This window comes from Giraffa tippelskirchi, chromosome 13, assembly GCF_054371585.1.
Source record: "Giraffa tippelskirchi isolate mGirTip1 chromosome 13, T2T-mGirTip1v1.2.pri, whole genome shotgun sequence".
NCBI classification, from domain to species: Eukaryota; Metazoa; Chordata; class Mammalia; order Artiodactyla; family Giraffidae; genus Giraffa; species Giraffa tippelskirchi.
The window spans coordinates 7,924,994-8,167,796 of NC_137287.1; the positions used below are offsets into that span (position 1 = coordinate 7,924,994).

The 242,803-nt window shown below is 49.2% G+C and overlaps 7 protein-coding genes, 1 long non-coding RNA gene, 1 other non-coding gene and 1 pseudogene across 28 annotated transcripts; 6 read left to right on the plus strand and 4 right to left on the minus strand.

Moving 5' to 3' along the window:
- Positions 1–14,359: 14,359 nt before the first annotated feature.
- Positions 14,360–27,581, minus strand: MDH2 (malate dehydrogenase 2). Of its 3 annotated transcripts, none has more exons than XM_081557817.1 (9): positions 27,415–27,581; positions 23,951–24,119; positions 22,412–22,495; positions 21,848–21,957; positions 20,313–20,438; positions 18,269–18,346; positions 17,238–17,337; positions 16,746–16,897; positions 14,360–15,529 (listed from the first exon to the last, which is right to left on the minus strand). In XM_081557817.1, the coding sequence occupies exons 1-9, from the start codon at positions 27,478–27,480 to the stop codon at positions 15,398–15,400; spliced, it is 1,017 nt and encodes a 338-aa protein (XP_081413943.1). In that variant the 5' UTR covers positions 27,481–27,581; the 3' UTR covers positions 14,360–15,397. The 3 variants fall into 3 exon arrangements, with proteins under 3 accessions (XP_081413943.1, XP_081413944.1, XP_081413945.1); XM_081557818.1 differs by having other exon boundaries at positions 16,746–16,931; positions 17,211–17,337; XM_081557819.1 differs by lacking the exon at positions 20,313–20,438.
- Positions 26,805–54,718, plus strand: STYXL1 (serine/threonine/tyrosine interacting like 1). 3 transcript variants are annotated; one of them, XM_081557814.1, is made up of 9 exons: positions 26,805–27,167; positions 35,739–35,842; positions 36,755–36,816; positions 37,504–37,648; positions 39,875–40,020; positions 45,840–45,985; positions 49,128–49,225; positions 49,784–49,896; positions 54,482–54,718. In XM_081557814.1, exons 1-9 carry the CDS (start codon positions 27,016–27,018, stop codon positions 54,611–54,613), a joined length of 1,098 nt encoding a protein of 365 aa, XP_081413940.1. In that variant the 5' UTR covers positions 26,805–27,015; the 3' UTR covers positions 54,614–54,718. The 3 variants fall into 3 exon arrangements, with proteins under 3 accessions (XP_081413940.1, XP_081413942.1, XP_081413941.1); XM_081557816.1 differs by lacking the exon at positions 26,805–27,167 and adding an exon at positions 27,656–27,841 and having other exon boundaries at positions 39,772–40,020; XM_081557815.1 differs by lacking the exon at positions 26,805–27,167 and adding an exon at positions 27,656–27,841.
- LOC145532532 (uncharacterized) lies at positions 27,656–31,746 on the plus strand. Its single transcript, XR_014073324.1, has 2 exons — positions 27,656–27,883; positions 31,078–31,746. It is a non-coding gene; the product is annotated as an uncharacterized LOC145532532 (long non-coding RNA).
- Positions 54,719–56,735: 2,017 nt separating the features above from the next.
- TMEM120A (transmembrane protein 120A) lies at positions 56,736–62,403 on the plus strand. 5 transcript variants are annotated; one of them, XM_081557806.1, is made up of 12 exons: positions 56,736–56,912; positions 58,565–58,707; positions 58,900–59,016; positions 60,408–60,467; positions 60,659–60,754; positions 60,831–60,920; positions 61,128–61,193; positions 61,296–61,357; positions 61,477–61,569; positions 61,674–61,738; positions 61,820–61,888; positions 62,060–62,403. In XM_081557806.1, the coding sequence occupies exons 1-12, from the start codon at positions 56,832–56,834 to the stop codon at positions 62,171–62,173; spliced, it is 1,056 nt and encodes a 351-aa protein (XP_081413932.1). In that variant the 5' UTR covers positions 56,736–56,831; the 3' UTR covers positions 62,174–62,403. The 5 variants fall into 5 exon arrangements, with proteins under 5 accessions (XP_081413932.1, XP_081413931.1, XP_081413933.1 ...); XM_081557805.1 differs by having other exon boundaries at positions 58,565–58,683; XM_081557807.1 differs by having other exon boundaries at positions 58,565–58,683; positions 62,135–62,403.
- Positions 62,404–62,552: 149 nt separating this feature from the next.
- On the minus strand, positions 62,553–120,103 carry POR (cytochrome p450 oxidoreductase). Of its 4 annotated transcripts, XM_081557788.1 has the most exons (18): positions 120,049–120,103; positions 118,111–118,213; positions 110,076–110,693; positions 88,150–88,341; positions 75,643–75,691; positions 71,765–71,893; positions 70,138–70,287; positions 69,579–69,703; positions 69,108–69,197; positions 68,661–68,759; positions 67,563–67,679; positions 67,341–67,459; positions 65,331–65,512; positions 65,065–65,214; positions 64,501–64,771; positions 64,273–64,418; positions 64,109–64,194; positions 62,553–63,041 (listed from the first exon to the last, which is right to left on the minus strand). In XM_081557788.1, exons 4-18 carry the CDS (start codon positions 88,332–88,334, stop codon positions 62,897–62,899), a joined length of 2,043 nt encoding a protein of 680 aa, XP_081413914.1. In that variant the 5' UTR covers positions 88,335–88,341; positions 110,076–110,693; positions 118,111–118,213; positions 120,049–120,103; the 3' UTR covers positions 62,553–62,896. The 4 variants fall into 4 exon arrangements, with proteins under 4 accessions (XP_081413914.1, XP_081413910.1, XP_081413911.1 ...); XM_081557784.1 differs by lacking the exon at positions 110,076–110,693; XM_081557785.1 differs by lacking the exons at positions 110,076–110,693; positions 118,111–118,213.
- Positions 106,277–110,952, plus strand: LOC145532154 (large ribosomal subunit protein uL6 pseudogene; annotated as a pseudogene).
- Positions 120,104–148,375: 28,272 nt separating the features above from the next.
- Positions 148,376–156,217, minus strand: RHBDD2 (rhomboid domain containing 2). 9 transcript variants are annotated; one of them, XM_081557835.1, is made up of 6 exons: positions 156,006–156,217; positions 154,231–154,355; positions 153,968–154,126; positions 153,484–153,891; positions 152,259–152,409; positions 148,376–149,341 (listed from the first exon to the last, which is right to left on the minus strand). In XM_081557835.1, exons 4-6 carry the CDS (start codon positions 153,644–153,646, stop codon positions 148,984–148,986), a joined length of 672 nt encoding a protein of 223 aa, XP_081413961.1. In that variant the 5' UTR covers positions 153,647–153,891; positions 153,968–154,126; positions 154,231–154,355; positions 156,006–156,217; the 3' UTR covers positions 148,376–148,983. The 9 variants fall into 9 exon arrangements, with proteins under 9 accessions (XP_081413961.1, XP_081413966.1, XP_081413963.1 ...); XM_081557840.1 differs by having other exon boundaries at positions 153,964–154,126; XM_081557837.1 differs by having other exon boundaries at positions 153,968–154,130.
- Positions 156,218–173,728: 17,511 nt separating this feature from the next.
- TRNAG-CCC (transfer RNA glycine (anticodon CCC)) lies at positions 173,729–173,801 on the minus strand. The gene has a single exon. It is a non-coding gene; the product is annotated as a tRNA-Gly (tRNA).
- A 32,635-nt stretch (positions 173,802–206,436) lies between these two features.
- CCL24 (C-C motif chemokine ligand 24) lies at positions 206,437–209,851 on the plus strand. Its single transcript, XM_081552964.1, has 3 exons — positions 206,437–206,684; positions 207,158–207,275; positions 208,775–209,851. Exons 1-3 carry the CDS (start codon positions 206,621–206,623, stop codon positions 208,941–208,943), a joined length of 351 nt encoding a protein of 116 aa, XP_081409090.1. The 5' UTR covers positions 206,437–206,620; the 3' UTR covers positions 208,944–209,851.
- A 17,636-nt stretch (positions 209,852–227,487) lies between these two features.
- On the plus strand, positions 227,488–231,873 carry CCL26 (C-C motif chemokine ligand 26). The gene is made up of 3 exons (XM_081557843.1): positions 227,488–227,685; positions 227,784–227,898; positions 231,588–231,873. Exons 1-3 carry the CDS (start codon positions 227,613–227,615, stop codon positions 231,682–231,684), a joined length of 285 nt encoding a protein of 94 aa, XP_081413969.1. The 5' UTR covers positions 227,488–227,612; the 3' UTR covers positions 231,685–231,873.
- Positions 231,874–242,803: the final 10,930 nt, after the last annotated feature.

Consider the following 242,803-nt stretch of genomic DNA (forward strand, 5'->3'; position numbering starts at 1 on the left):
CACTTTCCCCTGGAATATACATCTTTGCTTGGCTAGCACTCAATCAATGAACCCTTCCAATGAACCTCATAAGATAGCATCTCCCAGTCTCACACTATCGTTCTTTCTTATTCTCCTTTTAAAAAGTTTATTGTGGTAAAATATTCATGTCATCAATTGGCCATTCTAAGTGTTCACCATTCAGCGGTGTTAAGTATATTCACACTGTTGTATAACCATCGTCCAAATCCAAGCTCTACCCATGAAACTCCCTTGGTACCCACCATTCTACTCTCTGTCCCTGTGAATCTGACAACTCTAGGGACCTTATGTCAGTGGAATCATACATTATTTGTCTTTTTGTGACTGCCTTATTTCACTCAGCAGAATGTCCTCAAGTTTATTCCATGTCGTAGCATGTGTCAGACAGTCCTTTTTAAAGACTGAATAATATTCCACTGTGTGGAAGGACTACGTTTTGTCTATCCGTTCATCTATCAATGGACTTTTGGGTTGTTGCCACTTTTTGGCTATTGTAACTAATGCTGCAATGAACATGGGTGCACAAATGTCTGAGTCCTTGCTTTCAATTCTTTGGGTTAATACCTAGATGGAATTATTGGATTATATGGTAATTCTCTGTTTAATTTTTTCAGGAACCACCATACTGTTTTCCATAGCAGGAAAGATCTTGAGATGAGAGGCCAGGCTGGACCAGGCTGTGGTGTTTCACTCACCAAAGTTCCGAGGCCCAGAGAATGACTTACAGTGGCTTTGACCTCAGAATTGGCCCTGCCCTTTCTCTCTTATGGTTCCCGGGTGGCTCAGAAGGTAAAGAATCCACCTGCAGTGCAGGAGATGCAGGTTCGATGTATGGGTTGGGAAGATCCTCTAGAGAAGGGAATGGCTACCCACTCCAGTAACCTTACCTGAAGAATCCCACGCCCAGAGAAACCTAGCAGGCTATAATCCATGGGGTCTCAAAGAGTCGGATGTGATTGAGCTGCTAACACTTTCTCTCTTACTCTGCCCTATCTCTGACACCCTCTCTCTGTGCCAAACTACAACTAGAATGTGAATTCCATGATGGTGGGGCTAGGTTGTGCCCACCTCCCATCACCCACTCTAGCTTGGAGGAGGCAAGAAGCATTGTTTATTGAGTTGAGTTGCCTGGTTTTCTGTCTATGTCCAAGCTGCTCTCTGTTCCCCACGCCCATCTCCCACTTTAGTTTGTTTTGTCTCTCTATTCCTCCAACAATGGAGGCCTCCCTTTCTCTCTGGGTCTGCCTTGTCTCTTTCCATTTATCTTTCTGTACGATGTGATGTAGATGAGCCTCCTGGGGGAACTTGACTTAGGAGTCAGCCCCCTCTCTTCCGGCACTTCTCAAAGTGTTTCTGCCACTCTCTGCATCAAAACCACCTTGAGTGCTTGTTGAGTGTGTTGCTATCAGAGTCTCTCCAGATCTACTCTGATGGTTATCTACTGCTGTGTAACAAACACTCCAAAACTTAATGACTCAAAACAACAACCGATATTTCACAAGTTTGTGGGTCAGAAATTTGGGCAGTTCTTGACTATAGGATTCCTCTGCTCCACGAGGCATTAAAGGCGGACATTGGGTGGTTTTCAGCTGCTGGATGGGTTGTGGACTGGAAGGTCCAGGATGCCCTCATTCACGTGTCTGGGGCCCTGGTGGGGATGGCTGGCAGGGCTGAGCTCAGCTCGACTCCTCTCCTTCTGTGAGTCATCTCAGGATTCTCCATATGGTGTCTCCAGCAAAGTCGTCAGACTTCTCACACAGCAGGAGAGGGCTCTGAGAGCAAGTGTTCCAAAAGACAGGAAGTAGAAATTAGAGAGGAAGTAGAAATTAACTGAACTTCTAAGGCAGGTCAAGGCTCGGCAGACACAACATCACTTTCCCCATTTTCTACTAGTCCAAGCAGCTACAGAGTCCACTCCATTTAAAGCAGTGCTTCCACAGACTTCCCTGGTGGTCCAGTGGTTAAGAATCTGCCTGCCTGTGTAGGGGTCATGGGTTCAATCACTGGTCCAGGAACTAGGATCCCACAGGTACATGCACGCTCAGTCGTGTCTGACTCTTTGCCTCTGTATGGATTGTAGCCCGCCAGGCTCCTCTGTCCATGGGGTTTTCTAGGCAAGAATACTGGAGTGGGTGGCCATTTCCTACTCCAGGGGATCTTTCCTACCCAGGGATCAAACCCACATCTCCTGCGTCTTTTGCATTGGCAGGCGGATTCTTTACCACCAAGCCACCCGGAAAACCCCGAGAACCCATATGCCACAGGGCAACTAAGCCTATGCACCGTAACTACTGAGCCCATCCTCTAGAGTCTGTGCTCTGCAACAAGAGAAGCCATTGCAGTGCGAAGCCCACACACCGCAACTACAAAGTAGCTCCTGCTTGCCGCAACTAGAGAAAGCCTGCTCTTTCCAGCAGCAAAAACGAACCAGCGTGGCCAAAAAGAAATAAATAAAAATAAAGTGGTGGTGCTTCCTCACTCACATCCACAGGTAGGGGACAGAGATCACCCCTCGTGATGGGCAAGGAGTTGGTGGCCATCTTTAATCTGCCAAACCTACGAGTCACACCCTTTTGGGTAGACCCACAATTGTGCTCCTGAACTTGAAGAACCAAGGCTATGGCCCTCATCTGCCTGAGACCTTGCCCTCCTCATCCCCTGGGTTGTTCCTTTCCCTCACGGCTACTGGAGCACCCTGGGACGGAGAGTCTTGAGCTGAGTCCAAAGGGTGGGGAAGGTGTGACTGACCCAGTGGGAAGAGTGGGGTCTGGAGTCAGACCCAGGCCCGAAGCCCCGGTGTGCTGCTGACTAGCTCTGTGGATCTGGGAAAGTGATTTAAGCCTCACTGAGCCTCAGTCTCCTCATCTGTAAAATGGGGCCAGCAATTCCTGTCTCTGAGCATTATGCTCCTTTACTAATTAGATATCATCTCATGGTCACAGGCTGCAGTGAACTGGTGATGCAGGTGACAGGCCAGTGATGTTCTGCTGTCTTTTATCTGGAAAATGACAAATCCTGGGTGTCACAGTCCCAATACCATAGCTGTTCACTCTTCTGATCCAACCCCAAATGCATTTCCCTCCTGTGTTGTCCTTTCTCTCTCCTTGCTCCCTTCCTTGTCGCATGGCCACCCCCTTGGAGCCCAGCACTCTGCTGGGTCCTTTCTGCGTTCAGGGACCACCGTGCCTCTTTCTCTCGGTGCCTCTCTGCCTGGCCCACCCCAGGCCTCTTCCTCTCTGTCTCCCTCCCCTCCTCCCAGCGCATCACTCTCTCATTCTCTCCGCAGAGTCTGGGAAATTGAGGAGTCCCTTGTGGCAGACGGGCAGGGCTGACCTTGAAGCAGATCTTCAATAAAAAATGAGCAGAGGCGGCAGCCTCCCCTCCACTCCCCCGCCTGCTTTCCCTGCACACCCCTCCTCCCTCCAGCCTGGGCTCTCCTGTCCTTCTCCTGTAAATCTACCATAAGGGGCCACTGCTCTGAGTTAAGCATTGCCCTCATTATGGTCCTTTTTGTTGTTATTCAGTCGCTCAGTCATGTCTGACTCTTTGCGACCCCATGGACTGCAGCACGCCAGGCCTCCCTGTCCTTCACCAACTCCCGGAGCTTGTTCAAACTCATGTCCATTGAGTCGGTGATGCCATCCAACCACCTCCTCCTCTGTCACCCCTTCTCCTCCTGCCTTCAATCTTTCCCAGCATCAGGGTCTTTTCCAATGAGTCAGTTCCTCGCATCAGGTGACCAAAGCATTGGAGCTTCAGACTTAGCATAAGTCCCTCTAGTGAATATTCAGGACTGATCTCCTTTTGGAGGGTGCAAGTCCCTGGGCTGTGGGAGTGTGAAGGGAAGAAGGTTTTGTTAGAATGGGTGGGGGGTCGGGGTGGGGCAGGGGTAATAGTGTAGAAGGGAAGAGGGTTATGCTCTGAGTCTGTGGGCCCTGCCTGTCTCTGCCTTAGAGTCTTTCATGAGAATTCCCCTCCCTGGCGAGGCCTCACAACCAGCTCAATGGTTCAGCCCCATCCTGGGCTGGAGTTGGGGGCCTGTCATCAGCAGCCTAGGCCTCACCCGCAGACCCAGGTCCCACTGCCATATCCCAGCGCTTCGGCCTCATTACCTCTGAACCTCCCAATGAGCCCCTGAGCCAGGGATCACCATCCCATCTCACAGATGACAACACTGAGGCTCAGAGAGGTCCAATGCTGCTCACGGTCACCCAGCCCATAGGTGACCTGGGCGATGACTTGAGCCACCGGCTCCTCCACTCAGCTGCTGCAGAGATGCCTCCTCCTGGGTCATCCCCTTCTCCTCCTGCCTTCAATCTTGCCCAGCATCAGTGAGTCAGCTCTTCCCATCAGGTGGCCAAAGTATTGGAGCTTCAGCTTCAGCATCGGTCCTTCCAGTGAATATTCAGGGTTGGTTTCCTCTGGAATGGGCTGTGCCATGCAGTGTGTGGAATCTAATCAGCAACCCTTGCAGTGGAAGTGCAGAGTCTTAACCACTGGACCACCAGGGAAGTTCCTATGTATATTTTATTTTAATAAAAAATTTGTTTTAAATGCTTAGGAGAAGGGAAGGTCAGGGTGAGGAGATAAAGAGAGTAAAAGAAAACAGAAACGGCAGCAGAGGAACAAAGAGGACAGCCCTGCCCCTTCACCTGTCACTGTGGCCCGGATGTACATTTCCTGTTTCCTCGACAGGACACCTTAGTAGGCCCTAACTCATCACCTGTCATCTCACCATCTCACACTGGGCGCCGACTGCGTCCGGGTCCAGAAAGAAAAGATTATCCCCGGGGGGCAGGTGCCCTGTCCTGGGGCCCCTCATCCCCAGGGAGTGTGCAGTGAGCTCTTCTTAAAGTCCTTGAGTGCCACACCTGTGTCCACGTGTTTACACCAGGACAGGGTGGGCGGGCGGCGGGGTGGGGAGGGCAGGGAGGGATGCGGCCGCAGAGACGGCAGCTGAGGCTGTGACCCAGTTTCATCACCAGCATTCCTCTGCCAGCAGAAGTGATCCCCAGTCACCTGAACCCGCCGTACACATCCACGAGGCACACACACACCGGAAACACACCTCACACGTACCCCATGTACATGCCGCATGCATGCAGTCCCATACATAGCCCCTTACACGTGCCCCATACACACACACACACACACACACACACACTCATGAACACTGTTACATCTCTACACCTGGATGACCCAAACCTCAGACACACACATCACACAACTCCTAGTATACGCAGCACACACATGCTCCTACATCAACATGGGACCGGCACACATGTGTCCATGCTTAAACACACACACCAATACATCAGACCCTGGGACAGATGGCTAGAGCTGGCCTGTAGGATAGGAGGGGCGCACCCACGCTGAACCTGACACCCCTCCCTACCCCCCAGCACCCAGAGGTAGGAGGGGATCCACTGAGGGTCTCTTTTTTTTTTCCCCATTTTATTTATTTATTAAAATTTATTTTTCAATGTATTTTTTGATTAAAGGATAATTGCTTTACCGAACTTTGTGGTTTGCTGTCAGACATCAACAAGAATCAGCCATAGGTACACCCACGTCCCCTCCCTCACGAACCTCCCTCCCATCTCCCTCCCCATCCCACCCTCACTGAGGGTCTCTTTGGGGAGGGGGGGATCTTAACCCAGGCCCCACTTATTTCCTGGGGCCTTTCCTGGCTGTTCAGTGGCCCAAGAGAAGGCCACAGGCCCCACTCCAGCTGGAGCCGAACTCAGAGTGAGCTGGGGGCAGGGCGGGAGGCAGAGCCAGGGGCCTGGACTCTGGGGAGAGGGCAGCTGGTCTGGGAGCGGCTGTCTTGGTCGGACAGCAAGAGAGGGAGGTATTTGGGAACAATCTGCTTGTGTGTGTGTGTGTGTGTGTGTGTATGTGTGTGTGTGTACACACAGTGGTATAAATATGATGCATTTAATTGCACACTACCAAAAAGCCTCCTTTTTCTCCCCCTGGCCCTGCTTTAACGATCCCTCCAGGGACCCCAGCAGCCTGAACCTGCTTCCTGAATCCCGGCAGCTCAAAGCCAGGCTGCCCCAGCCCTGCGGGGTGGCGGGGTGGCGGTGGGGGGCCCTGCTCCTGTGCTCTGCCTGGGGCTGTCCCAGGCCACCAGCTTCCCCTCCTCCCAGCAGCCCCCACCCTCAGACCCGGAGACTCACCCCTGGGCCCCAGGAGAGCCCTGACCTCCAAGTGAGTAACATGGCAAGGGCGATCACCATTTATTGAGCGCCCACTGTGGGTTGTGGATTTATTTATTTATTTTATTTTTTTAAATAAAAAAAAAATGTTAGTTTTTGGTCATATTGTGCAGCACATGGAATCTTAGTGCCCTGACCAGGGAAAGAAACCGACTCCCTGCAGTGGAAGGGCAGAGCCCCAACCACTGGACTCCCTGGGAATTCCCGATGAGGACTTTAGACACTTAATCCTCTCAGCAAGCAGGGCAATGGCCACAATCCAGGCGCCACAGCTTTGGGGGTGGATCATGGGGAGGAGGTTTGGGGTCTGGAGTGAGGCGACCCCTTCTTGGCCTCCAGCAGCCTCATCTCCCAGGCTGTCCTTTGAGACTACCGCAGTCCTGTTGGACTCTCCTTCTGGAAGGCTCTGTTGCACTGGGAAGCTTGGTGTTAAATTTATAGCGTACCAAGATGCCAGGGAAACTTCCGCAATTCTGGTCCCAGCTCCACATTTCCGCTCCTCTGAGCGCCTTCTGTGCTGCTATTTGACTCTTTCTTGAAATCACTTCCTGTTTGTGCCAAGCATTGTCTGAGCCACGCTGTCCAGGGTGCGGCAGGCTTGACGCACTGGTTTCCCACCTTGAGATGCTCGTCGTGATAAATGTCCGAAGTCCTGTCAGGGCCTCTTGGAGAGGCCTGGCCTGGGTGGTGGCCTCCTCCTGCGGTCTCTTCTGCAGCTGCTGGGACAGCCCCCCTCCAGCAGCCACGGATGACCCTGCTCCTCGCCTTGGAAAGCGCCCTGGGCTGGGGTCTACTCAGGTGTCATTGGGGACTCAACCCCACCCGCCAGTCCTCAGCTGCAAGGTCACATGACTGGAGCCTCAGTTTACTAATCGTCCCACATCCTATCTGTTGCCCAGGAGGTGCCTGGCACAGAGGAGCTGGCCTGTGCGTGCGGGTTCAGTTGCTTCAGTCGTGTCCGACTCTTTGTGACCCTATGGACTGCAGCCCGCCAGGCTCCTCTGTCCATCGGATTCTCCAGGCAAGAATACTTACTGGAGTGGGTTGATCCAGGGGATCTTCCCGACCCAGGAATCGAACCTGCACCTCCTACATCTCCAGCATCGGCAGGCAGGTTCCTTATGAGCGCCACTGGGGCAAAAGAGGGCTAAAGCTGCCCTGGGCTTTCATCAGAGCGGGGGCTCCTGGGCAGCCCCTCCCTGCTTCCCTGATTGTAACGGGGGCCTCCTCACAGCTGTGAGATGGCAGACGCGGAAGGTTCCAGGTGAGGACAAGATGCTCGGTGATGCAAACAGGAGCTGCCTGGTCAACATCAATGGACAGTGGGAGGGACTTGAGGGTCCCATCGCTTCCCCCCTCCCCCACCCCTCCTTTCCTGAGCCCGACATTTCCTCCCCTCACCCCTTCCCCCAGTCTGGGCCAGGTGCACCCAGCTTCGGTCTCTGCTTTCACATCTTATATAATGCCTGCCACTCAAAACATACGCCCCACATACACACACATCATACACCTACACAGGCACACACACATCACAAAATCACCCAGGCCCATGAAAGAAGCACTCCCAGTCACCCCTACCCCAGCCCCAAGCATCCGATCGATTGCCGATGGCCGCCGTCCCTGGCAGGAGCGGGAGTTAACCTAATTACCTTTCCCCCATCTGCCTGGCATGGGGCTCTCTGCCTGGCTGGGAGAGCATTAGCACCAGCAGGAGCCCGGGAGGGAGCGGCTGGGGAGGAATTATTTTTAGGCAACGGAGGTGGGGTTTGTAGTCGATCTGGGCTGGAGGCTTCAGGAGGAGGGGGCGTACAGAGTGATGGTGGGGGGTGGTGCTTAGATTAGGGGGTGGCCTTTCCTAAGAGGGACCACCCTGGTCCAGGGCTCTCTCGGGAAGAAGAGGGGGGTATCCAGAGGAGAAAGAGACTTGCCAAGATCTACCAGAGCCGTCCCGCTGGGCTGGGTTGCCAGCTGGGAGAATGTGAAATGGCTCTAAAATGGGGAGAAGGCTCTGTGGGAGCTGACGGCTCCTCCCCCCACCCACAGACAGACAGAGAGACACACAGGGTGGGAGCAGGGCAGTGCTTCCCCGTCAGGCCTTGAGACAAGAAGCTGGGCAGTGGCAGAGTGGGTGACTTCCTGAGGGCACTCCAGCCCCTCTGTGAACGGCCAGTCCCCTCCATCAGCTCCTGATCCCGGGTCAGTGTTCCCCCCATCCTCTATGGAGTGCCCCCAAGATCCTGCCTCCTGGGGTGGGGGGTCGGGGAACCCCCCAACTCCCCATAGGGGACATCAGAGCATGGGGAGTCAGCAACCCAAGAAATGCAAGGGTCTGGTGTCAAGACACAGAACCAGACTTCGTGTTCTAGACAGTGAACCAAGCTAACGGACATTTACACTCAAACACAAATACAATTGGGGGAGCGGTTGTTGGTGGTAGGTTTTTTTTAATGGTATATGAAATCATATAATACCCATTTGTTTTTATGTAATGTGTTGTAGACCCACTCCAGTATTCTTGCCTAGAGAATCCCGTGGACGCCTGGTGGGCTGCTGTCCGTGGGGTCACACAGAGTCGGACACGACTGAAGCGACTTAGCAGCAGCAGCAGCAGCAATAGGTTGTGGAGAGGCTTTTTTTTTTTTGTCAGATCAGTGCTTCCTTCGAGAGGAAGTGTGTGCAGGCTAAGTTGCATCACTTGTGTCCAACCCTATGGACTGTAGCCCGCCAGTCTCCTCTGTCCATGGGATTCTCCAGGCAAGAATACTGGAATGGGTTGCCATGCCCTCCTCCAGGGGATCTTCCCTACCCAGGGATCAAACCTGCATCTTTTACATCTTCTCCTGCATTGACAGCAGGTTCTTTACCACTTACATCACCTGGGAGGCCCTGGAGAGGAAGAAGGGGCAGGTAAAACTGCTGGGAATCACCCCAAAGCCCCGCCTCTGGACCCTGCCCCTGGCTGAAGCCAGGCTGGGGTGGGGGCTGTGGGGCCTGTGGGGGGCGGGTGTCAGGCCTACGGGCTCTGCTGGGGGTGGGAAGCCTGCCCTCTGGGACTGCCTCCCTCAGCCCCGTCGAAGGTACCTCATACCACAGTGGTACTGAAGTATGTAAGCATTGGCTAATGGGTTTGGGAGACGCCAAGCTGCCAGGTGGTACCCCTTTACCATGGGCGGACCAGAGGGGCCCGGAGTGGGCCTGCAGGAGCGGGAAGCAGCTGTGGATTACCTGGTCTAAGTGATTCCCAACCACGTCAGCTGTACTGGGGCAACCGGTCAAAGATCAGCCCGCTTGGCTCTGCCTTTCAGCGCCCAGTTCTGGGTGACCCTGTTTGGCTTTGTGAGGGAATTGAATTAAGCATCTACACCTGGGCTGCTTTAGGGAGGTTGCCCCAAGCCGTGAGCCCACAGGCCTGGGGACAGAGGGTGGGAGGACGTGGGTGGCCTCTTAAAGTGGGTTAATTGAAGAGATCCATCTCAAGCCCTAGGGGATTAGAAAGTGGAGCCGTTGAGAAAGGACTCTGCAGGAACTCAGAGGCAGGCAGGGCCTGGCCCAGCTCCCTCGCAGGGCCCAACGAAGGAGACGCGCTACAGGTGTCCACAGGCTAGGCCTTCCTTTCCGGCCACCCAGCGGCTTGGTCCACCCTGGGTTTGGGTTACTTAATCCCCACCCCCTCAGGGTGTTGGACGGAGTGGACTGTCCCTACTGTCCACTCAGGGCACTGGAGACAGGAGGAGCCCATGGTTACTCGGTTAACCGGTTAGCGTAAGTGGGAAGTTATCCTTGGCCTACTCCTCTGGTGGGGCCTGTGGCCTTGAGTTATGGGGTTATGGTTATGGGGAGGTGGAAAGTAGTGAAAGTCGCTCAGTTGTGTCTGACTCTGTGCAACCCCAGGGACTGTATGTAGCCCACCAGGTTCCTCTGTCCATGGGATTCTCCAAGCAAGAATGCTGGAGTGAATAGCCATTCCCTTCTCTAGGGGATCTTCCTGACCCAGGGATAGAACCTGGGTCTCCTTCATCGCAGGCAGATTCTTTACCTTCTGAGCCACCAAGGGTGGGGGTGGGGGTAGAGGTGGGTTTTCTTTAGAAACTCCCCCACCTCAACCCTTCTGTGTCTCCAGGCCAGTTTCCAGACCTCCCTGGGCTCTCTCCCACCTCCACTACCCCTGCCTGAAGGTGGCTGCCCCCTCCCGTCAGGGTGAGCTGAGCCCAGACCCACGGGGGAAGCTGACCTGCCAGCCACCGCCTGACCCACAGTCACCAGGACCTGCTCTGCAGCACCAGCCTCCAGCTCCCTCTGCTGGCAATCTTGGAGAACTGCCTGGGAGGTTTGGCCTCCCTCCCGAGAGGCCAGGCTCATTCTGAGCTAAGCTGTCACCACCCGCTCTGCCTTAGCAGTGGGGAGGCAAGACTCCACTTTCTTTCTAATTACCCCACGTGGCTGGGTCTACCCGAGACTTAAAGGGCAGCTTCTTTGCAGGACCGAGCCTGTCACCATCTAATGACCCCCGAGTGGGTGCCCCAGAGCCTCCTCTCGGCTCTCTACAGGTTGGTTGTTGGCTTCCCCCAGCAAAGACTCAGCCAGCTCATCTCGGTCATTAACACCATCCACTCAGTCCCCAGGTTTTGTTCCTTGCTGAGCCGGACGGGAGTCGTGTGTCAGGAGGCGACCAGAAGGCAGGGGCTGGCAGCCAGTTCACAGACTGTGAGGTGGATAATTGCAGCTTGAAAGCGGGGAGTGTGGTTAGTTGAACCTATGCCGCCAACGGGCTGATGGACTGCTGGGAGGTACTAGAGTTTTCTCCATGCGCCTGTCACCCTCCGCCTCCCACTCACTGACACACCGCTCGGGCCCTCGCCCCTTCTGCTGCCAAGTGTCACATCTTTTGTGACAGGAGTGGTCCTTGTGGCATGTCTTTTCTTCTTAAGTGTGGCCGGCTGCCAAGACATCACCTGGATCCCTCTCCAGGCTCCTGGGCCACAATCTGTATGTTGACAAGCCTCCTCCTGGGACCCTGTCACCAGCCTGCTCAGCGCCTTTGACATCCTCCCAGTTCCCACACCCACAGGACGTGGTCCGAGCTCTGCAGCCTGGCATTCAAGACTCCCCAACTCCACCCCGAATGGTCTCACTCCCCTCGTCGTGTGAGCACTGGCCATACCTCAAACCCATCTTAAGCCCATTCTCTTCAGCCCAGGTGGCTCCTGCTGCTGCCTGCTGTGTCCACGCTGCCCTTTTGGCCAGCTGGACTCCTACCCCGCCTGCAGAGCCAGCTCTGATGGCATCTCCTCCTCCCTCCGGGCTATCTTGATGGGCAGTCTCCTCCGGCCCTGGCCTCTACCAAGACGTCCAGAAGTAACCTTGTTCTCTTTGGAGTCATCTGGGACTTGATCTGCATTTTTCGCACTGATTCTCTCGTCCCTGACTTATCTGTAAGCTCTGACAGGCAGGAGCCTTATTGTGAAAAGCCTTAGTGAAGAGAGCTCTGGGGCAGCTGGTGTCCGAAATGTGGTCACTGACCACCCCATCCCCTCAGAATAATCTGGAAGAATCTGGAATATTATAGGTTCTTGGTCCTTGCTCTCAGAACTTCTGAGGGGCGGGCACAGGAACCTGCTGTATTTTTTTTTTAAACTTGACAGACTTCCTTAAGAATCTGTCTGCCAATGCACGGGACAGGGGTTCAATCCATGGTCTGGGAAGATTCCATGTGCTGAGGAGCAACTAAGCCCGTGCACCCCAACTTCTGAGCCTGCGTGCTCCAGAGCCTCTGCTCCGCAACGAGAGAGCAGCCCCCGCTCGCCCAGCTAGAGAAAGCCTGCCTGCAGCAATGAAGACCCAGTGCAGCCAAAAATAGATCAATAAAAACTTGGCCACAATGTGCCTGGGATCTTAGTTCCCTGACCAGGGAGTGAAAGCACCGAGTCCTCACCACTGGACTGCCAGGAAATTCCCTTAAATTTTTTTTTTTAAATTGAAATATAGTTGATTTACAATATTGTGTTGATCACTGCTGTACAGCACAGTGATTCAGTTATAAATATGCATACATCCTTTTAATATTCTTTTCCATTATGGTTTATCACAGGATATTGAATATAGTTCTCTGTGCTATACGGTAGGACCTTCTTGTTTATCCATCTTATATATAATAGTTTACATTTTCTAACGTAAACTATAAAATAGTTTTCATCCCAATCTCCTACTCCATCCCTCCCCCTTGGCAACAACCACGGGTCTATTTTCTATGTCCCTGAGTCTCTTTCTGTTGTAGGTAAGTTCACTTCTATCATATTTCAGATTCTGCATATAAGTGATGTCATATGGTATTTGTTTTTTTTAGTAGGATAATCTCTAGTTGCATCTATGTTGCTTCAAATGGCATTATTTCATTCTTTTTTATGGCTAAGTACTATTCTTCTGCTCTTGAGAGTCCCTTGGACTGCAAGGAGATCCAATCCATCCATCCTAAAGGAGATCAATCCTGGGTGTTCATTGGAAGGACTGATGTTGAAGCTGAAACTCCAATACTTTGGCCACCTCACGTGAAGAGTTGACTCATTGGAAAAGACTCTAATGCTGGGAAGGATTGGGGGCAGGAGAAGGGGACGACAGAGGATGAGACAGTTGGATGGCATCACTGACTCGATGGACATGGGTTTGGGTAAACTCCGGGAGTTGGTGATGGACAGCAAGGCCTGGCGTGCTGCAATTCATGGGGTCGCAAAGAGTCGGACACGACTGAGCGACTGAACTATTCTTCTGCATATACATACCACATCTTCTTTATCCATTCCTCTGTTGATGGACATTCAGGTTGCTTCCCTGTCTTGGCTATTGTGAATAATGTGGCTATGAACACAAGTGTGCATGGATCTTTTCGAATTATAGTTTTGTCTGGATACATGCCCAGGACTGGGATTGCTGGAACGTGAAAGTCGCTCAGTCGTGTCCAACTTTTTGCAACCCCATGGACTATACAGTCCTTGGAATTCTCCAGGCTGGAATACTGGAGTGGGTACCCGTCCCTTCTCCAAAGGGTCTTCCCAACCCAGGGATCAAACCCAGGTCTCCCACATTGCAGGCGAATTCTTTACCAGCTGAGCCACCTGGATCATGTGCTAATTATATTTTTAGTTTTCTGAGAAACCTCCATACTGTTTTCCACAGTGGCTGCGTCAGTTTACATTCCCACCAACAGTGGAGGAGGGAAGAACCTGCATTTTAAGCAAACTCCTTGGCGGAACTTATGTGGTAACCACTGGTGTATGGAGATGGGCACTGACCTGACCATCCTAAACCAAGACAACTTGCTGAGTCATCTGCACTAGGTCCTGCCTGTCAGCGTCACAAGTATCCCAGGAAATAGCAAATGCGCCCCAAAGAGAGCTGGCACAGTGCTTCACATACAGAATCACCAGGAGGAATTCATCCAACAGCACGATGATGTTCACAGCCATGCTCTTCCTAGGAGTGAAAACCCAACCCACCTAATTACCCAACAAGAGTGGAGTACATCTTATAGTACATTCACCTTAAGGATTACCCAGCAATTAAGCAAGCGATATGGAAAAACTCATACATACTTACAGTAAAAGAATCACATGTAGCAGTTGATCTCCCAAATTGGATCCCACAGGACCAGGCCTTGGGGACTCAGGCCCTTGAGGCTCCTCCCACCACGGACCAGGGCTTGCCTTGTGACTTGCTTAAGCCACAAGGATGTAGCAGAAGTGATGCTATGCTGGTTCCAAGCCTAAGCCTTAATGCCGGGCAGCTTCTGTTCTTGCACTTTGGGAACCTTGAGCCATGAAGAAAGAAGAAATCTGCGCACCCTGCTGTGGGGGCCTCATGGGGCCCAGCTGTCCCTTCATCACCCCCAGTAGCAGCCATGAGCCCGAGACATCATCTTGAACGTGCCGGGCTGGGAAGACCCCTACACCTGGCGGAGCAGAATTTTCTGGTGGAACCTTGTCACCTGCAGAATCGTGAGAAATTCTGCACAACTACACTGGGCTTGTTACACAGTAATAACCAGTAGGAGAGGTTACACAATGGCATAAGCAGAATCATCTCTGCTTTTGAAATATGCAAAATTAACAGCATAGATACTATTATCAGTGATAATTTCTTGCTTTATTATTTGGCTTACATTTTAGGTTTTCAATAATGAACATCATCACTTGTGTAAGAAAACAGCGATGTCATACTTGACATTTAATTGGGAGGACAAGAAAGCTGCAGATAAAGAGTGTCTGTCCACTGGGCGAAGCTCCATCCCCCACCTGCCTTTCACTGAAGGTCATCACCTGTCGTCAGGAAATTCTCTCAGGTACGGAGCTCTGAGTTTCCATTTCAGAGGCCATGGCTACTGGGGAGCAGCCTGTGCCTGAAGGGAATTGGGCCTCCCTTTAATCCCCCACATTTATCCTAAGCCCAGCTTATGCGACAAAGCCCCTTCCGGCTGCTGATGAGGACAGGAATCACTTCCCGTGTCCTCGGCCCTGTAGCGGCAGCTGGTGTTCTGGCTTGGCTGTTCCTGCCCCTGCCCAGCCTTCCTCATGATTCTGTCGTCATTGCCACCGCCTATCACGGCGCAACGAGAAGAGGATGAAATCCAGCCAGCGGTGCTGGTTGCTGGGCCAGAAAAACCATAGGACAGGAGACAGCGGCCCGGCGTCAGCCACTGACTGGCGCTGAGCGGGTGAGAGGACACGGAGGAATCGGGCCTGAGCAGGCCCTTCCCCCAGCTCGCACGCCCTGGGGACATGACAGCTCACAACGCAGGGCTGGGAGAAGCAGTTACTGATCGAGATTTTAGACCTGAAGCTGCTGAGGAGACCACGATGCTTCAGTCTAAATTTTAAATAACACGTAGTTCTGACTCGTGATGGGAGAGACGCCAGACAGACACTCTGCAGTAGGCTCTGATGGGGAAGAAATCACAGTATTTAATTGGAGGAGACCTTGAAAAAGAAAATCAAAGCCTGTTTTTATTGATGCACCGACAGACTGACTGAGATTGGGAAGGGGTGGTTTCTTAATACAATCCTCCTCAACCAAGCAAACTGAAACGACAAAAGTATCTGAAACGGCTTTACAGTGACATGATGCCTTAATAAGTTAAGGAGACCGACTGCTTGCTAAGCGCCTTCTCATTTCATGTTCTTGACAAACTCCTCTCCTTTCTTGATGGAGGCTTTCAGCTCAGGGATGGCCTCGGCAATCATCTTCTCTTCGAAAGGGGAGACCTTGCCGATGCCTAGATTCTTCTCAATGCCCTTTTTCTGAAGGAGAGAGGGGAGGTGGTAACATTTTACAAGAAAGCTTCCCTGAATGAGTTTGTTACAGAAGAGCCCGCTTGTAACTTCGTCAGCCCTGCCTAGCCAGTCGACACCAGTGGCCGGTGGCTTTGGGCAGCCTGCTGAGGGAGTCACACACATCGGGGATGGGATGGGATGGGATGGGACGGGACAGGTGTGAGCCGTGCCAGGAACTCAGGCTTCTATCAGTCAGCCCCGGGCTGGGAGCCAGGCCCCGGAACTTGCTGTGCATGCAGCCTGGTTGCTCACACGCCAAGTCTGTCTCCTCATCTACCTCAGAGAAGGCTGTGAGGACAAACCTGGGCCAGTTGGTACACGAAGAATTCAATAATTAGTAACACGAATTATTCTCCCCAACACAAAGCTTACTTCCGGGATCTAGTTTCTTTCCCAAGTTGGTTAAGGACTTAAGAAACACTTAAATGTCCACCTGAACCCAATGTAAATAAGTAGGTAAATGCTGGTTATTAGGAAGACAATAGCCTGGCATCCAGGCCTCCTCAGACGCTCCCTGGTTGGAACCATCAGCCCCTCACCATGCCACACACACACCTGCTCAATGGGCTCTGGGACTAATCTCTTCAGAGTGAGTCTCGGGGATTGTGGACACCAGGGGGCTATGGGAAGGGCTTCTTCTGGGCATGAGAGGAAGGTGAGCCCACACTAGCCTGATCCCAGCAGGTGCCCACGGCTGAGACATGGAAACCTGCTCCCTGAACACCCGGTAGGAGTCAAGGAGACCGGACAGCTGCCCCAGACCAGCCTGGCTGAAGCCGGCAACTTGACTAGAAGGGCCCTGTCCCAGCGGCCCAGGAATGCCGGAACTGAATGTCTAACAGCGGTACAGGTCTTGGCAGGCCCTGGGCTCAGAACAAGCGCAGGCTGGTGTGGGGAAGCCTCTACTGGGAGCTGTCCGCAAGCCGGACACGCGGGTCCCATTAGGATGGCCGCCCCGGTGGTCACTGCCAGCCAGCTGTTGGAGCCATGAGATCCCGCCAGCCCCACAGACTGAGGTGTCTCCCTGCTCCTGATTCGGTGGCGCTTCCACCCTCCAAAGGCGGTGGGACGGTTCCTGCTCACGGAAATCCGAGTCATGCAGCGAAGGCACCCAGTGGAGGAGCTGACTCCACTACAGAACACGCTCCTCCCTCCAGCCGGGCCCCGGCCCCCAGGCACGTACCCCCAGCAGCAACGGTGTGGAGAAATATGGACAGTCTGTTTCTTGGGACTTAACGAAGGAACATTCGACAACTCCTTCCTTTCCGTTCATCGCATCCACGAGGGAGAAGACAAAGCGGGCTCCAGCATATGCCATGGACAGGGTGGCAGAGCCTAGGAGAACACAGGTGGGTCAGCCACGCCAGCGCTGCGACCTGGAGATCCAGGTGCGCCCTCCCGCCAGCTGAAAATCCACCTGCGTAACCTCCAGCCTTCTAGTTATCGGGAACGTACGTCAGCATGCCCTGACCTCACAAATGAGTGAATAGCATGGAATTAGCTCTGCTGACCTCAGACACTACTCCACACCACCCAGCAGGCTGAGCTGCCCTCTGACTGGAGGGTGGCATGTCAAGCGGATGGATGTGAAACTGAGAAAAGGCCCTGCTCTTTGCAGGGTGCTCGTGTCTTCAGCTCAGACTCTAACCAGGGCCTGGGGCTGCCTGAGACATACCTGCTCCGGCCTTTGCCTTGACCACCTCTGTGCCGGCTTCCTGGATCCTACCGATGAGGGTGGTCAGCTGGTCCTGGGGAAATTCCACCTTGGGGGTGCACTGCAAGCAGAAGCCACAGGGACCACGTGAGCAGGGCCAGGCTCCAAGGTCCCGCACCCTCCTGGCCCCCTGTCCCGTGGGGGCCTGGCATCGCGGCCATATGGGGAATCAAGACCCTTTCTTTAAAGAAAAAGCTGACTTTGTTGGGAGGTGTGGTGAGATCCCTACTCGTTTTTTAAAAACTTGTTCTTTTCCCGACTAATTTTAGACTTACAAAAATGCTGTAAAAATAGCAGGAAGATTTTCCTCACCCGGCTTACCCTGACGTTAACATCTTACATAACCAGGATGCAGTTATGAAGAGCAGGGAATTAGTATCACGTGTGATGAACTAGACCACAGACCTTATTCACCTGCCACCAACTGTCTCCCTACTTCCCTCTGCTGTTCAGGGTCCTGCAGGGCCCACGGCATTCAGGGATGTCGCCTCTGATGGCTCCCTCCGCCCTCCCCTGTCTTTCATGACAGGAGTAAAGGGCACTGAATGCTCGTTTTTGTGGATGTCCATCAATTCAGATTTATTAAGTGTTTCTTCAGTATTTCCTTCTGAGGTCATGAGGTGATTTATCTCCTTCTCGAGGGTGTTTACCTTGTCTCTCCTCGTTTTTACACAAAGCGGCCTTGCCTGCTCTGACCTAATCGGGAAGGCAGGGGGTGCCTCCACCGGCAGTTTTCAGTGGGTCTGGGAGCTGGCCGTTCTAATACCTTCTGGCCACACTCACTCCCACAGCCCCCAGGCCATCAGGAGACCCCCAGACAAGTGGGGTGGGGCTGCATCCACAGTAGGAATCCTTTCAAAGTCACCACAGAGGGTGAGGTCTGCCTGCCCCAGGGTCCCACCGTCAACCTCTGGAGGGCGCTCGTCAACCTCTGGAGGGCGCTCGTGGTCTGGGGGCCTCCGGGCGAGGAGATGCACACACATGACACGCACCTGCGAGATCAAGGGGATGATGGTTTTCCCAGCGTGGCCACCGATGACGGGGACGTTGACTCGGGCTGGGTCCAAATCCTGGTCAGGAAAACCATGAAGTCTGATTAATTTTTACACAAGCACTCTGAGTGTCAAATACATCATACGCAACTGAAGCACCAACACTGGGAAAATCCACAAAACTCAAGAACAAAACAAAGAAGCCGGGAAAGAAGCCGGCGGGCGCCTCCCGCCGCGCTCACCTCTCCCACTAGCCCCCGCGGCCGCAGGCTCTGACGCCAGCTTGAATACGTGTAGTGCAGCGAGGAGTACCTCGGCGTCTGCTGAGGACACTGTGAGGTTTTCCCTTCACAACGGGCTGGCAACTGCCTCCCTGGAGGGTCCCAGCTGGTCCCCCTCAGTCTGACAGCTTCCCGGGATCAGAGGACAATAGTCCTCCTTCCCACACCTGCTGTCACGGCCACGTCAGCCCAGAGTCACACTGTGAGACTCACGTGCCCACACTGCGTTCACCGTGAACAAAGCAGATTCTCTTTCCCTCGCATGAGAGCGAGATTCTAGAAAAGCCAGGGGTGAGAAGTCTGTCAACTCAGTGACTGGGACTGAAAGGAGGGAACCAAGTGGAAAGGGGTCACGACGCCACCGTCGGTTAAGTGGGGCTGGGACAGCTGATTCACTTGTTAAACCTGAGGCATGATGCCCCCCTCCCCAAGAATCTGCGAATCAGGTATTTCTTATCACAGAAAAAGACGCTGGTGGGAGTTATGGGAGCGGCGTGAACAGCCCCCAAATGCTGCAGCTGCTAAAGAGAGATGCCCTGAGTTAGGAACCCGCTTCACCCAGCAAGGGGAGCCCAGTCACAAGGGTGGGCGGGCCCAGCAGCAGAGGGCTAACGGAGCAGAGAGCTTGTGTAAGGTGCCAGGCTGGGCACCAGGGACATGGCACCAACAATCCCACTCCAAACACACATGTGCTGAACTGGTTATTCAATCCAACTGTCTCCGGAGTTGTTGTCGTTCACTCAGTCATGTCCAACTCTTTGTGACCCCATGGACTGCAGACTGCCAGGCTCCCTCGTCCTTCACTATCTCCCAGAGTTTGCTCAAACTCACTGTCTCTGGAATTAAAGTGTCTCTTTCCACTTCACTCCACAGAGCTCCTAGGCCCTGGGGCCGCATCTCAGGATCTGCCCCCACATGGAGAACAGAGGCTGAGGAACATGCCACAGCAAGAATGACAGTGCAGGCACCGCGTCATCCACACCTTGGAGAGAGGTGCAGGGGCGGAAGACGGAGGTCAAAGCCCTTCTCACCAAGCCACGTGCAATTATTCCTAACTGGCGGGAGGTAGGATGGGAACCCTCCACTGCAGAGTCACAAAAAATGGCCTGAAGCTCAGGAGGGACGTTTACTGGGGAGGGAGGAAGTGGTTCTGCAGGGGCCACAACCAGGGAGATTAGATAGCACAGTGAGGACTCCTGACCGGCGCCAGTGCCACACCCACCCCAGGACGAGTCTGGCAGCTCAGGAAGAAGCCGGCAGCTGGCGAGAGCAGAGGGGAGCCTAAGTCACTACCGGTTCCGAGGAGGAGCGAATCAGAACACAGACCCGGGGTAACAACGCTGACACCATCTCAGGAGCTTGCCCAAGCCCTTCCTGTTTGCTGATCTTATCATTAGCTGAATGATGCGCAGGTCAATCCTGAGAAAGCCAGTTATCAGAAGCAGAGAGTACGAGAGGCACAACCCGCTCCAGCCAGCAAGAAACCCCGGGAAAGCCTGCAACCTGGACGCCGCGGGGAGGAGACCAAGCTGGTCAATGCAGGGGCTGGCCAGTCTCAGCCCGCAGGCGCCCACCATCTGCATTCCCCATGAAAACGTGAGAGCTGCTTCCCATGAAGAAGGTGAGCTATGAAGACATTTAACACCACCCTCAGGTTACACGTGATCTCTCAGGGCCCTGGTGTCTTCCACGCCCATCAGAGAGCCAAGGATGGACACGGAAGATCGAAAGGCCACGTGAAAGATGCCCGATGCAGCTCTTACCTTCAGCTCTGCTATGAAAGCGTTGGCTCGGACGATGTCCAGGGTTGTCACCCCGAAGATTTTATTGGGGTTGTACACTCCGTGTTTCTTGAAAACTTCCGCTGTGATTGGGATGGTGGAGTTAACCTAGCAAATCCAAGAGAAAGGCACAATTCACCTGCATTCTGAGAGCAGAGCCACGCGACAGAAGGAAACATCTCATTAGACTGTTAGCAAGCCTGAAGGTGTCACATTACGTTGCTCTGTCTGGTAACTGGGCCTCACCACGGAAGGGCCCCTACTCTAAACGACTGCTTCATCCCCTTGCCCCACGCCCTGCCACGTGAAAGAAGCCCTTCACTGCTGCAGGCACTCTTCCCCTTGGTGACCTCTGACCCCAAAGTTCACAAATGCATGTGACCCTTCAACAGTCAACTTAAAAGGTGAGGAAGGCTCCGCAGGCCAAGTTCTGCTCCCGCTGGGCCTTAGGCCCTAAAGACCAGTCTTTAAAAAAAAAAACAGCCTAGCACAGGGCTAAAGCTCAGATGGCCCAGGGCCAAGTTCCAGCTTTGGCACTCTGCATCGTAACCCTGGGCAAGTTACATCAGCTCCCTGGGACTCAGTTTCTTTATCTGTAAAACTGGAAGACAACTACCTCATGCGGTTACTATGAAGGTTAAGTGTCTTAATACATGGCAAACGCTTAACATATTACCTGGTACGTGGAAAAAAATAAGACAAAACCAGCAAGATTTATATCGGTATCAGCTAATCAGCTTCCCAACAACTTCTGGCCAGTGGCCCCTGAGGAAAGGGGAGCTGCTTGGAAAGGGCAGGACCCTTTTCTCAGAGCCCCCGGCCACAAACTCTGGGTGTTCACCCGCGGCCACGTCCCTGTCAACAGCAGTGTCACCACACTTTCACCCGGGTCCTCCTCGTACTCGGAGACTAGAGTCCGGATTCAACCAGGAGGGAGGGACAGAGGAGGCTGCTGTCAAATGCAACCAGGGGCCCTGCTGGGGTGGGTATGCGAGCCCTAGCTGACTTCTCGGGGGGACACAGCACCCGACCCGGAGTTTCTGAACTGAGGAACAAGCTTCCTGGTTTTTGCAGGAAAGAGCAGGGCCTGGGTAGGGACGGGTGGGGGTGGCTGTGTATGTGATCAGGTGTGAGTGTGAGGAGGGAGAGGAGGCCGGCGCAGCGGGAACTGCAAAGCCTGAGTGGAACACAGTAAAAGGAGTTAGTTAACAGGCTGCCACAATCTCGGCTACAGGCAGCCTGAGGAATGGACCTGTTTTCCAGGTGGAAGCACTAAGATACCGAGAGGGGAAGTGACCTGCCCAAAGGCACACGGCTGATGGGAAATCCAGGTTACCACTCACATGGTGTAGGCCAGAAAGAATCCTTAGGAAATAAATTTAAGGGCCTCTTAGTATTCATCCCCTTTATCCACTTCAGCACATCAACCCGCTTATTCTCCACTCTAAGCATAGCCGCACACTTTGAGCTTTCACACGGCACTTGCGGCCGCCCACCTGCCAGCGGCTGGCACTCACCGGATTTGAGATGATGCAGATCATGGCTTCCGGGCAGTGCTGGGCACAGGCAGCGGTCAGGGTGGCCACAATCGTGGCATTGGTATTGAACAAGTCATCTCGGGTCATACCTGAGAATGATCCAATTCAATATTGTTCATAAAGCACAGGATGAATTTCCAAACACATGCCAAGTGCTGTGTGTTTATTGTTATGGAAATTCAAACATGAGTGACAGGACCCCTGTCAAGTAAATCCATCTTGTAGGGAAAATGGCCCAGTGTGACAAGTGCCAAGACAGAGGTAGGTGCAGGTGGAGTGTGGGAAGGGGGGGGGTTATACCCGAGGAGGATCAGAAAGCCTTCTAAGGCAGAGGTGCGTGGAGAAAAGGGTATTCCGTGCAGAAAACCCAAGAGACTGGGTGAGGGGACCCAGTGACCCATGCAGGGCTCTGTCTGCGCCCCACAGGCATCTGGGAGCCTGGAATCTTTTCTGCAGCAGAGAAAGGACCACTCCACTTTTCAAGGAAAACCACGTCCTTGGCTGACTTTCAGGGAGACGCTAGGCAAGGCTTTCAACACATACCTGGTTTTCTTGGGACTCCCGCCGGAATGACCACCACATCGCAGCCCTTCAGGCAGTCTGGTAGCTGCTCAGGTCCCAGGTAGCCTGGAAAAAAAAAACACTCGAGTGAGCAATTTCACAGTTTCCGACCCGCAGAGGCCAGCACATCTACGCAGACAGAGCCCAGGAGGACAGCTCCACTCAGGTCCAAATCTGAGCACAGGCCTCAAGAAAGGATGGAAGGTCTATCTATGAAGGGGCTCCTCTCCTTGAGAACTACCGCCATGGTGTGGACGACTCCGGCTGGCAGGGTAGTCCCTTTCACTCCACTTTCCCCCTGGCTCTATGGCCCAGCCTTCCTAAAGAACGGAATAACCATCCAAGTCGGCCACTTGGCCTTATCTGACTCGACTTGCCAGCACCTCTAAGCCCTGCTCAGCTCCCGCTAAGAGCTGCTTATTCCACGTCATGGTCATCCTGACAAAAGCTCCACCTCGGGGTCTGATCAGAAGGTGCACTGGAGGCCAGGAGAACCCCTTCCCCGATAAACAGGGACCCTACATACTAGCATCGACTTTGTTTACTGCTATCACCTGAGAAGAAGATTCACTTTCAAACATCTCAGGGGAACTGGCTCCAATGACCAAAGTCTGCTTTGATTGGACTTTCCCCTATTCTGTGAGCTTCTGGGAACTCTAAGATACACAGCGCAAGAGAAAGTAAGCAAACTAATGCACAGGGACCTTGGAAGGCACACAAACATGTGACCTGACAAGTCAACCTCCTGTGTTGTCTACACCCACTGAGGCCATGTGGAAACACCATCGGCAGCCTCACACCATCAGTAGAGACAGGAAGCAGTACAAGCTTCCTGCACAGCAATCTGACATTTTACAGTAAAAACTGTAAAACAGCCGTACCTACTCATTCTACTTTTAGGATCCTAAGGAACAAAATGTAAAGATAAAAAGATGCTTATCACAGCTTACATCATGGGTATAACAATACATAAGCTATAAATTATAATACCTCTTTAAAAATGATTTTACCAAGAATTTGGTGACATGGATAAATGCTGCTATAGTGAGCAGGCCACATATAACTGTATGTGATAATGAACGACTTCTTGGATAATAGACCTGTATTCATTTCAGATTTCCCTAAGGTGGCCCGTACTTTGAAGAAGCTGGCGGAGGAAACCCTGGGGTGGAAGGATGGCCAGCATCGGAAGGCACGGGCAGCAAACCAGGGACAGCCCCGTCCACTGCCCCCTCGTCCCTGCAGGAGGCTCCCCCTACCCCTACACTCCTATTATTTTAAATTATAAAAAATTTTAAATGGGAAGATCAGGCCACTGTTGTTTTTCTGAAAGACACTACTTACATTTTTAGAGACAAGTCCAAAAAGCTGCAGTAACTTATAAAATTTAATTCTAAAATGGACACGGAAACCCCCAAGTCTCTGAACACCTAGTTCCACCCAAGAATCTCACTCTAAACCTGGATCCTGGTCTACCGGGGAGAAGAGATGAAAGGTCCCTGGGGTCAGCGGGCCCAGTACCTTTCACGGTCGCTCTGGTCTCGATGTGGCTCAGATCGGCGGCCACTCCGGGCGTGTGAGCGATATCGTAGAGGGTCAGGCGGCTCACCAACGGGCTGTTCTTCAGAAGAAGCGAAAGCGGCTGCCCAATTCCTCCAGAAGCCCCCAGCACTGCTACTTTAGCATTGTTCTAGAAAGAGGCACAGAGAGAGGACTTTGGAGATGGAATCAGCAGTAAACGGATTCACACAGTAAAAACTGCAGACCACTGCCCCTGGCCTCTTTTACTGCACTGGTCCCAAACGAAGAGGCGAAGGTACTCCTACCACCCTAAGGCCCTGTTTCTTTCCAGACGTTCCGAGGCATGCCTCAGGAAAATGGGGGAGAACTTGTGCCTCCAGATGCTGTGAGGGTCAGGGCACACTTCTCCCGTACCCTCGAGAGACGAGCAAACTACTCACTCGGCCACTGGACTGCTAACAGGAGCCTCTCTTGCAACGTGCAGTTTTTAAAACTATTAACAAACATTTATGAAATCCTACCAATGGGCCAGCGCTTGGACCTGGGGGGGCTGTAGGAGTGACACAGACCCCGGCCAGCTCCTGAGCGGCCAGGCAGTGAGATGTCCAGGAGCTGAGGGCAAAGAGCTGTCCTGAAGAGAAGTCCTGCCCTAAAGCTCACTCCCCTTACACAAGAGGCACTCTTCCCTCTAGGTCTCACGCAGGGCCTGACCCAAACCCCAGCCAACCTCAGGGAGGCTGCTTCTAGTCTAAACTCACAAACGAGAAGAGGAGCCTATCCTGGCAAGCAGGCCAGGAAGAAGACAAACTGAGAAAAGAGCAGCCATAGGAGCTCAAAGGCCAGTGCACAGTTCTGGAGGGCAGCGTCCACACTACAGCTGCACGTTGTGCTCCATAGCAACGAAAGCCAGCAATAATCGGCTTCTGTCAACAAAACCAAACCCAACAAGCCAACACACACAAAAAAACACCTCACACACAGTGTGATCTGCTTGAAGAAATTAAAACTTGCAAGGGCATATACTACAAGTAAGACTTGAATTCAGGTTTTTTTAAGTTGGACCCTGACTTCACAGAAAACTAGCTGGACCAACCACCCAGAACCTGAAGTCTGGAATCTCATCTACCTCTGGACCTTCAATGATCACCCCAACACCTTGTCCCGAATCCCCGGGACTCCCAGATTCCAAATCCACATCTCCAGTTCTGTTAGGCATTCCACTGGTTCCACTAACCCAACTGTGTAAATCAATTCCTCGCTACCTCTCCCATCCCTGTCCCCAAATGGCACCTGTGTTCACCAACATTCAAACCTTTATTCCTATCTTCTGCCTCTTTCCTTATTGGAGACACCCAGTTAGGATACGAAGGAGCTGCCATCTCAAATTTATCTTCCTAACCTGTTCCTGATTTCCATTCTGATTCCACTGTCTAACTTAGGTCCTCACCTCCACCTCTCAACCATCCTCCTCCAAATTCAAGGTTTTCATCATTGCCTTGCTCAAAAATCTTCTCAAGTTCCTCAGGCCCAGATTTCTCAGCCTGGCTCCCACGACTGACCAGGGTTTCAACCTGGGGAGCACAACACAGTTCCCTTGGTGTGCGAGATGTAAATGTTGAAGACTGTGTCTTAATTTCTATCTAACAGGTGAAGAATTAATATCTACCAAGAAACAGACAGACCTGGTGTCCTCAACTAGGGTCCTTAGATCAATCAGTCCCCTGTGACAAACAAGATGAATACAACACACTTTCAGTGGAATGAGGCCATGTTACTCTTTGTGTAAGGTTTCATCAGCTCGGCTAATATTTATAAAAACATAACTTGTAAGTGGTGGAATCTTTACAGTGAGATGAGAATCTCTGGTATTGCAGGACAGCTCATGATCTCTTTCTAAACAAGCTGTTGCCAGATTTTACATCCTTTCCCACTGTTTGGCACACTGTTTAGCAATAGGCTTTGAAAATGGATATATAGTAACACTTCTTTCACAAGTTTGCTTTTTAAAGTCTTTTTAAAGTTTGCTTTTTAAGAGCTTGTTTTTAAATTTCTTTCTTGTGTTATATATATATTAGAACGTTAGTACATACAGAGACATAAATACACTGAGGTTGAATGCTCATTCCATTTTTCCTGTTAAGGACACGGGATCTAAAGTCTCTAGGCCAATGCACCATCTGGCTCAAGCTCATCTTTCTGACTTATACACCTGCCTTCTCAATGACTCTGTCTGTATGTCCAGTAGGAATGTTAAACTCAATATATCCAAACTTGAGCTCCCGATATTAATACCACCCCCAACTCCCATCACTCTTTCCGAGCAGTTTTTCCTACCTTAGCAACTCAACTCCAAAGTCCAAAGCCTTGGTTTTCTCCATGTTCCTTCTTCTCTCAATACCCCTCATGAAATCATAGCAGCAAATCCCCCTGTCTTATCGGCCCCCCACTCCTCAGTGTCACTCTTCAACACCTCCCCCGCTCCTATGGGTCCTGAGTTTACTCACTTTTGGCGTAAGTGCTGCTTCTCACTCATCCTGGTATCACCTGCAGCACTCAACACAGTTCTGGGCAAGCAGATACTCAAAGGTACTTATGTGTATATTTATTTTCCAAATGAACTGAACACACAGGAGACTGGTCTGAAGGGCGGAGGCTAAGAAATGCAGAACCTCATTTAACAATCACCTCCCTTTTAGGGGCAACATACTTAAGAGGCGATGTGGGCATTCCAGGGTTCTCATACTTGGGTTGTATTAGAATCACCTGGGGCACCTGGTAAAAACAGAGACCCAGCAGGTCCTGTCTCCTTCACTGACCCTCTGTCTCTGATCTTTATCAGTATTCTGGTGATTCTGACACACACCAGAGTTTGAGAATCGCTGCCCAAGACGGCTAAAAATAGCTTAGGCTTAAGTAGTCCCAGGCCAAGCCAGGCCCAGGCCGCCCACAGCAGGAAGCAGTCTTCAAAAGGTCCGTCAGAGGAAGCAGAGTCTTCGGGTTCTTAAGAGGGAAGGCTTGGTGATCCAGAAAAAAAATAATAAAAAAAAAATTACAGTGGTCAGGAGATGGGAATTTTAATCTTCTGGCCAACAGACTGTGTAACCTTAGACCAGTGTTCTACCCTGGGTAGCTCTGTCTGCACTATGAAGTTAAAAATTACACAATGCTTGTATGGAAGCTGCAAGAACAAGGTTAGCCTCTCAAAATACTACGGAAGGTAAGTTACTTTAGGCGTCCGGGTACTGGAGCTGAACTACTTCCCATCTCCCTGACTCCGGAACTTTCTCCCCCGCACCTCTCGCCCAGTATCAGGGCCGACCCAGCCGACACAACTGCGGGTCTGCAACGGGAGGCCCTGCGGTCCAAGCTGACTGACCCGGGGGTCAAGGCTGCTCGCGAGCCAGGAACACACGTGGCCTAGGCCGGGGAGCCTCCACCTGCAGGCTACCCCTCGCAGGGCCTACCTGGGCCGAGATGCTGAAGCTGCGGCGAAGAGCGGCGCCGGCAGGCCGGGCGAGGGCGGAAAGCATGGTTGGAGCGGGAGGGGCGCGGACGAGCTGACGAAGGAGCTGTCAACAGACAAGTGACTCCAACGACCTCCACACTGCACAAAACCTCCCGGCTCTGCTCCGCCTTGTCTCGCGAGAGCGGCGCTGCTTCCGGCGCCCCCACTTCCCAGCTCTCGCGGTATCTCGGCCACATCCGGGCTTTCGGGGAGGCCTGCAGAAGGGTGCTTCCCGGAGCGCAGACCTGGGCTGGGTCATAGCGCGGGTCGTGTTGCGTGCGACCTGTGAGGGAGACGCGGTCAGAGTGGGAGGGAGAGTCCGCACTCGAGAGGTGGAAGAAGACGGGCTTTTAGGCTTGGAGAGCCTTAGAGGAGCCATTTTGCAGGTGGGGCCCCAGACAGAGGCTCTGACAGGGCGACCGGCCGAGGTCAGGTCGGAAGCCCGACGGAATGGGTGCGATCCGGGCCGCCCTTCCCCTCCGCCAGCTCAGCCAAACCCATCCATCTTGTCCCTGGGGGCGGGAGGGGCCCGAGCTCTGGAAAGCTCTGGAAAGGAAATGGGGGAGGGGAGGTTGAGAGCCCAGGGTTGAGGTGGAGGATGGGGGCTCCTCTAATCAGTCAGCCCTGTGCACCACCCCTGATCACACACAGACCGTCCACTTGTTCCTCCTGATGCCCAGGACCTTCTATTAAGTATACAAAGCTTTAGGGACACCACTCCCGAGAATGACAGACCCTGAGCACTAACTCATCTCTAGAGTTTATAGATGCGTTTATAGGTACCTGTTTATAGGTAACAGGTATCCAGGTAATAAAACTTGGAAAGTCACGCCGTCCCTTCACCTCTGGTCGGCCCAGCAATGCTGTCAACCTGGCCACATTGTTTCTGCTTTAGGAGCAAAGAAACCGTGTTGAGCTCAAAGAAACCGTGTTGAGCTCAGTTAAAGTGGATTCGTTCAGAGTCCACCGCAGAGAAAGTAAAGACATGGTTTTTGCTCACTAGAAGCTTTCCATTCAAATGTATCAGTATACTTAGAAGGTTCATTCGCCCTGCTGCTATTTTCTGGGGGTACAGAGACCTCCTTGCCCTCGAAAAGTTCAGGGTCAAGTGGGGCAGGTCGGTGTGTTGCAGGTTGTTACCTTGGAGAAGTGAGGGGAACCAATGACAGCCTGCTTGGGAACAGGGAAGCAGGAGGTGAAAAGAACTGTTAGCCCAAGTGCTGAGGAACGTATCAGTAGGAGGGCATGCGTGGTGACAGGCTTACTCTTTCCTGCCTCCTTTCCATTTGTTCATTGAGCTATTAAGATGGGCCAGCCCAGTCTTGGAACTGGGTGCTCAACTGTGAACAAGATGCTTGTTCACAGGTGAGCAAGGATCCACACATTTCTGCCTTCAAGGAGCTCACAGTCTAATGAGGGAGACAGGTACATTGCAAGCAGCATGGTATGGGCAATTATGAGAATTATGAGGGGCTGTGGGAACACAAAGTGTAGGGTAAGGGAGTCAGAGAAAGCAAGGTTCGGAGAAAGGAGACTGATACTCTACAGGAACAGATCACCTTTAATGAGGCGAGAAGGGGCAGCAGTCAGATGGGTGAGCTGCTGCGCTAAGTCGAGAAAAGAGGAGGTGTATATAGGCAACATACATGTGGAGATACATTGTCTTGAGGGGGCCTGTTTTTCTTCAAGATTGTTTGGATTAGTTAACTTTTAACAATTGGGGCAAGGAATTCCTGAGACAGGCCGGAGACTGGGACCAGCTGGGAGCTGGAAGTAATCTTAATGTCCATTCCTTCCTTGGGGAGGGGGAGCAAGGGGGTGGGGAGTTCTTTGTTCTGTATAGAATGGTGGGGAATTCCCCACCATTGGAGGGGAGTTTTAACTCCAGGCTATTTTGAGCCGTGTAGCTTTCCTTCTCAAAGGAGATCTATCTAACTCAGATTTGGGATGGAGGTGAGGGCCATATGAGAGAGGACTTTGGAGGATGAAACATCTAAGCTGAGATGTAAAGGAAGAACAAGAGTTGGGCCATTCAGCTCCACAGGAGGAAGAGATCCTTGCATGTGGGCTTTGAAGGGGCACTGGGAGTTGGGCATTTAACAATAGAAAGTGTTCAGATGAGAAAGAAAGGGAGAAGAGCCCAAAGAGAAACCTGGAGGAGGGGACAGTGAACAGATAATTTGTGTTGGGAGTTGGGACATGAGAACAGTGTCCTTTATTGTATCACTGACTGTGTTCTCTTGTTAATTATTTACCCCTGTATCTTACCCCTAGAACTGAAGGCATCGTGCAGCCAGATACTTTCATCTCTTATTGTCCAGCACCTGCCCAGGTTGAGAGTGGGTTTCTGAGTTTGGGGAGAATCAAGACTGGAAAACCCAGGTTGTGCAGGGCTTACGAATGTTAGCTGAGAAGTTTGTGTTCTATTCCTTGGGAAGCAAGTGTTTATCAGAGGCTTTTGTGATGCCACCAGAACTGTGTTTGAGGAAGATTAGACTGACCTTGGTATGTCAAAGATTCCAAGGGAAAAATGTGCAGGGCAGGGAGGTTGTTCAGGAGGCTTATCTTCCATAGTATTTTAAGAGACTAACCTTGTTCTTCTTGCAGCTTCTGTGCTGCAAGAGTCTTAGGAGATGATAAATAATCTGAGTTATGATGGTAGTTTTAGAATTGGGGAAGTGGGGCCAATGAGGGAGAGGGAAGGATTGATAAGAATTGTTTGTGCCCATCTGGATTTAAATAAAAGTGCTGTGGGAACTCAGCCTGAGAGAAGTTGTGTGGAAGGAGAGCTGTGTGGAGAAAAAGTAAAGAGCTCTATTTTAGATGGGCTGAATTGGAAGTGGTGATGAATTGTCCACATAAAAATATCAGCGGACACTTGGGGAATTACTCCAAGAGGAAGTATGAAATTAAAACCCCTGAGAGAGGCCAGGGCTAAAGTCATCCCTGTAGAGGGGAGAGTTGAGGCCACAGGAGAGAAACTTGAGTCAGATTCTCATGTTCACTGCTACATCTGGGGCTGGGACTTCTCCCCATCCCTGCCAAGTCAGTCAGCCCCTGTCAGCATCTCTAGGGCAGGGAACCCCTACCTCCCAAATTCTCTATTGGGCCATCCCCACCCAAAGTAGAGAAGTGTCCTCATATTTCAGGGGATAAAAAAAATTGCCATATAGTTTACATACGATGCAGTATACAGATCTTAAGTGTGTAGTTTGATAGTTTTGACAGTTTGTAGTCTTGTAACCACCACCCAAAACAAGCTATAGGAACGTTTTCTTTATTCCAGAAAGTCTTCTTAATGTCCCAGTCTCCCAGAAAATATAAATACCTGACTTCCTGATTCTACCACTATCGATTAATTTTGCTAGTTCTTCACTGTATATCTTTATGCATAGTATAGGAAATACACTGATACTCTCCTTGCTGCACCCCCACACAAGCTACACACATGCACATATACTGACCATTATGTTCCTTACAATAGGCTTCGGACAACAGTCATGAGCTATCAAATTTTTGCTCTTAGGTGCACGTATTCTGTGCTAATTTATCTTCTCTTCAACCCTAAAATTGTACCAAAAGTGAAGTATTTTACTCAAGTGAAGTATTTTAAATCTTTCAGATCCTTGGAGCTAAAATGAAGAATTAGAAAGATGTTAATTGTCCAACCTGTATGAGAGTTTTATTTTCCTCTAGGGACCCTAGAATATTGGAAAATGGGGACATAAATTTTAAAATAGAAGTATGTTTATATAGCTTAATTTTCAGTTGTGGCCCATCGCTGCTGGACATCAAAGGACTTGGCTTTCCAAGTTACATGCCTTCAGAGCAGCTAGGAGGTGGTGGACCGGTGACAGCAGAGGCAGCCTGAAGCTGCTGGCCAGGAGCTCCCGAGAGCTGAGTTGCTGATGGTGGCAGTTCTGAGTTGGGAGCAAAGCCTTCAGTCCTCCAGGTCAGCCAGAGGACAGGAAGTGAAAACAAAGCTGGGTCCAGAGCTTGGTCATGTCCAGGAACCCATGTCAGGAGCAGAAGGTGGGGCACAAGCCCAGCTGATCTCCTCATCAGTATTTGTTTTATGGTTCTATGTAAAAGTTTGATATAAAGATACTCTTAGGACCTAAACGGAGGAGCCAAGAACCTCTCATACCCTTCAGAGTTTGGAGCAGGAATTCCCTGGTGGTCCAGTAATTAGGACTCCATGTTTCCACTGCTGGAGGCACAGGTTCTATCCCGAGTCGGGGACCTGTGATGCCTCATGACGTTCAGTGTAGCCAAAAGAAAGAAACAAAAACAAGTTTGGAGTTGTGCCGGAAGGGCTGTTAGATGTGTCCAGTCCTCTGCCCGCCCAGTCCAGTGGCACTCCTTACTGTGGCTCACAGGGCTGCGTCTTCTCTCAGAAGTGTGCTGTTAGGTTCAGGACAGTGCATACCCTCCTGAAGTTTGCCAGCAGGTGAGGCAGATCTTGCCTGACAAGGGAGAGTGCACCCTTTGGGAAGGAGAGATGTCAGAAGGAGTTGATTCCTGGGGTTGGACTAGGTTTTTACCTGAAAGCCCAGAGACAGTCTCTTAGCTAGTGAATGAAGAGATGGAGGTTGTCGTGGGGAGAAGCAGATGGGAGGGTGAGGATGGACTCTGAGTGAGCATCCAGGTATGTTAGGAGCCAGCTTTTAGGTTGGCTCATGAAGTTTGGGGACTGGACACAGAGTCCATCCCGTTTCCCTGATGCTCACCACCTCCAAAATGGCCTGAGATCAGGACTTTCAGAGGCAGAGGACCTGGGGGTATGAGTTGGGAGGTCCTTTAGGAGGGATCTGTGTGTGGCATCTAGATGTATGGCATTAGGTCGGGATGGGGCCATTGGTGAAGGCAGGAATGGTGACTAGTAATAATGTATTCGTTAAACACATACTTATTGAGCATTGGTCTGCATCAGAAATCCTGGGCACTGTGTGGGGATACTGCAGTGAACAAGAAGGGCAAGGTCCCCACTCTTATGAGCCATACATTCCACTATGAGGAGACTGATAAAAATAAGCAAACAAGTGAGTACAGTAATGCAGGTGAAGACAATGAATTCATACTTCACAAAAATCACCCTGACTGCCATGTGAAGTTTAGACTATAGGGAGAAAGCAGAAGCAAGAAGCCCAATTGGGAAGTATTGCGTCCTTGGGAGAGAGATGCTAGTACTTTGATCTAGAATGTTAGCCCTGGAGATGGGCTTGGAATATATATATATATATATATTTAGGTGTTGTTGCTTAGTCACTAAATAGTGTCCAACTCTTTTGGGACCTCATGGACTGTAACCCACCAGGCTCCTCTGTCCATGGGTTTTCCAGGCAAGAATACTGGAGTGGTTTGCCATTTCCTTCGCCAGGGGATCTTTCTGACCCAGGGCTCAAACCTGCGTCACCTACATTGGCAGGCAGATTCTTTACCAGCAAGCCACCTGGGAAGCCCAATATATTTAGGCAGTAGAGCTAATAGATGGGAGCTAATGGGAGGGAAATGAGGGGCTTGACATGTGACCTCGAGTAACTCGGTGGATAATGGTGCTGTTTATTGAGACAGGGAAGACTAAAAGACGAAGGTATTGGAGATGTGGGCATGTGTACTTTAAACCTTCTTTTCTGGCCACATTATACTTGAGATACCGGTCAGGCATCCATATGGAGCCTGGAGCTCAGTGGAGAGGTCAAGCAGAGGCTGTGGTTTGGGAGTCATTGGTATACAGAGGGTATTCAAGGGACTGGCTGAATCCCCTAGACTCTAGGGGAGTGGTGGTTGTCAACTAACGGTGACTTTGCCCTTCTTGCAGGGACATTTGGTGACGTCTGGAAACATTTGTAATTGGAGGGTGGGAGTTGGTACTGGCATCAAGTGGTAGAGGCTGGGGATCCTCCTAAACGTCCTGTGGTGCACAGGTCAGCCCCACAACCAAGAATTACCTGGCCCCACATATCAGTGGTGCCAAGGCCAAGAAGCTCCGTCCCAGAGTGAGAGTGTAGGTAGAGAAGAGGGGAGATGACTGTGTCCGAGGGTGGAGGGTGTGCTCATGGGGAGAGGTGGAGTAGGAGCAGTCTGAGAGGGAGGAGGGAAACCTAGAGAGTGGGGGGTCCTGGGAGCGGGGAGTGTTTGGGGAAGGAGGCATTTAAGTGGGTTACAGAGGCTCCATGTTTGAGCACAAAGAGAAATGACTGAATGGATTAGGCAGGAGGAGTTTTTGTGATGACCTTGATAAGAGCAGGTTCTGTGGTTTGGGGTTAGAAGTTCCAGGGGAGAAGTTTGTACCAATAGCTAACAATTACCGAGCACTTCCTCCCTGTTCAGAATGTCTTCCGTGTGTAATTTCATTGATCCACACACAACAAGTAGTAGTATCCTTGTTCTACGGAAATGGCAATACTATTTTTACCTCCGTTTTTACGGAGGCAGAAACTGAGGCACAGAAAGGCTGATGGTTCCCTGAGGTCAGGCAGCCAAGAATAAGTGGCACAGCAGGGGTTCAGACTAGAGTTCAGAGGTGAGGAAGTGGAGACCATGTAGGCACACCCCTTTTGAGAGGTCTCAGCTGTCCAAGGGAGCAGAGACAGGCACAGAGGATGCTGGCGTGCCACTGGGAATGACCTACATGGAGACCAAAACTGAAGATGTTGGAGGGGAGGCTGAGAACTGAGGTGCTGGAGGAGGCAAGAAGGTTCCAGGGCCCAAGTCGAGGGTTTAGCCTTTCTGGGGAGCATTGTACTGGTAGTTCTGAAGTGGACCCTAACTGTCCACTTGAGCAAGATTGTCTCTGGACTTGACTGGCCTGCAGAGGTCTGTTGGCTGCCCCTGGCCGCTCCCACCTCGGCTAAAAGGTAACCTCCTTGCAGGAAGCTGCTGCACAGGCCCAGCCTTTGCCCCTCAGTGTTCAGGGAGCAGCAGAGACAGTCACGCCCAGGAACCAAGAGCAGCCCTGTAAGCACGATGCACAGCCCAGGCTGGCTGGGCAGTTCTGTCAGTACAAGTGAGTGATGGTCCACCTTCCACGAAGCACTACGATCTTTACAATAAGCCCACAAGGCTCCTCACAAGGGACCTGCCTCAGCCTCCCCAGGGTCTTCATCATCACTCTTCCCACTGTCATCACCCCGGCTCCTTTTGAACCTCAGGTGCCGAGTTCCCTCCTGCTCTCAGGAGCATCCCCACCTCCTTCATCCTCTCTCTGTCCGCCACCTGCCTAAGTCTTGCCTAACCTCCTGTCTCAGCAATCACATCTCAGACAGCCCTTCTCTGACCACCCATCCCCCTGACAGGGCGAGGCCCTCCTGTTGGCACCTCCTGTGACACTGGATGCTGACCCTTTTATAATGCTTTTCCTACTTAATGAAGTATTTTTCTCTCCAATGTCTGCATTCCATGCTAGACTGTAATCTTCACGAGGGTAGGTCTAGTTGACCACAGATATTTCTAGCGCCTGGCATGTAATAGGTGTTCAGTGATGATTTACTGAAAGAAATGAATTGGTGACTGTTTTACAACCTGTTTTATTCAGATACGTTGTGTGCAATGTTTATCTCCCCTACACACATTTCACTATAAGTTTTTGAAGTTTCCTTGATCACTTTGATGATTATTTTCACCTTTGTTTGAACACGGACTTCCCTGGTGGCTCAGAGGTTAAAGCGTCTGCCTCCAATGCAGGAGACCTGGGTTTGATCCCTGGGTCGGGAAGATCCCCTGGAGAAGGAAATGGCAAACCACTCCAGTATTCTTGCCTGGAGAATCCCATGGATGGAGGAGCCTGGTAGGCTACAGTCCACGGGGTCGCAAAGAGTCGGACACGACTGAGCAACTTCCCTTCCCTTTGTTTGAACACATGTTAAGAAAGTTTAATTATCTTACTTGGTAGTCATTCATCTAAAATAGAAAAATGTACTAAGTTTTTGGGCTTTCCTGATAGCTCAGTTGGTAAAGAATTTGCCTGCAATGCAGGAGACCGTGGTTTGATTCCTGGGTTGGGAAGATCCACTGGAGAAAGGATAAGCTACCCACGACAATATTCTTGGGCTACCCGTGTGGCTCAGCTGGTAGAGAATCTGCCTGCAATGTGGGAGACCTGGGTTCAATCCCTGGGTTGGGAAGATCCCGTGGAGAAGAGAAAGGCTACCCCACTCCAGTATCCTGGCCTGGAGAATTCCATGGACTGTATAGTCCATGCAATCACAAAGAGTCGGACACGACTGAGCGACTTTCACTTCGCTAAGCTTTTATTAATACATTATTGATTCTTTCCTGTAGGATGACCGGTTTGGTTTTGTGTGAACCAATAGAGCTTTACAACATCTTGAATCAGGTCACAAAACTATCCAGATTAACTGAACCCAACTACCTCTGTTTATTGGGTAAGTACTTTATTTATAGCTGTGTCAGGTCTTAGCTGTGGCAGGTGGGCTCTTTCATTGCGGTGCGCAGACTCTCTAGCTGTAGTGTGTGGGCTTAGTTGTTCCACAGCATGTGGAATCTTAGGGATCGAACCTGCACCCCCTACTTTGGAAGAGGGCTTCTTAACCACTGGACCACCAGGGAAGTCCCAGTTTCACTTGTTTTTAAGCCATATAGACCACGTCTCTGACCTTTGCTCAAGGCTATGCGATTAAGATCACTTATGTTGTTGCATGGAGCTAGAGTGTAGTTGGTTCATTTTTGTTATTAGATCATGTTAAAGATAAACAAAGGGGAAGACAGAATTTAGTACATGGTAGTGTACTATAGCAATAGGGAAGAGCCCAGAGTGAACAGGACTCCAGTTTGCACAGAGGCCTTTTAGATGGAGAGTGAGGGAGTATAGAGGGGAAATGTTGGGGCTCAGAGTCAGGGAAGTGAAAAACTACACACTGGGTGGGAGTTGGACCATGTGAAACCCAAGGTGGCTTGCTAACCGGTGCTTATTGAAGTTGGGCTCTTACTCTCCTCAGAGGTGGGGGACAGGGGCCCTGTCTTCAGGTGCCAGCTGGAACAAGCAGTAAGTTCTTTGGTGGCCGTGAGTGTCCTCAGGCAGACACTTCACAAAGGCTGGAGTCAGCCTTGGATGTACTCTTGAGCTGTTTCTGAAGGTAAAGATGTCTTCAGATGTCTTGTTTTTTTCTCCCATTGGTTTGTAAGTTCTGGATATAAGGTTTTGTTAGTTATTTGTATTAGAGCTATTTTCTCTGTTTCTGGCTCGTCATTTTACTTTAATGTTGTATTTTAATGTTCTCGTTGGTCACGTCTTCCTCTGCAAAAGCAGTTACTCATTCGATACTTTTTCTTTTCAGATGTGCGGTCCAAACGGGAATATGATGAAAACCATGTGATTACAGCCCTCCTCGTGAAGAAGGTATACCGACAAGAGTCCGAATGTGGGGCAGACGGGCTACCTTACTGGAGGGCCGGAGGAATGGGAGATTTTATCCGAGGTCCAGGAGGTGGCACCTCCTACTGGACACTGGGCGGCAGAGGCAGGGCCCCATGTGTCCACCACAAGGATCTCTGACACTGTCACACACTCCCCGAGGTCTCTCCCTGTCCCCCATGGTCAACAGCTTCATTAAGCAAATGTTGATTTAATTCTTTGATGTGCCAGGCAATGTTACTGACCCTGGGATTATGACTTTTGTCCATTCGAACCTGTCTGCTTACTGCCCTCTTCATGGCAGATTTTGGATTTGGTTTCCATCGCCCACACCCTCTTCCAGAGGATGTCAGTAGTTCCAGGGGCCACGCTTGCTCTCTCAGCACTTGTGCCAGGGCACCTAATTGGCTGTGGGCTGGTCACTAGACCTCTGTTCTTTGGCCAGGCTATCATCTCTGGTCCAATCAGCCGTGGACAGCTTCTCCCAGGAGGGACCATGGGTGTGGAAGACTCTTGGAACGTGGTAGCCTCTCTGGTCCACTCTCAGGGCTTCCAGGCCTGTGTGTAGTCAAGGAAGGGGGCGCTGTCCCACCTCGGCTCCTCCCTGGTGTGCAGGGCATTTGGGCTCAGCCTAACCCACCCGCCAACAGGCTTCTCCGGTGGTTTCTTTAGAGGGCAGGCGAATATCTAATCCCGGAGTCTGTGGACCTGGAGTGTGTGGAATACTGTGTGGTATACGATAACAACACCATCTCCCTGGATCTAATCCTGAAGGACGACAGCAGTGATGATGACAGCGCTGACGATGGCAAGCACGGTGGGTCTTTACAAGAGCAGCGAGAATGAGAGCTAAGTTATTGAGAGCTTCTGCCACACGCTGGGAGCTCTGCCTGGGCCACCGCTACAGAGCAGCCCTATGGGAATGGCAATGTCAGAACCTGGGAAGGGTCTGGGATGTTTCCTTCTTTGCAAGGTGACAAGCAAGCCTGCCGTGGTTTCATGGATGCTGGCGCAAGACCTGAGGCTCCTGGGTCAGAGATAAAAGACTTTATTTCTCAGAGCAATAGAAGTAGCCAGAAAGCAGTGGGTGGTATTGTTAGAGAACTCTGAGCTTGGGGGGCCTAAATCTTTTTTAACAAACATGCAGAAAGCCTGCCTGCCCTTGACTCTGGAGGGAGGAACTGTCTCTATCATCCAAGGCTGTTTATTGTACAGATATCCTTGAAAAGCCAGTGCCTTTGTTCAAAGGACGTGTAGAAATATGAAAGACCGTGGAGAGTTGTCTCCTAGTAAGTAACGTCTCCATTTTATAGAGGAAGAAATTGGAGTCCACGAAGGTGAAATAACATGTTCCCCACGTTTGGGACCGTGGGTTTCTACTGCTGTGTAACAAATTACCCCCAGACTCAGTAGTTTAATACCATCATCATTAGTTGTCTGTCTGTTTCTGTGGAATTCGGGAGCACTTAGCTGGGAGGTTCTCGCCGGTCCTGAGGCTGTAGACATGACGTCAGCCAGACTGCTGTCCCGTGAAGGTGAGATGGGGCCAGGATGCTGTGCCTCCGAGATGGTCACTGCCGTGGGAATAGCCAGGAGTTACCACGCATTGCTGCTGCTTGCCAGCTCAGTGACTAATATGGGTGGACTGAGTTCCATGGGCTGGGCATTCATACCAGTGGCCACTGGGTGGCGTTAGGCTTCCACCTGTAATAAAACCAGTTTTCCCAGGAGGTCCTTAGCCAGGAAATTGTCCCCTCTTCGCTACACTCATCCCTGGTCTGCAATCCTAGGATTGTCGGCTGAACCCTCAAGTCCTAATAAATGGTGGTCAGTAAAAACAACCCCCTCTACACTCTATACCTGACCTCACTTTAGCACTATGGAGCCGCCATCTTCACTCAGAAAGAAATCACAGTCACAGAACAACAAAACCCAAAAACTACACACTTATAATTTGCTTACTCAGGGAAGATTGCACAGTCAGGGACAACTGCAGTGGCCAGTGGCCTGATGGCCACAGTGTTCTTTGTTTACTGATATGGCAAGTGACATTCTTTGTCCATAGTAAATGCCAGAGAGAAATTAAACATCTGCACACAAAACCTTGTACATGGGTGTTCCTGGCAGTCTCATTCTTAATAGCCACAAAAGGGAAACACCTTAAATATTCATCAACAGATCAGTGGATAAACCCAAAGATGGAGAGCCACACAGAGGAATATTATTCAGCTCTGAAAAAGGATGGGTGCTGACACTTGTTGCAACATAGATGAACTTTGAAAACATCATGCCCAGTGAAAGAAACCAGACACAAAATGCCACATTTATATAATTCCATTTCTATAAAATGTCCAGAATAGGTCAATCCATAAGAAATTAGGTTAGTGGTTGCCTAGAGCTGAATGTTTGCAGGGAATTGAGGAATGAAACCCTCTAACTGGTAACTGGTTTCTTTTGGAGGTGATTAAAATGTTCTGAAATTGACTGCAGTGATGGTTATACAACTGTGAATGCATTAAAAAACATTAATTTCTATACTTTAAATAGATGAATTGTGTGATATATCATTTATGATATTGTATATACACATACGTGGCTCTCAGCTGGTAAAGAGTCCACCTGCAATGTTGGAGACCTGGGTTCAATCCCTGGGTTGGGAAGATCCCCTGGAGAAGGGAACGGCCACCCACTCCAGTATTGTGGCCTGGAGAATTCCATGAACTGTATAGTCCCTGGGGTGGCAAAGAGTTGGACACGACCAATCAACTTTCGTTTTCATAGACACATACACATTTCACTTATGTTGGATCATCCTTCCTTGCAACAATATGGAAACGAAAATGAAATCTTGGAGTTTACAGACAAAGATCAGCTTACTTGGTGGTGAGCTGCTTTTTAAATCTTAATTGTAGCCTCCATCTCTATTTATATTCGCTTCAGCTTCCTCGATAACTGCTTTTCGGAGGGGAGTGCCTGTCCACTGGGCCTCTAGGCAAACGGTGAGCACACAAAGGACAGTCATCTCTTTGGCCTCTGCTCTTAGGAATGGTGCTCGGAGCGGCTGTTGAGTGTGGCAGAACCCTGACCCACCTCACCCGCCACCCCGTCCTTATCCTGAGAGGAGGCTACGAGCGCTTCTCGGCCATGTATCACTTCTTCCGGACACAGAAGATCATCTGGATGCCTCAGGTAAGCTGGGCACTGAGCACAGGCAGGCTCAGGTGGGAGCGTGGCCTTTCCCTGGGGACTGAGGGGGTAGGGAGCAGGGCTGGAGAAAGAGCAGGAGACAGACGATGTGGAAAAGATGAGATGTTGAAGACGACTTGGGAATGAACTTGGGCAGCGAGGAGGTCCAGTCCAGTGTGATGAATTTATAAGTGTGGCGGGGGGTGCTGGGTGATGGGTCGTGGTCCAAGTCGCACAGGCAGGGCCATCCTTAGCCGTCTGGCCTCACAAACCCTGGCTGGGTCCAGAGGATACAACGAAAGGGTGAGGTAGCAGCCCCTGCCTACAAGGATTCCTTTGTCTAGTGGGGGAGACAAGGGCTGCAACAAGATGTGGCCAAGGTGTGACACAAAGCGTTACACAAGGTGTCTGGGGCCGAACCAGATGGTGAATAAGGTGAGCGCTGGGTGGCAGTGCCGACAGACAGCGGCAGTCCCGGGGGGACTCTAGAGCATCTGGTTTCCTGAAGAGTCAGGAGTGGAGTGGAATGTGAACCTGCGGGGGTTTCATTCTGTCTAGCAGTTCCTTCAGCTGTGCTCTCACTCTTGCCGTGGGCAACATCATGGGCCGATTCCATACTTGCAGACCACTCTCAGTGATGAAAAATTTCAGTTTCGTCGTATTATAAGACAACTGGAGAAATGTGCCTGGGAACTGGAATTTGGTGATAGTAAGGAATTCCACCTGATGCAAAGAGCTGACTCATTGGAAAAGACCCTGATGCTGGGAAAGATTGAGGGCAGGAGGAGAAGGGGACGACAGAGGAGGAGATGGTTGGATAGCATCACCAACTCGATGGACATAAGTCTGAGCAAGCTCCAGGAGTTGGTGACGGACAGGGAAGCCTGGCGTGCTGCAGTCCACGGGGTCACAAAGGCCCAGACACGACTGAGTGATTGAATGACAACAACAAGGAATTATTGTTACATATTTTTTTAGGTTGTGATGACATTATCATGGCCATGTTTCTGAAAACGCGAGCCTCTATCTTTTAGAGATACATAATGAGATATTTATAATTAAAATAACACGATGTCTAGAATTTCCTTCAAAATAATCTGGGGAGGGTCGGGAAGTTGGAGGTATATATGGAACGAAATGGGCCATTAGTTGATAATGAATGTTTGCTGAAGGGTGAGATCCAGGAGTTTGTTACATTATTCTCTCCACTTTTGTGTATTTTTGAAATAATTTTTTAAAAGGGAATAAAACAGTCCAGTAAAAGCTAGACTAGATTAACATTCTAGTCTCAACTCAGGTCTTCTTTCTTCTCCCTTCCCGGGGTTGGGCAGCCTTCCATTGTCTGGGGGCTGGGGACTGGGAAAGGGGAGGAGTGTAGGGTAGCTTCAGGGATACCTCCTTACTTCCCCTCTTCCGGTCCCGGTCCCTCTGGCGCTGGGGGTCCATGTGGGCCCTGTCTTGTATGACTGGCTGCTTATCAGTGGTGGGGATGTGCCCTCTTCTCATTCTGGCCCTCCTGGTTCCGCGTGCCACTGACGATGGCCTTGGAGGCTGGTTTCCTTTCCATCTGTTACCAAGGATCCTTCAGGGAGAGCCAGCTGAGAATTCCTGACAGGAATACCCCCCAGGTCCCTTCCCTTCCCTTGGCAGCTCATGACCTCCCACCACATCCACATTCCTTCACCTGAATCCCAGAACGAGCCCCTGGAGGGTGTGAGGGTGGGAATGAGGCTGCTCCTGGCCTTGCTGGCGCGGCTGCCCCAGCCAGCCCGTGCGAAAAGGCAGGGACCCACGCCTGGGGTCATACCTGTTCCCAAACGCAGGGTATACGTGTGACGCTCTCCAGGGGACTTCCTCACCTTCTTCCACTGAGCAGTGATTCTTAGCTCAGCAGCTGTACAGCCAGTCTTCCTGGGTCCCTCCAGGCACCCCTCTTTGCTCCCAGAGGAGTGCCCTTACTGGCTTTGCAGTGACGAGAGGGGGTCTTTCCTGTCTGCAAACATCACATGCTCACAACTCACCTTCTTTCTTTTTCTTTTTTAAACGTGTTCATTTTTGGCTGCACTGGGTCTTTGTTGCTGTGCACGGGCTTCTCACTGCAGTGGCTTCTCTTTTTGCGGAGCACGGGCACAGTTACCCTGTGGCATGTGGGATCTTCCCAGACCAGGTCAACCGCGTGTCCCCTGCAGTGGCAGGCAGATTCTTAACCACTGGATCACCAGGGAAGCCCCTTTATTTTTCTTTTAAAGCTTTAGGAAGGTGGAATTGGCATAGGTTAAACAGCACATATTTAGAAGGTACAGTTTGGTCAGGTTTGACGTGCACACACCTGAGACTGGTCCTTGCTCCAGTCTTCTAAGTAGCTTAGGAAGAGGGATGGGGCGGTGTCTGGTGGTGTCTAGCAGGGCCTGGACAGGTGAGTTCTTTGCTGCTTGTTCGAGGTCCTCGTAGGATGTACGTTCCTAGATCAGCTTCTCCCTACTTCGGGGCCTTTGTTACTAATTCAGGGGCAAGAGTGAAAGCCCCACTCCCTTCCTGTTGTGTGTTCTGACACGTTGTGAAGCAGAAGTGTCTCAACTGCTCCCCAGGGAACTCCTGCCAGGGGGATGGAGGCACAGAGTTTAGGCTGTGAGATGGCCCCTCTACTTTAGACAGAGTGACTTCTAATTTCCTGTTTTGTATGTTGTTGTTGTTTAGTCGCTAAGTCACATCTGACTATTTGTGGCCCCATGGACTGTAGCCATGTCGGGGGAAGGCAGTGGGCTCAATGTGGACATGTTAGTTTGTGATACCGGTTTCTTTTACATTTGTCGACGTGGTTGTCAAAACTGTGTCCTCTAGAATTAACTGGCAGTAGCTGTTTAGAGCAGAGCCTGTTTTTATCCATGTCACACCCACGGCCCTTACAACCACCAGAAAAGGAAGCTGGTTCAAAAGCATCAGGAAGAGCCTTGACCGATTTTGGTGAGATTGAGTGAGATTTTCCACGTGATGCCAGGAGGAGTTCACTTGGCTCCAGCAAGCTGAGCGTCCTGAGGCGGTGGTCACCCTGAACCCTGGGAGGTGCTTTGGGTCACATTTGCAGGTAGTGGGCCTGCCTGCCTGCATGTGGAAGGGCCGAATGTCTCACAAACTTGGGGGTTGACTCGGAGTGGTGTCTGCTCATTGATAAAAAAGCTTTTGAGGTCGACAGTTTGGGAGGAATGTGGGCTGGTGGTGGGTTCATTGAGAGGGGAGGTGTGCTGAAGCCAGAAGGCTCTGAAAGGCTCAGGTGGACTGCACACTAGCTTGAGGTCTTAAGATGTTGTTTCTGACTCGAACTTGGAGCCAGAGCTGATTTAGAACTGGTTTGACCTTTAAAATTATATTGGTTAGCATTTCCTATGGAAAACTGATGAAAAAAAGGGGTTTCTAAACAGTTTGAACATTCTTTGGCATTGCCCTGCTTTGGGATTGGAATGAAAACTGACCTTTTTTCAGTTCTGTGGCCACTGCTGAGTTTTCCAAATTTGATGCTGAAGCAGAAGCTCCAATACTTTGGCCAATGATGCAAAGAGCCAACTCATTGGAAAAGACCCTGATGCTGAGAAAGATTGAAGGCAAAAGGAGAAGAGGGCAGCTGAGCATGAGATGGCATCACTGGCTCAATGGACATGGGTCTGAGCAAACTCTGGGAGATAGTGAAGGACAGGGAAGCCTGGCGTGCTACAGTCCATGGGGTCATAAAGAGTCAGACACAACTCAGCGACTGAACCACCACCACCACCAGATCATATTATAGAAACATCAGTTTATTCAATGTTAGTGGATTTCTTTTTCTTTTTCTTTTGAGGTTATGCCTAGGTTTTATTTTACTAAATATAACAAGTAACTTTTCAGTCTATGCCAACAATAAACAAGTATCTACTGTTTTATTACAGACATCTGAACTACAAGAGGTCACCCAAGGAACCATTAGGGGAATTTTCATTAGTTCTGGAGGCATGCTTTGAGAACAATCTTAGACTGGTGTGCCTCTCTGGCTGTTTTCCAACTTGTTTATAAGTCTCATTAATAATTGTTTAATAATTATTTTATTAATAATTGTTTCTAACCACCTGACGGATGCTCTAATAATCTTTCCTTGGAAACACTCAAATTTTGTAATCCATCCCCCCAGCTTTATTGATGTATAATTGACATATAAGACTGTGTAAGTTTAAGGCGTGCAGCATGATTTGATACACATATATGTTGCAGCTTCCCCGATGGCTCAGATGGCAAAGAATCTGCCTGACATACAGGAGACCCGGGTTTGATCTCTGGGTCAGGGAGATCTCCTGGAGAAGAGAATGGCTACCCACTCCAGTATTCTTGCCTGGAGAATCCCATGGACAAAGGAGCCTGGAGGGCTACAGAGTCAGACAGGACAGTGCAACTAACACTTTCACTTTCACTTCATATGTTGCAAAATGATTACCATAATAAAATGAACACATCCATCACCTCACACAATTACCATTTATGTGTGTGAGCGATGAGAACATTTAAGATGTACTTTCTTGAAATTTTTCTTAAAATTTCAAGTATATAATACTGTGTTGTTAACTGTAGTCACCACATTAGATCCCCAGAACTGATTTGCCTTATGTCTGGAGGTTTATAACCTTGACTAACATCTCCCCATTTTTCCCACCCCCACAGTCGCTGGAAATACCATGAGTTTTGCTTTTTCAGAGTTCCACATGTGAGTGAGAACATGCAATGTTTGTGGGGTTTTTTTTGACTTATTCACTCAGCACGGTGCCCTAAATTCCATTCATGTGGTCACAAGTGACAAGATTTCCTTCTTTTTAATAGCTGAACAGTATTTCATTGTATATACATGCCCTATTTTCTTTATCCATTCATCCATTGATGGACTTCTAGGTCACTTCTGTATCTTTTGTGAATAATACTCAAATGATTATGTGGGGTGTTGATACGTCTTCAAGAAGGTCATTTCATTTCCTTCAGATATATACCAAAAGTGGGATTGCTGGATCGAATGGTAGTTTTGTTTTTAACTCTTTTGACATAATTTTTTAAAGTTGAATTTTATTTTGTATTGGGATATAGTTGCTTTACAGTGTGGTGTTAGTTAAAGGGGTACAGCAGAGTGGTTCAGTCATTTGTATACCTATGTCTATTCCTTTTCAGACTCTTTTCCCGTATAGGTTATTATAGAATACTGAGTAGAGTCCCCTGTGCTGTTCAGTAGGTCCTTGTCGATTATCTATTTTATATGTCGTAGAGTGTGTACGTTAATCCTATAAACTCCTAATTTATCCTTCACCCAAGATCTTTCCCTTTTGATAGCCATCAGTTTGTTTTCCAAGTCTGTGAGTCTATTTTTGTCTTATAAGTTAGTTCATTTGTATCATATTTGTGTGTGTGTGTGTTTTCTTTTGTTTTTTTTGTATCATATTTTTAAGATTCCACATATAAGTGATACCATATAGTGTTTGTCTTTCTCTGTCTGACTTATTTTGTTTTATAATGTAATCTCTAGGTCCATCCATTGTTGCTGCAAATAGCATTACTTCATTCTTTTTTATGGCTGAGTAATATTCCATTTTATATATGTACCGCATCTCCTTTATCCATTCCTCTGATGTTGGACATTTAGGTTGCTTCCACATCCTGGCTACTGTAAATAGTGCCGCAATGAACATTTGGTTAGTCTCATTCACTATCCCAGTTTGCCTTTCTAAGCTTGTTTGCTGAGCCACATTTCAAGAGACAAAAACAACTTCTTCTCTGGGGATTCTTATCACAGCAGGCTTTTTCTGTCTCCTCCTCAGGAACTGGATGCCTTCCAGCCATACCCTATTGAGATAATGCCAGGCAGGATCTACCTGGGAAATTTCAAGCAAGCCTGCGACCCTAAAATTCAGAAGGATTTGAAAATCAAAGCACATGTCAACATCTCCATGGAGACAGGGCCATTGTAAGTAGAAATACCATTGTGGTTTTTTTTTTATATCAGTATTATTTATTTATATAAGACTTCTAGTGGCATGCACTGATAGAATTGAAAGGGCTTTTAGAAGTCAGTACACGCTGGAATGGGATCTGCGTTGTTTTCATCTATTCCTCGCCTGCTCCTGACTTCCTGGCATGACCATGCCATCCTCTGCCACAGACTGAGACCCTGCACTTGCCCCGCACCCCGTACTTAAATCTCACCAAAAGTAATGCTTTTTTGGTGCTTTAACATTCTGATGCAAAATAATCCTGGTTTACCCTGCTCTTCGTGTCTCAGGCCCTCTAAGAAGTGACCCCCTCTTAGTTCATTTGGGCTGCTGTAACAGAATGCTGCAGAGCAGTAGCTCATGAAGAACGGGATTTCTCATGGTGTGGAGGCTGGGAAGGCCAAGGTGGAGGCACTGGTAGATTCCGTGTCTGATGAGGGCCTGCTGTTGTTTCACAGATGGACTCTTCTTGCTGTGTCTTCACCTGGCAGAAGGGGCAAAGCTCTCTAGGGGTCCCTTTTATAAGGGCACTCAGCCCACTCATAAGGGTTTCTATTCCTGCCCTCACGAGCTAATTACCTCCCCAAAGCCCCACCTCCAAATACCATCACTTTGGGAATTAGGGTTCAACATATGAATTTTGGGAAGACACAAACATTGGATACAGCAACCGTTATGTCTCAGATTTTCTCTGGTGCTAGGGACACACACCGGAGAAGGCAATGGCACCCCACTCCAGTACTCTTGGCTGGGAAACCCCATGGACGGAGGAGCCTGGTAGGCTGCAGCCCATGGGGTCGCGAAGAGTCGGACACGACTAAGCGACTTCACTTTCACTTTTCACTTTCATGCACTGGAGGAGGAAATGGCAACCCACTCCAGTATTCTTGCCTGGAGAATCCCAGGGACGGAGGAGCCTGGTGGGCTGCCGTCTATGCGGTCGCACAGAGTCGGACACAACTGACGCGACTTAGCAGTAGCAGCAGCAGGTTCACACACACACACACACACACACACACACACACACACTCACCATTGTTCATGGAGCAGGAAAGTTCTTCACAGCCTTGCTTGTCAGCCTGTGTCTTCCCAGCTGTGTCCAGTCATGATCACCAAGGCCTCTGCTTCCTCTAGTTCCTAATCAAAGCTAATAAAATTCAGCTCAGAGAGAATTTATGTAACACAAGAATTCAGTAAGGCATCTGGTCATAAAAATTACTATATGAAGATCAATAAATCTAAAGAAAACCACATCAAGGCACTTAGTGAGACTGCTGAGAACAAGAGAAAGAGAGAAGTGAAAAGAAGCAGATAAGTAAGATGTGACTTTCAAAGGAACAATAATTAGACTGACAACTGACTCAACAGAAATCAACTCAAGGGAAATACGGACTATGTCTTTGCAGTCTTTCTGGTGATTCCCCACCACCTACCATTCACAGCATTTGGGCTAGATTTACTGAGGTGCCCTAATGGATGGAATAAAGCAAAACGGATGGGCTGTCACTTCTGATATTGGGTCGCACAAAGACTGTGGCGTCTGTCTCACTGTGTCTTGCTCACTCATCCTGAAGGAAGTCAGCTACCAAGCTGTCAGCTGTCCTCTGGAGACAGGTCTGCATGGCAAGGGCCTGATGGTTTTCAGCCAACAGCTAGTGATGAGCTGAGGCCCTCAGTCCAAGAGCCTGTGAGAAACTGGATCCTGCCAGCGGTCACGTGAATTCTCTGGTGGCCCAGTGGTTAGGACGCGGCACTTTCACTCCTAGGGCCTGGGTTCCATCCCGGGTGAGGGAACTGTCTCGCAAGCTACACAATGCAGCCAAAGAAATAATCAAATAAAATTTAGATTTCTGATTGTTGCTAGTATATGGAAATCCAGTTGATTTTTATATGTTAACCTTGTATCCTTCAGCCTTCTCCATCCAGATGTCTCCTCCACTGTTAGGCTTTCCCCAGCTCCTCTTCAGTAGCCCATGTAGGTCTTTATCCTAAAGCCCAGCCAACTGGATTAGCCATTTGTTTATGTGTATACCTCTCCCATCAGGGCGAGAGCTCCTTGAAGCTGGGAGAGGCCTTATTTGATTCATCTTGTGTCCACTAGGGTCCAGCTCAAGGTCTGGCACACTATAGGCATTGAGTGAGTGTCTGAGGAAAGGATGAATGACTGGGGATAGATGGATGAATGGACGGTGGGTGGGTGGTCGGGTGGGGAGGGAGCGAGAGATGAGGGGGAAGGGAAGGTTGGATGGACAGAATGAATGAATGCATGCATGGTGAATTGTGCTTGTATTTGTCACAGCAAATGCTCATGCAGAAACTAAACCAGAATATTTTCACTCCTGAATCTACTGCACCTTTCTGCACGCCCCAGTGAATGACCAGCAGGCCATATTCTTCATGAGTAACATTTCCCGAGCGCTTGCTGTACACCAGGCATTGGTGCCAAGCTCCTTGCAGGCATCTTCTCATTAAACGTGCCGCATGCCTCATCTCCCTCTTCCCTCTCCCTTCTTCATAAAGCTCTAGCCACTCTGATCTCCCTCATGTTTCTCAAGCATACTGAATATCCTAGCCCTTGGAGCCTTTGCACTTGGGTTCTCCTCTACCTGGAACTGTTTCCTCAGATAACCGCCTGGCTTGTCCTGTCACCTCCTCTAAACCTCTTCCCAATATCACCTCCTCAGGAAAGCCTTCCCTGACCACCCTATCTAAAACAGGAGCCCCACCACTCTCCATCAGTCTTGTCAATTGACTCTGTCAGTCTTGCTTCCTCCATTTAACATAGCAGACTCATCACATAGTCCTTTCCATCCTCACTGTCTGCGCTGTATTCCAGGAAAGCACCAGGTTTGGTTAGTAATAATAATATCCCATTTATTGAGTACTGTCATGTGCCAAGCAGGTTGCTAAATGCCTTACATAGATGAGTTGATTTAATCTACACAACACCCCTCTGAGGTAGGTGCTCTTTTTTCTGAGAGGGGATCATTTATTTACCCACATCTCCCTGCTGCCAGCTCAGCATCCTCCCCTTATGGTCCTGTTGCTGTGGATGAAGGACCCCACAGCCAGGGCTCCGGGTGAGTCTGCCTGATCACGTGCTTTTCTTCTGTTCAGTTTTGTAGGTGATGCCGACAATCTTCTACACATCAAGATAGAAGATTCCCTGGAAGCAAACATTACACCCTTTTTACGCCACCTCTGTCACTTCATTGGTAAGAGGCATTCTTCAACCCGGCCCCAACTGGCCTGTGCCCAGGGAGCAGAGGGGGCCATGGCCCCTTGTACCTATTGCTGACGGTGACCCCCAGCTCTCAGGAGAAAAAGGGCAGGTCTGAGCACAGTGCAAAACCTCACGAGGCACACAGTATACCGTTACCATGTTTTCCGGATGAGGAAACGGTGGCTTCGAGTGCCCAAGCCCCGCAGCCAGTGCTCACTGGTTGTCATTCACATCCAGGCTACACAGCCTCTCTCAGCACCCAAGTGCCCGTGGGTGCCCAAGAGTCCTTCCATCCCCACCTGGGGGAGTCAGCCAGTGGCCGACCTCCCTGGGAAGGAAGCGGGGATAGCTCAGAGAAGGCCTTTGTATGATGATGCTAAATGCATCATTTGCCAGGCAACAAAACAGTAGCCTAGAGATGTCACGTGACCCGCCTAGCCCGTGGTGTGCTGGTTGTGAACGTACTCTTGGATCCACTGAGGCCAGTCGCCTTCAGGATCCTCAGGGAAGGAAGCCACGCACAGCCGTCCACCTTTCCTTCCCTCTCCAGATATTCACCTGGCGCTCAACTCCATCATCCTGGTCTATTCCACCTTGGGCATCAGCCGCAGCTGTGCGGCCATCTTGGCCTTTCTTATGCATTGGAACGGGCAGACCCTGAAGGTACGTATTCCCTGGTCCAGGAGGTAAAGTCAGAACTGCACCTCAAAGGAATGAGTCCCAAACACTGCCTCGAGACCTTAATTGATGGTGAGGGGTTGAGAGGGAAGGGTCAAGGGCTTTACCTAACATATCACACCCAAGGACAGGGTGCCAAGATCTGGGCTAAAGGCCTGAGGCTGGGCACCTGGTGCAGGCCTAGGACCCAGGCTGGGCAAGGCTGTGGCCAGCAGCAGCATCTGCATGTCCCCCAGTGCTGCCCATCTCTCTGCTAGTGTTTGTTCAGGGTTCTCTAAGGGAGGTGCGTTTTGGCTGCTACAGTGTACCTGTTGGCCATCTATATGTCTTCTTTGGAAAAATGCCTATTCAGAATCTTAGCCCTCTTAAAAATCAGATTATTTGGACTTTTTTCTTAGGTTTTGTTTTTGTTTTTTTTGCTGTTGAGTTGTATGAGTTCTTTATATATTTTGAGTATTAACCCATTATCAGTTATATGATTTGCAAATATTTTCACTTCTTAGGTTGCCTTTTCCTTGTCTGTTCAGTTCAGTTCAGTCCCTCAGTCGTGTCCAACTCTTTGTGACCCCATGCACTGCAGCATGCCAGGCTTCCCTGACAATCACCAACTCCCGGAGCTTACTCAAACTCATGTCCATTGAGTCAGTGATGCCATCCAACCATTTCATCCTCTGTCGTCCCCTTCTCCTCCTGCCTTCAGTCTTTCCCAGCATCAGGGTCTTTTCAAATGGGTCAGTTCTCATCAAGTGGCCAAAGTACTGGAACTTCAGCTGTAGCGTCAGTCCTTCCAGTGAATATTCAGGACTGATTTCCTTTAGGATGGACTGGTTGGATCTCCTTGCAGTCCAAGGGACTCTCAAGAGTCTTCTCCAACACCACAGTTCAAAAGCATCAATTCTTTGGCGCTCAACTTTCCTTATGGTCCAATTCTCACATCCATATGTGACTACTGGAAAAATCATAACTTTGACTAGACAGACCTTTGTCAGTAAAGTAATGTCTCTGCTTTTTAATATGCTGTCTAGGTTGGTCATAACTTTTCTTCCAAGGAGCAAGCGTCCTTTAATTTCATGGCTGCAGCCACCATCTGCAGTGATTTTGGAGCCCCCCAAAATAAATCTCTCACTGTTTACATTGTTTCCCCGTCTATTTGCCATGAGGTGATGGGACTGGATGCCATGATCTTAGTTGTTTGAATGTTGAGTTTTAAGCCAGCTTTTTCACTCTCCTCTTTCACTTTCATCAAAAAGCTCTTTAGTTCCTCTTTGCTTTCTGCCATAAGGGTGGTGTAATCTGCAAATCTGAGGTTATTGATATTTCTCCCTGCAATCTTGATTCCAGCTTGTGCTTCATCCAGTCTAGCATTTCACATGATGTACTCTGCATATAAGTTAAATAAGCAAAGTGACAATATATAGCCTTCTTTGTAATCTTTTTTTCCCTGACTGCACTGCACAGCATGCAGGATCTAAGTTCCCCCGCCAGGGATTGAATCTGTGCCCACGTGCAATGAAAGTGTGGAGCCTTAACCACTGGACCACTGGGGAAGTCCAGATTGCCTTTTTAATTTGTTGATGGTTTTCTTTGCTGTGCGGAAGCTTTTTAGTTTGATGTAGTCCCACTTGTTTATTTTTGCTTTTGTTTCCTTTGCTTTGGGTGTCAATTCCTAAAAGTCACCACCAAATTGATGTCAAGGAGTTTACTGCCTATGTTTTCTTCTAAGAGTTTGATGGTTTCAGGTCTTCTATTCGAGCCTTTAATCCATTTTGAATTGACTTTTGTGTATGGTGTAAGATAGTGGTCCCATTTCATTCTTTGTGTTTTTCTTTGGCTGCATGGCTTGCAGGATCTTAGTTCCCTGACCAGGGATTGAACTTGGGCCCCCAGCAATGGAAGCAAAGAATCCTAACCACTGGACTGCAAGGGAATTCCCAACAGTTTCATTCTTTTGCATGTGGCTGTCCAGTTTCCCAGCACTACTTATTAAAGAGACCATTCTTTCACCATTGTAGATAATTAGCTTCTTTATCCTAAATCGACCATATATGTATGGGCTTATTTCTGGAGTTTCTGTTCTGATCCACTGATATATGTGTCTATATTTTACACCAATACCATACTGTTTTTATTACTATAGCTTTGCATTATAGTTTGAAACCAGGAAGTATGATGCCTCCAGCTTTGTTCTTCTTCCTCAAGATAGCTTTGGCTATTTGGAGTCTTGTTGTTCCATACAAATTTTAGGATTGTTTTTTCTATTTCTCTGAAAGATACCATTGGGATTTTGATAGGGTTTGTGTTCAGTTTGTAGATTGCTTTGAGTGGTATGGACATTCTAACAGTATTCCTCCAATCCATGAGCATGGACTATCTTTCTGCTTACTAGTGTCTTTAATTTCTTTCATCATTGTCATAGTTTTCAGTATACAAGTTGTTCATCTCCTTGGTTAAATTTATTTCTAGATATTTTACCCTTTTGACACAATTGGAATTATTTTCTTAATTTCTCTTTCTGATAGTTTTTTATCAGCTTATAGGAACACAGCTGATTTTTGTATATTGATTTTGTATCCTATAACTTTACTGCTTTGTTTATTCATTCTAACAGTGTCTTTGTGAAGTCTTTGGGGTTTTTATATATAATATGTTGTATGCCAAGAGAGACAGTTTTACTTCTTCTTTTCTGGCTTGGATGTCTTTTTCTTACTCTGTCTAGGACTTGCAAAACTATGTTGAATAAACGTGGTAAGAGTAGGCATCCTTGTCTTGTTTCTGGTCTTAGAGAAAAGCTTTCAGCTTTTCACTGTTGAGTATGATGTTAGCTGTCAGCTTGTCATGTATGGTCTTTATTATGTTGAGGTACATCCCCTTGATACATACATTTTTGAGAGTTTTTTTTTAAAGAGGCAAATGCAAACTGTGTGAACATGCTTTTTATTACCGTGTTCTCCAGATATGTTAACACATGGTTACTATTTGTGCAACTTTGCCCTGGGCCATCTGGCTTCTGAAAGGTTAATTTTTGGCCCGTGTGGCAGAAGATTAGGGATTCCACTTCCTCACGTCTCCACTTCATACCAGAACAGCACTCATCTCTCTACTTGTGATGAGAACACCTTATTCTGTTTTCTCCCACCTTCCTCATATTTTCTCAGCATTTTCCCTTAGTAACTTCTGCCACAAAGCCTTCCACTCTGCTTTGAAGCCCACTCACTCACTGGCTGCCCACTGTCCAACCTTCTGGAAGCTTCTTCCTTTCTTCCACCCCTTTCTCATCTTGGTTCCTGTTCCTACCTATTTTATTCTTTTGATACTAGCATAAATGAAATTTTCCTAGCTTATTTTTCAGATTGTTCATTGTTAGTTAGATACACAACTGATTTTGTATCCTGCAACTTTGTTACATTCTAACAGATTTTTTTTTGTATTTGCTCTTTAAGGTTTTCTACACATGAGATCCTTAAGTTCATATGGGCTGCAAACAGAGCTGCAAAACTTCATATTTTCCAATTTGGATGCCTTTCTTTTCTTTTTTCCTAATTGCTCCAGCTAGGACTTCCAGTACAATGTTGAACAGAAGTGGTGGAAGTGGGCACCCTTGCCTTGTTCCCCTTAGTCTCAGAGGGAAAGCTTTCAGTCTTTGACCACTGAGTACGATGTGACCTGTTTGATATGTGACCTTTGTTATGTTGAGATAGTTTCCTTCTGTTCCACAGTCTGCTGAGGCACCGCTTTTGCCTTTTTCCTTTTTCCTCCATCAGATGGAGACCAGCTGATGACCTTCCTTCATGAGATAAACTTTCCTGTATTTTGCGATGGGCATGTGAACGAAGGCAGCTTCAGTTTTCCTTTTTCGGAGAATTTGCCCAAGTTCTCTTCCTCTTTCCATTCATTTACCCACTTCCGATGCAAACCTTTGTTTTTATTTATTTATATTCTTTTGGGCTGTGCTGGATCTTTGTTGCTACCTGAGGGCTTTCTCTACGCGTGGCGAGTGGGGCTTACTCTTTGTTGTGGTGCATGGGTGGGCTTCTCACTGTGGGGGCTTCTTGTGTTGCTGCAGATGGGCTCTAGGGCACGCAGGCTTCAGTAGCTGTGGTGCACCAGCTTTGTTGCTTTGAGGCATGTGGAATCTTCTGGCACCAGAGGTCAAACCCGTGTCCCCTGCCTTGGCAGGAAGATTCTTAATCACTGGACCACCAGGGAAATCCAGTGCAAATTTTTTTGAGGCAGCACTGAGTGGCAGGCATGGGCATGGTGCTTCCTCGTCCACAGTAGGTTTCACTAGTTTTCTCAGCCTTCACAGGAGCCATCTGACAGAAGAGTGACTTCTGTCTCTGTATTCAGTAGCAGAGGTGCAGAGGGGGTTGCCCAAGGCAGAGCCAGCTCCTTGACTCCTTCGCCCTAGTCTGTTAACCCCAGGCTGCTGCTGCTGTTTCTTTGTCCTGCCCTTAAGCTATGCTGCTGGCCCCTGGGCAAGTGTCTCTTGTCCCTCCTGAGCTGGCTCTCTTCAAGCTGGAAGGGGCCCAGGTCCAACCCTGAAGTCTGCTTTTCTCTCCTTGGTTCACAGAGGTCCTGGGCCTACCTCAAGAAATGTAAAAACAACATGCGTCCAAATCGGGCTTTGGTGGCTCAGCTGTCAGAGTGGGAGAAGGTTGTCCTCGGAGATGTTGTCACAGACATCCAGAATCCACCCTACTGATTCTGTGGTCCAGCTGTGGGGCCAGAAGAACCTGACTTGGGTGCTTTTTGTGGGTAGGGGCCCAGGGTGTGTAACCAAGGAATAAGAAGGGCTTTGCTGCCTGGAGCCTCGTGTCAGCCTCCTACAGTGGTTCTTCCCAGCTTCCTCATTGGTGCCACATAGCAGGTGTTCAGACTCAGCAAGAACCTATCCCTTGGGCATCTGGATCACCCCTACTGCACTCCTGAGGCTGCTTGGGAGGAGCATCTGGCTGCCAGAGCAGCTGCCCCTCCTGTCTCCCATAACGTGGTCCCTTGGGAGGCTGCCCCGGGGGAGGTCCAGGGCTTCCCCCAGCCTTGTGTTGCTCCACAGAGGGTGTCACAATGCCCACCCACTGGAGGAGATCCCCAGCCCCAGAGATGCCAAGCCCAGCCCTGGCTCAGGTGCCAGGCTTCACAGATTTGAGAGACTCATGGCACAAGGGCATCTCCTTGCCTCATCTCCAGCACTCTTCAGTGCTCCCACTGGTCCATCGCTTGTGGGCTGGATCTTTCCTTTTGTTGCTCCCCTCTCATTTTTGCCTGGCTGTGTTTACCACCAAGAGTTTCCCACCCTCCCATCCCCCACGCCAGTTCAGTTCAGTTCAGTCGCTCAGTCATGTCCAACTCTTTGCTACCCCATGGACTGCAACACGCCAGGTTTCTCTGTCCATCACCAACTTCCAGAGCTTGCTCAAACTCATGTCCATCAAGTTGGTGATGCCATCCAACCATCTCATCCTCTGTCCTCCCCTTCTCCTCCTGCCCTCAATCTTTCCCAGCATCAGGGTCTTTTCAAATGAGTCAGTTCTTCACATCAGGTGGCCAAAGTATTGGAGTTTCAACTTTGGCATCAGTCCTTCCAATGAATATTCAGGACTGATTTCCTTTAGGATTGACTGGTTGGATCTCCCTGTAGTCCAAGGGACTCTCAAGAGGCTTCTCCAACACCACAGTTCAAAAGCATCAATTTTTCAGTGCTCAGCTTTCTTTATAGTCCAACTCTCACATCCATACATGGCTACTGGAAAAACCATAGCTTTGACTAGACAGACCTTTGTCAGTAAAGTAATGTCTCTACTTTTTAATATGCTGTCTAGGTTGGTCATAGCTTTTCTTCCAAGGAGCAAGCATCTTTTAATTTCATAGCTGCAGTCACCATCTGCAGTGATTTTGAAGCCTCCAAAAATAAAGTCTCTCACTGTTTCCATTCCAACCCCTTGCCAGGGTTTCTAGAAATTCCTCAGGTCTTAAAGGGAGTTTTCCTCAGAAATGCGCTTCCTAGTGCGGGCAGCACCCACCGAAAAAGCCTGGAGTCAAGGGACAAGGGGACTGATGGAGAATTTAACATGTCTGTCCACGTTCATTCAGCAAACGTTCCCACCATCTGGACAGGGCCGAGGCATACAGGTGAACGCCATGTTGCCTCCTAGGACTCTACAGAGGGTTGGAGGAGCCCGCCCCCCACCCCGCACCCTCCTCCCCCACCCCAACAGAAGCCTACGCCCTCCAGCAGTGGCTTTTTGCTCAGGGGTAAGGGCTTTTCAGGCAATACAGGCTTGAGTGAGCGGCGCCTGGGATGGCTGGAGATCTATGGCTTAGGCACCTCTCGGTAAGCAGGGCAGAGCCACCGGCAAGTTTTCAGCAGGGATACGGTATGGATTGGCTTAGTGTTTGAGTCAGGGTAGCCTGGTGTCTGTGTGAAGGGGCAGCAGCGGTGAACTTGCAGACAGGGAGACATAAAGAGGCCCTCGTAAAAATCCAAGCAAGAGGCTCGGAATTGCCTCCCTGCCAAAGAGCAGCTTCCCCAGGGGGAAAGTGTTTGAGGCAGAATGCCACCTCCCTGGGCCTTGGTTTACTCCCAGCGTGACCGGCAAGAACACTGCTGGCAGCACCACGCAATTGGCTTCCCCGGTAGAGCCCCGGCCGGGGCTGCCGCCGCCCTCCACGCTGGAGCGGCCCGGCCAGCGGCTCGCGGAGCATGTGGCCCCGCCCCAGCTCCGGCCCGGCCCCGGATTGGCTCTGGCGGGGGGCGGGGCCAGCGGGCTCGCGGCCTTGGGCTTTTCCCCATTGGTGGTAGCGGCGGCGCGAGCCCGGAAGCGGACGGCGGCGGAGGCGGCGGAGGCGGAGGTGCCTCCGGCCGGCCGGGTTTGCGGTACTGTACTCGACTCTCGGCTCCTCCGGCCAGCGGCCCGGCCGCAATGCATCCCCCGCCTCCGGGCCCGCTGGGCGACTGCCTGCGGGACTGGGAGGAGCTGCAGCAGGACTTCCACGGCATCCAGGTGAGCGCCAAGGCGGGCTCCTATTGGTTCCGAGCCAGGTCTGTCTGGCTCGGGGTCAAGGGTCGGGTAGCCCCGGGTCAGGCTGCGGAAAGCTCGGGGTCAGGGGTGGGGGACCCTGGTGTTGCCCCGACGGTGACGAGGATCTGGGTCCCGGTGTCCCCAGTTGGACCCTCCTTTCGGCCTCAAATTAGTGTCCGGCGGTGGTATCTTTCGCCCGCGCGGCCGCCGGGATCCCGGAGTGACCCTACTGACCCGGGCAGACCTCCGGTCTCTCGTGAAGACCTCGGAAAGAGGCCCCGACTCCGAGCTGGTCCCTTCCCAGGAGAGTCCAAGCTAACCAGGGCCAGTCTTGGGTCAATCACTGAGCAGAAGCGCCGTGGGCGCTGGCCGGGCCGGCCTTCCCCTCCCTCGGGCCGCACGGTCTGGGCTGAGTGTGGCTGGGGAGCAGGACGGGAGGCCGCCTGGCCTCGGTCCGGGGAAGTGGGGTTTAGGTGAAGTCCCTGGATGGGGGCGAGTCCGGTCCAGGGTGCAGGACAGCTTCCAACCACACAGGACCACGTGGCTGCTGCAGAGTGTGAGGGGAAAGTGGGTGGGCGGGGCCCTACCAAGAGACCTCATGGGCCTGACAGGGGTGGGAGTCTCTCTGAGACCAGTGGAAGACAGGGGTAGGAGGGGTGCGTATTGTCTGGATCTGGCTGCTATGGGCCGCTGTGCTGTTTCGTGGACAGGCGGACAGGGGAGTGTGGTGGCTGGGGGTAGGCCGAGGTGGCCCCTCCTTGAGCATGAGAAACAAACCCCAGCCAGGGTAGAGCCCAGGCCAGCTGGGCACTTGATCAGGCCTTTGCCTCTCTTGGACTGGTTCCAGCCCTTTCCTGTCCACATTAACCCTGATTGCCCCCTGGCCTGTCCTGGCCAAGCCGCTATCATTCGTGCTTCTGCCCAGGGCCCTGAGCAGGGCAGACCCAGGCTCCCAGCCTGGGCATCACCATCCTGGCCTCAGCCCTTGTCTGACCTTCCTCACACTGCCCCTTGTCCCCCAGCTCCAGGCTGCTCCTTCTCACTCACCCCAGGGGGCAAAGTGCTCTGGGAAGCCCTGGGGCAAAGGTGCTGGGGGAAGGGTAGAGGAATGGTCTTACAGCAAGAGGTCCAAGGGCTGAAGCCTGGTGACCTTTAACCCGGGAGGAAGATGCTGGGAGTGCCAGAGCAGTAGTCATCTTGGACAACCTCAGTTCCCCTCGCCCTTGCAGGCTGACCTGACGGGAGGCTCTGAGAAGGCCAGGGATGGCTTTAGGCTGCCCGCTTGGTCCAGACTGTGGACCAGTGTGGGCTTAGAATGCAGACTCAGGATGGGCAGAGAGGGGTGGGAACAACTAGTAGATGGGCTGAGACCAAGAAAACGTCCCTAGAATGTGTCTGTTTCTGGGGGCAAGGTGCTGGGGGGCTCCTGGGCTTGCCGGAAGAGCCCTGTCTCCTTGCCTGCCTTGGAGAGAGAGGACCCTCGGGGCGTTCCTGAGGCTGGCTCAGCTGGCTGCCTCCTTTCCTGCTGAGACCCTCCTGGGGAAGCCCTGGGCTAGTCCGTGCCCCACCCCCTTCCCAGCAGGCTCTGGCTCAGGGGTCCCCTAGCCTGAGCCTTCCCCCACCCTGGTCCCCAGGAGACCCACCGGCTGTACCGCCTGAAGCTGGAGGAGCTGACCAAGCTGCAGAACAACTGTACTAGCTCCATCACTCGGCAGAAGAAGCGGCTCCAGGAGCTGGCCCTTGTCCTGAAGAAGTTAGGACCCGTCCCCCGCCACAGGCACCCCCCCACCCTCTCTCTTCATACCCCTGACCGTGGACCAGCGGTGGGTGCGGACCTGGTGGGGTAGGGAGCTGGCGCTGACTCCCAGGTGGCCCTGGCCATGGCTTCTCCCCTCTCTGGGCTGCGTTTGCTCTCCTGCCCCCCAGGTGTCGGGTGTTCTGACTCTGGCTTCTGCGGCCCCACCTGCAGATGCAAACCCTCCCTCCCGTCAGAGGCCGAGGAAGCCGCACAGGAGCTGGAAAACCAGATCAAGGAGCGACAAGGCCTCTTCTTCGATATGGAGGCCTACTTGCCCAAGAAGAATGGGTGAGACTCCCCTCCCCGAAGCTTGGTTCACAGCCCCATCTTCCTCTGCTTGGTTTCTTGGACCCACTCTGGGCTGAGCCGTCAGACCTGGGCCTCCCTCAGGGACAGCCTCAGTGACAGTGACAGCTCCCTGTGATGACAGGTGCTTTGTGCGGGACATACAGAGAATCAGGGAGAGCACAGACAGGGTTACCTCACCACTTGGGAGGCCGGATAAAGCCTCTTGGAGTAGCTGACGCCTGGGCTGCATCATGAAGGATAAAGAGGAGGGAGCTGGCCGGACCTGGAGAGGTGGAAACAGCAAGTGTCATGTCCAGAGCACAGGGTAGGAGGTGAAAGGTTGCAGAGAGACCAGAGCTCCGGAGCCAGCCTGCGGCGCTCCCCTCTGGCCCAGTGGGCAGGAGAGAGTGACAGCTCAATTATCCACTTAGATCAGCCGCAGTCACAGCAGAGGACTCGGCAGAACCCTGGGCTCGGGGAAAACAATCCAGCAGAGACAGCTGGCAGCCAGAAAGCTGGGAGAAAGCATGTCCCAGAAGGCAGGGGAGGAAGGAGTGGCCTGTAGCCTGAGATCAGATGGCCCCCGGGGCAGTGTGGGGGGCAGTCAGAGGTAACACAGAAGGGGAATGTTTCCTGGAAGTCTGGGTGACCTTGGAGAGAACCACTTCCAGGAGGGTGGGGCTGGAAAGGTGATATTGGGGATGACAGAAGAGCCGAGGAGACAGCCAGGTTCAGGCCATGCTTCTGAAGCTTGGAGGTGAGTGGAAGGAGAAACTAGTGCCTGGAAACTAGCAACTAGAACTTGTTGTGAGGGTTGAGGAGTCACTTCTGTTTGGGTGTGTGAGTTTGTACATAGGAAGGACTTGAGCATCTCTGCCTGCTGAGAGGTGGGGCCCGCAGAGGGTGAGACCCAGGAGAGGTGCAGTGGAGGGAAGTCCCTGGGGCGGTGGGAAGGGGTGGTCTGGGAGGAGGGGCGTGCAGAGAGGAGGGCGGGGAGGCAGCAGGGAAGATGTCACCTGCCTGTAGGTGACAGGGTGGAGGGTTTGGGGGAGGGTTGGCCGGGGTGCTGGTGGGAATGGGAGAGGGAAGAGCTCGCGGCGAGGCGGAGAGGCAGCCTGGCCTCTGGTCCCAGACCCCGCTGGGCCCTGTAACCTCTCCGCGGCCTCAGGCCGGTCCCTGAACCACTGTGAGCCTGTGCCTACGGCTTGCGTGTGAACAGGAGCCCGTACGGGTGCTGCTGCTTTGGTACACGGCTGTGACTCTTAGACAAGAGGAACTTGGATGGGGTGGGTGATGGCACCCTTCGGGGTTGGCAGGAGGTTGCAGTGCGGTCTCCCAGTGTGGGTGGCTGCAGTGGGCTTGGGGCTGAAGGGCTACCTCTCCTCCCCCAGGTTGTATCTGAGCCTGGTTCTGGGCAACGTCAACGTGACACTCCTGAGCAAGCAGGCTAAGTAATTTGTGGTCGCCACGCTCCTCCCTGCCCCCCACCTCCTGCCCGTGGGTCCCTTCCAGCCTGCCCCAGCCTCCCTGGCTGAGCCTGGGGCTCGGGGGCCACTGCCCGATGGCACCACAGGCAGCCCATCCGGAGGCCTGGGTGGGCCCCACCAGCACCCCAGCCTGTCCCATGAGTGTGTCCCCCCAGGTTTGCCTACAAAGACGAGTACGAGAAGTTCAAGCTCTACCTCACCATCATCCTCATTCTCATCTCCTTCACCTGCCGCTTCCTCCTCAACTCCAGGTGGGTGTCCTGCAGGGGCTGGCCCCCAGGGCCCTCTCCAGGTGCCAGCACCCACCCTCTGCACCCCTGCCTGCAGGGTGACAGACGCTGCCTTCAACTTCCTGCTGGTCTGGTATTACTGCACTCTGACCATCCGGGAGAGCATCCTCATCAACAACGGCTCCCGGTGGGCGAGGGCGGGGCCCAGCCCCGGGGGTGGAGGGAGGGGAGCACCCGTGGAGCTGCCCTAGAAAGTGGGGGGCAGGGGGGTGCCATGGCCCTCTGAGAAGCAGGGGGGGTACTGGCTCCTTTCCACTGCAGCCCCGCCTCCTGCCCCCCCGAGCCCTGATCCTGGGGCTGAGGGAACAGGGGTGACGGCGGCTCCCTAATGCAGGATCAAAGGCTGGTGGGTTTTCCATCACTATGTGTCCACGTTCCTGTCGGGAGTCATGCTGACATGGTGAGCAGATTGGCTTGGTCCCGGGGCCTCTGGGGGAGCAAGGGGCGGGGAGAAGCGGGGCGTCCCTGAGCCCCCACCCCGCCCTCTGCTCTCTGCTCTCAGGCCCGACGGCCTCATGTACCAGAAGTTCCGAAACCAGTTCCTGTCCTTCTCCATATACCAGAGTGAGTGTCTCCGAGGTCCCTGCTCTGCTTAGGACTCGCCGCCCCCCGCCCCCCGAAGGGTGGGCAGGGACTGGGCTGCAGCCCAGTCCTGATGCCGCCCCCGCCCCCGCCCCCGCCAGGTTTTGTGCAGTTCCTCCAGTATTACTACCAGAGCGGCTGTCTGTACCGCCTGCGGGCCCTGGGTGAGCGGCACACCATGGACCTCACTGTGGGTGAGTTGGGCGAGGCCGCCCCGCCCTGCAGTCCTGACGCCTGTCCTTGCCTCCGGCCTGGGGTCTGAGTGACAGGTCCTCTCTGCTCTGCTGTGCCCCTGCAGAGGGCTTCCAGTCCTGGATGTGGCGGGGCCTCACCTTCCTGCTGCCCTTCCTCTTCTTTGGACACGTAAGTTGTACCCAAGCCCCCCGCCCCGTCCACCTGGCTGTCTCGAGCAGGGACCGTGTGTAAGAGCCCCCTCCCTCCCAGTTCTGGCAGCTTTTTAACGCGCTGACGTTGTTCAACCTGGCCCGGGACCCCGAGTGCAAGGAGTGGCAGGTGAGCCGGGCCCCTGCCTGGAGAGGACGCGGGGAGCCGGGCCCCCGCCTGGAGAGGATGCGGGGAGCCGGGCCCCCGCCTGGAGGGGACGCGAGGAGGGCTGGCCCCTGCCTGGAGAGGATGCGGGGAGGGCCGGCCCGGCCTCCGTCCTGACCCCCGCTGCTCCCCCAGGTGCTCATGTGCGGCTTCCCCTTCCTCCTCCTCTTCCTTGGTAATTTCTTCACCACCCTGCGGGTCGTGCACCAGAAATTCCACAGCCAGCTGCATGGGAGCAAGAAAGAATGAGGCTGGACCCTCCCTGCCCGATGGCACCCTCGGCCCGGAAGGGGCGTCTGAACCTCTGTGTGGAGGGGGTGGGCGCTCCCTGTGTCCGGGAGGGTATCGTCTGCCCTCCCCTGGGTTTTGTGGGCTCTGTGGGCCCTGAAGGCATTGCTGGAGAGGAGGCCCTGGGCCTGTGTCCCTGCCCCATGGGAGCTGAGCGCCAGTGGCCTGAATAAAGGAAGACGGCTCTGAGAGCCTCGGTGTGTGTGCTCCTGCGGGTGAGATGGGCTTGGGGGGCCTGTGCCGCCACCGCATGAGGCCTGGGGGCTCCCGAGGTGTCTGGGGTCTGAGTTAAGGAGACCTAAGTGGAGGCCTCAGATCTGTGCAAGCACTACCCGGCAAATACAGAAAACAGAACTTTATTCCAAGGGCCAGAGGTTATTTAAAATTATTTACACTCATTGAAAATCACGGGGAGGGGCCAGGCCTCACTCAGCTGAGAGGCGGACCCCTGTGTTCAGCCACTGAGGGCCCCGAGGCGTTCACAAACCGTCACAAGCAGTCACCCTCAGCTGAATCCCCTGGGCTGATGGCCGGAGGGCACGGTTTGGGCAGGCTCTGTCCTAGTTCTGCCCCCGGGGCCGCACCCGGCAGAGCCACCCAGAAGATGGGCAGAAGGGAGGGAGGTGAGTGATTACATGGGGAGGCAAGTCTGTAGGGTGTGAGGGGCGGAGCAGGGCTGGCGGCCTAGCTCCACACGTCCAGGGAGTAGCGGCCCTTGGTCATCAGCTTCTTGACATAGTCCACGGCCTGGGCGTGCTCTATGGCCCCCTGCTCGGCCACGATGTCATAGAAGGTGTTCTGCACGTCCCTCGCCATGTTCCGAGCGTCCCTGCGTGTAGAAGGAGGTGGCACTGCGAGAGGGCTCCTCTACAGGCAGGCCAGCCCCCCCGGCCTCTGCCCCACGCACACCTCCCTCCTCTGCCCCACTCACACCCCTCCTCTGCCCCCTCACCCCCCTCATTTCCTCCTCTGCCCCACTCACCCCTCCTCCTCCGCCCCCCTCACCCCTCCTCCTCTGCCCCACTCACCCCTCCTCCTCTGTCCCCACTCATCCCCCTTATCCCTCCTCTGCCCCACTCACCCCTCCTCCTCTGTCCCCACTCATCCCCCTTATCCCTCCTCTGCCCCATGCACACCCCCTCCTCCGCCCCACTCACCCCCCTCAGCCCTCCTCTGCCCCCTCACCCCTCCTCCTCTGTCCCCACTCACCCCCCTCATTTCCTCCTCTGCCCCACTCACCCCCTCCTCTGCCCCCACTCATCCCCCTCCTCTGCCCCCACTCATCCCCCTCCTCTGCCCCCACTCACCCCCCTCATTTCCTCCTCTGCCCCCACTCATCCCCCTCCTCTGCCCCCACTCATCCCCCTCCTCTGCCCCCACTCACCCCCCTCATTTCCTCCTCTGCCCCACTCACCCCCTCCTCTGCCCCCACTCATCCCCCTCCTCTGCCCCCACTCACCCCCCTCCTCTGCCCCCACTCACCCCTCCTCCTGCCCCCCTCACCCCTCCTCCTCTCCCCCCCTCAACTCTCCTCCTCTGCCCCCACTCATCCCCCTCAGCCCTCCTCTGCCCCCTCACCCCCTCCTCTGCCCCCACTCACCCCCCTCATTTCCTCCTCTGCCCCACTCACCCCCCTCCTCTGTCCCCACTCATCCCCCTTATCCCTCCTCTGGCCCATGCACACCCCCTCCTCCGCCCCACTCACCCCCCTCAGCCCTCCTCTGCCCCCTCACCCCTCCTCCTCTGTCCCCACTCACCCCCCTCATTTCCTCCTCTGCCCCACTCACCCCTCCTCCTGCCCCCCTCACCCCTCCTCCTCTCCCCCCCTCAACTCTCCTCCTCTGCCCCCACTCATCCCCCTCAGCCCTCCTCTGCCCACTCATCCCCCCCACTCACCCACACACGTAGATGTGGGCGCCCCCCTCATGGATGAGTGTCCACAGGTGCTCCCTGTCCTTCTTGAGTAAGTGCTGCACGTAGACCTGGGGGTGGGGGTGCCTGTGAGGAAGGCCCGTCGCACCCTGCATACCCCCACCCCTGGGGCCTGCCCCCGGCCTCACCTTCTGGGGCTGCTCCCGGGAGAAGGCCACGTTGAGCTGGGTGAGGGTGCCATCCTTGTGGAAGCTGGCCAGCTCCTCGCGGTACAGGTAGTCCTCATCAGAGCGCCGGCAGCCATAGTAGAGCAGAGTCTCGCCCACCTCCTTGCCTGGGGCAGGGGCGGCCGGGGTCAGCGAGGAGCCCCAGGCCCGGCCCCCTGCCCGGAGCCCGCCCGGGGCCCGCACACTCACCCTGCTGCCTCAGCCAGGCCCGCTCCTGGATGAAGCCTATGAAGGGGGCGACCCCGGTGCCAGGGCCCACCATGATGACGGGTGTGGTGGCCTTGAAGGGCAGGCGGAACTGGGACTTGCGCACGAACATAGGCACCAGGGCCCGGCTGCCATTCTCCCCGGCCGGCTCCTTGGCCCGCAGCCAGCTGGTGGCCACGCCCTTGTTGATGCGGCCAGTCTTGGTTTCATACTCCACGGCCACGGCGCAGATGTGCACAGAGTTGGGGTGCACCTGGGGGTGCACAGGGGTGAGCGTGGTGGTGCCAGAGGCCCCTTCCCTCCTGCCACCCACCCCGTCACGGGGTCCCTGCTCAGGGCCCCTTCCTGGCAGCCGGCTTGACTGGCTCTTGGCACCAGGGCCAGAGGGCAGGGTGCGATCTTACAGTCCAGCCTTCTGCATACACAGCTTGGGAGTTGAGCAAAGTGCCCGCAGACGTGGGGCAGAGCTGGGGCTGTGGCCCAGGGACCCCGGGCTCTCTGAGGAGCCAACACTCTTCTCTACGGGGGTGGGCCCAGAGCCCCCACCTTGGAAGACGAGGCGATGGAGTAGTAGCGGGCCTGCAGACGAGGCAGCAGCTCGCACAGGTGGTCGATGGGGGGCCGCAGGGACGGGCAGTCCTGCAGGATGGCCAGGATGTGCCGCCGGGGTTCCAGCACCCACCTCAGGTACAGCTCCTGGGGGACACAGACGTGGGTGAGATGGCGAGGGGCCCAGGGGCCCAGGCAGCTTGCGGAATGGCCGGGGCAGGGGGCTGGTGTTCTGGGTGCTGGGGTGCCGGGGGCAGGCCCACCTTGCCCTCGCCCGACGAGGAGGCCATCTTGCGCAGCTGCTCCTGCTCAGCGGGCTCCGAGGCGTACTGGGCCAGCTCGTAGAGCACGTTGGTGCGCGGCGGGTTGGTGATGTCCAGGTAGTAGGTGAGGGCCGTGCGGTAGGAGGTGGGGCAGGGGAAGGGGTGCTTCTTGTTGGACTCCTCTGCAAGGAGAGGGCAGCAGGTTCGGGGTGAGGGGCCACCCCGGGGTGGGTAGGGTGCCACAGGGAAGGGGTGGGCCAAGTCTCAGGCCTGTCTCGGGAAGCCGGTGGGCGGGAAGCAAGGCCAGCTCTCTCGGGGTCTTCCTTGGCTTTGGGGCAAGGCCTGAGGCGCTCGGCCGCCGGACAGGCAGTCTCATCAGAGGCAGGACGCTGCTGGGGACAGCCTGTCACTGTCCCCATCCAGGACAGTCACTGCTCAAAGAGAGGGTGGCGAGGGGGATTCCCCCCAGTGTGGCCCGCCTGCTTGCCTGTGGGCTGGACCTGGTCCACCGTGGGGGCTCCAGGCTCCGACTGTGCGATGCCAATACTGGGCCTTCAGCTGTGATGACAAGCCCCCTCCAGCTCAAGTTTTATTCTTGAACACAAGTGGAGGTTGGTGCACAGGGCACCCACATGCCAAGCTTTTGGGGCGGCATCTTGTGCACTCAGGCGCTCCGCCAGCCCATGCCGAGGGGCTTCTACTGCCACGGTCAACAGGCCGGCTTTACTGACGCCTCCCCACGGCCAGGCCAGAGCAGGGCTGGACCCAGGGGTGACTCCTCCTCCTGGAGGCACGACCGCAGGGGTGTTGATTCCTGGGCACCAATGAGCCCCAGAGAAGCACAAGACTGCCAAGCCACCCAGAGAGGGAGGGCCTGGCCCAGGATGGCTCAGCCTTGAGGGCTGTGGGCCTAGTTTTGGGGGAAGGTTGAACTTCTTACTGAAGCACGACCTACATACAGCACACAAGTCTCAGAAGCAGTGCTTGATGGATTTTGGTGAACTGAACATCCTTGTGTACCCAGCGCCCACATCAAGCAGCAGGTGTTCCCCACGCCCAGGCACTCTCTTGTGTGGGCTCAGAAACGGGGGCTCAGGCCTTGCACCACGGGAACAGGTGTGGGTGCGCCTTCTGAAGTCCCACTTCTGCCTCGCGTCCTGAGCCTCCACAGCCCTCTCTCAGAGCAGCCCTTGGCAGAGAACGGCCCCCACCACAGGGGCTCAGGCACTCCTGGGAGAGAGTGAGCACTGACAACAGCCCCACCCCCAGAAAGGTGCTGCTTCAGACGGCACAGGGCCTCCCCCTGCCCCCAGTGAGAGGAAGAAGGCCGGTCCATGGGCCACCAGGTCCCCTGCCAGCACGAGGAATTCCGGTGCAAACCAGCCCCTTTCCTGTCTTCTCAAGGCCGACTCTGGAGCCTTGAGAGGTGTGGAGGAGCAGCCCAGGCTTGGGTCACCAAGGACACGGGTGAGCAAGCGGGGCAGGGCCAGGCTGAGTTGGGCCCCAGGTCGGTGGACAGTGCGGGGCGCTGGGGGGTCACAGTCAGAGGCTCAGGCTGGGCAGCCCTGCCCTTGGCAGGGTGCAGGCTGAGCACCCTCAGTGGACCTAGAGGCTGTCAGGACTGCTGACTCGGACCCCTGCTCAAGGTGAGGAGACCCTGGAGCTGCAGGGGCCTTCGGTGGCTGGCTGTGGCTCTCTTCCCCACAGGACATGGGGCTGTGTGGGCAGCTGGGCCTGGCTCTGTCTTCGGGCCCCCGTTCCCTCAAGGGAGTATGGCAGTGAGGGGATGGGGGCACCCCAAAAGGGAGCCTGCCAGGCCCTACAGCTGCCTGCTCCCCCTGCCTCCCAGTTTGCTCCGCAACTTGCCCCTTGGGTCTTGGGTATGAGGGCTTGTAGGACACCAGGCTTTAGGTCTAAGCAAAAGCTCAACCTCCGGGCCTTGCCCGGGGGCCCATTCCCACCAGCGCCCTCAGGCCAAGGTAGGGGGGAGGCCAGGGACCCAGGACTCACCGTCAAGGTTGTTCAGGGACATGATGACATCCAGGTCGGCACCCAGGATCTCGCCAAGCTGGTTCACCAGGGCAGAGTCATTAGCCGGATAAACAGCCACATGGTCCCCAGACTCATACCTGGGGGTGATGCAAGGCTCAGGGGGAGGGTGGAGGGTAGCTCTGTGCGGGAACAGGAGGCCTGGGTGAAAAGTTTGGGGAGAGGAGTGGTGGCAGCTGGTACCTGATTTTGGAGTCCGAGATGTCTAATTCCAGGTGCATGAGGTGTCGCTCGGTTCCCTGGTTCAGCTTCCGGTTGGTGGTGACGACAGCCAGGAACGGGTTCTTGGCGTCGAAGGGGCTGGGTGGGGAGAGCAGCGCAGTGAGCCAGGCCTCCAGTCTGAATCTCCGCACTCGCAAGGACCCTTCTGACCACACAGAACATGGGGAACCTCAAAGCTGGCCTCCCGAGTCATGAGGAAACCTCTCCAGTAAGGTAAAGGCCTTTCCCAGCCCCACCCAAGGTGGTGCTCCCAGAACCCGCAAGAGGGCAGAGCTGGGTTATCAGTGTCCCTGTCTGCAGACCTGGAAACTGAGGCTGGTCTGAACCCTGGGGGGCCCTCCACACCCGGTACCCACTGGTGGGCAGAGCACAAGGAGGGCCTGGCCCAAGAAGGTGGTTCCTTCAGACGGAGGAAGGGCCTGGGTCCTGAGTAATAGCCCAGGACTGCACGTGACAGGAGACAGCTGTCCCAGTGGGAAGTCACTGAAACGGGCTGTGGGCTGCAACTGCAGTGGCTGCCTAGAGTGGAGCTGCTGGAGGGTCAAGGAGGACCTTCCTGGGCGGCTCAGGGAGGAGTCTGGGTGGGGCCCAGGTACAAGTGAGGGGCCCAGAGAGGAACAGTTTGGACAAAAAAGTCCAAACATGGAGGCAGATTTGAAGGAGGCAAGCCCTTTTGCCAAGGTTCAGCCTAGACCCAGAGCTGAACTGGGTATGTCCTGGTCCAGGAAGTGGTGGGCACCCCCCAGCCCCAGATATTTAACAGGCAAATGAAGTACAAACTGAGCAAGTGCCAGTCTCCCCGAGGCCACGCTCTGGACCAAAGGACCAGCAAGAGGGGAGGGGTCCCCAGGGCCCTGGGCTCAGAGCAGCCTCCCGTCTCTCTGCTCCAGGCCTCGTGCCCTCCTCTGGGGTGCAAATGGAAATGCGGGTGGCCCCACCCAGGCCCCCTCCCGGATGGAGGGAATGAGGAAGCCCCATGGGACAGGGCCTGGGAGGAAAGGCCCTGTGGAGACACACGGACGGCCAGCCGTCTGGCCCCCAGCCACGCTCGCGACTCACGGTTTCTGGTTCTCGTAGCTCTTCAGGCGGCCCATCTCGCCCGTGTACACCTTGGCCGTGTCTATGTCTGTGTGGACCGTGAGTTCATACTGGCGAATGCTGGAAAGGGGAGACCCAGGGTGAGGCTGAGGGCTGGGAGGGGCCAGGAGGCTAGGGGAGGGTCCCAAGGAGGGAGTGAGGCTGTGAGGCCATGGGACACGCCTGGGGGATGCGGGGCCAGATGTGACCCATGAGGAAGGAGATGCGTGAGTGCAGGGCAGGCAGGAGAGGCAGGGCAGCCGGGCCAGCAGGCCCGAGGAGGCCGGGAAGCCCACCTTGACCCCCACTTGAGGGCACAGCCCAAGCACCTGGGCCTGGGCCCCTTCCACACCCTGACGGAGCCTCCCCCAGCCCCACTGCGCCCACCAGGCCGGTTCCCCACCCACGGCCCCACCTGCACGCACTCACCTGGACTCCTCTCCGGTGGCTTCCACCCCGAAGTGCTCACACACGGCCGGCCAGAACTGCTCTCGCCACGTGATGAAGTCCTCCTCCAGGCTGTGGACCAGAGGGGATGAGCCCGGGGCCAGATGGGGCTGCTACGCCAGCTTGGACCCTCTGTCCCCTGGACCCCCCCCAAGCTTGAGGGTTCATTTCACACCAGCCCACCCAGTGATGTAACCCAGGGCAGTAGGAAGCATCCAGAGGGTCTGCAGTAACCATGGGAAGCCCAATCCGAGCTGGGTGAGCCGGGAGGGTGTGGACAAGCAAAGAAGGCGGGCCTGGCGATGGGGGCTGGTGAGGCAGGTCACAGGGGTGCGCCGACACCACGGCTCTGCCCTGCCCTCCTGGGCCCCGGCCAGCTTGAATCTGGGGCTCCTGACACTCGACAGCCCGGGTGGGGGTTGAGGGTGGGGCTCGGGGTGGGGAGGCACTCACTTCGCATCGTCGTCACCCAGCCCAAGATCAAAGATTCGCTGGGCCCCGAGCTGCTCCAGCCGCTTGTCCACGTACTTGCCCATGGCGTTGAAGTGCTCGTAGGTCTTGTTCCCAAGGGCAAACACCTGTGTGGATGAGGGGCCGGGGCCAGGGTCAGCGGGTCCGGCCAGACACCTTATACATGGAGGCCCCTAAGCGGCTTTGTTTCATGGACCCACAGCTCAGGCTCCTCCGTGGCCACCTCGGCCGGGACCCTGGCAGCTGCAGGGTGTTTACCCCATCCGCTCCCTTGCCCGGCAGAATCTTGGTCAGTCCACTCCTCCTTTCTTGCCTTTGTCTCTAGAAGCTAATGCCCCCGGGCGCAACGAGGCTGGGACAAGGGAAGGCGGCTCTTAGTGCTGGGCCGAGTGGAAGACAGGGTCACCCCGTGAGCTCTTCCTGGGATTCCTGCCTATGAGCTCCCTGCCAGGCCCGGGCTCAGCAGATCAAGCTGAGAACTGGAGGTGTCCTCTTGGACATGCGCTTCTGGAGGTCCCACGAGCCCACACAGGTGACTCACCGCGTACTTGACCCCAGAGAGGTCCACGTCCGTCTCCTGGAGCCAGTCGTAGAAGTCCTGGGCGTTGTCGGTGGGGTCCCCCTCGCCATAGGTGGCCATGCAGAACACGGCCAGGGCTTTCTCAATCTCTGGTAGGCTGCTCAGGTCGGCCTGGGGGGACAAAGGCAGGGCCAAGCCAAGTGACCATGACTAAGCGGGCTCCCAAGTGCAGACGAGTAAGTCCCGGGTTCAGGTGACGGCGTGCATCTCAAGAGCGAAGGGACAGCAGGCCCAGAAGAGCATGGCCAGGGCCTGGGTGTTGACAGCAGCAGCTGGGTTCCGGGCCAGGAGTGGGTACTGGGAACATGGTGCCACCTCTGGAGCACCTCAGCACCCTGCAGAGTCCCAGGGGGGCCTGAGTTCCTGTGATTCCTAACCAACTGTCTGCCAACTTGAAACCCAGGTCCTAAGACAGAGGGATAGTGGGCCATCCCCAAGACCGAAGGGGGTGTGTGTGTGGAGTAAGCGGGGGCTGGTTTGGTTTGGGTGAAGGAGGGGCACAGGTGGGAAGCAGCTGGCACTCAGAAGACAGGGGTTCTCAGGGGAAGTTCATTCATCACGTTGGAGTGGCAAGAGCCCATGTGATGACTGGCAATGACCCTGCGGGGGAGAAGCGGGAAAGCGCTCCCTGGGGCGTCTTCCCAGGACTAGCTGCGCTGTCAGCCCCGCCTCTCCTGGGGCCTAAGAGCCACTCCCCCTTCTCTGCCCACTGTGTCCACCTGGGGAGGCTGGCCTGGCTGTCTCAGAGACAGGCGAGCAGACTGCTGGAAGTTTCCTGCACTTTGGAGAGCTACGACCAGCGAAGGAGCCAGTGCCGGGAGGAGCGTGAGCAAGGTGAGCTGGCCCCCATAGCCTCAGAGACAGGCTGGGCGTGGCTGGGGCCAGGAGGTGGGGACTGAGTCCTGCAGACAGCACTGTATTGGCCCAAAGGAGCCACGTGCCCAGGACGGCTGACAGGAGGAGATGGGGGAGGGAGGATCCTGTAGCTCCAAATGGGGGCTCTTCCCTCAATCCCCGGGCTCTCTTGGGCCCTCCCCAAGCCCAGACACAAGAGTTTACAGCCTGTGCAAAGCTGAGCTGCAGGGTTCCTGGAGATGGCTTGTCCAACACCCTCATCCGCTTGTAGACGAGGCTCCCAGTGAGGCCAGGTCACCCAGGCAGTCACGGGGGAGTGGGGTTAGAGTCCAGACCCCCCAACTCCTGAGTCCGGCTCCCCTGCCACTTCAGTCCAGGAGAGGGGGGTTGAGGGAACACGAGAGACAGTTCCTTTCCTGACCTGCTGAGACCCTGTCATCTTTTAGGCCACACCCAATCCACGAGGTGCCCGGGTCCCTTCTGTGGGCACCTGCCCAGCGCTCGTAAAGCCTGCAGCGTGGACAGCTGGGAAGGGAGCGCACATGCACGCACCTGGGCCAGGTGTGCTTTATGTCCAGAGGCCACCTGGCTGCTGGGACAAACGACAAGAGAAGCCCAATCCTTCCTGTCCCTTTGCCTAACTCCACCCTTGTGTCTCCATGATCCAGACACGCCTGCCTTAATACCCTGGAACCACACTGCGTGGGAGGAAGCGGTCAGGGCGGGCACTCACCAGGTCATACTCCTCAGGGTCAGCTGCCATGCCCCGCATCCCGTAGCGGTGGGCGTCCTTGGACAGGCGGTTGGCAAACTCCTCAGCAGTCCCCGTCTGGGAGCCATAGAACACGATGATGTTCCTGCCCTAGGGATGGCCGGACACATGGGGTCAGTGAGGGGCCAGGAGCCACAGGCTTCACCGGAGACTCAAGGTGACCACAGGGTCCTTTCTAAGTCACCCTTGGGCCAGCATCTCACTACCACAGCCACTGCAGCGGGTGGGGTCAGAGGCCACCCAGCCGGCTCCAACTGAAGCCATCAAGGTAATCCAACACACACAGCTGCTCAAAGTCACATTGTGGACAGATCTTTAAATGACACTTGAAAAAAGCAGAAATAATGTTTAGTAAAAAGAAAAAAAATGTGAAGTGACCAAAGACTATGTATAGTATAATCCAATTTTGTCACATACCCACCTGACATGTGTGTGTGCACAGTTTATACACATTCATGCAGAAAGGAAAAAGAACAGCATGAAATATACCAAGAGTCTCTAAGTGGGAAAACATGGGTGAGTTTTCCCGGATGTTTGCAGAAGTAATAACACATGCTTTATAAAAACCTAGATAGTGGGGAGAGGTACCACATCTAGACTGGCTCACAGGCTCTGACTCTGCCCTCCTCCCACGGCGCCCTCCACGGCAGCTCTGGAAAAGCCCCAACTCCATCCCCCAGACTCCCTGCAGTCAGGGATGCAGCAAACTGGTCCAGCCAATGGGATGCGCTCTGCAAGATTCTGAAGGTGGAAGCGAGGCGCAGGCCCCCTTCCGGTCGGTCCCTTTGTGCAGACCTCAGCAGCAGCCCTTCCAGCGCCCAAACTGCCTAGAGGGGTCTCTGGTCTGGCATCGAGCCCTGACTGACAGGTGCAGGTGACAAAAATAAAATGTAGGGATTACAACTGCTGTAAATTGTTCTCATACCTTTTTCATTCCCTGAATTTTCTACAAATCATTTAAAAGTCATTTAAAAAGGTATTTTAAAATGATCCTTATGATATCAAGGAAAGGAAAGTAAACATGATATAAAACAGTAGCTAAATAGTTATGGTAGCATCAAAATATATAAAGAACCTAGAAATAAAACAAGAAACGTGAGAAGCTACTGAGTGACAAGGGGCTTCCCAGGTGGCTCAGTGGTTAAGAATCTGCCTGCCAATGCAGAAGCTGCAGGAGGGCTCAGGTTTGATCCCTGGGTCGGGGGGATCCCCTGGAGAAGGGAATGTCTACCCACACCAGTATTCTTGCCTGGGAAATCCCATGGATAGAGAGCCTGGTGGGCTACAGTCCATGGGGTTGCAAAAGAGTCAGATATGACTTAGCGACTAAACAACAATAACAACAACAACTGAATGACAAAGGCCCAACCGAATGGAAAGACCCTCTGATTCTGCACAGAGATTCCGCACACAGGATGCCGGTCCTCCCTCTGTAATACAGAAATAACATGATCCTAATAAAAGCTGCAACAGCTCTTTTTTTTCATCAACAACATGATCCTAAAAATCTTGTAGAAAAGTTAAGTACAAACCCACTGCTGGAACATCATTTAGCAGTAGAAAGGAAAGAAGTGCTGGCACCTGCTACAGCACAGATGAACACTGAAGACATTATGCTAAGTAAAAGATGCCACCCAAGGCCATGAACTGTATGATTCCATTTACATGAAATGTCCAGGACAGGCAACTCTAGAGAGACAAGTAAATGGACAGTTGCTTAGGGCTCAGTGTGGGGAAACTGGGGGTGACTACTCATAATAAAGTATTTTCTTTTGGGGAAGATGAAAATGTTCTAAAACTGATTGTGGTGATGGTTTGTGCAACTGAGAATACACTAAAAAATCACTGGTGTGCAAGCTTTAAATTGGAGAACTGTATGGGATATGAATTAAATCCCAATAAAACTGTTATCCAAAATAAGTGAATACACATGAAGTAACAGCTAGGAAAAGTGAAAAATAAGGGTGATGGGGAGAGGGAGGAAGTGCTACAGATATTAAAACAAGTTATAAAACAGTATGATATTATTTATACACAGACAGCTAGATCAAAGTATCAGAATAGGAAAATGTAGAAATAGACTCAAATACCAATGAGAATTACATTTATGACCAAACTAGTGGGGAAAAGATGGACTTTATTACATGGAATTTAGATAGCTGAGTAAAAACGTGTTGGACCCAAACCTTACATCTTACACCAGAATAAATTCCCAACAGACTGAATTTTAAATATGGAAAACAGAAATCATAAAGATACAAGAGAAAACATGGAAGAATTGTTTTATCTCTTTAGAGTGGGGAAGCCTTTCACATGATGACTCAAAGTCCAGTAGTCACAGAAGAAAAGTAAAATGGACTATGGAATTTTTACATGGCAAAACACACACACAATAAGCTGAGTGACACACAAACTATCAATTGGGAAAAATATTTTTAAGTCATATCACAGACAAGGGGTTAACTTCCCTAATAATTTTAAGGCATTTTTTGAGAAAGATCAATCCCAACAGAAAAGTGGGCAAAAGAGCTGAACAGAGAATCTATTAAAAAAGAAAAATAAAAGCCATCCCATAACACGAGAATTTGCTTTAACTCATTCATAGAAAAAATGCAAATTAGAACTACAGAGATAAATCTTTTTTTTAACCTAGAAAATGGGCAAAATCCCAAACTCTGATAGTAGACTCTGTTGGCAAAGCTGTGGGAGAAGAGATTTTCTCACACTCGGCTAGTGGACTGCCTGGTGTGACCCCTGTGGGGTGGGGTGCAATTTGGCAGCTTCTATCACAAACACATGTGCCTTTTGATTCAACAATTCCATGTCCGGGACTGTACTGTATTTGCAAATATGCAAACTCATCTATGTGGTCACAGCAGCTCTCTCTGTAAGAGCTAAATGAAAGTCATTCAGTCGTGTCTGACTCTTGGCGACCCCATGGACTATACAGTCCATGGAATTCTCCAGGGCAGAATACTGGAGTGGGTAGCCTTTCCCTTCTCCAGGGGATCTTCCCAACCCAGGGATTGAACCCAGGTCTCCTGCATTGCAGGTAGATTCTTTACCAGCTGAGCCACAAGGGAAGCCCAAGGGAAGCCACAAAGGAAGAGCTAAAGATAAGCAATATTCCAAGCGCCCATCAACAAGGCACTGTTAAAGCAAATTATAGTACTTGTGGCCACGAGTGGAATCACTATGCAATTATAATAAAGGATGAGGGAGGTATCTCTGAATTCCTGTGAGACAATCTCCAAGACATATCATTAAGTGAGGGGAAAAAAATAAGGTCTATAGCAGTGTATGTAATATGCCACCTTTTGTGTTTAAAAAGTAAAAAATAAAAGTCTATTTGTTTTCATTACATGCACAGACAGAAGTTCTAAGAATGGTGATGGGTGACAGGGACAGGAGAGGATCTTTCCACCTGAATAGTTTGTGTTTTGGATTTAACCACATGAATGAAGTACCATGTCATAAAATGTCATACTTAAATAAACAAAAACAGAGAAAACTGTAGCTGTGCTAGGACCACAGCCACGTGAGGTGGACATCTGCTCGTGGACATAGCCTGGCCTGGGAGGAAGGAGATGGGCATCTGAGTCAGAGGGAGGGCCTGCTCCTACAGTTTGGTGTGTTCAAGAAGTAAACATTCAACAGGCAGAGTACACTGTTCCGGCAACGGCAGAGCAGCCTCCAGGCTCTGGTTAGACTGGCGTGTACACACGAGGGAGCTGAGTCCGGTTCCCACCCACCCTCTCTCCTCCCGTCCAGTGAAGCTGGCCTTCTGCTGGACATTCCCGCCCGCCCACCAGGACCGAGCAGAGAGAGAGAAAACTCACCGTCTTCTTCATCTTTTCCACAAAGCTTCTGTCTTTGACAGAGGAGGTCCTGAAAAATAAAAGTGTCTGATGGGCACGGGAGACACCATGGTTGCCCACGCCATTAGCCGCCTCTAGTCCGGTGCTGGGGCTGTAAGAGGCAGGACCCAGGCTCCGGGACCTGGTAAACCCAAACCCAACACCTCGCGGGACCAGGGCTGACTCGCTGGGTACATGAGAGCGTGAGAATGAAGGGTCAAGTTCACTCCCCGGGCCCTCACCATTCCATGTTTGTCTCACCTCGTTTCCAACTCTCAAGGCAACCAGGAGTCTCCCACATAAGATTCTGACCACGCTACTGCTGCCTCTAAAACCTTCCACGGCTCCCATGACCCACAGGCCAGAGGCACACAAGCCCCTTCAGAATCTGTCCTGGCCTTGCCTGCCAGTCCCCTCCCGAGGCCACCCCTCCGTGATGGTCCCTAGGATCCTGTCAACACCACCGCTTTGTGTCTGGACGTCAGGATGGCTGACAGACATACCCTGGGAGAGACCCACATCAGAGAAGCCACTCTAAGGAAAGAAATGGGGCCCTCCGATTCAGAATCCACCCCCTCCACCTTCTAAATGCTCGGCCACAATGACCAGCTGGCCATCTCCTAGTTCCTCTGTGCCCTTGGACCCACTGCTGCCTTTGCCAAGAGAGTCCTTCCTTTAACCCTTTTCCCATGGACTCCTGCTTATCCCCAAAACACGAGGCCTAAGCTCCTCTCCAGAGCACCTTCCCTGCCACTGACATGAGGCTGCCCGTTACCATCTTCAATACGTCTTCACACCTCCATCCAAGCACTTCCTTCAGCGTGTTCTTGCTCAACCTGAGGGCTGGGTATCACAACTGGGGGGAGCTGCCTGCGTATCTCTTTGCAATCAGCACGAGCACTGATTGCACTTGGCACATGAGGCCTTATCGGCTTCTGGGATGGTCGGTCCTGAGTCCTCGCCCAGCAGGAGGTTGGCTGAGATGGCCTCAGAGGCCTTTGGAGGCTCCCTCACCCACCTGCAGGTCTGACATCAGTGGAAAAGTTCTCCCTTCTCAAAGGACAGAGGCTTCCATACAAGCTTCAGCTATGTGGACTTGAGTCCTCACTCAAGACAGGGACTGGGACACACCCGCCATCCACCGAGCACCCGGCTGCCCGTCCTCCACCTCCAGGTGACGCGGGCCAGCCAAGGGGGGCGGGCATGAGACTACACGAAGCAGCTGCTACCTTCCCAGGGCCTGTCACTGGGAAGGTGACAGGAAGGTGACAGGAATCAAGGAGGAAGAGGAGCGGCCGCATCTCAGGAGCAGAGAGGCTCAGGGTCGAAGCCTGCTGCTTCTACTAAACAGGCCCCCGGCCGCAGAAGTCAGGCCTCTCGAGGCCTCGGGCTCCTTGACTGAAAACCCTGCATCCCCACTTTTGCAGCCGCTCCGGTGGGGTGCTCCGCACTGGGAACTTGTCTAACGCTTAGGGATAAAGAGGGAAGAGGAAAGCTATTGGGGTGACTCTGTGATTTCAGCAGGGTGAGGTGTGAGAAAACCAAATGGATGGGGCATCCGCAGGCCACAGGCTCCTGAGGGAGCAGGCACTGTGCCCAGAGAGACCAGGAAAAGCCTTGAGGAAGAGCTGGGCTCCAGTCTCAGGGAGTAAACGGCTCCCGGGAGGGAAAGCCGCGGCAGCCGAGGGGCTCCTGGATGAGGCCCAGGCAGCCGGGGCGGCGGGGGGATGGATGAGCTCTGGGGAGGAGGGCCAGGGAAGGGGGGCTCCCTATGCAGCTACATGGAGGGGGTGTTCTAGGCCGGCAGGGAGGGGAGAGGAGGCCTCTACTCAGGTCTGGCTGGGGGTGTCAGAAGGCAGGCACGAGGTGCTAGGGCCCCCCACCCCCAGGAAAAGGGTGCTCCTGAGAAAGGCGTGCACTTCTGAAGGCCAGCACTGTCCCGTCATTAGCTTCAGCCCCCTGGGGAAAGATCACATCCACAGAGCCACAAGGGGGACGGGAAACCCGAGGAGGAGGGGGAGACCCCATCCGTGCCTCCAGTCACCGCCCGGCACGGGGCAGGCTCCTCACGCTCCCACCGCTGACGCCAGGCTGCCAGGCCCTGAGCAGAGCCACCTTTGGGTGCCCTTGGCTGGCTTCCCCTCTCCTGACCGTTCCGCACTGGGATTTGCACTCGGAACCTGATCTTTCACGGGGCGAGGAGTGGGTAGGGTGACTGGGGCCCTCCTGGTTTCTGGTCTAAACCCCTTCCTTCGGAAGCAGAGACATGCAGCCTGCAAACCAGGACCACGAGGGCCATGGTGGCAGTGCCCTGGGGAGCCCCCGGGGGCTGCCCTTGAGGCTGTGCCCTCCTCGTGCCTCCAGACGTCCCTGCCTGGGAGCAAGTTCCCTCCACACCCCGGTGGGGGTGCCTGCGGGCGTCCACACCGTCTACCCGGGCGCTATCTGGAACTGACCTCGGGATGGGCTCGTCCTGATGAGCTGAGTAGGCGCACCCCATGGTTTCTCATGCCCAGCTGCTCTGGACTGCAGGGCCAGGCAGAATGCTGCAGGTCGGGCTCCGTCCATTCTCTACCCACGCTGGTGGCGGGCAGTGCGGCCCGTGGACACCGCACATCCTCCCAGACACTCTGGTCCTCTAGGGAGCCTTGCCAAGCCCCTGCCTGCCTCCGACCCCGGAGCCTGGGAGAGCGGCCGCATCTGGCGGGCCCAGCGGGGAGGAACCAGGACTCCCGGCTGGAGCCTCCCATGAGCCCCTGCGTCTGGCACACACCCCTCCTCCTCCTGTATGGACCGAGGGAAGGAGGAAACCTCCCCAGCCCCAGCTGGGGTCTCCTTGGTAACTGTTTATAGCAGAGCCCTTTCTCCCCACAGCCTCCCCCTTTTCCACTTAAAAAAAAAAATGAAGTCGTGCAGCCTAAACAAAGCTCCTCTGGACCCTGGGAGGCGGTGGGGCAGGTTGCTATGGCAGGGCCGCGTCCCCATAAAGGAGCCTGCTGCCGGCCACCTTGGGATCCTGTTAATTAGATCTGGCTCCCATCTCCCTCCCTACAAAAGAACTGTGGGCGACAGAGCCTACGACGCTGGGTCCAGTCACCTGGGGTAGAGGGTTCATGAAACTAGCACAGCTGGGCCCCTCACTGCAGTGCAGGGGACGCCCAGCAGGGTGGGCTAAGATGGTTCCATGTGGGGAGCCCCCCTTTGAAGGCACCCAAGTAAATGGCCATCAGGAGAGGCCACGGCTGGCTCAGGCGCGGAGCTGAGACCACGCGGCTCCGGAGCACAAACGGTTCCAATTAGGCTCCCCACCCCCAAAGTGGGAGCAGAAGTGTCTCTGGTTTCTGGGTTCAACTACAGCGGGGGTGGGGGGGGGATTGGATTGGCCCGAGGGAGAGTGGACAAGAACACTGAGTCACTTGGACCAAGATGAACCACAAGGACTGGCGTGATTCATTCTGTTTTCAGTCCCAGGCCACGCTCGGAAGGGTTTCTGAAATTTAATTTTCGGAAAAACAGAACTGATTTCTTCTGAGACTTTTCCTTGCTCCCGGCGCCATGTGGGGCAGCTGCTTTCGAGTGGCTCCCTTCCAGAGCCTTGTGGGTGGTGACAAGTTCTCCAGGCCCCAGGGCGGCAGGCTGGGAGAAGGGCCGAGAGCTGGGTGACCCCGATGGTGGCAGAGCAGGTGGTGGAAGGGGGCAGACCCACCAGAGCCTCGTGGCAGAAGGCTAATGGTTGGGAAAAGCTGCCGGGGTGAAAACAAAGTGGCTCACTGGAGCTTAAATAGGAAAGAGCAGCTTTCTCCACTGCCTGGGCCCAGAGCAGGAACCACCATGGGCGGAAAGCAGCAAGGCAGATGGGAACTTGCAGCAGTGTGGGAGGCCAGGGGTCAGAGACAAGAAAGGGGGGGGACCCCTGCTTACAGAGTGCTCCTGTCCACTTCCTTTTCTGCTTCAGGTAATTGCCCTGCCCACACCCACCAGGAAGGGGGAAAGGATTCTGCCCCATTTGACTTTGGAGGGAAGTGAAGCGTGGGGCTGAAGCAGTAACTCCAGGCCCAGAAAAGCCCAGAGGCACTCTCCCACCCTCAACCAGGGCAGGCTTAGGGTCTGCTCCCCCACCCCAAGCAGAGCAAGCCTGAATCTCCCCAGCTGCCCCATCAGTCAGGACACAGGACACAGTGGTCCCCATGCACACTTCACTGCCTTTCCCAGGGATTCCTCCGTCACTGAGGGTGCTCTGAGCCTCGGGGGGCGGGGGGCGGTGATGTTCTCCTGGTGAACCCCCCTGGTGGACACCATGGGCCCTGCCTGGTCAGCAGGACGCCTCCCGATGACCGTCTTCCAATCCTCTCCAAACTGCGTCCCAGGACCGGACGCAAACCGTGGCTCTTGGGGCTGCCCTGGCACCAGTCCTCCCCTCGGCTCCCCACAAGGGTCAGATAGAAACCCCAAGGCCCCGCGGGTCCCTCCCCAGCCTCAGCTCTCCTATCTCAGCTCCCTTCATGACCCCCGACTCCCTTGGTGACTTACACCCAGGCCCTGCCAGGATGCACCTTTCCCAGAGCAGGCCCTGTTCTCCTGGTCCCGGTGTCAGCACACGTGGCCTCTCCTAGCTTCCTACTCAGCCTCCAGACTCAGCTTGGGAGGCACCTCCCTCCTGACATCCCCCGCAGTGGCGCCTCGGGCTGTCTGACCTTGTCCACTGTACCACCCTCGTGTGTCCCACCTGCACGTGAGGCCCCGAGGATGCCCTGTGACCCTGTGGCCTGGTCCCTGGCCCACAGAGACGGAGCCACCAGCACCGAGAGCCCGGGTGACGCCCAGTGAGGTCAGAAGGTCCACTGACACTTGGCCCTGCATCGCTTTCCCAGACAGGCCACGTCTGAGGTTTGGGGCACTGGCTAGAACGGCAAAACTTCCCCAATCCCATCAAGGGACAGGAGCGGTCCATTGTGGTCAGGTGGCATCGGAAAACCCCCGACTCCGAGCACAGGCGTGAACGTCCTGAGCCCATGTCCTCGCCGTGTCCACCGCGGATGCGGGTGGCTTCAGGCACAGTCCACCCTCCACGGCCTTTCCTCATGCTTTGCTCTTTGTAAAACCTGTTTGCGTTTCCACTGTCAGACCCAAGGACCCCTGTCTAGGAAGCGTGGCCCTGAGCTGGCTTTGGAAAGAGCCAGCATGCAAGACAGCCCTCGGGAGATAGAGAATGGACAGATATGGTGCTGGTGGCCTCGACTCCTGGTCTTCCTGGCCTTTCTGCTGAGAGCAAGCCGTCAAACAAAGGTCACGGAGGAATGAGCTCCTTTGTGGCTGTTCAGAAGCAACCCCCAGTGGGATGCAGTCAGTAAAATCTAGACCATGGGAAACTTGGGAAAACAAATGATCTGGTTTCTTCAACAAAAAAAATGCTGTGAGGGAGTCACAGGGGTGGAATGAAGCTCTCGGACCGAGAGAGACCTGTCATTGTGTGATGGGGAAGCAACCGGGCACAAGAGGCCACAGTCCCCATTAGCATGACTTTCCAGAAAAGGCAAAACTGAAGTGACAGAAGTTAAGATCAGCAGTTGCCAGAGGTGAGGGCTGGGAAGTGCCAACTGCGAAGGGACCTTGCGGGGGTTGCTTTCTGAGGTGCGGAATGTCCTGTATCTTGACCATAACACTGGTTACATAACTGCACACACCTGTCAGGACTCATCAAACTGTGCACTTTAAAAAGGGGAATGTGCATGGCAGAAACCAGCATGATATTGCAAAGCAATTATCCTCCAGTTCAAAATAATTTTTTTAAAAAAGGAAAATTTGGGGGATTTCCCAGGTGGTCCAGTGGCTAAGATTCTGTGCTCCCAATGGAGGGGGCCTGGGTTCGATCCCTGGTCGGGGAACTAGATCCCACATGCTGTAACTAAGACTCAATGCAACCAAATAAAATAAATGAAATATATTAAAAAAGAAAAAAAAGGAGACTTTTACTGCATGTAGACCTGACCCCTCCGAAAGAGAGGCTGAGAAGACTGAGTAATCAATTGTGATGTATGGCTTTAGATCCTGAATCTTTAAAAAAAAAAAAAAGGTTTAAAAAAAATGGCTCGATCACTCAAGGAACTATGAACAATGCTGGCCGAGCATCCAATGATACTGACACGTATCGTGGACTTGAAGGGGTGGGGGGGAGGCGGTGTGTTAGGTTAGAAAGGGGAAGTCCCTGAATGTGAGAGAACTGGAATATTCTCCTAGTTCACGTTTCCGTATAGTTTCATAGGAGATATTTCCAATTTCCTATGAAATCATGTGATTTCTTTATTCATAATTCATATGAGTTACAGGACTAATAATGAAATCATACACTAGCTTTAAGATAGTCTGGCAAGAGTGGGGAATGGCCAGGAGCGGAGAGCTGCTGAAACCGGGTGACAGGGGCATGGCTTCCCCTCCACGCTTTGGCGTTTGCTTGCAATGTCCGTAAGAAGCAGCTTTGTTTTTCCTGAAAGCACTCTTAGGCGCCACAAGAGGAGCAGGCTGCGGGGGTGAGGGCTTCCCAGGGCGGTGAGCAGAGCCGAGGGGGAGCACGGCTGGGGCTGGCTGGGGGCGCAGGCTGCTGTGCGGACCCCCACCTCGACAAGGGTGGCCCTGCTCAGCCCCAGCCCCTGCTGGCCACGGTCATGGTGAGCTCACAGCGTGGCCGGGTCCTCTGGGCTGGTTTTTTTCCTTTTTCAAAAGAGGCTATATAGAAGTGAGTTTTAAGTGAAACTGCTTAGGGCTTTCAATGCTGTAAATTAAAAAAAAAAAAGTAACATAAGCCACACCCAGCCTGTGAGACAGTTTGCTGGAGAGGCAGACACACGTGCAGATCTTAGCATTTACTAAGTCAACAGCCCTTCTCCGAGTATTTTCACTCCAACAGGCCCTGGGCTGAGCTGGAGACCCAGAGAGAGGACAGGACAGGACGGGAACGGGACACTATCTGCACCATGGGAGGAGGAAAGAAACAAATTCCCACCCAACAGGAAGGGGGCTGTATTATATGTGCAAGCAAAGTGCATGCGGGCACAGAGGGGTCCCCTGAGCTCCAGACTCTCCTGGAAGCTCCAGACCCCACCCTGAGGTCCCCCCCATGGGGTTGCCCTGGCCCCATGCGCTCTGCCCAGAGGTACAAGCTGAGCGAAGGGTGAGGAGCGAGAGGGAGTGGAGATGAAAGAGGGACATGACTGTGATTATTACTATGAGGATGTGCTGCTTGTAACTGGTCTCTATTACAAGTCTAACTGCTATTGTAAAGTGTTCAAAAGACCTCCCCAGGGGGATAAAATCATGTTCTCGGATTAGAAGGCTCAAGGCTCAATACTGGAAGATGCCAATTAATTGACAGATTCCATCCAATCCCAGCAGGCTTTTTTTTTTTTTCATTTGTTCTGGTAGACACTGACAAGCTGACTCTGAAAGTTATATGGAGGTAAGTCCCTGTGAGTCCATGGTGAGGACTCTGTGCTTTCATTGCCGGAGTCTGGGTCTGATCCCTGGTTGGGGAACCAAGATCCACAAGCTGAGCTGTGGCCAAGTTAAAAAAAAAAAAGTTATTTGGAAATGCCAAGGGCCCCCAAAAGCCAACAGAATCTTAAAAGAACAAAGCTGGAGAACTTGGACTACCAGATGCCAAGTCAAGAGTTAACTATAAAATCACAGAAAACAGAACAGTGTGGTACTGGAGAGAGGACAGAAAACAGATCAACGGAACAAGGAGTCCAGAAGTCGACCCCCATCATTCTGGTCCCCTGATTTATAACCACAGAGATGATGCTTTAATGCAGTGAGAAAAGGATGATCTTTTTTATTGTAATAAATGGTGCTGGACTGAATACATGGATATCCGTAAAGGAAAAAATGAATCTCAAAAGGCCCTGACAATTTGCCGAAACGCAATCAATTTCAGCTGGATGGCAGATCTAAGATAAAAACTAGAAAAGTGAAGGTTTCAGAAGGAAATACAAAAGACAAGCTCCATGACCCTAACATAAGGTTTCTTAAACTGGACACCAGAGCATTAACCATAAATGTGAAGGCCAACCAAAAGTTCACAAATTGGACCAGTTTAAGAACTTCTGATGACAAAAAGATAGATACTATTAAGAGAATTAAAAGGCAAGTTACAAAAAGATACTGACAATATGTAGATATCTAACAAAGGACTCGGATCTAGAATCCATAAAGAACTGTGACAAATGCAGAGGGTCAGTAACCTGATGAGAAAAATGCACAAAGTTTTGAATGACCTTCACAAAAGACACCTCAGTGGCCAGCAAACATATGAAAAATCACTGAAATGTGATTAAAACAGGTACCACCACATGCCCGTTAGAATGGCTAAAATTTTATTGTTTTTTATTTTTATTAAAAAATTGTTTTTTGCCCATACGATGCAGCTTGTGGGGTCTCAGTTCACTGGAGCGGTGGTGGTGGTTTAGTTGCCAAGTCGTGTCCGACTCTTTGCGACCCCATGGACTGTAGCCCACCAGGCTCCTCTGTCCATGGGATTCTCTGTGCAACAATACTGGAGTGGGTTACCATTTCCTCCTCTAGGGGACCTTCCTGACCCAGGGATCAAACTTGGGTCTCCTGCGTTGCAGGCAGATGCTTCACAATCCGAGCCAGAAACCCCTTAGTTCACTGACCAGGGATCAAAACCAGGCGCTGATAGTGAAAGCAACAGGTCTCAAAAACTGGACCACCAGGCAATTTCCTAGAAAGGCTAAAACTTTTTAATTGACAAAAGTAAGTGTTGGTGAGGATGGGCAGCAACTGAACCCCTGCATGCTGGGGGCAGGGCTGGAAGCTGGTACTCGCAGGCTGGGAAACCAGCTGTATCTAACAGAGGTACACATGAGCCTTTCCTCTGACCCCACCTCCACGTCCACCACACACCCAACAGAGCTACGTCCACACAGGAACCATGTCCACTTGTCCAGATGTTCCCTGCACGACTGCTGGTAACAATGCCCGAGGCCTGAAGCAATCTAAAGGGCCTTCATGACGGAAGTGAATAAATCATGGTTTACTCCCACAACTGAACGCCATGTAATGATAACAATGAGAGAACTATCACTACACATGACATGGAGAAACCTCAGGAAAAATGGCCAAATGCTACACATCCCGGGACACAGATGACACTTGTCAGGAGAAGTGAGGAGAGTGGGCAACCTGGGGGTGGCGAGACTGGTGGGGGAAGTTTCTTACATGATTATGTCCCTTTTGTGACAAATAATCAAACCATGTGCTTAAGATCTGTGTACTTTTTTGTCTGCATGTTATGCATTTCAATCAAGAGCTTATGAAAAATACCACAGAGGCCTTCTAGAACTGACCTTTCCTTAAAGCCCTCCCTGGGCTCCTGAGGTTCTAAAGCCCAATCCAGCCTGTGGTGAGGGCCCCCCTGAGGCCAGCACGCCTGGGAGATTCACCTGCGGACACGGGGGCTCCTTGGGGATTGCCTGCACCCTGAAGTCCGGGGTCGGGAGGCTGCAGACGCGCGTCCTGTGCATGATGGCAGACACAGCCACTCCCACTGGCTTGGTTTTTAAAAAACATCCATGCCCAAAGGTCTGGACTCACTATCCCAGGTGGTGAAGGCCTGAAAAGGCCTTAAAAGACCAACTGGAAGCCACTGGGATCAGTGAGAACTCCTGATCCAGCCGTGGGCTGCGGACAGCCCCCACACCGCTGGCTGTCCGCTGGCCTGGTGGGTGAGGGAGGTGCCGAGCTGTGGCTGGAATCGCCTATGTTCACCAGAAGCACAGGAGGGCAGGGACAGCACGGAGGGATTCACAGCAGGAGGCCAGCGTTGTGGCCCGGGGGCATCAGCGAGGTGACTTCTCCGAGTCTCAGTTCTCTCACTTTTAAATTGGGATATTAACCACATCTTACTCTTGCCTGGAAAATCCCATGGACAGAGGAGCCTGGTAGGCTGCAGTCCATGGGGTTGCTAGAAGTCGGACATGACTGAGCTAGTTCACTTACACTTTTCACTTTCATGCATTGGAGAAGGAAATGGCAACCCACTCCAGTACTATTGCCTGGAGAATCCCAGGGACAGGGGAGCCTGGTTGGCTGCTGTCTATGGGGTCGCACAGAGTCGGACACGACTGAAGCGACTTAGCAGCAGCAAGAGACTGAAGGCAGCCTGGCAAAGTGGGGAAAACGGGGCTGTGGAGTCTGTAGGTCTGGGTTCAAAAAAAACCAGCTCTGCTTCTTGTTAAGTTAGGTGACCTTGGGCACACTCAATCGCTAGCACCTCAGCTTCCTTCTCTGCAAAACAGGGTAATGATGGTGTTCTGGAAGGTTCCTGTAAGACTGGAGATGGTATTAATGATGAGGGCTCGTCAAGCACCAGGAGCTGGGCAAAGAGCTCTATGATGGAGTATGTCAGTTAATTTTTACAGCCCTATGAGGTTAGTTCTACTGTTATCACCAATTATAGTTGAAGACATGAACTTCAAAAGATTAAGTGAGGGCAAATGTCACAAGACTAATACAGGGTGGGGTGGGGTCAGGACTCAAACCTTCGTAACCAACGTCAGGGCCCAGACCCTAACCACTGCTCTATGACAGCTTCTCCTTACAATGAACACGTAGCACCGTGGCCACAAGGTATGCAGCATGATATCATGAGGGACGAGAAGGGGATTGAAACATGAAGGGTGAAAATTTTAGGATTATGAATTTTAGGTTTCTCTTTGCCAGCACTCTGGCAGAGAAACCATTTGAATCTACGAATCTGTGAGGTCTAGGAGTTCAGTTTCAAGTCCATCTAGCGAGCCCAGGGACCCTGGTAACGGGAGACTGGTGGCTCCAGGCTCTCTCATGGTACAGCCTCCCTCAGGGGTAAAGGTGGGGACACGCCTGCATTTTACAGATGAGCAGACGCAGGGCCCCTTTAAAGTGGGACCTGGGCACTGGTCCTCGCATCTTGAGTGCCATACTTTTTCATTAAGAATACTTTGCCACACCACGAATGCACCTGTCCAGTTCCAGGGGAACAGGCTGGCCTCTGCTCGCCTGCCGGCCTCCCTGCCCCTCTCTGGCCTTCTGCTGGCAAAGCCCTTGAAGTCTTGGAACATGGCACCCTTCCTGCAGCACACCTTTCTGATCTCTTCGAGAGGGGATGCCTCAATAGAGACCCCAGAGCCTGTGTCTCCCGCCTGCTCACCTCTCCCTCCATCGTGAGTGATGAGGCCACCCACCCTGCTGAGCTGAAAGTGTTTCAGAAACCATTTTTTTCAAGTACCTTTCCACATCCTGACTTCTTAGCTTCTTTAACATAAAGGCCATCCTTGCACACCTGCGGCGTCAAGAGCAGTGCTCGGTACAAAACACTTTGGGACACAAACACTTAAGCAGCTGCCGTTTGGCAGGACTGGAGCTAGCTGATGTCAGACGTCACCCACAAGAGCCCCGTGAGGGCAGGGTCACTGCGTTTAGGGTTACTGACCTCCGGGGGTGGAGCAGGCCTGGAGGCTGCATTACTGCCCAACGGGCAATGATTTAATCAATTATGCACACACAACGAAACCTCCATAAAAACACAAAAGGATGGGGTTTGGAGAGTCCTGGAGTTGCTGACTACATGGAGGGACCGGGCAGGTGGCAGCCCAGAGGGGCAGGGGAGCCCTGTGCCCCTTCCCCACACCTTGCCCTAGGCCTCTCTTCCATCTGACTGTTGCTGATTTCTTTTATTCTTATTAAATCACACTAAGCAGGTGATCTAGTAAGAAAGATGTTTTCCTAAGTTCTGTGAACCCCTCTAGTGAATTAATCAAACCTGAGCAGGGGGTTATGGGAACCTCTGACTCAGGTAGTTGGTGGCACCTGGACTTGGTGATCATCGTCTGAGGGGGGTGGGGGGGCGGTCCTGAGGGGCTGAGCCCATAACCTGGGGGAGCTGATGCTAACTTCGGGAGACAGTGTCACACCCAGCTGGGGTCGAGAGAGCTGGAGAACTGCTTGGTCAAAGAAGCGTTCAGTCTGAGCACTGAGGGTAGAGGAGAAAAAAATAGCTCTTCTCTTATGCTGCTGTCACCAACCCCTGACCGACAACCAAATTCTAAGCTGAGAGAGGCAAGGCCCCTCGTAGCGTCTTGGGTTTTGCCTGATTGCATGATTGGGGCCTGAAGTGAGATGTTAACTGGATGCCTTGTGCTGAGGACCTGGTATGCCCAGAGCATCAGGTTACCTGTCGGTGCACGGTGACTTCTGCTCTGACTGGTTCCTGTGATGCCTGAATACGAGACAGGCATCAAAGGACTTTGACCAATGTGAGGTGCAGTGTAAACAGAAGGGCTTATGAAGCTAGAACAGAAGCAGAGTCCACCAATCAGGCAAAACCCAAGACGCTCCGAGGGGCCCTGCCCCTCCAGCCGGCTTGCTCCTGTCTGAGCACTGCAGGGAGGACGGCAGACACATGCTCCGGAGGGGACCCTGAGCGTTGTCACTTACGTGGTCTGAATCTTGGTGAACTCGGGGACTTCTTCTTTTTTCTTCCTGAAGAGGAACCAGTATGTCATGACACCCACGATGAGAGAAAACAGGATCATGTCCGTCATGCTGAAAAGGGACACTTCTTCAGCCACCGTCTCAGACGCGGTGGTGCTGCCATCCATGTTAGAGTCTGCCATGTTCATCACAAAACTGTCAGGAGAAAGAACGACAGACGTCAGCAGGGGCCGCCTGGGGCCTGCTGGGGAGCCTCCTGAAGGCTTTGGCCTGGGCTTCACACCCCAAGGGCTGCAGCAACAGGCAGAGCCCCCGGACCAGAGCTGCAGCCTGGGACCAGAACTGAGCGAGCACGCGGCTCGCGTGGTGCCTGCACAGCCCCGGGTGCACCTGGACACAGGCTGGAACCAGGACCGGGCCTCCTGTGACCTGAGAAGGAGCCACAGGTTCCCCGCAGCAGCCTGTTCCAGCCCCACGAGGACACAGCGGGGCGCGGCTTCACTTTCCCCAGCGGGGTGGCGGGCCTGGGATGCCCCGAATCCGGCATGCTCCACAGGTCTTCAGGGACCGGCCCTTGGACAGTTGCATGGAAATAACCTTTGAGCCCTTGGAATGTGTCGCCTGATAAGAATGTCTCCGCATACCCGAGACCTTGGGTCACCCAGACGGTTTATGCTAATGCTGCGGCTTAGAGGAACACCCGGGGCTCTGAGTCACATTGTACTGCTGGGACCTCTGGGGTGCTGGAGACTCAAGAAGTGAGCTCAGACATGGGGGCACCCCAGGCCTTCAAGACTGATTCTCAGTAAGAACCCTGGACGCCAAGGCCCGAGGGGGCCTTGCCGGCTGGCAGCACTTAAGATGTGTGGCCGCACGTGGCTGCCGGCGGCACACGTCTTGTGGCTCCGCCAGAGGAGAGTCCGCCCACGGGCAGAGAACGCCTAGAAGCTTCTGCCGGTTCCTGCTCGACTGTCCTCTCGAGTCTTCCTCTGCTGCTTTCAGTCTGTCTCCCTTGGCCGTAATCAACTGTGACTGGGGGTAAAACAGCTTTGCCAAGTTCTGTGAGTCCTGCTGAATCCCTGAGCCAGATGGTGGTCTTGGGGGATCCCCCCACCCACACACACCAATTGACTTAGTTCCCAGATGCTGTTCTCGGGGACCCCCACCACACCAACCTATTTAGTCCCCTCGAAAGGTGTTCGATTGGTCCTTCCGCCACTGAAACCTGGCAGGTATGTACAGATGAGTCAACAGAGGCTCAGACACTCCCGCAGCGCATTTCTGCCTCTTGTCACCACGGCCCGGCTGGCTCTGCAATCTCATTATGCCCTTTTGCAATCACTGCTCCTACCCAGTGGCTTGCCCTCAGCGCAACCACAGCTCCAGGCTCAGTCAGAAATGCCTGAATCACAGCTCAGTGAGGAGGGCAGTGGGAGATTACTTCACACGTGACTTCCATTTGCTGTCACTGGGGAACCACAGGGGGGCCCGGTGTCAGCTGAGAGCCCGGAGCGGGCCCCTCAGGGCGGCCCTCCAGCCTGGTTCTCAGCTGGGTCACTAATCGGTGAGGCTGGTCTCAGGAGCTGAGATCACCTCAGCTCACCCTTTTCCATATCTGATGTGAAAAGACAATCTTAACTCAAGTACCCAGAAAGTATTGTTTAAAGAATTAACTTCTAAACACACTGAATGTTTATTCAATGTTAGTCATGTCTTTCTATCCCGCCCTGGCAGTGGTGTCTGGCGCGGCCACGAGACTTCTGCTGTGGAGGGGACCTGTCCTCATGGTTTCGGAGCCCGGCTGGGGGTCCTGTCAGGGCTGACGTGCTGACCCAGGAGAGCCCCCAGCAGTGACTGCCAGCTTCCTGTCCCACCATCTTTCTGACTCAGGCCGCCCGGCCCCCTTACTTTACTGAGGGGGGGCTGACACCCACAAAACTAAATGTTTCTTGCCACGCACGCAAGTCGACCGCAGCACTCAGACCGGGGGTCTCCACAGCTGACTCTGAGATGTAAAATCTCAGACAGACAAGAGCCGCAGAGGGCAGTGGAAAGGACCCTGGAGACCATCTGATTTCCACCGGAGGCCAGGAGGCTCCAGGGGGGTGAGGTTTGCTGGCCACTCACCCAAGCGGGGGGACGGAGTGGACACACGTCTCTCTGTTCTGTCCCCAGTTCCTGAGGGACGAACAGTCCCCCAAGACACCTGGCTATCTGGCTCGTGGTGAGAAGGAAGTCTGGCAGGCTGGCAAGGAGGAAATCATGAAAAACCTTCACCTCATGCTTCCCAACTAGGATCAGAGCCACGTGCCTGAGGGTTGAAGTCGAAAACAAGGTGTTAAACCACCATCGTCCCACTGAGGTATACATGAACCCAGCTGACCTTCTCTCCAGCCTGCGTCCCTGCCCCCAGGGCCTGGACCCGGGCCTGGGATGCTCTCCTTCTACCTGCTCCCCACTCAGTCCTCAGACCTTGGCTCAGCTGTCACTTCTGGGGTCGGGGGTGTGTGTCACACTTTCCCGGCACAGTGCTTGGCACATCATCTAGGCCTGCAAAAAAGTTCTCGTGGAATGAAAAAAGTCAATGAATTCACCGAAACACACAGGATGTATCAACTGCATGAACCACTGACATGAAGACTGCAGACTAAAAAGAACTTAGGGGCTGGGAGCATGCCCATGTGGTGATCCTCCAGGACACAGGTCCCCAGACTTTCTCAGCTTGTGAAGCCCCTGGCATCTGAGTAAATGGTATCCCTAGGCCAAGAGACATACCAAAGAGTTCCATTTAGGAGTAGCTGGATCCCAAAAACTTCTGAAAACCCAGCTTTGCAAAGACACACAGAGTGTCAAAAGGAATGCAGAAGATCTCACACTGATACTGAGAAACATCCCAAGCTGCGCTCAGGGGAACAGACGTGGAGTCTCTCTGAGCACCTATGGGTGCCAGCAGTGATGCCCTGAGGCACCTCGGCAAGGTCAGGGAATCAAGACCTGCATAAAATCACTCTACTCTGCTTGTGAAATATTCAGATGGAAGAAATCTGACCATCCTGCCTGGTGGGTTTTCTCCATTTCAAGTGTGGGGGGCTGACCGTGAGACAGTCTGAGGTCCCCACAGGCCCTCGAGGGAGACTCTGGGAGCCCTGTGTGATCTACCTTTCAATCATTCATTCTTTTGCACTTAGTGGGAAGCAGGAAAACCAAACAGTATAGAGCTCACGGGGCCAAAAGCAACATCTGTCAGCAACAGAAGAAAATAAAAAGGCTGTGAGAAAATAGAGGAAGTTCTTAACCAGACCAGGCTCTTGCCACAGGCCTGTCGCCAGCTAGGCAAATCCCTTACTGGCAGGAAGGAGGCTTTCATGTTCTTACATGTAAAACTTAGACACAGAAAAAACGGGTTCATCAGAGACCAGCCAAGTAAGTCTCCCCCACCCCAAACAGAGCAGGTCTGATTCAATCTTTTATCATATATTAGGTCTGTACCTAAGTTTTCACTTTTATCATAAAGACAATGTACATATGGAAATGGGCATAAACAGATAGACAGGTGCTATTCCTCCTTTTGAATTGCACCAATTAGCCACTTCCCACTAATGCTGAAGGTCAAAGGCAGCAATGCCAGGGCTTCCCAGGTGGTGCTAGTGGTAAAGAACCCATCTGCCAATGCAGGAGATGTGGGTTCGATCCCTGGGTTGGGAAGATCCCCTGGAGAGTGGTAAAGAACCCATCTGCCAATGCAGGAGATGTGGGTTCGATCCCTGGGTTAGGAAGATCCCCTGGAGTAGGAAATGGCAACCCACTCCAGTGTTCTTGCCTGGAGAATCCCATGGACAGACGAGCCTAGAGGGCTACAGTCTGTGGGATCGCAAAGAGTCAGACACGACTGAGCGGCAGCCCGACACCCTACAGAGCAGGGTGAACAAATCGCTGGCCACCCGGGGCCAAGGGTGTGGCAAGAGCTAAGTCAGCTTCTGCAGGGACAAACGTGGCAAAAAGAGAAGGGCTCTTTCTCCATCCAACTGTTGACAACACCTGATGTCTCAGATCGTCCTCCAGAAAGTATCTGCAGCTTTGCTGTCACCGTACGTAACTTCTCGTCAGTAACTGATCGACTAAGCTGGCGCTGACATCACAGTGAGTTGGCATGAATGCAGCAACAGGAAGGAAGGAAGGAAGGAAGCCAGCGAGCAGTTTACGTGGTCCCTTTAGTGTACACATCACCCAGGCAAGCAGGCACCATCGCCTCCAGGGAGCTCAGGACCACCCCACCCCCACCCCCCCACCCCTGCTGCAGCGGGAGTAGGGTCTGCTCAGGGTCACAAACCTCCGCCAAGGTTCTTCAAGACGAGAGAGAGGATCCTCACGGAAACCAAGCCTGCTCTTGCCTAACAGCTTATCCTCCAGAGCCTGAGCGATAACTCAGGGGAAAGGGCTTCCCCAAGGCAGTCTGCTGAGAGCACTGCGGAACACACGCCCCTCTGGCTAGAGTGTCCGCCTCGCTGACCTTTTAAACCCACACAAGGCCAGTGAGGCTTTCTTTGGGTTTATCCTGTTTGCCATTCACTCAGCTTTTGAATCTGCAGGTTTGGGAACTTTTCAGCTATTTTGTCTCCAAATTCTTTCTCGGCCCCACCCTCTTTCTCTTCCCCTCCTGGGGCCATGTGACCTAAGTGTGTTTTGTTGTCCTCAAGTCCCTGAGGCCATGCTCAGCTTTATCACTCTAGCTTCTCTCCTGGCTCTGCTGCTGCTAAGTCGCTTCAGTCGTGTCCGACTCTGCGCGACCCCACAAGGCTGCGCCGTCCCCGGGATTCTCCAGGCAAGAATACTGGAGTGGGTTGCCATTTTGTTCTCCAGTGCATGAAAGGGAAAAGTGAAAGTGAAATCGCTCAGTCGTGTCCGACTCTTAGCGACCCCATGGACTGTAGCCTACCAGGCTCCTCCATCCATGGGATTTTCCAGGCAAGAATACTGGAGTGGGGTGCCATTGCCTTCTCCGTCTCCTGGCTCAGACTGGGTAATTTCCATTCTTCTAAGTTCACTGGTGGTTTCCTCTGCCAATTCTGCTGTGGTGCCATCCACGGAATTTTGGTCTTTTCTTTTTGCTATGGTATTTTTCAGATGTTTCTTTGGCTCTTCTTTATCTTTTGTATGACTGCTTTTTCTCATTCAAGTTGAGATTTTTCCTAGTTCTTAGGATGGTGAGTGATTTTTTTTTAAATTGGATCCTGAGCATTTTGGGTATTCAGTTCAGTTCAGTTCAGTCGCTCAGTCGTGCCTGACTCTCTGCGACCCCATGAATTGCAGCACGCCAGGCCTCTCTGTCCATCACCAACTCCCGGAGTCTACCCAAATCCATGTCCATTGAGTTGGTGATGCCATCCAACCATCTCATCCTCTGTCGTCCCCTTCTCCTCCTGCCCCCAATCCTACCCAGCATTAGGATCTTTTCCAATGAGTCAACTCTTCGCATGAGGTGGCCAAAGTATTGGGAGTTTCAGCTTCAACATCAGTCCTTCCAATGAACACTCAGGATTGATCTCCTTTAGGATGGATTAATTGGATCTCCTTGCAGTCCAAGGGACTCTCAAGAGTCTTCTCCAACACCACAGTTCAAAAGCATCAATTCTGCGGCACTCAGCTTTCTTCACCGTCCAACTCTCACATCCATACATAACCACTGGAAAAACCATAGCCTTGACTAGACGGACTTTGTTGGCAAAGTAATGTCTCTGCTTTTAAATATGCTATCTAGGTTGGCCATAACCTTCCTTCCAAGGAGTAAGTGTCTTTTAATTTCACGGCTGCAATCACCATCAGCAGTTGATTTTGGAGCCCAAAAAAATAAAGTCTGACACTGTTTCCACTGTTTCCCCATCTATTTCCCATGAAGTGATGGGACCAGATGCCATGATCTTAGTTTTCTGAACGTTGAGCTTTAAGCCAACTTTTTCACTCTCCTCTTTCACTTTCATCAAGAGGCTCTTTAGTTCTTCTTCACTTTCTGCCATAAGGGTCATGTCATCTGCATATCTGAGGTTATTGATATTTCTCCCGGCAATCTTGATTCCAGTGTGTGTTTCTTCCAGCCCAGCAATGCCAAAGAATGCTCAAACCACCGCACAATTGCACTCATCTCACATGCTAGTAAAGTAATGCTCAAAATTCTCCAAGCCAGGCTTCAGCAATACGTGAACTGTGAACTTCCAGATGCTGAAGCTGGTTTTAGAAAAGGCAGAGGAACCAGAGATCAAATTGCCAATATCCGCTGGATCATTGAAAAAGCAAGAGAGTTCCAGAAAAACATCTATTTCTGCTTTATTGACTATGCCAAAGCCTTTGACTGTGTGGATCACAATAAACTGTGGAAAATTCTGAAAGATATGGGAATACCAGACCATCTGACCTGTCTCTTGAGAAACCTGTATGCAGGTCAGGATAGCAACAGTTAGAACTGGACATGGAACAACAGACTGGTTCCAAATAGGAAAAGGAGTACGTCAAGGCTGTATATTGTCACCCTACTTATTTTGGGTATTATAACACTCTAAATCTATTTAAGTCCTCTCTTTGTCAGGCCTCCTCTGTCACCACGCTGGTGGGGGATGGAGGGTGCCAACCCATTTCTGCCACTCTAGGCATATTCCAGTGGTTTCAAACCACAGACGGGCCACACATAGGGGAAAACGGAGCTCTGAGGAAGAAGAAGGGAAGATGGTCCAAACAGTCAAAGATGGGTCGCCCAGGGACCAACCTCTGGGCTGGGACATGAAAAATGATCAGGGTGCACCAGTCTGCTAAAGGAGGGAAAAGTTCCAGCTGGAGGAAGCATGTGCTTCCTGATAATTGAGCAGTAGTTACTCATTTGTAACCACTAATACAAATGATAAAAGAGCAGTAGTTACAGAATCTAGTGTGACTCAAGAGTGGTAGGACAAGATGCATTTGTACGCGTGAGTATAAGGGTGGTGAGTAAGAGGCTGGCCTTTAAAAAGAGATTTAAGACCAGTGTGTGAAGGAGTGTTCTACGTGCCTAAGACCTTTGAGCTCTGGGTGGCAGTGATGACAGGGTGAGGGTATGGCACAGTTAGAACCAGGTGGCAGGGTGGTAACCCCAAACAGTTGTTGCACCCACAGGATCACTGCAGACATGGAGCCATAACCAAAGCATCCTAGACTAGAGCTCATGCAGGCCCATGTTCCCCGCAGATGCCCAAATGCCCCAGCTGATGACTTTTCCCCCGATTAACAGGGCTTATGGGTGGGATGTGGAGAAACGTGACGGGCACTGTGTCTGATGCAAGGATGTGAAAGAGGAAGGCAGCCAGGGAAGCTGGATCTGTGAAAGCATGACTTGGCAAGAAGCCGGCAGAAGAGCAAGCTAGCATCACTCAGCGTAAACGGAGCTGACGAAGCCCCTTGGCCGCTGACCTCCGGAACCGCAGCCGGTCGTGGACAGCCGTGTGCGCTCGTCTCTTCTCTCAGCCTCTCTGGGGCCTCAGCCACCAGGCCTGAACCCAAAGCAGTGTGAACCCACAGATCCCCTAAGCCCTTGGCGATGAACTCTGGGGCATTCTGAGGGTGTCACTTAGTTGACACTACCAAAAGTTAGCAAGGGCAATTTATGGGTACAAGAGACTTCACACGAGTGCTGTGAGATAATAGAAAAAATATATATACATACATACCGTGGCCTCTGCCCCCTGTTCCTGGCACAGAGTTTCTATCCTCAAACTCTTGGAATTTCCTAAAGTGATAAGAGCACCAGGAACATCTTCTGTTCGAATGCAACTGTGAGTGGGCTCCTGCATGGGGGCTGTTTACCAGGAAGACCAAGCCATGAATTTTTGCTGTTGTTATTTAGTTGCTCAGTCATGTCCGACTCTTTGCGACCCTATGGACTGTAGCCCACCAGGCTCCTCTGTCCACGGGATTCTCCAGGCAAGGATACTGGAGTGGGTTGCCATTTCCTTCTCCAGGGGATAAGCTTGGAATTTTCAGCCCCTGCCCCCAATGCCTTCTGCAGAGAGGGGAGAGGGGCTGGAAACGGACTGAATAACTGAGTGTCCCTACAGGAGGAGGCCCCCCTCAAATCCCAGAAGCACGGAGCTCAGGGAGCTTCCAGGTTGGTGAGCACAGCCACGTGCTGGGAGGGTGACCCTAACTCTACAGGGACAGAAACTCCGGGGCTCAGGATCCTCCCAGACTCACCCTATGTGTCTCTTTGTCCGCCTGCTCATCTGTATCCTTCATCAGATCCTTTACTATACTGGTAAATGTGTTGTCCCGAGTTCTGTGAGTGGCTCCAGCAAACTAATCAAACCTGAGAAGGGGCCCACATGGGAGCCACACGCACAGCCCGTCAGCCAGAGGCACAGACGACAACCTGGACTTGGGACCAACATCTGCAGTGGGGCGAGCGGGGAGCAGTCTTGAGGGACTGGGCCCTTACCCTATAGGATCTGACTCTACCTCCAGGTAGACAGTAGCAACACGAGTGAAACTGCGGGGCACCCGCTTGCTGTGCTTGGTGGGGGAAGCCCCCACACATCTGGCATGAGATGTGAAGGAGAGACCCAGGAGGAAGGGCTGGACTTCTCTAAGCCAAGTTCATATGGCTCACCCCGTCAAATACAGATCGGCACTTGTCATCTACCCCTACAAGGATTAAATCAGGGGCTACTGCAGCTGCTGACCTTCAACACCCCCTGAAAGGAGCTCAGGATGGAGAGCAGAAATGAGGCATCTATGCTTGGGGGAAAAACTGGCAGGACAGGTCTTCAGATAGATATTTTCAGGAGCTGATTTTATGAGCCCAATTCTTATATCTCCTCATACCTAGAAAAGCACTAAAATCCTTCATGGTGATGACTGCTCCTCGTGGCTAGCAGAAAGCTTCACGAGATGAGCAGAAACCTTCCGGAAAAATCTGTGTCTAATTGCATGTATTTCCCCTTTACCAAAATCACATGCATACTGTGCTTCCCCCTGTGTCTCTGGAGCAGTTTCTCAGAGCTGAGGTGCTGTCTCCCAGGCTGCAGTCCTCATTTTGCCCCAAATAAACTTATCTCACAGTTCTCATGTGCATTTTTAAGTCGACATCCTTCTGACCACCCCTTTGCCTTCACTGACTGTGAATACAAATACGGAAAAGAGAAGCACAGAGCTGCAGGACTTGTCCTGGTTTACTCAAGGTCTGGGCAGACCTGTTCTGAGGTCGGCTTCTGCCTCTAGTGCCTGATCAGGAATAAGGGGTGTTGGTGTGATGAGAACTCCCAAAGGGCAATCAGACCCCCCCCCCCCAGCAGGGAATGCTAACATTCACTGGCAATGTTCACACAGCAAGCCTGCAAAACAGATGCTATGCCTCCCTTTCCGAGAAAAGGGAACGGGGTGGTCCAGAGCCTACGGGGCGTTCCCAGAGGAATCTGCACTCAGGGTCCATTGACAGGGTTACAAATGGGCTCCACACGGAGCGTCAAAGACAAACCAGAACACAGTCAGAAAAGGGGACCCCGGGATGGCGTAGTCCCCAAAACATGACACACGAGAAGCTGGAAAGGAACCAGAGAGGTTTACCCTAAAGAGAAGATTGAGAGGCAGCTGATCCCTGCTTTGGGTGGTCAGGAAACAGAGGTGGTGGTGGCCCTGGACTGCAGAAGTGGTAACGGAGGGATGGAGGTTCCTACACTCTCCAGGAAGAACTTTCTGACAAAGATGCGCAGAAAGAAAATGAACCGTGGTGAGGCATGCCCCACTCCCATCAGTGGACATGGGTCAACACAAGGCTAGGTAATCTGCGCTTAATGACAGACTGCCTGCCACATCAGGGGCCCAGGACACAGACCCACCAAGTTCATGATCATAAAACTGAACCAGCTGACTGGTGACAATACCAGGAGGAAATCCCTAGTCTCTGACCTGAGTTAACACTTCAACACGGATTCCTGACCTTCTTTCCCTTCTTTCAAAGGCTTTGAAACACACACACACACACACACACACACACACACACACGCTTCTAGTTCACACTAAAGAAGAGCTATGGAAAGCGAAAGCAGACAGTGACGCAGCGACACAGGATCCGCCGCGCAGCCTAAGGACTCAGGCAACCGGAAGAGAGACCGGGAGGCACAGGGCAGACTCTGGAAAAGGCAGGAAGGGGGAGGAAGTACTAACTGTCTGTATTAATCAAGATCACCGGTCCCAAGATCAGTCCGTGCTTCCCACCGAGCTGGGCTTTCCGCTGTGAAGAGGGGGTCGACGAGCCTCTCAGCTCCCTGAAGTCACACAGCTGGTGAGGGGTGCAGCTTGAATTAAAACATGTGTCTGGGGACTTCCCTGGTGGTCCAGTGGTTAAGACTCTGTGCTCCCAATGCTGGAAGGCATGGGTTCAATCCCTGGTCAGAGAACTGGACCCCGCATGCCGCAACTAAGACCCAGCACAGCCAAAATAAATAAATAAATATTTTCGTAAGTAAATAAAATATGTGTCTGTTACTAAGGTCCATTCTGATTCCCTCCCCGAATAATAATAGGAAAAAATATTTTTAAACAAAAAGTTTTCTCTTAAAAAAAATAAATCCTTAAATTCTCAACTACACTAGAATTTTTAGAACTCATGATACAGACATTGTTCTCAAACAGATCAACCTCAGGCAGAATGCCCAGGAGGAAAAGAAGATACATATCACCAATATAGGGAATGAAAAAGAGGACATGAGCCGATTCTTTAGACATCAAAAGGGTAACATGGGAAATTATGAACAACTTTGTCAACATTTGATAACTTAGATGAAATGGACAAATTCCTTAGACATGAACTGTCAGAGCTCACTCCAGAAAAATAGGTAAGCTGAAGTGTTCTCTAAAAGAATTCAAATTACTAGTTAAAATCATCACCAAAAGTGAACTCCAGAAGCAGACAGCTTCAGTGATGAATTATATCAAACATTTAAGGAAGAAATTAGACCAATTCTGTACAAATTCTTACAGAAAATAGAAGGCTTCCCAACTCTTTTATGCCTGTATTACGCTGATACCCAAACCAGACAGAGATAGTACAAAAAAGAAGACCACAGACAAACATGCCTTATCAACACAGATGCAAAAATCTAAAATATTTGCCAATCGAATACCACAAAATGTAAAAAGGATACTCCATCATGATCAAATGGAGTTTTCTCCAGGAACCAAGGTTAGTTCAACATCCAAACATCAATGTGATTCACTCTATCAATAGGCTTTTTAAAAAAACCTCATGTGATCATCAGTGGATGGAGAAATAGCATCCGACAAAATTCAACATCCATTCATGATGAAAAAAATTTGGTACACTGGGAATAATAGGGAACTTCTTCAACTTGATACAGAGAAAACGACATGTTATTATAATAATATTAATAGTAGTACCCACTTCATTGGTTATTCTGAGGATTAAACAAGTGCCGAAGAATTGATGCTTTTGAACTGTGGTGTTGGAGAAGACTCTTGAGAGTCTTCTGGACAGCAAGAGGATCAAACCAGTCAATCCTAAAGGAAATCAGTCCTGAATAGTCACTGGAAAGACTGATGCTAAAGCAGAAGCTCCAGTACTTTGGCCACCTGATATGAAGAACTGACTCATTGGAAAAGACCCTGATGCTGGTAAAGATTTAAGTCAGGAAGAGAAGGGGATGACGGAGGATGAGATGGTTGGATGGCATCACTGACTTGATGGACATGAGTTTGAGCGAGCTCCGGGAGTTGGTGGACACGGAAGCCTGGCGTGCTCCAATCCATGGGGTCGCAAAGAGTCGGACACGACTGAGCGACTGAACTGAACTGAAACAAGCTGAAATTGTCAGGGATTTAGAACAATGCCTAGCACAGGGTTATGTGCTGTCATAAATGTAGCTGTGACTACTATGAAAAATCTTAATGATAAGACGTAAACAACAAAAGATAAGTACCCATGACCATGATAAAGAATAAACTGCTACTACCCACAGTAACACAGATGAATCTCACAGACGTAACGTTGAATGAGGGAAGCCAAACACAGGAGAGGACCTTATTAATGGATTCCATTTATGGCTGAACTTCAAGAAGAGGCAAGAGCAATCAATTGTGATAGAGGTCAGAGCAGTGGTTACCTTTGGGTTAAGGGTCATGAGTGGAGGAGGAGGCATACCGGGCAATGTCCAGTATCTCATCTGGGGCAGTAGTTCCTGGGAAGTTTGTGTAAAAATTCATCAAGCTGCATATTAAAGACTGTGCACTTTACTGTATGTAAGTTATACTGGAAAAATGAGTACCCACAAAACAGCACATGTACTCTAGGATGTAAAATATTTATGCTTGCATATGCATAAGATACGTGAAAGGAGCGCCAAAATGTTATCTCAGGGGGGAGATTTTTTCCCCACTTTATTTTTTTTTATTTTTATTTTTTTTATCCTTGAGTGCAAATATTATTTTATTGTTATGTTACATATTACTTTATAAATGTTCTAAGTCTTAGGTTGCTCTGTACTCATCTCTTTTACATGTTCATGGCCCTGGACCCTTAGAAAACTCCCAACTTTGATAATAAATACTGTCTTTTCTACAAGCCCAACACAACTTCCTCTGACAACAAAAGTGGATGTGCTTTTCCTTTCTTGTTTGGAAGGCCCTCATCTTAAAGAATTATCCATAAAGTTGCTGCTTGTTTGGTGAGTACCTCCAACACTCACCTCATCTGCAAACAGAAATAACTGGCCCCAGGTCTGATGGCAAGCTTTCGCTACTATGCGTCATCTTAGCACTCTGTTGTACTGATGGCCCTGTCTTCTACAATCCTATAGTCAAAGAGTTTTATAAAGGAGAAAGTATTTCAAATATACTGATTGATATCTAAAGAAACTCAACATACCCTGAAAATGCAATATGCAAGCTATTCAATATCAACAAATTTAAGAATTCAAACTAAGAATAAAGTATAAAAGAATGCAAATATTTGTCAAAGTTTAACATTATAATTCAATTAAACTGAAGAATGTTAGTAAGCTCTGAGTAGGTGGGGTGGTGGTGGTTTAGTCGCTAAGTCGTGTCCGACTCTTGCAACCCCAGGGACTGTAGCCTGCCAGGCTTCTCTGTCCACGGGGTTCTCCAGGCAAGAATACTGGAGTGGGTTGCCATTTCCTTCTCCACCCACTTTATTTTTAATGTATGATTTGCTTCTCTAAAAATAATGGATATGTGCTATTTACCTAACTGGAAAAATATTTTTAAAGCTTTTTTCTTATGGAAAAAAAAAATGCCCAGAACTTTGGGTCTGGTGACTATGTCTCTCACTGAGCCCAGCACTGCCTGTACCAGCCCCCAAACTGGGTGCTTATGTTTTCCATTCCAAGTAATGGGATGCTATACAATAGCTTAAAAAAAAAGTTATGTGGAACTAATGGTATTCTCATTGAAATACTGTCATTATATATACATAACAGAAGGCAGTGACAGTCTCATTATGAAACCATTAGTGAAATAAAAGAAAAATTAGGTAGTTCTCCAGAAAAATGATCTAGGAGGATATATACAATAGTGATTTCCTCTAGGAAACATCTAGCATATGATGGTGGTGGGTGAGTTTCTAAAGGAACCTTTGCTTTGTCTATTCTTTATAAGGAGATGATTGTGTTACTTATGATTCAAGGAGTAAATTGTTAGTAAAGTTATTAGATTCATGGGAGCTGGATTTCTTACTGCTGAAGCGGGGAGGTACAAATATGGGAAGAGAGATCAGGGAATGAATGCTGTGGGGCTGGAATGAAACTAGAGGTATCAGTATACACAATGGTGTCTTCATACATGAAGGTGAACACAGAAATGCCTATGTGTTTGTGTCTATTTCCTAGTTTTGTCTGCTGACAGGAAGTAAAGATATCCTAGGAGCAAAAAGCCATTTAGCCTCCAAATCTTGGCTTCTCAACACCATTCTCCAACCAAAGAAACTAGGGCTCCTTGGGGAGATGGCTGACTCAGGAATAAGGGCAAGGAATAAGGAAAAGCAGTAGATGAACCTGGATCACTTTGCTGTGCTAGAGTAAGGAAGGACTTGAAGAACAACAGGGGCATGTCTAAACAAGGCAGGAGTTCACCTGAAGGGGTTCCCATGGGGCAATCTGGGACAACTTGAGCATCAAAATAAATACCGTCAGCAACAGATTAGAACCCACTGGATAAAAGAATAATGCAAGAGTCAATACTGAAATAAAAAAATAAATGAATAAACACATGAGTGAGAAGGGAAAGTTCTTCCTTAGAGTAGAAATGCCAGCTAATAAATGCAGGAGGAGTAAAGAAAAAGATAGAATATCACCAACTGGCAACCATCAGACTAATAACTGTTTCAGACAAGAACCATGAGTGCTAAAACTTGTGGGTAAGTGTCTGATGATAAACTTAAAGATTATATACGAAAAAAGAGAATTTTATGGTGGAGACCCTGGCTGACACCACCCTAATTAAGAGATCAAAGTTCAATACTGGGACAAAGTGAAAGCACCTGACACAGTGCTTTAAGGACAAAAGGCCATTTCTGTGACATTCCATCCAAAACATATCTGAATCATATCAGGAGGAAACAGACAAATCCACACAGAGGGACATTCTATAAAGAGATGGCCTGACTTTTTGAAAACTGTCAAGGTCACAAAAGATAAAGAAAGACTGAGGAACTGCTTCAGATCAAAGGAAAGTAAAGTGTGGGTGGTTATAGTTCAGTGCAATCTTGAACCAAGAAAAAAAAAATTTTTTTTTTTGCTATGAAAGACATTAGTGGTAAGTTTGAAAAAAATTCTATGATTAGACAATCAACACAGAATATCAGTGTTAATTTCCTGATATTATTAAACAATGGCTATGTAACAAAATGCTCTTGAATTTTAAAAAGAAACACTAAAGTACTTAGGGGTACGTCATATGTCCATATGTACAACTTATTCTCAAAAAGATCAAGGAAAAACATGACAGTGAGAGAGACAAGTGTTGGTGTGAATGTAGCAAAGAGAATTCTTGTGCAGTGTTAGTAGTAATGTAACTTGCTGTAGCCACTATGGAAAACACTATGAAGGTGCCTCAGAAAATTAGAAATAGAACCATCATATGATCCAGCAATTCCACTTCTGGGTATTTCCCCAAAGAAAATAAAAACACTAATTTTAAAAAACACAGTGCACCCCTAAGCATTCTTTGCTGCTGCTGCTGCTGCTAAGTCACTTCAGTCGTGTCCGACTCTGTGCGACCCCATAGACGGCAGCCCATCAGGCTCCGTTGTCCCTGGGATTCTCCAGGCAAGAATACTGGAGTGGGTTGCCATTTCCTTCTCCAGTGCATGAAAGGGAAAAGTGAAAGTGAAGTTGCTCAGTCGTGTCCGACTCTTAGCGACCCCATGGACTGTAGCCTACCCGGCTCCTCCATCCATGGGATTTTCCAGGCAAGAGTACTGGAGTGGGGTGCCATTGCCTTCTCCGAAGCATTCTTTACAATAGCCAATATATGCAAGCAACCTAAGTGACCATCCATAGATGAATGGATAAAGATATGGTATATGTATAAAATGGAAATTTACTCAGCCATAAGAATGAATGAAATCTTTCCATTTGTGACAACACAGATGGATCTAGAGGGTATTATACCAAGTGAAATAAGTCAGACAGAGAAACAAATACCAGACAGGATGTGGAGGGGGCCAGGGCGGGTAGTGATATATAAAATAGTTCAGGGAAATAAACAAACTTCCAGGTACAAAATAAATGAGTCACAGGGATGAACCGCACAGTATGGGGAATAGAGCCAATAATACTGTAACGTCTTTGCACAGTGACAGACGGTTACCAGACTGATCACGGGATAGTTTTGTAATGTACAGAAATACTGAATCACTGTGTTGTGCACCTGGAACTAACACAGAGATGTAGTGAATTACACTTCAGCTTTAAAAGAGAAAGAGAGGGATTTCGCTGGCTGTCCAGTGATTGAGACTCTGTACTTCCACCGCAGGGGGTTTGGGTTAGATCCTTGGTCAGTGAACTAAGATCCTGCCTGCCTCACGGGGCAGGCAACAAGTAAAATATTAATAAAAGGGAGAGAGAAACACAAAATAATTAAGTAAAATGTTAATATTTGGGGAATCTGTATAAAGAATACTCAAAAATTCTTTGCACTATTTGTGTGACTTCTCTGTCAATCTGAAACTATTTCAAAATAAAAGTAAGTTAAAATAAATACAAGCTTATTGAAGAAAATGTATTAAATTAAAAAACATAAAGAAAACACAACCTAAATGCCTATTTGTTTCTGTCCCACCCATTTTTTTACATGTGTACTATAAAATATATTTATTTTTAACATTATTGGTTTTATACTACAAATAATTTTGTCCTGCTTTTTTCATTTATTAAATTGTGAACATTATAAAAATCTCCAATGTTCTTCCAGCCTATGACTACACAGCAGCTTACTGGATATCTTCACTATTACAAATACCACCACAATAAACATGATGACTGATACCTTTTCAAGATAAAACTTTGTGCACCTCTGATTATTTGCTTAAAATAGGGTTTCCAAATATATCTTAGAAACATTTCTGAATTAAAGGGAATAAAGATTTTTAAGACCCTTGACTCACTTTCAAATTATTTTCCACAAAGCAGTTTCTTTTCAGCATTTCTCTGCAGCTTTGCATGCTAACCTGGGGAAGAGAGAGTCACTCACTCCACAAAACACTGCATCCCCATCAGCGTGGGAAGGAAACAGGGTAAAAGAAACCAAAAACAAAAAACCCTATGGATAAGAATCCATAAGGACTCCAGGGAGGCCAAGAAGGGCAAGTCTGATACCCAAGAAGGGCAGTCTTTCAACCATTCTTGATGGGCTCGCCTTATTTCCAACATGAAAACCTTAACTTTCATAGGGACCCACAGAAAGTGGGTGTGCACACAGGCCCCGGAAGCTCCTGCAAGGAGACAGGAGACAAGTGCGTGGCAGAGGGCAGACCCAGAGGAGAGCTTGGAAGGTTTGAAATGACTCAAAGAGGTGCCACAACAGCTCCTCTGGGCTTTAAGAACACACAGGTAGGACTCGGAACCCCTGCCAAACCCTGGTGGTCCTGTGCACTTTTCTACCATCAGCACACAAGGTCAGTGAGGTCTCTGTCAACCTCCATTGGTCGGAATGGAAAGACGATGGCACGTCTATCCAAGCTCACCTGTCCGCTCTGGTGTGACGGCCTGTCCTTGTTCCAAACCATCTTACCAGGAAGATAAAACAAAGTAAACAGAAACCTACGTACCTTTATTTATTCCTTCACAATGTTAGGAACTGTGGGTAGGTTTTTGTTAATATTTATAGTACTATGTCAAATTTCCAAATGCCCCCATTCTAGTATTCTCTAGAGAAAGTGAGTAACTACTTTTTCATCATTTGGTGACTCCTGAATTCCTACACTTCAGTCACATCAAAGGAAACCGAGACTACTTTCCAAAAGGAATATCTGAATTGCAACTAAAAATTGTGACTTTTCTAGCTAGGAGTGGTTTCACAGAGAGGGGGCTATAACACAGAGGGGAGTAAAATAGCCCCATCTTTTCTTTGATTTCTCTCTAGTCCACTGCTTTATAAAACAGAAAAACTGGGGCAGAGGGACACAGTGAAAAGGGTCTGGGGCTTGGCAGGAGTTTAGTGAACCAAACCTGCAGACTGGTTTTACCACTGCCAGCATGAATCACTTCTCATCTTAGTCAACCAGGTGGTTTACTAATCCTTGTTTGGCTTTTACATAACTGATGCCTGTGGCAACACTCTGCAAAGAATCACAGAAGTACTGATGGTGATGTTGATTTGAAGACAACTGTCCAGAGTGAAACTGTCCTAAGGAGAAACCGCTCCATTCATTTCAAGAGTGGGTCCTCCATGCGCACATACCCAGCACCATACTAACTAAACAGAAGACAAACTAGGTCAGGAGATGTCCTTCTTTCTATGGCAAAAGATGAGACACAAAGTTACTTCCCTGCCAGAACGAACAGTGCAGGTTCTGGCCAGTGCAGTTCACTGTTGGGCAGAGGCTGGCTTAGGATGGCTTCCTCATGGGAGAGGGTGCAAAATGGCAGCGGTGGAGGAATTGGGGAGGGGGTGAGTGAAGAGGAACCAGAAGGGCCTGCAGGTAAAATGGGGTCACAGGTCTAAATAAAATGAGTTCGAAATTGCTCTGCCAATTATTGTTCTATGACTGTGGACCAAACTTGACTTCCCTCAGCTGCTTGCCCATCTAAAACGGAGAATCACCATCATTAATAAATCCAAAAGGGCTGCTGGGAGGATAATATGGGTAAAACTGCAGAGAACACACGCACGGTAGGCGCTCAAACAACGTCGGTGGATCACTTCTTCAGGGCAGAAGCAGATGAAAAATAAACTGCGTCGGGAAGTCCCTGGTGGTTCAGTGCTTAGGACTCCACATGCTCTCACTCCCAAGGCCCGGGTTCAATCCCTGGCGGGAAACTAAGATCCCACAAGAGGAGTGGCACAGGGTGGGGCACGGGGCATCCTCTCTGCTGCATCTACTCTGGGGAGGAAGCCCATTCTCAGCAATCAGACCATCAAGATTCCAGAAAAGGCTGACATCACTCTCTCTGAAGGGATGCACAATGATTGTGAAGGGCCCCTGGGCCACCCTGCGGAGGGTCTTCAATCACTTTAATGTAGAACTCGGCCTCTTCGGAAAGGAAGAGAGGCTCCGGGGTGACGAACGGTGGGGAGACAGAAGGACCTGGCTATCACTGGCATTATCTGTAATCACACACAGAACAAGATCGAGGGTGTCGCACTGGGCTTCCCTTACAAGGTCAGGTCTCTGTACGCTCATTCCCCCATCCATGCGATCACTCAGGAGACTTGCTCTCTTGTCAAAATCTGAAATTTCTTGGGCAAAAGATAACTCCACAGGGTTTGGATGTGGCCAGACATTGCCTGTTTCGTTATCTCAAGCCCAGGGAGATGAGATACTTCTTGAAGGAGGTGGCAGTGGAGGTGTGTCAAATTCAGCTGCTTCGATTCAGCGAGCCCCAACAGTTAAAAAGCAAGGATATCAGACACATTTTTGGATGGCATCTATCATTTCTGGAAGAGGAATGGTTCAGCAGACTGATGAATAACATCTAAGCTATTTGGCTACAGAAACAGAGAGTCCATGTCTCAGCTTGGGGCTGTTATTATGAATACAACAAGCATTTATTTCTCATAGTTTTGCAGGGTGGGAAGATCCTGGCATCAGAGCATGAGCAGACTCCGTGTCTGGTGAGAGCCCACTGTGTGTTTTGTAGACAGCTGCTTTCTTATATTCTCTCCTGGCAGAGAGCAGAGAGGAAGCAGTTTATCACTTTCAGGGTTAGGATTTCAACATGTGAATTTTATGGGGACACAAACATTCAGTCCATAACAGACCGATTTCTCTGTTTTTTTGTTTTTGTTTTTCCTTTGGTTGCTTGTGATTTGGTGTCATATCTAAGGAAGCATTGCAAAATCCAAGATCATGAAGATTAACCCCTGCTTTCTTCTAAGATCTTCACAGTTTGGCTTTGATGTTAAGATCTTTGCTCCATCTTGAGTTGATTTCTGTATATGGTGTGAGGCAAGGGTTCAGCTTTTTTCTTTCACATGTGGATATCTGGTTGTCCCAGCACTATTTTTTCCCTATTGCATGGCCCTGACACCTTTGTCAAAAAAAAAAAAAATCAATTAATCATACGCAAATGTGTTAAGTTCTGGAGGCTCAATTCCATTCCATTGACCTATCCATTATCTATCCTTATAACAGGACCACACTGTCTTAATTATTGCAGCTGTGAAATAAGTTTTACAATTAGTATATATGAGTCTTCCAAGTGTGATCTTTTTCAAGATTGTTTTGGCTCTTTGGGGTTCCTTGAAATTCTATAGTAATTTCAGAATCAGCTTTTCCATTTCTGCATAAAAAGCCATTGGGATTTTGATAGAGACTGCACTGAACCTGTATATTGCTTGGGGTGGAGTGAGGATAATGCCACTTGAATATTAAGTCTTCCAATCCATGAAGAGGAACATCTTTCCATTTAAGTCTTCTTCATTTCTTTCATTTCCTTTCAGCAATGTTTTGCAGTTTTTAGTGCAAAAGTCTGGCATCTCCTTGTTTAAATTCATTCCTAAGTATTTTGTTCTTTTTGATGCTACTATAAATGAAATTATTTTCTTAATTTTCTCTTTGGATTGCTTGCTGCTAATGGATTTTTAACCATAGGGCAAATAAACATTCCACGAGTCCAGATATAAAAATGAGAGAGAAAGAACAAGCCTTCCTCACAGTAGAATTCCAACTAATAAACATATTAGAAGGAAAGAGGAAGAGACAGGACTACCATCAGACAAACACCACAGTAAGAACTACTGCAGGTTAAGATCCACCAGTGGATGTGTTAAAATCAGTGGGCAGAAAGTTCCGAGGTAGGGTAGGGTGGGGAGGACAGGATTTACATAGTCTCAAAGTTATCTCCTCTAAGATACCTAAAAAACTGCAAACGGAAAAAATAAAAACTTCACAGTGGAAAACTGCCACAGACACTAACCTATTCAAGAGGTCAAGGTAGGCATCAACAGTAATGGACCCCTGAGACACAAATGCATAACCTCACACCAGTCACAAGAAAGCACTGGTCAAACCCAGACTGAGGGGCATTCTATAATACAATGAACTGGCCCTCTCCTAAAGCATCAAGGTTACAAAAGGAGAATTGTTAGGGACTGGAGGAGACTCCAGACACCTGACAACTCGGGGCATTGTGGGATCCTGGGTGAGACCCTGGAGTAGAGAGAAGATGAGTGGAAAAACTAGTGAAATTCTCATGAGGGGTGGAGCTTCATTCAGGGACTGGCAACCAACGGTCGTCAGGCCACACCCAACTTGCTGACTACTTTTGAAGACAAAGTTTTACTGGAACACGGTCATGCTCATTCATTTACAGATGATCTATGGCTGCTTTCTTGTTAAAGCAACAGACTTGGGTAGCTGGGACAGAGACCTGCTGGCCCATGAAGGCTCAAGTGTTCACTATCTGATCCTTTATAGAAAAAGGTTGTCGATCCCTGGTTTACAGTTCATGATACCGTGCTGATCTTAATTGCCTGTTCTTGCTAATTTTATTACAATTTTGTACGATGCTAACATCAGGGGAAGCTGGGTGAGGAATATAAGAAAACTCACAACTATTTTTGCAATTTTCTGTAAGTCAAAAATTGGTTAAAAAGTTTTTTAAAAAAATCCAATAGCATCCTTACTGTGAGGTCTTCCTATCAGCTCCCCAAAACACACCTGCTACATTGCTGCCTGTTTCTGCTTCTCTGCCTTCCCCGCCGAGCATGTTCTTCCTTTTCTTTCTGTAGCCATCAAAGCTGTCCCTTCACAAGTGCCACTTCCTACATAAAACCTTGGCTCCTGGTTTCATAGCCACACTCAGCTCTGGCACATGGCAGCCTCTGCCTCAGGTTATAGTTATCTCCCTATCTGCTTCTCTCACCGAATTACGAGCTCCTGAAGCTCACATTATGTCTTACTCATCATCTTTGGACTTCTCCAGCCAGTGCTGAGAATCTGACAACCAGGATTCCTCATAATCGCTGAGCAGCAAGTGTTAATACCTTGATCCTCAAAGAGCCAGCACTGAGCACCGCAGGGACAGGAAGGCTGCAGGGTCCTCATCAGCACCTCGGGTGCTGCCTGCCTGCTCAGCAGGCAGAAGGCAGGCCTCGAGACAGCACCCACCCAAAGGGCACTGTGGGCTAAGCATCACACCAGGCACTTCACACAAGCTCTTTGGCGCTTATGATTAGCCTGTTTAGGTAAATATTTCACCCATTTCACAGACACAAACCTGAAGACCTAAGGAACCAGCAAATTACTGAAGGTCCAACAGCCAGCAACTCCAAGAGGGAGATTTAAGGGCCGTGTGAGATCCTGTCGGTGCTCCAGCGACAGGCTACCCACAGTTGGGCAAGGGGGCAGCCCAACCCTGGTTCACCATCCTCCCAGGTGGTTCCCAGGCTGGCTGGTCACCCCAGGTTTGGCCAGCAGTAGATGGTGCCTTTTGGTTCAAAGACCGACTCTCTGCCGGGGCAGTGAGGACCAGGCAGCCACACAAGGCCACTCTGGGCAGCAGCTCCGCACTCAGCGATGGAGGCACTGACGGAGGATGGCGTTCAGAGATGTGGCCGTGCACTTTCCGGAGGCCACCTTTGTTCATGAGGTCAGGCTCGGCCCTCAGATGGCACTGTTTTGATCCCCAGCTTTGTCTGTATTTTGCCTTGACATTAAGCCACTGCCGCCCATTAAAGGCCTGTTGTCAATCAAGTTGTATGAGCACAACTGAAGGTCATTTCCATGATCTTTGCCGGCCAGTCACATCACGCTTTCAGGTGGCAGGGTTTGGGCAGATTATCCAAAGTTCACGACAGAACAGCATGAACAAGTCGAGAACAATCAGTCCTCAATCCTGTGGGGATAAAGGACTATGTTGTGGTGTCTGTAAAAGCGTCCATGATTATTATACCACCTGCACTGAACCATGAGCTGCTGAGCTGTGGACTTCCTGACCGTGTTCTCTCAGGAGGAGGAAGAAAAATGCCGGCCTGACGTTAAGCCACGCTGACACCCGGAGCAGGCATGCTCAGTCCCTTAACACGCCCCCGGAGGCTGAGTTTACTGCTCCCACTGACAGACATGGCGGAGAACTCAGCTACGGCCAGTGGTGATCATGGAAACACTCCACTGTGTAGGCTGTGGCTTCCAGTTAGAAAAGACCCGCCTCACACAGCCCGCCTGCGGGAGGGGCCCCGGGGACACAGGCCACAGCACGGGGGCACAGTGTCCTCCTCCCAGCCCCAGTCCAAGCTCCAGGTGATGTAATGCGTTAAGTTTACAGGATGTCCAGAGGCAGCCAGGTGTCTCTGACTCCTGGCCTCCTTAAGGGGACTTGGTGGGTGGGTAAAGCAGCTTTTTCTTGGGACACCACTGTCTCAACATCTGACTTGCAGGGCTGCTGTGATGGGGAGAAGACGGGGAGGAAGGATCGACCCCAGACCTTAAGCGTTTCCGGTCAGAGGTGCCATGCTGCCCTCACAGGGCACTGCTGTCGTGGTAGCTGAGGTTAACTTCCGGGGGGCTACGGGGTGTGGGGGGTGGGACAGAAACACATGCTGAGCAGTGACTGTGTCTGCCGCACGTGTGCATGACTCGCTCAAGGTGATGTGGACTCGGCAGCAGAACTAGTGGGAGACTAGCTGCTCAAGGACTCGAGACCAATAAGCTGCATTTTATACACATAGTACATATAAAATCCAGTTTATTGATCTGACTTTTTTTAAAGCAAATAGTATTAATATTTTCTTTCTAAAATTTTATGTATTTATTTGTGGCTGGGCTGGGTCTTCATTGCTGTGGGTGGGCTTTCTCTAGTCACGGCGAGTGGGGGCTACTCTTGAGTTGCGGTGCACAGGCTTCTCATCACGGTGGCTTCCCCTGTTGAGGAGCACCGGCTCTAGGTGTGCGGGCTCCAGCAGCTGAAGCAAGGGGGCTCAGGAGTTGCAGCACACAGGCTGAGATGCTCTGAGGCATGTGGAAGCTTCCTGGACCAGGGATTGAACCCACGTTCCCTGCACTGGCAGGCAGATTCTTATCCACTGTGCCACCATGGAAGTCCTGATATAAAAATCGAGATATAATTCACACACTCCCAAATTCACCATTTTAAAGTGTATGATTCAGTGGTTTTCAGTATGTTCACCCGCTGTGCAAGCAGCACCACTAACGACCTCCAGGACGTTTTCATCACCCCCTTCCCCCCACAAAGGAAAGCTGTACCCATCAGCAGGCACTCCCACCTCCTGATGCATCTTCCCCTCTTTGTTCCAGACATCAGGAAACTCAGGACAAGGCCAAACAGCCTCCAGCAGCCGTACGCTGGCCTTATCCCTAGGTCTCATCATTTTCTATTTACCTCATATACTTTTTTTTTTCCTAAATAAATACTAACCGTAACAACAGTTACCAGGTTATGAAGCACATACACTGGGACTTTCCACGATTTATCTTCCTCCTCACAGCAATGCTCTGAGGTATAGGAGCTATAACTAGCACGGTGATCAGAGTACCTTGTCCAAAGTCAAGGAAATGATAAGCATTAGAACCACGATTTAAACCTAGACCAACTGGCATCAGAGCCATGTGATTATCCACTTGCATGCCCTTCACCACCTTTTCAGGACAAGGCAAAGCTTAAAATGCTATTAATATTATGGAGGGGCAGTACACAAGTTCTTTCCCTTCTTCAATTAAAAAACAATTACTGAATCAACTACCAAAGGCAGGAGGAACTTGAAACATTTAAAATGTCACAACTAGATGGAAAACTAAAATTGTACCAAAAATTCATATTGTGTCTTAGAATAATCTTTAAAAAATACAGATCAGACCCAATACTGGCATCTCAGTCAATATGCAGCAGAAAGTTTGGCAAGACAGTCGGGAGAGAGAAACCATAGGCACTCATCCTCCATTCACCTCACTAGTGTTTCTGAGGGCCTCCTGCATGCCTGGCACTGCGCCATGTGCTGGCTGACCTATGTGGAAATGGTGGGGCTTTCTCTGTCCCCGACAAATCACATTCTATTCCAACCACATTGCCATTAGGGAGAGGGAGAATGAGACTCCTTTGATTATAAGATACTTCCAAATTCGGGCTTCCCAGGTGGTTCAAGATGTTAAAAGAATATGGGCTTCCCAGGTAGGTAAAGAATCTATCTGTAACGCAGGAGATGTGAGTTCAATCCCTGGGTCGGGAAGATACCCTGGAGAAGGAAATGGCAACCCACTCCAGTATTCTTGCCTGGAGAATCCCATGGATGGAGGAGCCTGGTGGGCTACAGTCCATGGGGTCGCAGAGAGTCAGACTTGACTAAAGCGACTGAACACTTCCGTATTCTTGGTGGAAGCAGATGAAGAAGAAGGAAAAATAAACAGAAAACATTAAAACAGTGAGACTGTATTCTTGAGCAAAGGAAGGGTGATAACGAGCAACGGTACCATGGACAGATCATGAGAAGTGATGGGGAGGAGTGGGAGGGAGAATTATGGACATGGAGAGGCCAATTCGAGGGCAGGCGAGGCAGGAAATGACAGGGGCCACAGAAAGACCACAGCAGTGGAAGGGGATTCAAAGACTAAAAACTGTCGGGACTGAGTGCTGGTGGCAACCCAGAGAGAATATGAGGGGAAAGTGGAAATGTCCTCTGTCCTTAGAGCTTCAGGGACCAGGGGATGGTGAGGTCACTAGCAGGGGCAGAGACCTCACTGGTGAGGGTTTCAGGTGGGACAGGCTTGCCCATCTCTGCTGTCATGCTCAATGATCTTTTTGAGTTTGCAAATCACATTATATAAGTGACTGTGTCCAATGTGTCCAGGTAACGCTGTGTGGTTTCATAATCACAAAGGTTCTGCAACCCTAACTGAAACCAACAAATGCCCTTCTTCACAAGACCACAAATTCCTAGTGGGACACTTTCCCGTGCCTGGAATGCATACCTCCCTAAACCCCACCCCTGAAAGAAGGCGAGCACAATTGGCTGATCCACTGTCCTGTTTTTAAGAACCGCCACCCCTGTTTACAGTGTTGAAAGCCCGCCTCAAGCAAACTACAGATAGAGAGTCAGCACATGGGGTTCAGAGGTGAGCTCAAGTTCATGTGTTCCTACCCAGCGCTCAAACCTTTGTACAGACCCAGCCTACCTGGCTCGAGGACATGGTGTATGCTGTGAGGATCAAAGTTTCTTGAGGTCAAGGTGCTCTTAAGGCGCTCTTACCTAACCAAGGTGCTCCAAGGTAATATAAAAGGCTAAGCTCAGGCAAAAAGAATGGGGTCCAGGGCCACAGGAGAAGGCATTAGAGATAAGAACTTTGGGAGATGTTTTTAAAAAATGACTAAACATCATTCATGACTTTCACTTAGAAGCAAATTACATAACCCCACATCAGAGTACCCTTACAGAGTCTGTCTTCCTCTCTGATTATAACCAGGGGACAAAAGTCTTGTTTTTTCCATTCTATTCTCCTACCACAGGTCACCTCCGAAAGAATCCAGTTCTCTGAGAAACAGTCTATAATGGGGGCACCACAGTTTCGCCCATCATTTTGTTCTAGTTTAGCCTTGAAATTAGATTAATTTCTGGGAAGCACGTGTACAATTCTCTCAGCTCTGTACAGATCAGAATGCCTTACCCTCTAGCAGTCCGATGAAAGGATAATTCTTAGATGTTCACCCCCACCGGAGCCCCTCTTTATAAGTGAAATAAATAAGCCCCCCATGTCAGTGGCTTTCTCCACAAGCCACCCAGGAAAAGGACCAGGTCCCCCAGCTGCTTTGTTCACAACAGCTCTGAGCATGTTGCCATGCCAACCAGCATCAGGCATAACAGAGGCTGATGAATTTGGCTCCAAAGGACCCAACCAACAGCAGCACCAGCCCTCAAAGAGCCATGGTTTGCACAATGGCACTCCTCTGCCACCATTACACACATACACACCCCTGTGGGTGCACAGCTATTGTAAACACCTCACTTGGGGAGGGGGAGGGGGGAGAAAAAACACTTTTGAGGTTATAGAGCTCTAAAATGATATGATACAGATTTAGGCAGAGTCAGCTTTGTAAATGATGGACTCACCTGGAGGGAAGTAAGAAGGTCCGGAAACCCAAGACAAGAATACACTGTTCTGTGCTAGCCACATCCCTGACCTGTTTAAAAGCCTTCCTATCACATAGCGTGATTCACAAGACCCCTTCAGGTAAGCCCCAATCACTTCTAAGCCCCAGGCAACCTACACCTTTACATGCCCCACAGCTGGTGTGCCCTGGTGGGCTCAGGGAATTTCTACCTAACCTCCAAGATCCAACTCAGATGCCCCCTCTTCTGCTGAGCCTTGTAGGACCACCCCACATAAAGAGAGCTTGTCCCAGGGACTTCCCTGGTGGTCCAGCGGTTGAGAGTCTGCCTTCGAACATGGGTTCGATCCCCGGTTGGGGAATTAAGATCCACACACTGATGGGCAACTAGAGAAAGTCCATGTGCTGCAACGAAGACCCAGGGCAGCCAAAAAAAAAAAAAAGAAATTCTCTGAAAGACAGCTCTTCCTGAGTACTCTCCAGGGCACAGTGGGCTCAACCCCAAGAGGAAATGCCTCACACACCTTAAATCCAGAAGGAGCTCGACACATTCTGCCATCGTTGTTTACTTCTGTTTGGTCCCCTCCCTATCAGTGTTTGCCACGGCTGAACCAGACCCTACGCACAGAAGTTTAGACCCTTTGTCAGGGCTGAACCAGATCCTACACACAGAAGTTTAGACCCTAGAGGTCAAATATGTGTCTTTCAAGTGTCCCTCCTCAGGGATGGAAACGTACCCAAGAACATAGAGAATTCACTGCCAAAAATAAACACCTCTTGGGCTGTTCCAGGCAGCAGTGGGGCAGGGACTCTTTCCTCCACTTTATGGATGAAGAAAGTAAGGCCAGGTGTGGGCCTGTATAAGCTTGTGCCTATTAAATATAAGCTGAAACGCTCTCTCTGACCCAGGAGCTTTTCTCCACCTGCTTCTGAGCCTACATTTCTATCACCTGCCAGATAACTGTACAAGAAAACAAGTTTTGTCCTATAGTTCATATAATGATCAGGATGATGGTGATGATAATGATGACGATGATGATAATAAAACTGGCTTCATCCATCTCTGTATGAGACACTCTCGTGTTTCTTACACTATAATGAGATACGTGGTGAGACATAAGAGATGCACACCCTTGCACACTGCAGTAACAGGATCGAGGTAGAACAATCATATTACTCAGTAATACCATGTATTAGGAGATTTCCTTCCACTTCCCCCACAAAAAAAATGTCCTCTATAGTCAGAAAATGAGATAACAGTGCACAAACAGAGGAGGGAGGGCTCTGAAGGCAAACGGCCCTGTGTGAGGCCTTAGTTTTATACCCTCATGGACTTGAGCAAGTGATTTCATCTCTGAGACAGCCTTCCCAGGGGTGAAGTGGGCGTGGAAACACCTGGCTTTGGGGTCATCAGAAGAACTTGAAAGAAAGAGAAAAACATATATACCTAATACAAACTTAGCGCAAAGTGTCTCACACCTACTTTTCCTGAAATAAAAGCATTGCTGCTGTTAGTGGCTAGCAACTGGCCTTAGAATTAGGAATTAAAAAGTGACATATCTCTGTTGGTGGGAATGTAAGATTAAGATTTTTGGAGGGAAGTTTCGCAATATCTACTGACATTTAAAGTCATACCTTTTTTTTTTTTTTTTACAAACACACATACTCCTTTGTACTATTTTTTCCATATGGAAAACAACTCAGTGTAAGGCTATGAAGAATGTGCTCTGTCTATATTGCACATTTCTGTAATTGTCTTTTTTCTTTTTTGGCTGTGCCACTCAGCTTGCAGGATCTTAGTTCTCTGACCAAGGATCGTTAACCCATGTCCGAGTGAAACTGAGGAGTCCTAACCACTGGGCTAGCAGGGAATTTCCTGTAATAATAGTCTTTTCATAACAAGCACCGAATATTTTTGTAAACAGAAAAAATACTTTTAGAAAATCAAGTCATTTCTCCACTTTTTTTCTGATTTTAATTTTCAAATGAAACTGACATATAATTAAAAGTTAAGTCTGAAATTACATCATCATTTGACAAGCCATGTGTCAGATCCACATGAGGACTTGTCTATTTTCTTCACTGCTCTACCCTCGACACCTCAAATAGCACCTGTATATTGTAGGTAGTCACGCTCTGTTAAATGAATACTTTTAAAAGCTCATAAATATTCTAGCTCTTCCACTTCTAAGAATTCATTATATAAAAATATTTGTCCAATTGCCAAGAGATAAAGAACAAGGCTAATCCCTGTAGCAGAATTCACAATAGTAGAAGGCCGCAAACAACAAATTTTTTTCAATAATATTGGTTACTGGGCTACTGTCATTTTCGAAAGGAATGAGATTTTAAAACAGAAATGAGGTAGCTATTTACATCGTGTTATAGAAAGACATCGGAGAAGGCAAAGGCAACCCACTCCAGTACTCTTGCCTGGAAAATCCCATGGACGGAGGAGCCTGGTAGGCTGCAGCCCATGGGGTCGCGAAGAATCGGACATGACTGAGCGACTTTACTTTCACTTTTCACTTTCATGAATTGGAGAAGGAAATGGTAACCCACTCCAGTGTTCTTGCCTGGAGAATCCCAGGGACAGTGGAGCCTGGTGGGCTGCCGTCTATGGGGTCGCACAGAGTCGGACACGACTGAAGCGACTTAGCAGCAGCAGCATAGAAAGACATCATGTTAAGTAATAAAAAGTAAGACTCACAACAGCATAACTAGTTTCATCTTAATTCTCTGTCTTAAATTTCAATAGTAAAAAATTCCTGCTGTTTTAAGTAAAAGAACAAAATCTAGGTAATGTCTTTTTATATATAAGGAAAAATATCTGGAGAATATATATTACATGACTAGCAGTAACTTTTTTGTCTCAGTGTAAGGCTATGAAGAATGTTCACTGTTATATCACTATCACATTGAGTATTTCTATAATAGTATTTTTAAAAATAATGAGCACTTAGCATTTCTGTAAACAGAATAAAATATATTTTTTATAAAAACCATCATTTCTCTATTTCACTTTTATTCTGATGTTAATTGTTAAATGAATCTGACACATAAGTTAAATCCCATAGCACTAAACTGAGGCCCCTAGGCCTGGGGTAGTTTGGTGAAAGGCATACAGTGCTCGTGCCTGAGTTGGGACTCAGGTTCCCTGATATTCCCGGCCCCCACCACCCCATCCAGGGCTCACCCCCTTCCAAAGTGTGAAGAAGCAGAAATGTTGCAATGGCAGTTGGGCTCTCTGGAACCATGAAAAGTTCTGCAATTAAAGAAGCCTTCCAAAAGGAGAGAAACTAAAAAAAAACAAAAGAGATTGCTTAAGAGCTACATTTTTTATGAACTTGAAAAGTTTGTGAGTAAATGTGCTGAATTTGCCAAGCAGTTCTGATTTTCAAATGGTCTCTCTCCTAAGTACACATGAACTTTATTTAACTCAGATTCTGATTTTCAAAGAGTTAAGGGATCAATTCAGAGTGACCAGCAGGTCCTAAAATTTCAGGCTTGTCCAGAAACAAACATCTGAAACATCTCATGAATTGTTTACAAACTCATATCACCACTCAGGAGTTTCACCTGCCTCACTCAGGCTGGCTTCTGTCAAGGCTGCTGTTTCCAGGTGCTGAAGTACATCCCTGGGGTTCCTTTCACCTCAGACCTACCTGTAACATTTTCAAGTGCTAGACATGAAGGATTTGGAATAGTTACCATCACTGTGAAGCTGTCAACACTACAACCCAACTGGAAGCCAATATTCCATTCTCTGAAATGCAGACCTATTTTTTTAGACATGATTAAACTAGGTATTATTAAAATCATGAGAGGCTCAAGAACTGACCACTCCTCAAAAAGAAAATGAAAATTCCTTCGAGGGACACAAAGAAAAGAAAGTGATCTCTTCTGGGTTCACTGCTTTACTAACTTAAGAGTTTTGGACTTTTTCTTGATCAAGACAACCCCATAACCACTCAAAAGGGATTTGTGTAGATAGAACTTGTGAGTGGTTAATGAATCAATGTCTTCTCCCCAAACAGGCCGGCCTGTGAATTACAGTATCACACAGTGAGGATACTGGATCACAGAGGTTAGTTAAATGCTCACTTAGGTGGAATGTCACAGTCCTCAAAGTCACCCTCCAAGACCCTCTCTTTTGAATTTCAACCTGGTGGGGGGGCCTAACAGAGACTGTAAAAAATTGTGGTCCTGCCAAGATGCCAAGGTGTCAGGCCCAGGACTACCCATTCCAGCCCCATCTCCCTTGGTCTTAGCGCTATTCTCCGCTCCCGCCAAGCTCAGAGGGAAGGCTGTAGTTCGCTGGTCTTAAGAGAGGAGGTAGCCACGTTCTTTGAAGTGGCCCGGAACTTCTCAGTATGGTCACCGGCTCACACAATGGCAACTCTCGTGGAGAAATGAAAAAGCAAAAAAGTCGAGGTCAAGTGCCCCCGCCGCCCAGGAGACCTCGCCCTTTTACCCGATTGCTCCCAAGAGCGAAGAAGGTCACGGCTGCCCAGCAGAGCCCGGCAAACCCCTTCCCGTGAGGAGCACTGTCTCTCGGGGATGCCGCCGGCACCGAGAACGTTTCCCAGGAGAGGCCGGCCTTGCAGGCTCCCCTGAGCCCTAGCCTGAGCCCACCTGATGCTGCGCGGTCAGGCTAGGGTCCCACCCACACTCGAGCGCGTCCTACGTGACTGAACGCAAGAACTGGCCGCCTCTGAGGCCCACTGTACAGACGGAGAAACTGAGGTTCGGAGAGGAAAAGTGGTTTAGCCCGAGAGTGAAGGCGTGGGGGGGCTGGAGCCCGAGTTTTCTCACGCCGAGACCCAATCTTCCGTCGAAGGGGCCCATAGTGCGCCCTCGGCCGTGGAAACGACGACCCTCAAGCCTCTGCAAGAGGTCAGCTTGGGGGTGAGGTGGGGGGAAGGGCCACCCCCAGGAAGGACCGAGATGGGGGCCGCGCTTTCCGCGGGAGCGGCGGGCGAAACAGGCAGCCGACCCGGCCCGAGAGCCCGCCCCCGCGCCGGGAGCCCCGGCGGCTGAGGCAACCAGAAGGCGTCGGGCCCTGGAGCCTCGGTACCCGGAGCCCTGGAGCCCGGACCCCACCAATCCCGGACCAGCGAACGCACGCACTCACCACAGGCGGCCGGCTGCACTCGAGACATCAGAGCAGGACGCAGGCCCACACCACTGAGGCGCTACCACCGCCCGCGCCGGTCGCGGGGGTGAGGGCGTGGCCGGCGACGGAGCCGCTCCGCCCCAACCCGGCCATACGCTCGCTTCGGGGGGCCAGGCCTCCCCCCTGCGAATCCGCGCTCTTGGTACGGCCCCGGCGGCCACGCCCCCTTAGCGTCCCAGCTTCGCCTAGAGGCCTTGGGAGCCCCGCGCCCTGTTCCAGGCCGGGCTGCTGTGCCCGGGCAGGTGGCGCCTGCGGCCCACGACCGTTCCGCAGGGTCGGTGGCCAGTGAGCTTCGCCGTCTGGCCTCCTCCTTCCGACCGCCGATCGCTTGTGTTCGCGGCTTTTTCTCATCCACGGTCCTCAGTTCCCTCGCCTTCGAAAATGGCGAGACGAGTGTCGGGGTCAGTCCAGCCTAGGGTTGGAATGCTGACCTGCTTTTTGGGTCGGAGGGCAGGAGGTGAGCAAGCCAGGGGCGAGGACTGGACCGAAGAGGCGGGAGGGGGCCGAGGGCGCCTCTGGTTTGGAAAGTCTGGCTTCCTTGGTCGAGGGGTAAGAAGCCCACCTATGCCTCCTGCTTGGTTACTGTGTTACAGGGTTACGAGGATTAAGTGATGTAACTCATGTTCGTAAATAGTTTAGCTTGGTGCGATAGCGCTCTAGAAATGTAAATCATTATTATTATTACTATTACTGTTACCATGCGGCCCCTGCGTTGGAAGCAGGGAGTCTTAACCATTGGACCTCCAGGGAAGTCCCTATTATTATTATTAATTTCGGGCTCTGCTATGAATTCCTCTGGGAACAGTGGAAGGAAAACTCACTTGCTCAGAACCCGTTCTCCATCTTTAAAAATGGGACCCACCAACGACAACCAAGTATGAATACTTTGAAAATTGTAAAGGCCTGTATAAAGAGAGGATCCTTCCCGTGGCCCCAGTTTTAGGCTTCCTACCTTCCAATCTGTCCGGAACCGGTCTGATTCACCGCATCAAACCAGTCCCGCCTCCAAGTTGCCTTCAGGGTGGGGCACATCCCTGTCTAACTAAGGGACTGAATGTGTAATTCTTATACAAGGCCCTAAAGAGTCCTTGTTTCAGTCGCTAAGTCGTGTCCGACTCTTGGCGACCCCATGGACTATAGCCCGCCAGGCTCCTCTGTCCACGGGATTTTCCACGCAAGAATACTGGAGTGGGTTGCCATTTCCTTCTCCAGGGGATCCTCTGGACCCTCAAGAGAGCAAGAGGGAAATTCATCCCCCAGACCTCTGATACTCTGTCTCACCTTGCCACCACTTGGTCGAACACCTCCCCCGCATTTCCCGAAGAGGCGTCTATAGATCCTTGCACTCTACTTCCACGAAGCCAAAACACTGAACACTCATTTCTCTCTCTCTCTGCTAATGGCCTGCCTGGGGCAAGAGATAGGTATCTTCTTTTGCTTTTTCTGATTGAGCCGGTAACTGAGTCCTATAGATTCCTTCTCCAGGACCACCCTCCCCATCTTCTCATCTTTCCTGCTGTCCGTGCCCTAGTTTAGGCACACCTGGGTTCACCTTTCCCCTGGATGATCTCAACAGCTCCTGTCTCTCATGCCACCTCCAGTTTCTTCTCCACCGGCTGCCAGGGAAACTTCCTCTTCTACTGCTCTGCTCACTGCCCTGCCTTCCGGTCCCTTATCTTTTCCTTCTCAAAACACACTCTCACTAGCCAGCTGGGGAAAAATGTAAGTTGGATACACACTTCACACCTTACACTAATATAAACTTCTGATAGATAAAAGATTTGAACAATTTCTGAAAAGAAAAAGAAGGAGGGACTTCTGGGGTGTTCCAGTGGTTAAGAATCCACCTACCAACGTGGGGGACATGGTTTTGATCCCTTTGGTCTGGAAAGATTCCCCACACTGAGGGGCAACTGAGGCCATGGACCGAAACAAAAGAAGCCACCACAATGACAAGCCCAAGCACCATAACTAGAGAGTAGCCCCCTCTCACCACAACTAGAGAAAAACCGCATGCAGCAATGAAGACCCAGCGCAGCCAAAAATAAATAAGTGAATGAATTAAAAAAAAAAAAAAGATTCTCTGGGCCACTAATCCCAGTGAAAGAAAAGAAAGGAAAAGTCCTGCAAGAAACCATGGGAGAATTTGTGTAAATCTCCAAGAGACCTCTCTGAATTATTAATAGAACACAAACCCCAGAAGCCATAAATGACTGAGAAAACTACCTACATAAAAATCAAAACATGATGTGTGACAGAGACCTACAGAGAAAGTCCAAAGGCAAAGGACAAACCAGAAAGAAATATTTGCAGTTGTTAATAATCAATAATCAAAGGACTACTTTCCCTAATAAACAGCCCCTACTAATTAATAAGAAAAGGACTGATTAATATAAATGGGCAAAAGATAGGAACCATCAGTTCACAGAAAACAAAAACAAAAACACATGGCTCCTAACCATACGAAGAGTTTTTCAACCCCATACGTAGAAGAAATGAAAATTAAAAATTGACCAAGATCCCAGTTTTCACCTACAATGACAACAAAATCTGAAAGTTTGATGACTCACGGGGTTAGTGGAACTGAGTAGAAATAGACACTGTCATTTATTGTTGCCACATCCAAACATGAATACCATCCAAATGTAAAGAAGACAAACAAGGAAGCTAATTGCTGATAGGGTACAATCTCAAATCAATTGACAAAAGGAAAATGCAAGGTGATGGCCAGTAGGTAGAGAATGTTTTCCTCTGTGTTTTAAAAACTGTGAGAGAAAGTGGAAGGGAAAAAATATACATACTGTGTATCTATTTTTGGATGTATATGTTTGAACTCTCTGGAAAGAAAAAAAAAAGAGATAGCATTGGTTGTTTCTAGAGAACTGGGAGAACTGGGACCAAGAGCAAAGGAAGCGTCATTGTACACCCTTTATATCTTTCACACTTTGTGCCTTATGAGTGTTTTATTTATTCTAAGTCATACATGAATACTTTAAAAGAATACCCAGGCAGCCTTGTCACTGGCCAAGGAACCAAGTCTTTTAGTGGCCCCCAATATGTAAAGAATAGTGACTATACACCTCATTTTCTTAAATCAAAATTAAACGTGTGAGGAGGGACTTCCCTGGTGGTCCAGTGGTTAAGACTCTTCACTTCCACTGCAGGGGGCATGGGTTCGATCCCTGGGCAAAGAATTAAGATCCTGCAAGCCAAGCTGCATGCCCCCGCCGAAAAAAAAGAAGAAAGAAAAAAGTCTGGGGTTGCGAACAACAGTTTCCTGCCAACTCCCCCGTTTCACCTCATCTTCACTGCCCAGAAAGAATCAGCTTCTTACCTCATTTCAGACTTGCTTCTGGTCCTTATTTCCATGTTGGTAAATAAATGTTTTCGTGGCTGGCTATTGTCTGAAATTTTAGGTGTTACCTCTAGAGTCCTGCTAATGATGAATCAGGTTATTAAAACCACAGCCAGCTTCCCCTGCCCACAACATAATTATATGTATACGTGTTTTACATCCTCTAGTAATCATTTTTATAATTGAAGTAATAGCCTGGGACCTTTATTTCTTGAGTCTTCCACTGCAAGTGATATCTTTTCACGCCATACAGCGAAGCAATCAGCATCGGGTCCTCCCCTTTTCTCTGAACACCTGCCTCTGCCTCCTCACTTCAGCTGTCTGAAACTCGATATTTTCATTACTGAGCTTGACAGCATTTGCCTTCTACATAACATGTTCTTTGCTTTGTTTGTCCCTTGAGCCTAAAAGTCAAGTCATCAAGCAGCCTTAGCAGTGTCGTCGCATTCAACTGGGCTGCACAGCTGAACCAACCACCCTTATGATTACAGGGCTCTTCCTGTGTGTCCTCTTCTTGAAAGTACATTTCCCCTCTGCCAACATGATTTAAAAGAAACAGATTCTCAGTCTCTCCATGGATCTGGTAGATCCAGATTTTTCCTGAGACTCCCACCAAGGTTCCTGGGCACCCCCAACTCCCATCCCAGATTGATTACTATAAAGGATGAGACTGAATTCCTGTCTGTGTTTCAGTTCTCATAAAGGGGCACGACAGTTTGTGAAATGGATGGATGGCCTTAGTCTGGAAAGCTAGAGGAGAGTTCAAAACCTGGCCCTAACTTACCTTTCCTGCTTCATCTTTACAATTTTCTTCCACAAATTCTACACTGGAGCAAAACTGGATGCATCCAGTTTTGTACATGCTGTGCATTTTTATTCTGCTGAGCCACTAGGAACATGGTTCTGTTCCATGTTTATGTAATATGTCCATCTCCTACCAAAGCTCCCACCTCTGGAAGGTCCTCTGACCCCTCCAGAAGCGATGGCTCCTCACTACTGTCCAGCTCTCCAAGGCCCAGAGTATTTCCTACTTTAAATCATATCTTCAGAGTATCTGTCCCTCATCAGTCTGGAGTCCTTCCAGGGCAGGTCTGTCTCAGAAGCCCCCTCTCTCTGCCTCCCCACCCCCGTGCGTGCGAGCGTGTACGCTCAGTTACTCCATCGTGTCCAACTCTGTGCAACCCCACAGACTGTAGCCTGCCAGGTTCCTCTGTCCATGGGATTATCCCGTCAAGAATACTGGAGTGGGCTGCCATGCCCTCCTCCAGGGGATCTTCCCGACCCAGGGATCAAACCCAGGTCTCCTGCATTGCAGGCGGATTCTTTACCACTGAACCGCCTGGGAAGCCCCTCGCCTTCCCCAGGTCCTGCCAAATGAAAGCAGCATAGAGGCATTTGCAGGAAGAGCCTTAGAGGATTCAGGAAAGACAGTCTGGAGTTGAGCTTGGACTTGCGTGAATGAGAGTGAGGGGTGGGAGCTGGAGCCAAGGCTGAGGTGAGGGGGAGACGGGACTGGACAGAGGTCAGGGCAGGACAAGGATTTTGTGACCTGTCCTGACAGCTGCTTTGTTGGTTTTGGAAGGGCTGTGTCCCCTGAAGAGAACGGGAGAAAATTTGTCCAGGTGAAGGTGTGGGTACCACCGCATCAAGGACTCATCAGGAAGATGTGATCTTAGTGTAAGGGAGAGACAGGGACCGTTAGTATAGTGGGCCTTTTTCTGCTGTGGTCAGTGCTATCCCACACTCTGCAACCCAAAGTTCTTCCGAATGTGAACAGCCCGAAAACTCGGGGCATCTACAATAGACAGAAAGCCTAGGGGCTGGGGGAAGGGGAAGAAACTGCACCTTAAATCAAAGCTTCTCTTTGCAGCAGAAGCATTTAAAAATATATGTATTTATTTATTTGGTTGTGCCGGGTCTTAGTTGCAGCATGTGGGATCTAGTTCCCTGATCAGGAATTGAACCCAGGCCCCCAGCATTGGGAGCACAGAGTCTTAGCCACTGGACCACCAGGGAAGTCCTTGCAACAGAAACTTTTACATCCCACAAATACAAGGGCTGTACCTCATATTTGTACCTTCTGATCAGTCTGATCCCTTGAAGCCTTTCCGTGCTCTACAGACCCAAACGTTTGCTGAGCCCTTGCAGTGGGCTCCCACTTGCTACCAGATGGAAGGAGGAGCAAATTCCTATTTACTGAGCACCAACTAGATCCTAAGCGCTGTGCAAAAACAGTCTACACCTGTTACCACAAATCTCAAGTGTCCACTATGATCCCCACTGGACAGATGAGTAAACAGAGGCTCAGAAAGGGAAAGGACTATCCCAACTCCCCAGGCTCCCACAACTAGTAAGTGACCTAGGCCTTGTGCCCACCAATGAGTGTATCGTGTGTGTGTGTGTGTGTGTGTGTGTGCGTGCGTGAGTACTTGCTCAGTCGCTTCAGTCATGTCTGACTCTTTGTGACCCCATGGACTGTAGCCCACCAGGCTCCTCTGTCCCTGGGATTCTCCAGGAAAGAATACTGCCGGGGGTTGCCATGTCCTCCTCCAGGGGATCTTCCCCACCCAGGGATGGAACCTGCGTCTCCTGCATTGCAGGCAGATTCTTTACTGCTGAGCCACTGAGGAAGCCCCAGTGAGTGTGTCAACCACATCAAAATCTACCTGGCTTCACCCCAACCCTGGGAGCCACCCTTCCCCCCAGGGGAAACTCTCCCAGCCTGGTGGGGGCTGGGCAAGGGGAGCTCTGTGCCACTCTCACTTTGGAGTGGTACCATTTCCACACTGGTGTGGGCTCCCCTCATCCTCTCCCAGGGCAGTGCCTGCCTTGGAGGGTTCAGTCAGCCTGACTCCTCCCTGCTCTCTCCGACTCCAGCTTCCTCCTTTGTGGGCGCAGTCTTAGACTAGCTCCAAGTTCCTGCTTTACAGGGAGGAAAGGAGTTTCTTGAGCAGGAACTCAGCCAGGCACGTTCAAAGGAGCTGCCCGGTTTACCTACAGGGCCAGGGATGAGGCGGTCACCAAAGCACAGACATACAGGCTTCCCTGATGACTCAGAGGGTGAAGAATCCGCCCACAATGCAGGATACGTGGGTTCAATCCCTGGGTTGGGAAGATTCCCTGGAGAAGGGCATGCAACCCACTCCAGTATTCTTGTCTGGAGAATCCCCATGGATGGAGGAGCCTGGCGGGCTACAGTCCATGGGGTCACAGAGTCGGACACAACTGAGCGACTAAGCACACACTCGCACGCGCGCGCCCACACACACACACACACACACAGAGACCCTCCACCCCGAGATCAGGAGCCACATTCTGCTGTGGCTGCTCACCAGATGCCTGGCCTCTTTAGATAAGAAATCAGTTTCCTTCTCAACAAAATGGGGAGGAAAAATCCAGTCCCGCCTCCTTTTCCCAGGTGTTCTGAGGTGTGTTATGATGCTCAAAGGATGGGACTGTGACATCAGGGCAGAAGGCAAGGACACAGGTGAGCCCTATCATCAAAGAGGAGCAGGAGAAGAAGTCTGAAGCTCCAATTCTGCCACCTCTAAGTCCCTGGCCAAACCTCCTGCCTGACTCTTGCCTGGGGGGACTCTGAACTTTCTGAAAGTCTCTGATGAGCACTTGGTCTTGCCCCCATTTTACAGATGGGAAAACTAAGGCAGGGAAATGAAGCAGCCCTGTCTGACTGGTTCATCCCAAAAATCTGATCTTTCTCTTGTCAGTGGGATGATTCTCTGCCCAAACCTCTTTTACAAAGGGCAGACATCATAGTTCCTTCTAATGTCAGGGGCAGCTGGCTCAGCCTGACCAAAGGCTCTCTGGCTGCTCAGGAGCCAGATCTTTAGCAAATAGATTGGAGGCTTCGGCTGTGGGGTTTACTAAGCCAGTTGGGTGTGTGGGGGCCTGCTGGCTTCAGGGTGAGTTGACCAGCTGGGGGCAACTGTGGACATGCAGCCTGAAGCCAGAGTTTGGCAACAACATGAATTGTTTCCAGGAAACAGCTAGGAGGAGAGGAGCGCAGAGGCAGCCAGGGAGCTAGAACGAGAAGTCGCTGAAACTAGAGGCTTCCAGATGGACTGTGCAGGTATAGGAGACAGTGGAGGCCCTGGCTGGATGTCTCAAAGGGCAATTCACCAGTCCCCTGCATCAGAATCATCATGGACCTATTAAAACTGCCAGTTCCTAGGGCATCCCCACCCACAGCCATTGGATCAGAATCTCTGGAGGCCAGGCAGAAATTGACATTCTAAATAAGCTTCACTTTTTTCTGCATGGGAATTTGAGAACCACTGCCTTATGGGGTTAATGTGACCAGAACAGCGTGGGGAATGGTGTGTCCACCATGCAGCACAGCTCAGGTAGATCCAAACACAAAAGCAGATAAAGGAGGAAGGGACAGTTGTTTTGAAGGGAGAAGCCAGTATGATGACCAGCCTGGCTCCCTGGGGTGTTCAAATTTCCCCAAACCTTTCTCACAGCCTCCCTGCCACCCCCACACTCCTAGGTTCTCTAAACCACTTCCAAAGTTCAGCAAAGAGGCAGCCCTGAAATCAAAGAACAAACTTGGCCTTTGGCAACAGCAGATCAGGTTTCCAATCTGGATTAACACCAAGGCCCAGACAGCTGTGTGACCTTGGACGGATTCCGTGGATCCTTGTAAGGTGGCCCCTTGGGGTTTGGGTGAGGACAAAATGGGCTAATGGGTTAAGTCGCCAAGTGTATATATTGGTTCTCAGGGACCAGGATTCCTTCCTCTTTCCTGTTTCCTACAGACAACCTCCCTCCCAGCCCCCTTCCCTTTGTTCCTTTCTCTGTTATGCAACCAAAGTTTAAATCCTTCCAGGTTTGGGGCCAGCTGCCGAGCAGATGGAAGGGTGTCTCTGTAACAGGAGGTTTTCAAAGCCCCGTCTTCCCTGCCTCCCTCCACATTTTTGTCCACGTGCAGCTGGGACAAGACTTTTGCCTGCTCTCCTCAATACTGCAAAAAAGCCCGGTGTTTAGGTTATCTCCTGGTTTCTGCTCCAGCTGTCGCCATGGCAACCAGAATCCAGTGCCGGCCATTGAAAAAGAGCCTCTGAGGAGGAGCCTGCTTGGTTTGCGTTAACATTCAGTTCGGACAGCTCTTGCTGAGAGCATCTGCCATGTGCCTGTGCTGAGCAGTCACTAAGCAGAAATGGGAGTAATTTAGAGCTGGTCTCTGACTTTGAGGGGTTGGCGGTCTCCTGGCCAAGATATAGAACCTCTTGGTCTAGTTCAGTGACTCTCAAAGTGTTGGCCCTCAAACCAGGAGCTTTCCCGTTACCTTTGAATTGGTTTGAAATGCCACCTTTCAGGCTCCTTTCAAGGTCTACTGAATCAGAAATTCTAGGGTGGGTAGAGGGTGTCCTGAAATCTGGGTTTTAACAAAAGCCCCCTGCCCTGTGATGGTGATAGAGGCTGGAGTTTGAGAACCGTAGATATAATTAAAACCTCACCCCATCCCAAGAACTGGGAACTGTTGTTTCCACATCACAGATGAAAGAACAGAGGCTCGGCCCTGCTCTGTGTGCAGACTAGCTGACAGCTTTGTGAAGGGATTGGGTTCTCAGATCCCTTCCAGTATCAAATTCTACCTCTGCAGCACCTGTGATAAGGTAACGAGCAGATATTCTTTGTCCTGGATCCTGGCTGGAGAAACAGAGAGGTACCTTATTCTCTGTCCAGCAGGGTCAGGGCCGAGTGACAACACAGATGGAAACGGGAAATCACACCAGAGGGGAGACGAGCTGGGAGTAGGGTCAGAAAGAGCAGCAGCAGCCCTGGTGACAACCACCCGCCCCAAACGTGGGGACAGCGAACTGACATAATACCCTCGGGCCCTCGTAGCCGAGATCATCTAGGCTTCTCAACCCGACACCAACCCTGAGACCTCCTCTCCCGTGTTCACTCACCTGCACGCTCAGTTGGTCTCTTTCCACTCTTTTGCCCCCGCAGGCTCTCAGGGTCCCCTCTTACACTGCATCTGCCTGAACACCCTCCTCCCCAAAGTTGGAATCACCTCTTCGGCAACCAATGGCCTCCAGCCTCTCTTTGCCCACATCCCGTGACTGGGAGCTTCCTACCTTTTCAGGGAACCCATCCACCTATGAAATCTCTGAGGGGCTCAAGTTTCCCTTTAAATGAGCTGACATCCATCCCTGTGAAATATCCACCTTTTACAATATGAGTTAGTCTAATCCCCCGTAACAGAGATTACAGGCTTATTTTTAAAGTAAGACGACCCATGCCAACTATTTCCCATAAACCTACCACCCACCTTTGCAGATTAAGCAAAGCAGGTAGACTATATCAACCCTTTACCTTGAAAACAGTAAGAACAACAAGATGAGGTGGGAGTAGAAAGGGACAGGCGGAAGGATCAGAGGCGGTGGAGGGAAAGGTCATTGACTTGGATGCTCCGTCTTCCCACCTCTTGCCCAAGAGACACTGGCAGGACCACAGCGGTTTTCACAGGAGCCCCTTCAAGAAAAAGAGCACAATATTGCAAATATGATTTCCCAGAACCTGTTTCATTGGGTTGAATACAGTCACAGATGGATGGTTTGTAATGACAGAAAAGGTAAAACTCAGCGTGTCTTCAGTGATCGTTTTCACATATTTTATTGTTTCAGCAAATGGGAATCTTGAAGCATAAGTGACTTGAGTTTTGTGGAAATCTGCCTCTGACTCTGGGCCTCAGTTTCTCATCCTATCCCCCATCCAAAGTTGGTTTGAGAAATGAGCTGAAGGAAGATGAAACCATCAGCTGGGATGTTAGTGTGTCCTCTGATTTCTAAAGATGAATGCTTGCAGCCTGGGCATGAGGGCAGCTGGTTGATTATTCCCATTGTGGGGAGAGGGGCAGATGGGCAACCCAGATTAGCATTGTGCCCTGGGGAGGCCTCCGCTGGAGCTCCAGGACCAAACCAGTAGAACCAGTAAATTCAGGGGCCTAGCTCTCTTCTCACCAGCAAAGAAATGCTTGTGCAGACCTACAAGGACAAAAACAGGATTATTTTAATCATTTTGGCAACTCTGGCTCTACCAAGATAAAAGGCTGTGGTAGCTCAGGAAACTAAAACAACTCTGGTTTCATTCCCCAGAACATGTTTTTCAAGAGGGATGAGGGTTTAGCAGGGGAAGGAAGGAGCCCTAGAAACTCCTGCCCTGCCTTGGGCTGCCCAGCCAGCCTGCAGCCCCTTGACCACCAACCCCGCTTTGCAGAGGGTGTCTCCTTTGTTGTGGTCATACCTCCTCTCCCCTTTTATTTTTTATTTATTTTTTTAAAATATTTTTTGAAAAAAAAAACCATTTTTTGATGTGGACCATTTTTTGTAAGGCTTTATTGAATTTGTTACAATAAGGCTTGTTTTACATTTTGGTTTTTTGGCTCACAGCATGTGGGATCTAGGTGGCTCAGTGGTAAAGAACATGCCTGCCAATGCAAGAGATATGGGTTCGATCCCTGGGTTGAGAAGATCCCCTGGAGGAGGGCATGGCAACGCAGTCCAGTATTCTTGCCTAGGAAATCCAGTGGACAGAAGAAGAGCCTGGTGGGCTGCAGTCCATGGGGTCACAGAGAGTCGGGCACGATAGCTGCTGAGCATGCATGAGCACCCCTGCTTGTGGGATCTTTGTTCCCTGATCAGGAATCAAACCTGCACCCCCTACCCTGGAAGGTGAAGTCTTAACCACTGAGCCGCCAAGGAAGTCCTCCTCCTCCCCTTTTCAGAAGGTCTCCAAAGGACATCCCAGCTCCTGGCCTAAGCTGGGTGCCTGGGGGTCCCCCGTTGCAGAGGCTCCTGGTTCCTGCCCCCCTGAGAGTTCAAGAGCTTCCCAGGCTGCAAGTGGTACCCCATCCATCTCTGTAGTGTTGCTTGCAAATGAAGCTTGTTCTCATCCCCCACCCCTTCCTGGGTCTTCTAGAGCAGTGACTTCCAAACCCTTAGGCAGAGGAATCCCTGGGCACCATGCATGCCAAAGAGGCCCCTTCGGGAAGCCAGGGGTCAGGTAAGCGCACACATTGTCACTCTGCAGGGGGTCCCAGAAGCACAGAGCTAGAGAAATTAGGGCTGGTTCTCGAGGAACTCAGCCCCACACCCTTCACAGTTCTGTCCTGCACCTCCCCAGTCACAAGGGCATTCCGCAATCCTTCTCTCTAATAAAAATGCCTGCCTGGGCTGCCCTAGGGAAGAAGGAAGATGACCGTGAAGACCTGGGCCCCCTCCAGGCCTTGAAAATTTATCCCAAGTCGCCAGTCCTTGGCTTGGGGCCCCAAGGCCGGAAGTTGGAAGTGGCTGCAGGAGGAGCTGAAGGTGAGAGCAGGTGGGGTGCACGGTGGAAGAGGGTGGGGGACCCACATCCAGTCCCACCACAAACCGAAAGCAGAGAGGGTCCACCCAGAGGAGTCTTTAAGATCATCCCAGGCCACCTCCCTATTGTACAGGTGAGAAAACTCAGACCAGAGAGGTCGCAGCACTCGTCCAATGTCACAAAGTAAATGAACGGCAGGGACAGGACTAGAGCCCTTGCTTCAGCATCCCTATCCAGGACTGTCCCTGCTGTACCACCAGGCCTGGGCCCAGGCTGGGGACAGGTCCGGCACCAGCTCCTTCCTCTTCCCTTCCCTTCTTCTCACACTGCACCCCACCCCACCCAGCCTGGGACAAGACAGACCCCAGCCAGCTACTCCACCTCCTCACCGAGGCTTGGTTTCAGCCACCCTGCCTTCAGCTACCCTCAGTCTCGCTTCCGGTTGACCTGCCAGGTACAGGCAGCCTGCTCTCTGCCCTCCTTGCCCTGAACCTGGCTTCCCAGGAGGGCGGAGGAAGGGTGGAGTAGCAAGGCTGCCACCTCCAGTGCTTAGCCTCTGGCCCCCTCCCCCTTCCTCCTGCCTTGCTCCGTACTGAGAAGACACCCACCTGGGCAGCTGCAGGTGTGGATGCCCCGGACAGGGCCAACCGGCCAGGGCAGCTCCTGGGCTGAGGCACCGTCCTGCCTTCCCAGGGCTTGAGACCCATGGTGGCCTTTTATGGAGCAGAGAGGTGTGGAGTGAGGGATTAGGGGTGGAGCCTGGGGTACCTTTTTCTGAGAAACGTCCCCACCCCAAGTGCTCCTGCCAGGCGCTAGAAGCAGAGCTGGTTCCAGAATGGCTTGTGCCCTGGCTGAGACCCTCATCCCTTACAAAGCAGCACAGATGCCTCATCCAGCCAAGCCCAGCCTTCCTGTGGGGCTGGTCAGGACCCAGGCGAGTGAGGCCAGTTCGGGACATGCAACCTGCCCTTGTTCCCTATGGTCCTCTCTTGGGGTGACTCAAAGCTTTGCATTGTGAGCCACACAGATATGACTATTCCCACCTACTCTGGGAGCTTGAACAAGTTATTCCACCTGCGGGCCCAGTTTCTTCACTCTGAGGTGTAAATAAAAATACCTACTTCATAGGACTGACCCAGAACCTAGCACGTAGCTATTCAGTCACCATTTGAATGAATGAATGAATGAATGGAAAGATGACTACAGTGGGCGAGGGGTCTGGAAATCCATCCTTAGCAACCTTATTTCCTCACATCTTACCTCGCTTGCTCTAGACATGCCAAAGTCTCTCTCATTTCCCAGCTCCATCCGTAAATATACCCCACGTGCTCTCATGATCAGGCTGTGACTCCCTTCCAGTCTGGATGGTTGCCTTCCAACAGCCTCTGTGCCCAGACAGTCTCCCCCATGGCACCTGGCTTAGGAGTGACACAGGACCTGGTTCTGGTCAAGGAAACAAGGAGGGGAAGTTCTTCTGAGCGGCTGCACAGAGGGGGCTCCCAAGAGAAAGATCTTAGAGGACATGGTGCCTCCGCGACTCTGGATGTTGTCATGTCCGCTGGTGACATGTGAACTCTTGCAGCCCTCGTGTAGCCATGAGGAGAACTGGCCAGAGGACACAGCCAATAGTGGTTCCTGAACCGCTGGTCGTACCATACCAATTGCCCACCTGCTTCTGGACTTCTTTCCATGTGAGATAATGAAGGTCCACATTCGTTAAGCCAGTTTGATTTGGGTTTTTTTTTTTTTTTTTCACTCACAGCTAAATGTATCCTGCCTGATCTTCTCTCCAGCTCCTACCTGCAGATGCACCCAGCTCTGGGTTTTGTTCTGAGGACCCCAAGATGAGCCAGGCTCTGTGCTTGCCCTGGGGAAGCTCATAGTTGTGAAGAGGGGCTGGCAGGTAATTAGATGGTTACAAGGTTGTGAGCAGAGGCTGAGAGTATCTGGAGAGGGACAAACTGACTGTCCTGGGCAGTTAGAGAAGGGTTCTGGGAGGTGGGTTTTGAAGGATGCCTAGGAGTTTTACAGACAGACGAAAAGAATGTCTTCCAGGCAGAGCTAACAAGGTCAGTGAAGGGGTATAACTTTGCTTAGAGAATGTTGGTGAAGCACAAATTAGGCCCATTGAGAAGTGGTGAGCAGGGACTGAACATCTCACGCAGGAGTTGTTCCCAGGAGCATACACAGGAGTCTGTGTATGCTGGGCAGCCAATGAAAGTTTTATGCAATATGTACATCTTGGATTAGAAGAGCCTATGTATTCAGGAGAGACATGATCAAGATCTTGGGTGGGGACAGGGGGGTAAAATGGGGTAACTGGTGAAAGAGGCATTCTAGAGGCCCAATCTTGGGCCTTGGTGACTGAGGGAGAGAGTGAGGGTGGGAGGAGAGGGGAACGTGATGGCCGGATTCCTGGTATGGGGGGGGGGGTGGCTGTATAAATCTTGGAGGAGAGAACTGTGGTAGCCAGTCTCCAGGATGGCCCCCAACGATCCTGTGCCCTGACAGTCATGCCATGTGTAGTCCCCTTTCACACTGTATTAGGAGACTGACCGACATGACCACTAGCATAGGCAGAAAGGATGATATGTGACTCCCAAAACTGGATCATAAAAGCCATCGTAACTTCTGCCTTACTCACTCTTGCAACACCAGCTGTGGGGGAAAGCCAGCTGGCACATTGGGTACACTCAAGCAGCCTCATGAAGAGACCTATGTACTACAGGAGGGGGCCTTCTGTCAACAGCCAGCAAGGCACTGGGCTCTCCTACCAACAGCCATGTCAGTGGGTAAACATGGAAACAGATCTTCCAGCCCCAGTCAAGCCTTCAGATGATGCCTTAATTGTAACTTCAGCAGAAGCTTTGAGGGACTTCCCTGGTGGTCCATTAGTTAAGATTCTGCTTCCACTGCAGGGGACTCAGGTTTGATCCCTGGTTGAGGAACTAAGATCCTGCCTGCCATGTGACAAAAAAAATAAATAGAAGCCTTGAGCAATACCACCCCATGAAGTTGCTCCCAAATTTCTGAAAGGCCAGCCTGGGTCAGATGGCACCCCCTGTTTTATTAAGTAGTTCTTCCCTGGTAGCTCAGATGGTAAAGAAACTGCCTGCAAGGAGGGAGACTCAGGTTCGATCCCTGGATTGGGAAGATCCCCTGGAGAAAGAAATGGCAACCCACTCTAGTATTCTTGCCTGGAGAATTCCATGGACAGAGGAGCCTGGCGGGCTACAGTCCGTGGGGTCGCAAAGAGTCAGACACGACTGAGTGACTAATATTTCAAGGAACCCAGCTTCCTCTCCTTTCAGGTCCAGGCCTAGGAACTCCTTGAGGCCAGGGACTAAGCGGCTGGTTCCATCCTTTGAGAAGTGTGTGTGCAATGAAGGAATCAGGGAGGGAGCCCAGAAACATCCTTCGTTGGGGCTGAAGGAAGTTGGCACAGCATCCCTCGCCTTGGCTTCGAGTTCCACTTTCCATTGCAGAACCCTTTATGCTGCAGGAGGTGGGGGAGGGACCATGAAGAAAGAACCCTCAAGGGATCTGTGCATCCACAGGGAGACAGGCAGACACCCGGCAGCTTGCTGAGCAGGACAGGAGGTGCTGTGGGTTGTACGAGGCCCTGGAGTGGGAGAAGCAAGGTGAACACAACACCAACCCTCAGGCCAGTGCTGGGAGGGCTACTTGCTGGCCTCTGTCAGTGGACCCAAAGGGCCTGGTCTCAGCACTGCCCTTCTGGAAAGTCTGATCTATCATTCTCAACATCTCCATATACCCCACTGGCCCTCTTGGCATTGGCCATTATTCTCACCAGCCTCGCTTTTACTATTCTGCCGTGTACTCCAAACAGGTTTATACGAAGGGCTATGGGAACACTCAAGGCGGTAGTGACATGCTCTACCAGAGGGGTGGCGGTCAGGGAAGGCTTCATGGAGGCAGTTTTTGAGCTGAGGCTTGCGAGGTCTTTGGGAATTTGCCAGGATGAGAAAGGAATTCCAGGCAGGGAGGAAAACACAAGCAACAACGTAGTAGGCGTGGTGATTGCTATGGCCTGGGGGTGGATGGAGATAGAAATGAGGCCATCCTGAAGGGCCTTGATGACCAAGCTAAGAAGTCTGTGCTTTACCCTGAGAACATTCTTCTCTCCTCATTTTACTCAAGGGCTTCCCAGGTGACTCAGTGGTAAAGAATCCGCCTGCCAATGCAGAAGACGTAGGTTCAATCCCTGGGTTGGGAAGATCCCCTGGAGGAGAAAATGGCAACCTGCTCCAGTGTTCTTGCCTGGGAAATCACATGGACAGAGGAGCCTGGAAGGCTACAGTCCATGGGGTCGCAAAGAGTAGGACATGACTTAGTGACTAAACAACTCCAACACCTTACTTGACATCTCAGCGGCATTTGGCCTCTTTGTCCCCCTTTCTTCTCTTGCCTTCTGCAGCTAATGACTCCCTGGCACTCCCTTCCTTGGCTCCTGCTCAGGGTCCTTAGTGAACTCCTGCTCCTCTACCTGGCCAGCCAGGGTCCTCTGTTTAAGGACCACCTCCCCCTCCGGCAACTCAACCATGTTCCTTTCCCCCAGAGCATTTGTGTGGTTGGTGATTGGATATTCTATCATTTGTGTGGCTGTGTGATTCCTGGCTTTCCCTCCGCCAGCCTGTAAGCTGATACCGTGCACCGCGCCTGGCACTTCTCAGACCCTTCATGAATGTCTGTTGAACGAGCTGATGAACAGAGGGCAACGTGTGCGATGGTGGCGGGGTGGGGAGGGGAGGCACCAACGGGGTGGGAGCTGGGAAGAGCCGTGGCTTGTTTCCTTGAATTCTTCTCACTCTGTTGGCTCCTCATCAGAGAGGGCGGGGAGGAATGGGGGACGAGGCACCAGCAGGCTGGAGAGGGGAGAGCAGACGGGAGGCTTTCAGGTCTCTGGTTCTGCCTCTGAGGACCCCAGACCATTCCAGGTGGGCCCCCAGTGAGGCAAAAAGAAATCGAAAGATTCCAGCCTCTGCATTCTGATTGTGTGCACAGTCGTCTCTGACTCTGTGCAACCTGTGGACTGAGCGCCGAAGAACTGATGCTCTTGAACTGTGGTGTTGGAGAAGACTCCTGAGAGTCCCTTGGTGTGCAAGATCAAACCAGTCCATCCTAAAGGAAATCAGTCCTGAATGTTCATTGGAAGGACTGATGCTGAAGCTGAAGCGCCAATATTTTGGCCACCTGATGCAAAGAACTGACTCATTAGAAAAGACCCCGATGCTGGGAAACATTGAAGGCAGAAGGAAAATGGGACGACAGAGGACAAGATGGTTGGATGGCATCACTGACTCGATGGACATGAGTTTGAGCAAACTTTAGGAGTTGGTGATGGACAAGGAAGACTGGAGTGCTGCAGTCCATGGGGTCACAAAGAGTTGGACATGACTGAGCAACTGAACTGAACTGATGGACTGTAACTCACCAGGCTTCTCTGTCCGTGGGATTTTCCAGGCAAGACTACTGGGTTGCCATTTCCTTTTCTGGGGGATCTTCCTGTGATTCCCACCTCGTGTGTCTCATCTCTAGACACCTGGCTTCTTCCTTGTAGGAAGAAGATGCCAACATCCAGCCACCCTCTACCCAGCCAACTAGGGGCAAAGGTGGCAAAGAGAGGGCCAGCACGGTTTTTGAGTGAGCCTTCTTTCTGTGGACACAGCACTCTCACTGCACCGACTGGTCCAGAATGCAACCCACCCTCTAGCCGTTGGCAGGAACATCCTCAGAGACCCAGCAATTCCCAGGAAAGCCCAGAACAAGGGGCCAGAGCCTGGAGAAGGGTAATGTCTGGTAGCCGTGTTTGCTTCTGAGCAGGGATCCAGACCCCTGGAGAGGTAAGGGCTGCTCACACTGAAGGAGGAAACAGACAGAACAGGCTCCATCTTAAAAGCAGGGCTCCATCCTGGGCTGGACTGTGGACTTTGAGCTATATGCCCAGTATCTATGGAAACGACACCCCAACTGGAAAACCAGACCCCCAGATGGAAGATCCCCAGGGCTCGTACCTAGACTCTCCTTTGCCTAAAAGAATACCCTAATTATCTGTGTAACCAAATAGAATCATACGTTCTATTATGCTTATTGGGGTATGACCACAAGCCTATTGATAATTGTCCACTGTTAACTACATAGGCTTAAGGCACACGAAGTACAGGTTTAAGGCTTAGGAATCACAGGTTAACTTTGGTTGTATCTTTCTTTTCCTTTGTTCAGACTAGTTTCAGAGAATTTGGGGAGGTGGGTTTGAGCACACACCCTCAAGGTATATAAGGTTTTCACAAAACTGGTTGGGGTCCTTGGCTAAGAGGAGACTCTGCCTTGGGCCCGCTGGTGTAATAAACTGCACTCCACTATCTGCATTGTCCTTCTGATTGAGTATGTTTCCCGGAATGCATGGCTACAACAACACCCCTGCCTCCGTCACCCGTCACCCGCCACCCTCCCAGTGCCCTCAGGGAGGTACAGCCTCCTGCAAAGGATGAGACTTGGGTGCAGGGCGGGCAGGAGGAGGAGAGACAACTTGGCTCCGGGTGTGGCTCTCACAGTAGGACATCAAGCACTGGGGAGAAACGCCCGTTATATGGATGAGGCCCAGGTTGACTGTGATCTGCCCCCGTTCTGCCCAAATTCTCAGAGAGTTAATGGTCTTCATCACGTTCAGCCTCCACAGCATCCCTCATCTGCTTACCTTGGTAACAGGACCGTACTATCTTCCAAAGCAGCCTGCTCATCCTCAGATGGGCCCCACCTGCTCTGTATCAGCTCCTGGAGCAACCTCTTCAGTGGGCAGTATGACCCTCATCTTGCAGTTGAGTGACCTTGGAGGCCAAGGTCACACAGTAAAGCAGGCCACCTGATGCCCATGCCGCTGCCCCTTCTCTCACACCAGGGAGCGGGCAGCAGCCCTGTGGTCCTTCCCTCTCCGGGGCTCAGCCCTGCCTAGACAGCCCCCTCCTCTTCCTCTCCTAGCAGAAGACACACACACGTGCACAGACACACACACACACACACGCATGCACAAACACACTTCCGGCACCGAGGTTTGTCTGCAGGAGCAGACATCCTGGCATATCTTTCTGGTCCTGTACTGTCCTGTGCTGGACACCCTTTGCCTTCCTCTGTCTTGTGAGGAACCTTCTGGACTTTCCCCCCAGACTTCTCCTTTTGTTTTCTGTGTCCCTCTCTGGGGGTAGCCCCATCCGCTCTCACGGGGAGCAGAGCTGGGCTCTCTCTGCAGAGGACTTGTGAGACCACGAGGAGCCTGTGGACCACCTTGAGAGGCTCAGCAGGCTGGACACCAGCCAGGCCAGGCCTGCTTGTGGGTCCAGGAGTTGTGCCCCCGGCTGATGATGACATGCCTCGTGTCCCCTGCTGATGCTGCAGGGAGTGGACCCTGGCGGTACCCAGCAGGCTGGTGTAGAGGTCAGAACCCAGAGCCTTGGTGTCTGCCTCTGGGCTCAAACCTCACTTCCTAACTGTACTGCTTCTTGGCAACAGGGCTGATAGTCATTCCTACATTATAGGATTGTTACAATAATTAAATGAATTACTACATATATCCAGCAAATATTTGTTGAGTGCCTGCCTGCTAGGTGCTTGGACAGGGAGAACCAGAACCGTTCTGGGCACAAGCGAGGTATAACACTGTGGATGGAACAAAGGCTCTGATCTCATGGAACTTAATTTTTTTTTTTGGCCAGCCTTTGGGATCTTAGTTCCCCAGTCAGGGACTGAACCCACAGTCTTGGTAGTGAAAGCACCGAGTCCTAACCACTGGAGAGCCAGGGAATTCCTTCATGGGACTTTACGTATATGTTGGGGAGGGGTTGGGTGAGAAGGAGGGGCTTCCGAGGGGGTAGAGGGAAGGGGAGCTCTTGGAAGGGGAGGGGGAGAGTGGGCTCCATGCAGGAGAGGGGCTCATGCAGGAAACTGGCCCCCTACCCCACTCACATGCATGCATACACACGCACACAGAAACACACATGTGTACATACACACACATGCCTGCATATGTGTGAGAGCTCTGAGAGGACCCAGGTCCATTTTGCCACCCTCTCTGCAAACCCCTTCCTGGCCGTGAGCAGGTCAAGATCAGTGGGCTGAAGACCTGGGTGCTCAGTGAGACTCTGCTTTCACTGGCTAAGTTGCTTTCTTCCCAGAGCCCCAATATGTTCATCCATAAAATGGGAGTGAGTCCCAGCCTCCCAGGGTGAGGTGACAGGCTCAGGGACCCTGCAGGGCAATGGGGGAAAAAGAAGCTGGGTCTCACATTCTCTGCCCTCACTCCAGCCTAGCTCCACCTTTCAGAACAGGTGAAGGGGGATGGACCTGGCTCCTGAAGCCTGGAGAGAGCTGGAACTATTACCTAACGCCACCCAGAGCCTCCCAGGGTGAGCCAGAACCTGACCCGGCCAGACCTTGGTTCTCAGGGAAACTGACACTGTCCCAGGTGCAGAAGCCACCAGCAGAGCCTGGCACCCTTGGGAAGGGAGGGTTCCAGGGGGGAGATCCGGGTTCTTCCATCAGGACTTGGGACTGCAGCATGAAGGCTTAAGGCTAGACTTCAAGCAGAGAGTTTCACCGCAAACTTTCCAGAGGGGCTGGCTGGACACCAAGAGGGACCGACCGAGCCATACTGGCTGGAGAGGCCTGGGTGGAGGCTGACGCAGGGCAGGGGGGTACAGAACAGGGCCCGGGCAGTCCTCTCGTGGGAGACGGTCTCTGGGGGTGAATGGGAGGCTGGCATGTGGGGTTTGCGTCCACTCCCTGTGCAGCCTCGGGAAAGACTTCTTTCCTCTCAGGACTAGAGGATCTAAGGATCTTTTCAGCATGGTCATCGGAGCTCTGAGGCTGAACCAGGCTGGGGAAGGACCTTTCCTACTGGAGAGTATCTAATAGGCGGTGCCGCCCGCACCTTCAAGCTGATCCACCTGCTCCCACGTTGAACACACAGAGCGATGCATCGGCCTGCACCCTCCCCAAGCCCCCGTACTCATACACACTCTCAGCTGCTCCTCGGTTCATCCCTGGGTTCCTCCTGCCCACTGCTCAGGCTCAGCGGAGGGTCAGGTCTCTCCCTTCCCTCCTCACAACTCGGATAAGGGATACCAGATGAACAGGATTTGACAGCTGCACTTAAAGCCAGCTGATTTCTCTTACATCTGGGGATGGGGGAGACGCGGGCTCAGGGCTGTCCCAGCAGCCATGGCCAAGATGGTGGTCCCCCACCCATCCCCACCGGCAGAGCCCTCAGGAAGGGAGAGCTGAAATACCCTCCTTTTCCCCATCCTCCCACTTCCTCATAGGGGAAGAACTCGGGGCAGGTGGGGTCTGGGGGCTGGGACACCTGGGTTCCACCCTTCCATTCTGGGAGTTTGGCTCTGCCCCACCTCCCTGGTCCTGGCAGGCATCCCTTCTGTGCACCTGGAGTCCCGAGAGCTCACAGAAGAGGGACCGCGCCTGGGAGTGGAGCGCGACAAACAACAGGAGGCTCAGGGGTTTTAGATTTCTTCCCTGACAACCATAGGAATGTTCCTGATGGCTTTGCGGGGGGCAGCGGTGGGGGGGGGCGCCTATCACACAGAGACCCAGAGAGCCGGCTCAGCCCTAGGCAGAGAGCTTGGGTACATGGGAGAACCAGCTCTGCCTGTCCTCCTCCAGCCCCGAGGGCCCTGGGGAGGCGGGGGCAGCCCCAGGCCAGAAGTCTGGCTTCAGCTGTGTGAATTTGTGCGGCTCCCTCCAGACCCCAGGTTTCCCGAACAGGGAAACCCATGGTGGTCTCCACCACCCCCAGGATCCAGTCCAGACTCTTTAGGCTGGCCCTCAGGGCCCTTCCCACCCTGGCTGCCATGGCCTCTCCACATCCATCTCTCAGCACTGGCCCTGTTGGCCCTTCTACAGCACACTTTCCAGGCTGGCTGGGCATCTTGACCTGGGCTGCCCTCTCCTTCTGGAATGCCCTTCTCCACATTCTATTCTGGAGAGGCCTGCTCAGCCCTCCAGGCCAGGTTAGGGGATCGTCTCCTCTGGGATACCTTCTCTGGGTCCCACAGGGCTGGCTGCTCCCTTGCCTGAGGTCTGCAGGGGTGAGCAGGGGTCTCTCCCAGAGCTGGGGTCTCCCAGGGAGCTTTCTGCCTGCCTCACCAGACTTCGATGAGAGCGGGCCTTGGTCATCTTTGTGGCCCAGTCCCTTGGATGAGGCCCAGATGTAGCAGATGCTCAGTAGCTCTTTGATAAGGAAATGAGTGAATGTGGGCAGGCACTGTGAGGACTTGGGCTCCCAGGATCTCTGACCCTTGACCGTGAACTCCCTGTGGGCCAGGTGGTCAGGTCATCGGGGCTCCGAGCACCAAGCCGTGAGCATGGGTGTGGCCTCCCAAACCCAGGCTGCCCACGTACAGATTCCCAGGGGAACAAGAATTGATTGAGCACCTATCGTGTGCGTCACCCCAGGCCATTCTCTCCCATGCTTGGCCCTTCCCATCTGGCCCTTTCTCTGTCCTTCTCTCCACCTGGAATGCTCTTCACCCAGATCCTCTTATGGGTGTTCCTTGGATTTCATCAGATCTCTGCAGAAAAATCACCTCCTCCAGGAGGCCTTCCATGACTTAAGGTTCTCAATCTCTATGCCTCATTGTCTTGTCTTAATGCTCTGTAAGGGCCTCCCTGATACCTCAGTTGGTAAAGAATCTGCATTGACCCCAATTCGATTCCTGGGTGGGAAGATCTGCTGGAAAAGGGATAGGCTACCCACTTCAGTATTCTTGGGATTCCCTGGTGGCTCAGAGGGTAAAGAGTCTCCCTGCAATGTGGGAGACCCGAGTTTAAACCTTGGGTCAGGAAGATCCCCTGGAGAAGAAAATGGTAACCCACTCCAGTTTTTTCGCCCGGAAAATCCCATGGATGGAGGAGCCTGGCAGGCTACAGTATCCTTGCCTGGAAAATCCCATGGATGGAGGAAGAGCCTGGTAGGCTACAGTCCATAGGGTTGCAAAGAGTCAGACACGACTGAGCGACTTCACTTTCACTTTCTTTCATTTCACTTTAATGCTCTGCACCATGCTATCGCTAGCCCCTATTTTTCATTTATTCATCTGTTTGCTAATTGTCTTTCTCTTCCTCCCTGCCCCCAACACACAGATTGTTAGGCTCTTTAAATGTAGGCATTTGGCCACCTTGCTCTCTGCTGCATTTCCATAGCTGGAATAGGGCCTCGCATAAAGTGGGTGTTCAGTAGATTTCAGTGAATGAATGAACACAGACTTTGGGGATGAGGGCCCAAGCCAGACAGTCCCCGTTTTCACAAGGTTCAAGGTGCAATAGACAGGCACCTGCTTGGAGAAGGCCACCCACATTGGTGCAATTTGCCACTGTTGATAAAAGCCTTTTCCCCACCATGGAAGCTACAGTCACATCATTACAGGTGCCTCTGTCCTTTGCTGACATCCCTGAAGGAAGGGCTGGCCCTTTGCACTTGACAGGTGAGGAAAGGAAGCCAGGTGAGGCTGTGTGCTTTGCCCTCACGTCAAACACTAGAAAAAAAGCACATTTATAATCTCTCTGTCTTTATTACCTGAGGCTTCCCAGGTGGCTCAGTGGTAAAGAATCTGCCTCTCAATACAGTAGACTTGGGTTCCATCCCTGGATTGGGAAGATCCCTTGGAGGAGGAACTGGCAACCCACTCCCGTATCCTTGCCTGGAAAATTATATAGACAGAGGAGCCTGACCGCCTAGTCAACGGGATTGCAAAGAGTCAGATACGCCTTAGCAACTAAACAGTAGTAGCTTTATTACCTATGTAATTCTCCCTCTGGTGTCAGTGGCTTGCCCAAGGCCTCGTAGCCAGGAGAGGCTGCTGGAGCCTTGAGGACCCCCTCTGCCTTCTGATCAGAGCTCCTTCCTGGGGCTACCCGTTCCAGCCCTCCCTCCTCTCCCCCCTGGCCTGGGGAACCAGGTGAGGGGTGAAGTCTCTACCCTCCATCATCTGGGTTCTAGCACCATGTCTTTCCAAGGCCTCAGGCCATGTCTGCCTTGTGACATCGTGGCCACAGAATCACAGCGCCCTACACGGCATACCCCCTGAGCCCCTGCCCGCAGACCATCTCCCTCTTCCAGCTTCTGTCTCCAGCAGGGAGAGTTCAAAATGTCATTTCTCTTCTACTTCCCTCCCCCTTTTCCTTCCCACCGCATGAGCACAGGATGTCATGGAACTGACCACGTTGCTGGAGGAGAGACAGGGGTGGGGGACCCCAGGTGCGCGTAGAGAAGCCGGCTGTGGGGAGCTCCCCAGATTCTGGGTGGAGGTGGTGATGCGCTGAATGTAGCCATCTAGGGAGATGACCTTGCCTGTTTCCTAGGGCGGCTGTAACAACACACCCCAAACTGGGTGGCTTCAAACAACAGACATGGAGACTTCCCTGGCGGTCCAGTGGTTAAGAGGTCGCTTTCCAATGCAGGGGGTACAGGTTCAATCCCTGGGCTGGAAGCTAGGATCCCACATACCTCATGGCCAAAAAACCAAAACATAAGACAGAAGCAAAATTGTAACAAATTCAATGAAGACTTAAAATAAAAACAAACAAACATCCCCCCTGCCCAGACGTTTATTCTTTCATAGTCCTGGAGGCCGGAAGTCTGAAATCAAGGCATCCAGGGGCCCGTGCTGCCCTTGAGAGCTCTAGGGAGGAACACTTTCTTCCCTCTTTTCAGCTTCCAGTGGTTCCTAGCAGTCTTTGGCACCCGTGGCTGGGAGACACATCGACCCAGACTCTGCCTCCGTCATCACACGGCCGTCTTCTCCCTGTGGCGTCTCTGTGTAGCTTCATCTTTATGGGGAAGCCAGCTGTTGAGTTTAGGCCCCACCCGAATCCCATATGACCTCATCTTAACGCATGACGTCACATTCACAGGTACGGGTGGGGGGTGCGGTTAGGCCTTCAACATATTTGAGGGGACCCAACTGTAGGGGAAGGGAGTTAGAGAAGGCGAGGTTCGGAGAAAGAACGAGATGGGCACTTTGTAGGAACAGATCACCTTTAATGAGGCGAGAAGGGGCATCAGTCAGATTAGCGGGCTGCTGCGCTAAGTCAAGAGGAGAGTAGGTATATCTAGAAAACATATATATGCGGAGATACATTGTTTTGAGGGGGTCTGTTCTTCCTCAAGATTATTTTTGATTAGTTAGCTTTCAACAACCGGGGCAAGGAATTCCTGAGACCGGCTGGAGACTGGGATCGGCTGGGAGCTGAACGTAACCAATCTCACTGTCCATTCCTTTCTTCGGGGGAGAAAGTTCTTTATTCTGTATAGAACGGTGGCGAGGACCTGCAGGGGAGCTTTAACTCCAGACTATTTTGAGCTGTGTAGCTTCCCTTCACCAACTGAAGCCACAACTCTGACCAAAGAGAGTGCAGGTTGGCGTGGAAGGCCCTTGGGTAAGAGCCCAGATTTGTGAGTTCAGAATGTTGTGTCTGTGTTTTACGTACCTGTGTTGGCTGTGTGTGTGTGTGTGTGTGTGTGTGTGTGTGCGCTTTGTGTCCCAACCGCCCAAGCCCTGTCCCGCTGTCACCTCTGTGGGTAGTTCACCTGGTCCTTGGCTCCCGGGGTGCTGTAGCCAGGCCCCCAGGAGGAGGAGTTCCATCGAGGAAGTAGCCTTGGGGTGTTTAAGCAGACTCGGACAGGCCACCTTTCACGGGGCAGGAGCTCCAGACTCAGAACGAGCAAGATTCCGGGTGGCCTGGGACCTGGAGATGGTGTGGCGGCACCGAGCTTCGAGTCCAGGTGGGGGACTCACCGCCTCTGGCCGCGGGCAGTTATCCAGGCAAACATGCTCTGAGCAGAGCCCTGTGGGCACCCTGGGATGCAGGCCAGGGGAGGGGCCCCTGCAGGTCTCAGGAGCCAACTCCATCCTCCTCCGTCCCCTCGTTCCTCACTTGGGGGAACCTCATCCTACAGGACTTTTCAACCCAACCCTGGGCCCTCCCCCACCCTTCCACCTGCGGGCGGGCAGACGCCTTCCGGCAGGGCAAGAGCACTGGACTCCGGGCGGGAGAGCTGTGTGCACACGCTTGGCCATGCACTTGCTGTGACCCCGGGAAGTCACTTTGTGTTCTAGGCTCCGTTTCTGTCTGTCCCACCCCTCGGCCAGGGCCTCAGGTTGGGCAGCCATCCCTTCCAGCTCTTTCCTAGCTGCACACAGCCTCTGCCCTGCCTACCTCCCTTCCCGTCTCTGCTCACACTGTCGCCCTGTGTCCTGCCTGGTTAACTCCCCTCTGCTGCCCTCCCCCGCCCCACCCCGTCCCGGCCAGGTGGGCTCCCCTCGCCTCTGCACCTGGCTCTCCTCTCACTCCACAGAGCATGTCTCCCGCAACGGACTGAGCGCACTGAAGCCTGGGCTCCTTCTTTTCCTTCTTTGCACAGGCCTGGAGCTCTAGTTGCCCACAAAGCACTTGTTAAATGAAAGAATGAACCAGCCGGGCCTTTCGGAGCTGGGCGTCCATGCCTCTCTCCCAGCCCTTATCTTCGGTCACATTTATGCACAGAGCTGGATCCCCGGCCCCACCCCAAAGGGGGCTCCTCCGAGGACCGATGCACACCCTCTTCCTCCTGTAGTCCCAGCACCAGCCCCAGGGAGATTTCAGAGGCGGCCAAGGGGCTGCTTCTCTGCTGCCCCCTGCTGATGAAGGGGAGGGACTGGAGGACGTCTGGAAGCTTCTCTGGCTATCAGTGGGTCCGTCCTGGCCTGGGGAGAGGAGAGCGGTTTCTATCATGCGGGGGAACAATGGCCTTCCCCTTGCCTGGTGGTCTGTATTCTTCATTCGCCTAACAATAGCCGGAGGACCTGGTTAGGGCTTTCCCCTTTCCCTCCCTCCAGAGCCACCCCGTTCCTGTGGAAGGATATGTGGTCAGCATCCGACTGACTCCCAGATCTCCAGGCTGGCCTGGGGGCCTCTTCTGACACCTGAACAGCATCACTGAATTACAATTTTTCAATTGTCTACTCCTCCCCCCTACTCCCAGATTGAGCTCCCCAAGAGTAGGGCGTTCCAGCTCATTTACTTGGTCAACAGATCTTCATTGTGTGTTAGCCCCGTGTTGGGGGTTTTCCGCCCTCACGGAGCTCACCTCTGTCTTGTCTCTAGGCCCAGCCTGAGGCTTGGCACACACGTAGGGAAGCGGGTGCATGTGGATGATTCGACAGGCAAGTCGGAGAGGGCTTTGGGATCCCCTCTACAAGTGCCCCCGCTCTGGTCCAGGCTGTCCGCTGTGGCCCGAGCGAAGCCCAGGGACACAAACAGAGGAAGAACCAATTTCAGAGCGGCGGTTGCTGCAGAGGCCCGGGGCTGGGCTGCTGTCGGCTGCTCTGCCAGACCCACCCCGCCTCCCTGGAAGCTGGTTAAGGAAACCAGTGGCAGAGGAGACAGTGGGACAGAATGACCTCAGACGACACTCACAGCCCTGCTACTCAGTCGTGTGAGGGTCCTTGAGCCTGGCCATCCACGAGGCAGGCCCCCGGCCTTCACAGTTCTGGCCGATCCAAGTGGGAAGGCCAGATACGAAGGAGGTGATGGTAGTATGCTGAAAGCAAGGTGGCCTCCTCACCTGCTTCTGGGCTCAGGCCTGGGAGTGGAGTCTGGAGTGGAAGGGCGATGACTAAGGGACACACAGAAGCCTGCCCTCACCGAGTGGCCCTACGGGAAAGGTGCCGGCGTGGTTAGACATGCCAGGCTCTTGCGACTGCAGGCAAGTCTCAGCCGCAGTCTGGACTCCTTGGCTGGTGAATCCTGTTCACAGTCCTGCTCGGGAGCCACCCTCTAGGCTTCGTCCACCCTCCCCCGCCAGTGCAGGCCATTCACCGCCCTGGCCACTGCTGCAGATCTGTGGGTGTGTCTTATCCATCTCTAATTCCCAGGGCCTCTCCAAAAAGCCAGCCCAAGGTGACCATCCAGCTCCAGGAATACATGGACGCCACGTGTTATGGTGTTTGTGATGACGCCTGCCTAAGTGTCTTTCCTCAACGTGAGCCTACTTGGAGGAATCCAGCCGATAGCTGATCAGAAGCTGTGAGCTCCCCCGGGCCTGGTCGGGTGCCCGTTGGCTCAGTCCCCTTCCTGTTCTGTCTTGCCCTGCCTCAGGGGGTGGGGGTAGGGGCTGATCTCTGCAAACTACATTTCCTGGGCTCACTTGCCAACAGCTTCATGGTTAATTTAGTCCACGGGAGCTCCTGCTGGTAGATCAGGAGACAGGCAGAGAGGCCAGGGCTCTCCTCCCCACCTCTTGCTTCTGACAGCGTCGCTGCCAGTGCCCATGTCTCTCCTCTGTGTAAGGTCCTGCCAGGCAGCCCTTCTGATAGTGACCCAGCCTGGAGCACGGGGACCACCACAGTGGCTCCCTGCCCATCTCAGGGTTGCCAAACCTTCCTGTTTGCCCTCTCAGCTCTCCAGGGAGCCTCCTATCTCCCACCCCATTTCAGATCCCCGCTGGGGAGTCATCTGCCCGACTGGACCTGGATGCGGTTCTTTGCTGCCCTCTGTATTCCCCGATCATAAAGACACAGCACACCAGGGGCAGGTTGGAGGCAGTTTCTTTATACAAACATAACCAACGCAACGGACCCGTCAGCATACTGCTGGGGCTCACGCAGGCCCGTCTCACCACCCCTGGGGCAGGAGTCTGGATGGTGGGGGCATCACTGCAAGGGAGGAACACTGCACAGGCCTGGGGACTGGCAAGCACACCAGCAGGGAGCTCTCAAAGGGCACGCACGGACACACGGACATGGGATAACCAAGAGCACTATGTACAAGGACAGGAAGGATCAGAGAGCTGGGATGAGCCACTGACAACCGATCCCCCCTTCTCCAAGGTTTCTTTGTGTGGGGGGGAAGTGGGTGGGAGGGGCCTGGGCCTGAAGCCAAGCGCCCCAGCTGTGCCACAAGAGCCACGTGTCCTGACCGGGCGCCCTGCTTTCTGCATCTGGGAAGAGGGGACCACTGTACTTCACAAAGCTGTCATGAGGATAAAGGAGACTGAACAGGGACACATACCAAAATACTCAACACTGAGCGTGGCACATAGAGGTGTTCAATAAATAACTTCATGTCAAGAAAATCTCAGCTCAGAGAGGCCCTTTCTGAGAAGGCCAAGAGGGGAGATCGTGTCCCTGGAAACTTTCTCAGGGCATCAGGACCCTTGAGCACTCCTTGGAGCCCGTAGCTGCTGGAGTGGCCAGGGCCCCAGAATACACGGTGCCAGGGCAGTTGAGGGGGGCAGGGGGCTGGACTCCCAGGGAGGCACCTGCAGAAGCTGGGTAGACACCAGAGGAGTTGGGAGTTGTGCCAAAATGATTTTGCACGTAGCACAGGCCGGAGGCAGGCTGGTACGGAGGCAGGCTGGGCATGTGCCCAGGAGTGCACGATGGCCAGGAGGCCAGTTTCTGGCCACTGGCGTGCTGCATCTGGGCGGCAGGGTGGTTCGGGGTCAGGTGAGGGTGGCTGCTCTGTGTGGGGTAGGAGCCAGGCACAGGGTTCAGCCTGGAAAGGAACAAGAGAGAAGACGGGTGCTGAGCTAGTCATGCCAGGGAACACAGCACCCCCAACTGTCGATCCACAGGAGAAAGGCTTGGGCTCGCTGCACTGCCTTCCATTACAACACGCTGTGGGTGGACGTTTCCTGTAACCAGCTGTAAAAGTGCCACATGGAGAGAAAAAGTCATCTCAACTGAACAGAAAACGGATGCCCAGAGCAGGCAGGGACCACTCACGGCCCCACAGTAAAGCCAGCAGGATGAGGGCCGATCGAGCCCATGCCTGAGACCCCTTGAGGAGTAAGGGCAGTTTGCAAATCGGATGGAGCTGGGGATAGGATCACGGTAGTTAGTGTCTTCCGTGGCTGGCAGAGCAATTCAACCAAAGAGAATGGGTCCACTTCTGTGGGAGGTCGGAGGGTAGGGCTCTAATGGGGTAACACAGGGCTCAGGCCCAGGCCTTGTCTGCTGGCAGATGGTCTACCCGTGATGGCACGAAAGGCTTATAGCTCAAAGTTCCGCAGGCAGGAACTGACATGACAGATGCGGGGAGCTGTCTGTGCCGAGGTCAAAGACCCCACCACAGACACAGGTGGCTGGGACCACGAAGGGGGACACGTTCTAAGGGCATTAGCCTATGAACTTTTGTGGAGTTTTCTCAATAAGAAGAACGAATGTCAACACCACTGACACCTGTGTTAGGTAACGATTAAACCTCGATACATTTCAGTCCAAACCTAAGCTTATAAATCAACTCAAGTACAGACACAGCACACTTAGCAGCACTTTGGTAATTTTAAAAATGCAGAGGCTCTGGTGTATAAGAAGCTTGATAAGAGCCTCCAAGGGAGATAAATCTGTCCAGGCAGCCAGGACTGATGCCAAAACTAACACGTGCGTCAACGCTGCCCGTGTCCTGTTGTTGGGTCATCAGAAACGTCATGTTCTGTTCTGGGTGCCTGCAACAGGCCAGGATGACAAGGATGGGACACTATGCCATGTGCATCACCATATCCCCAGCCAGGTCTGCACATTATGGTGAAGCAGGATCACTGGGAACCACAGGTGTCACAGTTACAGACAGGTGACTGTGATCCAGCGCGCAAGACCGTCCTCACTGGGGGCTGCCTTGTAGAGCGAGGCCCCAGCCGCCAGGGGTCAATGTCGTCAGCTGTCTTAGAGGGGCTTCCTTCACGGAGCGCGGCTGAGGAGTTTGCAAATGAAGACCCCTAAGTTCTCTCTGAACTGAACTTAGAACTGAAGTTCTCCCTAGATTGTGTGAGAACAGCAATTAAGAACCAAAAAGCTACACAATACAGCTAATTCTAAGTGTAAACACCTCCCACCCATTGTTGTTGCTGTTTAGTCGCTCAGTCGTGTCTGACTCTTCGTGACCCCATGGACTGTAGCACACCAGGCCTCCCTGTCCTTCACCACCTCCTGGAGCTTGCTCAAACTCATGTCCATTGAGTCGGGAACGCCATCCAACCATCTTATCATCTGTCGTCTCCTTTTCCTCCTGCCCTCGATCTTTCCCAGCATCAGGGTCCTTCCAAAAAGCTAAAACACAGCTAATTCTAAACATCAACACCTCCCACCCACCGAGACTCCAGGAATTACTTGCCTGAAATAAAATCTGTGAGTGTGCATTTCTATTTTTCCCAGTACCTGTCCCTGCCTTTAAGAAATGGTCAGAGCTAGGACTTCCCTGGCGAGGTCCAGTTGTTAGGACCTGGCACTCTCACTGAGGGGGCCCCGAAGTTTGATCCTTGGTAGGGGGGTTAAGATCCCACAAGCCACACAGCGTGGCCAAAAAATAAAAAGAGAAAAGAAAATGGTCAGAGGGCTCTAAGACACTGAAGGCTGAGAGTCTGCCTCCCAAAAAAAACTACAAGGAACAGCTTCTGGTTCAACCAAGATCCTGCCTCCAGGCCAGCATAGGGGACAAGATGGACTCCACAGCTGGCTCAAGGCAGAAACGGGCCACTGACCGAGCACCTTGACTTTGCGGTGAACCCTTTCTCTGGGAGGGAAACCTCCTCCATCGTGAACTCTCGGCATTGACAAAAACCAGTGAAAGCCACCAGAGGCTGGCAGCATGTGTGCAGGAGGGACAGGAAGTGAGCAGGACCCGGAAGCAGGAGCCCCTGGCTCTAGACTGGGCGCTTCTGACTCTGTGTTACCTGCAGAAAGATGCTCGTCCCCTTTGGGCCTCCTCTCTGACAGGAGGGAGTGAGGCTACGTGAGCACTCCATTGAGAGTTAACACACCTGGACTGGAAAACAGTAAATAAACTTTGCCTTCTCCTGCCAGGTGGCCAAGAACACCCTACCTCTCAGGTTCGGGCCATGCCACCTCCTAAGCCTCCCTGTCAGTTGGGTGGATCGTGTTTCTTGCCAGGGTCACCTGCCAGAGCCCAATTCAAACCACACAGAGCGCTTGTCAGTGCTGAGAGCTGGTGATGCCACTGATAGGGCCACAGGTCCCTTGGGATTATGTGCAAGGGTTTTGAATGCCTCCCATCGAATGCCCTTCCTGCTTGGTCCACTTTCGATGCAGCTGGGCAGAATCCAGGATGCTCAGGAGAAATCTGTGCACAGGTTTTGCTGAGTGGGGCTAAGCGACCCACACCCTCTTCCCTATTCCCCAGGACACTGAAAACCAGTTGCAACCTCCACAGCAGGGGTCCCCAACCTCGGATCTGATGATCTGAGGTGGATCTGAGAGTAGAAATACAAGTGCACAAACAATGTAATCAACCTGAAACAACCACCCCACCTCCCTGGCCCCCTGCCCCAATCCCACTCCTGGTTCGTGGAAAAACTGTCCTCCATGAAACTGGTGCCAAAGAGGCTGGGGACTGCTCTTTTATAGGCCCTGGAGCAGCTTCAGGAATAAAGCAAGCATGGCGTTCTGTAACTTACTTCCGGCTTTGGGCTGCCCTCCTTTCGGCTGAAGAGCCGGAGATGTACTTGAACATCGAAATCCTCCTCATTAGGCTGAAGGGGAACTTCTGGTCGAGCTTCATCGCGACTTGCTCTGGGACGTCAAAGGAGAAGCAGTAGGTGAAGCCATCTGGGGTCGGCACGTTAAGGAGAAGTGGAGAGAGCTCAAGGGAGGGGGGCTGCGCGCTGCTCCTAGGACAGAGGAGCCCATGAAGACTCCACAGGGGGGGAATGGGCTTATTCCACCATCATCTCTGGACTGCAGTTTCAAGCTCAGGGGAAACCGAGAGTTGAGTTTCTAGCCTCTGTACCTTGGAGGGAACACAGTGCAGCAATAGGAGAGGCAGACAGGTGCTGACATCTCCCCTTCCCCTGGACACACCCATTCTCTCTCCTGGGTGCCTCGAGCCCCTGTCATCACCGTCAGAAGCCTGCACACACCTCTGTCTCTCCGGGTGGGATGAGGCAGGTGGCTAGTCTAATACCCTCTGGGAGGTCTGACATCTTGTCCTTTGTCCCAGATAGAAGGAACCCTGCCTCAATGTGACTAAGTGAGCTGCCCGTGGGCCTCTGTGGCAGCCCGTCCCCCACACCATCACCAGCTCCCAGAGATGTGAGGGCACCCCGGTCATCCGACCTGCGTCAGCCTGTCACTGCCGAGACGGCCAAAAAGAGTCGGTCTAATTGCCAGAATATTTATGCAAGGAATGTAAGGCTTATTCTAAGTTTTTACCCACCCATATGGTCAAAGCCTACCTTAGAAAAAAATTTTCTTTTCTTCTGAGAAAAAGGCTAAGCCAAACAAAAACAACGAAACCTGTTTCCTGGGAATACCTTTTTTTCCCCTGGGAATACCTTTCATGGAACGTCTCTAACTCATGGGTATTTCAGGATCCTCCAACAAAAAAAATTAGCCAAATGGGTTTATACCTTGGAAAAAACAAAATCAGAGTATTTCCTTAACTGGCAGTGCTGAGCCATTGTACAGAGAGCTAGGGGGATCTCTTCCAGAAGAGAAAACTCTGATGTAAAGAAGGGAAGTGACCTGCCTGAGGCCACATGGCTTTCAAATCTGAAGCTAGCACACAGAATACCTACACGTGAGCTCTATCTGCCTGAACCCCCCACCCTACCCCCAGGACCTACAGCGTGGTTCACCCTTTGGCGTGTCGTTGTTACTACAACAGCCCTCTAGGAAGGATACATGCTAGCCCTATTCCCAGGCCACAAACGTTACTGAGGAAAGAGGTCTGGGGAATGAGCCAGGAGGCACAGAGCAGGAGCCACGGCACCAGCAGTGAGGGCACCACCATGCCAAACACCAGGGCCCGCCTCATCCGAGAGCGGACGCAGTTGACTCCCAGCATGGCGAAAGCCACGGGGGTGAAACCGCGGGCATCCTCCACCTCCCCGAGCTTTGACAGCGATGACACAGCTTCAAACGACAGGAAGATGATGGCGCAGATGACGGTGAAGACCACGGTGAAGAAGCAGTGGCGGACGGTGCCCACGGTTCTCTCAAAATTGCCAGCAAAGCGCCAGATGACGATGGCACCGCAGAGCAAGGACACGGGATTCTCATAGACAAAGATGTAGGTCACCAGCCTGTAAACTGCAGAGAGAACGTAGTTAGAGACCCGAGGGTGGCTTGCTCCAAGAAGGGAAAAGCCAGGTTACAACCCACTTACGAAAACGGGGAGTAGCTGGCTCTCGTTGCCAGGGAAAATCAGCACGGAGCCAGTGGGATAAGCAGAGGGAAGCAACAGCGAAGGACCCAGGACTCAAAGTAGAGGCGGGGATGTCTAATCTTTGCTCTTTCCCAGACCTGGAGCAAGTCTTATCTGTGACTGGCTTCCACGTGGGGGAAAAAAAAATAACACTTTTTAGCATGGGATGGTCTTTTATAATTTGTAATGTGCTTTATAATCCTCTTTGAGGCTTTAATACTGACCTATCTCACCGGGCAGTTTGAGGGTTAATTAATTGTAACAGCTTCAGATGGATTGAGTGGGTGTCACTTAACACTCTTTGTGCCCGTCTCCTCGGCTGTAATCCTGACCTCTCCTTCCATAGTGGCTGTTCAGAGGAAGAAAAAAGGGACCATGAATTATTGTGCACCTGTAAAGATGAGAAAACTATCACTAAGAATGTAGATATAGAACTCAGAAGTCTTTCTTGCAAGTGCTTATCCAGTCTTAGAGGTAGAACGATGTTTGATATGCAAAAAGACAGCAAAGAATCTTTTATTTTTCTAAAAGCAGTACCTTGCTTCTGAATTTTTACATCCCTGAAGGCCAAAACACTAAACTGAAGGGGGGGGGTGATCAGTGAAGTGGCAGTAACATTGGATTTGGAAGTCTAAAGGAATCTTGGCTCGGTCACGTCCAGACTGGCTGAGTTCAGTCCAGACACAGGGCCCTGTCGGCTTTAGTGTTCTTATTGTAAAGTAAAATGGATACACTCGAGGCCCTTAAAGGTCTCTTACGTGTCTAATACTCACATTGTCCATGAATCCCACACTCAAGAGAAGCCGCAAAGTAAAGGAGAAAAAAAAAAGGGAGCTCAGTTCAGGCTGGCATTTTGCATCTGTCTCTGAAGACAGACGTGCTGTGTGTATCCAGGGTGAGGGTGAGGGGGACCACTTTTAGATATGAGCAGGGAGGCAGGCTAAGAACCATATACCTCAGTCAGGCCATCTCTGTAAGGCTTCGTTATCTGAAGAGTACCGTCATGACTTGTTGAGTACTTCCTGAAATCCCAAGGGTACATGTGAAGATTCTAGAAGCAATTCTACATAATCTGGGGATCAGAAAGCCCAAGGCTCCAGTTCCAAAACGTCACACGATGCAAAGAACAATCTGGGTTCCTGTGTCAACTGTATGATTCAATAGCTCTGTGAGTCTTCACATTAAGCCTCAGTTTCATCTAAAGAATGGGCAACAATAAAGCCCAAGGGCATTAAAGCCTACAGTAATAATACCTCATGGGATCACCGTGAGAATTAAAAGAGATTAACGCATGTGAAAGTGCTTTGCAAAACAACAAAAGTCATACAAATCTCCCATTTTCCTCTCCAGAAAAGAATGGGGAAGAAGCAGAGACTAGGAACCTTTTATGAGCAGATATTTATACTTAATTGGCCTGCAAAATCTCTCCAGCTCCCCAAGAAAACAAACACCTCTCCCAAAGGTACAAGACTTACAGCTCCCGCTATAAGCTAGGAATCGGAGTCAGGATTAAGATAAAAACGAAGATGCAGAAGAAATTCTAAACCCCAGGAGGCCAGGATGCTTACAGAGGTGGCCACAGATACAGCTCAAGTGTCTTGAGAAGGCGGGGGGGGGGGGGGGGGGATTTTTTTTTCCAGTAGGGGGTTGGGCCCTAAAGCAGACGTAGGTGTGAATGTGACAAGGGAGAGAAAAATCCTCCTCGGCGAGCAAGTAGGGGTGAATGAAACCTAATTGCTACGAATGGATATGGGAGCCTTGACCAGTAACGATGGCGACAGGGACGGGAACAAATCTGGGTAGGGAGGGGTTACAGGGATGACCAAGATGGGGCTCTGCACAAAGACGTGGAATATCGGGCTGGTCCTCCAGGTGGGGAGAATGATGCGGACGGAGATGGGGTGGCGTGGATGCTGGGAGGCCGGAGCCCACGGCCTTGCCGACCCTGAGGTCGGAGGAAAAAGGACTGGCACCCGGGACCCGGCCCCGCCCTGCTCACCTTGCCAGTTGCGCAGGGCCTCGGACCGCAGCGAAAGACCCGAGGGCGCCAGGGGCTGCTGCAGCAGGAACAGACGGGGCCCGGATACCAGCAGCGAGAGCAGCGCGGTGAAGAAGGTGGCGGATGGCACCTCGGGCCACAAGGACCAGCTGCGGTACCCGGGCTCCGAGACCGCCATGGCCGCCAAGGCTCCCGCTCACCTACGCAGCTCTGACTGGTCCTCGGCTCCTTCCGCCTCCCTGCGGCTGTCACCCCTGGCAACAGCGGTGGGGTGGCCGGAAGCCCCGCCTCCCAGAGGCCCCGCCCCGTGCGGAGTTACCCAATCCGGTAACTCGCGCTGGCACGCCTCCCACGCGCGTAGGCCGTAGGGAGTCCAGCCACTAATCCCTGGCTGCAGCATCCTCTGACCTGCTAGGAGTCGCGTGTGGGAGCCGCTTGGGGGGCACGGGCGGGGCGGCTCGAATTTTGGATTTCATCATCTCAGCTCTAGCTACCTAATGAGTATTGTGCCTTGCAGTTTACAGAGCCTTCGATCTTTCTCTCTCTCTCACACACACACAGCCTCCCTTATCTGTGTTTACCCTCATTAATATCAGTGAAGACACTGGGGTCTGGGTAATGCAATTAGATGGCAAAGACAATTAGAACTCAGGTTCCCCCCGTTGCTATGGCCTGGAATTGTCTACTGGCAAAGGCAGGTTTGGGTGCCTGGGTTAAAGAAACAGGGTGGGAGAGGAAGGAGGAATTCCAGGGAAGGCCCTGAAATGTTGTTCAGTTGCTAAATCCTATCCGATTCTGACTGTTTGCGACCCCATGGGTTGCAGCACGCCAAGCTTCCTTGTCCTTTACTATCTCCCGGAGTTTGCTCAAATTCATATCCACTGAGTCAGTGACGCTATCTAACCATCTTATCCTCTGCCGCCCTCTTCTCCTTTTGCTTTCCATCTTTCCCAGCATCAGGATCTTTCTCAATGACCTGAAGTGTTAGGCATGTAATGTAACAATAATAATAACCAAGATTTGTTTCAGCCCTTAAAGTCTGAAAAGCACCTTCACCAGAGAAGAAAAACACCTTCACCTTCACCATTTGTTTAGACAACTGGAATATTGTTTCCTCAATTACAGATGCTCCAGACTAGGACTAAGATCTGAATCCCTGTTTGCTAAGTGCTGACTTTCTTCTCTTTTCACTATTTCCCTCTAATATCCTGCGTACTGCTACATGTATATAAATTTGACTACTGAGAAATGAACAAATGCTTAATTTTCTATGCTGGACTTTCAGATCTGTTCCCAGACCTAGTCTGCCCCCCTGTCAGTGGTTCTGGCAATGTCTGTGTCCCCATGAACCTCAGGAAGGGAACCTGAGATTCTTTTTGTCGTTTGTGTTTAGTACTCAAAAATAACTGTGTAATTTTATGGATATAAATATACAGCCATGGAACATATTTCAGCAAATGCTGTGTCAGTTCACTTCAGTTCAGTCGCTCAGTCGTGTCTGACTCTTTGCAACCCTATGGACTGCAGCATGCCAGGCTTCCCTGTCCATCACCAACTCCTGGAGCTTACTCAAACTCATGTCCACAGAATTGGTGATGCCATCCAACCATCTCATCCTCTGTCGTCCCCTTCTCTCACCTTCAGTCTTTCCCAACATCAGGGTCTTTTCAAAAAAGAGTCAGTTCTTCGCATCAGGTGGCCAAAGTATTGAGTTTCAGCTTCAGCATCAGTCCTTCCAATGAATATTCAGGACTGATTTCCTTTAGGATGGACTAGTTGGATCTCCTTGCAGTCCAAGGAACTCTCAAGAGTCTTCTCCAACACCACAATTCAAAAGCATCAATTCTTTGGCGCTCAGCTTTCTTTATAGTCCAACTCTCACATCCATGCATGACTACTGGAAAAACCATAGCTTTGACTAGACAGACCTTTGTTGGCAAAGTAATGCCTCTGCTTTTTAATATGCTGTCTAGGTTGGTCATAACTTTTCTTCCAAGGAGCAAGCATCTTTTAATTTGATGACTACAGTCACCATCTGCAGTGATTTTGGATCCCAAGAAAATAAAGCCTGTCACTGTTTCCATTGTTTCCCCATCTCTTTGCCATGAAGTGATGGGACTAGATGCCATGATCTTAGTTTTCTGAATGTTGAGCCTTAAGCCAGCTTTTTCACTCTCCTCTTTCACTTTCATCAAGAGGCTCTTTAGTTCTTCGCTTTCTGCCATAAGGGTGGTGTCATCTGCAAATCTGAGGTTATTGATATTTCTCCCAGCAATCTTGATTCCAGCTTGTGCTTCATCCAGCCTGGCATTTCACATGATGTATTCTGCATAAAGTTAAATAAGCAGGGTGACAATACACAGCCTTGACGTACACCTTTCCCGATTTGGAACCAGTCTGTTGTTCCATGTCCAGTTCTAACTGTTGCTTCCTGACCTGCATACAGATTTCTCAGGAGACAGGTCAGGTGGCCTTGTATCCCATCTCTTTCAGAATTTTCCACAGTTTGTGGTGATCCACACAGTCAAAGGCTTTGGCATAGGCAATAAAGCAAAGGAGATGTTTTTCTGGAACTCTCATGCTTTTTCGATGATTCAACGGATGTTGGCAATTTGATCTCTGGTTCCTCTGCCTTTTCTAAATCCAGCTTGAACATCTGGAAGTTCACGGTTCACATACTGTTGAAGCCTGGCTTGGAGAATTTTGAGCATTACTTTGCTAGGGTGTGAGATGAGTGCAATTGTGCAGTAGTTTGAACATTCTTTGGCATTGCCCTTCTTTGGAATTGGAATGAAAACGGACCTTTTCCATGCTGTGTAGATTTAAACTAATGCTGCTCATGATGCAGCAGTGGGCATGAAAATGAAGGTTTTACTCAACAGGAAGCAGCGTAGACTCAGAAGTGCGGTGGAGCAGCTAAAAATAGTGAGTGGGGACTTGGGCTACTGGAACCAGAGTCTGGGCCTTGGAAAGAGGAAGGGAATGGTGGTCCCATTTTCTCTGTGCCCATCTGGCCACTGCAGGATTTCTGGGTCTACTTTCAGATATTTATTTTGGAAAAGGATGTAGAAAAATTAGGACTTGTCCAACAACAAGTGACTAGGATGGGGAGGGAAAGGGGGACTTCAAATCCTGTTTGATGAGGGACAATTAAAGAGATCAGAGAGACTTGCCTGAAGAATCTTCAGGGGTCCTGACCACTGACTAACTATGTGAAAGTCGTTCCTGGAGGTGAGGGAGTAGACTTACCCTGTGTTACTCCAGAGGGGAGACCTGAGGGTGTAAGGTGGAGAATGATAGGGCGACACACTGGGCTTATGAAAGAACTTTCTGACAATTTGGATTGTCCATCTACGGCATAAAGTGCCTTGGTTGATAGTGAGCTCTCCATGACTAAAAGTGTGCAAGCAGAGGCAATCTGGGGACTTGAGGAGCCTATTGAAGCGATTCAAATGTCAAGTTGGAGATGGAAACTAGGAGCCTTTTAAAATCTTTTTGGACCCTCAGTTCTAAGACTCCATAAACAAACAAATGCATATAGAGGGTTGAGACACTTGCCATTTACTGGGGTTGTTGTTCAGTTGCTAAGCTGTGTCCAGCTCTTTGCAACTGCATGGACTGCAGCATGCCAGATTTCCTTGTCCTTCAGTATCTCTTGGAATTTGCTGAAACTCATGTCCATTGGACTGCATGCTATCCAATGGTGATGCTATCCAACCATCTCATCCTCTGTTGCCCCCTTCTCCTCCTGCCCTCAATCTTTCCCAGCATCAGAGTCTTTTCCAGTGAGTCGGCTCTGCATCAGGTGCCAAAGTACTGGAGCTTCAGCTTCAGCATCAGTCCTTCCCATGAATATTCAGGGTTGATTTCCTTTAGGATTGACTGGTTTGATTTCCTGCTGTCTAAGAGACTCTCTAACGCTTGCTCCTTGGTAGAAAAGCTATGACCAACCTAGACAGCATATTAAAAAGCAGAGACATTACTTTGGTAATGGTCCATCTAGTCAAAGCTATGGTTTTTCCAGTAGTCATGTATGGATGTGAGAGTTGGACCATAAAGAAAGCTGAGTGCCAAAGAATTGATGCTTTTGAACTGTGGTGTTGGAGAAGACTCTTGAGAGCCCCTTGGACTTCAGGGAGATCAAACTAGTCACTCCTAAAGGAAATCAACCCTGAATCTTCATAGGAAGGACTGATGCTGAAGCTGAAGTTCCAATACTTTGGCTACCTGATGCTAAAAGCCAACTCATTAGAAAAGACCCTGATACTGGGCAAGATTGAAGGCAGGAGGAGAAGGGGATGGCAGAGATTGAGATGGTTGGATGGCAACACTGACTCGATGGATATGAGTTTGAGCAAGCTCTGGGAGTTGGTGATGGACAGGGAAGCCTGGCATGCTGCAGTCCATGGGGTCGCAAAGGGTCAGACACGACTGAGCGACTGAATTGAACCGAAGGGACTCTCAAGAATCTTCTCCAGCACCACAGTTCAAAAGTGTCATTACTGCCCCCTGGTGGACAGTTCTGTGCAGGAGTCCTTTAAGTTTGTTGGCGAAGAGGCCAAATCCCGAAGCAGAATACTGCCCCCCGCTGGCTGTCTGGGGAAGCGGCTCACATCTAGATGGATGGCTTAATCTGGGAACATCTGAGTAGGTCCAAAATCCTGGATGGCCCCCAACATGGCCCCCAAGGTAATGTAGCTTCAACCTTCCATGTCATTCGTGTGCAGTGCCAGCCTACCCCACCTCTGTTTTCCCACGCTCGTGGAGTGGGGCACACAGCAGCAAGCCCACTCCCTAAATACACATGCCCCCAGAGAAAGGAACACTGGTCCCAGGACACCTTCTGGCTGGCATCGCTGTTTCTGCAGTGATCCTCCTTGGGTCTCTCCCAACACTTGGTTTCACCGGAGCCTGGGAAGCCAGGCTGGCAACAGTCAAACAGTGGAAGCCCTTGCAGGCTGTGGTGAGCAATGTGAATCTTATTCCAAGAAAGTGGGAAATTTAGAGGGGTTAAACCAGATTTTCCTGAACCATTTATGGTTTAGAAAGTGGGGAAATGAGCCCTCTCAGACATTGGGAGGATTGAAAGTTGGTGGAATTTCTGTAGAAAGAAATTTGGCAGTATCTTGCAAAATGACTAATGTACTGATCTTTGATTCAGCATTTCCACTTCTAGGATTTTAACCTACTGATCTACTTGCATCAGTGGAATATGTCTTACATAAAACGTTATCTACTGCAGTAGTAAATACTGGAAACAACCCAGATGTCCATCATGGAAAGAACAATTAATAAATAATGGTGCTTTCTTCAAAGGAATATTCTATAACCATAAAAAGAAACAAACAAAAAAACTGAGAAAGCTTTGTATCAGTACGGGATGATATCTGAAATATTTTCTTGAGTGAAGAGGCAGGGTTAATATCAGTGGATATATCATGCTACCATAAATATAAAGAGTTGGGGAGAAAAAGATAACTTACTCTGCATGGAATAATTCTGAGGCTTCCAGGGAGAGGAACTGAATGACTGGGGAGTAAGTCTGGGAGGGCTCAGTCCTTTGTAAACTCTTGGGTACATTTAAAATTTTGAACCATTTTGCCATGGCCTGAATGTTTGTGTCCCTCCGATCCATATGTGGGCTTCCCTGGTGGCTCAGACAGTAAAGAATCTGCCTGCAGTGTGGGAGACCCACGTTAGATCCCTGGGTCAGGAAGATTCCCTGGAGGAGGGCATGGCAACCCACTCCAGTAATCTTGCCTGGAGAATCCCCATGGACAAAGGAGCTTGGTGGGCTACGGTCTATAGGGTCACAAAGAGTTGGACACGACTGAAGCAACTTAGCACGCACACAACACGCATGTGCTTAATGATTAACTGAGATCATTTCCCTTTTTTCCCTTTAAAAATTATCATGGCTGAGCGGAATCTTCAGGATTGGTCTCTGAACTTATACGTTCACCCTAAACAAAGTAACTTTCTTCTCGACCAAAGCTTGCCTCATTGGCTGTGGAGTGGCAAGTGGCTGAACCTGAGTCCAGTTACAGACTGAAGCCTTCACCGATATTCGTTACGCCTCAGTTTTTCTCTCCAGTCCTGCTTCCTTCCCTGGCATAGATGCTGATCCCAAGAGTACTCCCCCAATAAGTGACCGCCTGTCTCTCAGAGTGTGCTTCCCAGAAAACCCAGTGCACAGAGATAGAGCTAATTGTAGCAGAAGTTTTCCAACGTGGTTGGGCTACTCTATACCCCTCCCAGCAGTAAAAATGAATTCCAGTTCCTTCACGTCTTTGTCAATACAAGGATGTGCTCACTGATTTAATTTGCGTTTCTGTGACGACTAATGATCGTGCCCATTTTGTGAAATGCTTGAATACAAATAAAACGTACACAAATAAAAAAGATGCTTTGGAGAGAGATGACCATGGCTGGGCACAGCAGCCGAGGCGGAGAAAAATAAATGGATTTGGAATATAATTTGGAGGTGACCTATGAGTTGGCTGATGGAGTGGGTATGCAGAGTAAGAGAAAGAGAAAAATCAAGGGCAACACTTACATGAATTATGGTACTCCATAGAGATCTGGGGCTTCCCTGGTGGCTCAGTCGGTAAAGAACCCGCTTGCCAATGCAGAAGATACGGGTTCGATCCCTGGGTCGGGAAGATTCATTGGAGAGGGAAATGGCAACCCACTCCAGTAGTCTTGCCATGGAAAATTCCATGGAAAGAAGGGCCTGGTGGGCTACAGTCCATGGGGTCACAGAGTTGGACGTGATTGAACACACACACAGAACTGGCAAAAGGACTGGTGGAGCAGTGGAGGAAGACAGAGGACCCATTATATATAAACCCTCACATATGGGGTCAATTGATTTTTTCTAAAGATTTTTGATATGGGCCAGTTTTTAAAGTCTTGATTGAATTTGTTACAATATTGCTTCTGTTTTATGTTTTGGTTTCTCGACTGCTAGGCACGTGGGATCTTAGTTCCATGACCTTTGAAAATCTGCACCCCCTGCACTGGAAGGCAAAGTCTTAACCACTGGATGGCCAGAGAAGTCCTTGGTCAATTGATTCTTGACAGGGGCGCCAATCCCATTCAGAGGGGAAGGAATAACCCTTTCAACAAATGATGCTGGGAAAGCTGTATGCCACATGCAGAAGAATGAAGTTGGATCCTCCTTTTTTTTTTTTTTTTGACCTCAGCACACTGGTTCCTTATTTATTTATATATATTTTTTGAAGTTGGATCCTTATACCAAATATATATATATATACACACACATACACACATATATACAAAAGTTAACACAAACTGGATCAAAACCCTAAAACTAAAAACTCTTTGAAGAGAGCATGGAAGAAATCTTCATGATATTGGATTTGGCAGTTACATTTGGATATGATGCCAACAGCACAGGCTATAAAAGAAAAAATAGATACACTGAACCTCATCAAAATATGAAAATTCTGTGCTTCAAAGGACACTGTGAAGAGAGTGAAAAGACAACTCACAGAATGGGAGAAAACTCTTTGAAGAAAATACAGGTGTAAATCTTTGTGACCTTTGATTATGCACTAATTTCTTAGTTTTTATACCAAAAACCCAAGCAACCAAAGAAAATATAGATATATTGAACATCGTCAAAACTAAGAATTTCTATGTGTCAAAGGACACTATCAAGAAAATGAAATGACAACCCATAGAATAGAAAAAAATGTTTACAAATCACACATCTGATAAGGGTCTAGTATTCAGATTATACTTGATGGCTCAGTGGGTAAAGAATCTGCCTGCCAAGGCAGGAGACACAGGAGATGTGGGTTCAGTCTCTGGGTTGGGAAGATCCCCTGGAGGAGGAAATGACAACCCACTCCAATAGTCTTGCCTGGAAAATCCCATGGACAGAGGAACCTGGGAGGATATAGTTCAAAGGATCTCAAAGAGTCAGATATACAAATAACTTAAGAATAAAAAGACAACCCGGTTTAAAAACTGGGCAAAGGATCTGAATGGACATTTCTCCAGAGAAGATCTACAAATGGACATAACAAAATGCTTAATATAATTAATCTTTTGGGAAATGCAAATCAAAACCATAGTGAGATACCACTTTACAATCCCCAGGATGGTTATAATTTTTTTTTAAAAAAAGGAAATTGCAATGTTATTGAGGATGTGGAGAAGTCAGAAGCCTCATAACTGCTGAGGAGAATGTAAAATACTAAAGCCACTGTGGAAAACAGTGGTAATTTTTTGGAAAACTATGCATAGAATTACCATATGACTCAGCAGTTTTAACCCTATGTACATAGCCTGAGAGAACTGAACAACCAGCGTTCAAACAAGAATTTGTATAGGACTGTGCATAGCAGTATTATTCATAATAGCTAAAATGTGGGAACAGCCCAAATTTCCATCTATTGATGGATGGATAGACAAAGTGTTGTGTGTAAATACAGTGAAATATTCAACTGTAAAAAAGGATGAAGTACTGAAACAGCTGTAACATAGATAAGCCCTGAAAACACTATGGACAAGTCCAAAAGTAGGTCATATTGTGTGATTCCCTTTTTATGAAAAGCCCAAGTAGGTAAATCCAGAGACAGAAAACACGTTAGAGGTTGCAAAGGGTTGGGGGAGAGGGAGGGGATGGGGGAATGAATACTAACAGGTATGGTGTCTCTTTGGGGAGATGTTAAACAATGTTCTAGAATTAGTGGTGATGGTTGCATAACTCTGAACATACTAACATGATTGAGGGAATTCCCTGCTGGTCCAGTGGTGAGGACTCAGTGCTTTCACTGCTGTGGGCCTGCGTTCGATTCCTGGTTGGGGAACTAAGATCCCACAAGTCACATAGCACGGCCAAAAAATTAAAAATAATTAAAGAATAAAAAACCAAAAATAACTGAACCCTATACTTTAAATAGTAAATGAATTTTATGGTATGTGAATTATATTGCAGTGAAGAATGTGCTCAAAAAATGCAAATGAAAAAATAAACTAAAAACTGATAGGATTGTATGCCCCCCCCAAATGAATATTCTTGTGTGTAAACTTAAAATATAATTTTTAAGTATGAAGGCATTTCAAGTTTCTTGAGGGCAGACCCTATGTCTGCATCAAACCGATAAATCCCAGAAAGTTGAATACATTGCTTGATGCTTAGTAGTTGTGGATTAAAGTAAATGATTATTAAATCAAAGTGATATTCTTTGCGCAAGCATCAGCACATTTAGGGCAATTACTCTTAGATTTCTGCAGTTTAGGGCTGACAAGAGGTTCCTGTTTCTCTGTAATTGACACATCTTCAATTACAGCAAACGCACATTGACCTGCAAAGTCACTTTCCAAGGTGTTGCCAACTGCCAACTCGGGGCAACGTACCCTAAGCCTTCCAGAGAAATAAACCTCCACCCACAGCTTTTCTTCTATGCTGTCTAACCCAACTTCCTCATCTCCTCCCCGGATCCTATACATGCGTAGATACTCAAACCCACAGTGGATTGTGACATGAACAAGAAATAAACTTTCATTTGGTCAAACCACTGAGATTTGCTGGTCTGTCTTTCTTTATCAAGACCCTGGAGTAAAAGGATGACAGACAGACTCAAAATGGGCCATGAGGCTCTTGGGACTTCCTTGGTGGTCCAGTGGTTAAGAATTTGCCTGCCAATGCAGGGTTCAATCCCTGGTCTGGGAACTGAGATCACACATGCCTCGGGGCAACAAAGCCTGTGTGATGCAATTAGAGAAGTCCACATGCTTCTCTAGACCTAGGAGAGAAAGCAAACAAACAAACAAAACCCTCCAAGACTCTCTTTTAAAAAATGGGGCCCTTAAGGGAAACTTGGCAAAGGGACTATTTGTAAAGATGTGGCCAGGTAGGCAGGTAGGTACCCTAGGGCTGGGAATGACTAAGACCCATTACACTTCCAGAGCCTGAGAGGCAAGAGGTACCAATAGAGGGATGACCCAATATCCTAAACACAAGAATAGACCAATCTTCCCCCCAAAAAGAGAGGGGGGCATTTTCTCTCAAAACCCACCTGCAACTTCCTCACCCCCAGAAGTAACCCTAACCCTGAACTCCTCACTGTTGGGAAGTAGGAACCCAAAGGAGAAATCCGAGAGAGATCTTGCTATACAGGAGATGGCAAAGGCACCCACTGGCTGGAGGAATACAAAGAAAGACCTAAGTGAGAAGGCTGGGGGAGATGACAAAGGTCAATCTGATCTCATAGGAGGATTCAAACTTTGGAAAATGAAGCAAAGTAAGAGAGAAAGGGAAGCAGAAGGATGGCTTGGTTTGCAATTCTTTGGGCAGAAAGAGTAAGGAAAGCCAAGAATTGATGCGTTTGAACTGTGGTGTTGGAGAAGACTCTTGAGAGTCCCTTGGACAGCAAGGAGATCAAACCAATCCATCCTAAAGTAAATCAGTCCTGAAAATTCATTGGAAGGACTGATGCTGAAGCTGAAGCTCCAATACTTTGGCCCCCTGATGCGAAGAGCTGACTCATTGGAGAAGACCCTGATGCTGGGCAAGATTGAAGGTAGGAGGAGAAGGGGACAACAGAGGATGAGATGGTTGGATAGCATCACCGACTTGATGGACAAGAGTTTGAGTAAGCTCCGGGAGTTGGTGATGGACATGGAAGCCTGGCATGCTTCAGTCCATGGGGTTGCAAAGAGTCAGACACGACTGAGCAACTGAACTGAGCTGAACTGAACTGAAGAAAGAAAAGGGAACGGGGGAGGGGAGAACCCAGGGAAATTCTCCTCCGGTTGCCCTGGTAACAGACTCCATCCACACTCCTGGCATAAGTCAGGAGAGAAAACTCATGCAGATGAGGCAACAAGAATAGGGAGGGATCACAACTCGCATGTGTTGCCTTGGCTCCATCTTGGGGCAAATCTGGGGAGACTTTTGAAAAGGGTTTGTGACTCTGACCCACTCCCAGGCAGTAGATTCTGGAATTGCATGTCTGTGATGGCTTGCTGCCACTGTGTCTGCTTTGCTGCCTGGTGAACCCAAAGACTCCCCTTCCAGGCCCCTGGGTGGGTCAGCCTGACACTGGCTTGGCATCCTATGATCACATCAGCCAGGCAGCCGTCCTCCAGGGACTTTGGGTATGGGACTTGAGCACTGAGACATTCAAGCCCTCATTGGAGGAGACAGGCAGTGTGAGGCAGAGAAGAAACCCTGCATGGGAATTACAAGACCAGGGCGTATATCCCAGCCCAGCCTCCTATGTCTGGGTTTCAGGCATTACTTCAGCTCCTCTGGGCCTGTAAAATCGGCCTAATAAGTCCCAGTGAGGCTGTTCTTATTCAGAATCAACCAATTTTTTCCTTCTTTCTTTCTTTCTTTTTTTTGGCTGATTTTTGGTTTCTTGAATGGCCATTCTGGGGAGTGGACGGGGGATGGTGTAAAACTACACAGACTCATCAAACACAAAGAGAAGGCTTACATGAAATCAGCAGACACAAATTTGGATACATGAAGGCACATAGGAAATGTTCTTCAAACCTTAACCTTCCTACCCAGATGGCAAATTCCTCTCCATGAAGCACGGTCTGGTCTCTCTCGCTCTTTTTAAAAAAGATTTATTTGGTTTTTATTTATTTATTTTTGACTGTGCTGAGTCTTCATTGCTGTGGGCTTTCTCTAGCTGCAGAGATTGGGGCTATTCTTCGTGGGGGTGCCCAGGCGTCTCGTTGCAGTGGCTTCTCTTGTTGTGGAGCACAGGCTTTAGTAGTTGTGGCGCATGGGCTTAGCTGCTCTGTGGCGGCATGTGGGTTCTTCCCGGACCAGGGATCGAACCTGTGGCCCCAGGCGGGTTCCTAACCACTGTACTACCAGGGAAGCTTCCGATCTCTCTTAGGTAGAAATCAGTTCCTCCCTCCTCAAAGTTGAGTGATACTCAGCTGCCTACTTGGGACCTGAGGACCAACTTTTTTCCTCATCTGAAAGGTACTTAACTTCATAAGTGTTTCTTGCCCACTCCTGATGTTTCCTTCCAGGTGGTGCGAGTTTATTTGCATTACACTCCTGGCCTTCCTCTCTCTGTCCACTCACTCTGTTCCAGAGAAATTGGAATAACTCAGCTGCCTGGAAAGTTTGAAAGAGAATTCAAGTGTCTCTCCTACCTCCCACCCTCTTTTCCCTTGCTTTAGAGCTGGTTCTTTCCTTGGAATATATCTTCTGTTCTTCCAAGAACAGGTTTGCCACCCAAGCCTGCCCCATCCAGCAAAGCAGCGACTGGGCAGCAAGATTTTTAACTCTGGGCTTTTATATCTGATCCTATTATGGCTCTTACACCAAGCTGCCATTCTCCAATCTAGCCTATATTAGTGACAAAGGAGTAATTTTAAAAAATGCATATTTATTTATCTATTTGTCTGCACTGCGTCTTAGTTGTAGCATGTGGGATCTAGTTCCCAGACCAGGGATCGAACCCAGGACCCCTGCATTAGAAGTGTGAAGTCTTAGTCACTGGACCACCAGTGCTGTGTGCTTAGTTGCTCAGTCATGTCTGACTCTTTGCAACCTCATGGAATGTAGCCTACCAGGCTCCTCTGTCCATGGGGATTCTCTAGGCAAGAATACTGGAGTGGGTTGCCATGCCCTTCTCCAGGGGATCTTCCCAACCCAGGGATCGAACCCAGGTCTCCCACATTGCAGGCAGATTCTTTACAATCTGAGCCACCAGGGAAGCCCAAGTCCCTAAAGGAGTCATTTTGACTGTCTATATATTGTCTCCTTTGTCTTACGTCTTAGTTCAGAACTCAGGTAGAAGGAGGGTTCTGTTATTTACAAAACGGAAACAGACTCACAGACTTCGAAAACAAACCTGTGGTTTCTAAAGGGGAAAGAAGGGAGAAGAGGGATAAATCAGGAGATTGAGATTAACATACACACACTACTATATATAAAATAGATAATCAACAAGGACCTACTGTATGGCACAGGGAACTCTACCCAATATTCTGTAACAGCCTACATGGAAAAGGAATATGAAAAAGAAGGGACATATGTATACGTATAACTGAACCACTTTGCTGTATATCTGTGAAAGTTGGGCTTCCCTGGTGGCTCAGATGGTAAAGAATCTGCCTGCAATGTGGGAGACCTGGGTTCGACCCCTGGGTTGGGATAAATCAACCACAACCTAATATAAAATAAAAATTAAATTTAAAAAAGAAGGTTCTGGAACTTCGCTGGCAGTACAGTGGTTGAGACTCCATGCTTCCAATGCAGGGGCATGGGTTCAGTCCATGGTCAAGGAACTAGGGTCCCGTGTGCTGTGAGGGGAGGCCAAAAGAAAAGAGAGTTCTGTTTATTGGCCCTGTGGTAGGTTGTATTATTGTTCCAAACATTTACTGTTTTTCCCTAGAGAAGATTATTCTCCCCACATTCCTAAAGTCAGGATATGCACTTATTGAATGTAGCTAATGAACCACGTGAGTACACGTGTCCTAAGAGTCAATGCATGCTTCTGCCATTCCTATTTGTCCTTTTTCTCTGCCATGAGCTTGGCTTGTTCAGATGTGAGCTGTTCTTGCAGCCTGGGATATGTGAGCAAAGCTGGGGCTAACCATAGAATAACATGTAAAGTGAGCACAAAATAGCCTTTACTTTTTTTTGGTAAGCAACTGAGATTTATGGGTGGTTATTGTAATATTATAGTGAATAATGGCCTATACAAAAATTGGTACCTAGAAATACGAAAATCTAAAAATAAATTGCATTGGCAGTCATCAGAGATCCAGGAAAAAAATGGCAGTTTGTGCTGCAAAATGGCAAAACCTTTGTCAAAACTATCACCTGAACTAACTGGGAAGGAAGTTGACTTAGCTAATGAATTTTTGGCTTTGGGGTAGAGAAATGAGAAAACAGACTTTTGTTGGCTTGACTTGGTTTCTCTCGGTTGCATCTGACACATATTCATGAAACTAACTAAATTTTTGAGAAAGTTGTAGCAGCACAAAAACCATTCATCTGAACTAAAAAGGAAATATTTCAGTATTTGAAATAATCCTGGGACCCTTCAGCATTCTAAGGCAAGAAGGAAATTGAGAAAGCTCCTCAGCTTCCGCGGAGAACTTGTGGTCCAAAGTCTACTTCAGATAAGGCTGCTGGGTGTAATGGTGTAGACAGAGCTTCTTCAAGAGCAAATCCAAGAGCCACAGGAAACAACGGACTAGGGAGACCCTTCCAAAGACAGTAACAATACCCAGTCAAAGAATTTTCCCCAACCCAGGCAGGTAGCCTTCTACATTTCTCCTGTTTGAATGGGAGTGTATACTATGGTTAACCCTTCCAGTTTTGCCATTGTGTGTTGGGGAGTATTGGGTTAGGAGGAAGTCCAGAGATTGAGGAATTTCTGCCTATCCCAGGTAGGGAACTTTTGCCAGGAGGATTTTAGAAATGGATTATTAAAATGTTATTTAATTATGAAATGAAATTAAAAACTCATCTTCTTTGGGCAAACTTGAGCAACTTTAGGGCAAATATTCTTCCATTCTCATGGCCCAGTGCTGACAAGAGGTTCACATTTCTCAGCGTTACCTTCACTGACATGAACACACGTTGACCTGGATCCGGGTCTGAGATGCCGCAAACCAAGGTCACCGTGCCCTACAGAGAAACAAAGTCTCAATCTGACTCTGTCCTAACCACAACTTCTTCTATACATTTTGATCCAACTTCCTCTTCCTCTACCTTCTTTCCAGCTGCAGCTGAATTTCTCAATATACGCACACACACACACACACACACAGATACACATACATACACACACAGATACACATACATTCACACCCTTATCTCAATCCCTTGACAACTCCCCAGACCAAAACACACACACACACACGCGCGCGCACACACACACACACTCCTATCTCAACCCCTTGACAATTCCCCAGACCAAAACATACACACACACACTCACATACACAAACACACCCCTATCTCAATCCCTTGAGAATTCCCCAGACTAAAATGTTCCCTTTCCACTAGAGTTCAGCTCTGTGGTAAACCTCAACTCTGCTGACAGCCTAAATTTATATGAATTTCATTCTTGCTAAAGAGTTGAGAATTCCTGTTCAGAGAGAGAACCCATCTTTATTTCACAGGAAGTCCCTTCTGAATCATGGGCAGAAGCTCCAGGCTCTTCAAGGCTACCCTCTATATGGACATGCTGGGAGAAAATGTCCAATCAGAACAGACTTGGCCAATTGTGAGCAGAGCTTGTTATTTTTACTCTAAGCTCTTTGCCTTAGACATCTTTGCCACAAGCATTTTGCCTGCAAACGTTTTTAATTTTTTTTTTTTTTTTTGCCACATAGGGCTACTCATTGGAAAAGACCCTGATGGTGGGAAAGATTGAGGGCAGGAGGAGAAGGGGGCGATGGAGGCTGAGATGGTTGGATGACATTGCCGACTCAATGGGACATGAGTTTGAGCAAAGTCCGGGAGATGGCGAAGGACAGAGAAGTCTGGTGTCTCCAGTCCACGGGGGTCACAAAGAGTTGGACGTGACTGAGCGACTGAAAAACAACAAATTTGTCATCAGGCAATTTTGCTGTAAAAGACAAAACAGTGTAAAATGAAAGAGGGACATTAAAAAGGACACCCTGAAACATGAAAACTGAATAACAAAATTCAACTAAAAAGACTTTATTGCAGAATACAAAACATTTGAATAAATTGAACATGTGTGTAAGTTTGTGACAAAACTGCACAAATAAGTTATTTTGGGATTGTGCCTAGACCCTTGTCTTTCATAGCATCATGTATGTTATTCACAGCATCATGCATTTTTCTGCTTGTTGATTCGTATTCTCATTATACTTTTTTTTTTTCCTTTTTCACTAAAATTTCTTTTTTCAAGAGAGGTATCAGTTTCCAAATGCTGGGATGTGTATTTGTAACGGCTCTATACTGCGCTGGGAAAGCCTCTGCACCGTTTTTGTTCTTGGTATGTTGTCCATGTCCAGGTTGATAGATGTTCCAAAGTTCTATGGGAAATGTGGGTCCAACTCTGCACCTTTAAGGTCCTCAGCCTCTTTTTCCTCCAACTAGCATATTTCAAAATAAGAAACCAGCTGTTGGGGAACTCCTTGGTGGTCCAGTGCTAGGACTCTGTGCTTTCACTGCTGAGGGCACGCAAGTTCAATCCCTGGTTGGGAAACTAAGATCCCACAAGCTTCGAGCGGGGGAGAAGAAAAACAATCCCAGCTCTTGGGGCCAATCATTGTCATCTATCAGCTCGATAAAGCCATCAGTTAACATCATTAACTGGAAGAAATACTAACACATTTCAGCCAGTTGAAACCGAAGTGTCAACCAGTTACAGTAAGTCCCCTACATGCGAACTGTCAAGTTGTGAACTTTTCAGAGAAGCAGACATGCCTCTGTAGGCCAGCTGCTGTGACGTACTATTGTACTTTTCAAGATATTTTACTGTAAGATTAAAAATGTTTTCTTTATTTTTGTTTGTTTTTTATGTACATATTATTTGTTTGAAAACTATTGTAAACCTATTATAGTACAGTATATACAGCTGATTGTATTAGTTGGGTACCTAGGCTAACTTTTATCTTTCAAAGCCAATTAGCTATGTGGCAGCTTCCCAGATGGCTCAGTGGTAAAGAATCTGCTTGCCAATGCAGGGTTGATCTCTGAGTTGGAAGATTCCCTGGAAGAGGAAATGGCCACCCATTCCAGTATTCTTGCCTGGGAAATCCCATGGACAGAGGAGCCTGGTCGGCTACAGTCCATGGGGTCACAAAGAGTTGGACAGGACTGAGTGACTGAGCCCACACAGCTGTGTGGTGAAAATGTTTGTAGCAAGTGTTTGTGGCAAAGATGTCTACAGCAAAGATGTTTGAAGGCGAAATTACCTAGAACTGTTTCGAGGATAGATAGAATTCTGACCACGTCTGGCAGGTATGACACTTGTCAGTGATAAGTTCTCCTTTCTAGAAAGGAAGCCTAAATTTCCACTCTGGGCCCAAGCTGCCAACACCTCACTACTGCTCTTTGGGCCCAAACATAGACACTGAGACCCAAAGCTCAGGGGTACAAGGGGAGGGAGGGGTGGCTAGAGAAATAAAGCTATTTTCTGATTGCATAAGGCTTCCTAAAGCTAGGGTAACACAACATCTGTTGAAGGTCTACTTTGTTCTACAAGGTTCTTGGTGAAAAACCAGGCCCCACAGTAGAGCTGAAATGAGAATAAAGATCTCATCACTCTGACCCAGTGCTAAGGAAGTGTCCTTTATCAGTGAGTTGGGTTTCCTCTGGAAGGGGTCGAAATTTCACTGTAAGGCAACCTAGAAAGAGGCCAGTCCTTGGACAGTAAATGGCGGGGGGGGAGGGAGTGCTCGGACTGAAGGAGAGCAAAGATCTCTGTTCCCTGACCTCAGGCCCACTGAACCTACGCTCTGAGGCTCAGGCAATGGAATGGTTCATTTTATGTGTCAACTTGCCCAGGCTAAGATGCCCAGGTGTTGGTTGAACACATGTCTAGATGTGGCTGCGGAGGTATTTTTTTAGATGTGGGTAACATTTTTTAAAATATTTATTTATTTGTATTTGTTTATTTGGCTGCGCCGGCTCCTAGCTGTGGCACTGGGATGTCCGATTTCTGTTGCAGCATGCAGGATCTTTAGTTGCAGCATGTGAACTCTTAGTTGCGGCATGTGGGATCTAGTTCCGTGACCAGGGATCGAACCTGGGTCCCCTGCCTTGGGAGTGCAGAGTCTTAACCACTGGACCACCAGGGACATCCCTAGACATGATTAACATTAAAATCAGTGACACTGAATAAAGCAGATTGTTCTTTGTAATGTGATGTTGCTGTTCATTTGCTAAGTCATGTCCAGCTGTTTGTGACCCCATGGACTGCAGCACACCAGGCTTCCCTGTCCTTTACTATCTCCTGGAGTTTGCTCAAACTCATGTCCATTGAGTCGGTGATACTCTCTAACCATCACATCTCTCTGTCGTCCCCTTCTCCTCTTGCCCTCAATCTTTCCCAGCATCAGTGTCTTATCCAGTGAGTCAACTCTTAGCATTATAACATGATGGGCCTCATCCAATCAGTTGAAGGCCTTAAGAGCAAAGCCTGAGGATTCTGGGAAAGAAAGAATTCTCCTCCAGGCTGTGATACACAAATCCTCTCTGAGCTTCCGGTCTGCTGCCCTGGGAAACTTGGGCTTAACACTGTGACATCAGCCTGAACTTCCAGCCTGCCGTCTTGTCCTACAGATTTTGGACTTGTACAGTCATGTGAGCCAATTCCTCAAAATAAATCCCTATCTCTGTTTCTGTGGCTATAGATAAACACCCTATTGTTCTGTTTCTCTGAGAATCCTGACTAACGCAAACAATTTCTCCAGAAACCAGCTCCTGCCAGGGCTTAGGCTGGGAGTTGGGCAAGAATGGAGTTGGAAAGGAGGCTGTGGGTGGATTGACCCTTGGGGCTTGGGCTGCCATCCCTTCCGAGGCTCAGCTGGGAGGGTGTGGATCAGGGTCAGCAGATGACAGCTTGTGAGCCAAATCCCCTATAGGACATTGTGTGCAGCCCATGGAATTAAGATGGGGTTTTGCATGTTTCAAGGGCTGTCAAAACAAACAGTCAGTCGAAAAGAATATGTGCTATTCTCTTAACATATGTGAAACAGAACACCATTCCATGTTCGATGCATGAGACAAATGCTCAGGGCCGGGGCAATGGGATGACCCAGAGGGATGGGATGGGGAGGGAGGTGGGTGGGGGGTCCAGGAAGGGGAACACATGTAAACCCATGGCTGATTCATGTCAATGTATGGCAAAAACTATTACAATATTGTAAAGTAATTAGCCCCCAACTGAAATAAATAAATTTATTAAAAAAAAAAAAAAAGAATATGTGACAGAGATTATGTGTGGCCCACACTGCCTAAAGCATTTATTATTTGGCCTTTTACAAAAACAAATCTGCCGACCCTGCTATGGATTATTATTCATTAATGTCCAATATACTATTTTTAAATGCTTATTCATTTATTTTATTTTTGGGTCTTCATTGCTGCATGGGCTTTTCTCTAGTGGCAGAGAGCAGGAGCTACTCTAGTTGAGGCACGAGGGCTTCTCATTGCAGTGACTTCTCTTGTTGTGGAGCAAGGGGTCTTGGGCACGCGGGCTTCAGTAGCTGTGGCTCCCAGGCTCTAGAGCACAGGTTCAATAGTTGTGGCACACGGGCTTAGTTGCTCTGAGGCACGTGGGATCTTTCCAGACCAGGAATGGAAACCATGTCTCCTGCATTGGCAGGCGGATTCTTTACCAGGGAAGCCCCAACGTTCAATATACATAGTTTTGTTCAATGTTACAGTCTGATCGCAGCTGCTCTGTGGGGAACTGAAAGATATACGGGATTAAAGAAAAACTGTATCTTCTCCGGGAGTCAGAGATGAGAGCTGTGGAGAATACTGTCAGAAAAGGGAGCCAGGGCATGGTCGTCTCACAAGCACAGATGTGGTCAGAAGGCCAGAGGGGAAGAAGCTGAGAAAGTCACCTGAGTCATGAGATGCAGCCCTTGGGGAACACACAGGAATGACAGGTGACTAATACGAGGGGAACTGGGTCCCTGTATTGGTAAAGCAGGTTCTAGGTAAATCTCATTTGGGGGTGTTTAATGAAATTAATGGACTTCATTGGGGAACTTCTGAACTTTTGACAAAGTGTTTACTGAATTTGTTACAATATTGCTTCTGTTTTATGTTCAGATGTTTTGGCCTCCAGGCATGTGGGTAGGGTCTTAGCTCCCTGAGCAGGGATCAAACCCTCACCCGCTATATTGGAAGGTGAAGTCTTAACCACTGGACCACCAGAGAAATCCCTGAATTTACCTTTTTTGTGGATGGAAGATCAGAATTATTCAACACGAAAACCAAGCTGGTAAAATGAGGGGGTTGATGGGCAAGGACTCGGAGCCAAATGATTTGGCGGGTGTCATGTCACCCAGGCTCTGCAGAAATATTCAGACGTAGTTCTGCTGCAGGAATAAGGATCTCTTTCTAATGATGAGATCCTCTTGTTCATTACAGAAATACAGCTTAAATGCTAGGATATAACAAGATCACACAAGGCTTCTTCTGAAGAAGCCTAAAATAAAGAATCTTTTCACCAATTTGAATATAGGAACTTTTAGGGAGAATGATGCTTGTTTATAATATTATACTTGTACTATTTATAAAATATTATTTATTAATTTATATATATGTTGATTTTAAAACTGCATGTTATAATATATATAGCAATTTATTAATTTGCATATATTGAATTTCCCACTCTCTGATTTCATGAAACTAATTTGTCCAGATGCTTTCCTGAATCTTTGACACCAGTGGCTTTATTATTACTGAAATCCTCCTCTTAAACACACACACACATACCTTTCTATTTCAGAACATTTTAAACTTGTATCACATCAAGAGAACAGCACAGTGAAACCTCGAGTACCCATCACTAGCTCCAATCATTAACAGTGCCTGGACAATCTCGTTTTCTTTGTGTTCACCCTGTTCATCTCTCCCGTTATCATCTTTTTCTCTTTTAAAAATTGAGATAAGGACTTCCCTGGTGGTCCAAAGGTTAAGAATGCGCCTGTCAATGCAGCGGACACAGGTTCGATCCCTGGTCCAGGAAGATTCCACATGCCATGGGGCAAGCAGGCCCAAGTGCCACAGCTACTGAGCCCATGTACCCTAGAGCCCGTGCTCCAAAACGAGAGAAATCACTTCAGTGAACACCACCTTGCCTGAACACCGCAACGAAGAGTAGCCCCCGCTCACCACAACTAGGGAAGCTCACACACAGCACCAAAGACCTAGCACAGCCATAAATAAATATCTTAGAAATTGAGGTAAAGGTTACGTAAGATTAACCATTGTGAAGTGTATACAATTCAGTGGCACTGAGCATATTCACAACGTACAACCACGCGCTCTGTCTAGCTTCAAAATGTTTTCATCAGCCCCAGATAAACTCCTTACTCCCATTAAGCAGTTTCGCCATTAACTGCTAATCTGCTGTCTGTCTCTTTGGGTTTACTTTTTCCAAATATTTCATACAATATGTGATCTTTTGTGTTTGGCTTCTTCATGTCTTTAATAAATAAGGCTTTTGGGGATAATATAATGACATTCTTCACTATGATATAGTCATAATGACTATTACAACATCCTTCAGAATCAACAAGTTTTTAGAATCTCCTAAGACCCAATCTGGGTTCAATTTTCCCAGTTATCTCAAAAATATCTTTTTACCATTGATTCGTTCCAGTGAGACCCCTGAATAGGCCCACACAGTACATTCAGTTGCAATGCTTCTTAGGTCACTCTCTTCCTTATAATATTTCATCTTCATGTAGTTGCATTTATTATAGAAAATAATATACTGATTAAGAATACTGCTTCCCCCACTCTTACACTTCATGCAACAATTTTATTCCAACACAGCAATGCTTCTTAAGTCTCTTTTACTCTCTCTCTTTCTTAACAATCCTTAATTTCCACGTAGTTGCACCCTTCACAGGAAAGAATATACTGATCAACAATACTGCTTCCCTCACTCTCACATCTCATGCAACAGTTTTATTCCAACGTGTGTATATCTAGAGCAGTCATTCAGGAGGGTAGCCACAATACATCCACAGCACATACATATTTAGGATGTCTCAGGGTTTTAATAGAGCACTTTTGGAAATTGTGTATGATATCATCGTCGGAAATCTTAACACAAGCCAGAAGCAACCATCTGTGACATCTACAAAATTTCCATATTGTTTATTTTTGCAATATTTTTATCATGAAGTACTGTATTGCTTTTGTCCTCCTTTGTATTATGGAATATTTTAAACATATGCAAAAATAGAGAGACCAGCATAGTGAGCTTTCATTTACTCACCACCCAGCTCAACAATCATCAGTTTATGACATCAAACTTCGTATGTGTGTCTTTACATTTCACCCCCTCTCCAGTCTGTAGTGTCTTGAGGCCATTCCCAGACATCATATCATTTCAACTGTAAATATTATACAAAAAATATAAGGACTCTCTTTAAAAACACAACTATAATACCATTATAGCTAAAAATTTATTAATTCATTAATGTTACTAAATTTCCAGTCCATGTCCAATTTATCCAATTATTCCATAATATTTTTTTTTTACGGTTGGTTTATCTGAATCAATATTTTAACAAGGTACATACGTAAGTGGTTGATATGTCTTTTTTGGGAGAAGTAAAGATTTTTTAAAATTAATCTTTATTGGAATATAGTTGATTTACAATGTGTGTTAGTTTCTGCTGTACAGCAAAGTGAATTAGTTATACATATACTTGTATCCACTCTTTCTTAGATTCTATTCCCATGTAGGTCATTACAGAGTATTGAGCAGAGTTTCCTGTGCTACACAGTAGGTTCTTGTTAAATATCTATTTTATATATAGTGTGTATATGTCAATCCCATCATCCTAATTTATTCCTCCCCACCTTTCCCCTTCATAACCTTAAGTCTGTTTTCTGTATCTGTGACTCCATTTCTGTTTTGTAAATAGGCTCATTTGTACCATTTTTTTTAGATTCCACATATAAGCAATATCATATATTTGTCTTTCTCTGACTTAGTGTGACAATCTCTAGATCTGTTCATGTCTCTGCAAATAATTAATCATTCCTGAATGTCATCAGATGTCCAGTCTGTGTGTCAGATTTCCCCAATTACCCCATAATCTATATGTATATACACATATATCTTTTACAGTTGGTTCATATGAATCAGTATCTAAACAGGGTCCACACATCACAGTCGTGATGTCTTTTAAGTCTCTTCCTCGGTCAACTACTGTTTGTTCTCCCTCCTTCTTTATTTTTTTCCCTTGGAATTTGTTGCTTGAAGAGACTGGGTTGTTGATCCTGTAAAGTTCCTACATGGCAGATCGACTATCGGGGGTACTATTAATATTTAATGTATCCCTCTGTCCTCTCTAGTTCCAGGAAACCTGTGGTTAGTGGCTTATTCTGTTTCAGGTTTAAGTGTTTTGCAAAGACTACTTCCTGGGGTCACTGTGACCTTCCATTAGGAGGAATCTCATGCCCCTGTCTTTCTCTCTCTTTGTGATATCGGACAAAATGATCTTTGCCTGGATCCATTATTTCATTAGGAGGTTGAAAAATGGAACATTACAATATCATCGTTTCTTTCTCATTTATTAGTTGAAATTCATGGAGGGGAAGGTTCCCTTGGCAACTACTCCGGTTGCCCTGGATACAGTTTGCACAGGAAAGCCAGGTTAATTACTTGATTCTTTTTTTTTTTTTCTTTAGTTTTCTGGGTGAGTTGTTTCCTTAGCATCCCTTAAATGACTGTTAGGGGTTGAATTGTATCCCACTGCCCAAAAGATATGTTCAAGTTCTAACCCCCCAAAACCTTGAAATGTGAGCTTTTTTGAAAATAAAGTGAAAGTGAAAGTCACTCAGTTGTGTCCGACTCTTTGCAGTCCATGGAATTCTCCAGGCCAGAATACTGGAGTGGGTAGCCTTTCCCTTCTCCAGGGGATATTCTCAACCCACGGATCGAACCCAAGTCTGCCACACTGCAGGTGGATTATTTACCAGCTGAGCCACAAGGGTAGCCCTTTTTGGAAATAAGTTTGTTGCTAACCCTAGGACAAGCCCTTGATCCGGTATGACTGGGGTCCTCATGGGAAGGGGAGAAGATGGCCATGTGGTGATGAAAGCAGAGAGACACTCCAACAACCCGAGGGGTACCAAGGAGTGCCAGCAACACCAGGAGCTAGAAGAGGCAAGGAAGGATTCTTCCCTACAGGTTTCGGTTGGAGTGTGGACCTGCCAACACTTTCATTTTGGACAACTGGCCTCCAGAACAATGAGACAAAACATTCCTCTTGTTTCGAGCCACCCACTTTGTGACACTTTGTTATGGCAACTCTAAGAAACTAATAGAGTAACTGATGACGTTTTACCTTTTTCAGATTCTTTTATGTGTTATTTTATTTTATTTTTGGCTATGCTGGGTCTTCAATGCTGTGTGGGTTTTTCTCTAGTTGCGGAGGGTGGAGGCTACTCTCTAGTTGCGGTGTGAGGGTTTCTTGCGGTGGCTTCTTTTGTTGCAGAGCACAGGCTCTGGGGCTTGCGGGCTTCAGTATTTGTGGCATGTGGCTCAGTAGCTGCAGCTCCTGGGCTCTAGAGGACAGGCTTGGTTGCTCTGTGGCATGTGGGATCTTCCTGGATCAGGGATTGAACCTGTGTCTCCTACATTGGCAGGCAGATTCTTTACCACTGAGCCACCAGGGAAGCCTGAAGCTTTATTTTTTAAGTGCCACTGTGAACTCACAAATTTGACCATATTTTTTGCTTTAATCCATAGCAGTTCATAATTTTTGTTGCATTTCAAATTGTCCAATCTTTGGTCAGCAAGGCCCTCTTCACCTTGACTCCTGCTTCCCTTTAGCACAACTGCAGTCATCTTTGCTTTTTTGCTTATCTTGTATATTTCCTATCTCAGAACTGAAATAAGTCAATTTCTTCAAAGTTCTCTGGCTACTTTAGTGGGAAATAGTATTTAGAGACCACATTCTGGGCCTCTTAGGATTGCTCATTGCTACCATAAGTGGTCATTGTTCTGGGCCTTTTCAGTGGACGGAGCTAGGAAATATGAATTTATTTTTCTTTTTTCTTTATCAAAGAATAAAATCTTTACTGGTAGAGAAGTTGATCTTATAATTTTCCTTGTACCACACATATTTCAAAAAATATATACAGACGGCTATGATTATTATTGTTATCAATTTCAGATATGCAGAGGATACCACTCTAAGGGCAGAAAGTGAAGAAGAACTAAAGAGCCTCATGATAAGGGTGAAAGAAGAGAGTGAAAATGCTGGTTTGAAACTCAACATTCAAAAAACGAAGATCATGGCCACTGGTTCCGTCACTTCACAGCAAATAGATGGGGGAAAAGTGGAAACAGTGACAGATTTCATTTTCTTGGGCTCCAAAATCACTGCAGATGGTGACTGCAGCCACGGAATTAAAAGATGCTTGCTCCTTGGAAGAAAAGCTATGACAAACCTGGATAGTGTATTAAAAAGCAGAGACATCACTGACAACAGAGGTCCGTATAGTCAAAGCTGTGGTTTTTCCAGTAGTCATGTACAGATGTAAGAGTTAGATGTAGAGAAAGCTGAGCACTGAAGAATTGATACACTGAAACATGTATAATATTTCAAACTGTGGTGCTGCAGAAGACTCTTGAGAGTCCCTTGGACAGCAAGAAGATCAAACCAGTCAATCCTAAAGGATCACCCTGAATATTCATTGGAAGGACTGATGTTGAATCTGAAGTTCCAATACTTTGGCCACCTGATATGAAGAGCTGACTCATTGGAAAAGACCCTGATGCTGGGAAAGATTGAGGGCAAGAGGAGAAGGGGGCGACAGAGGATGAGATGATTGGATGGCATCACCAACTCAATGGACATGAGTTTGAGCAAACTCTGGAGGACAGGGAAGCCTGGCGGGCTGCAGTCCATGGAGTCAAAAAGAGTCAGACATGACTTAGCGCCTGAATAACAATATTCAATTACATGGGTATTTGTTATTGTTGTTTAGTTACTAAGTCATGTCCGATTCTTGGTGACCCCATGGACTATAGCCCACCAGGCTCTTCTGTTCATGGGATTTCCCAGGCAAGAATATTGGAGCGGGTTGCCATTTTCTCCTCCAGGGGATCTTTCCAACTCAGGGATGGTGTCTGCATCTCCTCCTTGGCAGAAGGATTTTTTACCACTGAGCCACCTGGGAAGCCTTACTACATTTTATTTAACAATTCATCAGTTGATAGATATTGGGTTGTTTCCACTTTGGAGCTATTATAAATTATGCTGCTCTAAACATTATGTCAAAGTTTTGTATTGATGTATGTCTTCATTTCTCTTGGTTATATACCTTAGAGAAAAATTGCTGGGTTGTATGCTTGACCTTTTGAAGAACTGCCAGACTATTTTCCAAAATGGCTGTGCCATTTTACATTCCTACCAGCACTGCACGAGGGTTCAAATTTTTCCACATCCCCATAACACCTATTATTATCTGTCTTTTTGATTAGAACCATTATAGTCAGTATAATGGAGATCAGTGGAGAAATAACTCCAGAAAGAATGACGGGATGGAGCCAAAGCAAACACAATACCCAGCTGTGGATGTGACTGGTGATAGAAGCAAAGTCCGATGCTGTAAAGAGCAATATTGCATAGGAACCTGGAATGTTAGGTCCATGAATCAAGGCAAATTGGAAGTGGTCAAACAGGAGATGGCAGGAGTGAACGTCGACATTCTAGGAATCAGTGAACTAAGATGGACTGGAATGGGTGAATTTAACTCAGATGATCATTATATCTACTACTGTGGGCAGGAATCCCTTAGAAGAAATGGAGTAGCCATCATGGTCAACAAAAGAGTCCAAAATGCAGTACCTGGATGCAATCTCAAAAACGACAGAATGATCTCTGTTCGTTTCCAAGGCAAACCATTCAATATCACGGTAATCCAAGTCTATGCCCCGACCAGTAATGCTGAAGAAGCTGAACTTGAATGGTTCTATGAAGACCTACAAGACCTTTTAGAACTAACACTCAAAAAAGATGTCTTTTTCATTATAGGGGACTGGAATGCAAAAGTAGGAAGTCAGGAAACACCTGGCGTAACAGGCAAATTTGGCCTTGGAGTACAGAATAAAGCAGGGCAAAGGCTAATACAGTTTTGCCAAGAGAACCCACTGGTCATAGCAAACACCCTCTTCCAACAACACAAGAGAAGACTCTATACATGGACATCACCAGATGGTCAACACTGAAATCAGATTGATTATATTCTTTGCAGCCAAAGATGGAGAAGCTCTATACAGTCAGCAGAAACAAGACCGGGAGCAGACTGTGGCTCAGATCATGAACTCCTTATTGCCAAATTCAGACTTAAATTGAAGAAAGTAGGGAAAACCGCTAGACCATTCAGGTATGACCTAAATCAAATCCCTTATGATTATACAGTGGAAGTGACAAATAGATTTAAGGGACAAGATCTGATAGACAGAGTGCCTGATGAACTATGGACAGAGGTTTGTAACATTGTACAGGAGACAGGGATCAAGACCATCCCCAAGAAAAAGAAACGCAAAAAAGCAAAATGGCTGTCTGAGGAAGCCTTACAAATAGCTGGGAAAAGAAGAGTAGTGTAAAGCAAAGGAGAAAAGGAAAGATATTCCCATCTGAATGCAGAGTTCCAAAGAATAGCAAGGAGAAATAAGAAAGCCTTCCTCAGAGATCAATGCAAAGAAATAGAGGAAAACAACAGGATGGGAAAGACTAGAGATCTCTTCAAGAAAATCAGAGATACCAAGGGAACATTTCATGCAAAGATGGGCTCGACAAAGGACAGAAATGGTATGGACCTAACAGAAGCAGAAGATATTAAGAAGAGGTGGCAAGAATACACAGAACTGTACAAAAAAGATCTTCACGACCCAGATAATCATGATGGTGTGATCACTCACCTAGAGCCAGACATCCTGGAATGTGAAGTCAAGTGAGCCTTAGAAAGCATCACTACAAACAAAGCTAGTGGAGGTGATGGAATTCCAGTTGAGCTACTTCAAATCCTCGAATAAGATGCTGTGAAAGTGCTGCACTCGATATGCCAGCAAATCTGGAAAACTCAGCAGTGGTCACAGGACTGGAAAAGGTCAGTTTTCATTCCAATCCCAAAGAAAGGCAATGCCAAAGAATGCTCAAACTACCACACAATCACACTCATCTCATACGCTAGTAAACTAATGCTCAAAATTCTCTAAGCCAGGCTTCAGCAATACGTGAACTGTGAACTTCCAGATGTTCAAGCTGGTTTTAGAAAAGGCAGAGGAACCAGAGATCAAATTGCCAACATCCATTGTATCATTGACAAAGAAAGAGAGTTCCAGAAAAACATCTATTTCTGCTTTATTGACTATGCCAAAGCCTGTGACTGTGTGGATCACAATAAACTGTGGGAAATTCTGAAAGAGATGGGAATACCAGACCATCTGACCTGTCTCTTGAGAAACCTGTATGCAGGTCAGGAAGCAACAGTTAGAATGGGGCATGGAACAACAGACTGGTTCCAAATAGGAAAAGGAGTACGTCAAGGCTGTATATTGTCACCCTACTTATTTAACTTGTATGCAGAGTACATCATGAGAAACGCTGGGCTGGAAGAAACACAAGCTGGAATCAAGATTGCCGGGAGAAATATCAATAATCTTAGATATGCAGATGACACCACCCTTATGGCAGAAAGTGAAGAAGAACTAAAGAGTCTCTTGATGAAAGTGAAAGAGGAGAGTGAAAAAGTTGGCTTAAAGCTCAACATTCAGAAAACTAAGATCATGGCATCTGGTCCCATCACTTCATGGGAAATAGATGGGGAAACAGTGGAAACAGTGTCAGACTTTATTTTTTGGGCTCCAAAATCACTGCTGATGGTGACTGCAGCCATGAAATTAAAAGACGCTTACTCCTTAGGAGGAAGGTTATGACCTACCTAGATAACATATTTAAAAGCAGAGACATTACTTTGCCAACAAAGGTCCGTCTAGTCAAAGCTATGGTTTTTCCAGTGGTCATGTATGGATGTGAGAGTTGGACGGGGAAGAAAACTGAGTGCCGAAGAATTGATGCTTTTGAACTGTGGTGTTGGAGAAGACTCTTGAGAGTCCCTTGGACTGCAAGGAGATCCAATCAATCCATCCTAAAGGAGATCAGTCCTGGGTGTTCATTGGAAGGACTGATGTTGAAGCTGAAACTCCAATACTTTGGCCACCTCATGGGAAGGGTTGACTCACTGGAAAAGACCCTAACGCTAGGAAGGATTGGGGGCAGGAGGAGAAGGGGACGACAGAGGATGAGATGGTTGGATGGCATCACCGACTCGATGGACATGGGTTTGGGTGAACTCTGGGAGTTGGTGATGGACAGGGAGGCCTGGTGTGCTGCGATTCATGGGGTCGCAAAGAGTCGGACACAACTGAGCGACTGAACTGAACTGAGTCAGTATAAAGTGCTATCTCATTGTGGTTTTGAATTGCCTTTCTCTCATGACTAACGCTGGAGAAGGAAATGGCAACCCACTCCAGGGTTCTTGCCTGTAGAATCCCAGTGACGGCAGAGCCTGGAGGGCTGCCGTCTGTGGGGTCGAGCAGAGTCGGACACGACTGAAGCGACTTAGCAGCAGCAGCAGCAGCATGACTAACGATGTTGAGTATCTTTTCACATGGTTATTGGTCATTTCAGTACCTTATTTGGAAAAACATCTGTTCAGATCCTTTGTCTATTTTTATTCAGGTTATTTGTCTCTTTATTATTGCCTTATAAAAGTTCTCTACATACTTGAGGTACAAGTCCCTTATCACATGTATGAATCACAAATATTTTATCCTTTTCTATGAGTTTTCTTTTCACTTTTTTTTGAGTAGTTTTATTTGTTTGTTTGTTTTCTTAATATGTATATTTTATTGAAGTATGTTTCAGGTACACAGCAAGGCAATTCAGTTATACATACACACATATAGTATCTTTCAGATTATTTTTCATTATACGTTACTACAAGATATGGACTATAGTTCCCTGGTCTTTTCACTTTCTTGATAGTGTTCTTCACAGCACAAACTTTTAAATGTTAATGAAGTTCAATCTACCTGTTTTCTCTTTGGTGGCTTCTGCTTTTTTAAATATAATTTTATTTATTTATTTTTAGCTGTGCTGTGTCTTCATTGTTGCACAGGCTTTTCTCTCATTGCGGCAAGCAGGGTCTACTCTCTCATTGTGGTGTGCAAGCTTCTCGTGGCAGTGGCTCCTATGGTTGCAGAGTACAGGCTCTAGGGTAAGTGGGCTTCAACAGTTGTAGCACGTGGGCTCAGTAATTGCAGTTCCTGGGCTCTAGAGCACAGGCTCAATGGTTGTGGCACTACGGCATGTGGGATCTTCCCAGATCAAGGACTGAACCGTCGAACCGGTGTCTCCTGGACTGGCTCTTTACCGCTGAGCCACCATGGAAGGCCTGTGCTATTAGTGTCATATCTAAAAACCCATTGCCAAATCCAGAAGATTTATCCCTATGTTTCCTTCCTATGTTTTATAGTTTTAGCTCTTACGTTTAGGTCTCTGATTCATTTTGAGTTAGTTTTTGCGTATAGTATGAGGTAGGAGTTCAATTTCTTTCTTTTGTGTATGGATACCCAGCTGTCCCAGCATCGTCTGATGAAAAGCCTATTCTTTACCATTGAACAGACTTGGTACTTTTGTCAAAAATCAATTAACTGGAAGTGTGCTGTGTGCTTAGTCACTCAGTTGTGTCCCCCTCTTTGCGATCCTATCAACTGTAGTCTGCCAGGCTCCTCTGTCCATGGGATTCTTTAGGCAAGAATACTGGGGTGGGTTGCCATGCCCTCCTCCAGAGGATCTTCTCAACCCAGGGATCGAATCCAGGTCTCCTGCCTTGCAGGCAGATTCTTTACCATCTGAGCCACCAGGGAAGCCCATGCATACTGGAGTGCATAGCCTGTCCCTTCTCCAGATGATCTTCCCAACCCAGAAATCAAACCGAGATCTCGTGCATTGCAGGTGGATTCTTTACCAGCTGAGCTACCAGGGAAGCCCTTGACTGTAAATATGATGATTATTTCTCGGCTGTTAATTCTATTCCACTGATCTATACATTGATCTTTATACCAGTATCAAACTATCTTGATTAGTTTGTAGTAATTCTGAAATCAGGAAGTGTTAGTCCTCCAGTTTTTTTTCTTCCTTTTTGGCTATTCTGGGCCCTTTGAATTTTCGTATGAATTTTAGAGTCAGCTTGTCAATTTCTGCAAAAAAGCCACCTGGTATTCTGCTAGTAAATCAACTTCTGGAATGTTGTCATCGTAACAATAGTAAGTCTCCAACCCACAGACATGGAACATTTTTCCATTTATTTAGGTCATTTTAAATTTCTTTCAACAATGTTTTATAAAATTTAAAAAAAACACAATATTTTTAGCTTTCAGTATATAATTCATTCACCTCCTTGGTTAAATGTATTCCTGGTTATTGTATTCTTTTTGATGCTACTGTAAATGGAATTGTTTTTTAATTTCATTTTCAGATTGTTCACTCTTAGTGTGTAGAAATAAATAATCTTTTTTTTCCCCCTAGGACATACCATGCAGCTTGTGGGACCTTTGTTCCCCAACCAGGGATTGAACCTGTGCCCTTGGCAGTAAAGGTGAAGTCCTAACCACTGGACCACCAAGGAACTCCCAGAAATATAACTTTTAAAACATTGCTCTTGTATCCTGAACTCATTTACTAGCTCTAATTGTGTGTGTGTGTGTGTGTGTGTGTGTGTGTGTGTGTGTGTGTGTTATTTAGGGTTTTCTATATGTAACGTCATGTAATCCACAAATAGAGGTACTTTGATTTCTTGCTTTCCAATCTGGATGCCTTTTATTTCTTTTTCTTGCCCAGTTGCCCTGGCTAGAACCTCCAGTAAAATGTCTAATAGAAGTGATGAGAATAGACACCCTTGATTGTTTCTGATCTCAAGGAGAAAGCACTCAGTCTTTCACTATTAAATACATTGTTAACTGTGGGTTATTTGTAGATGCCCTTTATCAGGTGAAGAACTATCTGCCTAGGTTTTGAGCGGTTTTTCATGGAGGTGTTGAGTTTTGTCAAATGCTTTTTATGCATTTATGAGATGATCATAAGATTTCTGCCCTTGATTCTATTGATATGGTGTATTACATTGATTAATTTTTTATGTTAAAGCAATCTTGCCTTCTTGGGATAAGTCCTGCTTGGTTATGGTGTATAATAATTTTCTTATGCTACTAGATTCAGTTTGCTAGCATTCTGTTGAGAATTTTTGTGTCAATATTTATAAGAGATATTGGTATGCAGTTTTCTTTTCTTGTGATATTTTTGTCTGATTTTGGTAACAGGCTGACACTGGCCTCATAGAATGGGTTGGAAAGTGTTTCCTCATTTTCTATTTCTTGGAAGAATTTGTGAAGAATTGATATTACTTCTTCTTTAAATGTTTGGTGGAATTCACCAGAGAAGTCATCTGGGACTCAGCTTTTCCTTGTGGGTGGCTTTTGATTACTAATTCAATCTCTTGTCATAAACCTATTCAGAGTTTCAAATTATTCTTGAGTCAGTTTTAGTAGTCTGTGTCCTTCTAGGAATGTGTCAATTCTGCTTAAGTTGTCTATTTTGTTGACATATAGTTATGTGTGTTATTCCCTGTAAGTATTGCTTTAGTGGCAACCCATAAGTTTTAGTATAGTGTGTTTTCATTTTCACTCATCTCAGAGTGTTTTCTAATTTTCCTTGTTATGTCTTTTCTGACCCATTGGTTATTTTCCTTATGTTATTAATGTGTATAGAATCTGCAGTGAGAACACCTCTTTTGTTCTTTGTCCACCTAGCTAGGATTATTATCAATTTTATTAATCTCTCTAATAAGCAACTTTGGGCTTTGTTAATTTACTCTACATTTGTTCTCTATTTGATTGATTTTTGCCCTTATCCTTATTATTTGCTCCTTTTGCTTGCTTTGGAGTTAATCTTTGTATTCTTTTTCTAGCTTCTAAAGATAAAAATTTGGGTCACCGATTCTAAATCTTTCTCTCTCTAATATAAGCATTAAAAACTATAAATTTCTCTCTAATCACTGTTTTAGTTGAATCCCACAACTTGTGATAAATTGTATTTTCATTATTACCCAATTCGAAATCTTTTCTAAGCTCCCCTATAATTCCTTCCTTGATCTATGGATTATTAAGTAACGTGATGTTTAATTTCCAAATACACTTTTGTAGATTTTTTTATCGTTACTGGTTTTAATTTAATTCCATTTTGGTCAGAGGACATTTTCTTTAATATTTCAGTTTTTTAAAATTTATTTATATTTGGCTGCCGTGGGTCTTCCTTACTGGAAGCCGGCTTTTTCGAGTTGCAGCAAGTGGGCGCTACTCTCTACTTGTGATGCGTGCATTTCTCATCACTGTAACTTCTCCTGTTGCAGAGCAAGGGCTCTAGCTGTTCAGGCTTCAGCAGTCATGGCACATGGGCTTAGTTTCCCTGAGGCATGTAGGATCATTCCAGACCAGGGATTAAACCCTTGTCCCCTGCATTGGCAGGCAGATTCTTAACCACTGTACCACCAGGGAAGCCCATAGTTCAGTTTTTTGAAATGTATCGAGCAATTGGCCAAGCACATTGTGTATCTCGATGGCCATATTATATGCATTTTGGAAAAAATATATTCTGCCTTTGTCGAAGGTAGTGTCCTGTAAATGTCAGTTGCTGCTGCTGCTGCTAAGTCGCTTCAGTCGTGTCCAACTCTGTGCTACCCCATAGACAGCAGCCCACCAGGCTCCCCCATCCCTGGGATTCTCCAGGCAAGAACACAGGAGTGAGTTGCCATTTCCTTCTCCAACGCATGAAAGTTAAAAAATGAAAGTGAAGTCGCTCAGTCGTGTCCAACTCTTAGCAACCCCACGGACTGCAGCCTACCAGGCTCCTCCGTCCATGGGATTTTCCAGGCAAGAGTACTGGAGTTGGATGCCATTGCCTTCTCTAAATGTCAGTTAGGTCAAAGTTATTCAGAACTTCTATGCCCATAGTGATTTTGAATCTACTTCTTCTATCACTTACTGAGAGAACTGTGTTATAACCTCCAACTATAATCATGAATCTGTCTTTTTCTCCCTTTAATTCTGGCAATTTTTCCTTATGTGTCTTTAATTTTTATTTATTTCTTTGGTTGTGCTGCACTGTATGTAGGACCTTAGTTCCCTGACCAGGAATCAAACCCATGCTCCTTGCATTGGTAGTGCAGTCTTAACCACTGGACCGCTAGGGAAGTCCTTTTCTTCATGTATCTTTAAACTCTATTAACATGCATATACATATTTATAATTGTTATGTCTTCCTGATGAATTATTACAAAATGTCCCTCCTTATATTTATATGTCTTCTCCCATCTATTTATTTTCAACCTATCTGTGTCTCTATATTTAAAATGCATCTTTTGTTGACAGCATGTAGTGGAGTCTTGCTCTTTTATCCAGTCTGACAACCTCTGCCTTTTAATAGGAATATTTAGTCCTGTGCAGAAAAGAGTTATTCATAGCATAGTCAGCCTATCCTTAGACCTAGGCTTAGAAAGACCTGCTTACGAGTTTGGTCTTTGGTTGGCATCTGGGAACTTGGTCCTTGGAGTGCATGCATGCTAAGTCACTTCAGCCCTGTCCAACTCTTTGTGACCCCATGGACTGTAGCCCACCAGGCTCCTCTGTTCATGGGATTCTCCAGGGAAGAATACTGGAGTGGGTTGCCATGCCCTCCTCCAGGGGATCTTCCCAACCCAGGGATCGAACTTGCATCTTTTACGTCTCCTGCATTGATAGACAGGTTCTTTACCATTAGTGCCACCTGGGAAGCTTGGGCCTTGGAGTGTTCCTAGTCAATAGTTAACTGATAAGGAAGATTCATTCTGGCCAGAACATTTGTTCGAGCAATATGGTTTATGCTAAACACCTGCCTTCCTTCTGGGATTCTAGAATTTGGTATGTTTCTGCCAGAGAGTGGGCTTCCCTGGAGGCTTGATGGTAAAGAATTCACCCGCAATGCAGGAGATGCAGGAGACACGGGTTTGACCCTTGGGTCGGGAAGATCCCCTGGAGAAGGGCATGGCAGCCCACTCCAGTATCCTTGCCTGGAGAATCCTCTGGACAGTGGAGCCTGGGGGGCTACAGTCCATGGGTTTACAAAGAGTCAGACACAACTGAGCAACTAAATACACACACACTTCTCACACTCACTAACTCAGCTAAGTCTTTGACAATGGTTTTGGGCTGGCAAACAGGGTGGAGATCTCCATGCCCATCTTACAGGTGGGAAAACTGGGGCTCAGGGAGAATTAGCAGAGCTGAAATTAGAATCTATCAACTCTCGGTCCGATGTCTCCCCATGTTGCTGCAAGACTGCAAAATAGAACTGCTCATGCTGTGCAGACAGCGTCTCCTCTTGGCATCATCATATTCTGGGAGACTATGTCCATCAGGAAATCTTTCCTTGTAAGAAGCCATTTGTTAACGTCCTTGGTGGCAGAAACCAGGGGAAAGATGAGCAAAGTGGGCTTTCTCGTGTGCCCTGTCTTCCTGCTGAGGTTGTAAGTCTCCTGAGGACAGAGGGGGTTCACGGGCAGAGTGGTTGGTGCAGAGACTCTTCCCATCTCCTCTCTCAGTGCCATTATCTGTTTTGGTGCCTCCCACCTCTCCCAGGAGCTCGTTTAGAACCCCATCTCCCCCAGACTCCCCAAACTTGCTGGGTAGCTAACTACCCAACCCAACAAAGACTTTCTTCTGTGGCCTGAGCCACTGAGCCAATGAATAGAAGCCACTGACCCCAGGGATCTTGGATGGATTGGGCATCACCATAATTCCATCACTCATTTCTACTCTTGCTTTGCAATTTGCAAAGTGCTCTTGTAACTCTCTGTCATTCAAGCCTCCTACTGGTTCCAGGAGGTAGGACAAGCAAGTACATACCAGAAGCATAAGATTTCCGATGATTCCAACCAATCCCACGAGATTTGGAGTCAAGCAAGTGGGAAGAATGTGTCTGATCACAGACCCACCTCTTCGATATCCTTGGGCAGCCCAGTGAAGGAGCCGGGCCTCTGTGGATTCAGCCTCAGTTGCTTTCTGTCTTGGGGAAGAAATCCAGCTGTGATAATCCTTCAGAAAGAATGCCCTTTCACTTCTCCTTTTACTTAGGTCCTTGGCCGTGAGCTTTTGTGGATCAGCAGAATCTGATCCTTCCTTGACTTCCAAACAGGAGCTCTTTCTGCAAAAGAAAGATAGGACCTGGCCTTGGGCAAGACAGGAAAACTGGGTGGCTAGGGCTTCCTGTCTGCAAGCCTGGGGAAGCCTTGCCTTCTTAGGTGTGGCATCCTTAGCTGTGGCCCATCTGAGGGACCCTGTGCGCATGCCCAGAGGCCTTCCCTTCCTCCTGCACCCACCTGCTTTCAGCGAGCCTCCGGTTAGTAAATACCTTCCAACCTTCCTCTCAATACCACCGTTTCCCCTCCTTGCATCTCCCAGAACTTAAGGACCATGAGTCCCCTAAGTCCTCATTCTGGGTTCCACCCAGTGGTACACCAAAGCTAGCTCATTCCACCTGGGATGGCATCTCTTCCCAACTCTATGTTCAGGTTGAAAGCTTGGAATCAGGCGTGTGAGGAGTATTTATATCATGTGTTGTTACTGTTTAGTCACTAAGTCACGTCTGACTCTTTGTGACCCCATGGACTGTAGCCCGACAGGCTCCTCTGTCTGTAGGATTTCCCAGGCAAGAGTACTGCAGTTGGTTGCTATTTCCTTCTCCAGGGGATCTTCCCAACCCAGGGATCCAACCCACGTTTACCACTGAGCCAACAGGGAAGCCTATTTACATCATAGGAACGAGAAAATGTTGCAAAACAGAACTTTCCTCTCAGAGCCAGTTGTTAAAGATTTACCAGTGCATCACTGGGCTGCATCTCACCTGTCTGTCAACCAAGAGCTGCCAAGGTATTTGCTGATAATCACTGGTGTTGGTATCAGGCACTTCATTGGAGTTCCTGAGTCTCCTTCCCCAGCAGGTCAGCCTGACCTCAGAGGGTAGAGTCAGCCAGGTACTGGCAGATGGAAGCCAGGCCAGTGTGCCCTGAATTGATAAGAACTAGGGGATATGGGCAGACCATGAATAGTTTCACACACACACACAAACACACATGCACACACACACACATACATACTCACTCCTGGTTTAGTTTAATATTTGTGGGGTTTATCTAAATGCATATTGGAAAAAAAATACAGCCAGTACATTAAATCTGTGATTTCAAAGATTTCGTGTGTGTGTGTGTGCTTTTTTCGTTGTTTTTTTTTTTTTTATGACTGTGCACGCAGCTTGAGGGATCTTAGTGGCCTGACCAGGGATCAAACCCAGGCCCCTGGCAGTGAGAGCAACAAGTCCTAACCACCGGACCGCTAGGGAACTCGGTCATGGATATTTCTGGATGAGGTCAATTTCAATTAGGTGTAAGATAGATTGGGTGGTGGGTAAACTTTCTGGAGATGATGGAATGGTTGAAAGTTTAGTTGTTGGTGATGGGGTCCTAGTGAAGAATTCTAGGCGGGGGAACGAGCTGGGTGGTTTGCACTGTAGGAGGAGATTTCTCGCATCTTTGTGCAGAACAGATGGGACGGAGGCAAGTTGGGGGGCAGAGGGATGGGGTTGAGAAGGAGCAGGTGGGTCTGGGAGTGAAGGTTCAATCAACAAAATTAGAGACATTATTAGATATGTGGAAGGGGACAATGGTGACTTCACTGGACATTAAGGAACAATATGTGAGTTACATCTGAGGCAGGACGATTGGGGTATGTTTATGTTATCTCTGCCACCAATCTCCCAACCTCATCTCTTCTCATCACCTTCCAGAACTCAGTCAATCCATTGCTCACCAGGCTTCCCATTGGCTTAGAATACCTTTGACCCCCTCGTCCTGTGGGAGCTCCTGCTGTCTTCTTTTTTAAAAAAATTAATTAATTTTTATTGGAGTATAGTTGATTTATAAAGTTGTGTCAGTTTCAGGTGTACAGGAAAGTGAATCAGTTATATGTGTACATATACCCACTCCTTTTTTAGATTCTTGTCCCATATAGGTCATTACAGAGTATTGGGTAGTGTTCCCTGTGCTAAACATTAGATCCTTATTATATATTTTATATATAGTGTGTATACGTCATCCCAATCTCCCAATTTATCCTTCTCCCTTTCCCCCTTGGTAATCATAATTTTGCTTTCTACATCTGTGACTCTATTTCTGTTTTATAAATAGGTTCACTTATATTATTTTTTTTTAGATTCCACATATAAACGATATCATATGGTATTTGTCTTTCTCTGTCTGACTTAGTTCACTCAGTATGACAATCTCTAGGCCCATCCATGTCACCGCAAATGGCATATTTCATTCTTTTTTATGGCTGAGTAATATTCCATTGTATATATGTACCACATCTTCTTTACCCATTCCTCTGTCAATGGACATTTAAGTTGCTTTCATGTCCCGGCTATTGTAAATAGTGCTACAATGAACACTGGGATATATGTATCTTTTCAAATTACGGTTTTCTCCAAATATACACCCAGGAGTGGGCTGCCTTTTTTTCCTGAAGCTTCCCCATTCCCCACGTAGAGCCATGTTTTCCTTTGTGCTCCCAGAGCCCTTTGTACCTTTGTGCCTAGCAGGCACTTGGCACTACTGATGACTCCCCCTTGTTAACATTTATTGCAGGTCAGGCACCCAGCCAGGAACATTATGTACAGCTAGTGGTTCACTCTCTTCTCCTAATACCCCTGAGAAGCAAAGGGTTTCATTCCCACTTCACAGATGACAAAATTGAGGCCGACAGAGCCAGGATCTGGACCCTGGCCTAATTACTTTTAATGTGCATGCTCTTAATCTCTCTGCTTCCTATGCCTTATCATGCTAAAGTGTAATTATTCATTTGTGTCTTTGTCTTTGAACTGGACTTCAAGTTCTAGTGGCATTGAGTCTGAATTGGGTCCTTCCCTGGATCCCAGAACCTCAGAGCTAAAGGCGACTTCTTCATCTAAAGCTTGAATTTCCTACTAGGGAGATCTGCCATGAAGTGCTTGCATGGCCCACTTCTTGGGGATCTCCAAGTGGATGGTATCTTGGATACCATCCAAGATAGGCAGATTTGTCTCTAGATGGCTCTGGCCACTACTAATGTCTTCCTTTGTTGAGTTTTACCTCTTGACCCCTGCTTCTGTCTTCCTGGGACCTCCAGTGTCTAAGACATAACAATGTGCCTGTATGCTCAGTTGTATCCAACTCTTTGTGACCCCATGGACTGTCACCCACCAGGCTCCACTGTCTATGGAATTCTCCAGGCAAGAATACTGGAGTGGGTTGCCATTTCCTACCCCAGGGGATCTTCCCGACCCAGGAATTGAACCTGTGTCTCCTGAATTGCAGGTGGATTCTTTACTGTCTGAGCCACGAAGGATTCCCTACTCTAAGCTTGATGTATGATAAAAACAAATATAGTGAATGCATAAATTCATACTGCAAGAATGATTAGTTTAAATTTATGAGATTTTTATATTGTTGATTTTTGAGTTCATTTTATGCACTGAGCCACTGACATAAACATATCTTTAGTTTTTATTCCTTGGTCAAGAATCCTATTTCACTAGTATATTTATATACATCATCATTAAGCAGGCCTACAGTTAGATTTTTGATTCATTACATAATCATATTTTCTAACCCTGTTTCAGTCAGAAACAAACATCTTACATATTGGTGTTGTGTGTTTGCTAAAAGACTCAACGCAGTTTATTTTTTCCACTTTTGTTTAAGATGAGGGTTAATTTTGTTTCTCCTTCTTTTTCTTTTCAGAAAATGTAGAAAATTTTTTATTTTAAATTCCTGGAGTCAGAAGTAACCAATGTGAATATTTTGGAATTTTTTTAAATTTATTTTTAATTGGAGTATAATTGCTTTACAATGTTGTATTAGTTTCTGCTGTACAACAGTGTGAATCAGCTATAAGTATACATATACCCCCTCCCTATTGAGCCTCCATACTCTGACCTTCCTACCCCTCTAGGCCAACAGAGAGAACCAAACTGAGCTCTCTGTGCTACACAGCAGCTTCTTCTTGGCTGTTTAACACATGGTAGTGAATATGTCGGAGAAGGCAATGGCACCCCACTCCAGTACTCTTGCCTGGAAAATCCCATGGACGGAGGAGCCTGGTAGGCTACAGTCCATGGGGTCGCTAAGAGTCAGACACGACTGAGCGACTTCACTTTTACTTTTCCCTTTCATGCACTGGAGAAGGAAATGGCAACCCACTCCAGTATTCTTGCCTGGAGAATCCTAGGGACGGCGGAGCCTGGTGGGCTGCCGTCTATAGGGTCGCACAGAGTCGAACACGACTGAAGCGACTTAGCAGCAGCAGCAGCAGCAGCAGTGAATATGTGTCAATGCTACTGTCTCAGTTCATGCCACCCTTTCCTTCCCACCCTGGATCCACAAGTCTGTTCTCTACAGCTGCGTCTCTATTCCTGCCCTGCAAATCAGTTCCTCAGTACCATTTTTCTAGATTCCATATATATGCATTAATATATGATATTTGTTTTCCCTTTCTTCTCTTGAGAGAATAAAAACCATTCTTGGGGAGGAATTGAGAAGTGAGCATCTCTAACTAGGAAATATACCTCCCTGTTAACATCCCATCCACTGGCCCTGTTTGTGTGGATCATTACCACGTGGTGTTTTATCTCCCCCAGCCTTGGCCACAAACCTTTGTTTTTACCTTAATGCTTGCCAATTGACACCTTCATCTCCATTAACTATTTATTTGCCTTTGAGATTACCTCATATTCACTTTCCAAGTGTGCCTCAGTGGCAAAGAATCTGCCTGCCCATGCAGGGGACTTGGGTTTGATCCCTGGGTCAAGAAGATCCCCTGAAGGAGGAAATGGCAACCCACTCCAGTATTCTTGCCTGGGAGATCCCATGGACAGAGGAGCCTGGCAGGCTTATAGTCCATGGGATCGCAAAGAGTCAGACAAGACTTAGTGACTCAGCAACAACAATTTTTTTCATAGCTCAGTAAAATAAAGGTGTTTCATGAAAGGAAAAAAAAAAAAAGTTGAGTTCTGGGAAGTCCTCCTATCGAGAGATCAAAGGGCAAGGTGCTTCATAGCTATCATCTGTCTCCCTGTTGCACTGCCCAGGGCCACTTCCCTTCCGGGACGGGGCTTAGGGTATGTGGGGAGATAACCACTCTGTCAATGGGCTCCCACGGTCTATCAATGGGCTGGCCTCTCACCCCGAGCATTCGCCCCCCTGATGCAATGAAGCTCTGTTCTCAAACGTCCTCGTGAACTTTGGGCCCTTGAGTTTCCAAGCCAAGCAAAAGTGAAATGTACAGGAGGATCCTCATCCTGCCCTCGAGGCCCCTCCTCCCCGCCTACTCTCCCAGACTTGATAAGAAAGGGGAAATATTTCTAGACTTGATGCTACGACTTGTCACTTTGTCACCTCCAGGTAAGTGGCTCCCAGGACCATGCCCTGTTTCCAGTCCTTTGGGGCTGTGTGTGTGTTGGGTAACGGGCGGGGAGGGTACCAGGGGTAGCAGTGATACCCCCAGCCTGCTCTCCTCCGAATCCTCTGCATGTCTCACCCCAGTGCCCATCCATCCTCCTGGCTCCTTCCCGCATCTCCCTCACTTTCCACCCCAGACTCTCTGTCTTCAGCCACCTTCAGTTAGGAGGTTGGGGCAGGAATCCAGGAGAGAGCTGATGGAGCCTGGTGCCGTGGTTCTTCACTGGAAGATGGAGGACCAGTCCTGCTGCATCATGGCTCTGGGGCTTGAGTAGGTCATTTAACCTCTCTGAGCCTCCGTTTCCTCACCTGTGAAATGGGAATAATAAAGGATCAGGTAAGAGCTCAGAAAGGGGCTTCCCAGGTGGCGCTAGGGGTAAAGAATCTGCCTGCGAATGCAGAAAATGCGAGACATGGGTTTGATCCCTGAATCAGGAAGATCCCCCTGGAGAAGGGAATGGCAACCCACTCCAGTATTCTTGCCTGTAAAATCCCGTTGACGGAGGAAGCTCAGGGGTGGCTCAGTGGTCAAGAATCTGGCTATCATGCAGGAGATGGAGGAGATGGCAACACACTCCAGTGTTCTTGCGTGGGAAATCACACAGACAGAGGAGCCTGGAGGCTACAATCCATGGGGTCGTAAAAAGTCAGACATGACTGACGAACTGAGCTTGCATGCACGCGTAAGAACACCAGTTATATTGGATTTTATCTCTTCTGAATGACCTCATTTTAACTTGATTGTCTCTGTGAAGACTCCGTCTCCAAATCAGGTCCCATTTTGATTCTGGGGGTTAGGACCCCAACACTCATTCTTGGGGGGGAGACAAAAATTCAACCCCAGACTTTGTTAATTGATTGATTCTTATTTTGATCAGTTCGTCACTATCCACTATTACTGATTCAACTGTCCCAGACTTGGCCAGTGTGAGCTCCAGCAAGCTAGCTCCTGTGTCCTTTGGACATATCCCCATGATTCTTTGAGCAATTTCTTTCTTTCTGGCACCAAAAGGATATTCCAGATTCTACTTTCTTTGACCCAAAACTGGAATCGTTTATTTCTCCAAGGAGAAACGTCTTTGCTAGGTATGCTCATCACTACTGGTGTACTACTGTTTCTGAAAGATGATATATACACGGACACCTCTGCTTTCAATTCAGCATCCTTGGGTTCACTCACTCCTTCCCTCGTTGCATATTTTCTTTTTTTAAAACAATTTATTTATCTATTGTTGGCTGTCCTGGGTCTTCGTTGCTGCACTGGCTTTTCTCTAGTTGCAGCGAGCGGGGGCTACTCTCCAGTTGCGGTGCATGGGCTTCTCATTGCAGGCACCTCTCTTACTGTGGAGCTGGGGCTCTAGAGTGTGCAGGCTCAGTAGCTGTGGCACACAGGCTTAGTCTCCCTGCGGCACATGGGATCTTCCCAGATCAGGGAATGAACCCTTGTCTCCTGCATGGGCAGGCAGATTCTTAACCACTGGACCACCAGGGAAGTCCCCCCACCCTTTGCATATTTTCAACACTCTTCTCCAAGAAGGACAAACCTGGCTCCCATGATCCTCATTTCCAGAGGCCTAGAATACAAGAATCCCTCTTATTTTAAGCTATTGTGTGTGTGTGTGTGTGTATGTGTGTGTGTGTGTGTGTGTGTATGTTCAGTTGATCAGTCACATCCGACTCTTTGCAAACCCATGGACTGTAGCCCATCAGGCTCCACTGTCCATGGGATTCTCCAGGCAAGAATACTGGAGTGGGTTGCCATTTCCTCCTCCAGGGGATCTTCCCAACCCAGGGATCAAACCTGCATCTTTTGGGCCTCCTGTATTCTTTACTACTAGCACCACCTGGGAAGCCCATTTTAAGCTGTTAAAAGTCACCTGTGTGTTGAGGGAATGAGTGCCTTTTATTGCCTTTTTATACAGTAGGCTTTGATATAAGAAGGGACAGAGGGAGTAAGGAAGTACTGGGGTCTTAAGAGGGTCAGGGGAGGAAAAAGAGAGAGAAGGGGGCCCTCAAAGCTTCATCTCTCTAAGGACTCGGCCACGGAACCCACCAAAGGAAGCTTCCTTTTCTGCCTGCTTGCCAGGAAGTGTGCCCAGGGTAGGGGAGAGCCCGGGGAAAACCCACTGCTCCCTGCCCGCCTGTGTGCCCTCTCAGATTTCATTCTCATTAATCAGACCCTTGGATGAAAGTCAGGCCACGTGAGGGAGATAGACGAGATTTTTGAAACTGGGTATGGCCTTAATGAAGCCATCAAGGCCCCACCACTTGAACAAACATTTTGAACATTTCCTCAGAATCTTCTTCTTTTTTTTTGGTTGTGCTGCATGACTTGTGAGATTAATTTTCCCACCAGGGATTGGACCTGAGCCTGTGGAGGTGAGAGCGCAGAGTCTTAACCACTAGATCGCCAGGGGATTCCCTCCTTTAAATTTTCATCGAGATAAAATCCACATCACATAAAAATTTATCATTTTAACCTCTTTAAAACATACGTGTGAGTGGTATATTCACAATTTGTACAACCGTCACTACTATTAAATTCTAGAATATTTTTATCACCTCCAAAAGAAACACTGTATCTCCCTACTTTCTCCTCCTACCAGGCCCCCAGCAGCCAGTAATCTACTGTAAGCCCCTATGGCTTCGTCTGCTCTGAACATTTCTTATAAATGGAATCATAAAGTGTCTGGGCTGTTGTGCCTGCCATTTAACATAATGAATATATCGGTACTTCATTCCTTTTCATGGCCGAATAAAATCCCACTGTATATTCCGTTGTACCATTGTTCATCCATTTATCATTGGAGGGACATGCAGTTGTTTCCACTTTTCAGCTACTCTGAATAATGTTGCTATGAAGGTTCAGGGGTAAGTTTCTGTGTGAATATTTGTTTTCCGTTTTCTAAGGTTAGGGTTAGAGTGTGAAGTTATTGGGTCATATTGAAACTCTATATTTAACTCTTTGAGGAACTGCCAAACTTTTCCATAGTAATTATATCACCTTACATTCCCCATGAGTAATGTGTAAGGGTTCCCATTTCCTTGGCAACACTTTTTATTTTCTGCTGTTTTTTTTCATAGTCATCCTGTGGGTGTGAAGTGATATCTCATTGCTTTTCCCTATTGACTAATGATGTTGAGCGTCTTTTCATGTGCTTATGGAACATTTGTCTGTCTTCTTTGGAGAAATGGCTAGTTAAATTCTTTGCTTATTTTAAAATTAGATTTTTTTTGTCTGTATTGTGGACTTTGTATATTCTGGATACTAGAATTATCAGATAATTTCCAAATATTTTCTCCCATTATGTGGGTTGGCTACTCACTTTCTTGAGAGTGTGCTTTGATTCACAAAAGTTTTTAATTTTAAAGAAGTCCAACTTACCTATTTTTCCTTTGTTTGCTTGTGCTTTTGGTGTCATATCAAAGAAATTGTTACTTAATCCAAGGTCACAAAGATTTATACCTATGTTTTCTTCTAAGGGCTTCCTTGGTGGCTCAAATGGTAAAGAATCCGCCTGCAATGTGGGCCATCTGGGTTCTATCCCTGGGTTGGGAAGATCGCCTGGAGGAAGTGGCAACCCACTCCAGTATTCTTGCCTGGAGAATCCCCATGGACAGAGGAGCCTGGCTAAGACTTTTATAGTTTTAGCTCTTTCATTTAGATTTTTGCTCTATATTGAGTTAATTCTTCTATGTGATATGAAGTAAGTAGGGTGTTGCTTTATTTATTTGCTTATGGATATCCAGTTGTTCCAACACAACTGTTGAGAGACTGTTCTTTCCCATCAAATGAACTTTGCAACCTTGTCAAAAATCAATTGACTGTAAATGTAAGGCTTTCTTTCTGGACTCTCAACTCTGTTCCTTTAATCTACATATCTATCCTCATGCCAGTATCAATCTATCTTGATTACCTTAAGGTGCAGTAAGTTCTGAATTCCGGAAGTATTAGTCCTCCAACTTTGTTTTCTTCTTCAAGATTGTTTTGGCTGTTCTGAGTTCCTTGCACTTCCACGTGAATTTTAGGAGCAGCTTGTCCATTTGCCTTCTTTTTCTTAACCTTTTTTCTTCCTCACATTCCCCCTATATTTCTAATACCCTACATGCTGGTTGAGGTTTCAGCTGCAAACAAGATACAGTCAGGGACCGTGTGACCAGGAACAAGTTACTTCACCTCTATGCAATAAAATGAATAGTATCTACTCCATAGGGTCGTTATCGTAAAGATTAGATTAAATGCCCTGATATAGAAAAGGTCCCTGGAAGAGCCTGTGGATTGCTTAGTCAGTTCACCAGCTTGTAAACAGGTTGTTGTAATAAAAACAACAAAACAAGATGACCACCTTTTGTTTGCTGAAATGTTCTAACAGGTATACACTTTCGTGAACTACCTCTTTGGTAAATAAGCCAATATTTTTGTAAAATTTTTAATGCTTCCAAGTCAATGAGGAGTTTATAAAAGGCTACTTACAAAAGGTGTTTTATATGTCATTACCTGGCAGATTATAAGATACAATTATCACTGTTTTGTACTTGATATATTATCTCCCAATGAAAGAATGGTCTTTCCATGAAGAAAAGAATGGTCTTTTCATTTTATCTCCCAATGAAAGAAATGGTCTTTTGAGTTGTGTTCACTCCTGGATCCCTTGTCCCTAGAACTTCCCTGCCATTTAGTCAATAATAAATATTTGTTGGGAAATAAAGGAAACACATAACCATCTTTTCGTGCGCACTTGATCTATCCAGACGGGGAGCCAAACACTTGACACGAGTTATCTTACTGAATCCTCATAATAACCTACAAGGCAGATATTGTCACTGCGTCCCATTTTACAGACAGGGTGTGAACACTAAGGCTTGGAGGAGTTAAATAACACTGGCCACCTAGCTGAGTTAAGATTTCAACCCTGGTGGGTGACTCTCAAATCTAGAAAGGTGGTCCTCTGAGCCATGGCTACTGGTCAGTCTTCTCAGGGTTTAGGGAGGGGCTTTATTTTTTTTTAACTGATGCAAAATGTTTATTCCAAGTTGGGAGGGGCTTTAAAAGATGGATTCTGGACTGACTTCCATGTAGTGGATCTTAGGAAATCCGCAGGTGCTCCTTACCCACAATCCAGGACCCACCAGGGGTCACGCCCAGATTCTGTATTGCCCTCTCCTCTAGGCATGTCAGGTTGGTCTAATGTGTGGAGCGGAGCTAATTAAGCTCTCTCTACCCCTGCCCGGCTCCCTGATCGTCCCTCCCCTGGGAAGCTACATAATCTCTGATCCCTGCCCCCAGTCCCTTCCTATCACACCTGTCGGTGGATCCAACCATGACACGAGACCACAGATCTGACTTCGCTGACCCTGACCCTGCACCTCAAAACTGAGTGGCCCCCCACCCACAGGATCACGGCTGAGCTCGCCTGGCGAGAGGCACCACCTGAACCTTGAACTCAGGTAGAACTCAGTTCAAATGCCAGCTCTCCCCTTTCCTAACCTCGGAGCTTCAGTCTCCTTGCCTATAAAGTGGGGAAAATTAACGCAGACAAGGGCTTCAAAGTACTTAGCAGTTTCACAGGCAAGTGGGGCTCTGCTCCACTAGTTACCTTTCCTGCCCCATCCACCCCAGCCGAACATCATAACCCTTGTCTGTGGTCTGCTTTTGCAACACTTAGGGTCATCAAGGCCCATTCTTTGTTGCTGGGGCATGTCTTCGTGTATGGAAGTTGTTTCTAGTTCAAGCTAACAGCTCACCTCTCCTGATTGGTTCTTGTCAGGATGTGCCTTAGAGCACCCTTGTCCATTTGGCCGCTGTCCATTGGTCCAGCTTCGCTTTGAATTCTGTGCTACATCACTGCTCATGGTGTGGCTCACCCAGGAGAGGCAACCAGGACAGCACCCTGGCTAGTGTTCATGAGGGCAGGACCATTGCTGCCTGCTCCCTGCCAGGCACAGCTCTGATTCCCCCTCCACCTGCCAATTCGTCCCCAGGGCCAGCTCCTCCGTACAGAACATCAGAGGGGAAAGGCTCTCAGCAAGGACCTCGGCCAGTCTTCTCAGACTTCAGATATTCTTAGGTATCAGATATATTGTCTCTGTTTCTGTCATATTTACATACCATTTGTTCTGCGATTTGCTTTATTTAGTTTTTTTAGTCAAAAAAGGCTTCCCTAGTGGCTCAGTTGGTAAAGAATCTGCTTGCAACGCAGGAGAAATGGCTCAGTTGGTTAAGAATCCGCTTTCAATGCAGGAGGCCCAGGTTCAATCCCTGGGTTGGGAAGATCCCCTGGAGAAGGGAATGGCAACCCACTCCAGTATTCTTGCCTGGAGAATTCCATGGACAGAGAAGCCAGGCTGGCTACAGTCCATGGAATCTCAAACAGTCAGACACAACTGTGAGACTAAATTTCAGCCTTCAGTTTTTTTAGTCAGCTCATATTTTCTCTATCACTGTCATAAATATAAAACCCCTCATCATAGAGAGACCCTAACAAGGCATATTTGAATTAATATTTAAATATGGGGAAACACAGATCTGGCCAACACCCCCACTTCTCAGACGGACAAAGCACAGCGGGGGGAGGGGGAGGGTCTGAGCTGGAGTGTAGGGGCTCTGGGTGCTTCACGGAGCACCCCCCTTTCTTTTTGGCCACCTTTCAGCACGTGGAATCATAGTTCATGGACCAGGGGTCGAACCTGGACCCCCAGAAATGGGAGCTCGGAGTCTTAACGAATGGACGGCCAGGGAAGTCCTCCTTCCCCAAGCCTTTGCATCCACTGTCTCGCCCTCCTGCCTTCCTTCTCTTTCTCTAGTTATCTCTTTCTATTCTGCTTTCTTGGAACCTTCTACTTCTCCCTCTCTTACTTTGAGTAATTGCTCTGGCTGTTGGATTCCCCGCTTCAAGCGGGAAGGTGCAGGTCCCCGTGCTGGGAGTCAGGGTAAGCGGCTCTGTGGGGGTGTCAAGTCACCTTTTGTAGATTTCAGTTTTCCCCTTTGTAAAACGGGTTGGTAAACCCTGCCTTACCTACTTCCCCAGACAGAGCAGTGAGACTGGGTATCATGTTTTGTTTTGTCTTGAACTGGCCTTTCTTTTATTTTTTTTAAACTAATTTTTATTGGAGTATAATTGTTTTATCATGTTGTGTTTGGGTGGTGTTTTTTTTTTCCGAAGTGTCTTGGGAAAGCCTGTAATTGGTGTTAACTAATTGAGGTGAGACACCCCACCCCAAACCCTCCCGTTAGATGACATTCTGTCGTCCCTCTCTGGTTGCAACATATGGTCAATGCATGAAGGCTTCCCACTCTGCTCAGTCCAGTCCTCACTCTTCTCCAGCGTACTGCCTCTGCCTCTTTCCTCACCAGCCACCGCTCCCACCACTCCCTGAGTCAAGAAACCCAGACAGACAACAGGCTGTCTCCTCTGAATTACTGAGGAGCAAGGATTAGAAGGGGCTCCCTAAAATGGACTCGTGAAAAGCTCTTGCGTATGTAAAGGGCTCTCATTGAATGCTCCCATCCTCTGTCAGGTGAGAGTTGCCACTGCTGGCTGGGGAGGAGCTGAGTGGGGTGCTCAGCACTTTTCACTCCATAAACAAGGATGATGAGGAGATCAGGCACTGCTGATCAAGGCCTCCCCAACTTCAGCCCTGTCCCCATCAGAGGACTTGCCACGTGGCTCCCCTGTGTACCCACTGACCCCAGTCGGGCTCAGCAGAGACCCCATGGGAGTCCCTGATCCAGGGGAGAGTGACGCAGAGTTGGTCCATCATATATTCATTCTACAAATACCAGCCATGGGACAGGTGACCTGCACGGGACTTGGTGGAAATAGGACATTGATCTCAATGTTCATGGTGTTCATGGTCAACTGGGAGACGCAGACACACAGCTGGGCACCATCAGCCAGGTGATGTGGGCCACTGTGGTGCCCCACAGGCGTGCTCTTGCGAGGCCAGAGCGGAGAGGCTGGAGAAAACCAGCTGTTCCCCTGAGAGAGGGAATGGAGAGGACGGAGTAGATTTGGGAAAGGAAGCAGCAGTGACCAGGGTTTCTAAACATGGGGTCCGAGGCTGGAAGCCAGGAATGGGGGACGGAGCTGGGTGGGTATCATGTTCCATTCAGTCTGATAACTGAGCTGAGTATTATGGTTTACAAAGCTCCAGGACAGTCCCCACTGCCTTTCACCCTCCAAACCTCAGCACAGCCAACCTCACACCCTCCACAAGGGCATCCCCTACTTTCCTCCTCGCAGAGCTGGCCAGTCCTTACAATGTCCCCTTGTCTCAGCAGAGCTGGCCAGTCCTTACAATGTCCCCTTGTCTCAGGTTTGGGTCCCCAAAGGAGACCCTCGGATAAGGATTCATGGGCCAGTGGTTTATCCAAGAGTGCTTCCAGGAGAAACCAGCAGGGGCGAAAGGAAGCAGACCCCGAAGGGAAGGGGTCACTCAAGCCTTGTCTCACAAAGAGAAACTGACTCAGCCTGGACAGGAACACTGGAAACAGTGTAGATCACACTGGACCTGGAGTCTGTACCTTTCCAGCCAGCATTGGTCAAGGGCTTCCCCGAGGATTAAGTTTCCAGACACTTCCCACTTTTCTAGAGCCTGCAGGCTAGGCAGCTCTGGCAGCTTGGGGGCTAGAAAGGCAAGGTCACCAAAAGGCAATGTGCAGTGAGCATGGGCAAAGGGCCTGAGGGGCTGGAGATGAACGATACTTGACTCTACGCCCACTCCACCAGCACCTGCGATAGCTGATTCTACGCACTTGATCTTATATGTGCCCCCCCACTTCGAAGCCTGGCACAAGGTACATGCCTAATAAGAGCTGATAAACGAATGAATGGATGAAAGGAAGGAAGGAGAGAGGATAACGTTATCCATTTTCAGACGAAGAAACTGAAGCTCAGAGAGGTGAATGACTGACCCAGAGTCCCACAGGCAATGGCCAGCATAGCCAGGCTCCTAATCAGCCTTCTGACTGTGCATCCAACGTGTTTGCTCTTCACCCTGGCAGGGGAATGCCCTCCTCCTCCAGCTCTTTCTTAGTGTGCTCAGGATAACCCCTGACTCAGCTGGTGACAACTTCCCCTTTGCAGATCTGAGGCTTCTAGGACTTTGAATGAGCAGGGGAGGCTCCCCAAAGAGAGGCCGCTATATAAGCCGATGTTTCCTCCTAGCTGCCAGAGCGTAGCTCGAGTGCTCTCTCCCAGCCATTCTCCTCCTGCCCACCAGCACTGAGCCCTGAGCTGCCCTCTCTGCTCTCCAGGACATGGCAGGGCCCGTGACCATGGCAACCAGCCTCCTGCTCTTGGCCCTGTGCATCACCCCTGCAGGTAAGACCTCCAACCCCATCCTGGGTTCCTGTTCGGAACGGCTGTCCCAAGGGCATGACTGGGAAGGCACAGCAGAGTGTGGAGGACTGAGCAGCCTGGGTCTGCAGGGGAATGGTGAGAAGGGGGGCAGCCCAGTGCCTGGACTGGAGGTGTTTCATGCAGGGTGCGTGTATGCTAAGTCACTTCAGTCATGTCCAACTCTTTGTGGCCCTATGGACTTTAGCCTGCCAGGCCCCTATGTCTATGGGATTCTCCAGGCAAGAATACTGGAGTGGGGTTGCCGTGCCTTCCTCCAGGGGATCTTCCCAACCCAGAGATCCAACCTGTGTCTCTTGCGGTTCCTATGTTGCAGGCGAATTCTTTATCCCTGAGCCACTGGGGAAGTCCTTAGTGCAGGGTATGGGCTCTTATTGAAGCTCAGAGTCTAGGGCAGGCTAGCAGAGACCATGGCTCTTCTCTCTCCTGTCTTCTAGACTCCGTGACACTCCCCTCTTCCTGCTGCATTACCTTTGTTTCCAAGAAAGTTCCCGAGAGCCGAGTGATAAGCTACCAGCTTACCAACCGGAGCATCTGCCCCCAGGCGGGAGTGATGTGAGTAACTACTACTCAGGAGGGGGGCGGGGAGAGATGAGCCTCCAGGCTCACTGAGGGCCCTGCTCTGTGATCCCGGACAGATCACCCCACCTCTCTGAGCCTCAGCTTCCTCACCATGAGACTAGAAAGAAGATTCAGAGTTGACCATCATAAATATACAAGGCAGCCTTTGGGGCATATTTTTGTTGTTGCTGTTTAGTCGCTCAGTCCTTCCGACTCTTTGCCACACCATGGACTGTAGCCCGCCAGGCTAGCTTCCATGGATTTTCCTGGCCAGATTACTGGAGTGGATTGCCATTTCCTTCTCCAGGGGATCTTTCCCCACCCAGGGATCGAACCTGCGTCTCCTGCATTGGCAGGCAAACTCCTCACCAGTGAGCCACCAGCGAAATCCATTGGGGCATATAACGTTCCCCTAACTAACCCTCTCAGCCATGATATCAGTTGCAGGTGATTATCCCTTTTGACAGGGGGCAATTGAGGCTAGAAAGGTGACCTACTCAAGGTCACTTAGGACTGGAGATAAATTTCAGAGTTGCAAGACAGCAAGTGGGAGCTCACTTTGTAAATGGCAGCAGCATGCCACAGAAATGTGATCTTTTCTTAACCCAGAAGGTAGTATTTATAATGCATAACCATTTCCTTGTAGTGAATTGTTTAAAGCTGCTAACACTTGTTAATATTGTTTTGCGTGCTCAGTCACCTCAGTCATGTCCAACTCTTTGCGATCCTATGAACTGTAGCCTACCAAGCTACTCTGTCCATGGGATTCTCCAGGCAGAAATACTGGAGCGAGTTGCCATGCCCTCCTCCAGGGAATCTTCCCAACCCAGGGGTCAAACCCATGTCTCTTCTGTCTCCTGCATGGGCAGGCAGGTTCTTTACCCACTAGCGCCACTTGGGAAGCCCCAAAAGCAAGCATTTATGCAATGGTTTACAGAATTCAGAGATTTGTTTTTATCAGTCTGGAAATTAATTAAAACTTTGAATCTTTATTTTGTCTGCATCTTTGGGGGGTATTAAAGAAAACCATTGTATTATTATTGGTAATTTTCTCCAATGGCACTAGACCCAGCTCCACAGCCTGGCATCCCTGGCTTGGAAGAAGACATTCCACTGCCTCCTCCCAGCTCTGGCATCCTTACCGACCACCTTTCCTTGCACAGTGTGTGAATTGGAGGTTTTTTTGTCTTGGGGGTTTTCAGTGGATCTTCTCCTCTCGTCCCCTGTGAGTAGACACTGTGTCTCTCCCTTCAGACCCAGTGTCCTCTGCAGGCAGGGCTGGGCTCCCCCATCTGACAAGGAGGTTACTGAACATGAACATGAAGCTTTTGAAACAAAGGGATGCAGACGCACAGAGAGAAGACATTGTGTTCAGAGCCTGCCAGGAGGCTGGGGCTGTGGCATGTCCTCTGGGCTTCCGCGTGCCCTCCTCAGAAAGGGAAGGGATCCCACCCCCTGCCCGGCCTCATGGGTGCCCTGTCTTCTCCCCACAGCTTCACCACCCGGAAGGGCCAGAAGTTCTGTGGCAACCCCAAGTTGCCGTGGGTCCAGAAGTATGTGAAGAACTTGAATGCCAAGCAGAAGAAAGCCTCCACTAGGACCAGGGCGATGAGAACCACAGCCCCCTTCTGGAGATACCCAGCCAACAGCACCTTCATCTAAGCCCTGCCCTGGCCCCCAGTCCTAAGCTTGGGCCTGGGTCTCACCTCCTGGCAGGCTGCTTGGGGCTTGGCGAGCCAGCGGTGGTAGGCAAAGGACTACTGTTGCTGTTTCTTAGCATCATTCTCAGGGGATGTGTCTAGTTTATTTAAAAAACCCAAGGCTCCAAGCATCCCAGCCTCTTGCTTTTCCTGAGCTGGGGGAAGAAGGTCCTAGAAGGCCCTTTGTCCCGTGGCGGTCCTTTGTCCTCCCTCTGAGCTGGAGCTGGCCCTTCTCTGGCTCACAGATTGCATAAGACTCCTGGTGCATGAAGCCTGACCTGCTGACAGATTCTGCTTGTGCCTTAGTCTGCAGGTGGCTTCAATGGGCCCTCTGGTCTTGTAGTGAGGCCTCCAGGCTGTCTGTCTGTCTGTCTGTCTAGGGATGGGTGGCCTCTCACGATGGGGATGCTCCTGGGATGTCCTCCTCACAGGTGAATAAAAACCCAACCAAAGCGGAGGGCTCTTGGTCATAGACACTGCCAGATCCTGGTCCTCCTTGCACACCTCCGTGGGACATGATTAATAACATTTTCAGGGACTCATTGGTTTTTGTAATGAAATGGACCTGGAGGACTTGAGTGAGGGGCCAGCCTGGGGAGCTGCATTCCTCCATGAAGATATGGGATGGAGGAGATGCTTTGCTTCGTGATATGTTTTTGCTTCCCTGCTGCTTTGGGGACAAAGACTCACTCTGCCTTCAAGGCCGGCCTTTCCCCTACGTTTTGGTGAGGAGTAGAAGGGGTGGGAGTTGAGGGGGAAGAGGATCCCAGTTTTTTTTTCCTACACCATGTCATTTGTCTGTCAAGTGTAGATGGACACACTGGCTGTTCTGAAATGACAATCCAAGTAAAATATGATCTCTCCTTCAAAGCTGGCCCTGTCTTTCCTGTTCTCATCTCCCTCGGGCAGCAGGGTTGGGGTGTGAACAGTGGAGCTTGTGCCCCAAAGATCACCCTGAATGAGTTGCCCATTCAAGGCTGGGAGGGAATGAAGGCAGCCTGGGCCCAGGACATCCCAGGAGTGGTCTTGGCCTACCCTTGGGAATCCTGTTACAAACTTTGAAAAACATACATGCATGAATGGATTCAATTAAATTTCTAAACAATTTCCACAGAACACATTGTTGCACAACAAGCTGTTTAGACATCAAGAGACTATTAAATTATAAAATATGGTCTCTGGTTTCAAAGGATGAGGGAGAAAAATAACATATCTACACTCACAAATCAAAAGCAGTGTGGTTTTCATACCAACCCTGAATGATAAACTGCAGGAGTTTGAAATATGTCACTTAACTGCTCTGAGCCTGTTTCCCTCATTTGTAAAATGTTGCTGTTGCTGCTGTCGTTCAGTCACTAAGTCGTGTCCAATTTTTTGTGACCACATGGACTGCAGCACGCCAGGCTCCTCTGCCCTTCACTATCTTCCAGAGTTTGCTCGAACTCATGTCCATTGAGTCGATGATGCCATCCCACCAACTCATTCTCTGTCGCCCCTTCCCCTCCTCCCCTCAGTCTTTCCCAACACCAGGGTCTCTTCCACTGAATCGGCTCTTCAGGTCAAGTGGCCCAAATATTGGAGCTTCAGCTTCAGCATCAGTCTTTCCAATCAATATTCGGGGTTGATTTCCTTTAGGATTGACAGGTTTGACCTCCTTGCTGTCCAAGGGACTCTAAGGAGATGAAAAACTTTTCATTTTTGTTTGAGTTTTCCCCAGAAGCTGTCCCCAAAACAAAGACTGGGGTTAAAATACTACATTTGGGAGGTACTGGTCTCACGCACAGGAAACACCAGGAGAATGAGGACGTAACACGAGAGACAGAAAGCAGCCAGGAAGAGTGTGTTATCAAGCAGAGGGAAATCAGTTCCTGTCATTGGGAAGTGGTGTGAGACCCACCCCTAAGAATTATACCTCCCTCCATTGGTCATTGCCAACTGGGGAGCGATCCCCAGCAGTCTTCCTGCAGGTGGGAGGCAAGCCAACCTTCCACGGTTCAAAACGAGCCTCTAGGTACAGAAAGTCTGAAGAGCACTAAAAAGACCTGGCAGTAAACTATTAAAGTTCTTTGGTTGTTGTTGTTCAGCCGCTAAGCTGTGTCCGACTCTTTTCGACACTGTGAACTGCAGCATGCCAGGCTTCCCTGCCCTTCACTATTAGCTCGAACTCATGTCCGTTAAGTCAGTGATGCTATCTAGCCATCTCATCCTCTGTTGTCCTCTTCTCCTTTTGCGCTCAATCTTTCCCAGCATCAGGGTCTTTTCCAGTGAGTTAGCTCTTAGCATCAAGTGGCCCAAGTGTTGGACCTTCAGCTTCAGCATCAGCCCTTCCAATGAATATTCAGGATTGATTTCCTTTAGGATTGAGTGGCACCTTCTTTTAACTCCATACAAAGCAGAATCAAGGTATGGGTAAACCACGCAGAAAAGAGGACATTCTGATGGGGGGAAGAGAGCCTGCAGAAATCCTTAGCAAAGAGCTGGCATCTGAATGGTGACTGAGCTTTCCCTCTGAAAAGAAGAGTGATTTTCTAAGGATGGAAGAGAGCTTGCATCTTCAGGGATGACAGACTGAACCACAAATAGACATTGGTCTCATAGGTGACAACAGAACTCTGACGCAGAGCCTCAGGTAGCAACCAGCCCAGAACCATCATAAGACGGGTCAGTGACTGCCGGCATCTTAATGGTTTCCCTTTTCCAACTCAGAACCAGTCAGAGAAAGCCAAATATACTCCTGGGGTTTTCCCTGGAGGTCCAGTGGTAAAGAACCTGTCTGCCAATGCAGGAGACACAAGAGACTTGGGTTCGATCCTTGGGTCGGGAAGATGCCCTGGAGTAGGAAATGGCAACCCACTCCAGCATTCTTGCCCGGAAATCCCAAGGACAGAGGAGCCTGGTGGGCTACAGTCCATGAGGCCACAAAGAGTCAGACATGAGTGAGCAAACTGAAAACCAATGGTTAAGACTCTTTGCCTTCCAGTGCAGAGGGTGCCGGTTTGATCTCTGGCCAGAGGAGCTAAGATTCCACGTGGCAGGTGGCCAAAAAAAAAAACATGAAAAACAGAAACAACATTGCAACAAATTCAATAAAGACTTTTTTCCCACATCAAAAAAATCTCTAGAGAAACAAACATACTCCCAAATCAATCACAGAAGATGTCTGCTTCTAGTTATCCCGTCTCCAGCTTCCTGACCAACAGATTCCAATCAAGACATCCCTGTGCCCTCCTTCACGTCCTCACTGAAACTCTCCCACTCCCCGGCGGCCCCGTGAGTCCCTGCCAAACGCAAATGATGCATCTGACTCCCCTGTCGGAGCAAGCGCTGAATGAACTGTCTTTTCTGGTTCTCGTCTGGCAGTTCTTGTTTGTTTCGTCAGGGAAGCTGCAAGATCTGGCAGAGTGGCAGCAGGCTCATGGGAGGACTGAACTAGATGATGGTGAGGAGAGGAGTGGCCCCGAGAGGGTGGAGAAGCTGGAACTCCGTCCTACACCTGGCAGGCGTGTCTCTGGGTCCAGCCTCTTTGGATGGTCTGGGAGCATATGTTAAAAGGTTAAACACACATACCAGTGACCCAGCAATTCCACCTCCAGGAATGTGTCCTACACATTTTCACAGAAGTGCATGTACAAGGATGCAGGCAGCGCTATTCATGTGGCTTCTCTTGTTTCAGAGCGTGGGCTCAGTAGTTGTAGTCCACGGGCTTAGTTGCCCTGTGGCATGTGGGATTTTAATTCCCAGACCAGGGATAAAACCCATGTTCCCTGCATTGCAAGGCAGATTCTTAACCACTGGACCATTAGGGAAGTCCCCCAAGACATATTTTTAAGTTAAAAAAAAAAAAAGCTAGGTGCATAAGGGCATATACTGTATGATCCCATTTGTGCAAATAAAGATGCTTAGCAACTTGATGGACACAGACTATCCAGGGTGGTTGCCTGTGGCACGTCAGAATGGGAGTCAGGGAGGCAGGAGATATTACGACATCTTTATTAGTACTTTTCTGGGGTGTTTAAACTTCTTGCTATGTGCACTCATCCCTTTTGTATTAAAAACTAGTTACAGAAACTGTATTGTCTGTGGCCCTTTCCCTCTGGCGGTTCCTCCGGTGTGCTCCTGACTTCTTCCAACAGTCAGGAGGATCTGTGGCTCTGTGCCTGGGTACTTCATTCCTTGCCAGAAATACCAGGGCATGAAGAGCCCCAGGCAGCCCTCAACCAACAGCTAATTAGAGTGAATGTCTTGAAGAAGGAAACGGCAACCCACTTCAGTATTCTTGCCTAGAGAGTTCCATGGATGGGGTTGAACCTAGTGAGCTATATAGTCCATGGGGTTGAAAGGGTTGGACATGACTGAGTGATTGAGCACGCATCAGTGTAGTAGTAGAAAGAAAAACACCATGTTCTGTTAACAAAAATAAAATAAAGTAGATGCCTAACCACCATCCCAAGTCCCTAACTCCTTGGTGGAAAAAGCCCTGGGGAGTGTGTTCTCCGTTATCTGCCAACAAATTGCTGTGTTTCACAATCAATTATAGGCTTGACAACACACCCTTCTGGCTGCCTGTCCTTCTTGCTGGTGTGTCTGCTTCTCCTAAATGAACTACATACTCTTGGACCCTCATCTCAGGGTTTGTTTCTGAGGGAATGCAAACCAAGTCAATCAATTTAAGTGACAAAAAAAATAAAGGAGAGACCACTTGGTCTGAGGAGTCAGATGGGTTTGATCCCAGCCCCCTCCATTTTTGGCTGTGTGATGCTGGAGGAAGTTAATTGAGCTCCCTGGCCTCAGTTTCCACATCTGTAAAATGAGCATAACAGAAGTATCTGCCTCATGGGTCGGCCAGGAGGACTAAACAAGGCACTTAATGCACGGGAAACACTTATCTTAATGCCTGGCACGTGGTAAGTGCTGAATGAGTGCTAACTGCGGGCAGGTTCAGGTTAAGGCAGGCGGCAGGGAAGCTGAAGCTGGTCCTGCTATGGCCAGGGCACCCGGCTGACTCTTCTGTGGCCATTCCAGTGTCTCCGTGCTCCCCTACTTCCTCCTGTCTCATTTCTCTGATGGCCATCAAGTGCCTCTGCAGAAAGGAGGTCCTCATTGCAATGCTGATTGCGGGGCATCTGAACTGTCCACCAGAAGTCCCAGCCTGCCCCGGCCCTGGTCTCTCTTTAGAATGTGAGCCCTGGCTGTGGATAGTCAGTCTGTGTGTAGGGAAGTGACACCCTCCTACCCCGCTTCTGGGTGGGCCACCAGCACGATGACGATGCGTGGAGTCACCCAGTCTTTCTCATGCTACCTTGAGATATTCCCGAGATGGAGAGAGTGCCGGGAGTTGCTGTGGTCAGGGAGAGACAGAGCTTTGTGAAAGCAAAGTTGGCCTGTGTTTGGGAGAGCACCTTGTCCCAGACAAAACCTGTCATATGACTCACTGAAACTGAGTTAATAAGCTCTGTTATAGCCCACGGCTGGTGGATCAAAAAGTATAATTGTAATCCAAGGGCAGGGGAGGAAGTGAGCACAGGTGAGCCCCTGAGCCTGAGGAGTAGGAGGGGGGATGGAGGAGACCCACAGAACAGCAGTTCTCAACCCTCTGGGGCTTCAGAATCAGGCTTTCCCTAGTCGTGGTGCATGGGCTTCTCATTGCGGTGGCTTCTCTAGTTGCAGAGAACGGGCTCTAGGGTGCACGGTAGTTCAGTGGTTGTGATGCATGGGCTTAGTTGCCCCTTGGCTCGTGGGAATCTTCCTGGACCAGGGATTGAACTCATGTCCTCTGCATCGGCAGGTGGATTCTTAACCACCGGCCTACCTGGGAAGTCTCTGTGCAAAAGCTTTTAAGTTTAATTAAGTTCCATTTGTTTATTTTTATTTCTTCTGGTGTTTTAGGAGAAAGATCCCCCCAAAATATATTGCTATGATTTATGTCAAAGAGTGTTCCATTTATGTCTTCTGCTGGGAATTTTATGACTTCTGGACTTACATTAGGTCTTTAATCCATTTTTAGTTTATTTTTGTATATGGTATTAGAAAATGTTCTAATTTCATTCTTTTTTTTTTTTTTAGTCATTTAAGCTTTTATTTTTGTGAGAGGGTTCAAAGGAGAGCTTTAATACAGGTGAGGCTTGAGGCCTTTGAAGAGGATCTAAGTCTTGATGAAGTGATTCAAACTCAAATCTTGAACGCACAATCATGGTAGGGCCCAGGGTCTTCAGAAACTTGTACTTGATATTTTCCCAAAGTGCTAAGATTTGAACGCCAAAATGCAAGCTGATTCATGTTTTTGTCCATTAGTGGTCCATGGATTTCTTTAAATGAAGTCCATGTTAGCATCCACAGATATCAGAGTTCTGCAAAACTGGAATCCACAGTTCCAGGGTGACCATGGATGCCCCGTCCCCTAATTTCATTCTTTTCCATGTAGCTGTCCAGTTTTCCCAGCACCACTTGTAGAAAAGACTGTTTTTTCTCCATTGTTTATTCTTACCTCCTTTGTTGTAGATTAACTGATCATGAGTATGTGGTCATACTATTTCTGGGCTCTCTATTCTGTTCTGTTGATTTCTGTCTATTTTTGTGCCAGAACCATACTGTTTTGATTACTGTCACTTTATAAAATAGTCTGAAGTCAGAAAATGTGATTTCTCCAGCTCTGTTCTTCTTTCTCAAGATTGTTTTGGATCTTTCGTGTTTCCATACAAAATTTAAAACTATTTGTTGTAGAATTTGTGGTTGCCGGAGGGAAAGGTGGTAGGGAGGGATGGTTAGGGAGTTTAGGATTGACATGTACACATTACTATATTTAAAATAAATAGCCAGTAAGGACCTACTGTATATATATATATATATATATATATATATATATATATATATATATATATATATACATTTTTTTTTTTTTTAAGTAGGGTCTTCCCTGGTGGTCCAGTGGCTAAGACTCTAAGCCCCCAAATGCTGGGGGCCTGGGTTCAATGTTTGGTCAGGGAACTAGATCCTACATGTTGACGTATGGCAAAAATCACCACAATATTGTAAAGTAATTATCTTTCAATTAAAATAAATTAATTAATTAAAAAAAAAAGAGTTAGAATGCTGAGACTAAAAGATCCTGCATGCCGCAACAAAGATCCAAGATCCTGTGAGCTTCAACTAAGACCTGGTGCAGCCAACTAAATAAATTAAAACAAAAAAAATTTTTTGAAGTAGATGTCAAACTTGAAAAAAAAAAACTATTAGTTCCAATTTTTTGAAAACTTGTCCTTTGTATTTTGGGAGGGGAGGGAAATGCATGACAATCTTTACTTTTAAATGATTTTCAGTACACCAAGTAGTAACATGTAACAAGTTAGTGAATTCTAATCTAGCAATTTTGAATAAGAGAAACTAAAAGCAGCCCAGTATTAGGACGCATTGTTCTAACTCAGCTGGAAAAAGGACTATATTAAGGCTGGCTGCTGCTTCACATCAGTTATAAATAACTATTCACTACTTTTTCAGAGATAAAGCCCCTGACCTTCAAGAGAGAATTGGAGAAAAAATATCTTAATCCCTTTCTTTCTTAAGAAAATTAGGTTTTTAAAAACTATCTAAGAAAGGAAAAGTCAGCGTTGATAATATGCTACTTGAGCGAAAAGGCATAGAAAACAGACAACTTATATCCCTTAAATTTCTAAGCTATATGAGGTAAAAAGATACAATCTTTGGATGAGCTTGCAGCCTGTACAAAGAATCTATGTTTTCTATTCAGCAAAAAGTAAAGGGACCTACTATATAACACACAGAAATGATTTAATGCCTTTTTGTGAGACTATAACTCCAGCCTTGCTCAAGCCTCAGATTCCATAAAGGCATTCAAAATGCCAGTCCACGGGACAGGCGCTTCCCTTCGGCCTCTATCCATTTATGCGGCAGTTCTCGTGGATTTCTGGCCGGAGGGCGCAGACAAAGGCCAAGAGGTTATCCAGGACTTCACCCCCGTCCTGCCGGAAGTGGGCCTGAAGGATGATCATGCTCTCCTGGGTGTCCTTCTCCACTTCAGAGCTGCAGCTGCCGTGGGATCGCAGAGCCCAGCTTCCTTGGCCTGGAATTCCTTCTCCCCCCGACTGACTAGCCATGTCGATGGCAGCAGCGACTCCGAGGCGGCAGACAGCAGCCGAGCTCGTTCAAATTGCCCCTGTCCTTTGTATTTTGAAAGGGATTGCATTGAATCTATAGATTGCCTAGGGAGCGTGCGTGCATGCGCCATGTTCCCATCCTGTCCGACTCTGTGACTCCAAGAACTGTAACCCGTCAGTTTCCTCTGCCCACAGGATTATCCAGGCAAGAACGCTGGAGTGGGTTGTCCTTTTCTCCTCCAGGCGATCTTTCCGACCCAGGGATCAAACCCGAGTCTCCTGCCGCTTCTGCACTGGCAAGTGGATTCTTGCCAACTGGGAAGCCCAGATGGCTTAGGGTAGTATGGTCATTTTATTGACATTAATTCTTCCAGTCCACATCCTAAAGTCTTGTACTTGCTCAAAGCCTTTGAACTTTTCAGAGCGTCCTCCCCTCCCTCTTCTCCTCCTCTCCCACGTCTCATCCTTCCTCTCCTCCTCCCTGGGTTTTTCTCCTCTCTCCCACCAGCCAGCCTTCCTACCGGGTTCAGCAAGGTCCCACCCACCTATCAAGAGGAGACCATATGATGATGGGAGTCCTTACACAGCTGACCACCCCAGTGATTGTTTCCTTCAGAGAAGCAGGGGTTCTCTTTTCCCCCATTCCCACTTCCTTCCCGGAAACAGACCTTCTGGGAGGGGTTACTGCAAGAGGCTTTGTTTGGCAGAGAAAGATGTTTTGCTATCAGAACTTCCAGATTCTTATTGCAGATCTAGAACTCAGCCCTTGCAAAGCTATTTGTTCCAAAGAATCCCATGGCCTCATCTCTTCAAAGCCTTGTAAAAAGGTGGTGGTTGTTTAGTCACCAAGTCGTGTCTGACTCTTTGCGACCCCATGAACTGCACCACTCCAGGTTCCTCTGTCCTTCACTATCTCCTGGAGTTTGCTCAAACTCATGCCCGTTGAGTCAGTGATGTCATCCAACCACCTTATCCTCAGTTGCCCCCTTAGTTGTCTGGAATTCTCTGATGCTCTGATGGTTAGAAGTCTGTGTTTCCCCTGCAAGGGCTCAGATTCAATCCTTGGTTGGGCAATTAAGATCCCTGCAAGCCACGCAGCCCCAAAAAAGTACTTATTTAACTTCCCAGAATTACATATTTATCAATTTCCAGGAAATCCCTTCAGAAAACATTCAGCTTTCATTCTCCTAAAGCTGTGTGCCTGGGTCAACACAGCATTCCACCCAGGGAATAGGCAAGGCTGGAGGAGGAGGGAGCGGGGACAAAGGGAGGACAACTCAGGCACCTCCTGACCAATCCCATCTCCGCTCTTTCTGCCCCTTCTTTGCTAAGGGGAATAATCACATTCAGATAAGTTTTGTTTGGCCTCTATATTTCTTGATTCTAGGGAAAAAATTATCTTGTGATTGGCTTTCCCTGGAAATCTCTATCCTTCTCCCGGCTCTCTAGTGGTGGTGGTTTAGTCACTAAGTGGTGCCAGACTCTGCAGTCTCATGGACTGTACCACCAGGCTCCTCTGTCCACGGGATTCTGCAGGCAAGAATGCTGGAGTGGGTTGCCATTTCGTTCTCCGGGGGATCTTCCCAACCCAGGGATCAAACCCGGGTCTCCTGCCTTGCAGGCAGATTCTTTACTGACTGAACTACAAGGGAAGCCCTAACTTCAGAACAGTGATAAACCCTAGGGAACATGTACTTCTTGTCTGGATGCTCTGGGTATGACCCCCTGGTGATAGCATCCAGGAACCTGTTTCCAAGGGTCACCTGAGAAAACATCTCTCGGATCTCAGAATTAGGAAGAGCTGCACAAATCTCAGACAACCAGCGGCTTGCTTTTCAGTTGTGTATGTTGTGAATCCTGGGACTGATTGCACTTTCCTTTCAACATTATTAGCTCATTGGAAGCGTGCCAACCCTCGAAGGCAAACAGGTGCCACACCTTATCTGTCAATCCTTACTAACCCTCTGCTTTGATGTTATCGCCTAATTGAGGAGTTTGGCTCCAGGACAGAGCCTGAAGCAAGTCAACCTTGAGGCCCTTTCTCAGGGTAGAGGGGGCCAGGGGACAGGACCCTGAGACACTCAGAGGCAGGATAAGACACAGGCATGAGACAAACCTGGCTTTGAACCTTGGCTCTGCCACCCGCTATTGGCAGGTGAGCCACTGGTGGCTCAGTGGTAAAGAATCTGACTGCCGATGCAGGCGACACAGTTTTGATCGCTGAGTTGGGAAGATCCCCTGGAGGAGGAAATGGCAACCTACTCCAGTATTTTTGCCTGGGAAATCCCATCATCAGAGAAGCTTGGGGGGCTACAGTCTGTGGGGTTGAAAAAGAGTCAGACCCAACTTAGCAACTAAACAACAAAACAATCTGCCACCTGCTATCTGTGAGACCTTGAACAAATCACCTCCCTTTTCTGAATCCCAGTTTCTTTGGATAAAAAATAAGAATAAGAAAACCTTCCCCAGAGAGCTGCCATGAGGATAGATGGAGTAACTGGTAACAAACAATACCCTCTCCCCAAAAACTTGTCTTTTTCCAATTCCCGGAAACATGTTTTCTTTTCTGGACTCCATCCAGACTAGGACACTGCCTGGACTTCCCAGGTGTCTCGCTGGTAAAGAATCTGCCTGCCAGTGTAGGAGATGTGAGTTCACCCTGGATCGGGAAGATCCCCTGGAGGAGGGCATGATAACCCACTCCAGTATTCTTGCCTGGAGAATCCCATGGACAGAGGAGCCTGGAGGGCTACAATCGATGGGGTCTCAAAGAGTGGGACACAACTTAGTGACCAAAGAACAGAACCACAAGGACACCGCCCACCTCCTGGGGAAACCCTCCTGACACACTGTAACTCCTTCTGGCCTCTCTTCTCCCTGATGGAGTTTCCACTGCGACCACAGGTGGAGGTCGTGTCTGTTTACTCAGCTTTGGTAAGGACAGGGGCTGGGTCTTGTCCAGCATGATCTGCCAAAGCCTTGGGGAGCTCCTGGGCCCCTGGTAAGAACTCAACAAACATTGGTGAAATCAATGGGTTCCAGGCTCTGTGCTGAAGGCTTGTGAAGACAAACAAGGTGGCTTCTTACTAGCCTTCCACATCCCACTTGTCTGTCTCCAGTACATCCTCCTTACAAAAGCCAGGGGTTTGTTTATAAATCTAATCTTATGCACTGCTTTAAATTCCTTAATGTCTCCCCATTGTGTTTAGGATAAAGAATAAAATGTTTGGAATTCCCTGGTAGAGCAATGGTTAGGACTCTGTACTCTCATTGCTGAGGGCCAGGGTTCAATCCCTGACCCATGGTCAGGGAACTAAGACCCTGCAAGTCATGTGGTGCAGCCAAAAAAAAGAAAAAAGAAGAAGAAGAAAATGCTTGACCCATGCTCTATATAGAAGGCAACAGAGCAGAGTCAGAGGGAATTCACCACTAGGCCCGTCACTTTCAGGATCCCTTCCAAGCCCTGAACCTCATTTGGTAGCTTTCAGTTCAGTTCAGCCGCTCAGTTGTGTCTAACCCTTTGCAACCCCATGAATCGCAGCACGCCAGACCTCCCTGTCCATCACCAACTCCCGGAGTCCACCCAAACCCATGTCCATCGAGTCGGTGATGCCATCCAGCCATCTCATCCTCTGTCGTCCCCTTCTCCTCCTGCCCCTAATCCTTCCCAGCATCTTTGGTACTTTGCATCTTTAAAGAAAAAAAAGAGGGCCACCAAATGTATAAGCGTTCAGTCAATTCAGTCACTCAGCCGTGTTAGACTCTTTGCAACCCCATGGACTGCAGCACACCAAGCTTCCCTGTCTATCACCAACTGCCTAAACTTGCTCAAAATCATGTGCATCGAGTCAGTGATGCCATCTAGTCATCTCATCCTCTGTCATCCCCTTCTCCTCCTGCCTTCAATCTTTCCTAACATCAGGGTCTTTTCCAATGAGTCAGTTCTTCACATCTGGTAGCCAAATTATTGGAGCTTCAGCTTCAGCATCAGTCCTTCCAATGCATATTCAGGACTGATTTCCTTTAGGATGGACTGGTTGGATCTCCTCGCAGCCCAAGGGACTCTCAAGAGCCTTCTCCAACACCACAGTTCAAAAGCATCAATTCTTTGGTGCTCAGCTTTCTTTATAGTCCAACTCTCACATCCATACATGACTGCTGGAAAAACCATAGACTTTTCTGACTCCCTAGCCTTGTTCACATTCCCTTAGTCTACACTCTTAAAGCTCCCTGTGCTTCCCCATCCGGATAGAATTAATAATCCATTGCAGGACTTCCCTGGTGGTCCAGTGGTTAAGAATCTGCTTTGCAATGCAGGGGACAGAAGTTCCATCCCTGGTCTGGGAAGGTTCCACATGCCTCGGGGCAACTAATTCCACGCGCCACAACTACTGAAGCCCACTCGCCCTAGAACCCAGTGCCCTGCAGCGAGAGAAGCCACTGCAGCAAGAAGCTTGTGCACTGCAATTAGAGAGCAGCCCGTGCACAGCAATGAAGACTGAGCACAGCTAAAAATAAATTAATTAAAAAATAATCTTCTGGGTGATTGCTTTCTGTTCACTATCTAGTCCCTCCGCTAGAATATATACTCTCCGATAGCAAGGACCACATGTCTTGTGTTGACTAAAAAGATGCACAACGTGAGAGCTGGGAGTTAAGTTTTATTTGGGGCAAAATGCAGGCCAGGAGACAGCGTCTCAGATAGCTCTGGGAAACTGCTCCAAAGAGGCAGTGGGGAAGGTCATTATTTAAGATTTTGGTGAAGGGGGAGTTCAATACAATCAAGTGCTTACTTTACAAAAGGTTTTCTGCCAGTGATGAGGATCTGATGTCATCATTTAGTGATTGGGTGCTTTTCTAGATATGAAGAGGTGAAAGGACTGGGATCATGAAATCGGTTCCTGAAAATATGTAACTATCTGTTAAATAGTTCTAAGGAATAGGAAAGACCGGTTCCACCAGTTTCCCTTTTCATACTGTTCATGGGGTTCTCAAGGCAAGAATACTGAAGTGGTTTGCCATTCCCTTCTCAGAAGAACTGTACAAAAAAGATCTTCATGACCCAGATAACCATGATGGTGTGATCACTCACCTAGAGACAGACATCCTGGAATGTGAAGTCAAATAGGCCTTAGAAAGCATCACTATGAACAAAGCTAGTGGAGGTGATGGAATTCCAGTTGAGCTATTTCAAATCCTCAAAGGTGATGCTGTGAAAGTGCTGCACTCGATATGCCAGCAAATTTGGAAAACTCAGCAGTGGCCACAGGACTGGAAATGGTCAGTTTTCATTCCAATCTCAAAGAAAGGCAATGCCAAACAATGTTCAAACTACCACACAATTGCACTCATCTCACACACTAGCAAAGTAATGCTCAAAATTCTCCAAGCCAGGCTTCAACAGTACATGAACTGTGAACTTCCAGATGTTCGAGTTGGACTTAGAAAAGGCAGAGGAACCAGAGATCAAATTGCGAACATCCGTTGGATCATCAAAGAAGCACGAGAGTTCTGGCATGCTGCTGTCCATGGGGTCACAAAGAGTCAGACACGACCGAGTGACTGAACTGAACTGAACCAGTTTCCCTGGTGCACAGAGTGCCTCACTCTCCACTCTGAATTCCCCTCAGGGGGTGTTGAAGGTCAACAGCTGCAGCAGCACAGGGTTCAGTCTCTGCAGAGGCAGATGGCAAATGTCCTTGCTGTTGTTCAGTCAGTGGCAGATGCTCTTGGCAAGTGCCAACGTGTAGTTGACACTTGTTTACCTCTGGATCTCAGCATCTGGCACCATGCAAAGAGCATGAAGAAAAAAATGTTGAATGAATGAGTCAGTGAAGAAATGAAGAATTTACTGTCCAGGAATGAAGGTAAATAGATAAGCTGGTGAGTTTGAAAAGAGATGATGATGCTGTCTGTGATTCAATATGGCACAATGTTCTCTGGAAACCAGGGGAGGGCTTGGAAGGGAGGATGGCGGAAAGTTTCCGTGAGCTGGTGACATAGGTCATAGGTACAGAGGGTGAAGTCTCTGCAGATGCAGAACAGGGCACAGTATCCCTAGTGGAAGGATATTTGGTTCCTACCCGTGAGTCCACATGTAGCAGATACTGGGGGTGCCCACCCCACCTCCCTTTGCACCCACCCTCCAGTTTTCACTGTTCCTTCCATCCCCCATCTGAATGCACCTGAGGTGCTTTACCTGAGGGCTCCCCCTAGGCCCACATGCCCCCAGCCAGTAGTGATGGGAGATGGAAGATGAAAGCTGCAGCTTCCTGGCCCTCAGCCGCAAGGACTCTGATTCTTGTCCAGAGGTCTGATGGAGCCATTGCCCTCAGTGGGAACATGCTTATTAAGCTGCCCTTTCATTATTGGCTGCCCTCCTATCTCTGTCTCACTCCTGCACAACCCTGATGGTATTTCCTTCAATCTTCACCTAAATATGTTGTTTGCACTCAAATTCATGTCTCAGGATCTGCCTCTGGGAAAACCCAACCTGGGGGAAAAATACAAGGAAGAGGGGAGAAGCCCGCACAGAAGCATGAGGCTGTGTTGCGTAACTCAGGCTGGTGTAACAAAATATCACAGGCTGGGGAGCTTAAACAATAGACAATTTCGTTTTCTTGCAATTTGAGAAGCTGGGACTCCAAGGTGTCAGCAGGATTGTTTTCTCCAAGGCCTCTCTCCTTGACTTGTAGATGGCCGTCTTCTCCTGATGTCCTCCTACCAACTTGTTTCTGTGCACACGCATCCCTGGTGTCTCCTTCTCTCCTTTTTTTAAAAATAATCTTATTTATTTAATTTTATTTTTGACTGCATGGGGTCTTCATTGCTGTACGCAGACTTCCTCTAGTTGTGGTGAGCAGGGATTATTCTTCTTTGCAGCCCTCAGGCTTCTCATTGTGGTGATTTCTCTTGTTGTGGAGCACAGGCTCTAGACATGTAGGTTCAGTAGTTGTGGTGTATGGGCTTAGTTGCTCTGCAGCATGTGGAATCTTCTTGGACCAGAGATCGAACCCATGTCCCCTGCATTAGCAGGTGGACTCTTATCCACTGGGTCACCAGGGAAGTCCTCCTCCTCTTCTTATAAGGACACTAATCCTATTGGATCAGGGCCCCACCTTTATGACCTCATTTGACCTTAACTACCTCTTATCCCCAAATATAGTTACACTGGGGAGTAGGGCTTCAACATATGAATATGAGGGGAATAAAATTCAGTCCATAAAGAGGAGAATCAGGGAAAAGCAACTCAGCTAAGGAAAGTTGGGCTTAGAGAGGCAGGTCAGTTGTTGAAGCTCAGTGCCCAAGACGACAGAACAGTAGGTCTGATTCCAAAAGAGTGTCCATAGCAGTGGAAATGCAGATGACAGTTCAGAACTTGGGAAGCACATGGGATGGGGGCTCTGAGATACCCCTACATATGTGCTGGGAGCCCAGCTGGCAGGTTGGACTGTTGTTGAGGCAGGTCAGTTGTTGAAGCTCAGTGCCCAAGACGACAGAACAGTAGGTCTGATTCCAAAAGAGTGTCCATAGCAGTGGAAATGCAGATGACAGTTCAGAACTTGGGAAGCACATGGGATGGGGGCTCTGAGATACCCCTACATATGTGCTGGGAGCCCAGCTGGCAGGTTGGAGGGGAGGGGGCAGGGGCTTCAGCCATAGGGAAGGGGCTGGGATCCAGGGCCACCAGCCATGGGCTGGCATTAAGGACATACTCAAGGCCCTGGCCAGATGGGCCTATTCCACAAGTACCAGGAGAAGAGGTTTCAGCAGAAGTCTATTTATGGACACACTCCTTGTCTTAATAGACCCAAATGCCTCACAGATACATAATTATTAACCATAAGAGGGGAAAGTTGATAAATTGGACTACCTTGAAATTTGGAATTTATATTCATGCAGTTCAGTCACTCATTCGTGTCTGACTCTTTGTGACCCCATGAACCACAGCACACCAGGCCTCCCTGTCCATCACCAACTCCCAGAGTCTACCCAAACCCATGTCCATTGAGTCGATGATGTCATCCAACCATCTCATCCTCTGTCATCCCCTTCTCCTCCTGCCCTCAATCTTTCCCAGCATCAGGGTCTTTTCCAATGAGTCAGTTCTTCGCATCAGGTGGCCAGAGTACTGGAGTTTCAGCTTCAACATCAGTCCTTCCAATGAACACCCAAGACTGATCTCCTTTAGGATGGACTGGTTGGATCTCCTTGCAGTCCAAGGGACTCAAGAGTCTTCTCCAACACCACAGTTCAAAAGCATCAATTCTTCGGTGCTCAGCTTTCTTCACCGTCCAACTCTCACATCCATACATGACTACTGGAAAAACCATAGCCTTGACTAGACAGACCTTTGTTGGCAAAGTAATGTCTCTGTTTTTTAATATGCTATCTATGTTGGTCATAACTTTCCTCCTAGGTATAAGTGTCTTTTAATTTCACTGCTTCAATCACCATCTGCAGTGATTTTGGAGCCCCCAAAAATAAAGTCTGACACTGTTTCCACTGTTTCCCCATCTATTTCCCATGATGTGATGGGACCAGATGCCATGATCTTAGTTTTCTGAATGTTGAGCTTTAAGCCAACTTTTTCACTCTCCTCTTTCACTTTCATCAAGAGGCTCTTTAAAAAAAAAAAAAAAAAAAGAGGCTCTTTAGTTCTTCTTCACTTTCTGCCATAAGGGTGGTGTCATCTACATATCTGAGGTTATTGATATTTCTCCCGGCAATCTTGATTCTAGCTTGTGTTTCTTCCAGCCCAGCATTTCTCATGATGTACTCTGCATATAAGTTAAATAAGCAGTGTTCCTTAGAAATTCCAAATTCTAGCCCTTACAGATACAAGCCGCATTTGTTTCTCAGGGCTTCTGGAACAAATGATCACAAACCGTATGGCTGAAGACAACAGAAATTTATTCTCTCATGGTTCTGGAGGCTAGAAGTTCAAAGTCAAGATGTCAAGAGGGTCATACTCCCCTTTGAAATTTCTAGTGGAGAATCCTTCCTGTTTCTTCTTAAATTTTGGAAGATCCCAGGTGTCCCTGGCCTTGTAATGGCATCATTCCAATTTTTGCCTTTGTCCTCACATGGCCTTCTTCCCTGTGTGTCTCTCTACCTCTTCACATGGAACTTCTTAACAGGATACCAATCATTGGATTTAGAGCTGAAAGGGGAAGAAGAATCTTTGTTTCCTATCTACTCAGTGAAACACTGTACTCTGCATACTTTACTTCTGATGAAGATGTGGGAGGGTTTTCCTCACACCTAGCACTTCTCAGACACCAGTTGAGTGTCCTACAATTTACTCAATTCTGACTCTGTCTACCTGGAGATTGTTTCAGATCCCACAGGCTAAGGGGTCAGTCCCACAAGATTGCGCCCACACTTCAGATGCCCATCACAAGCCCAGGCCACCACCTTGTAACTGGGCAGGACCCTATGAGGTCTTCCCAAGACAGACCCATCCCACCTCCATCCTTTGTCTGTCTCTTTTTTTATTATTATTATTTGTTTTTGGCTGTTCTGGGTCTTCGCTGCTGCTCGGGCTTTTCTATATACACAGTGAGCAGGGGCTAGTCTCTAATTGCGGTGTGTGGATTTCTCATTGCAGTGGCTTCTCTTGTTGTGGAGCTCACAGTCTTCAGTAGCTGCAGCACGTGGGCTCAGCAGTTGCGGTTCCTGGGCTCTAGAGCACAGGCCCATGTGGTCCATGGGCTTAGCTGCCCCACAATATGTGGAATCTTACAGGAGCAGGGATTGAACCTATGTCCCTTGCATTGGCAGGCAGATTCTTAACCACTGGACCACCAGGGAAGTCCTCTTTGGGGATGTTTATAGAGCCCTTACTGTGCAGGCATAATTCATTAAATTATTGGCTGCTGGGGATTATTTCAACATTCCAGATGGTTCTGATGTTCTAACAGTTTTGAGACCCTCTCAACTGGATGAGATACCACCAAGTGCCCCCTCAAGCAGCCCTGGCACATCACCTATCGGGTGATGTGCAGCACTGGGATGCTAGGAAGGGCAAATACCAGGAGCATCATTCTTGAATATCCATTGTGTAGTCAAGCTGCCCTATGCTCCTCTCCTGAGACTGTCCAGACCTCCTTGAGAACAGTCAATGCTTTGGAGACCATAATAGTTTTAGCCAAGAACCAGATACTTATCGGGAACAGTCACTGATTTATAAAAACAATTGAGGTCAATTCACTAGAATTCTTATTTCATTTCCTCTGTTTTTGCTTCTAAAATAATCAGTGTTGACTCAAATCATTCCACTGGCTGAGAGACTCTTAGGGTGTGCTGGCTCCTCCCCTCTCATGACACCTCCTGACTTACCAGTCTCCTTTTCACAGATATCAGGTTGCTTCCCCCAAAGGGTCAAAAGAGCTGCTTTTGTGCTCAATCACAAAATTCTCTGGAACTACCTTCAGGGTCGGCTCAGCCCCATAAAAGAGGGTTCCTGACAAGACAGAGGAATTAGAAAGAAGGCTCTGAAGGACTCAGCTTGCAGCACGATGAAGAACTTCCCTATGGCTTCCCTTCTTTTCCTGGTTCTTATCCTGAGTGTCAATCTCGGAGCCGCCACACGTACGGGGCTGCCCTACTCCCTTCCTGGGCTGGCCAGGGATGGAAGCAAAGGGACAGCTCCAAGATCCTTCCTCTCTCTGTTTTTTTTTCCCTCTAAGGTGGCAGTGATGTAGCCAAGTTCTGCTGTTTCCAATACAGCCAAAAACTCCTTCCCTGGAAGTGGGTGCATAGCTATGAATTCACCAGGAACAGCTGCTCCCAGAAGGCTGTGATGTGAGTATTTCTCCTTTGGGTTTTTGGGATCCCTTACCAGTTATGTAGTTAGAGGGGTGCTGAGCAGACCCCCCACCCACCCCAGGGCCAGGGTGAGCCTCAGGCTGGAAACCTGGTCAGTCGGTTATCGCTTAACCTCGGGCGTTAACAAGCATGACCCTGAGCTTGGTTTCCTGACCTGCGACCATGATCGAGGCATCTGCCAGGCACTGTGCTAAGTGCTGGGTATAAAAGAATAAACAGCCTTTATAGACCCAGGTGGCACTTGTTGTAAAGACCCACCTGCCAATGAAGAAGCATGGGGGTTTGATCCCTGGGTTGGAAAGATCCCCTGGAGGAGGGCATGGCAACCCACTCCAGTATTCTTGCCTGGAGAATCCCCATGGACAGAGGAGACTGGAGAGCTACCGTCCACAGGGTCCCATGCCTGAAGCAACTCAGCACGCCTGCATAGATCTTACATCTAGCATAAAAGAGGGCATTAAAAGACACTGGCACAAAATAGATAATCTCAGTTGTATGAGTGCTTGAAAAGGACAGCAGGGGAAGAGAGCAGGAGGGAGCATGTCACTGGAGGGGAGGTAAAACTTTATCTCTACACTCTTAGGGGCTCTGGCTGAGCCTGGGAATTAAATGGACATAAAACAGATTGACAGGAGAAAAGCATACAGATTTTTTCATGCACACGGAGCCCCCACAGGAAGATGAAGACCCAAAGAAGTAGCAAAATCTATATGCTTTTGTCCAAAGCCTACATGCTTTTGAACAAAGAGGGAATTGTGGAAAAGTAATTAAAATATATGGGGGTGAAGAAAGCTAAAGACTGATAAGAGTTATCTTAATGTTTGTTTGTACAGAGTTTTCTTGGCCTTGACTATCTCTGACGTTAAGAATAATTTTTCCTCCAGGTACAAGGAGGACATTTTTCACATGGGAGTTTTATCTCCTGCTTTCAGGAGGCAAAGGGGAGGTCAGAATGCCCTTCTTGCACTTGCTGGTGTTTGGGTTTCTTTGCTTTGTTTTTTGGAGGATTTTGTTTTTTGAGTTTTTTAGTGTCTTTAGCTCAAAATAATCCTTTTTTCAAAGTGGCATATTTGGGGGCAGCATGTTTGGGTACCCTTCATCATAGTCACAGGAGGACCTCACTTAGAGTTGGGAGGGTCTCCTGGAGGAAGTGACATTCACACTGAGAACCCCCAAGGATAAGTGGGAGTGGCCCAGGTAAAGGAGGCTGGCAGGAGCACGGTGGATGGGAGAAGGGTGAACATATTTCTGACAAGGCAGACAGGTGGACAAGAGGCAGGTCATGCCAGGCCCATCGGTAGCAGGAGAGATGGAAGGACTAAATGAGGTTAACGTACATAAAGCATAGAGCGCTGAGCCTGCACGCAGTAAACGTTCGGCAAATGGAAGCAACGCTAAGTTGCCTCAGTTGTGCCCAACTCTTGGTGACCCCACGGACTGTAGCCCGCCAGGCTCCGCTGTCCCCGGGATTCTCCAGGCAAGAATACTGGTGGGTAATGGAAGCGATCTTTAAGTGTAAATACACAAGTAGGGGCCGTCACTGCTCTCCAAGACTTGGGGTTCCTCTCCAGGACTTGCGGTTCCTGAGCATGAGAGAATGTGCAGAAAGATAGACAACAGGCTCCAAGGACAAACCCAAATATTGTCACAGTTAAGGGCAGGCAAGAGGCGCCCCGGTGCCCAGGTATGGAGGGGGATGCTCCTGGGCTCAGGATGCCCTCCCTGGGTCTTCTCCTTTGTGTCTTGATTGACTTATTGGAACTTTAGAGATATTAACACTTAACCAACAGCTGGAAAAAAGCCCCAAGCTAAGCTCAAAGCAGTGGCTCTATCATAAGTTGTGTGACCTTGGACACAAGTCATTTGTAAAAGGAGGGTGAGGGGTCTAGATCAGCCATCTGTTGCTGCATAAGGAATCACTCAAAGTTTAGTGGCTTAATCCAACAGTGATAATCTTCTTATCTCCCATGGTTTCCATGGGTCAGGAATTCCAGAAGGGCTCAGCTGCGAGGCTCTGGCTTGACATCTCTTATGTGGTTATGGGCAGATGGTGGCTTCCCTAGTGGCTCACCAGTAAAGAATCCAACGCAGGAGAAACGTGCAGGAGATGCGGGTTTGATCCCAGGGTCAGGAAGATTCCCCTGGAGAAGGAAATGGCAACCTACTCTAGTATTCTTGCCTGGAAAATTCTACAGACAGAGGAGACTGGCAGGCTATGGCCCTCAGGGTCACAAAAGAGCTGGATACAACCTAGCGACTAAACCACAGCAGACCGATGGTGCTGGAGCTGGATCAGCTCGAGGGGCTGGAGGCATCTCTCTGCCTCGAGGGCACCTCTGTGTGGTCTCTGTTGGGCTAGTTTGGGCTTCCCCACAGTGTGGTGACCTGGGGGGGCAGGACTCCTTACAAGGAGGTCCAAAGCTCCTGCAGGAGTGCTCAGTGAACCAGGCAGAAGTTCTACAACCTCCCATGACCTAACTACCAAGTCACATAGCATCACTTCTGCCATTCCTATTGGTCAACCAGTCCCCTAAGACGGGCCTAAATTCAAGGGGAGGAGACATAGACTCGCATTTCCTCATGGGAACAATGTCAAATGGATGTTCGAACATCCACAAAGCCCTTTTTCTCCCTTATTTCCCCATCCTTTGGGCTCTTCTCCCCTGCACATGCCAGGGCAGGAACCCCAGTAAGTACCCGATGCTCCAGGTGAGAGCACCCTTGACTCAGGCTCTTGTCACTTCTGAATGCTCTCAAGGAGCAAAGGCTGGAAACCATTCAGGGACATCAACCACAACCCCCAGTTTTTCTTTTTTTTTTTTTCATATTTATTTATTTGGCTGTGCCAGTTTTTAGTTGCAGCATGTGGGATCTAGTTCCATGACCAGGGATCAAACCCAGGCCCCCCTGCATGGGGAGTGCAGAGTCTTAGCCACTGGACCACCAGGGAAGTCCCACAACCCCCAGTCTAAAGGAGCTCACAGTGCAGTAAGGAACACAGAATCTTCTCCACATGAACAGCTGTGGCAAACAACCCACAATAACGTGATTAAGAATTAAGTGGCACCATGCATATGAGGTTCCTTTGTGCGGTGATGCAAATATTCTAAAATTGAAGTATATCCCAATAAAGCTGTTATATTAAAACAGAAGAATTTAGAGGCACGGTGCAGGTTACCTGCTTCAGACCACAGCCTTTGGGACATGTTTCCTGACAAACGTGGGCCAGGAAGCGTGGTTTCCAGTGGAAAACAGGATAGGGGAGAAGAAGGAGGGCAGGAGCCAAAAGAGGGAGCTGGGAGGCTTCCCTGGTGGGTCCAGTGGTTAAGAATGTGCCTGCCAATGCAAGGGACATGGGTTCGATCCCTGGTCAGGGAACTAAGATCCCACAGGCCTCGGGGCAGCTGAGAGCCCATGCCCTGGAGCCTGAGCTGGAGCCAGAACACCACAACTAGAGAAGGGTCCACACGTTGCAATAAAGACTCGACCCAAGGCAGCCAGAAAGAAGGAAGAGGGAACAGGGATGGGGGTGCAGCAAAGGGGGTCCGATCAGGAGACCAGTTGGGGGTGGGGGGGCTACCCCGTGGGGGGGCTACCCCTCAATTCCATCCTTTTCCAGGAGGCCAAAGTTCTTAGTATTGACTCTCAGCATCTCTTTTCCACAGATTCACCACCAAGAGAGGCCATAAAGTGTGTGCCCAGCCAAAGGAAGCATGGGTGCAAAAGTACATTGCATTACTCAGAGCCCAGCAACAACTGTGACCTGACTATTGAATTTTTGGTCTAAGACTCCTGGATCTGGCTCTGCACTTGGCTCTGCACTTGGCTCTGCTGTCCTTGGATGGAGCCTGAAGAATTTCTCCAGCAGAAGGCTCCATGGGTCTGGTAGGGGGGAGAGGAGAGTTTTCAACCAGTCTTTTTTTGTTTTTAATAAAGATTTGATTTGCTCAATAAGCATTCTTATTCAATTAAAAGCTGAATTTTCTTCAAAGAAAATAAAGGAGTCAATATTTGCAGCTGACTGCCTAGCAAGTCCCCAATCCCTGATCGGACCATGGTATTGAATTCTGTCTTATGTTTTTGTTTGTGGGGGAAAAAAAAAAAGCAGGGACAATGTTAATATATTTTGGCAAAATGCCCGTGAAATGTTTTAACATTATATAGAGAGATAAGTTGATGTTATATGGAAAATTAAACTCTGTACAATACCTCGTGGCCTGTTTTTGCAGGATAAATGAAGTACATCCATACTCGGCAGGGTTTTCTCATAAGGTATTAATTAATAAGCTTCCCTGGTGGCTCAGTAGTAAAGAATCTGCCTGCCAATGCAGGAGATGTGGGTTCAATCCCTGGGTAGGGAAGATCCCCTGGAGAAGGAAATGGCCATCCACTCCAGTATTCTTGCCTGGAAAATCCCCTGGACAGAGGAGCCTGGTGGGCTGTAGTCCACGGGGGTCACAAAAGAATCGAACACAACTAAGAGACTAACATTTTCACTTCATATAGCATAAACAACCTAAAAAATAATTACAGATTCACGGAAGTTGCAAAAATAATACAGAGAAGTCTGGTGTACCCTTTAACTCAGTGTTTCCCAACAGTCACATCTTACACAATTATGGTAAAATATCACACCCAGGAAATCCACAGTGGTCTAAGTGTCTGTAGGAGTCTGTCTTTCTATCACATGTGCAAGATTCCTAAAGCCACTATTACAACCAAGAGCCAAACCTATTCTGTTACCACAAAGATCTTACGAGTGTTTTCTCTTCTCGGTCACGTCTTCCTTCCCCCACCATCCTTAACCCCTAGCAACTACTCATCTGTCCCCTTTCAAAATGTCGTCATTTCGAGAACGTTATACATATAGATTCCCGGGAGAAATATCAATAACCTCAGATATGCAGATGACACCACCCTTATGGCAGAAAGTGAAGCATAGCTAAAGAGCCTCTTGATGAAAGTGAAAGAGGAGAGTGAAAAAGTTGGCTTAAAGCTCAACATTCAGAAAACTTAGATTATGGCATCCGGTCCCATCACTTGGTGACAAATAGATGGCGAAACAGTGGAAACAGTGTCAGACTTTATTTTTGGGGGCTCCAAAATCACTGCAGATGGTGATTGCAGCCATGAAATTAAAAGACGCTTACTCCTTGGAAGGAAAGTTATGACCAACCTAGACAGCATATTGAAAAGCAGAGACATTACTTTGTCAACAAAGGTCCGTATAGTCAAGGCTATGGTTTTTCCAGTGGTCATGTATGGATGTGAGAGTTGGACTATAAAGAAAGCTGAGCACCGAAGAATTGATGCTTTTGAACTGTGGTGTTGGAGAAGACTCTTGAGAGTCCCTTGGACTGCAAGGAGATCCAACCAGTCCATCCTAAAGGAGATCAGTCTTGGGTGTTCATTGGAAGAACTGGTGTTGAAGCTGAGACTCCAATACTTTGGCCACCTGATGTGAAGAGCTGAGTCATTTGAAAAGACCCTGATGCTGGGAAAGATTGAGGGCAAGAGGAGAAGGGGATGACAGAGGATTAGATGGTTGGATGGCATCACCCACTCAATGGACATGGGTTTGGGTAAACTCTGGGAGTTGGTGATGGACAGGGAGGCCTGGCGTGCTGCGGTTCTTGGGGTTGCAAAGAGTCGGACACGACTGAGCAACTGAACTGAACCAAACTGATACACATAGAATCATATCATACGTGACTTTTTGAGGTTTTTTTTTTTTAAACTTCACATAATGCCCTTGAAATACATCCAAGTTCTTGTTGGTTTCCACAGTTTTCTCTCTTTACCAATGACTAACTAGTATTTCATGGAGCGATGCACTGCAGTTTATTTAAACTACCCTCTCTTAGGTTTTTAGTTTGAGGTTACTACAGATAAAGCTCATAAGAACAATCATGTACTCACAGGTTTTTATGTGGACATAGGTTTTCATTTCTCTGAGATAAATGCCCAGGCATGCAATTAATTGCTGGGTCATAAAATAAATGTATGTTTAGTTTTTAAAAGAAACTGCCAAGGGTCTTCTCTGGTGGTCAGTGGTTAAGACTCTGTGCTTCCACTGAAGGAGGCACAAGTATGATCCTTGGTCCACTGGTTGGAAACTAAGATCCTGCATGCCTCCCAGTGCAGAAAAAAGAAACTGCCATGCTATTTTCCAGAGGGACTGCCATTTTACCTTCCCACCAATACTAAGGATCCAGTTTTCTGTGCATCTGAGCTAGCGTTTGGTGCTATCACTTATTTTTAAAATTAGCTGTTCCAAAATTAAATCACTAATGAGTATGTGTTGTTGTTTAGTCACTAAGACATGTCTGATTCTTTTGTGACGCCATGGACTGTAACTTGCCAGGCTCCTCTGTCCATGGAATTTTCCAGGCAATGATACTAGAGTGAGGGGCTTCCCTGGTGGCTCAGAGGGTAAAGAACCTGCCTGCAATGCAGGAGACCCGGCTTCGATCCCTGGGCAGGGGAAAGCCCCTGGAGGAGGGCATGGCAATCCACTCCAGTATTCTTGCCTAGAGAATTCCATGGACAAAGGAGCCTGTTGGGCTATGGTCCATGCGGTTACAAAGAGTCAGACACAACTAAAGCCACTTAGCATAATATTAGAGTGAGTTGACATTTCCTCCTCCAGGGGATCTTATGTCTCCTGCATTGGCAAGCTGATTCTTTACCACTCTACCACCTGGGAAGCCAAGGTATCTTATTGTGGTCAGCTATGTGATATGGCTATCACTATGCAATATCTTTTCATGCGCCTATTTGCCATCCACATACCCTCTTTGGTAAACTATCTCTCACGTTTTCTCTCCACTTTCTAGCTAGAGTGTTTGTTTTTCACTGTTGAGTCACCAGATACAAGTCCTTTATCAGATATGTGGCTTGCAAATATTTTTTTTCTCGATCTGTAACTTGTCTTTTCATCTTCTTAACAGTTTCTTTCACAGAGTTAAAGATTTAATTTTGATGAAGTTGAGGTTAATTCACACACCATAAAATTCACCATTGAGAAGTGTACAATTCATTGATTCCTTTGTACATTCACAAGGTACTGCAACCATCATCACTACTAACTCCAGAATATTTTCGTCACCCCCTAAAAGAAACCCCATCCCTGTTAGTATTCACTCCCTAACAGCCTTAGCAACCCTTTCTCCCAATTCTTTTCCATCTGAGTTTTGTTTTATGGCTCAGAATACATAGTGTTCCTTGGTATATGTTTCTCAGGCATTTTTGAAAGGAATGTGGATTTTGCTATGGCTGGTGGGTGGAGTCTTCTATAAACATCAATTAGGTCCTATTGGTTGATGGTGTTATTCAATTCTTCTATATCTTTGCCGATTTTCTGAATAGTTGTTCTATCAGTTTTTGAGATCTCCAAGTATGGCTGTGGATTTGTCTATTTCTCCTTTCATTCCTATCAGTTTTTGCTTCGTATATTTGGCAACTTTGTTACTTGGTGCATACATTTTGCAGAACTGCTATTTAGGACTGCTACACCTTCTTGGTGGCTTGACTTCTTTATTGTTATATAATGCCTCTCTCTGTCCCTGGTAATTTTTCCGCTCTGAAGTTTACTTTATCTGATGTTACATATAGACCTGGCTGCTATCTTTTGATTAATATTTGCATGCTATATCTTTTTTCCATCCGTTTACTTTTAACATACCAGTATTATTATATCTGAATCGAATTTCCTATAGACAGTACATATTTTGGTTATTAAAAACACATCTATTCTAGGAAGTTCCCCGGTCATTCAGTGGTTAGGACTGAGTGCTTTCATTACCATGGGCTGGGTTCAATGTCTCGTCCAAGTGCTAAGATCTCGAAAACCACGTGATGCAGCCAAAAAAAAAATTTATTCTGCCAATCTTTGCCTTTAACCTGGTACATGTAATCCATTTATAGTAGGGAGTGATATCTAATTACCTGGGTGGGGATGAAAGTCTTGGTTTGGCCTTAAAAGAATGGCTAAAGGAAGTTCTTCAAACAGAAAGGAAAAATTAAAAGAAGGGATCTTGGAAATGTGTGAGTAATAGTAGATGCAAAAACGCAGCATTCCACAAGGCTTGGGCTTCCCTGGTGGCTCAGATTATAAAGAATCTGCTTGCAATACAGGAGACCTGGATTTAGTCCCTGGGTTGGGAAGATCCCCTAGAGAAGGGAAGAGCTACCCACTCCAGTATTCTTGCCTGGAGAATTCCACAGACAGAGGAGCCTGGTGGGCTACAGTCCATGAGATTGCAAAGAGTCGAGTCGGACACAATTGAAGTGACTTAGCACACACTCACACACATAGCAATATGTACCAGCTAGGAGCAGACTTGCTGGGAGATCCCCACACCACAAGAGAAAATGTCGGAAGGATGGAAGTTTACAAGATACCATCTGCAAATAAGGTTCAGGATCTAATGGGAGAAGTGACACTCCAACAAATAATCATGGTGCAATTTGTACTGTACAATGAGATAAGAATTGTCAGAATAACCAACATTTATATCATGACTTTGGGGCTTCCCTGGTGGCTCAGATGGTAAAGCATCTGCCTGCAATGCAGGAGACCTGGGTTTGAGCCCTGGGTCGGGAAGATCCCCTGGAGAAGGAAATGGCAACCCACTCCAATATTCTTGCCTGGAGAATTCCATGGACAGAGGAACCTGGCGAGCTACAGTCCATGGGGTTACAAAAAGTCGGACACAACTGAGCAACTAACACACACATATTATGACTTGATATGAAGGAAGCACTTACTGCTGGAAGTCCAATCTTTTTAACTTGGCATCCCAGGTCTTCCATGATGTTTTAGATTTACTTTCCCTGGAAACAGGCCTTGAGATTAAAAAAAATCTGAGTGTAGGACTTCCCCGGTGGTCCAGTGATTAGGAGTCCACCTGCCAGTGGGAGGGGCATGAGTTTGAACCCCGGTCTGGGAAGATGGTGCAGGGAGACTAAGCCAGTGAACCACAACTGCTGAGCGCGTGCTCCAGAGCTGAGCACTGCAACAAAGACCCAGTGCAGCCCCAAATAAAAACTGAGTGTATATAATATATTTGGGAGGTGATCAGAGGAGATACCAGTAAGAAATGAGGAAGTGAGACAGGAAAGGGAAGGCAAAGAATAAGGGTGTATTATTAGGCAAGTTGTCACTCTGGGCAACTGAGCTTCGTCCTGTTGGGGATCTCTGGGAGGCAACGATTGAACAGCCGGTGTCTCAGAGTTAACCCGACACAAGGGGAAGAGAACAAGGGTATATATAAACCAATTCCAGCCTGTCAGGGCTAATAGATGCTGGCATCCAGGAGGCATCTGCATCCCATCTGCTATGTATGAAGCCACACTGGGTCATCAGAGAGCCCTCAAAGAGATGATGATGCTGGCGGGCTGGGATACAAAGGTGAGGCCTGAGGGCTTATGAGCAGGGCACTGACAGCATTAGCCTCACTGGACCAGGCTGCAGCCTACTTTTCCAGCTGACTTACCTAACCAAACACAATGGGCCACTCTGTGCTTTCCTGAATAACGTGAGACAATCCCTAGCTCACTCCAGGCCATCAAGTGGTCATTTCCTCCATCTCCTGAAAGCTATTTCCTCCACCAGAACATCCCCTCTCCAGTTCCAGTCTCTCCCTGCCAAAATTCTATCTGCCAAACAAGATCCCCCCAAATGTCAAAATGCTTCTTCCATTTGCTGAGAACATTGAGGTTTTCCATGAGTTCTTGGTGATTTTCTCCATGCCCCCAAACAGTGTGTGCATGCGTGCTTGCTTCATTGTGTCTGGCTCTTCCCAATCCCATGGACTGTAGCCCACCAGGTTCCTCTGTCCATGAGATTTTCCTTGCAAGAACACGGAAGAGAGTTGCCATGCTCTCCTCCAGGGGAACTTCCCGACCCAGGGATCGAACCCGTGTCTCCTGCGGCTCCTGCATTGTGGGCAGATTCTTTACCGCTGAGCCACCGGGGAAGCCCCCTCCCAAATAGTTAGCAGACCCTTGTGCCTTCGGAAGATGCTGGCATCTTTTGTTCATTTTCTATGGTACTCCTTGACAATCATAATTTTTTTAAAGATTTCTTTTTTAATGTAGACCATTTTTAAAGTCTTTATTGAATTTGTTACAATACTGCTTCCGTTTTATGTTTTGGGTTTTTTGACCACCAGGTTTGTGGGATCTTAGCTCCCCGACCAGGACTCAAACCCACACTCCCTGCATTGGAAGGTGAAGTCTTAACCACTGGACCACCGGCAGTGCCCTACAATTGCAATAAATTTATTGATGCTCTTGGATTTCTACCAGACTGTAGGCTCCTGGAGGTCAGGAGTTAAGTATAAATATCTTTGCAGAAATGAAGGGCTTTGAAAACATTTGTGCACTATGCCAAAAATGCTCCCAGACATTCTTTACCCAGCCTCCAATAAGAGTGCTATATATACACGCAAGCCTGCAAGACCAAAGTCATGTTGATGGGTCTAGTAGAAGGACAGAGTTTTGTGGAATTCCCTGGCGGTCCAGGGGTTAGGACTCCCCATGCTTTCACTGCTGAGGACTTGTGTTCAGCCTCTGGTGGGGGAACTAAGTTGATCCCACAAGCATCTCGGAGCTGCCAAATACAAGAAGTGTTCGTTGCTCAGTCGTGTCTGATTCTTTGTGACCCCATGGACTGTGTAGCCCACCAGGCTCCTCTATCCATGGGATTTCCCAGGGAAGAGTACTAGAGTGGGTTGCCGTTCCCTTCTCCAGGGGATCTTTCCGACCCAGGGATCGAATCCGGGTCTCCAGCATTGCAGGCAGATTCTTTACCGTCTGAACCACCAGGGAAGCCCAAATGCAAGAAACGAAGGGGGGGGGGGGGAAATAAAAGACTTTTGTCTGTAGTTCCACATATCTACCAGCAGATGGCAACCGTCACTTACCATCTGTCAAGGACTCTTGTTCCCTCTCCCTGGACAAGGGGACAATCTGTCTAGAAGTCCATTCTCTGAGTCTTTACTGAGGATCTACCTGAGATCCTGGATCACATGCAGGCACCGAAGGAGGAAGGCAGAGGAAAGATAGGAGAAAAAGGAAGACAGCTCAATTTTCAGAGGGTAAAGTTCAAGGATTGAGGGTCTAGGGGAGAGTATGTGTGTGTATGTGTTAGTCATTCAGTCGTGCCCGACTCTTTGCGACCCCATGGACTGCAGCCCACCAGGAGGGGAGCAAAGAAATATACACAAAGCAATTAAGACCCCCTACAAGATAAGGGTGGGGGCTTCCCAGGTGGCACTAGTGGTAAAGAACCCACCTGCCAATGCAGGCAACATAAGAGATGTGGATTTGATCCCTGGGTCAAGAAGCTTCCCTGGTGGAGGGCATGGTAACTCACTCCAATATTCTTGTCTGGAGAATCGCATGGACAGAGGATTCTGGAGAGCTATGGTCCACAGGGTCACAGAGAGTTGGACATGGCTGAGAAACTTAGCACGCACAAGATAAGAGACCTGTGTGAGTCTGACTGGAGACATGATCTCCTTGGGCCTCGGTTTATTCATTCATAAAATCAGAAGATTGGAATAGATGCTAAAAAAGAAGTGAGCATGTGCAGATCTAGCTGTGCAAGGCTTTATGAAGAAGACTACGGCTGGGTGCAGAAAAATGGGCGGGTTTGGTAAGGGAGACACAGTTGCAAGAACAAACATCTTTGTCCATGATGCACTTGGTTCTTCCCATTCTTTGAACAACCACTGATTCTCACCCACTCTGTGCTAGACACTCTGCTAGATGCCGGGGACACTGTGGCGTGGCAGGGGGCTCCAGGAGGGCTGGCAAATAAAAGTGGCGAAGACTTTCCTAGGAGTTCGTGGTCTAATGGAGAACTGACATGACAGCAAGTATTTATGGTGACATTTGCACAGTGCCATGAGATAAGAGTTATCAAATACCTAACACTGATGTACCTACTGCCTTATCATTTATAAAACACATCTAGAGTATTTTTCAATCCAGCAAGGTGAAGAAGAAGAAAATGATTCCCATTTTCAAGGAAGCAGAGGTAGAGACAAGAAGTGGTAGGGTCAAGGTCACACTTCGGCCAGTAGTGGGGCGTCGTCGGCTAATACCAGTTCCTCCAAATCCATGTCCTGTGGTTTTGTCCACTTCCTCATCCTGCTTACAAAAATATGACCCTGCTGATCAGCTGCAGAATTGAAAAATATTGGTCCTCAGACCAGAGCATCAGAAAAATCCTTTACTCTTTACTAATGAGGGAATATTCACTGGAAGGACTGATGCTTAAACTGAAGTTCCAATACTTTGGCCACCTGATGAGAAGAGCTGACTCATTGGAAAAGACCCTGATGCTGGGAAAGATTGAAGGCAGGAGAAGAAGGCGACAGAGGATGAGATGGTTGGGTGGCATCAACAACTCAGCAGATATGAGTTTGAGCAAACTTCGGGAGAGAGTGAAGGACAGGGAAGCCTGGTGTGCTGCAGTCCATGGGGCCGCAAAGAGTCAGACACGACTGAGCGACCGAACAACTCTGGAATAAACAGATCTCTTGGTTCCTTGAGGGAAATCTGGGGCTATCGGGGTAGGATATGCTCCCAAAGCAACTGCCAGGGGCCGGTGCTCTTGCTCTATCCCACGGTTACTGGCTCTCCAGAGCCCCTCAGACTCATCCCAGGTTGATGGGAATCTCATGAGACACTTGTCCTTCCCTGCTGAGCCCCGGACATCAGCAGTGAGTCACTCCGTCTCCAATTTCGTTTGGTTAAAAAGGGAGCATACCGACTTCCCTGGTGGTCCAGGGGTTAGAAATTCACCTGCTAATGCAGAGGACATAGATTCAGTTCCTAGACTGGGATTATCCCACGTGATGCTGGGCAACTAAGTCCATGTGCCACAACTACCGAGCCTGCCCCTAGAACACGTGCTCCACAAAAAGAGAAGCCACTGCAACGAGAAGTTCACGCAACGCAACTAGAGAGTAGCCGCTGCTTGCCGCAGCTAGAGACAGCCCGTGTTCAGCCACAGAGATCCAATGCAGCCAAAAATAAAATACATTTTTTAAAAGGGGCATGCTCATGTAGGACCCTGGAGATCCATGTGGTTGATGTCCCCATGGAGATTTCCAGAAAGGCTGCTCAGGGCCCCTTCAGCTCTGGATCTTTAAATCTCAAAATCCCAAGTTTTAGACCTGGTTTGAGCTCAGTCACTCCATCTTTCTGAAAGTCGCTCAGTCATGTCCGACTCTTTGCAACCCCATGGACTATACAGCTTCAGTGGACTAAAGGCTACAGTGGATAGCCTTTCCCTTCTCCAGGAGATCTTCCCAACCCAAGAATCAAACCCAGGTCTCCCGCATTGCGGGCAAATTCTTTACCAGCTGAACCACAAGGGAATTCCATCTTTGGGGGCCTTTAATTTCTAACTTAGTTTTTTTTTTCATTTATAATAATCCCTTTCATTTGCATGTAATTTAAAAACTGATAAAGTGTTCCCACATCCTCACGGTTGCTTTTTATTCTTTACAACCTTGTTAGGAAATTTTTTCCTCTAATTCAGAGATTAAAAAATAATATCTACAGCTCCAACGGACATGAGTTTGAGTAAATTCCGGGAGATGGTGAAGGACAGGGAAGGATGGTGAAGGACTGCCGGGCGTGCTGCCGTCCATGGGGTCACAAGGAGTCGGACATGACTTAGCGACTGAACAGCAACAGGCTCCAAAACTTTATCAGTAGCTCAAGTGGCAGAGTCTGAATTCCATAACCCATGCCTTCAGCTCCCCTGCAACCTGCCCCCGTGGTACTGTGCGTTCTCCAAACACACCCTCCCCTTCCCAGCTCCCAAAATTTCTGCCTGAGCTCTTCTCTGCTTGCCGAGACCCAGTGTGCACACCAGCCTCCTTCAGTCCTGACAGTGAATTAATCCTGCTCTCTGCCACGTCCTGAGCTTTGCAAACTGCAGTGGAAAGAGCACAGAAGGGATCAGAATTCCCATCTCTGCCACTTGTTAGCTGGGTGACTTTGGGCAAATTTCTTAACCTCTCTGAACCTCTTTCCTCATCTCTAAAGTATACTATTGAGAGAGAGTTTTCAGAAAAGGCAAAATCATGACTTCATACAGGCATGAAAAAGAACACTTGGTAAAGATTTTATTTTACTCATCATGAGGGAACCAGGAAAATGTTACGGCTGGTTCAAAAGAGAATCTGAGAGACAGACACCTTTATAGATCAAGAACATTGAAATGAATCAAATCTGTTTTTTAGGAAAGTGTGTCTGACATTTGTATGGAAAACAGACTGGGAACACCATCAAAAGCAGGGATGTATCCATGTTAGTAACAACATCTTTCACAACAGCCAAAAGGTGGAAATGACCCAGATGGCCATCAACCAATGAATGGATACCCCAGATGTGAAGTATATATACAATAGAATATTATTCAGCCTTAAAAGGAACACAAGCTGATACATGCTACATGAGTGAACCTTGAGAATATTATGCCAAATGAAAGAAGCCAGATACAAAAGGATAAATATTGTAAGGATCCACTTATATGAGGTACCTAGAAGAGGCAAAGTCACAGAGACGGAAAGAAGCGTAAAGGTTACTGGGGACCAGGAGGGAGGGTGGTGAGTTATTCTTTAGGGGATTCAGAGTTTCTGTTTGACTTGATAGAAAAGTTCTTAACGTCACTGAATGGTATGCTTAAAAATGGTAAAAAGGATATATTTTATGCTACTATATTTTAACCACAGTGAAAAACAGCTTTTTAAAAAAGCTTTGGGGAGGCTGCTGTAGAGTCCATATGAGAAATGCTGAGGGCCTCATGGAAGCAGTTCAGGAGAGATGGGAGAGAGAAACTCCTGAGTTACCCAGG

Coding starts and splice junctions, on each gene's coding strand:
- STYXL1 (XM_081557814.1), top strand. CDS start 27,016: ATGGGAATTTTAATCTTCTGGCCAACAGACTGTGTAACCTTAGACCAG. Junction 40,021..45,839: donor AGATCATCTGGATGCCTCAG/GTAAGCTGGGCA, acceptor TCTCCTCCTCAG/GAACTGGATGCCTTCCAGCC. Junction 45,986..49,127: donor TCCATGGAGACAGGGCCATT/GTAAGTAGAAAT, acceptor TCTTCTGTTCAG/TTTTGTAGGTGATGCCGACA.
- MDH2 (XM_081557817.1), bottom strand. CDS start 27,480: ATGCTTTCCGCCCTCGCCCGGCCTGCCGGCGCCGCTCTTCGCCGCAGC. Junction 21,958..22,411: donor GGGAGTCCCAAGAAAACCAG/GTATGTGTTGAA, acceptor GATCATTCTCAG/GTATGACCCGAGATGACTTG. Junction 18,347..20,312: donor CTTTCATAGCAGAGCTGAAG/GTAAGAGCTGCA, acceptor TTTCCTGACCAG/GATTTGGACCCAGCCCGAGT.
- TMEM120A (XM_081557806.1), top strand. CDS start 56,832: ATGCATCCCCCGCCTCCGGGCCCGCTGGGCGACTGCCTGCGGGACTGG. Junction 56,913..58,564: donor AGGACTTCCACGGCATCCAG/GTGAGCGCCAAG, acceptor CCTGGTCCCCAG/GAGACCCACCGGCTGTACCG. Junction 58,708..58,899: donor GGACCCGTCCCCCGCCACAG/GCACCCCCCCAC, acceptor CCCCACCTGCAG/ATGCAAACCCTCCCTCCCGT.
- POR (XM_081557784.1), bottom strand. CDS start 120,076: ATGTCTCGAGTGCAGCCGGCCGCCTGTG. Junction 118,214..120,048: donor AGTGCAGCCGGCCGCCTGTG/GTGAGTGCGTGC, acceptor GTTTTTTTTTAG/TTTCTCTCCTTTTGGAAGGC. Junction 70,288..71,764: donor ACCCTGAGGAGTATGACCTG/GTGAGTGCCCGC, acceptor TTGTCCCCCCAG/GCCGACCTGAGCAGCCTACC.
- RHBDD2 (XM_081557834.1), bottom strand. CDS start 156,183: ATGGCGGTCTCGGAGCCCGGGTACCGCAGCTGGTCCTTGTGGCCCGAG. Junction 153,892..156,005: donor GGCCCTGCGCAACTGGCAAG/GTGAGCAGGGCG, acceptor TTCTCTCTGCAG/TTTACAGGCTGGTGACCTAC. Junction 149,342..152,258: donor AGGGCAGCCCAAAGCCGGAA/GTAAGTTACAGA, acceptor GTTCCTTTCCAG/GCTGAACCCTGTGCCTGGCT.
- CCL24 (XM_081552964.1), top strand. CDS start 206,621: ATGGCAGGGCCCGTGACCATGGCAACCAGCCTCCTGCTCTTGGCCCTG. Junction 206,685..207,157: donor CCTGTGCATCACCCCTGCAG/GTAAGACCTCCA, acceptor CCTGTCTTCTAG/ACTCCGTGACACTCCCCTCT. Junction 207,276..208,774: donor TGCCCCCAGGCGGGAGTGAT/GTGAGTAACTAC, acceptor TTCTCCCCACAG/CTTCACCACCCGGAAGGGCC.
- CCL26 (XM_081557843.1), top strand. CDS start 227,613: ATGAAGAACTTCCCTATGGCTTCCCTTCTTTTCCTGGTTCTTATCCTG. Junction 227,686..227,783: donor CAATCTCGGAGCCGCCACAC/GTACGGGGCTGC, acceptor TTTCCCTCTAAG/GTGGCAGTGATGTAGCCAAG. Junction 227,899..231,587: donor TGCTCCCAGAAGGCTGTGAT/GTGAGTATTTCT, acceptor TCTTTTCCACAG/ATTCACCACCAAGAGAGGCC.